The sequence below is a fragment of the Canis aureus genome, chromosome 8 (assembly GCF_053574225.1).
Source record: "Canis aureus isolate CA01 chromosome 8, VMU_Caureus_v.1.0, whole genome shotgun sequence".
NCBI lineage: Eukaryota > Metazoa > Chordata > Mammalia > Carnivora > Canidae > Canis > Canis aureus.
In genome coordinates this window covers 60289393-60537302 of record NC_135618.1, presented here as the reverse complement: position 1 = coordinate 60537302, position 247910 = coordinate 60289393, and the positions used below count along the sequence as shown (strand labels likewise).

Sequence of the window (247910 nt, the reverse complement as noted above, 5' to 3'; positions counted from 1 at the left end):
TATATTTTTGCTTAGTAATTTCAGAGATCTCTTTTACATGTAAATCTTTAATCACTTATTTATTAGCTTTGGTTTGATCCTGGAGAAAGCTCTGAAGCCCAAATTGTACTACCAGGTTAGTTCCACCTGGAGGTGAGGCCTTTCATACATCTGTGCCAGTCTGCCATTGACCAAGGTATGCCAGGAGGAGGAGGAGTGCTAGGCAGGTATCCAGAGATGGGAGCAGCTGGGCGATGGGTGTACTATTGTAAAGGGATCTGGCGGGGCACCCACAGCGTGCACTACAGTTCACTTTTGCACCGTTCACACCTACTTGCTTTCCCCGTAAAGTTCACTCCATGCAGGTACAATTTCTCCAGGAATTCTGATTGGTCACAATTTCTTTTTTTTTTTTTTTAATATTCACATCCACACTCATTTTTTTTTAAAGATTTTATTTATTTATTCATGATAGACACATAGAGAGAGGCAGAGACACAGACAGAGGGAGAAGCAGGCTCCCCGCAAGGAGCCAGATGTGGGACTCGATCCCGGATCCTAGGATCACACCCTGAGCCAAAGGCAGACGCTCAACCACTGAGCCACCCAGGCGTCCCTGATTGGTCACAATTTCTAGGTAAACTTAGAAGAGGAGAATTAGTTCTACAACCTCCCCTGATAGTCATCATCTCCTTCCTCTGACACTCACTCATTCTAGCCCTCCCTTCCCTTCTACTCCTGGCTTCAGCTAGTATTTCTGCTGGTCTCCATAGCCTACCTGGTGGGTTGATCCTGGCCCTCATCTGAAGGGTTGAGTCCCTAGTTACCATGCCCTATCAGGCCATGGCTTATAGTACTTGCCCATTTACAATTAAAACTCAGCATGGCTATCTGGAGATATCCCAGTGGATTACCTGAGCACTAAACATATTCTTGCTGACCGCACTGCATAGCAGCAGTCCTACCTCCTGGTGATGACTGAGATCTATTAACCCTGCCAGTACGGCAAGTCCTTTCTTTGTCTGCTGGTCTGTTGGCATAAGGAGACCAAACGGACCAGGTGGCAGATGTAGCTCAAAAGTAATAGGGACTCTTTCCATGGTCTGGCAGAAATGTCCTTTCCTACTCTGGGAATTGTGATCTCTAGACACAGGGCCTAAAGTTAGAGGGCTGGCAGTACAATTCTTTTAAGGAGGTTACTGGGAGTAATGGTAAACAGGGCCACTCCTGCTTCCAATCCTAGGTTTCCAGACTCATATACCTATGTTCTGGGGCACAGCACCATAAAGCAGCATTGCTTTAAGGTATATATTGCATCCTAAAAGACATTGCAGTGTCCTCTTCATGCTGGCATCTCAGCTTCACCTTCCAGAGGTTGTTCCGTTATCCTAAGAGGCCAGCAGCTTCTTGATGGTACATCAAATGGCAGTGTGTCCACCACTGCATTTCCTTTACTGTAAATGTGTCCCTTGGTCAGACAGAGGAGGCAGCTATGAGTCCTTGGTTGCCTGCAGTCCTATCAGCCAGGAGATAGGTGCCCTGCTAGGAAAAGGGATCTGGGGCAGCCGGGTGGCTCAGCGGTTTAGCACCTTCTTCAGCCCAGGGCGTGATCCCGGGATCGAGTCCCACGTCAGGCTCCCTGCATGGAGCCTGCTTCTCCCTCTGCCTGTGTCTGTGCCTCTCTCTCTGTGTCTCTCATGAATAAATACATTTTAAAAATCTTAAAAAAAAAAAAAAGAAAGAAAAGGGATCTGAGTGGGACACCAGTTGCATGCATTACAGGATCTCATTCAAACTTTTCCCTATAACTTTCCAGCTGTCCTAATACCTTTTATTTTATTGTTTCATTTCATTTCATTTTAAAGATTTACTTGTTTATTTGAGAGAGAGAGCATGAGCTGAAGGGGCAGAGGGGAAGAGAGAGAGAATCTCAAGCAGACTACTTGTTGATCTTGTTGCCCAACGTTGGGCTCAAACTCACACACTGTGATCAAGGGCCTGAGCCGAAACCAAGAGTTGGACGCTCAAGGGACTATGCTATCCCAGCACCTTGCCTTTTATTTTAATGGTTTATCCTTATTCTCCCTTATTTTAAATGGCCCTTTTATCACATCCTAAATTGCAATGTATACATGGGTCTATTCCAGTTTCTTCTATTCTATTCTGTTCCATTAACCTACTTGTCCAGTTCCTTATCTCCATCACACAGTTTTAATATAGTAGAGTTTTGGGGTAGTTTTTCTTTTTTAAAAGATTTTATTTATTCATGAGAGACAGAGAGAGAGAGAGAGGCAGAGACATAGGCAGAGGGAGAGGCAGGGTCCCTGTGGGGGAGCCTGATGCGGGACTCCATCCCAGGACCCCAGGATCACAACCTGTGCCAAAGTCAGATGCTCAACCCCTGAGCCACCCAGGTGTCACTACCCTGGGTAAGTTTTCTTTTTGGTAGAGTCTGCTCATTTGATTAGACTCTGTTTATGTGTTATGTCTTTGGGAAGTTCAGGTCACAGAATGAGAATTCAGAGTGTAACCTCTGGATAAAGGACAGCCCTGCTGGCTCTAACTTCACTTTCTCCTGGTTTTTAATCCAACACCCTAACCTACCAGAAGCCTCTGCTCCTAAGACAGGGCTTGTTATACCTACTCCCCTGGCCTTCCTCCTCAGGCCTTGGGCTGCTCAGGAAGCAGAGGCCAAGTTTGGCTGGATTCCCAAGGTTGCAAAGGGCCGAGTTGGGACTGGATTAGGACATATGGGCAGATCACTGGAGGATCTGTGGGTCTTGCTTGGTCATTGTGGTGTCCAACCACCTTGGGGACAGACGGGGTGCAGATAATGGGAGAGCAAAGGAGCTTCATCTGGGGATGGCAACGAACAGCATCAGCTTCTGGTGATACTACAGAGATGGAGACAGATGGGCTGTGAGGTGGGGACAGTCAGGGTGGCAGAGCTGATGACCTTTACCAAGACAGATGTCTTGGGATAAATCAGGGCCTGGGTTGGGGGCCAATCCCTCCAGCTGTGAAGGGTACCTAGGGATCCAATGAGAGAGAAAGTGAAGCCCCCATGAGAGGTAGGAGGCAGTGGAGTTGGGTGAGGGTAAGCCTGCCCTCTGGGGTGAGGCCCAGCCCCACGTCCACCGTCTACCTGTGAATAGCACCAGATCGAGTATCTGCCTCCCTCCTGCCCTCCTCCCTTCCTGCCCTCCTCCTCCTCCACCACCTCCCCCTTCACCACCTAGCCTGGCCTACGCCTCAGTGCACCCACTCAAAGGGCCTAGTCTAATCCTCTGACATCACCGCTGCCCAGCACAGGCCCTTTCTAGCAGCCCTGGCAGCCCCCCCCCCCCACCTCAGAGATCTCATTTAGGATCCCCTACCTACCCCAGAACCCATCTTTCCTTCAAACTCTTCCCTCCTTTAGCTCACAGTTCAGATCAGAGACACCCCAGATCTGGTCCCGAGCTGGGGGGCAGGAGTCTAGGATCAGTTCTGTCCTTGCTGTGTGACTCCAGGTAAGTAGCTATCCCTCTCTGGGCCTCAAGCTCCTTATTAAATCTCCTTGCTTCCCCAGTAAATCACAGCAACCTATGTTGGCTTCTTCTCAGCACTTTGTTGCTTCAGGACATTTTGTTTTTATCAGCTCACACCTTTGTTATTGCTCTCCCCCTCTGGACTGTGCACTCTTGTGAAGCAAGGACCCGGCCCATCTTACATCCACCCTGGTACCAGCACACAGAAGAGGTTCCGTTAGTATCTGCCCACTGAATGCATACATGGGTGAATGAATGAACAGATGTATCTCCTGCCTTTGCAGGAAGGGTGTGGGCCTTCTTTCTCCACACCAGGGAGGAAGGTAGAGCAGTAGTCCATCCATAGAAGTGGGGTGGGGGTCTGACTGAGCACTCTGACCCAGTGAGTGGGCAGGGACTGAGAACTGAACTGCCCCCTCATAGAGAGACTGGCAAAGTTTTGAAGAAGGATCAGAACCCAGCACCAATCTCCCCATCTCCTCCTCTGCCACAAGTCTTCCCCAGGTAGAAAGGGCCTTAGGTATGTGTCTGTGGTCTGTATGTGCTGTGTCTGGGCAGAGGGCAGCCACTGGCCCAAGATCTTCCAGGATAGCAGGGACTAAGACATGGCAAGATCTCAGGATTCCTGACCTCCAGCCACAGGTGTGTCTGTGTGTGCATGTGACCATGATGTGTGCACACCCCACGTATGTATGTGTCTGCTTCACGCGTGTACTTCTGGTGGGGCCTCTGGGTGTGGCTATGTGTTTGCATGTCTGCATGTGTCAGTGGGGACACGTGTGCACTGTGCCTCTGTAACACGTGCAGGCCTGGCAGGGCGTGTGTGATTCCGCACACGTGCAGGCTGAGTCCCCGAGGGTGTCAGGTCCACGAGGGCAGGGCTTTTTGTCTAGCTTGTTCTAGGTTCTACCCCAGCACCTGGAACAGGGCCCAGCACATAGTAGGCACCAGTACTGCTTAAATGAATTAAGGTAGGGAAGTGCTCACGTCTGGTGTGTGCCCGTGTGCCAATGTATGTGTCTATGCCTCTGTGTGTGTGTGTGTTGTGTGTGTGTGTAGACGTGTGCATGCTGCTGTGTCTAAGGGCGTACCTTGGTTGTGGGTGATGTTGCTCACATGCCACCACTCCCATTCCTTTTCCAAACTCCTAGGGAAGCCAGGGCCCAATGCCTGGGTCCCAGTGGGGCGGAGCAGGAGGCCGCCTCCTCACAAGAAACTGGATCCCAGGACGTGCGGAGCAGCAGGGAGCAGGGCGGCCCCTTTGTCCCCCGATAATCCCCTCCCAGCCTTGACCCCTCCCTCCTAGCAACCAGGGTTTAAGGTCGAGTTTGGGGACTGTTGGGGACTAGGGTGTCACCTCAGTGTCCCCTTCCTTGCCTGTCCCTTGTTTCTGGAACTTCTGCACCTGTGCCCCCCCCTCACACACACACACACACACACACACACACACACACCCTAGGGTGTGACTCCTTCCCTCCTTGGGCGGCCTCAGCACTCAGCTCAGGTATAAAGCCACCTGAGGGGTGGGAGGACAGGTGCCCCAGAAGGATCCTGAGCCTGGAGAGAAGAAGGAGCCAAGGAGAGAGCATGAGCTATCAGCTAGGTGAGTGCGGGGGATGGAGTGCCAGAGCCTAGAGACCAGGAGGGGGGCTACTCACTAGGTTCTCTGGTCCTTCAAAATCCTGTGCCTGGCCATCTTTGAATGCTAGGAATCTCCAAATCCTTACACACAGAAGGCTTCATTCCTCACTCATTCATTCATTCATTCATTCATTCATTCAAGAAGAATTACTGAGCACCTATTATGCACATTTGATACAGCAGTGAACAAACAGACTAAAATCTACGGCCTCATGGGGATTTCATTCTGCAGACAGACAATACACATCATCGTCATAAGTAAGCAAATTACAGGGCACCTGGGCAACTCAGTCGGTTAAGCGTCTGCCTTCAGCTCAGGTCATGATCCCAGGGTCCTTGGATCAAGTCCCCTATCGGGGCTCAGTGGGGAGTCTGCTTCTCCCTGTCCCTCTGCCCCTCCCCACGGCTTGTGTCCTCTCTTTCTCTCCTCTGCCAAATAAATAAAATCTTTTTTAAAAGTAAGTGAATTATAGTGTCAGTGTGATAGAAGGTGAGTGGAACGAGCCAATTTTTGGAATGAATGAATGGGCCTTCACTGTCAGCCTTCTCTTAAGTTCTGAACTTAGGGAACTCAGAAATGTAGAAAGGGGAACAATGGAGGCCATCAGATTTGCCTCTCATCTCCATTGCTTCCTGCTGGTGACCTTAGGTAACCATCCCCCAGCCTTATGCTGGGAATATAATTGGCCCTGACCTGTAAGGGGACAATTCCCAGCCTTTACTCAAATTTAAAATGGGCATATCCCCATTTTCAAAAGTACCCAAAGAATCTGTGATATGGCTGTTTACGGCAGCACTCAGTCATGCAACAAATATTTATTAAGTTCTGTGCTAGGTGCTGGGGTACCAGCAACAAATGAATCAGGGGAGGTCTCCTCTTTCCTGGAGCCAACATTCTAGGGGGAGAGACAGTAACAAACAAGCAGACAAATAAATAAATAAACAAAATAGCAAAAGTCTCTGAAGACTATAAATCAGGGAGGGGGAAGGGGTTTTTGATATATGGTCAGGACAGCTTATCTGAGTGGAGGCCTGAAGTACAAGAAGGGGCCAAAAAAAAAAAAAAAAAAAAAAAAGAAGGGGCCAGACTTGGGAAGGTCTGGGGTTGGTCCTGGCAGGGCCTGAGGAGGAATGGGATGGGAGGCCAGTCCAGTGGGGCCAGGCCTTTGTAGGCCACCAGAGGGCTTTGGCTTCCACACTTCCTCTGTGTGAGGTGGGAGCAGAGGGGGTGTTAGGGCACAGGAGGAATCTAATTGTTGTGGGTTGGGCCGCAAAGGTGGAAGCAGAGACGGGGTGCAGGGAGGCTACTGCCTGTAACAGTCCAGGTGAGAGGGCTGGTGGCTGGGACTCAGGTGATGGCAATGGAAGGAGGGGGGAAGTGGGTAGATTCTGGATACAGCTTTTCAACTTTTACAACTTTTTATTAAAAAGAACAAACAGAAAAGGACACACTTATAAAGTGTACAGTTCCATGAATTTTCACAAAGTGATCGTATCCGTGTCATGAGCACTCAGATCAAGAAACACAGAGCTGTGCTGACTACCTTTTAAGGACAGAGCCGATGGGATTTACTGTGGGGGTGAATGTGGAGAGCAAGAGAGAATGAGGCACCAAAGAGGACCCCAGGTTTTGAGCAACTGGAAGAATGGAAGCACCCTTGTGTGAGATGGGGATGACTGTGGGAGGAGTGTGGAAGGGGAATCCAGAGTTGAGTATTGGATATTTTGAGTTGAGATGCTTATTAATATCCAATAATGTCAAGCAGGAAGCTGAATAGATCGGGTCTGGAGTTCAGGGGAATGTCTGGGCTGGAAATAATCTACTTACAGGGTGATGCTGCCCCGACTTGGATACACCAAATCATTACAGGCCACAAGGACTGTGCCCATTTGAGGAGTTGTGACAAAGAATCAATGAATCAGCAGGCAGGCTCGGGGATTTGATATAACCTTTGATTCCCTCTGCCAGCCCCGCTCTGTCTGCTGACCCTGCTGCTGCCACCTCCCAGGCCGGGGGCCCCCGTCTCCCCAGCAGAGCCCATCAGTCAAGCCTACAGCCTGGCCCTCTACATGCAGAAGAATACATCAACACTGCTGCAGACTTACGTGAGTGACACGGCGCCAGCAGCGGCTGAGGGGAGAGGGACACTGCCCTCCTGGCCCAGCCCCGGGTAGGGGAAGCAGAGCAAAGCCAGGAGAAAGCTCTTCTCTGAGTTTGAGAGTACAGGAGCTCTGTCAACTAGAGACTCACTCAAACACTGTCACTGATGGCTGGTGACCTTTAGCTAGTCATTCCTTCTCTCTCTCCGTCTCAGCTTCCTCATCTGCAAAATGGAATTGTGATCCTGCGTTTGCTCATCTTTCAGGACTGTTACAAGATTCAAAGACAGCCCATGCAGAGAAAGACTTTACAGGGTTATGATGACTTCTCCAACCACCTTGTGCCGGGTGCTTACTGGAGCCACATGCTGGCACTAGGCACTCATCCCCGTTATATTGCTGACTCTTCAAACAGTTCTGAGAGATGGAATTAGAATCCAGTTGAGCAAACTGAGTCTTAGAGAGGGTGAATAATTTGCTCAAGGTCACACAGCTCATCACTGGCAGTGCCAGGATCTTAAACCAGGTCTGTGGCATTAGATGCCAATCCTCTCCCACCCCCCACACTGTCCAGAAGTTCAAACTAGCAGCCCAGGCTGAATCTGACCCACAGATGTTTTCTGTTCGGGCCATGAAATACTTGTTCAAATTATGAACATGACAGCCTGTCTACAACAGGCCCAGGGACCCTCCTGGCCCCCCTCCTCATCCCATCTTAGTTCTGCTTTCTTCCCCAAGTTACACAATCTGCTTGGCCCCTAGAAGCCCTGGGGTTTGTGATTCCTCTGCTGTACTATATTCCAGGACCATGTGAAGTTACTAAATCTAGTTTCTAGTCCCATAGATGCCACCATTCCTTGGGTAGCTTTGGGCACCCTTTTGGGCACACCTGTGAAATAGGGACATGGGACCAGGTGGTCTATCCATTTGGGGATTTATCAGGATGCACCAAGATTCCATGGGTTTAGGTTTGTGGAAGCAAGAAGTTTAATGGAGAAGGCACTCAACTAAATTTAATAATATTAAGAATTATTTATTAAAGATTATAATAAAATTAATAAACATAAATGACTAAATGCTATAAATAGAAAGGAACCATATAGACTATAACCACATTGTCAATTATCTAGAGTGAAAATAGTATATAATAAATAATATAATCATAGCATCATGATATATTATATATTATATATATATTATAAACAGTGGCTTATCATGCCCTATTGTATGCCAGGTGCTGTGCTAAGCACCTTATATATATGACTTCTTATCACTGGCACAATAATGCTGATGCATGGGAATTATGGAAGCTGTGATTCAAAGTTGTACAACTTGTACAGGAACCTGGAACCCAACAGAGGCCGGGCTCTATGCTAGGAGATGGCCACCAACACCCCCTGGGAAGATGCCAGTCTTATAGAAGACAGATGTGAAGTCAGGGGGAGCCCCAGGAATTAGTCTGCATTCCTGTCTGTCTCTCTCATACAGCTCCAGTACCAGGGCAGCCCCTTCAGCGACCCTGGCTTCTCAGCACCTGAGCTTCAGCTCAGCAGCCTGCCTCCTGCCGCTGTCTCTTTCAAGATCTGGCATGCCCTGGATGACGAGGAGCGGCTGGGCCATGCCCAGGGGGCCTTCCTGGCCTTGACCCAGCACCTCCAGCTCGTGGGGGATGACCAGAGAGACCTGAACCCTGGCAGTCCTATCCTGCTGGCTCAGCTTGGGGCAGCAAGACTCAGGGCCCAAGGCCTGCTGGGCAACATGGCTGCCATCATGACTGCCCTGGGCCTGCCCATCCCCCCAGAAGAGGACACTCTTGGGGTTGTCCCCTTTGGGGCCTCAGCCTTTGAGAGGAAATGTCGAGGCTATGTAGTGACCCGGGAATACGGCCAGTGGACGGACAGAGCTGTGAGGGACTTGGCTCTGCTCAAAGCCAAATACCCTGGATAGAGGAGGCAGGACTTCCTGTCAGAGGCTGTAATACTTCTTTCCCAATTACTCTTTTTCTGGCTTGCTTCTTGGCTAGAAAGGAGACACGTCTTGTCTAGCAGACAGGGCATGTATATTTGGGAGCATTTCCTAGGAACCAGGCCTCATGTCTCTATTGCCCCGGCCTTTCCTGCCTAGGTCCTATGGCCTCCCATCCAGATCTGGGTGGGACTCTACAGACACCATTTTGTGGATTCTCAATCCAGTGGTCCTGGTTCGCCACATCTTGGGTGGAAAAAAAGTGCCTTTTTGAAGAGGCTTCACTTCCCACTCCACAGGGAGAGGACAGTTGGTCTTCTTCCTCTTCCTGTAAGTTTTTGGGAGGTCCAAGGGCTGCCTTCTTGTCTCTACCTCACTTCCTGTACGAAGCTATGGGCTTTCCAAGCAGAGAGGCCTCCCTTCTTGCTGGAGTTCATTGCCTCCCCTAGTCTACCTCCCTGACTACCGCCACTGTTCCAATTTTCATCTTGAGGGACTTCACTTCCTGATCAATGGAAGTCCAGTTGAAAAAACAAGGACTGGTGTAGATGTTTCCTGCTCAGGACACATCTACTTCCTGTTCTAGAGTGACTGATATCCTTGTCCTGGGGGCATTTGTGAATCTCCTATTTATACTGTGGCTTTCGGGTATAGCGGGGGCATCAGCTGTGCCCCAAGGATCCTATTCTCCTCAAATGTCTCCCCATTATCAACAACTATATATACTGGTAACTTTAGTGTTCTTTTTATTTTTAAACATTTTATTTACAAAAAATTAATTTATTCTCAGAAATAAAACTCTTTTAAGGTGTTGGTTTTCCTCTCCATAGACCTGGCTTGGGTGGGGAGGCAGGGGAGGGGTAGGGATGGGGCAGAGGAGGGGAAGGGCATCCAAGGGGGAAGCAAGCAGGGCCCACCCAAGGGGCCCGGATGGATCGGGGAGCCAGGGTGCAACAGGCGGAGTGACGCTGCGGGCAAGTGGCTGAAATTTGTCTGGAGTAGCCCTCCAACCAGGGCTGGCAGGCAAGTCCCCTGCCAGCCTGCAAAGGCCAGAGCGAGGCACTGAGGGAAACAAAGCTGATGAGAGGTTCCCTCCTGGAGATGAGGCTGAGAGGTACGCCTGCTCACGTGGGGCCCAGGGAAGCCCAAGGATGGATAAATGGGGAGACAAAGAGGCCCCCCCAGAGACGGGTAAAGGGGGAGTCAAAGAGAGGGGGAGGCAGGCCCAAGCGACGGGGAAGAGGAGGGGGAAAGCAAGAAAGCAAGGGACTTAGAAGTCACAAACGCAAGTTGGTCCGATGGAGGAGACACGGAGCGCTTACAAAGCGAAGGGAGACGACAGAGACAGACAGAGACAGACAGAGACAGAGAGACGGAGACGGCCGCCGAGCGGACAGCGAGCTCAGCCCCGCGCCCCGCGCTCAGGCCGGGCCCCCGGGCACCAGCTGGCCCAGGTCGCCCTCGGTTCGGCTCACCCACTCGCGGTAGAGGCCGCACACGCGGAGCCCCAGCACCTTGGCAGGGAAGACACCCGCGTCGGTGGCGGCGGCGGCGGCGGCGACGGCGGGCTCGGGCCGGGGCCCCCGGGTCTCGGCGCCCAGCGCGGCCAGCACGGCCTCCACCGCGGCGCCCAGAGCCCGGGCCTGGCGCGCCGCGTCCTCCAGGCGCCGCAGCAGGCGCAGCGCGCGCGGATTCAGCTCAGCCTGGTGGCGCCGCACCACGTCGAGCAGCGGCGGCAGCGCGCTCAGCGCCCCCGCGTCCAGCTGCAGCCGCTCGGCCGCGGGCAGGCCCGCGTGGCCCGGAGCCGGGGCGCTGAGGCCGGCCACCGGCAGCCGCGGGGGCGAGAAGCCGGGGAGCCCGAAGGGGTCTCCCTGGTGCTGCACCTGCGGAGACACAGGCAGTCAGGGGGGAGCCCCCGCGAGGAGCGACGGAACCCCTGCGCTCTCCGCTCCTCTATCTCTCTGGAGCCTCAGTTTCCCCGCTTTCAAATGACGCCTTCCTCCCAACACAGCTGTTGTGTTTGAGGTACTACAAAACAACCACAAAATAAGTGGGCTTTACACCCATCTCTAAAATGGAGGTAACAGTCTGAACTTCATTAGGATAGTTAGGAGCACGTTGAAATGGTTCAGGCAAATCCTGGCCCACCGGAAGGGCGCAACAAACGTTAGCGATTTTATTAATGCTATCTTACAGATCAGGGTGAAAATCGGTCTCCCCCATTTGCTAGCTGTGCAGTTTCATACAAAACCATTTCCCTTCTCTGAGTCTCAGTCTTGTCATCTGTAAAATGGGGGATCAGATCCCCAGCCAGTCTTTCTATCAGGGATCTCCTGAGAATCACACAGATACTGCAGAAACTCGACCTGTTTCGCTCTCTCCTCCCATCCGCTACCACCTCTGCACCTGCCTGGCACACAGTAGGGGCTCAATGAATAACTGATATATGAATGAACAAATTAAAGATGAAGGAGATTGGTAATTTGTAAAAATCTACAACAATACCATTTATTCTTTGCTAACATCTTGTCTCTGGTTCAGGCATGCTTGCTGCTTTAAACACATTATTCTTAATCTTTCCAATAATGGGTATGGTGATTATGATGCCGCTGATTTTATAAATGAGGATACTGAAGCTGAGAGGTAAATTGACTTGCCCTAGGTCATCCATCTAGGAAAGGACAGTGCTGGATTCTGAACCAAAGTTCATAGAACTATAAAGCTAGTTCTATTATCCCACTTTCATGATTGTTACATCATCATTTTTTCATTTTATCATTAGTACCCAACATCACAGCAAGTTAGCAGGTCTACAAGTCTATTTGACTCAAAACCACACCCTTCTTCCATTACGCCAGAGTAACTGATGGAAATACTCTCCTTTCTTGGGCAGGGCCCTATGCCCCACCAAAGCTATTGACGACAGATCCTCCTCCTCTGTAAAAGTCCCCTCTTGGCCTGGAACTTTTGCTCCAGATTGAAACTCCTTCTTGGTCTCTCTGCATAGCATAGGTAGAAGAGTTCACAACTCATCTTGTTAAACTGTCTCCTTTTATAGTTGGGGAGACCAAGGCCCATGGAGGGGAGGTGACAAGATCATAGAGAGCCTGGAACCTAGGTTTCCTGACTCCCAGACCAGAATTCTCTTCACTCTCTCAGCTTCTGCCTTAAGGCACTGTGGGGGGAACCTCCAAGCTGAGACAGAGAGAGGGGCATTTGGAGCACAGAGAGGGTCCTCCAGTTTGCTGTATGGCCAGGAGCCCCAATTTCTGCATCTGGGAAATGAGGTTGGAGAAATGGGTGGTCAGGAACCTCTGTGATCTGTACTTCCCCATTCCTCAGGCCCCTGGCACCCTCGTCCCCATTCCCACTCACATATTCCTGGAGCAGCTGCTCAGCATATTTGGTGAGGAGGCGGGCGAGGCTGTGTGTCTGATGGATCTTGGCCTCCAAGTGGGGAAGGGGTGAGATGGAAGAGTCAGCCTGTGGATCTTCTGGTGGTGAAAAGGGGGATGAATGAGGGCAGCCCAAACCCCTGCTCCTTGACTATTTCTTCCAGGCTAGCTCTTCCTTCCTGAATCCAGAAGTTCTGCTTTGAATTCTCCAACTTTTAAGCCAGGCAGCCTCTGTCCCATTTCAAGTGATGGTAAATGAGGCCAACATTTACCAAACCGGACATTTGCCAAACAGTTGTCCTGCCTGATATGTATACTCCAAATCACTGTTGAAATCCTATTAAAGCCAAATTCAAATATTGCCTTCTCAGTGTGGCCTCCAGATTCACCCCTCCCCTAAATTAACTTTTTCCTTTTACTTAAGGCCATTTGTTCACACTCCCAAGGTAGTTTTTTTTTTTATTGCTCTTTTATCTGGGTGCATCTGCTTCAGCCTGGGAGCCCTTTGAGGTAAGGTTTCACATATCTCCATACCTCACTGATTGTTGGTGAAATTTACCATCACTGAAGCACAGAACTTCAAATCAGAATGCTCCTTTAAGCCCATCCTACAGATTGGGAGACTGAAGTCCCATTTTCTCCCGGATGGACCGTCTCTGCAAGACGCCGGGCTGGGCACCTGCAGCATCAATGACTAGCCTTTCTTAGTGCAAACTAGGGGGTGGAGCCCCGGAAGGATGACTACATTTTCCGAGATGCCCAGCGCGTGTGCCCAAGGCATACTGGGGACTGTAGTCCCGGCCCAGCAACCCCCGCCCCGCCCCGGTCCTTCCCCCCCGTCCCCCGCCCCCCGCCCCCGCGCCTGAGTTTCCCACCGCTTGCTCTATTCTTAACAGCCTCGACTTTCGTCTCCTGTTGTCACTCATTAGCTCCTGTGGCCCAAAGACTTCCTTCCCTAACTCTATCCTTCCTCTGGTCCCCAGTTGGATTCTTTCTCAATACTCAGAGGATTCAGGCGTCCAGCCCCAGCTGCGACCCCAGTCCTCTCTCTCAGGGTGTACTCGAACCTGTGATCTAAACCCTGAGCCCAAGTCCCTGAAGTCACAGCCCAGGCCTCTGCTAAACTCTGGCGCTTGTCCTGTCCCATAGCTCACCGGCTCGTTACCTGACACCAGGGCCCTGCTCTCCCCAGCTCGGGCCGCTCCCTTCCCGGACCCGGGGGTGGCGGGGACCCAGACCCCAAGCTTCCAGCCCTTCTGACCCCTGCTCCCCTCGGGCACTCGGCATCTCGCCCTTAAGCCCCTTACCCAGACTTCCCTCCCTCCGGCTCATGCTGGCCCCAGGCTGCTCCCGGTTGCCTCCACGCCCCCCTTCCGAAGGGGGAGATGGGGAAAGGGGTAGGGGCGTGGCCCGGGCGCAGCCAATCAGGGCTCAGACCCCAAACAATCCCCCCCCCCCACCGCCCGCCCCAGGCAGGATTCCTTGGCTCTGAGCTCAGCTCCTTCCGTGCGCTGCCCAGTCAGGAAAGGGGCCGGCGGGGGGTTGGCAGGTTGTCTGCGTAGTGGGCTCAAAACCTTGAGGTTGCGTGTGCTGGGGCCTGGGAGGCAGCCCTGTACCGGCGAGAGGAGGAGGCTCAGGCTCTGACCTGAGGCAAGGCTTAGTGACCGAGCTTCTTTTTGGAGAAAGCAGGCAGGGGGTGGGGGTAGGGGTGGGGGTGGGAGGAGAGGGCTTGATAAGAGAGGGTGGAGCTGGCAAGACCGGAATGTGCTGGTCGTCCCTCCTGTCTAGGGGGAAGGGGGAAGCTGGGTGCGAGAGAGGCTAGGTCGCGGAGGGCCGTCAGGCTTGGGCCACACCTGCCCAGACAAATACCTCCTGGCCTATCTTAGATACTTTCTGCTCGCCCTCTCTTGTCACACTTAAAAGGGAAAGAGATACATCAGCTCACTTCACTTTACCAGGCGCACTAAGAGAACCCTCTGACATAGCCACTTCTACTGCATATAGACCTTCATTCTCACCCAGGAACAAACTTCAGAGACAGGTACAGGGGGTCACACTGACATGTCAACCCCTGTCCTGGTGCAGATAAATGATGAAAGGTCTGTGCACACTTAAACGCATAAATGGCTCCCAAGCACCTACTTGTCCTGGGCTCTGGGACCCAGAGATGATCCATACGTGGTCTCTGGCCCCCTTAGGGGCCCACAGTCTTATGGAGGCAACCATAAACAACAGCAGGTAATGGGGTTTATGAGTGAAGGGACTGGGAAGGAGGCCTGTGACCATGAGCAGACAATTGCCAGAATAAAAGAAGATATTAACTAGAGGAAGTGGGTGCAACTGAAGCCAGACTGTTGGTAGAGGCCACAATCACACAGTCATTAACAGTGAATATTTATTGGGCATTTACTATGTGCGTGGCATGGCTCCAGGAATTGCATTAGATATTAACTTACTCTCATGTTACAGTTGAAGGAATAAAGATAAATGAGTTGTCCAAGGTCACTGGACATGAAGAGCTGGGATTTTCCCAGGAGCAGTTAGGCTCTAGAAATTTGGTCATAATCACCCTCCTATACCTTAATCCCTCTGGACATAATCACACCAAAACACACAGAGACAAGAGCCACACACCCTTGAAACACACACATAGAGCAACACACACTGGCAAACAGATTCAAATAAAATCAACCAAAACACACGCATTTTAAGTAAACTTTTAATTGAAGCATATAATATACATAGGGAAAAGTGTACAGTTCGGTGAATATTCAGAGTAAATGTACTGGTGGTGGTGGGGGGATCAGCACCAGATTACCAGATTAAGAAACTGAATGTGACCAGTCCAAGAGCTCCCTTTTGGCCTCTCCCAAGAGTGACCACTATCCTGAGTTCTCACACCACAAATTAGTTTTGTTTTGAATTTCATATAAAAGGAATCATATAATGCGTACTGTTGTATCTGATTTCTTTCATGAGACTTGTCCCTGTTGTCTGTGTAGCAGGATATCACTCTCTGCTGTGTCCACTGTGTGAACAGGCTACAATTCATTTTCCACTCTACTCCTGATGGGCTGTTTCCAATTTGAGGCCGTGCTCTACGGTGCTATGAAGATTCCAGTACACATCACTTGGTGCTCACACCTACGCATTTCTCTCAGCTTCTCTAGAAAACTGCCAGTTTGGGTGGCCCCGGTGGCGCAGCTGTTTAGCGCCGCCTGCAGTCTAGGGCGTGATCCTGAAGACCCTAGATCGAGTCCCACGTCAGGCTCTCTGCATGGTGCCTGCTTGTCTCTCTGCCCCTCTCTCTTTCTCTCTGTGTCTCTGTGAATGAATAAATAAATAATTAAAAAAAAAACCTGCCCGTTTTCCAAAGCATCTCTATCCATTTTCACTACCCCAGGAACATGAGAGGTCTGGTTGCTCTACTCCTTTGTCTACACTTGATATGGTCTGTCGTTCTCATTTTAGCCATTCTGGTGGGTGGAGACCTACTCATATTTGCAGCATCTGGCCAGAAATGGGCACTCTGAATAGACTGCTGAATGAATGGCTGAGGAAGAGCTGGACAGGGCGGGAGCGACAGCCAGGGGAGGCTGGACACACGCTCTGCACGCAGCACGAGGGCCACCCCCGCGCCACAGACGCTCGCCGTGAGAGTGACCCTCTCGCGCCCCCTCCTCCTCCCCGCGCCCACGTGGTCTGAACGCACCTCCCCGGCCCGGCGGCGCGCGCCCCGGCGCCAAGCTGTCCCCAACCCTCCCTCTTGGCGGCGGGTAGGGGGCGCTGCGCGTCGGGGCGCCCCGAGGGGGCGGGCCCGGTCGGGGCGGGGCCGGCCGGCTTCCAGGCCTGGGCTTTGGCCGCCCGCACCGCCGGGCCGCTCCGGGGACGGGCCGGGGCGGGGCGCGGCAGCAGGAAACGGGGCGGGGACTCGCGGAGGCGTTGGGGAGCGAGGGAGGGCGCGGCCAACTCCCGGAGGGACGGCAGGCCGAGAGAGCGGCGCCCGGGTCTGGCCCGAGCCTGAGCCCGCCGGACGGGAGGCGGCCCAGCCGCGGGCTCGGCCTCGGCCCCAGTCCCGCCAGCATGGCCGGCCGGACCGTGCGGGCCGAGACCCGGAGCCGGGCCAAAGATGACATCAAGAAGGTGATGGCGACCATCGAGAAGGTCCGGAGATGGTGAGCGCTGCCCGGGGGCCAGGGATGGGACCCGGCGGGACCACTCCTCCCCCAAATGCGTCTAACCTCCCCTTCGCCGGCCGTGGCCGCAGGGTGTTAGGTGTGCCCCCCGGAGCTACAGGGCTCTGTCCCCCTTCTGGCTACACCCTAGGGTCTACAAAGCGTGTTCCCAAGCCGTACCCTCATTTATGCCCCGCCCCCTTAAGCTTTGACACTCCTCCCTCAAGTATGTCCAGGATCTTCATTGCTATGGTCCCCAGCCAGGCCCTCAGCCTTGCTCCCTTGTATACCCCAGGGGTCTGCAGAGCCATGGCCCCAAACCGTGCTCTCTCCTTAGAGGCACCCCTGTTTATGGCCTGGGGTCTGCAGGACTCTCTTTCTCCTTCTAACCATATGCCCCATTAGCGAAACCGCAGCACCCCCAAGTCTACAGGTCTCCCCAGATGTGTTCAGCTCCTGGGGGGGGCTCTCTCCTCAGAATTCTGACCCAGTCCCCCCCTCCCACAGGGAGAAGCGCTGGGTGACTGTGGGCGACACTTCCCTTCGTATCTTCAAGTGGGTGCCAGTGGTGGACCCCCAGGAGGAGGTGAGCAAACTCCCCCACTGTGCACCCTCAGGCAAGCCCCTTCCAATCCCAGCCTCCACCTCCAGTCCTGCTCTGAGACCTCAAATGCAGCAGCCAAGACAGATGTTAACAATTATTAGCAACTCCACCCCCTTCTCCCTTTTTCCTGCTTCAGACCCCTGAGTTCAAGCCCTAATCCACTGTGCCAGCCTCCTGTAGGGCCTTTTGCTGCTCTGTGCCTCAGTCTCCTTATTTGGACAGTGGGGGCTTTGCAAGCACTAACTGGAAAGCTGGAGCTGACCCTTATCCCTCTAACCCCCAGGAACGACGGAGGGCAGGTGGCGGGACAGAGAGATCCCGAGGCCGGGAGCGGCGGGGCAGGGGCACCAGTCCCCGAGGGGGTGGTCCCCTCATCCTGCTGGATCTCAATGGTATGTAGGGATCCTGGGATTTGGGGGGGTGTTGTGGGATGGGGAATTGAGGGAGCAGATTGGGGCTCTCAGGCCCAATGCTCTCGGCTTTTGCTCCCACAGATGAAAACAGTAACCAGAGTTTCCATTCGGAAGGCTCCCTGCAAAAGGGCACCGAGCCCAGCCCTGGGGGTACCCCCCAGCCCAGCCGCCCTGTGTCACCTGCTGGACCACCAGAAGGGGTCCCAGAGGATGCTCAGCCCCCACGGCTGGGCCAAGAGAGAGGTAGGACCAGGTGCCTCCCTGCAGCCCTCTCTTCTGAGTTGGCTGGTGGCTGAGTTGGAGCCATCAGCTTACCCCTACCTACACCTGCTCCCCTCCTTGTTATCCCCTTCCAGAGGCCTTCCCTGACTCCTGCAGAAAGTCACCATCCTACCTCCAGTAGCTAACTGTCTCATTCATCCGGCTTCTTTGGGTCTTTTTTTTTTTTTCCCTTTGGGTCTTTATGTAATTAATCACTGTCTGAGATTTTCATGTAAATTTTATTTTTTACTACTCAAATTTCTTCCCCCACTCCCACCTCATGTTGGCTTCCTGAACTTTGGGCCCATGTTGCTCCTGTCCATTACTAGATCCTCAGAACAATGTGGAACACATAGAATGTACTCAATAAATATTTATTAAGGAATGAATAATAGTGATATTCCTGAGGGTGATTAATAAGTGATAATGATAGCTAAGACTTATTGAGCTCTGTGTGCCAGATACCATTCTAAGCACTGAACATGTTTGATTTCATTTAATCCTCACTATAACCCTATGAAAGTTATAATCCCCACATGTGGATGAGAAGCTGAAACCCAGAGAAGTCTCCTAAGCTCACATGGCCAATGAGCCAGCATCTTGGGCATAATTTTGCCTTAGCTCCTCTTTCTTCCATATAGTCAATCCCCTGTCTGGTCGGAACCACCTTGCAAATGTGTCTCCCTTCCTATAAGAGCCATCTCTTACCTGTGCCTGGCTCCAGCCTCCTTGTGGGTCTCCTCTTCCCTAGTCACCTCTACACAGCTGCCAGAGCAACTTTTTCTAAAGCATAGATATGGCAGGCTCATTTTCCTGCTTCAAAGCCTTCAATGGCTCCTATGGCCTTTGACTCCTCCACTTGGCACTCACGGCCCTTCGTGAACTATCCCTGTTGGTCTCATTGTTCCTTTCCAGGAATACCATGACTTGGGCCTATGGGCTGTGTCTAGATTGTACCGTGCACTTGGGTACCTTTACTAATACAAAAACAACAGGCATTTATTGAGCGCTTTCTATGTGCTAGACACTGTACTGAGGGCTTTACCTGTATTATCTCATTGCATCCTCACAACAGTCTCATGTGGTAATTACTATCATTATCCCCACTTTGCAGGTGGGGAAACTAAGTCCAGAGGAATTAAGTCACTTGCCCAAGGTCAGGATTTGAACCGGAGGAATCCAACCTCAGAATCTGTCCTCACAAACATATAGTCTGTCTGCCTAAAATGTGCTCCATCTCCACATTTGTCTACCCGATCAGATCCTACTCACCCATCAAGATCCCACTTAAATGTCCTTGCTGTGTCTTCCTCTGGCCAATAGCAAGGTTCCCAGCTCACTCCTTGGTGTCCCCAACCAGGGTCTGTGTTGTGGCACGGAGGAGCCACTCAGGGAATTCTGTTAACTTGATGTTCCAGATCCTGGGGGCATCACTGCAGGCAGCACGGATGAACCCCCAATGCTGACCAAGGAGGAGCCTGTTCCAGAATTGCTGGAGGCTGAGGTGAGAGAGGCCAGATGGCTGGGCCCCCTGGGTCTCAGAGGCAGTGGGGGGTTCTGGGGCAGCTGAAGGCTTGGGGGCTGCACTCCTGAGGTCCAGGCAGGAAATATAGACCTCAGACACAGCTCAAAGTCTCAGAGGCTGGGTTCTTGGGTCTGAAAAGGAAAGGGTGTTTTAAGACAAAGTCCTGTGGGCTGGATCGGGGCTGATTTAAGACCATTAAAAGCCTGAAAAGATTGTGGTGCTCCTCCAAGTATTTTATTTTTATTTTATTTATTTTAGTCCTAAACTATAAAATTAGCTTAAGAGAGACCCCCACAAACTTCTGACTTTTCCCCCAAGGACTCCCTTGAGGCATTTTCCAGAAATATCAAGTATCAGTCTCTTTCCCCAAAACAGTGTTGTTATTTCCAGTGCCCTATTCATCTGCTTCCTGGGTCCCTAGCCCTGGGCTAGACTCCTAGGTGCAGAAGGGAAGTGGAGTGGAGGCTTGGAGAAGGCAGAGGCTAGGAGGCTGCACTCCTGGGTTTGGGTGGAGCTCACGCCTGTCCGCCCTTCCTCTCCAGGCCCCCGAAGCTTACCCCGTCTTTGAGCCAGTGCCACCTGTCCCCGAGGCAGCCCAGGGTGACACAGAGGACTCGGAGGGCGCCCCCCCACTCAAGCGCATCTGCCCAAATGCCCCCGACCCCTGAGAAGCCGGCCTGCCTGTCCTGTTGCCCCAAGGGCCCCTTTGGCTTTTTACAAATAAAGACCCTTTTGTAATTTTGTGTCATGTCATTTCCCCTTCAGGGCTGGGGAGGGTCTTTGGAGACAGTTTTGTCTCATGCTCCATTTCTCAGATGGAGTCACTGAGGCTCTAAGGGGACTTTTCTGTAATCATACCATGAGTCAGACATAGAATGGGAGCTTGAGCCCAGGACCCTGCCTCTCCAGAACTCCCTCCACCCTGCCCTGTCCCCTTACCTTTGACCCTTCCTGACCTTCAGCCCTCCTCCTCTAGGAAACCCAGGACTGGTCTTCTTCCTGTTCAGCCCTCCCCTGGGCTCAGCAATTACCAAAGCTCTGGGAAGCTGGCCCATGATTCCTGTTCATACACAGGAACACAGAGGCCCAGAGGGACTTTGGGGTCTCAGATGACCCAACCCGTTCCATGTCCTCAAGAAGCCACAACATTGTACCCCTGCCCCCACCTCCGTTTACCCATTACTCCACTGGAACCCCTCCTCACACTTACTTGTCCTCACCTCAATCACCACCTCCTCCAGGAAGTCTTGGCCAGGGCCAGACTGACCCCTAGCTCAATCAGTTTCCTTTCTTTTGGGCTTCCATCACCTGCTGTGCTTCCTCCCCCTTTGTCTTGGCATTTATCAGGCTGTTTGGGATGGCTGGTTTGTGTGTCTGTCTTGTCCACTAGGTTTTGGGCTCCTGACAGCTGAACTTGGTCTCCAGCCTTATCTAGCAACCACACTGGGCATAGAGCAATCATAGCAACTGTTTGGTGAATGAATGAGTAAATGAATGTGCTGAGGCTATCCAGGAAGGCTTCCCTGAGGAGGTGGAATGTGAGATATGAACCTCAGTGTGGTAGATATGAAGTCAGAAGTTCTGGCTCAAATCCTGGCTCTGTTTACTCACTAGGCGTATGGCCCTATGCGTGCCTTTCCCCCTCTCTGAGCCTTAGTTTGTTCATCTGAGCAATGGGGACAATAATTAGGCCTCATCTGCCCTAGTGGTTTGTGGAAACCTTCAAATAATAGAAGGTACGTTCACTCTGTGCCTGGCAAAGAGTCTTAGGTGTATTAGCCCTATTTTTATTTCTAACAAAGAAAGAGACTGAGGTTCAGAGGGACCAAACTGGAACTTTAAAGAACTATATTAAAATGTAGGGCTGTTTACTGATAGCGGCTGAAGTTGTAATAGTTGAACCAGGGCTAGCCAGAGGAGCCAGATGTAGGGTGACATGGTATATTCATTGCTCCTGCAACAGATTACCATAAATGTATTTAGTCACTTAAAGAAACACAAATTTATTATCTTACCCTTCTGGAGGCCAGAGGTCCAAAATTAGTCTCAGTGGGCTAAAGTCAAGGTATCAGCAGGGCTGGTTCCTCCAAAAGGTAGGGGAGTATCTGTTTCCCAGCCCTTTCCAGCTTCTACACACCACCCATGTTCCTTGACTTGGGCTCCTTCCACAGGTTCTGAGGATTAGGTCGGGGGCATCTTCTGAGGGCCATTATTCAGCCTACTACATATGGTAATCTCAGCATTTTCGAGGTATGGAGGTCATTATTGCCTTCAACCACCACAGTAGGTGATGGGAGTCCTTTGTAAACTGTAAGTGCCTTGTATGGGTTAGCAGTACAGTGTTAAAGCCCAGACAACAGGCTCTGGGTTTGAATATCAGCATCTCCATTTGTTCGCTTATAACCTTGAGCCAAGGGACTTAACCTCTCCGGGCTTCAGTTTTCTCATCTGTAAACTGGGGATAATATTAACAGCCTGGTGAGCGTGTTGTAAGGATTATGTGAGGAAGTATGTGGAGAGTGTCCTTGGCTTGACACACAGTGAGTATTCAATAAATGACAGCTGTTTTCCTATTACTCCATTTTACAGGTGAGGATACTAGGGTGTAGGGATAGAGGCCAGAGACTTGCCTGTCACTGAGACTGGGGAAGAAGAGTCCTTTTCTGAGCACACTTGAAAGGCTAAAGTTTGAGTCACCCCCATTGATTCCTGTCCCTCTGTTGGCCCCAGACCCCAGGCATCTGTCCCTATTCCCAGGCCTCTCCCCTCCAGCTCTGTGATCCACTCTGTAACTTGGTTTAAAATCCACCTCTTCTGGGGCCCCTGGATGGCTCAGTCAGTTAAGTGGCTCTCTGCCTTTGGCTTAGGTCACGATCCCAGGGTCCTGGGTTGGAAGCCTGCATCAGGATCCTTCCTCAGTGGGAAGCCTCCTTTTCCTGATTGCTGCTCCCCCTGCTTCTGTGTGCACGCTCTTTCTGTGTGTCAAATAAATAACAACTTAGAAAATAAAGTAAAATAAAATCCACCTCTTCCATAGCCACACCCCTAGTCATCACCTTCCCTCTCCCTCCCTGCCTCCCCTCTTCCCATTCCTTCCCAATGTTCATACTCTCTTTTGGGAAATTCTTCCACTCCTGGCTCTCAGACTCTGGCCTCTAGTGCTCCCCCCTTCTCTTCTGCTCTGTCACTCTCGCCTCCTCCTGAGCCCTTAAATATCTCTTGTCCTGGCCTAGCTCTTCTCTTCATGAATACTCCCTGCCAAGTCCGCCTACTCTTTGAATTAATGGCTCCCAAGTCTCAGCATCCAAGCGCTGCACCCCACCTCTAGACTCAGAGACCCCTGGGATGTCCAGACCCTCAGCCTCCTCCTTCTCCCAATCTGTCCCTACCATCGCCTATACTCAGAAATGGCCTGTTAATCCCAGGAGTTGGCCCAGATTGGAGCCCCCAGAAGTCAGAGTCCTGTGAGTGACCATGTTTCATTAGGTCTCTTCCCTGAGTATGTCTCCCATCTGCCCCTATCTCTAGGGTGCTCTCGATTGCTAGATGCCTCCTGGTGGGTTTTCTGCTTCACTCTTGCCCACCTCCAGTCCATTCTCCCCCCAGCAGCTGGGCAGTCTCAGAAACCTACATGTGCCTGCCCTGGGTGAAAACCCCATAGCTGTCCTCCTTCCCTGCAGGATGGAGCTGTCCCTGCCACTTCCACCCCATACCACCCTGCTTCCCCAGAACTGTTTGTAATCCACTCTGCTGTGCTCACCTCTAGATTTTTGCTAATGCTGTTTGCTCTGCCAGGAGTGCCCCTCTCTTCACCTGGAGATGCATTCTTTTTTTTTTTTCCTAACCTTGGTTTCCTGGTGATTTCCTTTGTCACACCCCTGCCTCCTCCTCTGCCTCCACCTCTGCCTTTTCCTGGAACATCAGATATTCCCTTGTGATGGTCCAAGTTGGCTTCGATCTTTGGTGCCAGATAACCTGCTCAACAAAGGCAGGAGAATTCATTTATTCATAGGGATATATATTTATTGTGCGCTGTTTACTGGGGACTCTTCTAGACCCTGGGAACAAAGTATTAACAAAATGGAAAAAAAAAATATTTGCCTTCACGGAGTTTAACTTCAATAAATTATATCACCTTAGGAAGTACTTTTTACTTTGTAAAAAAAAAAAAAAAAATCAAGTCAGGGAGATGGAAAAAAATAGGGAGATCAGATGCCCTACTGAGGAAACATCTGAAGAAAAGCTTGAAGGAGTGAGGAAGAGAGCCATACAGATATCTTGGGGAAGAGTATTCCAGGCTGAGGGAATAGCAAGTGCAATAGTCCTGAGGTGGAGTGTGCCTGGAAATGAGATAAGTGTGGCTGAGGCACAGGGAAGAAGGGAGAGAGCAGTGGGAAGTGAGGTCAGGTCATGTAGGACCTCATAGGCAGAGCAGGTACATAACATGTCTATCAAACTTCAAGAATAAAAGAGGATATATTAATAATTATGCCCGATAATAGCTAATACCTGTGATAACCAGAATGTATGGCTATCCTGTTTGGAGGCCATTGTCAAGACTTTGGCTTTTATTCTGGGCAAGATGAAGAGCTATTGAAGAGGTCTGCGAAGAGGGGTGACATGATCAGATTTAGATGCCCCCCTCCAATATTTTATAAAAGTTTCAAGAATGCAGCAAAGTTGGAAGAATTATAAAGGTGACACTCATATACCCACCACATAGATTCTATAATATCTTACTGTATCTGTTTATCATATCTCCTAATCCATCCATCCATCTAGTGTATTTTCTTGATACATTTCAAAGTAAGTTGCAGACAGTGGTGTGCTTCCCTCTAAGTACTTCAGTATGCCAGTCATTAACTTATAGGTTTGTCTTTCTTTGCCCTTGAAACAAAATATCCACATAGCAAAATGCATACTTATTAACTGTATGATTCAGTGAGTTTCAACAAATGCACACATCTGCATAATGCAAGCTCTTATCAAATACATCATTATCCCTCCTGGAAAGTTTCCTGTTGCCCCTCATCCTACCCCCAACTCCCCAGAGGCAATTACTGTTCTGGTTTTGTTTTGATTAGGTTAACCTGTTCTAGAACTTCATATGCATGGAATTATACAGTATGTACTTCTTAGCATCTGCTTTCTTTCAGCATAATGTTTTTGAGAGTCATCTGTACCATTGCTTAGATCAATAGCATGCTCTTTTCTATTGCTAGGTTATAGTCCATAGGCTTTGCTTTGACTAGGAATGCTCTGCTGGATGGAGAACAGATAGGTCCAAGTCCTCTCCCTGTTTCTAGCTCCCTGCACAAGCCTGTCAAGCCTAGGGATCAGAGCACTGGATGACTATATCCTAGGAAGACAGATAGCTTGTTCCCCACGACCTTTCCAGAATGTAGTTTATGACCGCAGTCCCCCAGAAATCTGGAGAGACAGAACTATTTCAGGAGCAGGATGTAGGGTGACCAAGCATCCTGGTTTGCCCAGGACTTTCCGAGTTTTAGCATTTCAAGTCCTGTTCCTGGGAATCCCTGGGAAAACTGCAATGGGTGGTTGTCCTGGCAGGATCCCACCACTGTCCCTAGGGCCTCAGGCCTTTTCTCACCCCGGACTATACTTTGTTCCTCCTAAGTTTTGATTGTCTTTAAATTCTAAACTGATCTGCTTCTTCCCTGCTCTAAAACCTCCCATGGCTCTTCATGGCTTTGCCTGGCAACCCAAAAGATATACTGAACCTATGGCAGTGGCTCTCGAACTTTGCTGCACAATGGAACCACCTGGGGAATTCTGATGCCTGGCTTCTACTCCAGACATTTTAATTGGTATAGGATGTGACTTGGGCATTAGGAGTTTCAAAAACAAAACAAAACAAAGTTTCAAGAGCTCCATGGGTGATGCTTATATGCCACAGTTTGGGAACCACCTGCCTATAGATATGATTTGCTTGCTTATGTTGTCAACATTTAAAATCAAAAGATTCCATAGAAAAATCTAGACTCCTAGCTACATTTTTAAAAAAGATATATGTATTTATTTTAGAGAGAGTGAGAGAGAGCAAGCACGTGCATGCACATGACAGGGGAGGGGCAGTGGGAGAGGGATACAGAGAATCCCAAGCGACTCCTCACTGAGCACCGAGTCCCAAGCCCTGGCACAGCACAGGATTCGATCTCACAACCCATGAGATCCTGACCTGAGCTGAAACGATCAATCAGAAGCTCAACCAACTGAGCCACCCAGGCCCACCAACTCCCAGCTACTTTTGACAAAGCAGGTCTGAGACATAGAGTGCTTCCAAGTATGGTAACCACCAGGGGGTGTGGAGCTCTGCTGCTCTTGGAGACAAAGCATGTGTTCTCTGATCACCACAATCTCCACCACTCCCTAGTGCTTACTCTGCTCCCTTTATGTTCCTTTGCGTGGCCTATAGGCTAACATCCTGGCTCCACGGCCTCTTTGCTAACTGTACCAGTACCCTCATCTCACTTCCTGCCCTCCAGCCACACAGGCCTCGCCGCCATGACCTATGTACCTACCTTTCTTTCTTTCTTTCTTTTTTTTAATTTTTATTTATTTATGATAGTCACAGAGAGAGAGAGAGGCAGAGACATAGGCAGAGGGAGAAGCAGGCTCCATGCACCGAGAGCCTGATGTGGGATTCGATCCTGGGTCTCCAGGATCGCGCCCTGGGCCAAAGGCAGGCGCTAAACCGCTGCGCCACCCAGGGATCCCTCTTTCTTTTTCTTTCTTTCTTTCTTTCTTTCTTTCTTTCTTTCCTTTCTTTCCTTTCTTTCTTTCTTTCCTTTTTTTTCTTTCTTTCCTTTTTTTTTTTTTTTTTTTTTTTTTTAGATTTTATTTATTCATGAGAGACACAGAGAGAGAGGCAGAGACACAGGCAGAGGGAGAAGCAGGCTCCATGCAGGGAACCTGATATGGGGCTTGATCCCGGGTCCCCAGGATCACATCCTGGGCCAAAGGTGGCGCTAAACCACTGAGCCACACAGGCTGCCCGACCTTTCTACACCTGCTCTTGCCCATGCAATTCTTCCTCCAAACTCCTTATCAAGGCAGACAAGGCCTTGCTCTGTTTGCCCACAGCCACCCCTCTCTCCCCTCTTTCCCAAATTCATCCAACACACAGAACTTCTAATACTGAGGCTGGCCAGGCTAGCTCCCTCTGCCTGGATAACTCTCCCCTTCCTCTCTTCTTTCTTTCTTCCTGGCCAATGCCTGCTTACCTTTTAGGCCTTGGCTTAGATTTCACCTCCTTCAGGAAGCTTCCCTGACCCTTGAACTAGGTCAGGTCACTGGTTAGTCACTGCACTTCCTCTTTTGCTTGACATCCCACTTCCCTTGCTAGAATAAGGCTACATTGCTCATCTCTGTACTCCTAGGATCTAGGTAAATAATGTAGTGTCTGGTAAATAGTAGGTGTTCATCAATGACAAATGAATATAAGAAGGAAAGAAGCACATCTTCCTTTCTCCACTGGCAAAATTCTACCTTCTGGTTGCACTTCTACTATAGTATTCAACTCTGTTCTCCTGGAGACCCAAACCTCACTAAGCTCAGGTCTATCTCACAATCCAGTGGGTCCCCAAACCCATTCTGTGGTTGTTTCTCAGTGTCAGAATGCATAATTAGAATAGGCATACTCAGCAATGGGGAGAATCCCCACATCAGTTGACTGGGTCTCTGCGTGCCTGTGAAGGCAGGGCTGTGTCCGGTTGGCCACCCAGGCCCCATAGGGGATAAGCACAAGGGTAGAGCCTAATAACTAACTTTCCATTCCCTTACGATTTATTGATTTTCAGTTGGCAGTGGCTTTTCTTCCAGTCCCTTCCTTTGTTCCTCTGATCAGCTCTGAGAGGCAACTGTGGGGTAGTGGATGGTCGGGATAGGATAGGAATGGAGGTTTTTTCAGATGCAATTGATTTGCATGAACTTGTGTGATCTTGGGCAAGTCACGTCCCCGCCTGGACCTCAGTTGCCTCATCTGAAACTTGGAGCCAATAATCTTTTCCTCATGTTTGGGGTCCAGCATCCTTGAACATGTCAGGAACAGTGGGAACCAATTGCAGCACACGAGAGAAGCTGTATGTAAACCAAATTTTTGGAAAGTACTAGTTATTTCCAACCTTTAATTTTGAGAATCACGGGTAGGATTGCAGGCACTCTAGGAAATTAGGAAATTCAGTGCCAAAGAAAAATAAAAGCTCGTGGTAATCTGTAATAACCCCAGTTGAGGTTTTAATGTGTATACTTTTAAGATACTGTAAGGGATGCCGAGAGAGGCGGTTGGTGTAAATGAAAACAGCTCCAAACAAGGCGCCTGGGCTTTGGTTCAGCTGCGGTGTGACTTCAGTGCCCTCACCTGTAGAATGGGATCCCCAGGCCCTCTCCCCTCACAGCCTTTTGTGAAGCTCCGAGGAAACAAAGGAGGGACGCGTGCCTCCGAAGCGGCCGAGCGCGGGCGAGCCCGCCCCGGCGCCGCGGGGGTTAAGGGCACCGAGCGCCGCGCTCCAGTCCTAGAGCGGCCGCGGGCGGACTTCCGGCGCGGGGCGCCCCGGGGGCTGGTCAGCGCGCCGCCGCCTCGGGAAGGACGCTGGCTGGCTGTGGCGCTGCGCCGCGCGCTCGCGGTTTCCCCGTAGGCCGGCGGCGCCGCGGCGGAGGACTGTGCCTCTGAGGCCCGCCCCGCGGCGGCCTCCCCCCGGGGCCCTTTAGGCCGGGCCCCCGCCTCCCTGCCCCTGAGTTCCGGACTAGCGGTGTTCGACCGTGGGCGGCCTTGGTTTCTCCTGCTGTAAGGCGGGGCGTGAGGAGCCCGGGACAGGCCGAGGAGAGTCGGTTTCTTCAAATTACTTGCAGCCCGGGATCCACTGTATTCCCACCGCACAGTCAAGGAAACTGAGGCCGCCGCAGGGGGGAGTCTAAGGACATCTCTGTGTGTCGGGAGCCCTACCTGAGTATCTCCTCTCACCCTCTTTACAACCTCTTGAGGCAGGTGCTGTTGTATCCACCTTTACCAGTAAGAAAAGTGAGGCTCAGAGCGATTTCCTCCAAAGTCATGATGATGCAGGTCAGTGGCTGAGTAGCGAGATCTGTAAGCTCAGGTTTGTCTCCCTTGACTGGCAGATCTGTTTGGGGGGGGGGGGCAGGGGGAATACTGAGGGCTTATGACCAAATCCTTTCACAAAGGGCAAAAGCTGAGAGGTGAAGGGGGCGGGAGGGAGTGTCACAGACCTGGCCAGGTTATAGAATAGTGGGCTTGGGTCAGGTGTCTGCATCCCTTCATTTTCCTCAAGGTGAAAGAATCAGATTTAACACCTTTAATAACAGTTTTGTTAAAATAAGGTTCACATATCATACAGTTCACCACAGTTCAGTGGTTCTTAGTATATTCATAGAATTGTGCAGCTATCACTATAGTCAACTCTAGAACATTTTTATTACAACCCCCCCTTTCCTGTCCCTCAGTCTTAAACTATCACTAATTTACTTTGTATCTCTAGATTTGCCATTTCCTATAAGGCCATAAATGGCCTTTTGTGACTGAGATAATCTTTTTTTAAACAGAGTCCAGGCCTCAGCTCAGAGCTTTGGCCTGTAACCATACCCAGCTAGAATTGAATAGTCTTGCTTTGATTTTGTTGTACTTGTTTTTACCACTCTGGGATGAATGATAGGTATTTCCTTTTTATGATAGTGATATGAAATTTCCTTTCTGAATAAATTTGCTTCCAAAAAAAAAGTGAGTTAACATTTTTAAAGGACAAGATTAAATAAATAGTAGTAGAGATAGTACACAATTATGTCCAAAAGTTGGGAAGGTAAGACATGAATGAAGTTTGGGAAACACCAGATTGATTTGAGGTTCTCCAGTACATCATCTTACTCATGAAACAGGCGCAGAAAAGTTAGTATGGTAACCTGTCCGAGGTCACCCAACCAGTGACAGAACCTAGACTTAACCTAAGGTCTAATTCCAAACACCACTACTTAACAAATCTGGACCTAAAACTGAGGGAGAAGAATGGATGAGCAGGCTTGAGAGAAGATTCTATTTTTTTTTTTAATTTTTATTTATTTATGATAATCACAGAGAGAGAGAGGCAGAGACACAGGCAGAGGGAGAAGCAGGCTCCATGCACCGGGAGCCCGACGTGGGATTCGATCCCGGATCTCCAGGATCGCTCCCTGGGCCAAAGGCAGGCGCTAAACTGCTGCGCCACCCATCCCTTGAGGGAAGATTCTAGCCAAAATAGCAAAATATGTGGGAACCAGGCTGGTTCTTTTTTTTTTTTTTTTTTTTTTTTTTTAAGATTTTATTTATTCATGATAAATGGAGAGAGAGACAGAGGCAGAGGGAGAAGCAGGCTCCATGCAGGGAGCCCAATGTGGGACTGGATCCCAGGACTGCAAGATCATGCCCTGAGCCGAAGGCAGATGTTCAACCGCTGAGCCACACAGGTGTCCCCAGGCTGGTTCTGTTATTCTTGGTATCCCAACAAATATTCACGTATTTCTATAAAGTAACTTAATTTGTGATTAAACAGAAATCCCATCTCAGTCACTGTTGGGGCTTTCTTCCTCTCTTAAGGGCACATCAAAACCCAGGAGGTGCCTGGATAACGAGGGGTATGTGCGTGTGTGAGAGCGTGCTTGAGCACTCATGTTTTGGTGCTGAGGAGACTCTAATCTCTGGTTCATCTTGATTGCTGTTGGTAATCACCATCCAAGCCCATAGTGGCTTCTGCCCTATATTGTGTGGGACACCAGAATCTCTGGGTGGGCGAAGACTCCTTATATGTAGGGTTCCCATGTTTCCTGGAATACCAGGCAGCCATCTGCTCTCAAGACTGGCTACTTTCTGGAGCACAGCCATGGCATGCACCAGGACTCTGCCTCTCCCTTTAATATACCTTTCTTATTCCACTTCAATTTTTTTTACTCTGGGTTTCAATAACACATTAAACTCATAGCCCATTTTCCTTTTTTATTTTATTTTTTAAGATTTTTATTTATTTGACAGAATGAGAGAGCACAAGCAGGGGGAACAACACAGGGAGGAGGAGAAGCAGGCTCCCCATCGAGCAGGGAGCCTGATGTGGGCCTCAAAACCAGGACCCTGGGATCATGCCCTGAGCCAAAGGCACCTTCTTAACCGACTAAGCCACCTAGGTGCCCCTCAAAGCCCATTTCCAATAAAACTAGTTTCCTTTTCCTCAAGGGCAGAGAGAGTTTGATTTTTAAACTTCAACTTAAGCAAAAAACAAATAGAAGACAAAACAACCAAGTCCTGTCACACTGCTGTCAACACCTTTGTAACTCAGTCCTCTCATCTTGTAGCTGTGCAATTCAGCTTGGACCCAAACTTGAAGTTAACTATACCCTGTCCTCCTTCAAAGGCAATCAAAAGTCCATCTATTGTTAGCTTGAGTGAGTCTCAGCCCTAACTCCCAAACAGCTTAGATCTAAGAGTAATTCTTGACCACTATAAAACAAGATAACTAACTTTGATCCAGGTACTATTCTAAGAGCTCTATATGCATAATCTCACAAAAATCATTTCAACAACTCTATGAGGTAAGTACTATTATTGTATCCATTTTACAGATGGGAAAACTGAGGCACAGAGAAGTTAAGTCTTTTGTCCCAGGCACCAGAGGTAGTAAATAGTAAAGACAGGTTTCAATCCACATAATCTGACTTCAGAGTGTGTGCTTTTTTTTTTTTTTTTTTTAATTATTTTTTTTTTATTTATTTGTGATAGAGAGAGAGAGAATGAGGCAGAGACACAGGCAGAGGGAGAAGCAGGCTCCATGCAGGGAGCCTGACGTGGGACTCGATCCCGGGTCTCCAGGATCGCGCCCTGGGCCAAAGGCAGGCGCCAAACCACTGCGCCACCCAGGGATCCCGAGTGTGTGCTTTCAAACACAGAGCACATACTCAGAAGTCAGACTGTCTCCTCCATCATTTACAGCAATACTTTAGTATTCCATATATTGGAAAGTAGTTTGTAGCTACCTGGGAAGCAGAATTGAGGACTCTCCTCCCCAAAGAGGAATCAGAGCACTTTGAGACTTGGATCTCTCACTCAGGACACTTTTCTCCCTCCCCAGCTCCTGCCTCTGGGCATAAATTAACTAAAGCTGTTCACCCTGCCTCAAGACTGCTAACCCAAGTTACTGTTTTGTGTCCACATGGGTGGGTAAATGTGTAATTTCTCTGTTCTTTGGTACAGCCCAATAAGGACTTATCCTCATTTTATAGACAAGCAAACAGGTTTAGGAAGGCCAAGTGACTTGCTCAGGATCACACAACTAGTGAATGGAGCAACAGGATTGGAACCTGAATGCCCATCTCTGAGTCTCCTGCTCTGTTAATGCTTTAGTGACCTGACAGAGTTGAGAACCACATAAGTGGGTTCCTGGGAGGTGGTAACTGGCTGTGGCACCCAAGTGAGCCTCTCACCCTCTCTGGCTCCATTTCCTTATTTGCAAAATCTCTTTTTACCCGCCTCTAGTTTCTCAACTAACTAACTTTTCTTTTCTTTTCTTTTCTTTTCTTTTCTTTTCTTTTCTTTTCTTTTCTTTTCTTTTCTTTTCTTTTCTTTTTTCTTTTCTTCTTTTCTTTCTCTCTCTTTCTTTCTTTCTTTCTTCTTTCTTTCCTTCCTTCCTTCCTTCCTTCCTTTTTTTTTTTTTTTTTTGATTTTGTTTATTTATTCATGAGAGACACAGTGAGAGAGAGAGAGGCAGAGACACAGGCAGAGGGAGAAGCAGGCTCCTTGCAGGGAGCCTGATGCCGGACTCCAGTCCCGGGATCATGCCCTGAGCTGAAGGCAGACGCTCAAGCGCTGAGCCACCCAGGCGTCTCTCAACTTTCTAACAAAAGTTGGAGAAAGTTTTTTGTTTTGTTCTTTAAAGATTTTACTTATTTATTTTAGAGGTAGAGACTGCACATGTGCAAGTGGGGGGTGGAGGAGGACAAGCTGACTCAGCGCTGAATGCTCAGGGGAGCCAGGGCTCATCTCACAACCCTGAGATCACTTGCCCAAGCAGCTGAGCCTCCCAGGTGCCCCTGTTTTGTTTTGTTTTGTTTTATTTTCAATTTTAAAATTAGACTCAAAGACTACTATAAAGAGAGAGCTCTTTTTTTTAATTTTTTTATTTTATTTTACTTATTAATGATAGGCACACAGTGAGAGAGAGAGAGAGAGGCAGAGACATAGGCAGAGGGAGAAGCAGGCTCCATGCACCGGGAGCCCGACGTGGGATTCGATCCCGGGTCTCCAGGATCGCACCCTGGGCCAAAGGCAGGCGCTAAACTGCTGCGCCACCCAGGGATCCCAAGAGAGAGTTCTTATAAAGGAGTTCCTTTCCTTTTGGGGGGAGTCATACGTTCTAAAGAGATTTTCTGCCTGGGTTCTAGAACAGCAACTAGGCTGGGGGGCTGGAGTTTGGAGAAGAGATGGGGACACTTGAGCCTGTGTGGTGATAACAATGCTTATCTGCTGGGTCTTTTTTTTTTTTTTTTTCTGCTGGGTCTTAATAAGGTGCCAGGCCCTGGGCTAAATGCTGTGTGTGTATAATGTGTATGCATACACACACACACACATATATATATATGCTAGAGGTCATATTTTTATCCACCACCCTACTTTTCTAGATTTTTAGATGGGAGTTTTGTTGAGATCACTTCATCCTACTTCTTAACTTAAAGGGAAGGAATAATTTCTGTCCACTCCTTCAGCAGTCATGGAGTTCTTTTTTTTTTTTTTTAAATTTATTTATGATAGTCACACAGAGAGAGAGAGAGGCAGAGGGAGAAGCAGGCTCCATGCACCGGGAGCCCGACGTGGGATTCGATCCGGGATCTCCAGGATCGCTCCCTGGGCCAAAGGCAGGTGCTAAACCACTGCGCCACCCAGGGATCCCAGTCATGGAGGTTCTAATCTCTGCTAGTCTCCATGGCAGGCTCTTAGAAAAGACCAATTCCAGATGTTAGCAATAGGGATCACTAGGTGGTATGACTATAGTGTTACTCTTATTTTTGTTTATCTGTGTTTCTTAACTTTCTACAATGCACGTACACTGCTTTTATAATGAAATAAAGATCAGTTCCCTTTCCTTATAGAAATGCCTCTACTGGGATCCCTGGGTGGCGCAGCGGTTTGGCGCCTGCCTTTGGCCCAGGGCGCGATCCTGGAGACCCGGGATCGAATCCCACGTCGGGCTCCCGGTGCATGGAGCCTGCTTCTCCCTCTGCCTATGTCTCTGCCTCTCTCTCTCTCTCTCTCTGTGTGTGTGTGTGTGACTATCATAAAAAAAAAAAAAAATGCCTCTACTTATTATAGTACCCTTTCTCCAATTTAAATGATTACATGCCTCCAAACCCCCATGGTGGGAGAAGTCCCAGTTAAAGAAGTCAAGGCCTTATATTAGGTGTCTCCTTAATTCAAGGGGCAGCCACATCTGCAGTTCATTCGGAGTAAAGGAACCATTTCTCTCTCAAATCACTGATAGGCTTAGGAACTCAACTTTCCATAGCAAGGATTCTCAACAGGGTGGTCCTAGCCCTGAGCGTTAGGAAAGTTATGAGGGGAGACTTGATTGTCATAAGTTCTGAGCATGCTAGAGGTATGTAGTTAGCCACATATTTAAGAGTTTTGTGTAAGCAGACTTTGTGATTGGGAAAGGATTATACTCCTGAACAATGCCTAGCTAAATATTTTGTTCACTTTATAATTATAATTACAAATCCAATTAAAATAATTAAAAGTTATGGGCTCAGAGAGGGAAAGCAATAGGCTGAGTTACTTAGCAAGTCCCCTTCAGGTTTGATGCTTTCTCCACTTGTTCTCTCCCCTTGACTGCTGCCTCACAAAGCTATGGTCATGAGAAAACTGTAAATTAAAAGTGATGCTGAGAAGAGAAGGAAGGTGAAGCAGAAGTCCTAACAAGAAGATAATTTTTTTAAAGATTTTATTTATTTATTCATGAGAGAGAGAGAGAGGCAGAGACACAGGCAGAGGGAGAAGCAGGTTCCCTGCTAGGGAGCCCGACATGGGACTCCATCCCTGGTCTCCAGGATCAGGCCCTGGGCTGAAGGCGGCGCTAAACCACTGAGCCACTCGGGCTGCCCCAAGAAGATAATTTTTTAAAAGATGTATTTATTTCAGAGAGAGAGAGAGCATAAGCAGGAGGGGCAGAGGGAGAGAGAGAAGCAGACCCTGATCAGGACCTGATCCAAAACCAAGAGTTCGTTGCTCAACCTATTGAGCTACCCAGGAAGGCAAAATTTTTAAATCGTTTTTTGGGGACACCTGGGTGGCTCAGCAGTTGAGCATCTGCCTCCTGCTCAGAGCTTGATCCCAGGATCTGGGATCGAGTCCCACATCAGGCTCCCTGCAGGGAGCCTGCTTCTCCCTCTGCCTGTGTCTCTGCCTCTCTTTCTCTGTATCTCTCATGAATAAATAAATAAATCTTAAAAAAAATAAATCTTTTTTTGTTGTGAGATTAGTATTTTATTGTTGTAACAAATTACTACAAATTTAGTGCCTTAAAACAACACATTTATTATCTTATAATTCTATAGTTCAGAAGTCAAGATGTGGGCGAGGCTATGTTCCTTCTGATAGTCTAGGAGAGAATCCACTCCCTTGCCTTTTCCAGTTTCCAGAAGCCACCCACAGTCCTTGGCTTATCGTCCTCTTCCCCCATCTTCAGAGCAGCAATGTCACTTCCCTGTGACCCTACTTCCACTGTCACATCTCCCTTTGTCCATAGCCAGAAAATGTTCTCTGATTTTAAGGACCCTTGTGATTATACTGAGCCACCTGGATAATCCAGGATAATCTCCCTATCTCAAGGTCTTTAACTTAATCACATCTGCAAAGTCCCTTCTGCCATGTAAAGTAACACATTCTCCGGTCCTGGGGTTTGGGACATGGGCATTTTAGGAATTAGAGCAAGGGCGATTATTCTGCCTATTGCTGTTATAAAATATCATCCACATGCATAAACATTCATAGGAAAATACACATTTTAGCATAATATTATTAAAGTAACCTACCCACCATTGTCCAAACCAAGAAATAAACATTGCCAGAATCTCAGCAAACCCCCTACATAATCATGTTTTCTGTTTGCATTTGCCTGAAATTGTTTTGTCCATCTATTTATTTGAGATATTTTTTCACTTTTGTTTTATGTATGTTTCATATAAATTGTTTATGGCAGATTAAAGGAATTTTTAACTTTTTCTTCTGCTTATAGCAGATCTTAAAAGTAACTTAGTCTGACAAGTTCTGTCATGATATTAATTCAGTGTGTTCCTGTTTATTGAATTAATCTACATACTTTTTTCATGCCACTTTATTTTATATTTACTATTCATTTTTTCATTAATGTTTCCCTGTTTGCTTAAAAAAAACTTTTATGGGTTTGGTCAATTTTCTATTTACTAACCTTTCCCCCTCTTTGTGAACCTGCTAGTGTTTATCTTCTTTTTCCCAATGATAATATTGTTTTTATTTTTTTTAAAAGATTTTATTTATTTTATTCATGAGAGACAAAGAAAGAGACATAGGCAGAGGGAGAAGCAGACTCCCTGCAGGCAGCCTGATGCGGGACTTGATCCCAGGACTCTGGGATCACGCCCTGAGCCAAAGGCAGACACTCAAACACTGAGCCACCCAGGCATCCCAATCATAATTGTTTTTAAACTGTTTTATCAGTGCATGGTCATAATCTTTCTCCTTCATCAAGTATTTTACTTGCCCTCTCTTTCACAAACCCCCAAAAAAGATGATAGTTCTAGAATGCTTTGACCTTCCTCACTCTCCTAGAGTACTACTAAGATACTTTACAATTTTTTTGTCCTTATCTATTATTAGGTTCTTCATTAAAGTTAATCACTTATGCAAAAGAATCCTTATTTAACACTTAAGAAAGCACAAATTCCCAGTCTACCGCTAACATTTAAGCTGAACTATATATATATTTTTTTAATTTTTATTTATTTATGATAGTCACAGAGAGAGAGAGAGAGAGAGAGAGGCAGAGACACAGGCAGAGGGAGAAGCAGGCTCCATGCACCAGGAGCCTGACGTGGGATTCGATCCCGGGTCTCCAGGATCGCACCCTGGGCCAAAGGCAGGCGCTAAACCGCTGCGCCACCCAGGGATCCCTGAACTATATTTATATGTATGTATGTATGTATTGCAAGATTCATTGCTCACCTCTGCTACTTCACTTCTTCATCTGTCATTTCTCGAGCTCTCCATCATTACTGAGGAACTCTTGAGCACTTCCCTCAGAAAGGTCATGCACATGATATATGCACTGAATCTTGTATGCTAGATGTCCTTCTTTTGCCCTGGCTGGGTAATGATATGATTGCCATTTTTGATTCTTGGCTTATGTTCTTTTCTCCTAGAGTCTGTATTCTACTGTCTTCTAGCTCATAGTATTGCAGATGGGTGGCTTTAAAACTAGTCTGATTCTCATTCCTTTTTTAAATAACCTAGTCCAGAAGTAAGTTTTTTGTTGTTATTGTTTTTTCTATTTCTGAAGTTCAGGAATTTCATCAGGCAATGTCTAGATACTTATCTTTATTCATGTGATTCCTTTTAATCCCTAGGCTCAAATCTCCCTTTCCATCCATTACTTTTCTTTTCTTAGGGGACTCCTATTTGCATGTTAGGTCTTTTGGATTTGTCCTTAAAATTTACATGTAATGACATGATTTCCTTTCCTTTATATGTCTGAGGTGTTGTAAGATTTCTTCCAGCATCTTTGAGTCTCTCATTTGTGTCTGTGTCAATTACCAAGTGTATCTATTCTAATTATAAATTCAGGCATTGAGGAAATAACCACAGCATGGGGCGACCCATGAGCCACCTGGGCCTACTAATTAGCCTGGAGTGAAAAGACTCCATCTATCACCTGATTGCAGTAAGCCCCTACTTTGAATGGTGGACCACAGTGGCATTTTAGGTCCCCAGGAATACTTCTTATTTAGAGCCAGATGTCTAATAATCCCAGAAATATCTGGGATTTTTCTTTCCCCAGTGCATAGATACCCTACTAAATAGCTGTAGGTCCTTCTGGGGAAGGCTGGGAAGAAGGTTTATGATAAGTACTTGCAGCAGTGATGCAGGTTCCTTCCTCTAGGAGACTTAGCATCACCTTCAATCAAGGCGCTCTCAGTCTATGATTGACTTGTGTCTGGGAACTGGTAAGAGGCTGTGACTCTCCACTTCGTATTTTGGCTGCCAGACCTATGATTTCTCCTATTGTATAGATAGATCAAGCAGGAGAGAAACACTTCCAGAATAGTGGAGTAAAGACTTCCAAAAATCTACTCCTCCATTAAAGCAACAAGAACTCTGCAAAAACATTGTCAAAATAAGCTTTTTCAGAACTCTGGAAATGAACCAAAGGTTAGCTCCAATTGAAGGAATGTTTATTTAAGAAAAATAGCTGTATTCTAATGAGAGCAGTGAACTCTGTGAAATTTTAACTTGCCCTAGTCCCATTCTCTCTCCAGGTCCACAGAAACCTTGAAAACTAAAAGCCTTATAACTAAGGGAGCTGTGAAAACCAATGGCTTAGCAGCCACCAGAGGAGGCAGAACAGGTTTGAAGCTTTCCAACAGCTCCATCCTCAGAGAAGTGCCACTATTTGACCTGTTAGCTCTCCAGAAAGCCTGTTCTCAGAGTTTGTCTTTATTTGACCTAAATCAGAATTCTATCTATGCTAATGGCCATAACTCTGGGGCACGTGTAGAAAACAATCAGTGGCAATTGTTTAACATTTCAGCTGCCTAAGGTGACTGGTACCAGTTTGTGGTCACAAGAAGCTGACCAAACAACTTAAAAGGAATGAGAGAGATATGTAGGCCCTTGAAAGCTTTGGCATATTACTGGAAATTCCTAGACATTCATAAGCAAATGTAGGGTTGTGTGCATACCCAGGAAAAACCTGAGGAGATCCTAAGCTCTTACCTCTAGCTAACCTTGAGGGTTTTGTACAAGCAAGAAGTGAAGATTAAAGCAGTACTGCACACACAGACACACAAGGCCCCACAGGAGACTTCTTGGTTGAAGGCATTTAAGGAAATCTCTGTCCGACCATTAGCTGATCACTAAGCTAATTGAGTAGAGACTTCAGTGGCCACACAGCAAAGAATACAGTTTTTTACAGAATTACTCTAGGAAAATCATTAAACAAACAAACAGCAACAACAATAAAGTCTGGGGAGGGGTGGAATCTGATGTGCAGAGTTGCCACATTAAAATATTTAAGATGTCACTTTCAACAAAAAATTATGACATGCAAAGAAACAGGAAAGTGTGTAAAGGTAAAGGTAAAAAACAGTAAAAAGAAACTGTCCTAGAGGAAGTCTAGACATTGAAGTTACTAGAAAAAGTCTTTAAATCAGCTATTATAAATATATTCAAAGAACTAAAATCATGTCTCAAAAATTTTAAGTATAAAGATGTCTTATCAAATAGAGAATATTAAGTGGATAAAATTACATATGTACAATCTGTATATAATAAATATAATAATATAAATTATATATATGTAAAATGAAAATTCTGGAGTTAAAAAGTACAATAATTGGAATGAACGATTCACTAAGGCTCAGTAGCAGATCTGACCTAGCAGGAGAATCAGCAACCTTCAAGACAAGTCAACTGAGATTATTCAGTCTGAGGAACAGAAAGAAATAAGAATGAATAAAAATGAATAGCACCCCACAGATTTGTGGGACAACATCAAGTGTATTAACATACATATAATGAGAGTCCCAGAGGGGAGGAGAGAACGGGATAGAAAGAATATTTGAAGAAATAATAGACAAAACCCTCCCAATTTTGATTTTAAAAAATCTACATATCCAAGAAGCTCAAAATAGGATAAACAGTTTCATATCTAAACATATCATAGCCAAACTTTAAAAGACAGAGAATATTGAATGCAGCAAGAGAAAAAAGTAATTCATCATGTACAAGGGCTCCTCGATAAGATTAACAGCTGACTTTAAAAAAAAAATGATTGATTTGAGAACGAGAGAGAGAGAGAGAGAGCATGCAGAGGGAGAAGGCAAAGCAGACTCCCCAGTGAGCAGGGAGCCTATATACCTGACTTCTTATCAGAAAATACAAAGGTGGGATGCCAGAGTGGCTCAGTGGTTGAACATCTTCCTTTGGCTCAGGTTGTGATCCTACGTTGCTGGGATTGAGCCCTGCATCAGGTTCCCTGCCAAGAGCCTGCTTTTCCCTCTATGTCTCTGCCTCTCTCTATATGTCTCTTATAAATAAATAAATAAAATAAAAAGTCTGGAATCCCTAGTAAATACACCCATATTGACGCATTTGGCCCTATTTAGTGCTCTACTCTCATTGGTCTAAGACCCCGAGAATCCATTTTCACACACTTCCCAGGTTTCTGCCAACATATTAGCAACATATTGCAATTCTTTTTGGTATATTAACTGTTTTCTCCTGGACTGTAGTGTGTACCTCTCCTCCTGGAACATACTAAGATTTGATCCTTGTTAAAGGTCTTGTTAAAGGTCTGATGGCAACAGGGAACTTGTGATAGATTTTGAGGGGATGAGCATCCTTTGTTAAGGCACTTGCCTCAAGTGAAGTTATCACAGTTTTCAGACAGGAAGGCTGGTCTCTTCAGACAGGAAGGTAAGCTATTTCCCCAGCAAGAGAGATGCAAAATGACTTGGAAGTTTAATATTGTCCACTTCATTTTTTTAAAATTTTATTTATTTATTCATGAGAGAGAGAGAGGCAGAGACACGGGCAGAGGGAGAAGCAGGCTCCATGCAGGGAGCTGGACGTGGGACTCTATTCCAGGTCTCCAGGATCACACCCTGAGCTGAAGGGGGTGCTAAACCGCTGAGCTACCCAGGCTGCCCAATACTGTCCACTTCATTTGGGTCCAACCAGATGCACCATTCCAGATTCCTATTCTTTTTTTTTTTTTAAGATTTTATTTATTTATTCATGAAAGACACAGAATGAGAGAGAGGCAGAGACACAGGCAGAGGGAGAAGCAGGCTCCATGCAGGGAGCCTGACGTGGGACTCTATTCCAGGTCTCCAGGATCATGCCCTAGGCTGAAGGTGGCGCTAAACCGCTGAGCCACCCGGGCTGCCCCCTATTCCGGATTTCTAGATCCTATTCTTTCCTGATCAATGCCCTAGTTTTCCCATTACAAATTTGATAATACTGAATTCAACTGTCATTATAATTCAGCAACCTGCACAATCACATTTTGTGTTTGACTTTTAGCAGTATTAGCACTGGATCTATGTAATTAAGAGATTGTTTTAGGACTGTCATGGAAGCACCCTGGTTCTCAGACTGACTTGTGTTGAGAGTTAGTAGACCTGAGCTTGTCATTTTCTGTGATCATGCAGATGCACTGAAAAGAATCCATCCCACTCCACAGTCATTAGTCATTACTACTGCCATTGTAGTCAAGGGTAGAAGTCATTTGGGTTCCTTCATCACAACCACAATCAACCACAGGTGACAGCTTTAACTGTGATGCTGCTGCATACTGTGGAATATTAGCATACCAGTTCCCACTGGCAAAGAACTCAGCACTGCTGAAGCCCGGGTGTGGCCAAATCAATTGCAAAACCCCATCTTTGTGGGTCTGTCTCCTAGGACCACTCCCAGTACCAATTATTAGATCATTCAAGATCCAATCAGGGGACAGAAGCCACAATGGGAAAGTTTAACATAAAGAATTATTAATAGGGGCCTGGAATATTAGAGAATAGGCTAATGAGAGCTAAAGACAAATCTAGGGATCCCTGGGTGGCTCAGCGGTTTGGCACCTGCCTTTGGTCCAGGGCACCATCCTGGAGTCCAGAATCGAGTCCCATGTCAGACTCCCGGGAGGGAACCTGCTTCTCCCTCTCCCTCTGCCTGTGTCTCTGCCTCTCTCTATGTCTATCATGAATGAATAAATAAAATCTTAAAAATAAAATAAAATAAAGACAATTCTAAAGAATATAGAAGTAGCAGGCATAAAGATCAGCTACCTATCCCTAGGGCTGAGATAGAACACCGATAGAAGAGTCCTCTTCCACCAGGTAACATCCAAGCTTTATTTGAAAGGGCTTGGCAGAGGGGCTCCTGTCTGGCTTAGTCAGAAGAGCATCCAACTGTTGATCTTGGGGTTGTGAGTTTGAGCACCATGCTGGGTATAGAGACTACTTAAGTAAATGAAACTTAGGGAAAAAAAAGAAAAAAAAGGTAAGGGCATGGCAGGAAAGTCAGCAATGTTTCCCCCACAATAGAACTTTCTGGAAATCTGTCCTCTAGAGTGTCAGGTGAAGTTGTTAATTACTGGGTATTGCTGGAACTAAGACTATAGGAAGTGTGTTTTGCAGGAGCCCAGGGCGCGCGAGAGCTTTGCTAGTGCAGGGATTAAGCACTGCAGAGAGTCATGCCATTACCGGTGTCAAGAGCCAGGGCATGACTACTATGCAAGAGCCTGGTGCTGGAGAAAACTGCGCCAACACAGGAGCCCAGCGCTGTAGCAAGCCAAGCCATTGCGGGAGTCAAACAGAAAGTGCATTTGGTTAAAAAAAAAAAAAAAAAAAAAAAAAGAGAGAGAGAGAGAGAGAAAGAAAGAGCACAGTGCAGGAGAAAACCAGATTGCTATAGAAGTCAAGGGCCAGACAGAGCTTGCTCTGCAGAACTTCAGTGCTAGAAAAAGCTGTATGAGGGTCAAGACGGGTGGGTGAGTGTGCAAAAGGAGGAGGTAAGGAATCCACTTACCGCAAAGGCAGCATGTGGTCTCCGGCTTTTGGTGTCTGAGTCCGGGAAGAGGAGGTGCAGCAAGGCGGTTGCAAGCTGGGATCTATGGGGTCCACCAAAGAACTCCTTACTCTGGACACATATCTAAGGATGTGCCCACATACATGCGGCAAAACTGCGCAGCAAAAAAACGAGAAAACTGAAACCTCAACAGAACTAGAACCAGGAAGGGCATCCCTTTCCTCGTTCAATGGCCCTCGGGTGCCCTCTACTGGCAAAGCTTAACATCACGTTCAGTGCGCCAAGAAATGCGTAAATAGTCCAACTGATTATCTCAGGGCAGATACTGGAGGGTGAATTTGGAGATGAGAGGCAATAAATTAAAAACTGACATAGTAGCAGAATCCCCATATAGGCTCTCTTATCCATAGACTAGGAACCAACAGAGTAGGAAGGACTAAATGAAAGCCTTGGAAATTTCCCCTCCCTACAAAAACAACCCAGTAAAAATACCACATCCCTGGAAAAAGTGCATCATGCCACAGATGCCTCAGTCAAAGAGTTGAAAGAAGCAGTTGTAGTGAGACCTATCACATACCCACTTAATCCACAGTATGGCCTGTGCAGAAGTCAGATGGATCTTGGAGAATGACTGGGGACCATCATGAACTTATGTCATTTGCAGCCACTGTCCCAGATTTAGTGTCTTTCCCAGGGAAAGTCAGCACAGCCCTGGATATTTGGCATGTAGCTATCACCTGGCTTCCTCTCAGTGACAGTGTGAAGGGTTCACCAGGGCACTTTCCTTTTAGCTGGCAGGGCCATCATGTATCTTCAGGGCTATGCCAGTTCTACCCTGACATAATATAATATGCAGAGATCTTGATCACCTTAGCACTCCACAAAACATGACACTGATCCATTATATTGGCAATATTATTGGAGCTGATGAGCAGGAAGTAACAAATACTTTTTTTTTAATACTTTAATTGCCATAGTAAGACAAATGCAAACTAGAAAGTAGGAGATAAACTCCACAAAAAAATTCAGGGGCCTACCAACTCAGGAAAGTGTCTAGAAATTCAGTGGTCTAGAGTATGCAAGGATGTCTTCTCCAAGGGGAAATACGAGTTGTGCCTTATACAACTAGTTACTCCAAAAGATGCACAAAGGTTGGTAGGCCCATGGATTTTGGAAATAACATATCTCATCAATAGAGTCACCGTGAGGGGTCAGTTTTGACTAGGGACCAGAATAAGAATAGACCCTACAACCAGTTGAGGCTGCTGTACATGCTGCCCTATCATTTGGTGCTGATCTAGCAGGGCAAGTGACACCCAAAGTGTCCATGGCAAACAGGGATGCCATATCGATCCTTTAGCAGAAACCAGTCAGTATTCGTTAATAGCAAAATTAAAGGAAAGACTCACAGGATATTTGATAAATGGAGGCCCTCTTCTGCAGACAACCATTCTTTTGAGAAACAGTTTCTGGTTTGCTATTGGGACTTGGTAGGAATCAAACACCTACCTGGGTGACTTCAGGTGACCATGAAACCTGAGATTCTCATCACAAATGAAGTGTTGTCTGGCCAATATAACCGTATGGTTGGGTGTGAACAGCAGTAATGTATTATCAAGTGAAAATGATATCTAAGAGACCAGGCTTGGAAAGATCCAGATGGCATGAGCCATTTACACGAGCAGGTGATTCCTGTTGCATCATCTTTTCTCCCTCAATCAGTACCTGTGACATGCTGGGGTGGCCCTTATTCCCAGCTGACTGAGGAAGAAAAAACTCAAGCCTATACAGATGAGTCTGTCTGATATGCTCTTGTGACCTGACAGGGACAGCTGTGAGACCGCAACCTGACTTGGGTGAACCTGAAGGATGGCGGTGAAGAAAAGTCCTTGCAGTGGACAGAACTTCAAGAAGTGCTTTTGGTTGTTCAGTATGTGTGGCATGAGAAAGGGCCAGAAGTACACAACTATGCTAATTCAGGGGCAGTTGCTAATGATTTGGGTGGATGGTCTGGGACTCAGAAGGAATAGGATTAGAAGACTGGTGACAAGGAAGTTTGACCTCTTGTAACCTTTTTTTTTTTTTTTTTTTTTAAACAGACCTTTTCAAACAACTTTTATTTCAATTAGAACTGTTTCATCCAGGGGTCCGGTGTGGTCCCCTTAGGTGGGCTGTTAGCTTTTCTTTAACTGTTCATGATTTTTTTTTACTCTTAGCAGCCAGAACAGGATACTAGGTCCTTGCCAACAGGGAAGTGGTATGGGGGCCAGTGTATTAGTTTGCTAGGGCTACCATAACAAAGTGCCACAGTGGTGACTGAAGCAACAAAATTTATTCTCTCACAGTCCTAGGGGCTAGAAGTCTGAAATCCAAGTGTCAGCAGGCTTGGTTTCTTCTGAGACCTCTTGTCCTTGGCTTATAGATGGTCATCTTCTCCCTGTGTCTGCATATGATTTGTGTCTGTGTCTTAATCTCTCCCTATTAAGGACACCAGTCATGCTGGCTTAGGGCCCTCCCTTATGACCTTATTTTAACTTAATTGCCTCTTTAAACACCCTCTCTCCAAATACAGTCACATCTGGAGGTACTAGGGGTTAGAACTTTGGCATATACGTTTTTTTATGTAGGCAGCACACAGTCAACTGTAAGCAGTTTACCTATAGAGCTCCCTTCCAGGTGAGCAGGTTAGGTAGGCTCTTCCAGGGTTACATGTCAGGGAAGGAGGAGGGATCCCATATTTTTACCCCCCTTCTTGAGTTCTGAGCCATGTTATTAATTCCCAGAATGAATGATTTATTTGTCTACTGTCACTGGCAGCACTGGACCATGACCACTCTCCCCTTGTAAAACTTGGAAGGTGGAGGAGTAGAAGAGAAACCAAGTTTCAGCCAGCCGGTGTACCCTCAAGGGAAAGTAGAGGAAGGAACTGGTATATGAATATATTTCTCCTTCGTAAGTAGGCCAGGAGATGAGGAAAGGCAGGAGTATAGACCAGTTGTCCTCCCTCTATGTGGAAAGAAATATTGGGAGTGGGGAAAATGTGTCCTCCCCACCAGTGTTATGTTGTAGTCCTTTCCTGAAGGGGTTCTGTTCCCATGTTCTTTCCACTGAGCTCTTTCATGAAACCAAGCCTATTAGTCTTATCTGGCTGCATAACAAATCACCTCAAATTTAGCAGCTTAAACCAACACCCCTTTACAGATGCTATGGACTTTGCTGGGTTTTCTGCTCAGTGTCTTGGTTTGACGAGGTTCTCAGCTTAGTCTCTTAAGGTCAAAGTCAAGGTGTTGGCTGGGCTGGGTTCTTACTTAGAAGCTTAGGGGAAGAATCCACTTCCAAAGGAGTTCAGGTGGTTAGCCATATTCAATTCCTTGCTGTGTAGGGTTGTGTTCGATGCTTCCTTGCTGGCTGTCACATTCCTCATCCCATGGCTCCCTTCATCTTCAAGCCAGCAATAGCTCAGTCTCCCTCCTGCTTCAAGTCTGCTTCATGTCTCTGACTTCTTTTTCTGCTACCAGCTGGAGAAAACTCTGCTTTTAAGTCACTAGTTGATGGGGTAATAATCTCCATATCTTCACATAAGCTGTCTTGGAACTTTTTTTTTATAGTACTTTTTTTTTTAATTTTTAAAAGTCATTTATGATAGTCACACAGAGAGAGAGAGAGAGGGGCAGAGACACAGGCAGAGGGAGAAGCAGGCTCCATGTACTGGGAGCCCGACATGGGATTCGATCCCAGGTCTCCAGGATCGCGCCCTGGGCCAAAGGCAAGCGCTAAACTGCTGCGCCACCCAGGGATCCCTGTCTTGGAACTTTAATTACACCCTTAGTTATATCCTCAGAATCCCTTTGCAGCAGTGCCTAGCTTAGTGTTTGATTGAAAAACCAGGAGCCAGGAATTTTAGGGAATTATCTTTAGAATTCTGTCTACCACACCAGGAATTCTCATCTTTGCTCTAGACCTTGTGGGAAGGCAGTTCCTCTCTGCCACAGGTTTCTTAGATCCTGGCCTGGTACACAAGGCAGTAAAGTGTGTTATATGCCCTCTCATCTGGACAGACCACAATCAACTCTTCAAATGGTTCATAAATTCCTAACATGATTGCATGAATTAGGAAAAGGTACCCTTTCCTTAAAACAATCTACTGCCATCTATTGGAACTCTGTTGTAATAACTATACAGATTTCTGGTTACCAGGAAGCAGAGTTGTGCCATGTGTAGGTTGCAAAGCTTTCAGCAGTGGCCCTGGTCCCAGGGAGATCAGATACATCCTCTACATTCCAACCACTTGCCCACACTGTCGTCTCTGGAGACATGTTTTCCCAGAACCTTCTTTCTGACATTCTTCACCTATTTTTATCTGTTGTTGATTTGGGGAAAATGTGAACTAGAATAGCCATCAATTGGCCTGAATAGGGTGATGAATTAATACTCAGGAAAACAAACAATACTTTTTGCCAGTGGTTTGATCTAATCTATTTGGTTATATCCATAAGCAAAGATATTTTAAGGAGCCAACTTTGAAGTAATAATATTAAAGTAATAACAGCCACTAAAGTTCCTCAGTGCTTATATCTCTACCTACATAAAGATATAGATCAGATATAGATATATTACATATTATTACATATTATTATAGATATATTATAGATATATTATATACATATATTACATATTATTATAGATATATTACATACAATCACATATATACATAAACTCATGTAATCCTCCCAGGAGGGGTGCCTGGGTGGCTCAGTGGTTGAGCTTCTGCCTTTGGCTCAGGTCATGATGCTGGGTTCTTGGGATCAAGTCCCGCATCGGGGTCCCCACAGAGAGCCTGCTTCTCCCTCTGCCTATGTGTCTGCCTCCCTATGTCTCATGAATAAATAAAATATTTTTAAAAAATCTTCCTGGGAACCCTGTTGAGTAGGGATCATTACCCTGATGAGGTAGGCAAGAAAACAGGCCTAGTGATGTTATATTACTTGCCGGAGGTCAAGGATAAAAGAAGCTGAGCCACCTAGCCCAAAAACCCAAACCAAAACAAAAAGTTCAACTGAGTCAGGACTCACTCACTCACACCTATGCCATTGGATCCAAAGCCCATGCTTCTAACCACTTAGATGGAGATTAGGTAAGTTCCCAGGCCCTGAATTGAGACCTTAACTCTCTGCCTCTTGACCAGAAGCCAGGGCTTCTCCTCAGTGGCCTGGAACATCGTAGCTGTATTCATGAGAGTGGCCCAAAGGGAAAAAGTAAGGTAGGTTGATGTTTGTGGCTGAAAGACAGGGATGGCCAGTGGGATTTGGAAGGAAGAGAAATGGTGGGCCTCTCCTTTTAACTATGACATCTCTGGCACCTGGCACCTTCTTGGTGCAGTTAGCATTTGCTGAAGGATCAAGCAGCTACTCAGTCAACCAGACACACGTCTGTGAGAGCCCCTCTCTGTGCTTCACCTCTCTGATGTCCACCCCTACCAGCACCCCTTCCCTTTCCCATAAATGAGCTCATCTGAATTGGATTTGAGGTCATCCTATGCTATAGGCCCTGTGCCAAGTGTCCTACCTGCATCTGCTCATTAATGTGAGGTAAGAATCTCCTGATAGATGATTTCATATTTGAGAGTTCTGGGATGGAGAGAAATATGCTCAATTTATTAGACTCTATAGAACAGAAAGAAACAATTGAAAGCCATTCCCACCCCACCCCCCCATAGGGGACTTAGGGTTGATTACAAATTTAACTGATTGAGTTATTTTAAATAATTTAACTAGAAAGACAAAGTTAATATGGTGGATTCTTTTGACTACTCATATACTTTAAGCATATACAAATAGAGTAATTGTAGGGGTGCCTGGATGGCTCAGTCAGCTAGGTGCCTGCCTTCAGCTCAGGTCATGATCCCAGGATCCTGGGATTGAGCCCTACTATGGTTCCCTGCTCAGTGGGGAGCCAGCTTCTCTCCCTGCTTTGATCCCCATGCTGTGCTCTTGCACTCTCGCTTTCTGTCAAATAAGTAAACAGAATCTTTTTAAAAACCCAAAACAAGGAGTAATTACAGAATTTATTAAAACCTGGCCATCAAAACTGATTATAAAAGTGCTAAAACCATGGATTTAACCTTCTCTCTTGTACTTAATTCCAACACCTTCCTGAGGTTCCAATTTTTATACCTTTCTCGGGTTTCAGTAATCCTACAGTCATTAAAGAGTTTTTGTAATCCTACTAGACCCAAAAGAAAAAGGAAACTGTCTCAGAATAAGCTCAAGATGCAGGTTCTGGCCAGAGACATGGGATCAGGTTGCACAGTTATGAAGATTCAAAATTGAGGATCTTTAGCCCCGGTTCCTGTTTATATCAAGTTTTCTTGTTACCTTGGGTAGCTTTTACGTTTCTTTCTTTTTCTGTCTTTATTTCTTGTTTATTCCTTCTTTCTTTTTTCTCTTTCTCTCTCTCTCTTTCCTTTGTATGTTTAAAGAAACACTTATGGAAATGTCAAACAAATGGAAAGGTAAATATAGGGCTCCCTGGGTGGCTCAGCGGTTTAGTGCCTGCCTGCGGTTTGGTGTTCTTTGGCTGTGATCCTGGAGTCTCGGGATCAAGTCCCACATCAGGTTCCCTGCATGGAGCCAGCTTCTCCCCCAGCTTGTGTCTCACCTACTACTCAAACAATTTCAACTCATGGCTACTGATTCTCCTCCCTTATTATTTTGAAGCAAATCTTTTTTAAAAAAGATTTTTAAATTTATTCATTTGACGACAGAGAACACAAGCAAGGGGAGTAGCAGGGAGAGGGAGAAGCACGCTCTCCACTGAGCAGGGACACCGATGCGGGGCTCAATCCCAGGTCCCTTGGGATCATGACCTGAGCCAAAGGCAGCTGCTTAACCAACTGAGCTACTCAGTCACCCCCATGTTAACCATTTTTAAGTGGAAAATTCTGTAGCATTGAGTACATTAATCTTGTTGTGTAACCATCACCACCATCAATCTCTAGAACTCTTTTCATCCTGCAAAACTGAAACAGTACACATTAAACAGTAACTCCTCTTTCCCTTTTCCCCCCAGTTTCTGACCCCCACTCTTTCACGTTCTGGCTCTGAATTTGACTACCCTAGATGCCTCCTATGAATGAAATCATGCAGTACTTGTTTTGTTTTGTGGCTTAATTTCACTTAACAGAATATCCTCATAATCTACCCATGTTGCAGCCCATGTCAGAAGTTCCTTCCTTTTTTGGAGTGGATAATATTCCATTGTATATAATATCCCATGTTTTGTTTATCCATTCATCCATCAATGGACACTTGGGTTGCTTCCATCCCTTGACTAGGTGTTCAAACATTTCTTTAAGACTCTGCTTTCAATTATTTTTGTTTACCCAGCAGTGGAATTGCCAGCTCTTCTCTTTTTTTTTTTTTTTTTTAAGATTTTATTTATTTACTCATGAGAGACTCAGGGAGAGAGAGACACACACACACAGGCAGAGGGAGAAGCAGGCTCCATGCAGGGAGCCCGATGCGGGACTCAATCCCGGGACTCCAGGGTCATGCCATGGGCTGAAGGCGGCGCTAAACTGCTGAGCCACGCGTGCTTCCCTGCCAGCTCTTTTCAGGCCTGCCATACTGTTTTCCACAATAGCTGCACCATTTTACATTCCTGCCAACTGTCTGCAAATGTTTCAATTTCTCCATACCCTCATCAACATTTGTTATTTTCTGGGGTTTTCTTTAATAGTAGCCATTCAAATGAGTGTGATTTTTGTGGTTTTGTGGTTTTCTCATTGTGGTTTTGATTTGCATTTCCCTAATAGCGATGTTGAGCATCTTTTCATGTGCTTGTTAGCCATTTGTGGTGTTCTTTGGAGTAATGTCTGTTCGAGTCCTTTGCCCATTTTTTAATGTTTGTTACTTTTGTGGTTGTTAAGCTGTGAGAGTTCTTTATCCTGAATATTAATCCCTTATTATAGAATCTGGGGATCTTTTGTGATGGGACCTGTAGCTCGGTATTTTTTTTGTAGCCCAATATTTTTAAAAAATATTTATTTATTTATTATTTAGGATAGACATAGAGAGAGAGAGAGGCAGAGACACAGGAGGAGGGAGAAGCAGGCTCCATGCCAGGAGCCTGACGTGGGACTCGATCCCGGGACTCTAGGATCGCACCCTGGGCCAAAGGCAGGTGCTAAACCGCTGAGCCACCCAGGGATCCCCAGTAGCCCAGTATTTTTTAAGCTCCTCAGGTTGAAGACTATTCTCTTTTTTTTTTTTTTTAAGATTTTATTTATTTATTCATGAGAGACACACAGAGAGAGGCAGAGACATAGGTAGAGGGAGAAGCAGGCTCCTTTGGGGAGCCTGATGTGGGGCTCGAACCCAGGACTCCGGGATCATGACCTGAACCAAAGGCAGATGCTCAACCACTGAGCCACCCAGATGCCCCTGAAAACTATTTTCTTAGGAGATGAGGTAATAAGTATGTTGAAGTTAGTTCTCATCAGGACAAATGGGTACATCATCAACTCAGAACAATGTTGACATCTCCTCCTACCTGGCTACTATATGTATTTATCAGTGCTGTACAGTCATGGTAACCTGTTCTTCCCAGGGTCACTGGGCTTACAGTTCTCTGGGTCTATTCTTCCCTCCTTGCACAGATAGAAATGAGTTCATGTTTATGCCTTATAAATAGAAGTAGAGGAATAATAGAAGAACCAAAATATCATATATTGGGCACCTGGGTGGCTCAGTGGTTGAGCTTCTGCCTTTGGCTCAGGTTGTGATCCCAGGGTCCTGGGATGGAGTCCCACATAGAGCTCCCTGCAGGGAGCCTGCTTCTCCCTCTGCCTGTGTCTCTCCCTTTCTCTTTGACTCTCATAAATAAATAAAATCTTTAACAAATATATCCATATATTGATATTCTCCTATTTATAAAAAAAATCAAAATTATATATATCTATTCTCATCACCTTTCTAGTACAACTACTTTGAGGAGTACCTCTAGTACCTATAGTAGAGTGTACCTGTAGTACATTTGCCTTTTTGAAGATTTTATATGACCTTTCTACTTTTTTTAAAAATTTTTTTATTTATTTATGATAGTCACAGAGAGAGAGAGGCACAGAGACACAGGCAGAGGGAGAAGCAGGCTCCATGCACCGGGAGCCCGATGTGGGATTCGATCCCAGGTCTCCAGGATCGCGCCCTGGGCCAAAGGCAGGCGCCAAACCGCTGCGCCACCCAGGGATCCCTGAACTTTCTACTTTTGAGTAGGTGAGAGACTCACAGCCTTCCCCAGATATTTCAGTTGTGCAGAATGATTGTTATAGATTTTAGGGTGCTCAAATCGTAATAGCTTTGAAAATGGTAGTCCATTTAATTAGGATATTTGTCGGGACGCCTGGATTGCTCAGCGTTTGAGCATCTGCCTTTGGCTTGGGGCGTGATCCTGGAGTCCTGAGATCGAGTCCCACATTGGGCTTCCTACATGGAGCCTGCTTCTGCCTGTGTCTCTGCTTCTGTGTGTGTGTGTGTGTGTGTGTGTGTGTGTATGTGTCTAATGAATAAATAAATACAATCTAAAAAGAAAAAAATTAGGATATTTGTCTTTGTAACACTACCCTAACATGCTTGAAAATATCCTTGTTTTTTGGCATCAACAAGATGCTTGTAGATTTTTCTTGTTTAAGAAATGGAATCAGCTACTCTCCAAGGACTCCTAGTTATTTTAATGCTAAATAATATAAGACACTGATATCTGGGCATTAGGGGTATACATGATAGTTTGTAGGGGGGAGAGGATATTGGACCTCATCTGGTAACGACAGAATTGGAAAAAGTTTTAAGGCACAGATTTATATTTGACCTTTCCAATTTAAAGTATCACTGCTGTGCCCTGCCCTCCTGAGGGTCTGTGGACTCCCTGAACACTGACAGTCCTTTGAAGCTGCCTTCACCATTATCCCCACTAAGACTGTAAGAAGTTGTGTAACCTGCCTCCAATCACATGGCAACAAAGTGTAGAGTGGCCCAGCTCTGTCAAATTTCAGGATCTGGGTTCCCACAAACCCCTACCTCAACCTCCACCTGCTGTCAGAAACACCAAACTCTGTCCTTGGCAGATTTCCCACCAAGTTGCTGCACTGAAGATTCCCAAGGCAGAATTTTCCTAGTATTGGGTGGAGGGAGGAGAAAACAGTAAGTACCCAGATTCTTCTCTTCCTCCTGCAGGATTCGGGAGTGAGAATGACCAGAAGAGCCCTCCATGAGAAAGGTCTGAAGACAGAGCCCCTCAGGAGGCTCCTTCCCAGAAGAGGCCTCCGGACAAATGCCCGGCCAGGTTCCATGGTGCTGCCAGACACCAGAGCCCCCGGGGGAGGAAGCAAGACCCCTAGGGCACCCAGGACGATCCCCCAGGGGAAGGGGAGGTGAGTGGGCTCCCCAGGCAAGGTGAGGCCCCTGGGTCTCTCTTGGCCGCCCCAAGATCCAGCCACCTGCCCATGCCCTAGGGTGGAAGGAGCCTCCCAGCCCTACAGTTACAGCAAGAACTTTGGGTGGCGAGCTGCCCTAGCCTGCCCCGCACCTAAGGTCACAGCACCCATCTTGCTTGCCACTGACCCCCGCGCAGTGAGCGGGTTCCCCTGGCACCCCAAGTGTGAAAAGGGCTCTGGCACAACTGGGACCACACCCAGCGCCTGAGGACACTTGGCCGCGAAGGCTCCGCCATGCCCACCTCCTCTGTCACCAGTGCCCTCACCCCGCGTCTGCTGGCCTCCAGCCTCCTGCGACACCGCCAGCCACCCCCCTGGGCGGGGGCACACGTGGAAACCATGCAGCACCCCGCCCCCACTGAACCCCCATCTCCCACCCCAAACACCACCTCCCTTCCAGCCCCACCTCAACCCCAAACCCAGCTCCACCCTGGGTGGGCCCACGGATGCCAGGCCTGGGGCAGGGTTACCTCAAGCACCAGAGGACATGCTTCAAGAGCTTCCACCTGGTGCCAAACTCGCCAGTCCCCTGGGAACCACGTGGGGCAGAGGCCTTTCTGCCCTGGTGCCCACTCGCCTCACAGCCTGGCCCCGCAGGGACCAGAGAAGGCATCCTGGGCTAGTGTGTGTGTGTTGGGAGGGGGTATCCCAGGGTTCTGGCAGAGCCCAGAGACCTGGAAAATCCTCACCTGCTGAAGGATGGGGGCACAGGAGCCCTGAGTGGTTCCAAGAGCTTCCACGGACTCCACCACTGGGCCTGTCACATTAGCAAATAATGTCTCCCATTTATTGAGAGCTTACTCTGTGCTAGGCATTGTGATTTACATCAATTATCTCATTTAATCCTCACAACATCCCAGTGACACCGGTGTTTTCATTATCAACATTTTACAGATGGAGAAACTAAGTCTCAGAGAGGTTAAGGGACCTGCCCAAAGTCACACAGCCCATATGTGGCACAAAACCAGCATACAGATCCAGGTCTGCCCGCCTGATTCCACAGCTCACCCTGCTTGCTGTAGCCCTTCTTCGGGTACAAGAGTGAAAGTGCAGGTTTGACAGGGCATCCATTTATGGAGCATCCATTTTTCTCATGATAATTGCACAAAACTTTGTATATTAAAATGAGCAGATACTCTCTGGAATGAGATTGAGATAAAACTTGAGCCTTCAGACATCCCACATTAAGACCAATACTTCAGGCTCAGCCCATGGATCCCTGAAGTAACCTCTTCTCAGAATCTTTGCCTTTAGAGGGATATTGGCCAAGGAAGCTCTATTCTTGGATCTGCTCCTATGCAGAGACTTCCTGAAAACCAAGAAAGATGGCCTCGTAGTTTGCCATCCCAGAAGCTGCTTGGAAGCTCATCCACTTCCTCTGGGCTAAGGTTTCTAATTTCCCAACAGATGCTCATCTTCAGGGTTTGGAAATGAGAAATTGGAATTCTTTGGGATTCCTGAAATCATATTATTCTGTATTTTTCATAATTTTCTGTATTCTTTAAAATAAATGAGAGTAGTTACAAAGAACTGTAGGCTAGAGCAAATATTGAAAAACCAAAAAATATCAAAGAACATTATTGGGTAGTATTTTAATAACAAAATGTTAAATCTTCATCAAGATAACTGTACCACACAGAAGTATGTGTTGAAATTGCCAATTTGAAGACTTGTTTCCAAAATTTATTTCTGGGAGCATCACTCATAGAATTTGTATGAGATATATGATGCATGTAAACAGATTAATATTCTGTTTACAATATCAAGAGTCACATGCTCCTCTTACTGAACCAGCCAGGCACCCCCACTTCTCTCCTCCTGACCCAAGTTTCCGACACGTCTGCCTTAATCTTGGACTCTGTATATCAGCATTTTCTTCTCATGCTTTCTACTGGATGTCAGTGATTCTTTCATACCAGGAATGCCCCTATGTTTATTGCTAAGCATGAATTCTCACAGGAGAATTAGAACACTTTTTCCTATTTTCCCAATCTCTTTACTGATTGGTCTTGGGATTCAGAAAAACACAAATTTCCCAGAAAATATCAGGAAGGACTTCCTGCATAGAAATACTATCCTGGGCTGAGCAGGATTGGCAAGGCAAATTGACTACAGAAATAGTTACCTAGTATATCATCAGGCCCAGTCACTGATGCTCCCTGGTTTCAGGGCTCTCAGAGCCAGAAGATCCAATTGTGGATCTCAGCTCCATGCTAGTTCCTGGGTGTGAGACTTTGGGCAAGTTACTTTACCTCTCTGAGCTTCAATTTAATGGGTAGGATGGTGCCTGGAAATAACATACTTGTTTTGTGAGGCCAGACTGTTGAAGGGTTAAGTGTGGCTTTAGAGTCAAATAGATGGTCTGAGGGTTTGAACCCATTACTTACTACCTCTTTGATATGGGCCAAGTTCTAGCCACTCTGAGCCCCATTTTTCTCCTCTGTAAAATGGAAAAACTGAGCCCACTTCATAGGATTTGGGTGAGTTTAAATGAGATCACATATGAAAATGACTCACACAGAGCATGGTACAGTGTAAATACTCAATAAACGTGGGCCAGGGGAGTTATCATCTGCTGTATCTACCTCACAGGGCCTTTGTGAGGATGAAAGGAGAGTTATGTTTGCTTTTTAAGCTGTGAAGTGGTATCCACATGCTTCTCTTTCCTTCAGAGATGGGATGGTCAGAAGTTACTGACAGACATTAGAGCTGGGAGTAAGAGGCCTGGGAATACTTACTGATATTCACAGAAGGTGGCTGTGTTGAGGAAGAGGTGTCACCATGGTTACTTGGGAAACAGGGTTTAGTTGCAATCAAGTGGACAGACTCTGGCATCGTCTGACTTGGGCACGCTTTGGAGGGTGGAAGGAAAGAATTTTCAGAAAGAAGCTTTGGAGAAGGGACTGTGTTAAATGGAATCTGCTCACTATAGGTTTGTTTAATAGGGATTGGATCAGGGGAAGGGGACCTGGATAGAAGGTGGTGAGGGGGTTCTTTGACTATTGTCTGAAGCCCTATCATTGGCTAATCCTAGGAAAACAATCCTCTTAGCTGGGCCGTGCATCCGGCTCCTGCCATGTGTGCACCTATGATGTTCATTCATTCCCCAGACTATAAACCAAACATGGATCAAAGAGCTCTCCAGAGATGAGCTCATGTAATCCTGGCAGCAGCCCTGAAAAGTGAATACTAGCACAATTTCTGTTTTACAGACAGGGGCTTGGAGTCTGGGAATTAAGTCCATGGCCCCAAGTCACACAGCCTATTTGTGGTCGAGTCAAGATTCAGGCAAGAGTCCAAGCCCTTAGTCCCCACCAGTCCAGCTTAACTCATGGGATGCCAGATGCTGAGCTTGAACAAGGAAAAAGGAAACACAAATGTATGGGGTTTAGCGCCTAACTGGCCTCCTCTCTGGCCTTCTATGACAACTCTTTCTCTTTCTCCTTCCCAATATTACTCCTACTTTTCTGGACACTGTTTCTTTGCTTCCAGAGACATTTTTCCTGTGTAGCCCTTAAGTCTGGGTCCTTCAGGCCCCATTCCTTGGACTCTTTTATCTTTCTTTTGCACATACAGGTGTGTGAGGGATCCTCCTGATGATGCCCACAGCTTTGGCCATGGGTCACCTCTCTAATCCCAACTGCCCCTCTGAGCACCAGCTCAATCCAGCCAACTACCTCCTTGACATCCCCCTCTGAGGTTCCAGGCTCTCAGCTGAATTCATCAGCTCTCCATTAACATACGCCTTCCCCCAAGTCCCCCTTCTTCCTTACCATGGCCTCTTAGTTTCAATCACTGGTGTAGTGATAGGGAATCCAAGAAGCCTGAATAGACAGAGCCTCATGAATCCGTTCCTGGAACTAGATGTGGATTGTAGGGTATGTTCTCTGAGAGCTGTCAACAATTTGCGGGTGAACTTGGAGGGTGGAATTCATCATTTAATTAGCTGTGTCCTAAGTGCCTGGCAGTGTGCCAGGTCCAGTAGCAGGGATGGAGGACAACATTCAGGAGTGAAACAAATGAGATCCCTGGCTTTAGAGAGCTTTCAGGCTACTAGAGAAGATGGCATTAGGAATCCTCCCAAAAAAAAAAAAAAAAAAAAAGGAATCCTCCCAAAATATGAACTATTACAAACTGTGATAAGTATCATGAAGCAAAAGTCGAGGAGCTATGAAAGAATATAATAGGTCTGTGTTAGGTCAGAGTGGGGGTCAAAAACCATTTTGAGAAATGATAATTATTGTATCACTGAGAACTGAGTTGGGGGAAGAGAAGTCCTTATAAAGGCAATAGTAGGTGTGCGCATGAAGACCCAGGGGTGAGCAAGAACTGCTATGTTGGGGAACCTGAAAGGCAACCATGTCAATGGATTAATGGAGCTGAGTATGCTGGCTGTTATAAGACTGGTCAAGATAAGACTGGACAGGGTGGCTGGGGGGAAGGGGGTGGCAGGTGCCTTGTGGGCCATGTTAAGGAGCCTGGATTCTTTGGGTTAACTTTTTATTTGGAAATAATTTCAAAGTTACAAAGAGAGGTGAATAGTACAATGGGCATCCGTCTGTCCTTTGTCCCAAATTCACCTGTTAAAATTACCGATTCTTTCTCTATATGAAGTGTTACATGTGACCCTTATTTTGAACTATAATGCAAAACAATATCTCATTTACCACCCTTTTTTGTCAATTAGCTCAATAATGTCCTTTACATAGCATTTTCCCTCTAGTCCAGAATCCAGTCTAGAAATGAAGTGATGCATTCCATTGTTATTTCTCTTTAGTCTCTTTTTTTTTAATTTTTATTTATTTATGGTAGTCACAGAGAGAGAGAGAGAGGCAAAGACACAGGCAGAGGGAGAAGCAGGCTCCATGCACCAGGAGCCTGATGTGGGATTCGATCCCGGGTCTCCAGGATCATGCCCTGGGCCAAAGGCAGGCGCCAAACCGCTGCACCACCCAGGGATCCCTCTTTAGTCTCCTTTAATCTGGAATAGTTGGCTTTGTCTTCCATGACATTGACATGATGGGAAAATTTAGTTTTCCCCGTTAAGAGAATGTTCCTCATTTGTCCTCTATTTCTTCATCACACATTCCTGCTGGAAGATGATAGAAATGTTACTGTGTCTTTCCTGTGAGACAACAAAAGGCATACACAGTCTATCTCCTCCTCCTTGGTGATTTAAATTTTGTCTGATTAAGCTGTACTTACTGTTTTTCCCTTGTCACTGATAAGCAATCAGGGAGATAGTTACAAATGTGCAAATATCCTATTCCAGAGATTACTAAGTAGATGAGATTTAATATCCAAGGAGGCTTCTTGCCTGGAGCAAATCAGTGTTAGGAGGGTTACAGAATGGCTTCAGCTCTCTCTCCCCTTGACATTTTCCTGCCTATTTATTTATATATTTATTATTAGCCGGGACTTTTGGGTTCCTACTGCTTTCCAATAATCTTAGTTATTAACCTTAATTATTTTGGTGCTCAAATTATCCCAGATTTGGCCAGTAGAAGCCTCTTAAAACTAGAAGCCTGGATTTTACCCTGCTTTGTTCAATTTGCGTATTAGACTCTGACTGTGTGTAAGAATATGTTGTAGGGGCTCAGAGGAGGAAGCAGGAAGACCCGGCAGGTGGCTCTTGTGTAGTCCAGGTGGGATATGTGGCTTAGATCAGAGAATGAATTTGGATGTTCAAGAAACTTTGGCTATAGAATCGGTGGGAACTCATGGTGTGGGAAAGTGCAAGTGGACAGAGAGAGAATGACCAGGGAGTAACTGGGTGGTTGGTGGAGATATTTACTGATATGGGGAAGATAAGCAGAGTAAGGGAGTCAGTTGAGATGGGTATTTTAGATAGTTGAGTTTGAGATGTCTTTGACATCCAGGTGAAGATGTCAAGTAGTAATTGGATATGTTTTGTTCTGGAGAGAAGTCCAGAGCAGAGGACAATTTAGGAGTTGCCATGTATGGGTGATTTTTGAATGCATGGTCCTGGATGAAATGCTGTAAGTATAGTGAGGAAAGAGAGGCAAGACTAGGAATCCTAAGGGAGTTCACTGTTTGGAGGCATGATGTGTGTAGCAGGAGATGACAATGGAGAGATGGGGGGCCAGGTTGTGTGAAGCCTGTAATGTCAGACCAAATACTGAGGGCTATGGGGAACCACTGAAGAGTTCTGAGTAGGGGAGTGAATGCCACAGTATGATCTGAGTTTTAGAAAGACTGTTCTGACAGCCAAGTAAAGAGGGAGAGTCATGGCAGTGGCTAACACTATGGTTCTTTCTAAAGTAAATTTGCTATCCTCTTGCCACTGACAATTGTTCAGATGGATCCCTGTGTCTGGAATGCCCTCTCCTTATCCACCTGGGCACAAAAGATGATCAACACATCTGCCTCAGGGCTATTTCTCAGCCTCTGGTAATGATAGCATCCCTCATCTCCCTGGCTCATTCTAGCTGGAGCTGCACAACTTCCCTCTGGGATCTTTTCTAAGCCCATTGAAAAGGTGAAAAGGTGCATTGTAGGTGGAAGCTGATCCTGAGGTTTGCGGGAGTCTGTTTGGTCACTGTGATTCTCTGCCCTCACATGCTTTGAGTTCAGTGTAGTCTGTCAGCCAGGCAACCAACCACCCATTCAAAGTATGCTGTCCTGTCTGCACCCCTACCACATGCCAAGGAAAATGGGCTGAGTCTGGATGAACATCCTAGTGCATCCTTCACTTCTCAGGGGTGGTGCTATGCAGAAGACCCACAATCCTGTCTAGAGAATATCCACAGCTCATGGAGACACAAATAAGCAAAGGTAGAATTTCAAGAGACCAGAGGGAGGGGCAGATGTTCTGGAAGGCCAGAAATGGCAAGATTATTACTAGTTGGAGAAATGAGAGAAAGTTCTCTGGAGAAGGTGGCATTTGAACTAAGCCTTGAGGACAGAGAGGACGATTTTCCATTTCACAAAGGAAACATTTGATCATTCAAGCAGAAGAGAAAAATAAGGGAAAAAATCAAAGCCCTTTTTCCTCATATATTTTTTTTCCTTTTTTTTTCTTTTTTCCTCATATTTTATTGACATTGTCCACACAATCATTGTCGGTTACATAAATATCCCATTAGTCAGCTACTTTATGGTTAGTCCTCTTACTGTTGGAATAACTCATTTCCAGGCCTCAAGACATTGGCTTGGAGCCTGTGGTTGGGTAGTGGGGACAGAAGCAACCCACGACCAAATGTAACTCAGGAATCAGTGCTTGAGCCCATCCACTCATTCCTTCATTCAACAAACATTTATTAAGGACTCACCTGTCCCAAGTCCTGAGGATACACTGATGATCAGGACATAGTTCCTCTTCTAAAGACTGCAAGTCTAATAGAACAGGAATCACAGTGGAGAGAATTTGTTGTAAAGCATGTGAAAATGCCACCATGCAGGCACATTGTGTACAAGATGTGGTGCTGACATAGAGAAATTGTTACTAGTTGGAGAAATGAGAACTGGGTAACTGAACTCAGCAGTAGATAGCACACCAAGCAGAGCATGCACAGTGAGGAGGGGGAGGATTGAGGACACCTGTCAGAGGACCAAGTTCATGCTGAGTGCTGCTATATACCTCTCTGTCAACAGGCTGGAAGGCACATCTCTCCTACTCTTAAGCTTCTGGGTGTGTGTTTTTTTTTCTGTTTTCTATTTCAAGTATTTCCTTTCTCCATTTTTTTTAGGGGAGGAAAGGCTATTTTTATGCTCTTTTCCAAAATCTCAACTTATGTGCTTAATTCATTTTATTTTTCTCTTTTTGACCCTAAAAGCATTTAATGGTGTTAATTACCTCTGCAGATAGTTTTGACTGTATCCTGTTTTTAAAATTATTTTCTAATGGTTTGTTTTTTTACTCTTGATTTACTTCTTGTAATTTGATATGCTATTCATGTTTTTCCATTTCTAAGTGGCGTGTTTTATATTATTGTTAGCTGTATTGCATTTTGATCAGAGACTGACTTTTAGAATTTCCACTTTTCAAAATTTACCAAAATATTCTCTGTAACTTAATATTCTTGTTGAATTTTGTCACTGTCCATGGAACTTGAATAGAAGGTACACTATTTGTTTTCAGGTTAAAAAACTTTGGATGTTCATATCTGCTATGTCCTTATTTATTTTTTGATTTCTTGTTCAGAAAATGTATTAGAATATTTCCAATAAAACTGTTTCTCATGTTTCTCCTAATATATATTTTTAAAAGATTTTTTTAATCTATTCATGAGAGACACAGAGAGAAAGGCAGAGACATGGCAGAGGGAGAAGCAGGCTCCCTGAGGGGAACCGGATGTGGGACTCAATTCCAGGACCCTGGGACCATGACCTGAGCCAAAGGCAGACACTCAACCATTAAGCCACCCAGCTTCCCCTGTTTCTCCTAATATTATTCAATATTTTATTTCATGGATCTTTGTTATTTAACACATGATAAATTAATTAAATTGTGGAGTCAAGACAACCTGGATTTAAACCCCACCTCCATCATTTATTAGCTTAGATTCCTTATCTGGAAAATGCAGATAATAATGGTATCTCCCTTGTTTTTTATTTTTGTTTTTAAAGACTTTATTTATTTATTCATGAGAGACAGAGAGAGAGGGGGCGGGGGGGCAGAAATGCAGGCAGAGGGAGAAGCAGGCTCCTTGCAGGGAACTCGATCCTGGGACTCCAGGATCACACCCTGGGCTGAAGGCAGGCGCTAAACCGTTGAGCCACCAAGGGACGACCCCCCCCCTCCCTGGTAACTCCCTTGTATAATTATTCAATTAAATGAGATGAATGTAAAGCATAGTACATAGTTTAGTGCTCAATAAAGCTAGAATTCACTATTATAATCATTGTTATATTGCCTGGCTGACCATTGCTGGCATTCAGAGCCTTTGCTGTGGAGGCAGAAAAGGCCTTAAAGAACCTCTTTCTTTTTCTCTAGCCAGTACACATTTGATAAACAGAATGCCTCATGTAGAACATTAGAAGTCACTGTGAAAAACGAGGAAAAGCTGACAGCTTCCCAGCATGCAAACACAGAGTGACACACATCAGTTTTGATGATGGATCACTGGGTCAGCCAGTTCATGGATATGTGAGTATTAATGGCAGTTCCAGCCTTAACGGGGGGGATGGGGCAGGTGGGCTGTGAGGAAGAGAGAGAGGCCCAAGCTTTCCCCAGATGTCACTTCAAACACTGTGTCCTCCATCTCAGATCCTCAGATCCTTTTTACCAGCACTGTGAGCCAGAATTCTGGGTTTCCCTGCCAATGGCTTATACCTGCAACCTTCAGAGGTTTGCCCTTGGATATAGAACATACTTATCCATGGGAACTTTCATGTCCTCACACCCTCCCTGCTCCAAGGGGGCTTATAGTCGGTGACTGGTATGTCAGTGCTGGAGTCCAGCTCCTTGGACTGGAGCAGGACAATTATACAGTGCTATTTCTTTCTTTTTTTTTAATTTTTATTTATTTATGATAGTCACACAGAGAGAGAGAGAGAGAGGCAGAGACACAGGCAGAGGGAGAAGCAGGCTCCATGCACTGGGAACCCAACATGGGATTCGATCCCGGGTCTCCAGGATCGTGCCCTGGGCCAAAGGCAGGCGCTAAACCACTGCGCCACCCAGGGATCCCTACAGTGCTATTTCTACTCCAGAGCTGCGCACACACACTTTATAGTCTTCTTCACCTGCTTACCTCACTCATCCACCTACTTCATTCCCTTAATGGTTTTTCCTGAGACCACTGCTTTAATAAATCACTTGCCCTTTAATCCTTGGCCTGGGTTAAGCTTCTAGGAGAATCTAACCTAAGATAAACTGCTTTACTCCTTCCTGACAGGAGGAATTCTGACATGGACCGAGCAGAGTAGTGAGTTCACATCTTTTTTTTTTTTTTTTTGAGTTTATGTCCTTTTGGTTGCACACGACATAAATCCAAAAGGTGCTAGCTTAGGCAAGAGGATGAGAGGGATATTGGAGTATCCAAGTCATCACAGGAAGGAAAGAAGTACACCTGGGCCATGGAGGCATCTGGAATCAGGGCATCCTCTCCAACTCTCTCAATACTTTATGTAGGTGTGCTCTATTCCCTGAGAGTGGAATTTCCAAATAGCTGGTGGTAAGGCTGCAAACAGTGTCCCTACCTCACTTTCCTCAGCTCCGCCCTGCTTTGTTCAGCTTGGGACCAAGTGACCACAATTGGGGCAGAGGAGATATTTCACACAATTGGGGTGATTGATCCCTGATTATAGATTCTCTTCTTTTCCTGGGGAAGAAAGGGCCATGACAGAAGGGAGGGTCACTGGACAGAAAAAAGCTGATGCCCACTACATGGTTCCTTTGATGAAAAGAACTGTGAGCGGGAATCCCTGGGTGGCTTAGCGGTTTGGCGCCTGCCTTTGGCCCAGGGCGCAATCCTGGAGTCCCGGGATCAAGTCCCGCGACGGGCTCCCAGCATGGAGCCTGCTTCTCCCTCCTCCTGTGTCTCTGCCTCTCTCTCTCTCTATGTCTATCATAAATAAATAAATCTTTAAAAAAAAAAAAAGAACCGTGAACTTAGAAAGGCATGCCTTACATGTACTATATACCCAAGTCCACAGCAGCACTATTCATGAAAGCTAAAGGCAGAAACAACTCAATCTCCATCAATAGACAAATTGATAAACAAAATGTGATACATATACACAAAATGGAATATTATTCAGCCTTTAAAAGGAGGGAAATTCTGACTCCTGCTACAACACAGATGACCCTCGAGGACTTTATGATGAGTAAAATGAGCCAGTCACAAAAAGACAAACACTGTATGATTCCACAGATATGAGGTCCCTAGAATAGGTAAATTCACAGAGACAGAAGATAAAATACAGGTTACCAAGGGATGGTAGGAACAGGAATAGAGGATTGTTATTTAATGAGTACAGAGTTTCTGTTTAGAATAATGAAAACGTTCTCAAAATGGGTAGCGTTGATGATTGCACAACACGAGAATGTATTTAATTGCCAGTGAATTGTGCACTTATAAAGGGTTAAGTATTAGAATTCTCTAGAGAAACATAATCAATATATCTTAGGAAGAAATTTGTTTAAAGGGATTGGCTCTTGCAATTATGGAGGCTGAGATGTCCCAACCCAGGAGCCAGTGGTATAAGTTTCAGTCTAAGAACAAAAGAAGGAGAAGACCGATATCCAGTTCAAAGACAGTCAGGCAGAGAGAATTCTTTCCTATACAGCCTCTTATTCTATTCAGGTCTTCAACACATGGAATGATACCCATCCACATTAGGTAGGGTAATCTGCTTTACTCAGTCTACCAACTCAGATTTAATATCACCCAGAGACATCCTCACAGACATACCCAGAAATAGTATTTAACCAAACATCTGGGTACCCCAAGGCTCAGTCAGGTAGATGCATATAATTAACCATCACAAATAGTAAATTTTATGTAACATATATTTTACCACAATAAAAAACAAAGGCATTGGCTTAATGTTGACCTCTGGCCAATATGGAGTGACTGAGACCAGATTACCCTCTTGCCTGAGATAACAATAACAGGACAAAATAGATGAAACAATGATTTTCAAGACACTGGACACAACAAGAAAAGCCAGTGATCCCTGATGGCTTCGTTGTTGAATTCTACTGAACATTTAAAGAAGAATTAACACTAATTCTTCTCAAACTCTTAAAAAATATGAGAGGCAGAAATACTTCCTAACTCATGAAGCCAGGATTACTCTGATACCAAAGTCAGACCAAGACAACACAAGAAGAGAAGATTGTAGACCAGTATTACTTATGAATATTGGTATAAACATCCTCAACAAAATATTAGGAAAACAAATGCAATAGCATATTAAAAGGATTAGGGCAGGAGCACCTGGGTGGCTCAGTCAGTTAAATGTCTGACTGTTGATTTCGGCTCAGATCATGATTTCAGGGTTGTGAGATCGAGCTCCATATTGGGCTCTGCACTGAAAGTGGAGCCTGCTTAAGATTCTCTCTCCTTCTCTCTCTACCCTTCCCCCCCCCACCCACTTGCATGCTCCTTCTCTCTCTCTTTCTCTCTCAAAACAAAACAAAACAAAACAAAATAGAGGATTGTTATTTAATGAGTACAGAATTTCTGTTTAGAATAATGAAAACGTTCTCAAAATTTGGGGGATTGGAGTGCCTGGTTGGCTCAGTTGTTGGAGCATGTGACTCTTCATCTCAAGGTTGTAAGTTCAACCCTCATGTTGGGTGAAGAGATTACTTGAAAATAAAATTGATCGATCAATTGATCGATAGATAAATGGATTAAACACCATGACCAATTAGGATATATCCCAGAAATGCGAACATGGTTCAATACACAAAATTAATAAGTGTACTACAGCACACTAACAGAATGAAGGGGAAAAAATACATGATCTTCTTAACTGATGCTATAACACATGATAAATTTCAATACTTTTCAATATAAAAACATTCAGTACACTAGGAATAGAAGGACTCATTTTCAACATCATAAAGTGCAGCTATGAAAAACTCTCAGGTAACATGGTGGTGAAACTCTGAAAGTTTTCTCTCTAAGATCAAGGGCAAGACTGGGATGCCCACTTTCACCATTGCTATTCCAAATTCTAGCCAGAGCAATTAGGCAAGGAAAAGAAATGAAAAGCATGCAAACTGGAAAAGAAGTAGAACTATTTCTATTCACAGATTATGTGATCCTATGCATGGAAAATAAATCCCAAAGATTCCACCAAACAAAAATCACTAGAACTAATAAACAAATTCAGCAAAGTTGCAGGGTACAAGATTAATACCAAAAAATCAGCTGTGTTTGTATACATCAGCTATGAATCATCCAAAAGGAAAATTCTATTTAAAATAACTTTAAAGGGCAGCCCCGGTGGCGCAGCGGTTTAGTGCTGCCTGCAGCCCGGGGCGTGATCCTGGAGACTAGGGATCGAGTCCCACGTCGGGCTCCCTGCATGGAGCCTGCTTCTCCCTCTGCCTGTGTCTCTGCCTCTTTCTCTCTCTGTGTCTCTATGAATAAATAAAATAATAAATCTTTTTAAAAAAGAAAGTGTTTAAAAATATATTTAATAAATAAATAAATAAAATAACTTTAAAAAGAATAAAATACCTAGGAATGAATTTAACCAAAGAAGTGAAAGACCTGTATGCTAAAAATTGTTAAATATTGTTGAAAGAAATTAAAGACCCAGATTAATGGAAAGACACCATGTGTTTATGGACTGAAAGACTTAATATTGTTAAGATGACAATGCTACCCAAAGTGATCTACAGATTCAATGCAATCCCTATAAAATGCCAACGACTTTTTTTTTTTTTGTAGAAATAGAAGAGCCAATCCTTAAATTTATATGGAGTTGCAAGGGTCTTTGGAGAGCCAAAAGAATTTCAAAAAAGGAGAACAAAGTTGGAGAATTCATACTTCCCAATTTCAGAACTTATTGCAGTGCTTCAGTAATCAAAACAGTATAGTACTTACCTAGAAATAGACACATAGATCAAAGGGATAGAAATGAGAGTCCAGAAATAAAGCCATACATCTGTGGTCAATTGATTTTTGTAAGGGTGCCAAACCATTCAACGTGGAAAGAAATGGTACTAGGACAACTGGATATCCACATGCAAAAGCATAAAGCTGGACCCATACCTACATCATATATAAAAATTAACTCATAATGAATCAATGACCTAAATAAAAGAGCTAAAAGTATAACTCTTAGAAGAAAATAAAGTGGTAAATCTTTATGACATTGAATTTGGCAATGGAATTTTATTTTTATTTATTTATTTTTAAAGATTTTATTTATTTATTCATGAGAAACACAGAGAGAGAGACAGAGACACAGGCAGAGGGAGAAGCAGGCTCCATGCAGGGAGCCCGATATAGGGCTCAATCCCGGGTCTCCTGGATCACGCCCTGGGCCCATGGCAGGTGCTAAACCACTGAGCCACCCAGGGATCCCCTACAATGGAGTTTTAGATATAATACTAAAATCATTAAAAAATACTAAAATCATGAATAACAAAAGAATAGATAAATTAAATATAATGTAGGTACTTATATCTGTAAAATTCCCTCCAAACACTGTATTAGCTGCATCTTATATATTTTGTATGTAATGTTTTCATCTTCATTCATTTCAAAATGTCTTCTAATTTTCATTATAATTTATTCTTTGTTCCATTGGCTATGTAAGAATATGTTCCCTAATTTCCACATATTTGTGAATTTCTCAAATTTCCTCCTGTTACTGATTTCTAATATCATTCTACTTTTGTCAAAGTTTTGTGATTCATTTCACAGTGTATACAAACACCAAATCATTACATTACACACTGAAACTAATATAATATTATGTGTTCATTATACCTCAAAAAAAGTTGTTTGATTCAATCTTTTTAAACTTACTAAAACCAAAAATAAATTTAAAATTTACTGAGACATTTTAAAATTATTTATTTATTTATTTATTTGAGAGAGAGAGAGAGCATGAGCAGAAAGGAGGGGCAGAGAAAGAGGGAGAGAGGGATCCCTGGGTGGCTCAGCAGATTACTGCCTGCCTTTGGCCCAGGGCATGATCCTGGAATCCCGGGATTGAGTCCCGCGTTGGGCTCCCTGCATTCCCTGCGTGGAGCCTGCTTCTCCCAATGCCTGGGTCTCTGCCTCTCTCTCTCTCTCTCTCTCTCTCTCGAATAAATAAATAAAATCTTAAAAAAAAAAAAAAGAGGGAGAAAGAATCCTCAAGCAGACTCCCAGCTGAGAATGGAGCCTGACATAGGCTCAATCCTAGGATCCTGAGATCATGACCTGAGTCCAAAGAGTCGGACACTTAACCAACTGAGCCACCTAGGTGCCCTGAGACATATTTTATGACTTAACATATGGTCTCTCTTGAACAACATTCCATACACACTTGATAAAAATGTGTATTCTGCTATTGTAGTATGGAGTGTTCTACAGATTTATGTTAAGGCTAATTGGTTGATGGTGTTGTTCAAGTTGTCTACTCCTTTGTTGATCTTCTGCCTAGTAGCTCTATGTATTATTGATAGTGGCGTATTGAAGACTCCAATTATTATTATTGAATTATCTATTCTTCCTTCAATTCTGTCAAAAAATAAACTGTCAATCAAGATTTCTATACCTGGAAAAATTACCCTTCAAGAATGAAGGAGAAATTAAGATATTTTTAGATAAATGAAAGCTGAGGGAGATCAATATTAGTAGACCTGCCCTAAGAAATGCTAGAGGGACGCCTGGGTGGCTCAGTGGTTGAGCGTCTGCCTTCGGCTCAGGGTGTGATCCTAGAGTCCCAGGATTGAGTCCCACATTGGGCTCCCTGCATGGAGCCTGCTTCTCCCTCTGCCTCTGCCTCTGCCTCTCTCTCTGTGTGTCTCTCATGAATAAATAAAATCTTTTTAAAAAAAGATATCCACTTTATTTTATTTATTTATTTATTTTGAGATCCACTTTAAATATAAGGATATAAAGAGGTTGAGAGGTGCCTAAGTGGCTCAGGCGGTTGGGCATCCAACTCTTTTTTTTTTTAATAGTTTTTTTAGAAGATGTATTTATTTATTTATTTATTTATTTATTTATTTATTTATTTATTTTTACAGAGAGTATGTGTGTGCATGTGCATGTGTATGCAGGGGAGGAAAAGGGGCAAAGTGGGAGAGGGAGAGAATTCCAAGCAGCCTCCATGCTGAGCTGGAACTAATGTGGGGCTCAATCCCACGACCCCAAGATCATGACCTGAGCCAAAACCAAGAGTTAGAGGCTTTAACCAATTGTACCACCCAGCCACCCAAGTATCTGACTCTTGATTTCACCTCAGGTCATGATCTCAGGGTCATGAGATGGAGCCCTGCTTCAGCATGGAGTCTACTTGTCCTTCTCCCTCTTCTTTTCCTCCCACTTGCACTCTTTTCTCTCCAAAGTAAATTTTAAAAAATCTGAAAGAGGTTGAAACTAAAAGAATAGAAAAGGATATTCCATGCAAACAGTAAACAAAACAGACCTGGGGTGGCTAAATTACTATCAAGATATAATTTTTGTTTGTTAGACAAAATAGACTTTAAATTGAAAAAGATAATAAGAGACCAAGGACATTATATATTGATAAAAGATTCAATACAAAGGAGTCACAATAATTATAAATATTTTCACATTTAATAAAAGAGCCTCTAAGTGTATGAAGCAAACATTGACAGAATCAAAGGAAGAAATAGACAATTTTATTTTTTAAGACTTTATTTATTTGACACAGAGAGAGAACATAAGCAGGGGGAGCATCAGGCAGAGGCAGAGGGAGAAGCAGGCTCCCTGTGGAGCAGGGAACCAAATGTTGGGCTCGATCCCAGGACCCCGAGATCATGACCTGAGCTGAAGGTAGATGCTTAACTGACCGAGCCACCCAGGCACCCCTAGACAATTTTATAGTAATAATAGTTAGAGATTTCAATACCCTACTTTTTTTAAAAAAATATTTTATTTATTTATTCATGAGAGACACAGAGAGAGGCAGAGACACAGGCAGAGGGAGAAGCAGGCTCCATGCAGAGAGCCCCATGTGGGACTTGATCCCAAGACTCCAGGTTCACGCCCTGGACAGAAGGCAGGCACTTAACCGCTGAGCCACCCAGGGATCCCTCAATACTCTACTTTCAGCTGTAGAAAATAGTTGGGTAGTTACTTAAAAGGATACACATAGAGTTGCCATATGATTAAACTATTTCTTCCTTCCAAACAAACTGAAAGCAAGGATTCAAGCAGTCACTTGCATGCCAATGTTCATTGCACCATTACTCATAATAACCAAAAGGTGGAAATAACCCAAACTATCCACGGATAAATGGATAAACAAAACGTGGTGTATACACATAATGGAATTTTTTCAGTCGTATAAAGGAATGAAGTTCTAGTACATACTACAACACAGATAAAACTTGAAAACATGCTAAGTGAAATAAGCCAGATGCAAGAGAACAAATATTGTGTGATTCCACTTATATGAGATCTCTAGAATAGACAAATTCACAGGGAAAGGATATTAGAAGTTACCAGGTTCTGAAAGGAGGGAGAAATGAGCAGTTATTGCCTAATGATTATAGGGTTCTGTCTAAAAATGTTTTGGAAATAGTGGTGAGGATTGTACAACATTAATGCAACATTGAATGCAATTAATATCACTGAATTGTACATTTAAAAATAGTTAAAATGGTAAACTATGTTACATATAACCAAATTTTAAAAAATTAATGACATATAAAGAGCCTATTGAATTGTACACTTTAAATAGATGAATGTATGGTATCTGAATTATATATCAATAAAGCTATTTTTAAATTTTTAAAAAAGATTTTATTTATTTATTCATGAGAGACACAGAAAGAAAGGCAGAGGGAGAAGCAGCCTCCATTCAGGGAGCCCGATGCGGGACTCGATCCCAGGACTCCAGGATCATGCCCTGAGCCAAAGGCAGACGGTCAACCATTGAGCTACCCAGGCTACCCAGGCGTCCCTAAAGTTTTAAATTTTGATGTTCATTTATTGTTTTTTCTTTTATGAATCATGATTCTAGTGTCAAGTTTAAGAATCCTTAGTCTAGGGGATCCCTGGGTGGCTCCGTGGTTTGGTGCCTGCCTTCAGCTTGGGGCATGACCCCGGGGTCTCGGATCAGGTCCACGTCGGGCTCCCTGCATGGAGCCTGCTTCTCCCTCTGCCTGCGTCTCTGCTTCTCTCTCTGTCTCTCATGAATGGATAAATAAAATCTTTTTTTTTTTTTTTTGGATAAATAAAATCTTAAAAAAAAAAAGAACCCTTAGTCTAACCTTAAAGCCTGAAAATTTTCTTCTATGCTTTAAAAAAAATGTTGTATAGTTTTTACATTTAATATTTAAGGCTATAATTCATTTTGAGCTAATTTTTGTGTATGGTCTTTTGGGGTTTGTTTTTGTTTTTGTTTTTGCCTATGGATGCCTAATTGCTCTAGCACCATTGAATTGCTTCTGTACCTTTGTAAAAATTAGCTGGGAAGCCTACTTCTCCCTCTGCCTGTGTTTCTGACTCTCTCTGTGTGTCTCTCATGAATGAATAAATAAAATCTTTTAAAAATTAGCTGGGAATATTTGTGTGCATCAATTTCTAGCTGTATAATGTCTTAAAATCTGGTAAACTGACTCTTTCCATTTTATCCTTCTTTTTTCAAAATTGTTTTAGCTATTCTAGTTCCTTTGCCTTTTATATACATTTTGGAATAATCTTGTCTATATCTACAAAAAATCTTGCCGGGACTTTAAATAATATATTTTATTTATTTATTCATGAAAGACACAGAGAGAAGCAGAGACACAGGCAAAAGGAGAAGCAGGCTCCACACAGGGAGCCCGATGTAGGACTCCATTCTGGAACTCCGGGGTCACACCCTGAGCTGAAGGCAAATGCTCAACCTCTGAGCCACTCAGGCATCCATCTTGCTGAGATTTTGATAGGAGTATAGTTGAACCTGTATGTTAATTTAGGGAGAATTAATATTTTTGCTGTTGAGACTTCCAACCCAGAAACACAGTATGTCTCTCCATTTACATAGATCTTCATTGATTACTTTTTTAAAAATTTATTTATTTTAGAGACAGAGAAAGTGTGTGCATGAGCTCACATGAGTGAGGGGAGGAACAGAGAGGGAGAGGGAGAGAATCCTCAAGCAGATTCTCCACTGAGCATGGAGCGGAACACGGGGCTTGATCTCATGACCCTGAGATCACAACCTGGGCTGAAACCAAGAGTCAGACACTTAACCAACTGAGCCACCCAGGCACCCCAGATCTTCATTGATTTCTTTTATCTGTATTGGGTTATTTTCAGCATATAAGTCCTACACATGTTTTATTAGATTTACACCTAAAATATTTATTTTTTGTTGTTTTGAGAGAATCTAAATGGTATTATGTTTTTAACTTCAGTGTCCACATGTTCACTGCTAGTATATAGATGCACAATTTATTTTTTTAATGTTGTTACATTCTGAGACCTTGCTGAATTCTAGGAGTTTTTTTGGTAGAGTCCTGGTATTTACTCTGTAAACAATCATGTTATCTACAAGTAGAGCATTTAGTTTCTTTCATTACAATCCAAATGCCTTTTATTTTATTTTCTTGCCCTATTGCATGAGTTAGAACTTCCATTATTTTGTTGCATATGAGAGGTGAGAATGGACACTTTAAATGTTATTTTCCAAATGTTGTTAACGTTATAACAAAAACTCCAACTTAAAAAAATACAATTGATTTTTGTATTTTGACCTTATATCCTAGACACAGCTAAATTCATTTATTAGTTCTAGTAGCTGTTTTTATGGTTTCCTTATAAATAATGTCAGCTCCAAATGGAGACAATTTATTTCTTCTCTTCCGATACTTATGCCTTTTGTTTTACTTGCCTCATTGCACTAGCTAGTACCTCTAATAAAATCAAATAGATGTGGTGAAAGTGGTCATCTCTGGCTTGTTCACAATCTTAGAGTGAAAGCATACGATATTTTACCTTTTTTTTTTAAAGATGTATTTATTTATTTATGAGAGAGAGAGAGAGAAAGAGGCAGAGACACAGGAGGAGGGAGAAGCAGGCTCCATGCCGGGAGCTCGATCCCGGGACTCCAGGATCGCGCCCTGGGCCAAAGGCAGGCGCCAAAACGCTGAGCCACCCAGGGATCCCATATTTTACCTTTTTTAAAAAATATTTTATTTATTTATTTGACAGAGAGAGCGCTCAAGCAGGGGAAGTGGCAGGCAGAGGGAGAGGGAGAAGCCAGCTCCTGGACGAGCAAGGAGCCCAAAGCAGGGATCGGTTCCAGGACCCTGGGATCATGACCTGAGCTGAAGGCAGATGCTTAACTGACTGAGCCACCAAGGTGCCACCCCACAATATTTTACCTTTAAGTATGATCTTGACTATAGATTTTTTTTCTTTTTTTAAATTAATTATCATTTTCTTAGAGAGTATGTATGAACAGGGACGAGGAGGGGAAGAGGGAGAGGGAAAGAGAAAATCTTAAGCTGGCTCTGCACTGGGCATGAGCTCATGACCCCTAGATCATGACCTGAGCAGAAATTAAGAGTCAAATGCTTAACCAACTGAGCCACCCAGGTACCCCTGTAGATTTTTTTCTATACATATTTTGTGAGATGAGGCAGTTCCTTTCTATTGAGTTTTTAATTTCAGTTATTATATTTGGCTATTTGTATTGTATTTATATTCTATTTGGCTTTTTTTCAAATCTGCTAGGTTATTTGGTGGTGGTAGTGGTGGTGTTTCCTGATTCTTGCAATTATTTTTCAAGTTTATATTTTATTTCTTTGAACATAATAATCAGAGGTGCCTGGCTGGCTCAGTGAGTAGAACATGTGGCTCTTGATCTTGGGGTTGTGAGTTCAAGCCCCATGTTGGGGTGTAGAGATTACTTAAATACATAAATAATACATAAATAAATAAACATAATAATCAGAGATTATAATTTTTTTAATTTTTATTTATTTATGATAGTCACAGAGAGAGAGAGAGAGAGAGAGGCAGAGACACAGGCAGAGGGAGAAGCAGGCTCCATGCACCGGGAGCCCGATGTGGGATTCGATCCCGGGTCTCCAGGATCGCGCCCTGGGCCAAAGGCAGGCGCCAAACCGCTGCGCCACCCAGGGATCCCAGAGATTATAATTTTTATGTAATAATTCCAATATATGAAATACAAGTGTTGGCTTCTGCTTTCTATCATTTCTGTATGCTGGGATATTTCTAACTGTATATTCTCTTTGAACTTATTTGAAGTAATTTGCTTCTACTAGTTGCCTAAACGCTTCCAATTTGTGGTCACTGTAAACTAAATATACAGCTTGAGGAGTTTTTGTTTTGGAGTGTTTTTTTGTTTTGGTTTGGTTTGGTTTTGACTACAAAATGATGTGATTTGAAGCTACATATCCACTCCAGGCCTGCCTCCCTATCACAACTCAGAAATAGTTTCTTCCCTATGTTGTGCTCAGCACCTAGAAACTTACTTTGCAATTCCCCTAGGGCAGGGGGCCTGGGTTAGGTCACTCTTGGTTAACTCCTTTCTTAATCCAGCAGGGGGCATCTCTTCTTAATCACTGGGAGGAGGATTGGATTTCTGTCCTGAACCGCCTGCTCAAGTTGACCTAGTTTAGCAAATGCTTTCAGGGTGAAGGCAGTATCAGTGCTTAGGTTTCTCTCTAGGTTCACATTTCCACCTAGATTTTAGGTTGATACTTCCTCTTTGTTCTTCAGTACCTTTTTTTTTTTTTTTTTTTTAGATTTTTATTTGACAGAGCACATAAGCAGAGAGAAGGGCAGTGGAGGAGGGGGAAGCAGGCTTCCCTCTGAGCAGGGAACCTCATGCAGGGGGCTCCATCCTAGGACCCCAGGATCAAGACCTGAGCCAAAGGCAAATGCTTAACGGACTGAGCCACCCAGGCACCCCTGTTCTTCAGTACTTTTCTTTTTTTTTTAAAGATTTTATTTATTTATTTATGAGAGACACAGAGAGGCAAAGATACAGGCAGAGGGAGAATCAGGCTTCATGTAGGGAACCTGATGTGGGACTCAATCCTGGGACTCCAGGATCACGCCCTGGGCGGAAGGCAGGTGCCAAACCACTGAGCCACCCAGGGATCCCTCTTTCTTCGGTACTTTTAAGAAGTTTATTATTATGTGGAATTTAGAAACAAAGTAGATAAACATTGGGGAAGGGAAGGAAAAATAAAATAGATAAAAAGACAGAGAGAGAGAGAGAGACCGTAAGAGACTTTCAACTACGGGAAACAAACTGTGGAGGTGGGGGAAAGGAGTAACTAGGTGATGAGCATGAAGGAGGGCATGTGATGTACCTAGCACTGGGTGTGATATGCAACTGATGAATCACTAAGTTCTACCCCCGAAACTAATAATACAGTAATGTTATTTTTTTAATTATTATTTTATATCTTTTATTCTGTATTTTCATTGTTTTCAGTAAGCAGATTAGTTTGAATAGCCTGCTATATTTACCCGAGCGGGTTCTCTGCTTTTAAGCTTAAAAAAAAAAAAAAGTTATCTCTTACCAGTTCTCATCTCCTCTATAGTTCTCTGTTTTTGTGTCCTTAGACCTGTTTAAAAATTCCTGGGACGCCTGAATGGCTCAGTGGTTGAGCATCTGCCTTTGGCTCAGGGCATGATCCCAGAGTACCTGGGTCAAGTCTCGCATCAGGCTTCTTGCATGGAGCCTGCTTCTCCCTCTGCCTCTCTGTCTCTCATGAGTAAATAAATAAAATCTTTAAGAAAAATTCCTTCCCTCTTATTTTTTTAAAAGATTTTATTTATTTATTCATGAGACACACACACACACACACACACAGAGGCAGAAACACAGGCAGAGGGAGAAGCAGGCTCCTTGTGGGGAGCCGGACATGGGACTCGATACTGGGACTTGATCCCGGGACTCCAGGATCACGCCCTAAGCTGAAGGCTGACGCCCAACCGCCGAGCCACCCAGGTGTCTGGTTTCCCTCTTATTTTAAAAGACTTTCTGGAAAAGCTAGAGATAAGTGCCTGCAGACTACCATATTTAATAGGAGTCTCCTGATAATGTCTTATTATACCATTTCTACAAATAAAAATGTGACTAAAAGAATGAAAGTCTAGAGACTGAACAGGATGCTTCTCTCCAGTCCTGTCACTTGATGGCTGATTTCCAACTTGAGGGAAATACTTGTTCCACAAGATGAGCCCTTTACTAAAGAGTAGATACCCTCCTGCCCTCCCTCCTTGTCACCCTCAGTCCTCATTGATGGACATACTGCACACACTCCGGCCGCCACTGCTCCCACCACCCCTTCCAACCCCCACCAGTAAACAAGATTCAGGGGAGTAAAGATAGTCTCAGTGGTTTTATTGTTTGTTTGTTTGTTTGTTTGTTTGTTTGTTTAAGAGTGCATGCAAAAGAAGGGGGCGGGAGTTGAGGAGAGAAGGGCAGAAGGAATGGAGGGAGAGAATGTTAAGCAAGCTCCATGCCTAGTGCAGAGCCTGACATGGAACTCAGTCTCATGACCCTGAGTTCATGACCTGGGCAAAATCAAGAGTTGAACACTAAAGTGACTGAGTCAACCAGGCGCCCCTCTCAGTGGCTTAGATGGAAAAGATTTCTCTAGTGATTCTGATAGGCCACTATCACTCATTAGAGACTCACTGGCGTAACTCCTATCCCTTACAGAGGTAAGAGGAAGCCTTCTTGACTATGTTACCAAACCCTGTTCTGTGCCTGGTCACTTCTGTGCTTCTCTGATTGAAACATTCTCCTTGGGCAGCCCTGGTGGCTCAGCAGTTTAGCGCCACCTTCAACCCAGGGCGTGATCCTGGAGACCCAGGATCTGGCCCGTTGGTGGAGCATGTGAACTTTGATCTCAGAGGTTAGAATTTGAGCCCCACATTGGGTGTAGAGATTACTTAAAAATAAAATAATAATAATAATAATAAAGACACTCTCCTTGTAAATATTGTAAACATTTATTTTCCCAAGCCCCCAAGGCTGCTCCCTCTCAGCCTTTTCTATCTCGATTGATGGCAACTCCTCCTTCAGTTCCTCACGTCAAAAACCTCGGAGTGATTCTGAATTTGTGTCTCTATCTCATAACCCATTTCCAACATTTTTTAAAAATTTTTTATTCATTTATGATAGTCACAGAGAGAGAGAGAGAGAGAGAGAGAGAGGCAGAGACATAGGCAGAGGGAGAAGCAGGCTCCATGCACCGGGAGCCTGACGTGGGATTCGATCCCGGATCTCCAGGATCGCACCCTGGGCCAAAGGCAGGCGCCAAACCGCTGCGCCACCCAGGGATCCCCCATTTCCAACATCTTGAGAAATCCTGGGGGCTCTACTTTCAGAATACATCCAGTATCTGACCATTTCTCACTGCTTGTATCATCATCAATCTGGTACAAGCTACCGTCACCTCCTGCACGCCATGGCATGCATTATTGCAATAATCTTCTAGCAGGCCTGCTGATTTCTCTTCTTGTCCCTCTGGTTAGTTCTCAACCTAGCAGCCAGAATTGTTGTTTTAAAATATAAGTCAGGGATCCCTGGGTGGCGCAGCGGTTTAGCGCCTGCCTTTGGCCCAGGGCGTGATCCTGGAGACCCGGGATCGAATCCCATGTCAGGCTCCCGGTGCATGGAGCCTGCTTCTCCCTCTGCCTACTATCATAAATAAATAAAAAATTTAAAAAAAAAATAAAATAAAATATAAGTCAGATGATGTCACTCTTTTGCTCAAAAAGACTACAACGGGTCCCTGTTTGAGAGTAAAAGCCAACCATACAAGACCCAATAAAATCTGCACCCCCCCCCCCCCCCAGTCGCTTCCTACCACTCCCCTCTCACTCACAATGCTCCACCCACACTTGCTGTTCTCCAGTAACACCAGTAGCTGTTCCCTCTGCCTGGCATGCTTTTCCACCAGAAAGCTCATTGGTTAACCATCTTTCCTCCAATTCTTTGTTTGGATCTCACTTTCTCACTGGTATTAAATCTAGCCTTACTGTGCCTAACTTATAAATTAAACTTTATCATAGGTATGTATGTATAAGAAAAAAAATATAGTATATATTAGGTTCAATACTATCTGGAGTTTCAGGCATCCACTGGGAGTCTTGGAATATATTCCTACATGCACACCTACAGATAAGTGTAGAAATCCTTATCTGTACTATGCTTTTCCCCCCATAGACTTGTCACATCTTCTAACACACTACATAACGTATTGTCTCCCTCATTTAAGAACAGAAGCTACCGGATCCCTGGGTGGCTCAGCAGTTTGGCGCCTGCCTTCTGCCCAGGACATGATCCTGGAAACCCAGGATTGAGTCCCATATCGGGCTCTCTGCATGGAGCCTGCTTCTCCCTCTGCCTGTGTCTTGGCCTCTGTGTGTGTGTGTGTGTGTGTCTCTCATGAATAAATAAATAAAATCTTAAAAAAAAAAAAAAAAGATACCAGAAATCTGTTTTCTTTACTGAGCCCAAGAACTTAGAACAGTGTCTGTCACAGTGGCAGGTGCTCAATAAATGTTAAATTTAAATGATTTTTTAAAAGATTTTATTTATTTATTTATTTGAGCACAAGCAGGGGGAGACAGAGGCGGAGAAGCAGACTCTCTGCTGAGCAGGGAGCCCGTTGTGGGACTCCATCCCAGGACTCTGGGATCATGACCCCAGCCAAAGGCAAAGTCTTAATCAACTGAGACACCCAGGCACCCCAAATTTAAACTTTAAATGCCGTATATCTAACATGCGGCGCCTGGGTGGTTCAGTCGGTTAAACCGGGGACTCTAGATTCTGGCTGAGGCTGTGACCTCAGGGTCGAGACATCAAGCCCCTCCCACCCCACCGTGGGGCTCCGCACTCATCAGGAAGTCCGCTTGAGATCATCTCTCTCTCCCTCTTCCTCTATCCCGTCCCCCACTGGCTCACTCTCTCTAAATATCTATTTATATATTTATATATATTTTTAAAGTATGACTAATAATACCAGGTGGTGCGACCCAAAGGTTCTTGGACTCCCACTGCCTTCACACGCATCCAGAAAGGCAGCTACTTTGGATTGCAAACACTGAATTTTTAGTTCACCAAAGCCCTTTCTCTGCTCAGCTTCTGCAAAGCCTGTGTTCCAAGCTTCCCAAGTCCAACCTGGGCGAGACTCCCCTTCCCCCAGCGCCAGGGTCACTCATCCAGCCAACCAATCAAAATCTCCGTCCTTTCTGCCCCTTAAAGGACTTCGCTTTCCGAAAGGTGGTGCCAAGAGGGCTGGACGCAGCAAATTTAGCAGGTGGGCGGTACGCTGGGGCGGTTGCCTAGGTCACCGCGGAGCTCTACCCCCGCCTAGAGGGCAAATGGGCGGGGTGTGGAATCGGGTTTCCCGCCCCTAACACGGCGCGGCTTAGGATTGGCTGGATACTATAGGGCCACGCCCCCAACAGGGCTCGCGTCACGCCCCCAGCGGTTTGCAGCCGGGGGCAGGATTCCGAGGCTCGGGCCGGGCAAGGAGCCCTCGGAGCCCGGGACGCAGGAGCCCTTCCCCAGGTAATCGTCCGGGGCCGGCGCGGGGAACGTGCCTCAGCCCCGGGATCCTGCGATCACAGGTTCTCCGGTTATTCATTCAGACTGCGGTGCCAGCCCGGAGATTCCGAGAAACCTCGGCCCAAGACCGGCACTTCGCCTAAGCCGCTGTTAAAAGAGGAATCAGATTCAGCAGATGATTTCCAAGGAGCCTGCCCTATCTGACAGGTCCTTTTCTTTACGGAAGTCCCTGGGCTTCTGTGGGCTTGGCTTTCTCAAGTGTAAATGAATAGGCATGGGGAAACCCAGAACTGGCCCCAGCTCTGGCACTCACTAGTGTGGCCTTGGACAAGTCACATCTCGTTTGTATGCTTGTCCTCTCATCTCACTGTGAAGGGCATTGGACTAGATGTCCTCTAAGGTCCCTTTTTATTCTTCCTAGTTATGAAGCAGCCTTGATAACACGTGTAGAGTTTCCTTATAAATGTTCAACATGTGTACCTGTTAAAAGCGATTCATGTTGCTCTCTGCTCATCCTCCTCCACTTTCTGTGCCCAGAAGTTCCAGGAATGAAGGGAAAAGTAGAATGGCACCTAAAAATAAAGTAGACTGTCAACAGTTACTGAAGAAGTGAAAGCCTGCAGTTCAGGAGATGATGCTGGAGAGGAGAATGGAATAATCCTCCATCCTTTAACCCTCTCACTTTACAGAAGAGAAAACTACGAGAGTAGCTAAGTCAGGCTGCAAATATGAAGAACCCAGGTTTTCTGACTTGACTGCATGATCAGTCGCTTTGCACAGAGTGTCAGCAAACAGAAGGCATAAACATGTAAAAGCAGATAAAGAAATTGTCCACAGAAATAAAAGCAATTTAGTTTGTAACTTTAAATCTTTTCAATTTAATTAGAAACTTCCCATGTTTGTTTACTTGAGATTTGTATCCTGCCTACATTTGGGTGACCTACAATGCAGGACACAGCAATAAAAAATAAAACAGAAGCAAGTTATTTCCCTCTTCTGCTTTTCCTGTCACCCTTATCTTCCCAGAAGAGCTTCTCAACTTCTCGTGTTCCCAAAGCCCACTCTGTGATATTCTGCAGTGGTCATCCACTTACTTTCTAAAAACAAACAAACAAACAAACAAAAACCCCACAACTAAAAAGCAAAAACAACAACAACAACAACAAAAACACAACTAAATCCCAAACCCAAATGTGACGTTTAGATGAAATATCCAGATGAGGCAAATCTTATAGAGACAGAAAGTACATTAGTGGTTGCTTAAAGTGCATGTGTGTGTGTGTGTGTGTGTGTGTGTGTGTAGACTGAGGAGAAACAAGAAGTGATTCCTAATACATACAAAGTTTGTTCCAGGAGTGATGAAAATGTTCTAAAATTATGGTGACAGTTGCACAACTCTTGAATAGACTGAAACTCACTGGACTGTGCACCACACTTGAAGTCAAAGTGTACAGTACGGGAACCCTATCTCCATGAAGCTGCAACAACAAAGGAGACCCGCCAGAAAGAATAACAGGGGCGCCTGGCTGACTCAGTCAGTGGAGTATGTCACTCTGATCCTGGAGTTATGAGTTCAAGCCCCATATTGGATGTAGAGAACACTTAAAAAAATTTTTTTTTAAAGAAAGCAATAACAAAGCAAACCAAAACGTGCCTTTGCTTCTTCCCTAGGTTCTATGAGTTCTATCCCCTCATTCTTAGGAGATCTGGGTTGCCGTTCTGGGGTATCTGCCCTGGCAGACATTCTTGAATCTCGAAGGGCATCACCCCCAGGTGGTCTACCTCCTGCTCCAACCACCACTTTGCACTCTGCCTGGCTCCATGTAACTGAAGGAAGCATGCTGGTTCTCCTGCTCCCTGCCACTTCATTTCTTGTCTACCCTGGTTGGAACTGGGATAAAGAAAGGAAGGAGACGGGGCGTTTGGCTGGCTCAGTCAGTGCAACTCTTGGTCTGGAGTTGAGTTCAAGCCCCACTTTGGGTGTAGAGATGACTTTTAAAAGTGGCTCAGTGGGGATCTCTGGGTGGCTCAGCGGTTTAGCACCTGCCTTCGGCCCAGGGCGTGATCCTGGAGTCCCCCGGATCGAGTACCACGTCGGGCTCCCTGCATGGAGCCTGCTTCTCCCTCTGTCTATGTCTCTGCCTCTCTGTGTGTGTGTTTCTCATAAGTAAATAAAATATTTAAAAAATAAAAAGCGGCTCAGTGATTGAGCAGCTGCCTTTGGCTCAGGTCGTGATTCTGGGGTCTTGGGATCGAGTCCCACATCAGGTTCCCCATAGAGAGCCTGCTTCTCCCTCTGCCTGTGTCTCTGCCTCTCTGTGTGTGTCTCTCATGAAAAAAAATCTTTTAAAAATAATAAAAATTTAAAAGGAGAGGGGGAAAAAAAGGAGAGGGGAGAAGTATACACACCGCAGTATAGAGGTGAGTCTCATGGGAGAGTGAAGAAGTGGGAGACGTCTAAGAGAAAATCAGAAAGAACAAAAGGGAATGTTGAGAAGGAAAAGAAACCAGCATCAATCTTTTGTGATTTTCTCCCCCTCCTGGGCTACTTCAGAGACAGCAGATAGTGTGTGGGTAGCCTTCCTCCTGGTCTGGGTTGTCTTCTTCCTAGAGGAGTTCTTGGAGGGAGCGTCACATGTCAGAGAAGTCTCCCCTGGCCTCTCTACCTGAGACTTCAACACCTTCCCTACCCTCCACACTCCCCAGCTACTTTTGTTGTTTCTTCTTATTAGCCATCTGTCTTCCTTAGGGTTTAACCTCTGTAAGGACAGGGATTTGGGGGTTTGGGTTTTAATTTTTAGCTGTCTTGTTCACAAGTATATCTACAGTGTCTAGAAGAGCCCAGAACAAGCACTCAATATTTATTGAATGAGCAAATAAATAAATGAATGAACTACAACATGCTGGGGCACTTTTGTTTTTTATTTTTTATTTATTTTTTTTTTAATTTTTTTTTAATTTTTATTTATTTATGATAGTCACAGAGAGAGAGAGAGAGAGGCAGAGACACAGGCAGAAGGAGAAGCAGGCTCCATGCACCGGGATCCTGATGTGGGATTCGATCCTGGGTCTCCAGGATCGCGCCCTGGGCCAAAGGCAGGCGCCAAACCGCTGCGCCACCCAGGGATCCCGCTGGGGCACTTTTGTAACAAAAAGGGAAAGTCTTGGGACACCTGGGTGGCTCAGTGGTTGAATGGCTGCCTTTGGCTCAGGTCATGATCCCAGGGTCCCACATCGGGCTCCCTGTGGTGAGCCTGCTTCTCCCTCTGCCTGTGTCTCTGCCTCTGTGTGTGTGTGTGTGTCTCTCATGAATAAATAAATAAAATCTTTTAAAAAGGAAAATCTTTAAAAAGTATGTGGTAAATCTAACAGATTTGGAACTGTGAGGCAAGAGACAGAAAGAGATCCCCCCCAACCCCGAATCATTTGGGTGATGAGGAACTAGTGTGATGAACTCATAAGTTAAGAGCTTTTTTAACTGAATCATATAGAGACAGCAGAGAGGGTGAATGCTGGTCACCTTTTAAAAAAAATTTTTTTTTTATTTTTTAAAGTAATCTCTACACCCAATGTGGTGCTCAAACCCACAACCTCAAGATCAGGAGTCCCATGCTTCTCCAACTGGCCAGCCAGGTGCCCCTCCAGTCATTTCTCTGACAACCAGGACTGGTTTCCGATCCAATGCCAGCTCTCAGAATCAGTTTAACGTTCACAAAATTACGAAACATTCTAAAGCTTCACTTCCTTCTTCTGCACAATAGGATAAAACCCTCATAGTTGTAAGGATTCAGTGAGATAAAATATGAAAGCAGCGGTCAGTCCCTGGCATATAGTAAACATTTGATTAATTATCGCTTTCCTTCTCTGCCCTTTATTTTGGTTGGGGTGGGGGGGACTACTTTTCTCTCCTGTGACTTTCTCCTGTGAATCCAGGCTTGATCCTCAAGAGTTTAAAGCTACATTGTCAGTTTGATTTTTTTTTTAAGCCAAAATTTTCTCTTTGGACTCTTAGGGAGTTTTGAAGGTATGTATTAATTCTAAAAGTATAATTTTTAATTCTTTAGGTAGGGAGTTAAAGGCCATGGGACAAAATTAATGAATGGGGAGTTGGGTTTGGCATTTGCCTCATGTTTACTACTTGGCACATTATCCAGAACCCTAGTAAAGTGGAATGCTCAGTCCCTGGGACCTGCCCCAAATCCCTCTCCAGCCTGAGTTTTTTTTTTTTTTTATTCGTTTATTCATGAGACACACACATAGAGGCAGAGACATAGGCAGAGGGAGAAGCAGGCTCCACGCACCGGGAGCCCGACGTGGGATTCGATCCCAGGTCTCCAGGATCGCGCCCTGGGCCAAGGCAGGCGCTAAACTGCTGCGCCACCCAGGGATCCCCCTTGAGTTTTTTGTTTCGCTTTTTAAATATCAAATAAAAGTACACATAACATTTGCCACCTTAATATTGTGAAGTGTACAGTTCAGTGGTATTAAATACAGCCTTGGATGTTTGGAAGGAGCACAGAGCTAAGCATAGGAGCCCTGGATTCAGCCCACATGAACTTGAACTCCTGGCTCGGCCCGTTACTATGTGGCCTTAGGCACGGAGCTCTCTATTGGAGACTCAGCCTTGTCATCTGCAAAGAAGAGATACTCACAGCATTGACTTCGCAGCGTTGTAGGGCTGGAAGGAGGCCATGGGTATGAAGCACTTGGCAGTGCTTGGCTCAGAGTCCCTCAGTACATGCTAACCATTGTTGTTATTCTAGAGCTTGGAATTCAGAATCAGAATCGGGTTGGGTTTCACTCACAAGGTCATATGGATACAGCTGGGTCCTGGACACAGCTTCAGCTGAATCCTGAGCAGAGCCTCCAGGTCGAGGGGTCTGTGAAGTGCTCCTGGCTGTCAGGACTGAGTAAGCCCTCTGTTCTCTATTCTCTGGGGCTGCCTTTCCATTCCCCTGCATCCCTCAGGGTTAGGGGAGAGGGGGCGCTGCTTCCAGCCACAGGACTGGACTGAATCTCGGTATCTATTGCTTGTCTGGGGCATCTCTTTATGGCACATGTTTCCTTGGATATTTCCTTTTTTTTTTTTTCCCTTGGATATTTCCAAATGCCCACTACGTGCCAGGCAGTGCGTTAGTCACTAGGGCAGTGCAAAGATGGATACGATTCGGACCCCTCCCTCAAAGATCTTACCACGTAACAAGGGGACTATGATGGGCATGACTATGCCACTTACCCAGTTGATAAGTATTTATCGATCACCTACCATGGGTGCAAGATTGTATAAGATTCTGATTGAGTCACAGTCATAGAAATCCACAGGAGGGAGGTGGTGGTGGTTTGGTCATGACCCAGCTAACTCAGAGCCTGGCCTCCATAAATCATGACAAGATGGATGGATGGAGTTGGTTGGAAGGCTGGCTGGCAGGGAAGCTTTCCCACAGTAGGAGATCTAGCCAAGGACCTTGCAGAATAGAGTTGACTCACTAGAGATGGTGCAAAGATATAGTCCTCAGGTTCATTTGAGAGTCTGTGAGGCCATTAATCTGGCTGTATGTGAGGGATTCCTTTAGGGCCTGATTAGGAAATTTTTTTTTTAAGATTTTTATTTATTCATGAGAGGCACAGAGAGAAAGAGGCAGAGACACAGGCAGAGGGAGAAGCAGGCTCCGTTCAGGGAGCCCGACGTGGGACTCGATCCCGGGTGCCCAGGATCACACCCCGGGCTGCAGGCGGCGCCAAACCGCTGCGCCACCGGGGCTGCCCTTGAGTAGGAAATTTATTTTATTTTTTCAAACGATTTATTTATTTATTCATTCAGAGAGAGCGAGAGAGAGGCAGAGACACAGGGAGAAGCAAGCTCCACGCAGGGAGCCCGACGTGGGACTCGATCCCTGGTCTCCAGGATCACACCCCGGGCTGCAGGCGGTGCCAAACCGCTGCGCCACCGGGGCTGCCCGAGTAGGGAATTTAAATGGCTATGGGATACAGGAAAGAATAGGACCTGCGTGGAGGCTGACTGCTTATCCTCTGGGGTCTTTACACCTGAATGCCTCTTGGTTTACCTTCCATTTGTGCACTTTTGATAGAGACACAGGAACCCAAACCTGCTTCTCTTAGGGGGAAAACATCGGTGCAAGCATGCCAGCTGATCCCCAGGCTCTGAGACAGGGAAGACTTGGGAGTGGAGGGCGAACCAGGGGACGCAGTCCTCCTCAGGGGGACACCCACTTCTCACTTTGAACCCATTCCATAGTGTAAGAACATGAGCACACCGTTTCCAGCTCTACTGATGCATCAAAAGCTAGAAATCTGGCTCTTACTGTTTTTCAAATGAACCTCTCAAATCTAAAGTAAATATCAACTCTAATTTTCCAAAGAAATTGCCTACCAGTTGAAACACACTTTCAAATCGTAGCTACCAGTCTGTACTTCTCCTCAGGGAACCAAGAGAGAGATCGGTTAGGAAGATTGGGTGAAGCAAAGTTTTATGTGGCCTCGAATGCTGTGCTAAAGAGTTTTGACTTGAGCTCATTAACAGCTTCAGTTTTTACCAAAAACCTTCTTTGAACAGGGGTGTGACTTGATACAGAGGTTTGGGGACGGGTGAGGTGTACAGCGGCATGTGAAATAGCGAGGAAGCAGTCAGAGTTGAAGGTCACTGCAGTCAGGTTTGTGGCAATGCGGTTGGGAGAGGGTGGCAGCGGGATGAGCAAAACGGAGCGGACAAGAAGAAGGTGAAGTGTACCAGGCACTGGAGGATGCGGGAAGCCGGGGGCCGCGGGAGCAAAACTGAGCGAGGCTCTCTCACCCCAAAGGGCAGGGCCGGCCAGGTCGGGTGGGGGCCCGCAGAGGTTCCAGAAGCCGGCCCCACGGTCCCGAGGGGTCAGGAGCGCCAGGGCCCGCCCGGCGCCGCGCAGCCCCGCTCCGCTCCGCTCCGGCCCAGCAAGCGGCTCCGGCTCTTTACGGAACAGGCGGTATGAGCGAGTCGCCCATAAGGTGGGGGTGAAGCCACCGGCTTCTCGGGGCGGCTGTGGGGACCAAGGGGGAGGCGGACGGGCCGGCACCGGGGAGGGGGCGGAAGGCGCAGGCGCTCTCGGAGCCGGGGCTCCCGGAGGCTCGGGGTCCCGGGGGGGGGGGGGTCGGGGTCCCGGGGAGGGGGACCGCCCGCCCGCCTGCCTATGGGGAGAGGCCAGGAGCCGCCGGGCGGCCACGATCCGACACCTCCGCGCTCGGCGCTCCCGCTCTGGAGCCCCGGGGGCCCCGCCCTCTGCGCCCCGAGGCCGCCCCGCGCGCCCCGATCTGCGAGCCGGCCCCGGGGCGCCCCGAGTCCCGCGGCGGCCGGAAGTGCGCGCTCCTCCCGCCCCTGGCTCGGCCTCTCTAGCAGCCCCGGGCGCCGGCGTCTCAGTGGGAATAACCCCTTCGGCCCCGCCAAGGGCTGAGTTGACTTGTGTTCTCCCTGCGCAACCGTTCGGTTCGGTCCTTGAACCGAACGTGCCCTTATCTAAAGGACAGCGCCCGACTCGCTGGGCTCGTGGGCCTGCTCGGCTGAGGTGCTGGGCCGCCTCGGGCAGGTTATTGAACCTCTCTGAGCCTCTGCTGGCCGATCTGTGAAATCCCCGTATCTACCGCAAAGGCGGCTGTAAGGATTCAGTGAACGCGTAAAGGACTTAGAAGAGGGTCTGTCGCTTAATCAGTGCTCAGTAAATGCTAGTCGTCATTGCTACGATTTTTACTGCGCCCCTTGGAAAAAGGCAGGTGCGCGAGGGTCAGTCTTGTGGCATGAGAATGAAGAACGTAATGGACATGATAAGAGCTGGTATTTATGGAGGGCCTTCTTTGTGCGGGCTTCCTGACACACCTGTCTCTACAGCCCTAGGGCAGGTCTGTGAAGGCAGTATTAGTATTCCCATGTTATGGAGGGAGTTAGGAACTGAGGGGATGTGGGCGTAGGGTTTGAACTCAAGGCCCTCTGACTGCAGGGCGCATGGTTTTTTTTCTCCTCCACACTGCAGCTCTGATTTTGGAAACCTTTTCTGGAAATTCTGAACCGAAAGCAATAGTGCTGTCAGACCCGGATGCCCTGCTAGTCCAGAGCTGAGGAGGCTGTGCAAAACCACCCAGTTCCCAACCAGGCTGATCTCAGTAATGAAGGCGCTGCCCCAGCAAGGATGCTCTCCTTGCTTAAAGACAAGTATACTGTGACCTTCAAAAGAAGCAAGTTGCAGACATCCAAAGAGAGAAAGGCACTGAGGAAATATATATTTTAAAGTTTATTATTATTATTATTATTATTATTATTATTATTATTTTAACAATCTCTACACTCAACTTGGGGCTGGAACTCACCACCTGGAGATCAAGAGTCGCATGCTCTTCTGACTGAGCCAGCCAGGCACCCCTATTTTTTTTTTTTAATGATTGATTGATTGATTTTAGACAGAGCACGCAGGGGGAAGAGCAGAGGGAGAGGGAGACAGAGAGCCTCAAGCAGACTCCACTCTGAGTGCAGAGGCCCATGAGGGGCTGGATTTCCTGACCTTGAGATCAACACCTGGGAAGAAACCAAAAGTTGGATGCTCAACCAACTGAGCAACCCATGCGCCCCCAGGCACCCTTATTTTTTAAGGATAAAGTAAATTCATGTTTTCATGTGCAAAAATGATTACAAAGCAGTCCAACCTTTGACACAACCTGTGGGAACCTCAGGGACCAGTCCGGCCTGCCACTTCTCCCTGCTTCTCGGGGTCCTTCTGGGCAGTTTCCGCTGGGCTCCAGTGTTTAGTACTAATAGCCTTTCATTAGGGTTCATGGAGCCTGGAGGACATGGTCAGGCTGTCCTTGCCTTTCGTTCGCTAGAGATTTAGTACCTTGATAGTCTTGCAGGAAGGCAGCTGGGGAGAGTCCCAGCATGAGAGCTGTGAGGGCCAGGGGTGGGTGGCCCTGAGAGATGAAGAACCAGAGACTTTCTCACCTCCACACCCTTGGCCACGCCACTCCCTCTACCTAGTTTAAGCTTTTGGACGGCAGGACGTTGTCCATTTTGTCCTCTGCACCCTAATACCAGGGAAGTGTGAGGTTTTCCCAGGGTCACTCCACAAATTAGTGGTTTAGTCAGAACAGGGCTCTGGGTATCTCATGTCACACACCCAAGGGTGCAATGAGGAGTCCAGTGCCTCCCTGGTCTAAGGGCCATATTCACTTTCTTCAGCGAGAAAAATCATGCCCTTACAACACAGGATAGAGGTTTTCTAATAAGGTTACTTTTTAAAATTTTCTTTTTTAAAATTTTATTTATTTGACAGAGAGAGAGTGTGTGTGCAGCAAAGGGAGCAGCAGGCAAGGCAGAGGGAGAAGTGGGCTCCCTTCCCCCTGATGTCGGGCTTGATCCCAGGACCCTGAGATCATGACATGAGCCAAAGGCAGATGCCTCACCATCTGAGCCACCCAGCCGCCCCTACATTTTTCCTTTTCACTTCTTTTTATATTTAGGGGGAAAAATTCACATAATATACAAAGGCAAAAAAGGAAAAACGGGCTGCCCTCCTGCCTCTGCCTGTCCCTAGCCCCCGTCATCATCTCCTGAGCACTGTGACTGATTTCTTGTGTGTCTTTCTAAAGATAGTCTATGTATATGCAAGTGTCTCCTTTTAGAAAAACACAAATATGATAACGCACTGCAGTTACTTGCTTTTCCCCTTGCTTCTTTCACATAACAGCGTATTTTGGAGAATGTCTCGTGTCGGTCTGTACATGGCTGCTTCCTATTTTCACAGCTGCAGAGTATTCTGGTATATGGATATGCCATAATTTATTCAGTTGACTTCCCTGTTAGTGGACATGTAGATTATGTTCAATCTTTTGCTATAGAAGCAACATTTTGCTGAATAGCACTGTGAACACATCTTTGGGTGCACGTGCCACCATGCCTGTAGGCTCTAGAAGTGGAGTTGTTGGGTCAAAGGGTGTGCACATTTTAAATTTTGATCAGTGTTGCCAAATTTTCCTTCCCCCAAAAGAGGCAGTGCAGATGTCTGCTCTCTACTAATGTTTGAGAGTGCCTGATTCTCCACATAGTCTATAAGCAAACTATATTTGCAAACCTCTTAGGTTAAAAATAGTGTTACATGGGTTGTTTTTTTATTATGAGATTTCTTGGGGTTTTAAAAATTATTTATTTATTTCAGAGAGAAAGAGAGAGAGAATGAAAGCATGAGCTGGGGGAGGGGCAAAAGGAGAAGCATACTCCCCAGTGAGCAGGGCCCTGATGCAGGCAAGGCTCAATCCCAGGATCCTGGGATCATGACCTGAGCAAAGGCATTTGCTTAACTGACTGAGCCACCCAGGCACCCCTGAGATTTCTTTTATAACAAACACTGGTAAGAGGAAATAGTTAGATATTAGAGGTATAAAAAATTTTAAAGAGCATTAATCTTTGACTCAATCCTCATCTCCTGAGCTGACTTGGAGAAGTAAAATGAGAAAAATCGCCAATGAGCAATTGACACCTGACTCATTGGAGAAGAGATAGAAAATCTGGAAACAGACCAATGAAGTACCTACCAGTTTTCAAAACAAGGGAAGGATATTAATAACACAAGCCAAAGGTCAGAAAACTTGATGTTTAACTCAGTTGGAATCCTAAATCAGACCGTCGGATAGATGATTCACAAGAATCATCTGGTGCAGGGAAGAATAAGAATCTCGAATCCTACAGAACTGCATTAAATCACAGCTCTTACTAGCAGGGTAACCTTGGGGAAAGCACTTCGTATATCTCTGGAATTTTATTGTGTCAGTGTAAAAAAGGGGCAGCAATAGCTACCTGCCAGAGTTATGGTAAAACTAAAATAATTCATGTCAAATGCTTGGCACAAAAGATGTTAGCTAAAATGAAAGGAAGAAGGTCAAATCCAAGCCCTCTGGGATTATAGGCCCTAGACCCCTGATTTCTCAGGGAGATGATCTGGAGACAGAACAGCTGGACACAAGCACAGCTTGATTGCCCCTGTGAAAGGCAGGCTTGCTCCAAACCAGGTGGTCGGATCTCAAGGGTGAAAAACCAAACAGCGGACACTCCACATATCATCCCCATACAATGGGAAACAAAGCCATCTTCTTGCCAGTGTATATCTCAAGGGCCACCCTGTTCTATTCTTTGTGAATGGCTCCTGGGGCTGGCAAGGAGGAAATATGTGTATCTACCAACCCCCTAGAGCCAAAGGACATATGTTGTAGCTAATCCCCTTATTGGGGTTGCTTAAGGCCGGGGTGTGTGATTTGTAACAGTGGCTTTAAAAGCAGACTGGCTGAATTTATGAATTTAGCGCAGCCATGATCCACCTCCTACAGCACATCTGTCTCTGTGTTGGACTGGATTCAGAATTAGGGGATAGGGTTGAAGACATGGTCCTCTGAATTACAAAATGTCATTTTGATGAGGACTGACAGAACTTTCTCCCGAACCTCACATGAATTACCTAACCAACTTCTGCTTGGGCCTCTGGAAAGCTCAGCAAATGTGTAACTCACTTTTAGGAATTCTATCAGCAGAGTTTTATACATATGTTCTGTGCACCAACTCTGGATTCATGTTATCATTTCCCCCTTTATTTTCCCTCTGCCTTTTCTGGTTTTGGGTTTGTTTTTTGTTTTTGTCTTGTTAATGACCCTTTATCACTACTGCTATAGTCAGTGATAATCGCCGATGCTGAGCAGCTGTGGGTCTTACTAGATGCCAGGCACCTGTCCTTGGATATGTGGCTCTGTAAATGCCTCGGGTCCTTTTTTGAAACCAAGCAAGGTATAAATAAAGAAACAAGCACAACTGCCAGACTCCCTCATCTCCTTTATGGTACCCACTTAAAGGTGGCTTTTTAATATCTGATTTAATATCTTTTAAATATCTATACTGTCGTATATATTAGAGAAAGGCTGCACATCCCTGACTTCATAGTTCTCCTTATGGACCTGTATTTGGAAATGAACAAGTCTACAAAGCAAAACAAAACCTCTTAGCAATCAGAAGCCATTAATCAGGTGATAATAACCTTACAGAAGTCAAATCCTCAGAGCCTGGTAAGGAAAGCAGAGATCACTAGAAGGCCATAGAGACCTGTAGTCCCAGAGTACTCTCACACACTTTACAAGGTGAGAACAAGAAAAAGGAATGCTGGTCGAGTGCTCACTTATGCTGGCGGGCATGTGACAGTGCCTTTAATCCTAGGAAGTAGGAATGATTTTTCATGGTTATAAGGTTACTTACTAGGTTCACAAACCAAGGAAATGTTCTAGATTTCACTTAGATGGACTTCAGCAAAGCATGTAATCAAATCTCTCCTCACATCCTTTAGGCAAGACAGAGTATTCGGCATTTATTTTTTTTTAAGGTTTTATTTATTTATTCATGAGAGATGCAGAGAGAGGCAGAGACACAGGCAGAGGGAGAAGCAGGTGCCACGCAGGGAGCCTGACACAGGACTTGATACCCAGTCTCCAGGATTAGGCCCTGGGCCGAAAGCGGCGCTAAACCGCTGAGCCACCCGGGCTGCCCCATATTCTGCATTTAGAGTCACAACAAATTATAAGGTTGCATAATAATTTGCATCACCAAAGCCAGGGAAATTCTCCTAGATTTGACCCAACATTTCTATTGCTAGGAATGTCTTTTAAGAAAACAGACAAGGGTCCCTGGGTGGCGCAGCGGTTAAGCGCCTGCCTTTGGCCCAGGGCGTGATCCTGGAGACCCGGGATCGAATCCCACGTCAGGCTCCCGGTGCATGGAGCCTGCTTCTCCCTCTGCCTATGTCTCTGCCTCTCTCTCTCTCTGTGTGTGTGACTATCATAAATAAATAAAAATTAAAAAAAAAAACAGACAAAATTTCAGAGATATATATCCTCAGAGATGTTCACTGAAGTTTTATTAGAACAAAAACAGGAGACAGTGTAAATATTCAACAACATGGAAATGACTGAGCAAAATATGGTGTACATAGAAGGAATTGTGTAGATGGCCATTAAAGTTATGGCCGTGAAGACAAGGAGCAACAAAAACCTATAACTAAGTTTAAAAAAAAAAAAAAAGCTTAGAAAGAAATACAACGAAAGGCAAAAATAGTTGAAATAGGAGATGAAAAATGAATAATTTCACTTTTTTTAGTAATTTCACTTTTTAATATTTTCGTTAGTTATATTATTTTTCTAGCGCAAAAAAAAAAAAAAAAAGCCAAAGATGAAAGCTGAAGGTAACTACCAGGAAAAAAAATTAACGGTATGTGCACACACCTCACTCAGTTTTCACACTCTGGAAGGGTTATTTCCCTATTTTACAGACAAGGAAATGGAGATTCAGAGAAGGTCCAGTAATTAGAACAAGGTCTCACAGCTGAATGTGACAGAAACAAGAATTGAAACAAAGTCTGACTGGCAGCTTTCCAGTTCCTACCCTTGCACTGCCAGCTGTCTCACGACAGAGGACCACTGCCAATCTGTGGTGTCTTTCAGTGCTTTACAGAAAGGTGCCCCCTCAGGACAGACAAACTGCGGAAAGATCCCGTCTCTGGGCAGGCAGCCCCCGCAATGTGGCCTTCAGCTGTTGGATTAAGTCTAGGTGGAAATGCCATGGTATCTGTCCCCGGAGCCGGTGACATAACCTGTACCGGCATCCACATGGCAGGCAAGGTGTGCCCAGGTGGCATCAGGTGTCTCTGCCAGTGGGTTGAGACAGCACCAGGAGAAAGGTGGTCCTTCCTGTTCTCCTTCCCAGGAGAACCCTTTGATTCCACCCAGGGCAGGGTCTCAGGTTGGTGCGAGGCTTTTATCACCTCCTAACTCCCACTGTGCCTCTGTCTCTGTCACTCTCACATACACACGAAATGAGCCCCTTCACCAGAGCCTTCCCCTAATTGTGCAACAATATATCGAAGGCACTTATTAACATAATTTAATATTGAATTTTAAAAAAGATTTTAGGGCAGCCCGGGTGGCTCAGTGGCTTAGCACCACCTTCAGTCCCGGGTGTGGTCCTGGAGACCTGGGATCGAGTCCTACATTGGGCTCCCTGCATGGAGCCTGCTTCTCCCTCTGCGGTCTGTCACAGAGGCACAGACCGCCTGTGTGTGTGTGTGTGTGTGTGTGTGTGTGTGTGTGTCATGAATAAATAAATAAAATTTAAAAAAAAAATAAAAAGATTTTATTTATCTGAGAGAGAGAGCACGAGCAGGGGAAGGGGCAGAGGGAGAAGCAGACTCCTCCCTGAGCAGGGAGCCTGATGTGGGGCTCGATCCCAGGACCCTGAGATCATAACCTGAGCCAAAGGCAGATGCTTAACCAACTGAGTCTCCCAGGCACCTCTAACTGAATTTTTAATTGTAAAATTCACATAACATTCATAATTTCAATCATTTTGAAGTATACAATTCAGTGACATCTCATACATTTATCTATAGTCATCATGTCTATCTAGTTCCAGAACACTCCATCACCTCAAAGGAAGTCTTGTACCCTTTAAGCCATCACTCCCCATTCCTACCTCTCCCCAGCCCCTGGCAACCATTCATCTGCTTTGTGTCTCTCTGGATTCACCTGTTCTGGATACTTCATATAAACAGAATCATAAAATAGGCAGCCCCTGTATATCTATTACATTGCACTTAACAAAGTTTTCAAGGTTCATCCAGGTTGTAACACATAGCAGCAATTTATTCCTTTTTATGGCTTAATGATATTCCATTGTATGGATACGCACCACATTTTGTTCATCTATTCATACCTTGATGGACATTTGGGTTGTTTCCACTTTTTGGCTATTACGAATAGTGCTGCTATGAGCATCTGTGTACAAGTTTTTGCGTAAACATATGTTTTCATTTCTCCTGGGTACAGACCTGGTATTGCTCTGTCATAGGTAGGTCCTATGTTTAGGAAATTAGGAAATTTTTTTTTTAAATTTTTTATTTATTTATGATAGTCACACAGAGAGAGAGAGAGAGGCAGAGACACAGGCAGAGGGAGAAGCAGGCTCCATGCACCGGGAGCCCGATGTGGGATTCGATCTAGGGTCTCCCGGATCGCGCCCTGGGCCAAAGGCAGGCGCCAAACCGCTGCGCCACCCAGGGATCCCGGAAATTAGGAAATTTTTTGAGGAACCACCCAGTGGTTTTCCAGTGGCTGCACCATTTTACATTCCCACCAGCAATGTATGAGGGTTGCAGTTTCTCCACATCCTTACCAACACTGGTTACTCTCAGGTTTTTAGAAAGTATTATTATAACTGTCCCTGTGGGCGTGAAGAGGGATCTCAATGGGGTTTTGATTTGCATGTTCCTCATGGCCAATGATGTTAAGCATCTTTTCATGTGTTTGTTGGCCATCTGTAGATCTTCTCTGGAGAAATGTCCAAGCTCTTTGCCCATGTTTTAATTGGGTTGACTTTATTGTTGAGTTTTTACAGTTTCTTTCTTTCTTTCTTTCTTTCTTTCTTTCTTTCTTTCTTTCTTTCTTTCTTTTAATTTTTATTTATTTATGATAGTCACAGAGAGAGAGAGAGAGAGAGAGAGGCAGAGACATAGGCAGAGGGAGAAGCAGGCTCCATGCACCGGGAGCCCGACGTGGGATTCGATCCCGGGTCTCCAGGATCGCGCCCCGGCCAAAGGCAGGCGCCAAACCGCTGCGCCACCCAGGGATCCCTTTCCTCTCTTTTTCTTTTTCTCTCTTTTTCTTTCTTTCTTTCTTTCTTTCTTTCTTTCTTTCTTTCTTTCTTTCTTTCTTTCTTTCTTCTTTCTTTCTTTCTCTTTCTTCCTTCCTTCCTTCCTTCCTTCCTTCCTTCCTTCCTTCCTTCCTTCTTTCTTTCTTTCTTTCTTTCTTTCTTTCTTTCTTTCTTTCTTTCTTTCTTTCTTCTTTCTTCTTCTTTCTTTCTCTTTCTTTCCTTCAGAGGGAGAGGGAGAGAATCTCAAGCAGGCTCCACATTCAGTGAGATCATGACCTGAGCCGAAAACAAGAGTCAGACCCTTAACCGACTGAGCCATCCAGGTGCCCCTACAGTTTTTTATATATGCTGGATACTAGTCCCTTACCAGACACATGGTTTGTTAACATTTCCTCTCCCATTCTGTGGTGTCTTCACCTGCTTGATACTTTCCTTCGATGTACAAAATTTTTAAATTTGATTAAGTCCCATTTACCTATTTTTTCCTTTGTTGCTTGTATTTTTGGTATCATATCTAAGAAGCCAATGACAAATCCAAGATCATGAAGATTAACCCCTAAGTTTTCTTCTAAAAATTCTATAGTGTTAGGTCTTTGAACCATTTGGTATTACTTTTGCCTTGTATTTATTTTTACACTTATAATTAGCAATTTTCTTTTTTTTAAAGTCTTAGTTATTTAAGACCCACCCAATGTGGGGCTCAAATTCACAACCCCACAATCAAGAGTTGGATGCTCTTCTAACTGAGCCACCCAGGCTCCCCAGTAACAAGCAATTTTCTTTTCTTTTTTTTTTTAATTTTATTTATTTATTCATGAGACACACAGAGAGAGAGGCAGAGACACAGGCAGAGGGAGAAGCAGGCTCCATGCAGGGAGCCCGACATGGGACTTGATCCCGGGTCTCCAGGATCAGGTCCTGGGCCGCTAAACCACTGAGCCACCCGGGCTGCCCAACAAGCAATTTTCTATTTATCACACTGATATTGAGTTTCCTTCTCAGATATGTTTCTCTCAGTGAAGACAAACACACTGAACTGAAGAAAAATATCAACACCATACAGGGTACCCAGATGTGGCCAAGTTGGCTAGTAAAACATAGGAATCCCTGCAGTCAGTTTGTGACAAAAGCTGAGGATGGTTCTCTAGGAGACGATGTAGTTTAGGAAAGAAGAGGAGGAATTTAGCTGGATTCTGAACGAGGGAAGTCTCAGACTCGCAGTCAGAAAATCCAAGACCTATGGATCCCAAGTTCTCATGGATGCTCTGTGACTGGAACATGTTGCCTGTCTGAAGTCCTGTTCCCTCATGAATAAAAAGGTGAGGATAACTGCCTCTACCAAGAGAAACAAATGCCTTAATGTGAGTGAAATCATAGGTTATAAAACAATCAATGAGGGTGAATACCAGGGCCCAGACTTAGGTTGGCTGGCATTTGAACAGGACTCTGAAGACAGACAAGATTTGTCTGTGTGGAGGGGAGAAGGAGAGGCCTTCTAGAGGAGGCCAAGGGAGTCAGTGCTTGATGAAAGGCCCCAGAAGCAGGACCATCCTGTGTTGGGGGAGGGTTGGGGTGGAGCCGGGGACAGACATTGCATGACAATGGGGATTACTGGGGGTGGGGGGGCACTGAGCAGAGGAGGGAAAAGGCTGGTTGGTTTCAAACAGGACCAGGTGCTCTGGCATTTAGACTTCTCCAGCCACAAGTCTAGGGTCCTTGGGGTGTGCCAAGGGTAGAATCAGGCTTCAAGTGTTTGGGAGCTTACCGATTTTTTTTTAAGTATTGTAACCGTGTGTGACAATATAATCCTCTCTTCCATCTGTCTTCAATCTCCTTTCCCATGCTTAGGCTGCAGTAGAGCATCTGTTCCAGGGGGAATGGGGACCTCTCTTGAAGGTTAGTCCACGCGTAACATATGGGTAGGAAATCAGTTGAATTTAATTTAATGTGACTTGGATCAGAGCAAACCTGAAAAAGAAATCAATGTGTTATTTTAACCCATGATCTCCAGTCCAGCCTTATACTGCAAACGTTTACCATTTATATACTTTTTTTCTTTTTTGAGATTTTATTCATTTATTCATGAGAGACACAGAGACAAGGCAGAAACATAGGCAAAGAGAGAAGCAGGCTCCCTGAGGGGAGCTGGATGCAGGACCTTATCCCACAACCCTGGGATCATGCCCTGAGCCGAAGGCAGCTGCTCAACTGCTCAACTGCTGAGCCACCCAGGCGTCCCAACATTTACCATTTAAAAAGTGACTTTTGGGGATCCCTGGGTGGCGCAGCGGTTTAGCGCCTGCCTTTGACCCAGGGTGCAATCCTGGAGACCTGGGATCGAGTCCCACATTGGGCTCCCAGTGCATGGAGCCTGCTTCTCCCTCTGCCTCTCTCTCTCTCTCTCTCTCTCTCTCTGTCTCTCTCTCTGTGTGACTATCATAAATAAATTTAAAAAAATTTTTTAGGGGATCCCTGGGTGGCTCAGCTGTTTAGTCCCTGTCTTCAGCCCAGGGCATGATCCTGGGGTCCCAGGATCGAGTCCCACGTCGGGCTCCTTGCATGGAGCTTGCTTCTCCCTCTGCCTGTGCCTCTGCCTCTCTCTCTCTTTCTATGTCTCTCATGAATAAATAAAATCTTAAAAAAAATAAATAAATAAAATAAATAAATAAATAAATTTTTTAATAAAAAAATAAAAAATAAAAAGTGACTTTTACAAATTGGAGATCATCAAACAAAATCAAAGAATCCAAAGTTAAGCCTTCCTCCTATCCCAGATCCTCAGGCCTCCTCCCCAGAAGTCACTGTCCTTTCCAGGCACTTATGTATCCTCTCCAAATAGTCAAGTATACACAAAAGTTTTCCATATGGTCAGACTCTTACCGTTGAGAACATTTGATCTGAAGTGTCATTTTGCAGATGAGGTGACTGAGGCCCAGACACGTGATGACAGAGCTACTTCAGTTCACACCTTCATGAAAATACTTAGTAACAAACAATATACATATATCTTATTTACTTTAATGTTTTATTTATTTAAAAAAAATTTTGGGGATCCCTGGGTGGCGCAGCGGTTTGGCGCCTGCCTTTGGCCCAGGGCGCGATCCTGGAGACCCGGGATCGAATCCCACGTCGGGCTCCCTGGTGCATGGAGCCTGCTTCTCCCTCTGCCTGTGTCTCTGCCTCTCTCTCTCTCTCTCTCTCTGTGACTATCATAAAAAAAAAAAAAAAAAAAAACAATAAAAAAAAAAAATTTGGGGGATCCCTGGGTGGCGCAGTGGTTTGGCGCCTGCCTTTGGCCCAGGGCGTGATCCTGGAGACCCGGGATCGAATCCCACATCGGGCTCCCGGTGCATGGAGCCTGTTTCTCCCTCGGCCTATGTCTCTGCCTCTCTCTCTCTCTCTGTGACTATCATAAATAAATAAAAATTGAAAAAAAAAAAAGAGTTTAAAAAAAAAATAAAAAAATAAAAATAAATAAATAAATAAATAAAAATTTTTAAGTAGGCTCCATGCCCAACGTGGGGCTTGAACTCATGACCCTGAGATCAAGAGTTGCATGTTTTACTGACTGAGCCAGCCAAGTGCCCCATATTTATTTTTATTTTTATTTTTATTTTTTCCATATTTATTTTTAAATTATACATGCCTACATTTACTTAATATATAAATATGTATTATTCACCCAATTATGTGACTTTCTATAGCTTAATCAAAGTTATTGTTAAGATATAAAATTATAAAAGTTCTTAATTTTCAAAAATTAAAAAACAAAAACCTTCTCTACTGATGATAAGGACTGAAGGAGGCATTCTGAGGGTGAACACACTGGTGCTTTTTTGGAAGAACCTTGAGGGACCAGATGGGTGGGAAGAAGCCAAGGGAGCTGGAGGCAGGAGAACCTGTCAGAAAGTTACTGTGGTCATTCAGGGATGAGAACCAGGGCATGACAATGGCCTGGGGCAGGGCGACAGAAGAGGTGGGCAGACTCAGCAAGGTGCCATAGGCCTGAGGACTTTCTAATGAACAGGGTACAGAGGAGAGCCGCTCAGGCCTTGGGGAGCAGGATGCCTAGGTATCACGGAGAGCGATGAAGCTGGTGAATCTGGATGACTGTGACATGGACAGGTCTGTTAGGCAAATGGACAGAAAGAACAAGGCCTCAAGGTCAGGGACAAGGCTAGCAGCTGACATGGAAGGGTTTTTGGAACTGACCACATCGAACAGGATATGTCTGAGGAACAGAATGTAAAGGAAGGACGTGGCTCTGAGCCTTAGGGACATGGTGGTTAGGAGGCACCAGGAGGGTAGGACTCAATGTGAGAAGTCTTAGGGAGCCACGGAAGGTTCTTGAGCAGAGGAGTGACCGATCCTGGACTCTAGAGGCAGACAGGATCTCCCAGTCCTGGGACCCTGCTCTTGTTCTACAGTTGAGGACCACATTCCCAAGAAGCAGCCCCCAATACACCCTGTGGGCATGCACATCTCCAGGAAAGAAGGCCCATCTGGTCCTGGTGGCACTGGCTAGAGGTCCCCTGCCTGGCAGCTGTCCCAGTGAGAAGGGTGGGGTCAGAAGCAGGCTTCTCAGGTGGCAGCTCCTCAGCTCTTGCATCCTGCCTAAGAATGGCCCCTCCATAGAGCAGAGGATTGGAGTCTCAGGTCACGGCCCCAGATCCTCTGAAGTTACGCACTCCCCGTCTCTCTCAGGACACACTTTCCAGGCTCCTGGCTCTCCTGCCCAGCGGGCCGGGGGCTGTGCACTCTGAAGAGAGAGAATGAGGCACCCTGGCTGACTCTGAATTCTCGTATCTCATTTAACCCTCCTGTCCCTTTGGGAACCAAACCTCATCCCCTTTCCAAAGATGCACCCAAATCTCCAAGAGGCAAAGTGAGTTGCCCACGACCACCACACTGAGCAGTGAGGACAGAGCAGGGTCCGGACAGGGTCCAACTACAGGACCTCACCGCTTTCACACAACCCTGGGCTCAGAACACAAGGGCCCACATGGCTAAGGGGCCACGTGGAAGGCTGCCAAGCTGTGGCTGAGAAGAGCATGGTGGTGGTCTACCCGGGAAAGCCAAAGGGAGAACAGTCCTCATCCTTCCAGGTGTACTCTGCCAGGAGGGTCTCCTTTCTGTCCAGCGTCCCAGCTGACTGTAGGTGACAGGACAGCATACTGTCACCTACAGTCAGTGTACCCTTTGCTTCCCTAGGAGCAGGACAAGCAAACTGTTGCTGGAGAATGGCTTGGCCTGAACACCCTTGCCAATTGATTCCTCTCTCCAGCTCCTGGAGTAAGGTGTGGGAGAGGATGGCGAGGCTGAGTGGCTCACGCTCTGGTCCCAGACACACATGAGCCATTCTGAGAGTTGTGGTTAGTAGCCATGTGGTTCTAATGTCAGTGTGCCTGGATCTGAATCCAGCTCTGTCACTTGTTAGCTGTGTACCAGGGACTTACTCTATTGTCAGAATAATATTGGTTTCGCAAATTATTGTGAAGATTCATGGAGCCCTTGGAATAGCATCTGGCACATAGTAAATACTCAATAAATGTAACTACTCAGAAGACATCATCCTCATACTTACCACTCTGAACCTGGGGAGCACACCAAGGGGCACAGAATCAGCACCTACCATGAAGTGGGCGTTGGAGCATCAACAGTGGAAGATCACGGATATACAGAAACCACCTCTCAGCCTCAAGGTTGGAGACACAATAGGAGTGACAGGGACTGACACACTGGAAAGCCAGTGGCCTTGTAAGGAAGGAAGCTACTGCTCAGCCAGTGGCTCCCATGTGCACATTTGGGTCTTGTTGCCACATCTTTGGATTTTCCAAAGAAGTGGGAAATCTGGACTTGCATGTGAAACATACTAATTTTTTTTTTAATTTTGTTTATGAGAGAGAGATAGGCAGAGACACAGGCAGAGGGAGAAGCAGGCTCCATGCAGGGAGCCCGATGCGGGACTCGATCCTGGGTCTCCAAGATCATGCTCTGGGCTGAAGGCGGCGCTAAACCGCTGAGGCACCAGGGCTGCCCTAATGTTTTTCTTTTTAAGATTTTATTTATTCACGAGAGACACGAGAGAGAGAAACAGAGACAAAGGCAGAGGGAGAAGCAGGCTCCCTACTGGGGGGACTTGATCCCAGGACCCCAGGATCTGGACCTGGGCCGAAGGCATACACTCAGCCACTGAGCCACCCAGGTACCCCAAACGTACTGATTTTTAAAGGTGGCGATTCATTCAGTTAAACATGCACACACACCAGAAAGGGTGTAGGCCAAATCAAAATCTGGGAGCCTCCAGGTGCAGCTTCCCTCCTCGCCCCCCAGACTTACTGCCCCCAGGCCAGGTCAGGCTTTTGCAGTGGTTCAGGGGAGGAGACAGTAGCGAGGGCCAGATCCACCACTCGGATCCCGATCCCCAGTCTGCCTCTTCCTCACCTGTCTCTCAGAATGACGGGGGGGGGGTGTGTGTGTGTGTGTGTGAAGTTGTCTGAACTATGAATGTGATTATGAAGCCAGAGCCCAGTTTTACCTGACTTGGCCACATCAGTCCCGCCTGGGGGTTGATCCAGAAATGGATGGAGGAGGCAGGAGAAGGACTTCATCCCACGCGTTGAGTGAACTGAGCACCTACTACATGCTGGGCACTGTTCCAGGAGCTGGGGAGACAGCAGGGAAGCCAAGAGACCAAGCCCTTCCCCTGGTGGTGCTGACGTGACGGTGTGCGGTGTGCGTATGCGTGTGAGGGAGGCACAGGTGCACACAGACGGCAAACTCACAAACGTTCTGTTGGGGTTTGCTGCCTGCTGTGCTGTGAGAAACAGAGCAGAGAAGGGGAGGCCAGGAAGGGCCAAGGCCCTGAGGTGAGAGTAAGGAATCACAGGTGAGGGAGCCAGAGATAAGAGGGGCACGTGCCTGGACGGGAAGGTGGGTGAAGGAGACAGAGAAGCGAGCAGAGGCAGGACCCGGGGCCCCTCTTCTCCTGGTGACCACACTCTCTGCACCCCAGATGTAGCCCAGAGGGACCGCATCCTCTTCAGCAATGTGTGACACACGGTTTGTTCCTGGGCTTGCTCCCTCGCGTCCCTGGACAGCTAGTCCCCTTCACTTTCTCCTGTGACTCTCCTGTGTCTATAGCTTCCACACTGTCAAACTTCTTGAGATCTTAAGGATAGAAAGCTCAATTCCTGTTCCCCTGGGAGATCTCTCCACCACCGTGCTCCCCGCACTGCCCGGGCTTCACCAGACAAATATGGGCAATGGCAGTAACGACCTGGCCTTTAAGTGAGTTACCTCACTTCTCACAACTCAGTTTCCCCTCCTGTAAAATGGGGATGGTCTCAGATTGTGGTGGGGAGGGATGAGATAAAGGCTATAAAAATTGGGAGCCTAGGTCACCTGGGCCTTGGGATTTGAAAGGCTTCTCCTGCTCTGAGCCAGGTGCCCCTGAGTGGCTGGGAAAGCCCCCCCCCCCCCCAGGGCAGGGACACCCCCACCCAACTTCCCTCCAGCCACCAAGGCAGCTCTGAGGGGGCTAACGGGGAAGAGGCAAGGCAGGCTGCAAATCCCTCCCAGCTGGGCTTGTCCCCTCAGCCCAAACTCTAGTTGCCTGGACTTACTACTCCATTTAAGCCATTTCTAGTCTGTAGGCTGTTCCCTGGCGGCACCTGTCGTGCTCCCACCCTACAACCCAGGCATCTGAGCCCCAACCCTGGGTCTGAGTCCCAACAAAGGCAGGCCCCCGGGTGACCAGCAGCCACCAAATCGGAAATGGGGCTTTCCGGGAGTGGCCGGTAGAGCCCCTCCGAGATGGATAGTGGCCAGCAATCCAGAGACCCCCCCACTAGCATCTGGGCTCCCCCGGAGGCCCCGCTCCCGCTGGAGACTGAGAGAGGGGCGTCGTCTCGGCCACCTCTCTGCTCCCCGTCCTCTTTTTTTCCCAGGCTGCGGGAGGCAAAGGGTTAAATCCCATAGAGCTGATGCTCTGACTCCAGGCTAGAGGGGCCCGGGAAGCTGGGGTCACTTCCTGCTCCGTCCCAGTCACCCTGAACTGGTCCCCGGGTCCTCAGCCTGGGATCACCCCTTGAGAAGGACCCCAGAGTCCTCGGCGTCCAGCCCGGCCCCCGAGTCAGGGCATTCAAGGGGTTAAGTCCCCTGGGGCTGGATTCTGCCTTCCGGCCTTCCCCAGACCCCAGAGCCGTGAGTTGGGGACGCCTGGGTTCCTGGGGGGTGGCCCGGAGAGCCCGGGACGGCCGCCGGGAACAATGGGGCGCGGGAGGCGGGGGCGCGCGGGCCTGCGCCCCCTCCCCGCCCCGGGCGCCGGTGGGGTGGGGGCCGGGCCGGGGCCGCGAGGGGCCGAGGATTCTGGGAAGAGCGCGAGGGTCTGGCCGTGGGGGAGGGGAGGAGGGCGTGAGCATTCTGGGAAGAGGGAATGGGGCCGCCGGCGGGCCGGGGCGCAGCGAGCGCCGGAATCCCGGGGGCCCCGCGGGCCGTGGGGGGCCAGGATGCCGGGCTCCGGCCCCGGAGCCGGAAGAGGGTCGCGGGGAGCCGTCCGAGCAGCGGTCCGGGGGTCCGCGCCGAGCTGGTGCGGGCGTTGGGCGCGGGGGGCCGGGCCAGGGCGGCTGCCTTCCCGCAGCCGCCTTCGTGTCAGGGTCACCCTGGGCCGCTCTCCGCACCTCCGTGCGAGGCAGCCGCCTCCTCCCGTCCTTCCCTGCCCTCCGCGGTGAGGCCGGCCGGGGTGCAAGGCCGGTGCCCGGGGCCTGCCCTCCTCGCCTCCCTAGGTGCTCCCACTTCTCTGCTCCATGGCGGCCTGGGCTTTAACCCTTTCCCTTCCGCTCGGGAGCGCTGAGCTTGAATTTCTCCGGACGAGGAGGACGATGAGGCTTCAGAGGCGCTTACCTGTCCTTACTCTTCAGAAGAGGCAGCCCCCAGCTGGGCGGAGGCCCCGCTCCCACGGCCCCGCGCCCACCGCGCCCAGCTCCCACCCTCCAAAGACACCTACAGATGGGGGGGCAGGGGCATTTCGTGGCTTTAGGAGCTGCGGAGGTGAAGAAATTAATTTACTTCCCCAAATCCAACACCTATATCCCCTACCGCTATTTGGCAGGGTTCAGCCTGCCCCTGCTTCACTTTGGTTGCCTCCCAGCTGCCTCCTTGTCTTTGCCATGTCTTGCACCACTGACCCCATACACAGTGCCCATCCCACACAGCCACTCAGAGCCTGGGCCCTCCCCAGGGGCTCTGTTAAAACCTAAACATTGTGGGAACCTAGAATTTAGCTCTGGCGGCCTTATTCCCTCAACTTGGAATCCTGTCACCCTTTCTGGAGCGATAGCTAAGCTAGGTTTTACCTGAAGGCCACTCCGAACTCCTGTTTCTTTGGCACCAACCCCCGTGCAAAATGACCTAAAAGGCATTAGACCAGACAGGTTTTTCAGGAACAAGGGGGTCTCACTCACTCCCCTTCATTTGTTCAACAAAATTTATGAAGCACCTCTTATGTATCAGGCACCGTCCTAGGCACAGGATTCAACAACAACAGATCAAACAAAATAGAAGAAGGGGTGCCGGGATGGGAGTGTTAATGGGGGGCTTCCACCCAGACTGCAGGACATCATCACTGGATGCAATAAGCCAAGGAAAGCTGGTGGTCCTGGGCATTTCTCCATCTTATGACTTGTAGGTTGTGTCCAAGCTTTCCTCCTCAGCTGTCTCCTGCCAGCAGCCCACATTTAGGAGTTTCATGTGACTCCCAAGGTCATCTTCCTAGCAGAGGCCGGGGCAAGCCAGACCCAGAACCTTGCATTTCTGGTCTTAGACCTGCCACACTTACCAGTATGTGACCTTGGAGAAATCTCTGAGTGTTGATTTCCTGATCTGTAAAATGGACAAGCTGCCTCCTGGATCCTCTTGCAGGTCTGTGGGGAGGATCAGGAGAGATAAGGACAGCATGGGCAACCGAATCAACAGCTGGGTGGCCTCCACCCACTTTTCCCTTCTCCTTCCCATTTTCTTTTCAAGGTCATCCCTGCAGAAGCCCCCGATGGCTTCAAACTGCTCCCCCCATCACCACCACAACTCTGGCTTGACCTTTCTGTGCTTGGATAACGGAAAAAGGCCCCAGTCCTTTTCGGAGGCCTTTTCCCCTCAGGGAAATCTGATTGCTTTCTTGCTTTTTGCTTTTTTTTTTTTTTTTTAACCCTTCAAGTTTTCCAGGCACTGTCAGTTCTCTGGGCTCATAAGGCAAGTTTATTGGTCCCAATTAGCAGCCCCATTAAGGAGGAAAATTAGAGTCTTAATGAGCTTCCTCTGATTAGCGAAATAACAGGTTTCCCAGCCTCTGGGCATCAGAGGGCTGGGGTGAGCGCCTCCTTCCCCTGTAGGTGTCAGATACTTCTCTAGCCCCCAGTCTGGGTTTAAAGGGTTATGACTGATGAGCTTGTAATTACACTCTTAAATTCACCTACCGGCTTAGTTGTGATCTTAAGATTTGGAGCCGAATCAGGCCTGCAGAGGGGAGGGGGGGGCCAGGGTGAGAATTCAGGCCCAGAGAAATGGGGAGGTGGGGAACTGAATGAAGTTCACAGGATGAGCACTAGTGCCCGGGCCAGCCAGCTCGGAAGTAAAGAAAAGCAGATCCGCTGCCATTGTGTGTTCCTGTCTTCTCCCCTGCCCCTCCCACCAGGGTCCCTGGAACACTGGGCAGTCCGGAGCTCTGGGATGGAGCCTGACACGGTGCTGTGGAGCTCAGGTCTTCAGGGTCCTGAACAGAGCCCCAGCGATGCTCATAGAGGTGAGGGGCACCAGAAGGGACTGCAGTCCTGACAAGACAGTGGCCCCAGTGCAGGGAGGGGCCCAGATTCTGGGGGATACCCAGGGGAGGGAAGCAAAACCCAACCCCATGTTCTGAAAGGAGATAGGGGCTGGAGACTCCCTTTCTCTCTGTAGGTACCGAGAGTGGAAATGAAGAGGAGAGCCCTCAGCAGGAAAGTTCTGGGGAGGAGATCATCTTGGGAGATCCAGCTCAGAGTCCAGAATTTAAGGACCCCTCAGAGATGCCTTTGGAGAGACCCTCCCAGGATTCCTCAGGTCCTCAGGACCCCCCAACCCCACTGGATCACCCCAGCCCCTTGGACCACCAGACCCCTCTGGATCCCCCCACCCCAGAGGTAGTCCCCACCCCATCTGACTGGACCAAGGCCTGTGAGGCCAGCTGGCAGTGGGGGACTCTGACCACGTGGAACAGCCCCCCAGTGGTCCCGGCGAACGAGCCCAGCCTGCGGGAGCTGGTGCAGGGCCGCCCCTCTGGAGCTGAGAAGCCCTACATCTGCAACGAGTGTGGCAAGAGCTTCAGCCAGTGGTCCAAGTTGCTGCGGCACCAGCGCATCCACACGGGCGAGCGGCCCAACACCTGCTCGGAGTGCGGCAAGAGCTTCACGCAGAGCTCGCACCTGGTGCAGCACCAGCGCACGCACACGGGCGAGAAGCCCTACAAGTGCCCCGACTGCGGCAAGTGCTTCAGCTGGAGCTCCAACCTGGTGCAGCACCAGCGCACGCACACGGGCGAGAAGCCCTACAAGTGCACGGAGTGCGAGAAGGCCTTCACCCAGAGCACCAATCTCATCAAGCACCAGCGGTCGCACACCGGCGAGAAGCCGTACAAGTGTGGTGAGTGCCGGCGGGCCTTCTACCGCAGCTCGGACCTCATTCAGCACCAGGCCACGCACACGGGTGAGAAGCCCTACAAGTGCCCCGAGTGCGGCAAGCGCTTCGGCCAGAACCACAACCTCCTCAAGCACCAGAAGATCCACGCGGGCGAGAAGCCGTACCGCTGCACCGAGTGCGGCAAGAGCTTCATCCAGAGCTCCGAGCTGACCCAGCACCAGCGCACGCACACCGGGGAGAAGCCCTACGAGTGCCTGGAGTGCGGCAAGAGCTTTGGCCACAGCTCCACCCTCATCAAGCACCAGCGGACTCACCTGCGAGAGGACCCCTTCAAGTGCCCGGTGTGCGGCAAGACCTTCACGCTGAGCGCCACGCTGCTGCGGCACCAGCGCACGCACACAGGGGAGCGGCCCTACAAGTGCCCCGAGTGCGGCAAGAGCTTCAGCGTCAGCTCCAACCTCATCAACCACCAGCGCATCCACCGCGGCGAGCGGCCCTACATCTGTGCCGACTGCGGCAAGAGCTTCATCATGAGCTCCACCCTCATCCGCCACCAGCGCATCCATACGGGCGAGAAGCCCTACAAGTGTTCCGACTGCGGCAAGAGCTTCATCCGGAGCTCCCACCTCATCCAGCACCGACGCACCCACACAGGCGAGAAGCCCTACAAGTGCCCTGAGTGCGGCAAGAGCTTCAGCCAGAGCTCCAACCTCATCACCCACGTGCGCACCCACATGGATGAGAACTTGTTTGTGTGCTCCGACTGTGGAAAGGCCTTCCTGGAGGCACACGAGCTGGAGCAGCATCGGGTGGTCCACGAAAGGGGCAAGACACCAGCCCGGAGAGCTCAGGGTGACACCCTGCTGGGGCTGGGTGACCCCACCCTGCTGACGCCACCCCCCGGAGCCAAACCCCACAAGTGTCTTGTCTGCGGAAAGGGATTCAACGACGAGGGTATCTTCATGCAGCATCAGCGGATCCATATTGGAGAAAACCCCTACAAAAATTCAGATGGCCTCATTGCACACCCAGCCCCCAAGGCGCCTCAGTTCCGACCCCCCAGGCTCCCTTTCGGAGGGAATTCCTACCCAGGTGCTGCGGAGGGCAGAGCTGAACCCCCCGGACAGCCCTTTAAAACGCCGGAGGGACAGGAGAGCTTCAGCCAAAGGCTGGGCCTCCTCTCCTCCAAATCCTACATTTGTTCCCACTGTGGAGAAAGTTTTCTGGATCGCGCCGTGCTCCTCCAACATCAGCTCACCCACGGCAACGAAAAGCCCTTTCTCTTCCCCGATTATAGGATTGGTCTAGGGGAGGGGGCAGGGCCCAGTCCCTTTCTGAGCGGAAAGCCCTTTAAATGCCCTGAATGCAAAAAAAGCTTTGCCCTCAGCTCCGAGCTGCTGCTGCACCAGAAAGTCCATGCGGGTGGGAAAACTCAGAAGAGTCCGGAGCTGGGGAAGAGCTCTTCTGTCCTCCTGGAGCACCTCAGGAGCCCCCTGGGGGCCAGGCCCTACAGCTGCTCAGATTGTGGGGCCTCCTTTCTTGATCGCCTGGCGTTGTCCCGGCACCAGGAGACCCACACCCAGGAAAAGTCCCCCACACCTGAGGATCCCCCTCCAGAGCCAGCCACTCTGTCTACAAGCCAGGAAGGTGAGGGAGAGGCCCCCACCCCCACGGGGAGCAGCAGCCATGGGGATGGGGAAAACCCCAAGACCCTCTTGGAAGAAAAGCCCTATTTGTGCCCTGAGTGTGGAGATGGATTCACAGAAGTCGCAGCCCTCCTCCTCCATAGGAGCTGCCACCCAGGGGTCACCTTGTGAAATGGGTCTGGAGACCAGGGACCTCTCTCTCCTGAGAGGAACACTGGATCTCCCCAAAAATCATGTGGGGAAAGGAGGAAAACCCTATCAGGTTGTAGAGAAGTGGAGGATAAAGAACCCTGGGTAAAAATAGTGCTTTTACATCAGTGATGAGAAACCCTATAAAATTGTTGGTGGGAACCACTTATAAGGCAGTAGAGAAAAACTGTTGGGTTAGAAACCCTATAAATATGTAGGAAAAAAAAAGCCCTTAAGTCTGTAGCAGAAAAACCCTATAAACCATAGTGGATAAAAACCCTATTAATTGTAGGAAGAGGTCCCAATACGTCTCTAGACAACCCTATAAAACTGTATCAAAATCCTTGTGAAACTATAGGGTCATGGAAGTGCAGGGAATCCAATGGCATTGACTCAAGAGGAGTGACCCCTGGAAGGTGTAGTAGAGCCTCCCATGAACTTGTTTCACAGTGTTCTCTCCCCCTGGAGTATGGAGGGAGCCTCTCTCCCAGAAACCTTGGACAATGATACTGAGGAAAACGCTTGGGGACTAGTGTGGGGAGAGGAGAAAAATAAGCGATAAGGAGCCCCCAGGCCCACAGAGAAGAAATGACCCAGGGAACTAGGAAGAGAAAGTTCAGCTTGCTGCCCTGGGGGTTCTTTGGGGGATGAGGCTGATCTTAGGTGATTGCGTTTTAGAGGAAGAGGCCCATGGAATTCCTTATCAGGAAGAACCCAAAAATGGGGAAGGAAAAAAAAAGTGATGTCGAGCCTTTTTAAAGGCTGAAGTTTGGGGTGCAGAGAAACTTTAAAGAATATTGGGAAACCACAAAAAAATTAGGGGGCAGGGAGGGATTTCTGTTAGAGTGCTTTGAGGAACGTGAACCAAGGTGAAGCCACGTCTGGAAGGAACCCAGCAAACTCTTGGGGCTGCCCTGTTCCTCCCCGTTTCCGGGAGCTTGTTAAGCTGCAAGTGCAAGCAGATCCCAGCTCAGGCCGCCAGGGCTCCCTCCCTGCAGCCAGGCAGGACTGGGGACTTCCACTCCAAGACGCTCCAGGGATGGAGGGGCCCTCCTGCTCATTCTCAGGTCTCACTGTCAGGAGGTGTCTCCTGAAACCCAACTGCCACCAGTCTTGCTGCCGTGGCAGCTCACTTCCTCGAATTCTGTCCTCAGTGGAGAGGGGAACCGCTGCTAGTCGACCTCCAAAGAATAAAGCCCTTCAGAGACTCCAGGCCTGTGTGTGGTTAAATACTCCCTAGACTTCTCTTCTCCAAGTCAACGAGAGCCACGTGTGGGTTCTCTGTGGCAACGAGGGACAGCAAGTCGACAGAATAGAGCACTCTGAGTAGCCAGCAACCTGCTTTTAAACCTCACTCTTGATCTGAGCTGTTAGCAAGGCTGCTGGCGGGATGAGCCAGCCAGCACATAGTGGTGGGTGTCCAGGCACCCCCGCAGACTGGGGCATGGGTCCCTGAACAGCATATGGAGGCCTGACCACCTTCCTCACCCTGGTACTCGGAGCTCTCTGAGGTGGTGACGACCCAGCCCGATCGTGGCCTTAGGAGGGGACAGATCCCACCCCTGTGGCTCCTCTCCTCCCTAGCCAGAAACCGCCAGAGGGAAATGAAAAGATGAGAAACCCACACCCCTGCCAGGCCCATCTCCTGTCCTCGTACACCACACCGTCACACTCTTTCATTAACCCAGCCAAACCCGCTCACGTGACTGGGTGTGTGTGGCAGGAGGGGAGAGAGGCTGCTGCCCTAGGAAATGGTTGAGTGGAAACTCGTGCAACATCTGTAAAAAGAACCCCACCCCTAACCCTGGAGGCCCTTAAAGAAGGAGAGAACTCTGTCTGGCGCTGGGCCCAAAGGAAGTGCCCCCTGACCTGATGCTGGCACCAGTCGTGCACTGTGGCCCAGGAGTCAGAGAACTGAGATGCCAGGTGAGGGGGCCCTTCGGAAGTCGCATCCCTGGAGAGGGTGGCCCGGATTCCTCAGAGCTGTGGAAGAAACCTCTAATTCCATTACCTAAAAGATCAACAGGTGAAAGCCCTTCACCCTTCATCTCTCCTGCCCCCCAAAGGGATGACCTTAAATTCAAAGGATCAAAATCTAGAACACTGTAAGAGGAAAAACCCAAGGCCTGCTGGGGAGAAGGAAAAGGCAGGCCTTGGATGATTGTGGGGAGACCCTTGTCACCATCTGCATAAACCCCACCCCACCCAAGTGCCAGGTCAGGAAGCACTACTGAGAGGGGAGAAGGAGCCTGCCTGCCGAATCTCTACTGACAGAAGTGTCAACAGAGGGGGGTGTCCCATGAGACTGAGGAACAGGAGACAATCCTCCAAGTCAAAGCAGATTTTTTTCTAAGATGGTAGTAGGAAGAAGCTTCAGTTGTAGAGACAGACCCCCTTGTAAAGCTAGAAGCAGCTCCCCCCGGAAACAGGTCTGAGGAATCTGTCTTCAGAAGACTGGAGAGCAGCCTTTGGGGCTTGGAGGCCAGTCCAGGGCGGGGGTGGGGGAAGTGTCAGTGTGGTCAAAGGCCAACCGTAGGCCTATTGAGGACTAGGGTGTAGCATATGTAGTAGGATGCTCGCATGTTGTAGGGACGGGTGAGGGCCAGCGGTCTTGGCTCCAGTACTGAATGGATGGTGTGGACATGATAAGTTGGGATCTGGGGTTTTGTAGCAGGAAAGGGGCAGAATCGGAGACCTTTGGGTCATGACCTGTTCTCTCTGGCCCACCTCCCCAAACTTCTTTACCCAGGTGCTTCCCTCCCAGAGCTAGCTACATCTTGGGAGGAACTAAGCAGGGAGCTGGCTTGGGGAGGTGGCAGTGGCCAGAGTCCCTCTGACCGGATTAGGCAAAGGCCCAGGGGACGGCCGGTGCATGCCCACCAGAACTTCGTCCAGAAGGCACAGTGTAGCCAAACCCTCTTGTCCAGCTCCATGCAGGCCTGACTTCAGAAGTGCCCTGGTGGAGGAGCCCAACAGACGGGGTCACAGAGTCATTGGTGAAAGCAGAGGGGAGAGTAGACGCTGATCTGAGCTTAGGGTGCAGCTTGAAACTTCTTTGGCTATGGAGGTCACGTGGGAACACGGCAGAACTGGGCATGAATCCTGAATGGTGGGGAAACTTGAAACCATCACAACCAAGAGGTGGAATTCCATGATACTGCTCCCAAGCTGGGGGCCCCCAGACTCCTTTGCCCCCATGAGGGAAGCCCCACTCAACCTGACCTGTTCCCGTGGAGTGAAGAGAGGCCCCACTTTTGAGTGTTGTGTGTCAATAACAGTGTTGTGTCACTGGTGGTCATGTTGATTAGTTGAAGAGAATAAAGGGAATAAGATTTCCCAGGTGTTTTCTGTCTTCTCTTTCAAGCCTGGAGCAAGCTAAAGGAGCCTGTCCCCAGAGCCAGGCTGTGTGTGTAACCTCAAAAGTTCAGCCCGGCCCAGGCACCTGCACCCTTTGCTCAGATGCCCTCAACTCCCCAAACAGTGTTTGCGGGTAGGCCTGAGGGTTTATGGATTTGTTTTAAATCCATGTCCTTGGGAGAAAGGGGGAGAAATGTGCTGAGATGGTGGCAGAGCCAAGCAGGTCTTGTTGGTGCCTGGCTTTGCCACCAGCATGACATGGCGACTGCTGGGTGGCTGCCTGGTGACCCTGGCCACAGCTGGCTCTAGTCCAGCCATGCAGCCCCAGGGGAGGCCTCTCTGACCACAACCACTGCACTCTTCCCAGATGGCCACAAGGGAAAGCTCTGAAGATCTAATTCCAGAAGCTGGTGGCACCTTCCCTGGTTCACCTGGGGCCTAGTCAGCCCTCCTGTGGACCAGAGCCTCCTAGACCCCAAGGAGATGAGTGGAGACCTCACTGTCAGGATGTAGCCCATGAGCCCTCACTGTATAGGGAGGCTCAGAGAAGGGAAGCCACTTGCCCAAGATCACAGCAAGGCAGTGAGGGAAACCAGAACAGCCGGGAGCAGGCTCTGCACCCAACTGAGGCTCTCCTCCCCCAGCACAGGGCCTGCCTGGGCCTGGCCTGGGCTCCACACTGTCTGGTCAGGCAGGACTGCTCTTGCTGAATTCTCAATACCAGGCTTGCTTCAGCACCATCTCCTGGGCCTACGCCTGCCCATGGCCCCCTGAGATCAATACTTGCTCTAATCTGTAGCCTGCCTCTGTCCCACCCAGGAAGCTTTGTCTCCAGTTTCCCTGTGTCTCTCTGACCCAGACTTCTGGGACAGGGTCACTCTCTCCCTCTTCCCCATCTGGAAAGCAAGGAGTGGGGTGAAGTCTATCCTGCATTCTGTGTTCCCTGCCCTGATCCCAGCACAGGAGTCTTTAGTGAAGTGAGGGGACTTCAGGGAAAGAACAGGCACTGGAGCACAGTTATCGGTTCAGACTTAGCAGAAAAGGCTGTGGACCGAGACATGGTACCTGCCACAGCAGGTCAGGCTGGCTGGAGGAGGTGACCCGAAGCAGAGAGGAGGGGTTAGGAGTGGAGTGGGGGACAGAACGTATATAAGTTACTTGGTGGTAGAGGAGATGGTTAAAGCATAGAAGGGTAGAGATTGAGGTAGAGAACAGAAGCCAGAGTGTGTTGCCTGGAACTTGGGGGATAGAGCACCATTGGGAGGAGGAGAGTCACGACCTTACCCGCCCCCCCCCCCCGCCCCCCCCCACGGTGTTGTTTTTCTAGGTCTGGAACTCAGGAAGGAGAACTGCGCTGGAGCACTGGATCTTAGCAGCTTAACTGTGGCCAAAGCCACGGATAAACATACAGGGAGAGTGGTGGAGAGGAGAGGAAAGGGTGGAGCTTAGGGGTGGAGAATAGGACCAGCAGAAGACAGTGTGAGAACAGTCAAGAGACTGTAGCACCACAGTCCAAGGAAGTTTTAGAGAGTGGTCAGTGTCAGATGCTCTGCTGAACTCTGGCCAATCACACAAAAGTGGCCCTAGTTCTGGCTAAGACAGGCACCTTGACCGCTGAGGCCAACATCTGCTCACTCACCCCTGAAGCCAGCTAAGGTCAGGGTTGTTCAGGAGGAACTTTGGTCTGCCCATCCCAGGGGCCCAGGGTATCAGAGCTGCTGAGGCCACCCGGGACTGCTGAGGGCTGTAAGGGGTCAAACCTGAGTGAAGGGATCTGACCAGCCCCTCAGGCAGAGCCCCCTCAGAAACTCTGGCATCTTTACCCCACTCCCTTGGGCTTGAGCTTGAACAAGGGGTTTAATGTCTACTTTATTAGACACAAGGACCTGAATTTTTACTTTTTCGGATATGGAGACTGACCAAAGACATTTGGGGAGGTAATGTGTAGAGACTTGGATTTACTGAAAGAGCCCGTGCAGAGACTCCTGGGAAAGAGAAGAGTGCTCACATTGGATCGGCTGACCCGGCCCGCTCCGGGCGCCCCCCTTCTCTCAGAGCCGTCCCGCATCTCTATGATGCAATATGCTGCGTTTTTTCCCGGCCTGGCGTCCGCTGCCCTTGGGCGGTGGACACTTCCTCGGCGGCCCGATGCCATCCCCCGCCGCGGCCCGGGTCTCGGCGAGCGTACCCGCCGCGGCCACCCCGGCGCCGGAAGTCACCGTTGCCCGCGTGTCGGTCTCCACTCCAACCTGGTCCAGCCGCTGCTATCCCGCTGAAAGCCTGGACGCCAGGTGGGGCCCGAAGGCGGAAAAGGCCGCGAGCCCCCGCGAGGGTGCGACCGCTGGAAGGGCCGCGCGAAGGCACGACTGCTGCCAAGCCTGCGGCCGCCACCACAACCATGGGCCCAACTCCGGCACTTAGCCGGGTCGGCGCCGGCCCCGGCGCGACCCCCGTCACGGCCGCAGTGAAGGCTCCGCCCACGGACCTGACAGCAAGCTGAACCCACAGACGCCACTCGACACGCGGTTCTCGAGGACAGGGCCAGCGCCCGATGCCAAGTTGCAATGAAGAAAGTCACCCGCTGCGCTGCTCTAATCTGTCCGCCCGCGGGGGAGGGGCGGCTGAAGCCGCTGGGGAGGGACAGCCCACAGCCTGGGTCCAGGCCTGCGTTTGGCCGGCACAACCCGGGAACCAGCTCTCCCCACCGAGGACCTTGTTGCAGGTGCTAACAAGGGACTACATTTCCCGGAATCCAACACGAGGCTCCCGGCATTCCTGCGGCCAGACTGCGAGGGGCGTGGCGAGCCCGGGTGGGAGGGGGCCGGCAGGGCTGTCAGGATCCGGGGTCGGCCCTGCCCCATGGGAGCAGGGGGCAGGCTGGCGACGGTTGGCATCGATGAATGCTCTCCCCCTGCAGACATGCTCCTCCCGTGAGAAGTCTGGGATCCGAGACCAAAGTTAGGTTCAAACGTAACTAGATGCTGGGAGCGGGGAAAGTCGAGGTTTCTGTGCAGGCCTTGGAGTTCACATGCCAGCCAGGGCAGCACCAGGATAAGTGTGGCAGCTAAAATCTGGGGCCATGATTAGCAGAAAGCCTGGCTACTCGCAGTGTCGGCTGAGGGTTGGACGTTTATTCATAACAATCAACAGCCTATACAAGACATCTCTAGAGCAGGGCCTGTGGGTCTGACTGGACCCTTGCACCTGTCAGCAGCTCCACCTTCCAGGTCCCTGCCTGCTGCCTTTACAACCCATGGGAATTTGCTGAGGCAGGCAGCACAGGAAGCGTCGTGGGGACAGGCTCAGTCACAGGGTGTTAGATGAAGCTCCTCTACCTGGAATGATCAGAAGTTGGCCCAGCCACTAGTCTGTCCCTTCCCCTCCTGGGAAGTTCTGCCTCCAGTGCAGTTAAGGCCATCAGAATGAAAGCAGGGTCTGGGCTGGGGACCCAGTGGAGTCAGGAAGCATGAGGTGGGGGTAAGGGGGTTCGGGAGAGAAACAGATAGGGGTGGAGGTGGGAGGCTGATTAGAGACTGATGACCTTGGTTCAACACTCCTGAGATGAGGGCAAAATGACTGCAGCAGCCAAAGTTTCCCAAAAGAAAAGGATAGTGCCCCACCCCTCTCAGGGGGTACCTGCTTTGGCCCTTAGCATAAGAGCCAACCAAAGAGCCCCGGGAACTCCACAGGAGGGAAGCCCCACCCAAGCTTGGAAAGCCTCCCTGGGCCCCAGAGTTAAGGCGCTGGGGACACTGGCCCACCCTTGGTCCTCACTTGTGGGTTGGCAGGTAGTAAACCTCCTCTTGGGTAGGAGGTCCAGCCTGGGGGATTTCACCCTTTGGACTAGGATGGGCCCATGGAGATAGCTGACTAGGAGTCAACTCATGGAAAAGGTTTAGGGCCAGCTTCTAGAAGCTCAGTTGAGTGCTCTAGGCCCCTCAGGCCACTCACAGCAGACCCTTCCTGCAGGGCAGGTGCCCCTTAGGCTGTAGCTCTTACTGTGGTCAAAGGTGGAACTGAGCTTGACGGATCTCACTCCCACTAGCATGCACTGGGATCCCCAAACCAACCAGGTGGAGGGGGGCTGGGCCCACAGGGTCTGGAATGGAGGGTAGGGGCCACTGAATGTGGGGTGGGGAGGGACTGGAGGCACAGCCCCCAGGGTCCGTGGGTGTTCCAAAGTCCCCTGAGTTATAGGTTCAGCTGATGTAGACACGATGGAAGTCGTGGGCACCAAAGGCCGCGTTGCACTTGGGGCACTTCCTCTGGCGGGCCTCATAGCGGCCCCGCACACACTCGAAGCAGAAAACGTGGAAGCACTTGGTAAGGACTGCATCCTTCTTGCGGGTGTTACAGCAGGGGCAGGTCAACCGCGCCTGGGCCAGGTAAAGACATCAGCTCGGGCAGTCCTGATGGCACCCAGACCCCGAGCTGATAGCAGGAGGTCGTCCAGACTAAGCCCACCACATAACTGACTCCATCTAACTCTCCCCGGAACCACGGCAGAACACTCTCCACATGAGCAAACTGAAGCTCAGAAGCTGAGTAAGCTCTCAAAACTAGAAAGTAGTAAAATCGGGATTCTACCCTATGCAGTGGTGGCCAGTGGCCAACATGTCCCTTTTCAAGGATGGCAACCCACAGGCTCAGCCCAGACTCCTCTACGCTGAGGCTGGATCTCTCACCCCTCTGGCCACCTCTGGCAAACCCCAATCCTGGCTGAAGCCGTCTACCTCCTCTTCATTTGTACCTGCTCAGTCACAGCTGGGTATAGCAGTACCACTAGAAACCTGCCGTCTCTGCCCTTAACTGGGCCCACCCTTAGTACCACCCAGAGATTCTGCTGGGTCCCTGGACTCACTCTTCTCTATGAGGTTTTACAAGTCTCCTCTCCTATCCTGATACCTCCCACCAGCCACCAGATCTCACTTTCAACTCCAGGGATTCCCTCAACTCAGCATTCCCCAACATTTTTCCTCTGCACTGCTTGAAAGCCCAGCCCAGCCTAGCCCACCCAGCCCACTGCCCCAGCATCACCTCTTCCCTAGCTTTCACACCACACCACCTGTCCAAGTCCATCTCTTCTAAAGAAGCCCTCCTATCCCCAACCCATGGCTGCCCCAAGCTGCCTCTGCCCCTTCAAGGCCAAATAACAGGCTTCTCTTCTTCTACCTATCATTTAATAAAGCTTTGAGATTCCTAAGGGAAAAGAATGACCTGTCCTTTACCATGCCACAGACCCTCCCTGGGTAACCACAGTTGTATGTGGCTCCCACCACTGCTTCTACTCACAATGCCTCAAGCCCCTGTCATCCAGGGTCCTTCTGCTTTGAGTGCCTTCCCAACCAGCCTCCTACAGGCACCTACCTCATTTTCAATATCCTTGAGACACAACACTGTCCACCAAAACCTGCTCCTCCACAGACTTCCTAATCCCATAATTATGTGCCACTTGTCATGCACCTTGGTTTCTCAAATCAAACCCAGGCGTTCTCAGTATCTCCAGCTCCCTCCATGCACCAATCCACTGCTGAGTCCACCGCTGCCTCCTGAATATCCCGACCTCCTCTACTTGTCTCTAACACCCCAGGCTAGCTCCCTACCAGTTTTTGCCTCAATAACTCCAAAATCTTAACAAACTTCTTTTTCTTTGTCTCTAGTCTTTACCTCCTCTCTGCCAAATCTAATAGCAAATTAGACCACATCACTCTGGTTTAAAACCCTGTGATGTCTCTACTACACTGCTTACAGGATAAGCCAAATAATTCACCTGACTCACAACACCCTTAAGATATGACTGTCCCAGGCCCCCAGCCTTCCTGCTCCCCACAAAACCCACATTCTGCCTTCTAACTACTGTGTCCAGCAATCTGTCCTCCAGCACACCACTCTCAGTGATGGGCCTCGACTTTTGCCTTTTCCGTTGTTGGAACCCTCTTGTCCTCAGTCCTCATAGTCAACCCTCCTCCTTCAGGTTTTCCTTGGATTACATTCCTTTCAGGAAGCCTGCTAACCACTCCCAGAGCTGCCACACCCTCCCAGTCTCTGCCATTGCAATGCTCATCACTCTGAATAGGTGACTGCCTGTAACAAATGGTCAGCTTCAACTAGGGCGTGATCCTAGCCTTTCTACACCTAGCTAGGCATTGTGCCTGGCACAAGTACATTTATGACACTTGGTCAGTTGTTTGACTCTCCATAACCAAAGTTCTGCCCGCTTTTTGCTACCTATTTCTGGGGTCCCCAGACTATCCACTATAGCTCTCACCAATTCCCCATCTAAGATTTCCTGGGTTGATGGGGCACAACTCAATCCCACAGCCCCACCTTGTACTCCTTGATCTCCTCCTGAAGGATTTCATCGGCATCTGCATAAACCTCCACCTTCCTCTGCTTCTCCAACTTGCGTCGCAGCCGTGATATATCCTCCTGGGGCAGAAGGACTAGGCTAAGTCCAAGGGTTCTCCTATTGAACTCCTTTCCCCGATGCCACCTCAGTGAGACCCTGAGCCACACTGCCCCTGCCCTGCACTGCCCCTGCCCCACACGCACTCACCTGAGCCCTCTTGAGGTTGAAGCTCTCCTTCTCACGAGCAGCCCGACTCTCTGCCAGGCAAGGCTGGATCTCTCGCAGCCGCGTCTGCACGTGTTCCAGCTGCACCTTTAGGTCCTCAGCCAGCTGGGCCGCTTCCACAGCCTGAGGTAGGTGGGACAGGTAGGGGTGGGCACCGTTTGCTTGAGCCAGAGGAGTCAGGCGTGTGGAGCCATGGTCCACAGATGCCTGTATCAAATGTTTCAGTGACTCTTGCTCTTGGGATCAAGTCTAGTATCTTCACTGTAGTCCTGCCTCCTAACCTACCTTTCCCTACTTCTATTCTCTGCAGTTCCCCACAAACTTCCTCACTTGCATGATGCTCTCTCCTCCATCTGTGAGCCTCCACAGGGCTCTTCTCTCTGCTCTCCTTAACTCCTCAATGCACATATTTCTTCCTAGTGGCCCCCTTAGGCCTCAGCTTATATTCAGCTCCCGAGGCAGGTTCCCCTATTTTTCTTTCAGAGCACCTTAGCTTCCCTTCACCAGACTTACCGGAATCTCCGAGAACGTATTTTATCTGTGGGATTATTGGTTGGTTATCTGCCCCTCGAGACTGGAAGTCCCCACTTCTAGGACCAGGTTCTCCCCAGCACTTGGTGTTGGGGGTTCATAGTAAGAGCATGAATGTTACCGCTTTTATCAATTAATGAAAGGGTGAAGAAAAAAGCCCAACGGGGAAAGATGAAAACCAACACTGATCTTAAGCCTCTGCCGTCACAGAGACATTCCTGAGGTTTAATACAACAATGCGACAGGGACCAGCATCCCTCCTTTGCAGCTAACCGGTGCTGTGCTCAAGACGTAGGTTCTGGAGCTAAGGAGATCCAGGCCCCAATTCCAAGTCCACTCTTTATTGAGCAAGTCAGCTGCCGGCCCTGAGCCTCAGTTTCCTCACTGAGAAAAGCACATAATAACAAACACCATCTTATAGTTGTTATGAGACCCAAAGGCAACCCGGCACGGACAAACCTCAGCACAAGGACTAGAACACAGTAAGCATTCTCGATGTGAGCTGGGCTGGGAAAGGAGGCACAGCAGGCTTCAGCTGCAAGCCACCTTCCTAGGTTGCTTTCTCCCCTCGGGCCTGGCCTCACCTTCCTCTTGTTGAGCTCCAGGGCTTGGCTGCGCAGCGTCAGCTCCTTCTCCACACCCCCAAGGCTGCCCTGCAAGGCCCGTTCTTTTTCCTCCAACTTTTGCACGGTCAGCAGCTGGGCATCCACCTGAGGTCAGGGGTGGTGACTCAGTGCTGGGGAGCCACTGCCCCTCCAGCTCCACCCTGCGAGCCCAGGTCAGCCATACCTGGGACTTTAGGCCCAGAACTTGCTCGCCCAGCTCATCCTTCTCCTCCCGCAGTAGCTTGTGAATCTGGTTGGCCTTGATCCGCTCTGACATCAGCTTAAAGTTGGCATCATCCTTTTCCCGTAACTGCTGTAGCAGCCGCCCATTTTGCTCCTGCATGTCCTCAAAAGCTTGACCAGTTACATCCATCTCTGACAGCAGAGCTTCCTCTTCCTGCAGCAAATGGACAGGGACGAGATGGAACATGGGAGATGATTGTGAGAAAACCACAGGAAAACAGGGCTGAACAGAGTGGTCCCGGACCGTCTGCTAGAAGCACTCAACAGGAGTTAAGGGAATCCCAACACTCAGAGGCCAGGGGACCACAAGGGGGCCACACCTGCTTGGTAGCACCCAACTTGCGCTGCAGATGTTCGATCTGCTCCTCCGCCTGCCGAATGCGCCGCAGGGCATCCTCATCTGCAATTTTTTTGCTCTCCCTTCGGTCCCTCTCCTCCAATTCTCGAATGCGGCTCCGTAGTTCATCAACCTACAACCACCAGAAAGAGTTAGCTTTTGTCACTGCTTCCCGCTGACCTAGGGCTCTGCTCTGGTCAGAATCCCCCAGGGCAGCCTCTGCGCATGCCCCATAGGACCCTACCTGTCCTCACCTCAGCCTTGGCCTTGCGTTCAGCTGCCATGAGCTGCACCTTATCCCGTTGTTCTTTGGGTGCTGACTTGTACATGTCCAGCAGCAGCTTCATCTCCTTCTGGCTTTCCTGGGCCTTCCTGGGGAGGTACAGGAGGAAGGCTTGGTGAATGCGGCTGGAGGCCACTTTGATAGGGGTGGGACAGAAACCAGGAATAGGGCCTCACTTGAGCTCTGCTCGGAGACCTTTGAGGAGTTCTGACTCCTTCCTCTTGGCCTCTTCCACCTTGGCCTTCTCCCGATCAGCCCTTGAGAGAGCTGAGGCTACAGATGGGGGTCCAAGACCAGGCCCTTCCCGCTCACGAAGCTCCCGCTTGGGCCTGGCCTCAGGTTCTCGGCTCCGGGAGGAGGGACCCTGGGAGCCAGGAGTTAGGGCCTGGACATCTTCCTCAGAAGGGACCAGCTCCTCCTTCTTTGCTGAGGAGGTAGTAGTGGTGACACCAGGCACTGAAGCCATCTCCTTCCTGCCATCGGGGGCAGTGACTGGGCCTGGCCCACCCTCTTCTTTCCCTGGGGCTGGGGCACTGAGGCCAGAGTCCTCTGGGTGGCCCAGGTTGGGGACGGAGTGGGTTGAGCCACTGGCCTGGGCCCGGAGCTGCAAAGGCAGAGAACAGGGCTGAGGTGAGACAGTGCTCACTTAGGTCCAGCCAAGGGTTTTCCCAGGCAGCCCCGTCTTCACCTTGCCAATCTCAGCCTGCACTTCCCGCAGTTTCCGCTTGTACCGCTGGGCGTCCCCCTTTAGCTGGTGGTTGTGGTTTTGGAGGCTGCTGATCAGGTGGCGCATCTCTCGGTTGATGGGCCCTGGGAGAGGGTTGTAAAGTAAGGAGTTAGACCGGCCTCTGCATTAAGGGCCTGATCCCTCAGTGAGGGAAGCAGGGGAGCCACAGCCATCATTCCCATTGTAGAGGAAAGGGAAAGTGAGGCCTTACACAGAGTGTGATCTCATTAAAGTGATAACCCAGGCTTGAAGGAAATTCACCCAAAAGTAATAACTTGAGAGACTATTTGTATTATCTCTGTTAATGTAAATTTTTTTTAGTATTTCCAAATTTCCTTCAAAGGAACATATAACTGTAATATTCATCAAACTAAATTAGTCCACTTCTTTTACATATATATATATATACATATATATATATATATTTTATTTTTTTTTTTACTTCTTTTATATTTTTAAACAAAGGTGACCTTCTGAGTTTCACTCTTCTGGCCTCCCCATCCAAATCTACAACCCCCTCATCTCCTAACACTTCCTATCTTTCCTGCTTTATTTTTCATGACATATTTGCCACTACCTAACACACATGGTCTATTTTTCACTTTGTTGTCTTCCTCCACTACAATACTATTCCACAGTAGCAGGGATTGTCTGTGTTTTGTTCACAGACAATCCCAAAACCTAGAAGAGAACCAGACTTATAGATAGTGTTCAAAAATCTTTGTAAAATGAACAAATACCTTTAAGAGAGAAACACCGTAAGGTCAGAGAACCACAGATGGGGCCAACAGCTCATGTTCTGGCTGTGCCTGCTCTGTCAGCCACCTCAGCTGGTTGTGACCCTTACCATGCCTTTGAGCCAGGTGGTATGATCTCTGTTCTGGCCAGGGAGAGGAGGTTCTGCGAAAGGAAGGGGCTTAACCCCTTGCATCTGGATAAGCAGCATCCCCACACCAGGGACCAGCAATCCCAGATAAGGCCCCACCTCCACCTCGTCCTCACCACATACCCGCCTGCTCGTTGGCTGCCAGGTTCTGTTCAAACTCGATGCGCAGCATCTCGTACTCCTTGCGTACCTGGGCCAGCGTGTCCTCCAGCTGGATAACCTCTGTGCGCAGCTTCTTCTGCAGCCCCAGCTCATCGCTCTGTAGGTTGAGGTGTTAAGGACCCACACAATCCCTCAGCCCCCTGGGAAACTCCTCTCTTCTCCCCCCACCTCAGGCCTCAGTGGCCTAGAACAATCTATTCCCAGGTTCCACCCAGCAGCACACAGGGCCTGCGAAAGCCAGGAATACCTTGACCCTGAGGTCTGCTCCAGGGCCATACCTCCATGTGTTCAATGTGTCTCAGGTGGGAATTCTTGGTAGCCAGCAGCAGCCCCCGGGCCTCATCTAGCTGGGTCTTGACTTGCAGAGACTCATTGTAGAGCAGTGAAAACTGGGCCTGCAGCATTCGGTACTCCCCTGTTTCCCGCACCACCTCCTCAGGAAGGCTCCGCAGGGCCACCTAGGGGTAGGGTGCCCAAGAACAGTAAGAGGATTCAGGGCCCAGTCATCAACTGGCAGGTACAGGCCCTCTTGGTCCTAAAGAGAGTTCACCTTGAGGCGCTCGTTGGTCCGCACAGCGCCCTGAAGTTCAGCCTGTAGCTTCTCCAGCTCTGCCATACGGCTGTTGGCCAATTCCTGGTTTTCCTCCAACTCTGCATTCAGCATCTCGAACTGTGGAATGGGAGGGGCTGTGGGAGGCAGGACCAGGCCGGGATGCGAACTCCCCTCACATCCCCACCGAGTGTGGCTGATGATGGATTCTGAAACTCCCAGACAAGTCAGACCCAAGCACTCTCCTAAGGACTCCCAAGTAAGTGGGAGGAAACAATGAGCAGTCAGGGCTAGGAACTGAGGCTTGTAACTGACAGGCAGTTAGGGAAGCCTTCCTGAGAGACCTGGAGAGGAATCTGAAATAAGGAGTTAACAGGGAACGATGACCCCTACAGCACCAAAAAGATGTGCAATGAGCAAGAAGTGAGAGCTCTCTCAGTGAGACCCTGAGTTCTCTCAGTGCTGTCTTCAGGCAGCCAGCCAAGAATGCCAGGCAGTACGGGCACCGGGGTGGTTCACCAGTTGAGCGTCTGCCTTTGGCTCGGGTCATGATCCCGGGATCCTGGGATCGAGTCCCACACTGGGCTCACCAAAAGGGGCCTGCTTCTCCCTCTCCTATGTCTCTGCCTCTCTCTCTCTCTGTCATGAATAAATAAAATCTAAAAAAACAAAACAAAACAAAACAAACAAAAAACAACCTGCAGCTTACATTAAAAAAAAAAAAAAAAGAATGCCAGCCAATACAACACACTCCCACTCCCATTTGTCTCTCTCCTATCCTTTCTTTTTTGGGGCAACTATAACCACCTGGCGTACTATCTTACTTCCTGTTTCTCCTCCAACTAGAACCTGAGCTCCATGAAAACTTTGTTATTTATCTATTTTGTCCTCTGATACTGCCTGCTTCTGAGCACCATGCCCAGCACTTAATGTTAACAACTACTTACTAAATACGTAAACAAATGAATGAAACAGACCCATGAGGGACAGGGAAGGGACTCAGAGACCATGCAATGGTTTGTCCTTAATTGTGAGGAAACTTTTATAGGTGAGGCAGAGAAAAGGGCACAGGAGGGATGGGAAAGAATGGTGCCTGCTCACCTTCTGCATGCTGAGTGTGATCTGACCCCCCTGGAAACCTGAGGAGCTCCCAGATACGTAGTAGCCAGAGTTGAGCTGTGGAGAGACAGACCGATGGGGGTGGAGGAAAGAAGCGTGGGTTCCGAGTACTCAGCCGTGGCTCCATCTGACCCAGCAACCAAACCCCACCTGCTCCAAGGCCTCCGCCAGGTGTTTATTGAGCTTCTGCTCACGCTTGCGCAGCTTCTCGATGTCCCACTGCAGATCCTCCACTGTCGTCTCCATCTCCAGCACCTTGGTCTCTGCGGATGTCACTTTATCCTGGAGCTCAGAGTACTGGAGACAATGATCGGGTCAGATACTTAGAAGAGAGGACTTGGCTCCCTGAGAGCCTTGGTGCACATCTAACCCAAACCCTGCCCTGGTTGTAATCCCACCTCCAATGAGATGCGGTGGTGCTTCTCTTGTAGCTGGGTGGCCAAGTCCTGCAGCCGCCGGTTCTCACGACCCAACTCCCGGGTACGTGCCCGAGCCACCTCACCGGGGGGCTCACTGTCCCCTGAGAAGGCAGGGCTCGGGTAAGAGCCAAGTCCAGGGCAATGGGGCAAAGTACTAACTCATTCTGGAGTCTGCTATGTGCCCAGTGTGATCCACCAGCTGTCTTGCCAATTTCTCATGACAAAGCCAGGAGTCTTTATCCCCACTGCACAAAGGAGGAAACCAGCTCAGAGAGGAGAGCCATCTGCCCAGAATGCCCAGTCTAAAATGACAGGATGAGGGCTGTCAGCCTGCAAGGCCTAAACACTTACTACTATGCCTCATGAGTGAGCAACTGCAACCAAAATCTGTGCAAAGTGCTCCAAAGAGGTCTTCGGCTGGAAGACAGTGGCCCCTTAAGCATCAACAACTCCTCCCACCCAGCTCACTAGAACTCAACCCCGTGAATCAAAAGCAGAGCCCCCTCTACAACCTACACTTTTCCCTGAGAACGTGGCTGATTCATTCCTTGGAAAATTATGGCTGCCTCTGGGCTCAGGCATTTAGGGGATACAATGAAGACACAGACAGGGATAGACACCTCTGCGGTAGGACACACAAAACTAACCTCGGCTGTATACTCGCTGACAGAGTTCCTCCACTCGGCGCTGTAGGCGGTCTGAGGCCTCTACAACACGGGACACAGCTGCCTTGGAGAACTCCATTCGGCCCTGCAGCTGCAGCTCCACCTCCTCACTACTGCTTGCGCCCAGTGCTACCACAAAAGCCAAAGCTGGCTCACTGAGGGGGGGCCGCAGCTGCACTGGTAGGGGCTCTGCAAGGAATGGACAGACCCTCGTGAGAATCTCACGAGGGGACCAGCAGCAGTTACCACCACTCCATACCACGTTCTAGACCAAGCCCTTCGCCACTCAATGCTCAATGAACCAACACAAGCAATGCCTGTAATACACTGGTATTACATAACTACGGAGGTTCAGGGAGCTAAAATAATTTTAAGGCCACAGGACTTCCAAATCTTCCTCAGAGAAGCCTTTTCTGCCTTCTCTATCTAAATTAGAACCATACACATGAGTGCATATACACGAATTCTCTTTCAAGAGTCCCTATCCTTTTTATTCATGATTTAAAATCACTTTCTCTCTTGGGTGGATCCCTGGGTGGCTCAGTGGTTTAGCATCTGTCTTCGGCCCAGGGCGTGATGCTGAAGTCCCAGGACTGAGTCCCACATCAGGCTCCCTGCATGAAGCCTGCTTCTCCCTCTGCCTGAATCTCTGCCTTTCTCTTGCTCTCTGTTTCTTTCATTAATAAATAAATAAAATCTTAAAAAACAAAAAACAAAAAACTTCCTCCCTGATGGCAGAGGCAAGATTTCTTATCTTTGTCTCTTCTGAAGCTGTTAACAGTACTACCTATGTAGATAACACAAGATACTGACAGTTTTTTGAACTAAATGAGTGTCAAATACGACATGCAATACGAACCAAGTCACTCAGATTTCAAAGCCTGGGGCCTTACCTAACACTGCACTTGCTGTCCAAACATCATGAAATCGTTGTGTGTGTGTGTGTGTGTGTGTGTGTGTGTGTGTGAAGGGTGGTGGGGAATTCAGTAGAGTAATATGAAAGTTCCCTCCACTCCAGGACCTTTCCCAGAACTTAATTAAGCTGCCCAGATCCTAGGGCTCTGGCCCTACCCCTCAGTTCCGATGTCCCTGGTTCTGTGAGAGGGGTCTCATCACGTGCTGGCCCCTCCTGGGTCCCAGGCGCATCTGTCCCTGAAGACAGCTCCCCCTGGCTCTCATGGTGTCGAAGAAGGGCTTCCACAGTTTCATCCAGCTGAAGGGAGAAAGCACCAAAAACGTTATGAATCTCTCAGGTGCTTCCCAGCATGATACTCCTTTCCCAGCAGAGTAGTCTGAGGATTGGCAGCTGGATCGAGGCCAGGTCTTGGAAAGCAGAGGGGCATCCACCTGGGCCCAGTAGCGATTGACAATGAGCAGTGTGGCATCATCTGTGGCCTGCCGCTTCTCCAGCTTCTCAATTCGTTCTCGGAGTTCATCTTCACAAGCCTGTCGCTGTTCCAATCGCTCTGCTAGTTTCTTGTTCTTGAACTGCAGAACCTTCAGGTCCATCTCCTCCTACCAAGAAAAACAAAGGGGCGGAGGAGAGGGTCAAATAGAGCCCAAGAAACCAGTCACAGAGAGAGGCAAAAGAGAGCAACTGGAATGGACACAGCAATGGTATCCCCAGACTAACCACTAACAGAATTTAAAGAGGTTCTGACACCCCCAGAGAAAGCATCTTGATTGTGAGGAGGGTCAAGTCCTGCTTTTGCCTCTAGCTCTCAAGTCTTTGACAACTCACACGCCCTTTGGGAACCTGTTTCCCTATCTGTAAAAGGAAAGCAGACGTCGTGTTCTCGGTTTCCTTCAACAGAGGATTCTGTAAAGTGGCTCCTGCTAAGCTTGGGGAGCTAGGATGTAAGGTTCTGGACGATCTGGGCGGAAACCAGAGATGGGGAGGCTGGCAAGTTGTGAGGACTGAGGCAGGAGCCCACGAACCGTAGAAGAGATGCCCCCAAGACGAATAGGCTCTATAAGCGTGGTCGTGGTCTTCTCCTCGCGGCTCAGCTTCTTCTCTGGGGGCCCTGAGCCCCCGTCGCCGGCGGCGCGTTTGTTGCCGGGTCCAGACATGGCCGCGGCGGCGAGGAGCGGCGCAGGGTCTCCCGAGGGACGTCAAGCAAGCGTAGGCAGCACTTCCGTCACCTGCAGAAGACAGAGAGCAGAGATGTGGAGGCGGCCACTGCTCCGCAGCTCCAAGCCTTCCCCGCACACACCTGATGGATCCCTCCCCCGCCAGCCCCGGGCCCCTCACCCGCAGCAGGCTCAGCCTAGCGCCATCTTGGACTTCACCGGACGTCACCGGCCTCCTCAGCCAAGAGCGCAAGCGCCGCAGGCAATGCCGGATGTGGCGAAACTTCATTTCCTGTTTCTATTGGTCGCGCTTTGTCCCGCCTCTCGGGTCTCCTTTGGTTTCTTCCTGAACACCTCCTCTCTCTCCCAGTGATTGGCCAGTAGACAGTTCCCGTGGCAACTGACACCACACTCACAACCCCTAGCTCTAAGGGCATCACCGGCATCCTGTTAGCCGCTTTGAAGCCAGGGCACCCAGACGGCGCCTGAAACTTATTGCGCATGTGCATTTCCTTCTCACTGATTGGCGAGCGTCCTACCCTTGCTCCCTCCCCCCACGAGCTCCCTTAGCAACGGTCGCCGTTGAGACGGAGGGAGACGCCCCCTGCGGATTGGTTACACCGGCCTCTCTGCGGCGTAGATTGGCTGAGGCGTCGCTGGAGGGAGGGCTTGGCAGTCAGTCGCGGCCCCAGAACCGGCTTTCCCAGGACCCGGGCGGGACACAGCCTGTGGTGACCCGTGACGAGGAAGAGCGACGAGATGATCCGCCAGAAGTCTAGCCAATTCATGGGGCTGAAGATGCAGTCGGAGTTTGAACAGCCCTCCGAACTGCAGCGGGAACTCGAGAAGGACCTCAGCTCTATGGAGGAGTCCGTCACGCGGATAGCAACAGGTGTGCGGACCGAGTCCGGGACCGCGGCCGGCACCGCGGCCTCGGGAGCAGCGGATGAAGATCCTGCAGCCAACTTGTTCCCGGTGAGGGCGGGACAGAGTGGTCCGCTCATGTTTGTAGAAGGGCTTCCCGGCAGGGTGCCACCGTCCTTATGCTTATTAACGTTCAAGACATTTCCTGGGTGCCTTGGTGAAGAGGCAGGGGTGTGTGACTCCGATTGTTAAATGCTCATGAATAGTAGTACTTACGGCCTTTTGAAGCCCGGCCTGCCAGCGTTGCTCATACATAACCTTTAACTTGATAAGGCAAGTTAGCAGGTTCTCAGGCCCGCTGGAGATTCCCGAAGGGTCAGGGACTGGGGCCATGGACAGCACGGCTCCGCCTGCCCAATCCGCTTTCTCTCCGCAGCCGCCGTTGCCCCAGCCCCGGATCTGCATGTGGTGAGTGTGAAGTCTTGGGGAAAAGTTACACTTTACACTTGGCATTACTCCTCCCCAACAGTCCTGTCAAACAGCTAGGGCATTCCCCATTGTACAGATGAGGAAACTGCAATTATCCAAGTTAAGTAGAGCCTTCCTGCCTCCCCAGGCCAAAGAAGGAGGGTGGGTGGGAAGGATAGAGCCAAAGACTAAGGATGTAAATGGAATATGGACTGCTATGGAGCACTGTATAAATGAAGACACTGAAGCCACATGGGGCGTGGAAGAGTCAAGAATTCAAGTTTCCTAATCCTCAGCTTTCTAAATGAAGAGGATTGTAAGAATTCGTTTAAGCCATATCCCTTATTTATTTATTTATTTATTTATTTATTTTATATCCCTTATTTAAAGATGAAGAAAGTTATACCCAGAGAGGGTAGTGGAAGGGCTAATCTTCAAACTCAGGTCTCCTGGTTCCCAGTCCAGTGTTTTAGCCATCCTAGCCCTGTCATGAGACTAATGCCTGACGGCCACCAACACCTTTTCTCCTCTTTTCTTATTACAGGAAGTATTTGGACATCCACTCCATGCACAGGCTGGAGAAGACAGCCAACACTGAGGAGATGAGGGAGTATGGGGGGACACAGGGGCGAGCAGAGGAACTGGCTCCTGGGGGAGTCTAAGGGGGCTAGGCTGAGAAGGCATGAATGCCTGCCTCCAGAGCACATGGTGCACCAGTGTGGGGTGGTGAAGGGAGGCTACTTCAGTCCCTCCTTCCTGTCTCCCTCCCAAGGGTGCTAGCTGAGCTCTTGGGGCTAGGCTATCCTGAGCAAAGCCTGCGGGATGCCATCACCCTGGACCTCTTCTCCCATGCACTCATCTTCTGCCGCCAGCAGGGCTTCTCACTGGAACAGACATCGACAGCTTGTGCTCTGCTCCAAGATCTTCATAAGGCCTGTGTTGGTGAGAGAAGGCTACCAAAGGGCTTGGGCCCAGGGGACAGAGGAGGCTGGGATGGTCCAAGTGACCACAGGAAGTAGTGGATTACCACCTGCAATCTTTGTTCTGTCATCACAAGCAGTATCACCACACACAAGTTATTTCAGCTGTGAAACCATTTCCTTATACACAGCACCAACTTTATGAGATTGTTCTGAGAAATACTGTAGGTAGTATTCATAAATAGAAACACAGTGCTCAATAAAATAGCTCCTCTTCCACCTCCCACTTTCTTCCTGGGACAGATTTCCTGCAGAATGTTTAACAAGAGCTGAAATTGCATATTTCTTATTTTATCGTATATCACTTAACGGCAGGACCTCGCCTGTCTAGAATGCCTAGGATGGTGCCTAGAATGGTGCACTGTGGGTACTATCCGTTGAGTGAGTTAATGAAACAAGCAAGGACTTAAACTTAGATCTGTTGACTTCCAAAGCTCATGCTTAATGAGTAGCTGGTGAATGAGTGAAATAAATGGTTATCTGGGACGGGACTAACTTGTCACATCTTGCTTTCCCTCCCAGCAACCCCACTGGGCAACGTGGAGGAATGTTACCACTACTTCACCAGTGTCCTTTTTTGCCATGGAGTCAGGGTCAGTTCCCCTGGAATGGGATCTCCATTGCCTTCTCCCACACTTATCACCTTCACCTTCCTCTGAAGAGGCAGGGGGCTCCGCCTGCTTAGATGGCCGGGCACTTGGAGAAAAGGTCAGGGTTCTTGGAGGTGGTCAGCCCTCTAACTCCCTATCATCCCCACAGCGGCCCCCCTTCAGTATCAACCTCTTTAGGGAGGAACAGCTGCTGGCCCTGGCAGACTATGTAGTCAACACCTACTTCCGCCACTTCAAACTCTACAAATATGTCTTCACGCCCCAGGTACGGAGGCCACCCTTCATCTCCCCCTTTCACCCAGTGCAGATGTCCTCCTCTCAGCCTCCCTCCTCCTTCCTCTTCACAGGTGCGGCTGGATCTGTCTTTGACTTACATGGGGCTACAGCCACCCACGCTCTGGCCAGAGGAAGAGAAGGGTAAGGGAGAAGGGTAAGGGAGAAGGCTGGGGCTGGGGCTGGGGCTGGGGCTGAAGTTTCTTTCTGCTTCTGGCCTGCAGAGAAAGGCGGTGAGGAGGTGGAGGAGCAGGAAGCCACCCCACAGGAGGAGGCAGAAACCATGGTCCAGCCAGAGCCAGAGCCAAGTGAGGACGGGTTAGGATCCTCTGTGACTTTGGGCAGGTAGAAAATGAAGGGTTTAAGAGTACATCAGGACTTCAGGTCTGTTTTAGGCACAGTGTCCTTTCTCCAAATGATGTCTTATGCAGAAGCCCAAGGTGACAAACAGGTAATAAGAATGCAGTAGCTGGCGGTGAAGCAGGAGCTCTAGGAAAGGATCATCATAAAACCAATTACAGGGGTGCCTGAGTGGCACAGTTGATTAAGTGGTCAATTCTTGGTTTCAGTTTAGGTCCTAAGCTCAGGGTCAGGAGATTGAGCCCCATGTTGGGCTCCATGCTCCTTGTAGAGTGTGCTTGAGATTGTCTCTCTTTCTCACTCTGCCCCTCCCATTCATGCATTCACACACTCCTCTCTCTAAAATAATCTTAAAAAGAAAAAAAAAGACAGCACATATTTGGCAATACTGTGGTGCTAGGCAGGCTTGTTTTAAGCATTTTACATTTAATCTTCCTTCAGTCCTAGGCCCTAGGTGCTATCCTATCTACCCTGTACACAAGAGGAAACCGAGATATGCAAAGATTAAATCACCTCTGTAAGGTCACTTATCTGCTGATCACCAATCCAGAGAGTCTAGCCTGGCCAGTTCCCCCACCTCTCTCCATAGAAGGGCCAGCTAGCCTTTTCTGAACAGAAGCTACACTGCTACTTGTGTAGCTCCCAGGGGCACCCAGCTAGGGGTCAGTTCCTCAGCCCCACAGCATTTCTGACCTGCTGCTTCTTCCCTGCACCTGCAGGCCAGGTCTCCATCCTACGAGCCTACATCAAGACCCAGATGAACAAGGAGTTGAGGCAGCTCCAACAGCTGATGGAGGAGCGGCTCCAGGCCAGCGAAGAGAGGCTCAACAACAAGCTGACCACACTAGAGCGGCCCTTCCAGCTACCTCCTGGCAAAGGCAAGACCAAGACCAAGTGACCCCCAGCATTTTTCTCAATAAAGGCCTTGGGCAGGGCAGCCTCATCCCCGCCCCCATCCTGAGCGCCTTCTGGGCTCCCCTACTAAAGCCAGACACCAGACACCAGGCACTGGCTCCCTCCAGCGTGCAGATTTTATTGCAAATGCAGCAGAGGCAGCATTGACAAGGACAGGCATGCTGTTGTGAGTGGCTGCCTTCCAACTCAACTCTGATCCCAAAACCCTGGCTGGTGGGGACAGGTGTACAGGGCTGGTCTTTATGGTAGTATGAGCAGTGGTGGGCCTTGCCAGGCAGGCAGGCCTGTGGCCAAAGCCCAGAAGGGCTGGAATGATAAAAATCCTCCTCCCGGAGAGTACTGCATTCTGGTGTTCCCCAGGGCTGAAGCACTAGCCCAGTGCCAGCATGGCGTCCTCCTCAGAGATAGCAGCTGAGTCCCCCTCCTCTTCAGGGCCCATGATGGGAAAAGGCCCAGGGGGCTGGTGCTGGAAGAGTGCGGCTCGGTTCTGTTGCTCACCCTTCTTCACCCAGTGCCCATAGAGCCGGAAGGCACAACTGTCAATGAGGCGCCGCACTGGCCGCAGTGCATAAGGGTCCCTCAACAGTGCACTCTTGGTCAGTGGCCGGACACGCTGGGTGCTTAAGGCCACTCGTCCAGCAGCAAGCACAGTCCACACTGCCACCTGGGAAGAGGGGACAGTGTGAGCTCCAGTGGAGCATCCACTACAGGAGAAAGATCATGGGACCCGGACACTCTCAGGCTTACCCGGAACCGCTGGCGGGGGGTGAGGTTCCAGGGTTGGCTGCCTTCACAACGCTCAAAGAAGGGGTGCTGTAGGGCTTGCTCAGCTGTCAGGCGCTCCTCAGGATCCACCTGTAGCAGCTTTGAGATCTAGGGGAAACCCCAAAGCATGAGAGCCAGCTCTTGGGCCTCCTTCCTAGCCCTCTCATGGCCCCAGCTCACCAGGTCCTTTACAGTGTTGGAACGGTCATCCCACTCAGGCGAACTAAACTGGTACTGGCCCTCCATGATCATGCGTAACATCAGGATCTGACGTCGGTGCCAGAATGGTGGTGAGCCAGCCAGGAGTGTAAACAAAATCACCCCACAGGCCCAGCTGGGAAAGAGAGCAAAGTTAGGCAGGACCAGGTGCCAGGCAGATATGTCAAACAATGGGACACAAAGGAGGAAGGAAACAGAGAGACCAAAAACTTACAGGTCAACCTCCTTGCTGTAGCCGGGGTGGGTCTCATCCATGGAGCATTTAAGGATCTCTGGTGCTAGGTAGCCTGGGGTCCCACACAACTCTGGGGAGAGAGGCTGAGATTGATGGATGCCACCAGCTCCTTCAAAGGCCCATAACTCCAGACCTCTGCTGGAGCCTCAACACTGCCGGGGCCGTACGTGTTCCCATTCTGCTCCTGCTCGCCCTCCACTGAGGGCTGTCCTAGCCCCTCTATCCCTGTTGAACAACTCAGATATCCACCAAGGTTCCTGGTGGCCTTCCTGGAAAAACCTGATTTTCGGATTGACTTCAAGGTCCTACCCCACCATATCTTTTGCCACCTTCAACCCACCCTCCCACTCCCTAACTTTTTGCCACGTTTTTATGTACATAATACATAAGGAAAACGAATCTTTACTCTTTTCTATGTTCCTTTCTACCCAAACTGATTCCTCCTATGATTGCTATTCTGTGTAGCAGACTCATCACTCAAACAAGGAGAAGGAGTGGGCATATGGAATTTCTTAAGGTACATACTAGGTAAGTCCCTTAAGACTAGGTAAAACCTTTCCCTCCCCCCCCCCCCCATGTGGCCTCAGGCTCAAGTCTACACTCCTACAGCACAAAGCACTCCACAACTTGATCTGAACCTCTTACTTTTAGCTGTTTCTACCACTTCAGGCGCCGATTCCATCCCAGCAATTGCCAAACTGTTCCATGGCATACTTCCAAGAAATCTTAATAGGCCTTAATAGGCCTGACTCTCCTGGGAAATTCATTCCCACAAAAGGTATTTAAGAATGCCTACCGCGTACCAAGCACCATACTAGACACTGGTGAATTAGATGTGCCCTTACCAAGCTGTCTACCAGAAAGAGAACACGAAAGATAGAGTAAGATACCAGAACAGAAAGCAAGGGATCTAACTGGACCTGGATCTTTAATGTGAAACCTGAATTGCCAAAGCCAAGGGTGAGGTTGGTGTGGAGCAGGGGCAAAGATGGTTCCAGAATGAGGAAAAGTGTATGGGGAAGCCCAAAGGGAAACAAAGCATAGCATTCACAAGACAAACATATTAAGTCCATATGTTAAGAAGATGAACTCTGGAGTCAGATGGCCCACATTCAAGTCCCAGCTACCTGACTATGGGCAAGTCCCCTCATTTCTTTAAGCCCATTTATAAAATGGTGATACAGACTCTATCTCAAAGAGTTGTGGAGAGGATCTAAAGAACCCAGCCAAAGACTCAGTGTGGTGCCCAGTGAACCTTAGCTGTTAACAGCACAGTGCAAAGCCGCTAAGGGAAAGTAGGAGGTTATTGGCTCTAAGGAGTCCACAGTCAAATGTTGTGAAGTTTCCCGTTTGCGCTAAAGATATTAGTCACAACAAAGGGATTAACAATGGGTGTGTCAAGCACATCAGTTGAGAAGCACTGTCTAGCCACATCAGGCTCTTCCTAGTACCTAAGCAGCACATTGTGATCCTGTCTCCACCAAAACCTAAACAAGCAGCTGAGTCCTGTTACCCTCCTCCCTCCTCTTCCTCATGGGACCAGCCCAGCTCTGAAGCCCCCTGCTCTGTGCGTCCCTCCAGCTGAACCAGGTGCTGCTCCCCGCTGGCCTCCTCTACATAGTCCCTCACCTGCCGTGTGCCACAATCTGTCCCCTCTCCCACCCAGACCAGAAAGCCCACTCTGAAATGCACACAAGGCTTTGCACCCAGAAGGTCCTTGGCAAGTGCTCACTGACTTCTCCCCTTTTCTTGGTAGCTGGGTACTCCACTGTCAGACCCGGCTAACTAGCCTCAGGCCTGGGTCTCCTACCCTCCCAAGCCTCTCAGGGCACCAGGACCTCTCACCTCGGAGCTTCTCGCCAGGTTCCAGGTGGCAGGAGAACCCAAAATCTGAAAGTCGGATCTGCATATTGTCATCTAGGAGAATATTCTCAGGCTTCAAGTCTCGGTGCACAATGTTGTTAGCATGGAGAAAGCTCACTGCTTCCAGCAGAGACCTCATGATGGACCTGGGGGAGGCACAGTCTTCTCTGCTTCTCCCGACCCCACCCCAGCCCCTGATCACCCCAAAGGTAGCAAGCTCAGTCATTACCTGGTCTCCTTTTCTGAGAGGGCCACTTTCTCTGTGAGATAGTCAAACAGCTCTCCCTTCCGCATCCTAAGGGATAGGAGGGGTTGGGAGGTAGGTGTACCTTTTGTGGGGGCTGACAAAATAAGCCAGCACGCAGAGAAAATACCATGGAAGAGGTTGGTGAAGAGACACCCCTCTTTTTTTTTTTTTTTTTTTGTTTTTATGAGCAATTAGAGTGCTCCAAGAGTGAACAGGATGCCAGGGACAGCTGGCCCAGGGGGTTGGCAGTAAAAATACATGCACTGTGCCATGAGGGGGCTGGTTTAGCAAGAAAAAGTGCCTTCTTGTGCCAGTAATTTACAGGAGGTCCTCATTATTTGAGAGTAATTGTATTCACAGAGGGCCTTTTAAAGGGAATTTTTTTTTTTTTTTTTTTTTTTTTTTGCAATCACACGAGGGTTTACTTTTAAAGGGAATCTATTTAGACCATGGACCAAAATTTCACAATTAGTAACAGTAAAAAGTTGTTTCTTTTTATCTAGTCTTTAAAAACCAGGTTATAATTGCAATTCTAAGTCAATCCTCGAAATCAGGTGTTTGGGTGCATATGATTGTTCTGCAAAGTTGCATGATGAGGTGACAGACACTTCCCACTGCCCCTCACCCCACAACTTTTGCAGAGGGTCATTTCTGTATGAATACTTTGTGAATATTTTCCAGGGGTCTCCCTTAAATATTTGCTATTCAAACCATTCTCTTTTGAAGTACCTTTGTACTGGTTTATATTATATCGTATAACATCTCACACGCGGATTCAGACTACCCAGAATATGAATCAATGGGCAGAGATAAACACCATGCAAGGTATTAAACAGCAAGAAATGGGGGAGAGAGAGCTGTTGATAAGTAGTCAGTTCTTAGAACAGCCTATTCTTCCCTGACAATCTTATAACCATGGGGAACTGGGACAGTGACCCCTGGGGTCATGAAAACCCTTTTTAACTGGCTGGTCACTAACACTCTGGGCGAACTTGACTAATCAGGGCACCTAGGGAGAGAGGCCAGGGTCACAGGCACACAGGAAGGTGTGAGCCAGGGGAGTCTTAGCCCACTGCACTGTCAGGCCAGGGCCACGCACAGAGGGGAGGAGAAGGCTTCTCAGATGAGGGCAGGGAGATACTCACAGGTCAAACACCAGGAACATGAAGCTAGAAGACTCGTAGGAATCGATGAGAGTGACTGGGAAAGAGGCAGAAAGGCAGAGATACGGAGATGGAAAGGAGCGGATGCGTGTTAAAGGGGCGTTCCACCCCAAGCTGGCTGTGGGCTGTTACCGGGAAGGAAGGAGAACCAAAAGGAGGCAGTAGGGACTCAAAGGCTGGCCACACTCTGAGGTGGAGCAGAGCCATGACAAAGGGAGCAGAGGCACGGAGGCAGTGTTGGGGTGAACTGGGCTGTGGGCAGGGCCAGCAGGAGGTGGCTGTCAGCTAATAGGAGCAGGGAATGCAGCCTCACTGATGTGGGGGTGGCCGGCGACCTGGCGAAGGATGTGCGTCTCTCGCCGCGTGGCTTCTCGCACCTCCTCTAGCTGTTCAGGACTTAGTCGCTCAGCTGTCACCTCCATGATCTTCACTGCAAACTCATGGCCAGTAGCTCGATGAACGCAACGGCGCACCACGGAGCTCACTCCTCTGCCAGAGTCAGACAGCACACAAGTCAGGGCCTCCTGCTCTCTCACTTCCATACAGAGTGGAGTCTTGCCATCCTCATACCCACTGTACCATACTCTGAGGACCCATCTGGACAACAAGACAACCTCCCAAGGAGCTCACTCTGGCCTACAGTAGCTTCACAGTAGCCTCAGCAAGCAACCTGGGTACCCAGCAAGGTGTAACACAAAGCTTACAGGGAAGGCAGCTGGGGGTCCTAGGTTCACATCTAGTCTCTGTCACTCCCTGCATGGGTAAGCCAAGGCAGGTCCTCTCCACACTGAGACCCAGAACCTGCCCCTTCCCCTGCAATCCCACAAGGAGAAAGCAGGAAGAAATGATCTAAGGCTCCCTCCAAATTTTACTCACTTCCCTGATTACCACATCTAAATCCCAAAGTTCTCCTATAATATCTCAAGTACAAGGGGGTCCAAATAAATATTAGGCCATTGACTGGACAACCAAAGTTGTGAAGTGGATCATTTTGGTTTAGGTCCCAAATTTGCCATGAATTAAACTCCAACAAGTGTCCCACTGACGTAGGTCTCTGGACTTCTACTTTGCCGGCTCTGAAATGTGGCCAACATCTTAAAGAGATGTCCAAAGACAGGAGGAAAACAGAAAAGTCCATTTGGCATGGTGAAGAGAAAGTCCTAGATAGGTATGTACTTGCTTGGAATCTGTCAATTCCTTTAAAAAAAAAAAAAAAAAAGTTATTTATTTGACAGAGAGAGAGCAGGGACGGGGGAGCAGTAGAGGGAAAGGGAGACACAGGTTCCCCGCTGAGCAGGGAGCCGGATGTGAGGCTTGATCCCAGGACCCTGAGATCATGACCTAAGCCCAAGGCAGACACTTAACTACTTGAGCTACCCAGGTGCCCCTGTCACCAATTCCTTATGATCCTACAAGTACCTCAGGCTAAGTGCAAATCTCTCCAAGATCAGACCTCACACCCACATTTCCTGTGCTGGTTCCCTGGCTGCCCTTCACTGCTTCCTTGCCCTTACATAATTCCCTATGCTTAGAATGCCTGTCATCCACATCTCTGGTTCCATCAGGAGATGTAAACCACTGACCCTCCAGCCAAACACAGACCACAAATGTGTTGTTTGGTCACGGAGTTGTTCTTTTCAAATCTGAATTCCCATCTTAGGTGGGACAAGAAAGTTCCAGCTCCTACAATGCTCACCACTTTCTGCCCTCTTACTCTAGGCCACTTCAGATTATCCATTTATTTATTTCAGACAGAGAGAACAAGTGAGTGTGCAACCACATAGAGGGAGAGGGAGAAGTAGGCCTTACTGAGCAGGAAGCCCAACTTGGGGCTCCATCCCAGGACTCTGAGGATCATGAGCTGAGCCAAAAGCAGATACTTCACAAACTGAGCCACCCAGGCGTCCTGCCACTTCAGAGTTTTAATTCCCTGGTCTCCATTAATGGTAATGCCACTCCATCAGATTCCCAAACTAGAAATCTTGGTATGATTCTTGGCTTTTTCCTCTCCTCCACAATCCACCACATCCAACCAGTGTACTCCATTCTGTGTTTTTCTCAAATCTGTTTCCTAGGACTTCACCCCCACAGCTATATCAGCCTCCCCACTGATCTCCCTGCTTCCAGTCTCAGCCACTGCAACCCATCCACTGCACTCCTTCCAGAATGAGCTTCTTATGATAGTCCCAATCATGTCATTCATTGCTTAAAAACTTTCCGGCTTAAATCCCCTAAGTTCTGAGCGTTCCTACATTCCTCAGCAGGACCCCTAGAGCCAACTGTGCTCTTTCTAAATGAGACCTAATAATTTCAACCTTATAGTTAACTATGGAGGGCACTCAAAATTGTTTTCTCTCCATATTCCCTATTACCTGCGAGATAGAAGTCAAATCCCAGTTCCTTCACCTGTCATTTAAGGCCTTCCACTTTCTTTTCAGCCTCATTTTTGGCTTTGTCTCTGCTATTCAATCTTTGCTTCGTTGACTTGTAACTTATCACCAATTTCTAGAATGTGGCAAGCTCTTTTAAGGCTTCAGACCTTTATACGTGAAGAAACTGGTATTCTGGGAAGTCATTTAGTGAGAGTGTGCAGATAATTAACCATGCAGGAGAAACAAAGGGAAAACACAGAGGAGACCAGGGATAAAATCTTAAAGATTTTATTTATTTATTTATTCATGAGACATAGCAGAGAAGGGAAGCAGAGAAATAAGCAGAGGAAGAGGCTGGCTCCATGCAGGGAGCCCAATGTGGGACTCAATCCCAGTCACCTGGGATCACACCCTGAGCCGAAGGCAGACACTCAACTACTGAGCCACCCAGGCATCCCTGAAAGCACATTCTTTTTGTGTTTTTATTTCCAATTCACAGATGCTATCTCCTTAGTATCCCCTTGCTGAGTCTTCCTTCTCTTAACTCCTTACTGGTAACAATGCTCCAGGGCCTGAACCTAGGCCCCTTTCACTGTCTCCATATATTTTCTCGCCAGCTACTATCTGTATGCTAATGCCTCCCAAATTTATTGCTCTAGTCCACTCTCTCTCGAGTTGTAGACACATGTACCCATTTGACAGCTCCAGTTGTATATCTCAAACTTAACATTTCCATAACTGAACTCTTGATATGCTTGGCCCTCCCAGCAATCTGATCCACCTCAATCTTCTTCATTTCAGAAAATGGTACTCAAGTGCTCAAACCCATAGCTTAGACCTTATTTTTGTTTCTTTCCCTTCCTCTCATGGCCCATATCCAGTCTCTCAGGAAACTATATCAGTCTCTCTCCAAATCATCACCTCAATCTATCCATTTCTCCCTGTCTCTACCACCACCATTCTAACCTAAACCATCACCAATTCTTGCCCAAATCAATCAACAGCTTCCTAACTGGTCTCTATACATCCATTCTTGTCCCTCCCTTATTTATTCTCTACAAAAGAACCAGAATGATTTTTTAAAAATGTATTAACACACTTGGGTTGAGCATTTACCATGTGCCAGGAAGTGTTCTAAGACTATCATATTAATTCTTACCACCCTCACAGCAACCTACAAGGTAGAATATATTTTTATTCCCAATTTAAATGGTGAAACTGAGGCACAGAAAGGCTAAGCTCCTACCCCCCAAATCACAGAAATGTAAATGAGGTCATGTTACTGTGCTGTTTGAAACCACCAGTTTCATTAGAATAAAATCTAAATTCTTCATTCTGGCATAAGGCCCTACATAATCTAACCTCTATTTACCTCTCTGACTTAATTTCCTCCATCTTGTTCCACTCTTACTACGTTCTAGTCACCATGATCTTCTACCTATTGCTTGAATAGGCCCTTTCTTGTCTGTGCCTTTGCATGTGCTGTTCCCTCGGTCCCAAATACATCCTGACTCAGCTCACAACCTATTCATTCCCATCTTTCAAGTCTCAGTCCTGTTAATTACTCTCATTCCATCATCTGAGCATATGAAGGCCTTTTTGTTTGTTTGTTTTTGTGTTTATCGGTCTCTATAACTGCAATAGAAACTCCAGAACAGAAAACATATGGGTCTTGTATCCCCAGTGCCTTGCACACTGCACCCAGCACACTGGACGTGCTTCGGAAACCTTTGATGAATACATGTTACCTGCCACTGTCTCTATAGGTGTGGACTTCCTTCCAGGCTCTGAACTCCTACTCACCTTTCAAGACCCAAATAGCACCCCTTGTGGAAAGCTGTGATTTTCTGAGCCTGATCACACACAACCTGATACTACTTGAATGTTCATGGGTCTTTTTCAATCACTTCACCTCTAAGGCATAAAACATCTCCCCTACCCGCCCTGTGTTTAGCTTTGTGTCTGGCGGACAGTACCTTTTTTAACTTTGTTGAACACATAAATGAGTGAATTTGGAAGAAATGGGGGTTGACCCAGAGGAAGAGTTTAATCACCAAATGTTCCTCTACTAACCACTGTTCTCTCCTATTTAGAACTATCCAGCACTCCGAGGGAACCGTGTATTCTGCACATCTTGTTTCCGTGGCTTAAGCCTTACCTGCCAATGACGTCCTTAGGGTCGTACTTCTGGTAAAACTCTTTGGCCGCAGCCCAGTCGGGCAGCTCATCCTCCGGCCCCACGTCCAGCGTCATTCTGAAGGTGGTGGGGGCCTGTGTGGAGGAAACGGAGGGCAGTGAGGCCCAAAGGCTCTGGGAGGACGCACATCGCGGCTCGCGGAAGCGCAGCCCTTGTGGCTGGGGCGCCAGGATCTTCGGGGATGGGGACGGGGTGGGGTAAGGATGAGGGCTGGGGAGACCCTACAAAAGGGCCTAGACTAGGGCGGGAGGGGTGTCAGGGCAGGGAGGGGGGCGGGGAAGGGAAAGGGAGAAGGTGCGGAGGAAGAAGGGAAGGGGCACACTGGTAGGTGGCTGTTGCTGCGCAGGCGCACTTGGGTGGGTGCTGGGAGGGGGCGCGGGGTCTCGCGCAGGCTCACCCGCGGGGGAGGATAAAGAAGCCAGGTCGACGCGAGGCCGCTCGGTCGCGGGGTTCGCTTCTCGTCCCTTACCTTACCCCCGGGTGGCGCCGGCAACGACCCCCAAGCCCCGCCCCCATCCTGTCCGCCAATGGCCAGCGCCGCCTGAAGACTGAGGTTCAAAAACCCTTCCGATTGGAAACTGGCAGCCCAATAGGAAGCGGAGAGTCGCGAGGCTGGCGCGGGCGTTGGAGCCCTAAGGCTGAGACGCTAGGGCAGGGGACAGCAGAGGGCGGAGCTTATTGGATACTGGGGTTGTAGGCCCGGAACGGGACCCGGAAGTTAGGTTTACCCGGAAGTCTGACATCTGTGTACCTAGGACGTCCGACTCGCTGCGCCTCTGGTTCCCTGACTTGGGCATGGCTCCCTCATTCTCCTCCTAGCATCACTATCCGAATTCGGCTCTTTTAGAAATTGGCAGCCTGATCCAAAATGCATGCTTTGAGGGGCCGCCTCCAGCTTTGAAACACTCGTAGCGCAAAGCTTGGCTCCAACTTGCTACCTGATGCGGACTTGGACAAACCACGGCCCATCCCCCAGAAGAGGCTTCTTAGTCCTCTGGCTGCTCCGATTTTGGAATACCTCCAAAGCCCTCGTGCTCACCGCCTGGGGTTACACGTTTTCCCAGTCTTCCACCACCATCTCCCAAAAGCCTTGGGGTGTGTCCACTCTTTTCTAAGCTTGCACCTGCAGAGTTGTAAGAAACTGCCAGAATCGACTTACTTCATAAGCCTTTCCAGTGCACAGCTCAACCCTGGCGTTCACCTAGTCATTCAATAAATATTTGCTGAGCGTCTAAACGCTAAACTATCAGCAGTAGGGTGGGGGTGGGGTGAGGGAGTCCTTACCTTTGTGGAAGTTATGTTCCAGCAAAAGAGGCACAGAATGAATTCATTTAATCTTCGATCTTAGAAATGTCACCTTGGGATTGCAACCGTATAAGAGAAAAACGAATCCAAGTAACTTTTTAATGGACTACTTTGACTTTATACTATCAATCTAAAAAGAAATTGCAAAGGAACCTTAAACTTAGTAGGCCTACTGTTTAGTAGTATAATGGGATAATTATTCAGAAATTTAGCAAGTGGACATATATATATATATATATATTTGCAAATGAATAAACATTGATGTATTTGGCAGTCAAGGTTCTTACTGTGGGACTATGGAATTTGGGATGGGGAAAGGAAACTTATGACAAATTGGAGGCATGATTTTAAAAATAGATTTAAAAGATTAAATTAGATATTTTCTATCTCTAACCTCTGAAAGAGCTTAGAAGCAGGAACATCTCTGGAGTATAAGCACAACTAGTACAGATACTGATTTCAAAATAACAGTCTCCAGTTCAAGGAACTAGGACTCCTTGGGAGAAATGGCCAATTCCCAGGCTGGAGCAGAGAAAGTATAAGATGAGCCTGGAATAATTTGTACCAGAAAGCAAGTGAAGAAATGTGGGTAGTTATTAGGACACAAGAACCAGGTTGATGCAATTTCCACCAGCCAAAGTCAGGAACAAAAAGAATAATCAGACTGAGAGGGCCATGGGGAGCCTTCTAATGTGCTAGAAACATTCTATTCACGTAGGTAGTTATACCAATGGGTTCATATGAAACATGCACCAAGATACACACTTAAGATCTGTGCACTTGGGACACCTCGGTGGCTCAGCAGTTGAGTGTCTGCCTTCAGCTCAGGGCCTGATCCCAGAGTACCTGGATCGAGTCCCACATTGGGCTCCCTGCATGGAGCCTGCTTCTCCCTCTGCCTGTATCTCTGCCTCTCTTTCTCCGTGTCTCTCATGAATAAATAAAATCTTTAAAAAAGAAAAAAAAAAAAACCTGTGCACTTTACTTCATGTAAATTATACCTCAACCAAATATTTTAAGAAGGATGACAGTAATGGATATAACAAAACGAACTAAAAAACAATCTGAGACCGTATTGGCACTAAAAATTGTAAGAATTTAGGAACAAAGGGCCTTCCACATACTTTCCAATGGCTCTGCAAAAATAGTATGTGTACTTAGAATGATCTAAAACAAATGTGGTAAGAGGCGCTTGGGTGGCTCAGTTGGCTAAGAGTCTGCCTTCAGCTCAGATCATGATTCTAGGGTCCCTTGATAGAGACCTGAATCGAGCCCAGTGGGCTCCCAGCTCAGTGGGGAGCCCGCTTCTTCTCCCTCTCGCACTCCTGAGCTCCTGCTCCCCCTGCTTGTGTTCTCTGTCAAATAAGTAAAATATTTAAAAATAAACAAAACAGACGTGGTGAAATGTTAAAAATTACAAACCTAGGTGAAGAGCATACATGAATTCATTGTACTATTCTTTTATTGTTTAGTAGGTTTGAAAGTTTTTTCAAAATTGAATTTAAAAATAGTTTTGGAACACCTGGGTGGCTCAGCAGTTGAGTGTCTGCCTTTGCCTTAGGGCATGATCTCAGAGTCCTGGGATTGAGTCCCACATCAGGCTTCCTGCATGGAGCCTGCTTCTCCCTCTGCCTATGACTTTGCCTCTCACTCTCTGTGTCTCTCATGAAAAAATCTTTTTAAAAAATAAAAATAAAAATAGTGAGCTTAATCACTATGAGGGAATGGGATAGTCTCCTCTAGTAAACTGAAGCTGCTGATTAATGAAATATTAGCTTTAAAAAATATTTGTTAAAAAAAATCTTTCTAAAATGCGTTACCCTGATGCCCACGCAGGCAGCACCTTACACCAATTAAATTGTAATCTCTAGGGCTAAAGCCCAGACATAGTGCTTTTTAAGGCTCCCCATGTGTTTCTATTGTGAAACCAAGATTAAGAGCCATTGCCCTAGGTATGGCTTCCACCCCGTGTTGTAACTCTAACCTTTGGGGCCAACAATGGATGCTCTTCACTTTTCCTCCCTGGACCACTTTGGAACACTGAAGACAACCATCCTCCCCTTTGATCTTCTCTCTTCCGTGTGCAACAAATATCTCTAATTCCTTTAGGTGCTCTGCTGATCTCTGGATTATGGTGAAATAACCCAAAAATTCAATTCCCCAGGACACATGTACTCCAAGAGACATGTATGAGAATGTCCACAGCAGCAAGATTTATAATACTCCCAGATTGCAATCATCCCAGAAGTCCACCAAGAGAAAATGGATAAATTGTAATATATTCACACAATGGAATAATATACAGTCATGACAACTACACCAAATATTGATGAATCTCACCAACAATGTTAAGTAAAAGAAACCAGACATAAAAAGAATTCTTTGGACTCCATTTATATAATGTTCAAATGCAGGCAAAACTAAACCCATTGTTAGAAGCCAAAATGCTAGGTAGGGGCAGCCCGGGTGGCTCAGCGGTTTAGCACCGCTTTCAGCCCAGGGTGTGATCCTGGAGATCCGGGATTGAGTCCCATATTGGGCTCCCCGCATGGAGCCTCTTCTCCCGCTGTCTATGTCTGTGCCTCTCCCTCTTTCTGTCTCTCATGAATAAATAAAATCTTAAAAAAAAAAAATGCTAGGTATCTGTGGGAAGAAAGGAAGTAGTAGTAATTGGAAGGGGTATAAAAAAGGTTTTGGAGCTTTGGCAATGTTCAATTTCTTGACTGGTGGTTTTCAGATGTCTGCTTTGTGTTAACTTAAAAGCTGTGCATTTGATAAATAAATAAATAAATAAATAAATAAATAAATAAATATTTTTTAGAAAAAAAAAGCTGTGTATTTGTTTTGGATTTTTCCTGTGTTATGATATACTTCACAATTGAAAATATGTTTGAAATATTAGCAAGAGGGCAGCCCCAGTGGCTTAACGGTTTAATGCCACCTTTAGCCCGGGGCATGATCCTGGAGACCCGAGATCGAGTCCCATGTAGGACTCCCTGCATGGAGCCTACTTCTCCTTCTGCCTGTCTCTCTCTCTCTCTCTCTGTTTCTAATAAATAAATAAATAAAATTTTTTTTTAAGATTTTATTTATTTCTTTGTGAGAGACACGGAAAGAGAGAGAGAGGGAGAGAGGCAGAGAGACAGGCAGAGGGAGAAGCAGGCTCCATGCAGGGAGCCTGATGTGGGACTCGATCCCGGGTCTCCAGGATCACACCGTGGGCCGAAGGCGGTGCTAAACCACTGAGCCACCTGGGCTGCCCTAGATAAATAAAATCTTAATAAAATAAAATAAAAAATATTAGCAAGAGGCCCAAGATAAAGGATATGAAAATTCATTTTAATCCTACAGAGCTTCACATCTAGGGCAGAGACTCACCTCCTGCTGCCATCCAACCCTTTCATTCCTTTCTAAACTCTAGAACCAAAGTGTCTGGGTTCAGTGCCAACTCAGCCTCTCATTAGCTATATGACCTTGGATGATTGCTTCCTTAACTATCAAGTGAAAAAAATGGTACCTCCTACTGAGTGGCTCTGAGGGCTGAAAGAGTTAAGAAATAGAAAATGCTTAAGAACACAGCCTGGAGGGACACCTGGGTGGCTCAGTGGTTGAGCATCTCATGACCTTGAAATCACAACCTGAGCTGAAACCAAGAATTGGACACTCAACCAACTGTGCCACCCAGATACCCCACCTTGCTTCTTTTTAAAAGAGATTTTAGGGCAGCCCTGGTGGCGCAGGTTTAGTGCCGCCTGCAGCCCAGGGCATGATCCTGGAGACCCGGGATCGAGTCCCATGTCAGGCTCTCTGCATGGAGCCTGCTTCTTCCTCTGCCTGTGTCTCTGCCTCTCTCTCTCTCTCTCTCTCTGTGCATCTCTATGAATAAATAAAATCTTAAAAAAAAAAAAAAAAAGAGATTTGGGACGCCTGGGTGTCTCAGTGGTTGAGCATCTGCCTTTGGCTCAGGGGGTGATCCTGTAGTCCCAGGATCGAGTCCTGCATTGGCCTCCCCTCCCTCTGCCTATGTCTCTGTCTCTTTCTGTGTGTCTCTCATTAGTAAATAAATAAAATCTAAAAAAAAAGAGAAAAGAATACAGCCTGAAATATAGGAAGCACTCCATAAAGAGCAGTGGCTGCCACTCCTCTTCCTATCGGGCCACACGGTCTCTGGTCATATACACAGAGAAATTGGGGTCTTTCCAAGAAGGGAAACTTCCAGGAAAAGGATAAAAAGAAGACCCCTCTTGGAGCTCTAAGTAAGGGAAAATGCAGAGTCTTGCCACCAGTCAGATGTCCAGTCTGGCTCTCGCCAAGGGCCCAGAGAAAGTAGGGGAACAACAATTAGACAGGAGAGTTTCACCACTAAAAAAGATTTTTATTATAAAACAAATTCTAATAAAATCAGGCCTGGTCTTCAACCCCACCTCTGGGTCAAGGCCCCTAAGATGATGTAGGCTGAGGGAAATAGGGGATGGTGGGCACTGAAAGAACAGAGCAGGCTGGCCTCCCCTCAACAGTCTCAGCTGCTGCCTTCTTTTGGAAAGGTCTAGAAGAGCTCTTCCAAAGCCCTTTGAGAGAGGCACCATCCTTCCAGCCAGGAAGGACCATTGCCAGCCTTAGGCCGAAGCAATGCTGCACTGCAGGATCCAGGAGGTCTCGCTGACTCTCAGCAGAGGCCACCCAGGGTCACTCAGCCTGGGCGATGGCGTAGGAGAGCAGCCACAGAAGCAGGGGGCCCAGAATGAGGACCGCAAGCCAGACGGCAAAGCTGGCCAGGATGAAGCTCCGGGCCCGGGCCCCCCAGTGCACTGCCTCCTCGAACCGGCCTGCCTTATGCCGCTCTTCCGCCTGTGGGGGCAGGTTTTAGGTTAGGTTCTTCCCCTGCTTCTGCCCCAAAGTGCCCACTGCCCCACACCAATCCTCCATCCTTGTCTTGGTTCAAAACCTGACACCCAAACCCCCTGCCCTCCCTTTCCAATGTCTATTTCTCATGCGTCATCTGCAAAGTAAGATTCCCACTCAGCTCTGTGTACTTGTTCAAGTAGCTGTTAACGCTCACAAGATCACATATGGGAAAGTATTTTTCAATCCTCTTATCTCTCATCCTTTTCTACTTATCCCACATTCATTCAGAATTTGGAATCCTTGACAAGAAACTGTGAGCTATCTTCAGTATTTCCCTCCTGTCTAGGTAAACAAAACCCCCTTATTAGCTCAGGCCTCTTCGCTTTCATTATTATGCATTGTTTTTTGGATTTTGACCTGACAAAGCCAGAAATTCTCATGATGATAAAAATAGTTTCTGATCGTTAAAATACAGCTAGGGTTGAGAAAATTCCAGCATGGTATTTAAGTTAGCCTGTGTGGCTTTTCAAAAGTTATATGTGCAGTCTCGGCTAGATGTTTGGAAATGGTGGAACCCTCTCAAAAATCCCAGTATCTTTCGGACCGCTACAGATTGCTCTAGGCGTTGTTCAACTGCTTCAAGTCCTGCCCCTTCCAACCCATCCTCCCTGTAGGCACTGAAATACAAACGAGACCATGTCACTCTCCTCTGCAAAAACTGGAGAGTACTTTCAAGGCCCTTGGGAATCTGGGCCCACTTCATCTGTCACCATTCCTCACTGGTTTAGTCATGTGGCACTAATAGTCCAGGCTTTGTACACATTCCTCCCTTCACCTGGAGTACCCTTTCACCCTTAGTCACTCATCCTTTAAGGTTACTTTCTTGTCACCTACTCTACATACACGTGTATATAATCACACGTACATATCCTCCCTAGCTTTCAGGATACCTTGTTTCCTCCATCACAATACTGATGGGCTGCATTCCATTAATAATTATCCATTTTCACAGTTCTTTCTTTCATTAGCCTGTGTGGGCCCTTTGAGGCAAAAACCATGTCTTATTCTTATTTCTGATACCAGGCCCAGAGCCAAACTCTGACAAGTACTTAGTAACTGTGTGATCAATGTAAATAGATCCAATACACTAAACCATTGCCTGTCTACACCACCTCCCACTGCTCCCATAGGAATTGTATTCCTCACCTTGATGGCAAACACAAGGGCCACGACTCCCAGGCAAGAGCAGCCACAGATAATGCTAGTAGCTGCCAAGTATCGGAGGCGGAGCCAGCAGCATCGGATGGGGGATGGAGAATGAGCAGCTTCCATGTTGCTCACCAAGGTGTCCACTGCCTTCTCCTCGTCCTCCATCACCTGTGGGCGATACAGTCAAGGTACTTGTAAGCCCAACAACTGAGCCATTGGTCTGGCTTGGTCAGACTCCACCCCTCTCTCTGATGTGTCCTTGTGACCTAGTCCAGCTCTCAGGAATGCTGCCTTACTGGGGAATTCCTCAAATGACTCATAGACCAAGAGAGGAAATGTGTGGCCGGAATCCTTTTTTCTCAGCCCCAGATTCTGAGTCTTTAAAGGCAAGCCTGTGTGAACATAGCATTATCTGTATTACTTAACTGTTTTGACAAGTAGGGAAACACAAAATGACAGGTGCATACTGACAAGCAGGAGAAACACATTATCTCAAAAAGCTGCAAGGAATCAAGATTACACAAGTCAAGTGATTTTAAACAGTATTTAAAAGGGCCTTAAAAATTATCTCAAGTTCCTCAGAAGCTGCCCCTGAATACTGAGGGGTCACAAAATGGCACCCCAGCCCTGTATCCCACTTCAAGCAAAGTAGCCATTTCATGTGAAAACACAGTGGATGAAAACACAGGGAGGGGAAAGGACCCGGCTAGGCTCCCTTCATAGTTGAGGAAGCTGAACATCAGGAATAACCTTATCTTCCCAAATCGGGCCTCCTTTGCTAGGCTGACTCCCTGTTACTCTCTCCATTTTAACCCAGGCCACACAATTAATTCAGATAACTCTATGACCTCATAACCCACACAGAAACCTGCATAATGATGCTCTAATCATTTCTCATCTACTAACTTCTCAAATTCTCTTGAGCTGTGGCATCAAACCATCTTTCCACCCTCATCTCCAACCATCCCTACGTCCTACATAGAACCATTTGCAGTTCTCTGAACATAAGCAACAGAGAGTCAAATAAAGGAGGCAAGATAAGCAGAGCACAAAGAATCTCTGCCACAAGGCTGCAGGAGAGTGGGTATGAGGAAAGAACCGATGAGGTAAACATAGTCATTAGGGGGAAAATGCAATGAGAGCATCCAGGGAGTTGAGATCAAAGAAAATGTAAAAATGAACAGGGGCTCTTACCTGTCTATAGGCCTTGAGGGACTGTGAGTTTCGGCTCCTGCCTCAGGTTTGATTTGGCTTGGGTGGAGATGGAGCTGACTCAGGTCTCCAAACCAAGCCCAGGGGTGGGGTTGGGTGGCCAGCCACCACCTGAAAGGCCCCGGGAGCTTGGAAGGGGGTGTGGCTGACTCAAACTAGTTTGGCTGGATGGAGGAAAGCAAAGGTGGGGGGGGGGGGGGAGGATAGAGCAATTGGAGGTAAGATGCCTGCCTTCTGGAAAAGGAGTGAAAGCACCTGAGCAAAGGGGTAAAGCAGGAAAAAAGTCTGAGGCATCAGAGAGCTCTGGGGGAGTCCAGGAACTAAGGGAATAGGAGGAGAGAAAAAAGTATGAGTTGGAGAGACTTAAAACAGAAACTTTAGGAAAAGGAACCCTACCAGATCAGATATGCCAATCTTTCCTCCCCTTGGGTGATTTCTGCCTCAAAGACACATAATTCTGGGTCAGATATCAGGTACTAGGGTTTTGGCAAGAACAAGAGAGAGGAGAAAAATGATGCCCAAGTTCCCACCCAACCCTCCACCAGACCAGAAAATCAGAAGCCTCCTTACGCGGATGCTCATACAGAAACTAAGTTTATTATTTTTTCTTCTTAAAAAAAAAAAGAAAAAAAAAAAACTCATGGTAGAGAGAAGCCCCTCCCCCTTCCCCTAAGGGTGAGGGGCCATGAAAGATAGCTGGGGAATCAAGTACAAGGGGGTGGGGACAGAGACTATCTTGCCACCCTTAACACTGCCCAGCCATGTGGGGTGGAAGGGAAGGGGTTATGTGAAGAGCCCCATTTCCATGACAACCAGTTGCCTACCCCCTACTTTGGTGGAAAGAAGGGAGAAGGCCCCTATGTCTCCCTGGAGGCTTTCCCCCCTCAAAAGACTTCAAGTAGTGGTTAAGAGTCAGGCCTGGTTGTGAAGGGAGAGGGGCCATGGCGGAAAGCCTAGGTGGAGGGGCAGCCCACTCACGTCTTGGCCTTTCGGCCTCTGTGACTAATGGTAGGGCCAGCCAGGTGGGGAGGGGCACTGCTGCGCAGGATGCGCTGGTCCCCTTGGTTAGTGGCCCCACCAAGTCGGCGGGGGCCAGGCCGGCGACGTGGGGTCCCATCTACTTCCTCCTCCTCACCTGAGGCTTCAGCCTCAGACTCCTCTACTGAACCCTCAGGCCCTAGGGGACTTGGGGGCTGTAAGCGGCCCCGCTTTGCCAGCCCAGGACCCCCGCCAACTGGTGCCCCTGCCCGTTTGCGAGGCACCTTCTCAGTCTCTAGTGGGGGGACTAGAGACCCTGGACGCAGCCGGGTCGAACGCAGTTTTGGAGCTAACGAGACCACGGGAGGTGTCAATTCTAACCCGCCTGGCCCGCTATCTGCTAAATCCAGGTCATCCTGAATTACAGCCACCACCATGGACCCTTCACTCTTTCGTCCCCGCATTCCCTCTGCTTCAAGCCGCAGGCGGGCCAGGCGGGTGAGGGGGCGGCTTCCATCCTCATCAGAGGAACTACCCTCACTCTCCCCCTGGCCCTGGGGTTGCCGCCGCCTCCCCAATCCACAGCTCTCAAGGACAGAAGAGCTGTCACGGTCCAAGACAGGGAGCTGGCTGGGCCGAGGTGACGGTGGATTCTTGGGAGGTCGGCCCCGCTTCCGCTTGGGTGGGGATGTTGAAATGGTGAGATTGGTGACAGTGTTGGCGACAGTAGCAGTGGGACAGGCTAGGAGTGGTGGGAGTGGTGGCAGGGGAGGTGGTAGCGGGAGTGGCTGTGTCCGGCTCTCTAAGTTGCCATCCCCTGGAGAGGAAATGGTCCCAGGAAGGGGCAAATCTCGTGCCTTAGGGGGCCGCCCACGCCTTCTTTTCTCCACAGGTGATAGGATGATGGGCTCGGGTCTGTGAATTGGCTGGGGTCCAAGACTAAGCTGGGGTCCCAGGACAGGCTCCGCAACAATAAGGGTCTCGGCCCCAGGGACTGGGTCAGCCCCATTGGTTTTTCCCTTAGGGGCAGATGAAGGTACCTCATCCACCCCTCGCCCAGCATCTGCTGGAGACCTGTTCTTCTTGGGGGGCCTCCCCCTCCGACGTTTCACAGCAGGAGGGGTGATGGCAAGCAGTGCCCCTTCTCCATTCTCTGGGCTGCCCCCACCAGTCACCCCTAGCTCAATGCGACGGCGAGCTATGAAGGGTTGCTGAGTTGGGGTGGGCAGTGTGGATGGGGGAGCAGCTTCACAGGGCCCACTGGTGGGAGGTGAGGATTCTGGCCCTGACATGCTGCGGGCAGATGGGCTTCCTGGGCTGGCACCAGTCTCAGAGACCCCAGGCACTAGGGTGCTGGCAGTTCCCCGCTGCTGTCGCCGTCGCCTCACCAGTTCCTTCTCCTCTACCACAGTCACCAGCCGTCCTGGCAGCTTGCGGAGAACTTTGGGGCCTGGAGGCTGCCCTGGCCGACCAGCCCCCTGACCCCTAATTTCTACATCAGCACTGGTGCGACGCCGAGGGGGCCGGGCAGGTGAAGGACTCTCAGGTGAGGAGGTGGCGGAGGATGAGGTGGATGGGGCTGCGACCTCTGCTGAAACAAGTTCCTGTGGCTTCTCTGGGCTGGAGGTTGGGGTCTGGGCCTCCACCAGCTCTTCTGAGCTCTTGTCAGCCTCCAATGGCTCCTGAAGTAGCTCATCAGATGCTGCTGAAAGTGGGAGATCCAGCCCATTGCTCTCACTCAGACACGAGGGCACCTCCTCACCATCAGGCAGCACTGTGAGGATGGTCCCCTCAGCAGGCTCTGGCACTTCCTGCTCTTGACCGTTGGGGACGCTGTCAGCCTCCAGGGTTGGGCTAGGTGCAGAAGAGGCGAGAGAAAGGTTCTTCTCTGATATAGGCAGGATCTCAACAGCAACTGGCAACAGATCCTTAGGGGGCACAAGAGTAAGCGGGGAAGTCTCGGAACTGGCCATATCAGCCAGCTCCAGGGACTCGGTAGATGCCAATGCTTGTGCACAAAGCTCTGTCTCAGGCCCCAAGCCCAAGGGGAGGTTTGTGACTGGGGGGGAGATGGGCACAGAAGGTAGACCAAGCAGGAGAGGGGAGGAAGGAGTTGAAAGAGAGGTCTGGGTGGGAGGTGGGGTATGAGCTGGTGGAGGAGTACAGGCAGGAGGAGGGGTACAGGCAGAAGAACAAGAGGGAGGAATCTGTGAAGGAGGAAGTGGTGGAGAAGGCAAGATATGAACAGGAAGCATGGTTATAGGGTTTGGGGCTGAAATGGGGATTGGGGCAGGGATTGGAACAGGGATTGGGGCAGGAATTACAGCAGGAGCTGAAGCTGGAGGGGGTCGAGGCCTAGGTGCTGGCCGGGGAACTCTCTCCCTGGCAGGGCTGCAGCGTGGGGGTGTGGAAATGTTGCGGGTATGATGGGTGGATGTGACAGGAGTGTGGTTTGCCCCTTGAGTCTCAGCCCGGGCTCCACGAAGACGCTCACTGACACGAGTCCCTGGCCTTTCAGGGGCCTTGGCCTTCTTACTGCGCCGGTGACTGCCTCCACCAGTCCCACAGGAAACCTCATCCCCAGCCCCTGGCCCCTCCTCCTCCTCTTGGGGTAGGCGGAACACCTCCTCCTTGGCTTGGTCCAGGTCCTTGCGGGCAGCTTCCACTTGCTCCTACCAAGAGAGCCCAAACAGTGGGTGGTCAGAGGGAGGCAAGCAGGGTGGGGAGCGGGTAGAAAGCAGCCACTTCCCCCTTCAATCCCCACCCCCTAGAAATACTCACTTCTGCCTGCTTGAGTTCCTCTCGGCTCACCTCCTCCAGTGAGGCTTCCAGGAATTTCATGGCATAGCGCTCAATCGGGGTCAGCTGTGGGAAGGAGCAGTAGTGATGAACATACAGGTTTGGTAACCGGGGCCCATCACCCTTATTTTCACCAGAGAAGACAGAAGGAGGATCACAAAGTCTAGAGGAAGTAGTTGTGAAGAGTGAGGTTGAGAACTAGTGGGTCCAACACTGACCTGTTCTACAAGGGCAGCAATTTCCTGCTCAGCTCGGGACATCTCTTCATCTTCCACGCCAGGCCGGTTGGCCTCCTCTCCCTCACCAGCGGGAAACCCGTCGTTCTCATTGAATTCTGCCAGCTCAGCCACCTGTTCAGCCTTGGCCTGGGTGGCTGCACGGATATCCTCTTCATCCTCTGCACGACATAGTGCCTGCAAAGATGTGGGGAAGAAAAACCAGGAAAATTAAAGAATCCTACATCCTTTGGTTTGGTTCTGGCAAAAATTAAAGGACAAGTTAACACCAAACCAGGCTTACAACTAAGCTCAACTCCCTTCTCAGCCCTCAAAGTTATCAAAGCAATGCAGTATTCCACAGAGGATGAAACAGATTTCACCTGGAGGCCCCCCAGTAAGAACTGTTTTTAGAAATCTCTAGCTCGGGATCCCTGGGTGGCGCAGCGGTTTAGCGCCTGCCTTTGGCCCGGGGCGCGATCCTGGAGACCCGGGATCGAATCCCACGTCGGGCTCCCGGTGCATGGAGCCTGCTTCTCCCTCTGCCTATGTCTCTGCCTCTCTCTCTGTGTGACTATCATAAATAAATAAAAAACAAAAAAACTTAAAAAAAAAAAAAAAAAAAGAGAAATCTCTAGCTCTGTTTCCTTTTCCATGTAAGTTAGACTAAGATCTTAAAATTTAGATACAAAAAATCCCTCATTCTTTTTTGCACTGAGATATCTCTTGACAACAGACTAACCACACCTGATTTTTCCCATGATGAATATCCAGAAAGGTCACACCGAAGTCATCAAGGGATGCAACCTACGGTGTGCCCAGCAATGAGGAGAAGACACTTGGTAGGGAAAAACATCTCCATGGTACTGTACACCCTGTAGTTCCTAAACATCTTCTTCTGAAAAAATACAAACACCCACCCTTTATCCCCCTCAAATGACAGTAGATTCTCAGATGGGATCCCAGAATCAATCCTTTAAAAGCTCTCCAGGGCACCTACCTGGCTCAGTCAGTAGAGTGTACAACTTAATCTCAAAGATGTGAGTTCAAGCCCTATGCTGGGCATGGAGCCTACTTAATTAAAAAAAAACAAAAAACAAAACAAAAAAACAAAAAGGGCTTCCCAAGTGATCCTATTATTATCAGTCAGTGTTTGTTACTTTCTTCCATGAACAGTTCAGAAAAGTGAAAAGTAAGATTCCAGGCTCAGAAAATTAAGCAGATTTGGCTTAACAGACACATTTTAGTAAGAAGTACTGTTAGAATTCAAACCTATAACCAAGAATTTCAAATCCTGTCTTTCTTCTATGAAGTCTTATGAAACAATAAGCAATCTACTCACAAATATCAAAGGCCAACAGCCATCTGGGAAGCAGCGGAAAACATTCTTTCCCTCTGGAAAACCCACACTGTAACTATTAGCTCTACCCTAGAGATTGCCTGTTCTTTCTTCACCTGCTCCAGGATATGGGTCTGCTTGCTGGCCACAGTCTCTTCCTCCTCTTCAGGGGCAGAGGGCACAGATGAGCCGGATGGCTCTTCCAGGGGCATATCAAACAGCTCTCGGATGGTCTGCTTTGGAGAGAGAGGGAAGTGTCAGCACCAATGCAATGATGGCCCAGATCTATGAGATAATAGCTTAGAAGTAATCAGAATGGGGTGCCTGGGTGGCTCAGTCAGTTAAGCATCTGCCTTTGGCTCAGGTCATGATCCCAGAGTCCTGGAATCGAGTCCTGCATGCATTGGGTTTTCTGCTCAGCAGGGAACCTGCTTCTCTTTCTCCCTCTGCTGATCCCCCTGCTTGTGCTGTTAAATAAATAAATAAAATCTTCAAAAGAAAAGAAAAAAAAAAAGTAGTAGTAATCAGAAATGCCACTAGTGGGACACCTGAGTGGCTCAGTGGTTGAGCACCTACCTTTAGTCCAGGGTGTGATCCTGGAGTCCCAGAATTGAGTCCCACACATCGGGCTCCCTGCATGGAGCCTGCTTCTCTCTCTCTATGTCTCTGTCTAGGTCTCTCATGAATAAATAAATAACATCTTAAAAAAAATGCCACTACTTGAAGAGAAAGATCTGTGGAGGCCAAAACATCCTCTTTATTTTTTAAAAGGTTTATTTATTTTAGAGAGAAAGAGTGAGCACACGCACATGAGGGGAGGGGCACAGGAAGAGAATCTTTCAAGCCAGACTGCCCGTTGAGAGCAGAGCCCACTGCCGGGCTCAATCTCATGACCCATAAAATCACAGCTTGAGCAGAAACCAACAGCAGGATGGACACTTAACCAACTGAACTACCCAGAAGCCCCAGTATCCTCTTTAATAAACAGGAACAACCCCTAGGGACATATAGCAGTTCTCTATGCCTTCCTGCTTAGACTGGAAGATCTTGGTACCTGTTTAAAATAGGCTGTGGTGAAGTTGCCTCCCTCAATGGCCATGTCTCCCAACATTCTCTTCTGATTTGCCTTTTTTAGGATGTTCTCCTCCACTGTCCGTTCACTGATAAGTCTAAGGAATGATGAAAGCCATGTATAAATAGACAAATACATTAATAAAGCCTATCAGTAAAGAGGATGCAAGTTGAGGGGAAACTAGGCAATACCTGTAAATGTGGACATCTCGGGTTTGGCCAATTCGGTGGCAGCGATCCTGGGCCTGCGCATCCATGGTGGGATTCCAGTCGCTGTCATAAAAAACGACAGTGTCTGCTCCTGTCAGGTTCACACCCACACCCCCACTCCGAGTTGAAAGGATGAAGCAAAATATGCGTTTGTCTGCATTGAATCGTTCCATCAAAGCCTAGAGAAAAAGAAAAAAAATATTATCAGGAAACATATCCCCCCCAAACAGACCAAAGGCTTAGTGGGTCCCCTTCTGGAACCCTGAGGTCTGGAAAATGGAGACAGTAGCTGATGTGAACCTCGAAGGGCTGCAGATGCCCAGGTTACCTGTCTCTGTTCAACTCTAGTAGACCCATCCAGACGCAAGTAGAGGTGGCCATGGTAGGTGAGAAACTGTTCCAATACATCCAGCATCCGGGTCATCTGGGTGAATATGAGCACCCGGTGGCCCTCCGCCTTTAGCTGTCGCAACAGCACTGCCAATGTTTGCAACTTTCCTGAAGAAATATGAAGGGGTACAGGGAGCTTGCTATAAGCTGGAATAGGGAGAACACTTAGCACTGGAAGACTGTAGTTGAAAGATAATAAGTGGGGATTCAGGTGGGGATTTCAATTAGCCTAAGAGATCAAAACTATTTAACTTTAGGGATGCCTGGGCAGTTCATTATCTGACTCTTGGTTTCAGCTCAGGTTGTAATCTCAGAGCCAGCTCCAGGTTCCCTCTTCCCCCTCTTCACTCATACACAGGTGTGAACGTCCATGCTCCCTAAAATTAACTAAACCTTAAAAAAATTGTTTTAACTTTATTTTTCTTCCCTTATGGGGTCCCCTCTTCAGTCTGCTTCCGTCTTGGATCTCACTTCTGCATCTAGCCAAGAGTAGGAAAACATATAGACCCTTGGGAGGAAAAAAGGAACCCTTAATGGTGTATAAGCAGGAAGGAAATCCTTAAGTACTACACTCAGTTATGCCAGCTAAAACACAAAACATTCACAGGACAGGCATCAACAACATCTTTTGGCTGTCATGACCTACATACAGGGATTGAAAAACCACTGAGATCAGAACCATGGAAAGAGGATCTTATGAGGTTATCTTTAGTTCAACCTCCCCATCAAACACAGAAACAACCCTGCAATGTTTCTAATAAATCAGTTTGAATGCTTTTAACAAAGACTTTCAATTCATCTACTCTAAATGGTTTCAAATGTTACAAAATTATATTTTTTCAAATGTCACAAAATTATTTACTAAAATACTGAGTACATATATAGTAATAAAAATATTTTTCTGGTTTTTAAAAAAAGATTTATGTATTCCTGAGAGACAGAGAGAGAATGAGGCAGACACAAAGAGAGAGGGAGAAGCAGGCTCCCTGCAGGAACCCGATGCAGAACTCAATCCTGGACCCTGGCATCACACCCTGAGTCAAAGGCAGAAGCTCAACTGCTGAGCTACCCAGGCATCCCAGTATTTTGCTGTCTTATGTTCTAAGACCATTTAGGAAATCTCCAAACATGTTACTATAATAATATCTCTGCAGGGTTGTGGCAGAAACAATTCACTACTTTTCAAAAGATATTCTTACTTAACAGAACCCAATTTACACTGTAGGTACCTGGCAAGGATCCTCTGATCCCAGGGACGAGAAACCCCAAACCAACCCCAACAGATAAATCATGATCAGTCTAAATAAGCCATAGTTCCTCTTTGCCATTTCCCTTTATCAGTGGTTATTCTAGGGATGGGCCTATAGCACAAATTAAGGCAGAGAGTTGTGAAGCACAGTCAATGAGAACTTTCTCCCCACCCCTAAAAGGGAAACTTGCTGAGAGTATTTTATCTCAAGCCCTGCTTCCTGCTCAGAGGATTGCTGTGCTCCCTAGAACTGTGGCAGCCATAGTAAGACCATCAAGAAATACTCAAGAGAATAAAAAGATAAAACCTAAGGATTGCAGAAAGACCAGAAGGTCCTGGGTCCATGAAGACATCAAAAAGCTGAACCAGTCACATACCATTATTCTCAACAAGTAAACAAACGCTCTTGTGGTTAAAACCACTACTGGTCAGTTTTCCATTACCTGTAGCCAAATGCATTCTAACCAACAGGATTCTAACCAAAGACAAGAAGATCCTTGTGTTTCCCCAAAACTATTATTTACTGTGCAGTCTTCTACCACCTTGCACCTTTCCCATGAACCTGAAAACTCTATGCTAGGCTATCTTATTTACCACTGCATCCCAAATGATTAGCAAAATACAATATATACTCACAAAATAATCACTGAATGAACTGAACCACTGAATGAGTTAGCACAAATTTTCAACTTTCATCAAAGTCAAATTCATGAATGCCAAGAATCCATCATAAGGCCTACATTTCTCTATCTTGCCTCTAAGTATAACCTGAAAAACTGTTTAATGAAATTCACAAAAATCTTATATACAGCATCCCTTTGATATGGCAGCCTTGCTAGTAGGAGAGGAAAAAAAAGGTCAAGGGATCCTTACTTAACAACAAACTTACCACAATCATACTGGATGAGCCTCAAGTCAGGGAACTGGGTGCGCATGTTACACACAATACGGTGCAAAGGACGAGCTCGGGGCCAGAGCTCACAAGCCAATTGCTCCTGGAAGGCTGCCTGACGTGGGGCCAGCCAAGGAGGTGGGTGGCAGGCATGCAGGGAAGGGGGAGGTGCCTCCACAGGAGGCATGACAAAGATGAACCTGTGAAGGAAGAAGGTAAGCAGTATAAAAGATGGAACTCTGAAAGGCCCCAGAAGTGCACCTTCACCAGCCCTAACCACTACATCCACTCAGAGGCCCCAAGACCCGCTTCCCATTAGCACTTAGCCCTGCCAACCTCTCAATGATTTCTGACAGCTGGTCTAGTCGTTGCTGGGGAAACAGTACAGCCTGGCGGGCAGCCTCGGTATAAGTCCAAAAGGTGGGGTGGCTGGGGCCAGGAGAACGAGGGCCGATGGGGCTGGCAACAGGTTGGGGCAGGGTACAGAAATCCAGGACTTCAGTCCCATACACAGGTGCCAGGGCCCCATGAGCCTCACTAAGTTGGAAAATCCGTTCCAGGCGTTCAGACCGCTGCCGCTTCCGCTTTTCCTCCAGAGAGTCCTAAGGATGAGAGGAAAAAAAAAACACAGAAAAAGTAATCAGTGTCCTCCTGAAAAACCTGACCATTCCTCCCAGAATTAAGCATAACCTATGGAAACCATAAGATTCAAACCTATATTATGCCTTTAGTAGTTTTCTAAGATGTCAATAATCAAAGTTATTCCTTTCATAATGTTAAATAGCTTCTCTGCAAAAAACAAAACAAAACAAAACAAAACAAAACAAAACAAAACCATGATCTTCCTTCATAGGCTACCAAAACAGAATGCCTAAATCTTCAAAATTAAGATCTGTATATCCAGCAAGCTTGTAAGATCGATGATTTCTGGGAATTTTCCTAAGTAACACCTACTCCACAACATTCAAATTAATTTGCATGCTTGAAGTGGATCCAAAACAATTATTAAAAGCCCTCAAGTCACTGACCAGGATAGAGTGGCTAATCAAATCCACGGCAGGTTTCTGCCAAGGGTCAGACTGAAATGGAGCAGGATGGGAACAGCTAAATCAGACATCTAGGTTTCATCACCCTAAGAGAACAAAGAGGAGTGCCCTTGCAGAGAGAAAATCTGTAGGACTTTGACACCGTCTTTTCCCATCACTAGTGCTTCTGGTTTCACAGGCTATAAAACTACCTTTTTTTCAGCACTTACCACATTTGCAGCTTTACATCTGTATGACTCTTTAATTAATAAGACAGCCTTCTATCCACAAAACTTAACGCCATATAAATTCAAGCCACATCTGACCTTGCTCACTATAATCACCCACTATCTAGCACCACGTAGGCTCTCAATCAACAGCGGATATTAGAATGAAGAAAAGGAGGAGACTGGACCCCAGGAGATGGTCCTGAAAAAAAAAAAACAGTGTCCCAAATCGCCCTCCCTGACTGCTCCCTTAAACTTGACCTCTTAAGCTCATGGTGATCAAAGTGAAAAAGGAAAGCATCCTAGCAGAGCAAGACAGCTCTCAAAAATAGTAGCAAAAGAGAAAATATTTGCAAATCATGTATCTGAAAAGGTATTTATACCCAGAATATATAAAGAGCTCAAATCAGTAAAGCAATCCAATTAAAAAGGGCAGGGATGCCTGGCTGGCTCAGTTGGTACAGCATGCTCTTGATCCTGATCTCAGGATTGTGAGCTCAAGCCCCACTTTGGGTGTAGAATTTACTTAAAAAAAAAAAAAAAATCAAAAAATGACAAAAATAAATAAACGTAAACTGAATATCTAAAATTTCTTTAAAGAAAATACGCAAATGGCCAATCACTGAAAAGATGCTCAACATCATTAGCCATTAGGAAAACCAATCAAAACCCACAAGATATCACTTCATACCCACTAGGATGGCGACAACCAAAAAGACAATAGCAAGTGTTGGCACATATGTGGAGAACCTGGAACCCTTATGTTCTGCCAGTGAGATGTAAAATGGCATAGCCACTTTGGAAAACAGTTTGATAGTTCCTCAAACAGTTAAACATAGTTACTGTTGGACTCAGCAATTCTGCTCCTAGGCATACATCCAATACAACTTAAAACATATGAAAACACAAAATCTTATACATGAATATTTAGAGCAGCCATTACTCACAACAGTGAAAAAGCAGAAATAACTCGAATGTGTCCATCAGCTGATGAACAGATATATAAAACGTATACCTTACAATTGAATGTTATTCAACAATTAAAGTTCCAACGTAAGCTACAATGTTGAAGAACCTCAAAAACATTAAGATGAATGAAAAAGCCAGTCACAAAAGACCATATACCCTATGACTCCATAGGCAAATCTAAAGGGACAGAAAGATTAATGGTTTCCTAAAGTTGAGAGATGAAAGGGTTGGAAAATGATAACTAAAAGTGTGGGGTTCTTTTTTAGGATCATGAAATGTTTTCAAGTTGAATGCAGTGATGGTTGTAACCTACGTGAATATACTAAAAGCCAATGAATTACACACTTTACATGGATAAGCTGCATGGTATACTATGGTCTTTAGGTCAAACTGTTCAAAGAAAAAAAGAGTTTTAAGAATTTTCTACATACTTGTAGAGCAACCAACATTTAGCACAAACCATGGGTAAGGGATCTAGTTCTCCTTTCTACTTTCAGCAAGCCAGACCAACATGGCTTGCTGAAAGATCAAAGGTGGAGTAAATGCTACTGATAGTGGGGGCCTAGTGCTGAGGCAAAGTATAAGCAGCAGCTCTGGAAAATAAAGGGAGAAAAAGACAAAGAGGGCCTGGAACGATTCCCTAGATCTTTCTTCCTATTACTTCCTGGACTATTTCACTCAATTTGAGCTGTAAATTTAACAACCAAACATATATGGAACCATACACATAACAGAAAACAAACAGCTATTACAAAGTTCATGGAAGGACAAGAAACATAGTTCTTTTTATTGCCCACTTGATCACCATGGAGGTAAAAAACTGTAAGAGATAACCATCAGTCAGAGGCTTGCAATCTTTAGGGAACTGTATTCCACGGTGTCACCTCCCCTCAGACGTTCAAATACTTGACAAATGTGATGCTTTTAGCAACTGAGAAAAGTCTTCCTATCTCTGAGGAATGCCTCTTGTCCAAAAGAGGAGAAAGCAATGGAGTCAGCACATCTGAGTTCTCACAAGTTGTGTCACCTCTATAACATCAAGTGGCCTAGTTTCTTCACCTGTAAAATGGGCAATTAGATGCCAACACTAGCTCAAGAATAAGCAAGCAAGTACCAAATTAACCAATAGTAACAAGGCAACCTTGAACATACCAGTAATTCTTTGAAGTTTTAAACGCACATTAGGTCCTCAATTACTCCCCTGAGAAGGGCAGAATATAGATATTATTCCCATTATACAGATAAGAGGACAGGGCCAGTCAAGGAAGAGAGAAGGTACTGATCCAACTGCACACTCAACTACCAGGTCCACAAAACTAGGCTTTGTAATTTACCAAGATAAAAATAACATTGTTCTACTCCACTTTACCAACGCTCCAAAGAAACCCAACTTCCTATTTCCTCTCCTCTGAGAGAGTAAAACTTACCAGATAGAAAGGGGAACGAGGTGGTGGTGGGGGCTGGCGTCGAGGCCGGGGACCACTGAACGAGGTAGCAGTGGAGGGAGGGCTGGGGGGACCAGGGCGCAATGTCAGTGTCTCAGGCTCATCCTTGGCAACAGGCAGCCGCGATACCATGGTGACAGGCAAGGGAGCAGATCCAGATGCCGAAACCACAAGGGAGGATGTCTGGGAAGCTGGGGCCTGTGTTGAGGCTGGGGCTAGCGCCAGAGTCTGGGCTGCAGCTGGGCCCAAGGGCGGCACCGGAACAGGGGCAGGACTCAAGGTCAATGTTTGCACCGAAGCTGGGGTCAGGAGTGAAGCAGATGACGATACTGGAGCCAAAGTCAGTGTGTGAGCTGGGGCTGGGCCCATCGGAGAAGCTGGAGTCAAAGGGGGTGCTGGAGCCAGAGACAGTGTCTGCGATGGACCCAGTGGTGGTCCTGGCGCCAAAGACAGCGTCTGCGATGGAGCTGGTACTAGGGATGATGCTGGAGTCAGTGATAATGTCTGAGCTGGAAAAGGCCCCTGAGGGTTCCCCGCTCCCAAAGAGAGGGTCTGAGATGGAGACGAGCCACCAGGAGTGGATGCTAAAGCTGGGGCTAAGGCCAGTGTCTGCGAAGAAGCTGGGCTTGGGAGAGGCGACGGAACCGGGGCTGGTACCATAGTCTGAGTTGATGATGGAGCCAACACAGGAGTTGGGGCTGGCACCAGTGAAGAAGCTGAAGCTAAAGGAGTTCCCGGAGTAGATGATGAAGCCAGAACTGGAACTGGAGTCTGCGATGGAGCCAGGACAGGAGCAGGACCTGGTGATGGAGCCAGGACTGGAAGAGGAGCCAGGGAAGGAGCTGGAGAAGGAGCCAGGATTGCTGTCTGTGGAGCCACCATGGGAGCCAGAGAGGTGGCTAGAGCCTGAGATGCAGAAGGTGCTGGAGCCAGAAGGGAAGCCTGAGCTGGAGCTGGATTTGGTGTTGCCGGAAAAGGATTGGCCAGAGCAGAAGCTGGTACCAGGACAGGTGAACATGCTGGGGCCACAGCTGAGTTCAAGCCTGGAACATGTGAAGAGGCTGGAGCCAACAACAGAGGGTGACCAGGTGCCTGAGATGAAGACAGTGATGGAGTTGTGGCCAAACCTAGAGTCAAAGCTGACGCTGATGGGGAAGCCCCAGCTGGTGCCAAAGAAGGAGGTCCAGGAGCCGCTGAGACAACAGGTGCCAGTGCTGGAGTCACATTGGTCAACAGAGCTGGGCCAGAAGCCGAAACAGGCAAGGGGGCTGAGATGGGGATGGTGAGTGGAGCTGAGGCTGGGGCAGGAGGCGTGGTCGAAACAGAGATGGGAAGTGAAGAGGACACTGGAACTGAGACTGTAGAGGACACAGGACTAGCAAGAGGAGAGGAGTTGGGAACTGGCATTGGAGAAGAGGCTGGCCCAGGGAGTGAGGACTGCACAGGGAGAGGAGAAGAGATGGTCAAGGGAGCAGCTCCGGGTGCTGAAGCTGTGGAGACAGAGGATGAGTTAGCCCCAGAAGTCTTTTCATTACTTCATCCCACCCTTCTCCCTTACCCCCACGCTTTATCCATTTCCTAGAAAACCTTCAATCCCACACCATGAAGTCAAAGATGCAAAGACTCTGACATTTCCTTTCCCTCCAAGATTTCATGAAGTATATTTTAAAATAAGGCAAGAGCTCAGCAGCCTAGCTCTGAGGCCCACTACAAAGTGAGTCAGTATGCTGATAAACAGAGAATCTTGCTGTGACAAAGAAACCCTCCGGACCACCCTATGTCCATTCCTGGCAAAAACATCTGCTCTTAGCCACCTGGACTCACCACTGACTTCGGGCGAAGGACTGTGGACCAGCTTGAGAAGAGGCCTCACCAGAGTGGACGTGGGGATGGGGGCCCGGGCAGTACCCAAAGTAGGTGTGGGTAGCCGGCCAGGGGTTAATGTGGGGCGCGGAGTCAACACAGCTGGAAGCCCAGAACTCGGAGGCCGGGGTGCTGGGGCCAGTGGAGGAACAGGAGTCAGTCCATCCCGAGGGGCCTGTCTCACTACAATCTTCACCACGCCTGTATTATTCACCATGGTTGGTGGCACTGCAAGAGGAAGCTACATTGAGGGGAAGGTAGAAAAGAAACAAGAGACCCAAAGGATGGAAATAGTCCAGGGGCAGGAGAGGGTAGCAGACAGATATTGGAGATACTGGCAAGGGAAAACAACACTGGGGGAAGGCTGGACAGACAGTAGCCCAGGGCATGCCTGAAAGGACCAAGGCCAGCAAGGGCTAAGTAAGTAGGAAGGCCAGGAGCCTCACCCTGGTTAGCAGCAAGCGGAAGGCTGAGGCCAGTGGGGGCAAGGGTGGTGCTGGGGGTCGAAGAAGGCAGCACAGAGACAGGGGTGGGGCCAGGGGTCGGGGCCACGGCCTGGATGAGAGCCACATGGGCAGGCTGGCTGATGAGGTGGTGCTGCCCCCCTGCTGACACCAGGTGCACCACATTCCCTGGGTTAAGGGAAGAGAGAAAGAAAGAGAAGCAGCTATCAGCAGGAGGAGGATAGAGGCAAGGGCCAGAGGAAAAGGAAAGAACAGAGAGGGGATAACTTCTCTAGAATGACCTCATCCCTACTTTTCTCAAAAGAGCCCTTCTAAACATTCCCTTTGGCCCCATCCCACCAAAAGTTAGGAAAAGAAACATAAAGGCTGACGTCCGAAGAGAGCAACAAAAACAAAGAGACAAGGAAGAGGAGAAAAAAAGCAGGACAGGGGGTGGGTTTTACCTACTTTGCAGCGGGCGGGGCTGCCCCACAGCAAGCTGGCGCACCTGCGCACCAGTCAAAGTCAGCTTGTTGCCCTGGATTTGGAAGGTGAGAGGTTTGCTTCCTCCTGCACTAGCCACTGGACGTTGTGCCAGTGAGGCCAACTGCCCGATGCTGACCACTTCACCTGCTAGGAACAAAGAAGGGACTTAATGTACACAGCAACTACTCTTTAACACCACTTTGCCTCAAGAGGCACAAGTCTCCAGTTCCTCCAACCCTCCTAACTCAATTTACCAGGTTCCAACAAACTCAGCCTTTGAGCCTTTGATGTGCTACCCCTTCCAATCCCATTGTGTGCCCAGCAATCTTCTTTATATCCTCTAATGGCCTGCCACCATACTGAGCTAATCATCACCCCCAACTCCATGCTGCCCTTTATCCCCAAATAACTTTCTACTTCTAGGTCTATCACTATTTACTCATCTCTGGTGTCATTTCCCCCACTAGCCTGAGAACTCCTTGACAGCTCTTACTCGACTATGAATTTCCAGCATATGGTAAAATATTTCACATGCATTAGCTACTTGGAGTTTTATACTTTCAACATTCTCAAGCTTTTCTCCAGCCCTGTAGCATATATACACTCCTCCCATCTTAAAACCTTCATTCACAGACTCCTGAGAACTTACAGGGCAGGCGAGCCTGCATATCAGGAGACAAGATGAGGCGCTGTGGTGCAGGAGTAGAAGCTGGCACTGCCGTGGTGGGAGCAGTGGCTGTGGTAGTAGAGGTGGTGGTGGCAGCAGCAGAAGGGAAAGTGTAGCCTGGTGGCACTGTCAGGGGCTTCAACAGGCTGGAGGAGCCTGGAGGTGGAGCAGGGCTTAAGCGAACAGGTGCAGGTGGGGCCGGCTTCAAGGACAGGGTTGGTGTAGGAGGCCGTGAGGTCCCACTAAGGACCCCCAGGGGGGATGGCAACACTGCAGACACAAAGCAAACATCTGTCAGATATAGCCTTAGCCTGCTCCCAGAAACCACCACACATGCTCCCAACCTATCAAATACCACACCTGTCTCCAATTTAGCATCCTCCCTACTCTAATTTCATTACTTCTTCCCCAATCTGAACAGGCATAATCACAATCTGCCTGAGGTAGCCCCCAGCACACTGGCCCCCTTGTAACTCACCCTGGGGAAGAGGCCCACTGTTTGGCTGCAGTGGGGGCAACAGAACAGGGCCAGGAGGCCGGGATGCCGGAATAAGTGGGGGCCCAACAGGCGAAGCTGACACCATCAGTGGTGCTGGCAGCATTGGAGGTGTTGGGCCAGGGGTGGGCTGGGCGGAGAACTCAGGGCCTGGAGAGGGTCGGACGGGGACAGGGCCAATGGGGGTCCGTGGGCTGTTCACCACCACCACTGTCCGGCCTTCCTGCTTGGGCACTGGCTGCAGCATCCTATGAGGACAGAAACAAAAGGGTGGGTAGGAAAGGGAGGGAGAATAAGGAATAGGAAGTTGAAGAAGAAACGTAACAGAAATTACAAAAGCAAAGGGGGTAAAAGAAAAGGACACAAAGGAGAAAGAAAGAGAGATCCAAGATAACCAAAAAGCACCAACCAGAGAAAGGGAGAAACAAATCAGTGACAAACACAAGAGCCCCTCCCAGGATCCTCTTCTAGTTATTGTCTCCCCCAATTCCTCCAGTACGTTGTATCCATCCTATATAAACATTCTAGCCTAGCCTCCAACTCTCTCCTTTCCACCCCAATTTCCACCCCCAGCCAGCTATAGCCACTTTTTCTAGGAACCCATCCCCTTTATCCCTCAACCCTGGTACCTGTTAACCTTCATCTTGACTGGTTTGGGCCGGGGTGGGGGATCAGGAGCTGTAGCCACTTCTAGCAGTACCCGGCGGGACAGGCGGTGACGGGGTAGAAATGTCTCAGCCTCATATCTAGAGACACGACCCTCCAGGCCAATAAGATCAAACCGACCCATGTCTATCCGCTGGTACAAGAAGAACACAAAAGCATGTTGTCAGAGAGACCAATACAGCAATGATTTCTTGGATATGACACCAATAGCACAGACAACAAAAGAAAAAAAAAAACGATAAATTGGACTTTTGATAGTATCAAAAGATACTATCAACAGAATGAGAAATCAAGCTATGTAATGAGACAAAATATTTGCAAATCATGTATCTGATGTTAATATCTAGAATATATAAAGAACTCCCACAACGAAACAACCTAATTAAAAAAATCAGGCAAATATACCAAATGGACATTTCTCTAAAGGAAATACACAATAAGCACATGTACCCTAATCATTAGGGAAATGCAAATCAAATCATAATGAGGTACTGCCACCTCACACCTGTTAAGACGGCTATTGTAATAAAACAAAACACCAACTGCTGGCAATAATATGGAGAAATTAGAACCCTTGTGCACTGCTGGTGGCAATGTGAAACGGAGCAGTCACTATGGAAAATACTATGGCGATTTCTCAAAATTAAAAAATAAAACTACCATACGATCCAATTCCTTGTCTGGGTATGTACCCAAAAGAATTGAAAGCAGGACTCAAACTGGTATTTGCACACTTGTGTTCATTGTAGCATTATTTACAATAGCCAAAAGTAAATATAACCCAAAGTGTCCACTGATGGATAAACAGATAAAACAAAATACAGTATACACACGTACATGTCTGGATGTATACAAATACGTAGACATAAATATGATACAAAACATCACCCTAACTTAACAATGAAATAAATTCTGACATGTACTACAATATGGATGAACCTGGAAGACATTCTGCTAAGTGAAATAAGCCAGTCACAAAAGGACAAATACCATATGATCCTATTTATATGAGTACTTAGAATAGGCAAACTTAGACAAAGTAGAGTGTGGCTGCCAAGGGCTGGGGGAAAGCAGAAAATGAGGAGTAATTATTATTTAGTGTGCATGGCGTTTCAATTTGGAAAGATGAAAAAAAGTTTTGAAGATAGACAGTGATGATGGTAGTCACACAACAATGTGAATGTACTCATGCCACTGAAACGTATACTTAAAAATGGTTAAAATGATACAATTTCTGTATTTTGCCACAACAAAACCAAAAGTTTGGAGGGAAAAGTGGCCAAAAAAGAGGGAAGGAACAGGAAAACAAAGTAACATTTAAGTATTTAAGTATAACTAACATGCCAGGCACTTTCAAAAATATTAACACAATTTTCACAAACCGCAGATAATAGACTTTATAATCCCTACTTTCAAAGGCAAACAGCATTAGAGATTAATAAAGAGCTTGCCCAAAGTCACACAGCTAGGAAACAATGAAACTAGAAGAATAGTGCTCAGATTATATAAAAGGAAAAATGCAAAAGGTCAGAATCCAGCCTAAAGAAAAAGATGCAGGGTTAGGATAGGGCCAATAATCTTGGGAGCAACTACTCACCTGAAGGGGGTGGACATCAGTGGCCCTGAGCACCAGAGATGCGGTGCTGAAACAAATTCCTGGGGTGATGAAGGGGGAGGTAACAGGTCGAGGGTCAAACAGGTTTGGATGATTGCAGACTTTTCGCAGCTGCATCAAAATGTTGATGACACTCATGAAATGGCCTGTGGCTAGGGTCTCCTTAGTTCTGGGAGAGAGGAAAAATATATGGGGCATCCTGACAATCACATCTGTTCCAATAAAGAGCCCCAGGGCCCACCCTCGGGCCTCCCTTACGTGGTCTGTGCCATGAAGTCATCATAGAGGCAGCGTTGACGCTTGGAGAGCCGGCAGCGGATAACATGCTCATACTTTTTAGGCATCTGCTTCTCAACATCCACCTTAACTCGGCGCAGCAAAAAAGGCCGCAAAACCTAAAAGCAAATAAGCAAGAGGCTGACAGAAGAATGATGGGCACTGAGCCCCAGCCTAGCCTCTCTAGCTGGGTCTTGAGCTGATGACCAGAAGAACCCTGGCTTAGCCCTTCAGTAAATACTCATGAAGCCATAAAGCGTGCCAAGAACCAATCACGCAGAGAGGAATCAAATGAAAGCCCTCTTCTCAAACATTTACTATCGGTTGAAGGAGACATACACAAAGATGATACCATACCTAAAGAAATGCTTTAAAAAAAAAAAAAAGACACTGAAGGCAGAGCAACTAACTACAGGAGGAATGACTCAAATTACATTTCCAGGAGGAAATGTAAATTTGTAATATTACGAGAGTAAATCCAGAAGAGAAGCTGAGAACAAAACTTGTGGCAGTGACAGTACCACAGAAAACAAAAGGCAAATCTGAAATCCCAAGAGGTAAAATCTGATAGGACATAGTCTTTAAATTCACATGGAAGAAATGGAAAATAGGGATCCCTGGGTGGCGCAGCGGTTTGGCGCCTGCCTTTGGCCCAGGGCGCGATCCTGGAGACCCGGGATCGAATCCCACGTTGGGCTCCCGGTGCATGGAGCCTGCTTCTCCCTCTGCCTGTGTCTCTGCCTCTCTCTCTCTCTCTCTCTCTCTCTCTGTGACTATCATAAATAAATAAATAAATAAATAAATAAATAAATAAATAAATAAATAAATAAAAAAGAAATGGAAAATAGGAATAAAACGAAGGAAAGAGACATAGCTAGTGAAGTCTTTTTGGTTTCTATTCTGATTTACCAAAATGAAGGTGTGATGGAACAAAATGGAGTAGAAATAGGAGGCTATAAGACTCGAGATTTTGGCTTAGAACAGGGTGTGTTCAAGAGAAACTTTGAATTAAAGATATCAAGTTAGAAATTTAAATAGTTTGGTTAAGACTGTAAAAATATAAAGTGGAGAATTCTTGAAGCCTTAAGATATGTTAACTGAGGGATCCCTGGGTGGCGCAGCGGTTTGGTGCCTGCCTTTGGCCCAGGGCGCGATCCTGGAGACCCGGGATCGAATCCCACATCAGGCTCCCGGTGCATGGAGCCTGCTTCTCCCTCTGCCTGTGTCTCTGCCTCTCTCTCTCTCTGTGACTATCATAAATAAATAAAAATTAAAAGAAAAAAAAGATGTTAACTGAGATTTAAAAAAAGACAAGAATGTTGAGAGATGTTATTTTAAAAGCTGGACAAAGCAGTTGAGTGTCCAACTCTTGATTTTGACTCAAGTCATGATCTGAGTTGTCGGACTGAGCCCTGTATCAGGCTCTGTGCTTAGGGTGGAGGCTGCTTATCCCTCTCCCTCTGCTCCTCCCCCTTCCTTTCTCTAAAATAAATAAATAAAATCTGGGCAGCCCCGGTGGCGCAGTGGTTTAGTGCCGCCTGCAGCCCAGGGCGTGATCCTGGAGACCCTGGATCGAGTCCCACGTCGGGCTCTATGCATGGAGCCTGCTTCTACCTCTGCCTGTGTCTCTGCCTCTCATTCTGTGTCTCTATGAATAAATAAATAAATAATCTTAAAAAAAAAAAAAAAAAAACTACTTGCTAAATAAATAAATAAATAAATAAATAAATAAATAAATAAAATCTTGCTAAAAAAAAAGGGGGGGGGGGACGAAAGGAAAGAGCCAGAAAAAAACAAGAACAGAGAGAGAGAGAAAGAAAAAAAAAGAGAGAGAGAACCCAATCAAAGTTGGAAAAAACCCTAGTAAGAAGAAATCTGAGCAAGGACTGATCAGTATTATTCTACTTAGAGAATGAAGACAGAAATGTCCCCATCAGTAAAAAAAGGAAAATGACGAAGATGAAATAACTCAATTTGCCTACGGCTCAGTCACTAGAACCCTGCTACATGACACTGAGTGAATTCAGCCCAGCACTGGCTTCATTTTCCCTAAAGGTTTTCTAGGTACTGTCCTTAGCCTGCCATTCCCAATTCCCTGCCAAATGTTACAGGCCCTACCTTGTGGAGGCGTTTGACTAGACCTTCATTGTACTCTTGGCTGCCCTCAATCATGCCAGTTAGGGGGTTAGAGAACCATTCTTTAAACTCTCGATGAGACTGGAAGACATGGGGCATCAAAAAGTGCATCAAAGACCACAGCTCCATGAGGCTGTTCTGCAATGGAGTTCCTGTAAGGAGCAGGCGTCTCTGGCTGCAAAGAAACAGAGGGAATTAGAGGGAGGATGATCATCAAGGTCCTAACCTTCTGAGCATCTCACCCTTCAAGCTAAGTCAACCTTCCTACAAACCCCCATTTCCATCTCCACCTGTTGAAGTTGAGCAGTGACTGCCAGCGCTGTGACTTGAAGTTCTTGATGTTCTGAGCCTCATCCAGAATGAGATAGCGCCAGTTCTTACGGCGGAAGGCCTGGTGGTCCTGCAGCACCAGCTTGTAAGACGTGATACACACATGGAAGGCATTGGGCTTGGTCCAGCCCTGAGATATCAGGAGAAAGCAGCAGATAGTGGAATGAAAAGAAAAGAAAGGATACAGAAAAGACATGCTAAGGTCCTCAAGGGACATAAATCAGGTTGGGAAAAAAAGAGAAAGCCCCAGGAGCAGGAGGCAGCAACAGAAAAAGGAGGGAAAGGAACTCCTCTGAGGAAAGGGCTTAAGAGTAAAAGAGGTGGGGGGGGGGGTGATCACATGGAGAGCGAACCTGCCGCTTGAGCTTCCTCTCTTTCTGGGCTCCATAGTAAGTGAGGATTTTAAAGCTGGGGCACCACCGTTTCAGCTCCATCTCCCAGTTCAGCATCACACTGGTGGGGACAATGATCAAATGGGGACCCCAGTTACCTGTTTAGCAAAAGAATAAGAGATGTACAGCATGGTGACTATAGTTAATAATACTGGACTGCATATTTGAAAGTTAAAAGAACACATTAAAAAATTCTAATCACGAGAAACAAGTTTTTGTAACTACATATAGTAGTGGACGTTAACTAGACTTATTGTGTTAATCATTTCACAACACATACTAACATCAGAACATTATGCTGGATCCTTAAAACCTACATAATGTTACATGTCGATTATACCTCAACTTAAAAAAAAAAAGATTTTATTTTTATTTTTTATTTTTTTTTTCTTTATTTATTTATGATAGTCACACAGAGAGAGAGAGGCAGAGACACAGGCAGAGGGAGAAGCAGGCTCCATGCGCCGGGAGCCCGACGTGGGATTCGATCCCGGGACTCCAGGATTGCGCCCTGGGCCAAAGGCAGGCGCCAAACCACTGCGCCACCCAGGGATCCCCCAAAAAAAAAGATTTTAAAGAGAATTTAAGGGGATCCCCGGGTGGCGCAGCGGTTTGGCGCCTGCCTTTGGCCCAGGGCGCGATCCTGGAGACCCGGGATCGAATCCCACATCGGGCTCCCTGTGCATGGAGCCTGCTTCTCCCTCTGCCTTTGTCTCTGCCTCTCTCTCTCTCTCTCTCTTTGTATGACTATCATAAATAAATTAAAAAAAAAATTTAAAAAAAAAAAAAAAAAAGAGAATTTAAAAAGAAAGAAAAATTAGAGGTGGTAAAGAAATGCAAACTGCGGTTCTATTCTAGTCCCTCAGGTATAACCCTGATCACTCTAATGATCCCCTCCTAAGAATCCTAGCACCTACACTGGCATCTCCATAGTTACTGACCAGTCAAGGAAGCTACTAAGCAGGAAACAGTGTTTCACCATCCAGCAACTAGTCACCATTAAATAAGCTTCACAGGGAATTGGTCAAGGAGATCCAAGAGAAAGGGCCCTGCCTTGTTACCTTTTTCACAGGCCAAATGGGCAAGCAGGGAGATGGTCTGGATTGTCTTGCCTAGCCCCATCTCATCAGCAAGAATACCATTAAGCTTCTTCTCATACATAGTAACCAGCCAGTCCAGCCCAATGTGTTGGTACTCCCGGAGCTGGCCCCGCAGGAGCAAGGGGATGGGTGTCTTCACCTGGTAGGGAGGAAGAGAGATATCAAAGTAGAAATGAGGCCTTAGTCACTGAGAATCAAAAAAGTCAAGATAAGAAAAAGCAGAAGCTGGGGTCAGGGGTTACCTGGGTAGTGGCCAAGGTGTAACCCTTGGGCTGAAGACTTTCAGCTGCCGCAGCGATGTCAGTAATCTCCTTTTTAGGGCCTAGAGTAGCGGTGGGTCCTGGGGTAGGAGGTCCACTGCCCCCATCTGCCTCACTCTGCTCTTCATCCCGGGCAAGCAAGTATTCCACCCCAAAGTCATCATCTTCCTCCTCTTCCTCATCTGCCTGGCTCTGTGATCCAGACTCCTCAGACTCCTCAGACTCCGATTCCTCTGATTCTGAACTCCCGCTGGTTTCTTCCTCCTCTGAATGCTCATCTTCTTCTTCCTCACTTTGCTCTTCAGCAGATTCTGAAGCACACCAAGGCTTAGTGCTCACCACACCCATTCCCCTCCAAAGCCTCCCCCACAGCACATCCATGACCACACATTCACCTGACTGACTGCTACTGTCCTCAGGACGAGCCTCTTCAGCCTCTGTGGCCCCCTCTGCTTCACAGTCAGAGCTGTTAGCCTCAACCTCCTCCTCGTCCTCTTCTTCGCTACTCCCAGAGCCTGGGCCAGAGGCGTCAGAAGCATAGGCTCCCGCATACTGCTGCAAGAGCTCTTCCATAGATAGCTCACCTGGGGAAGAAATGACACAGGAGCTTCTTGGTGCTTCAAGGGAAAGGAGGTAAAGGAGAAAGGACTGAGGGCTGCCAGTTAATTTTATGTTGGTTTCTACAGACACTCCTGGGCTCAGATCTGAAGGGAGGTAAGAGTTTGCTTTCAACACCAGCTACTAAAGCCAAGCCACACAGCCTTGGCCAGAACCATGGGTGATGCTGCCATCCACTGGGAAGGATATCAAACTAAATCTCTTTAAGATTCAAGTCAAACACAGCCAACATCCTCTTACATCAGTTCCACTTAGCTGTCCTATCACTTTGTTCAAACTTCCATCAAAACTTGTCATATTCTATTTATAATTATTTAACATCTGTCTTTGTCATTAGACCTGGAGTTCCTCTGAGGAGGATAAAGTCTTATTCATCCCTTTATCCCTGGAATTCTGCACAAAGGAGACACCGAGTGGACGCTCAGTAAACATCTGGTGAATGTCACCTTCTCGAGCCAACTCGCTCAGCTCCATGGCATGGTCCACCTCCCCTTCCAACTGCTCCTCAGCCGCTATAGTTTCCTCTTCATCCTCCGCTAAGAAAGAGAATGAAGCAAAATCAATGGGAACAGAATTATAGGACCCAGTCCAAGCTGAACAAAGGAGAAAGCATTAAATATTATGTCTAGACAATTCAAAGGGAAAGGGGCAAAGGATACAGAAAATAAGCCTGACCTTCATCCTCATTGGCAGTAAACTCTTCGTCATCCTCATCTGGATGCCAAGGCTGTTTATTGCGCTGTGTAACAGAGGGTGAGGGTTTCACCTGTATGGCAAAGGATAAAAAGGAAGAAGACCTAAGGTTTAAGCAACAGGAGAAAGGTTCGATGTTGAATACATGGTCACAGAACAGTCTCTGTTCCACTGAGTGACAGCTGCCACTGGTACGGTCCCAGGGCAAGGATGCAATCAAAGGTTTTCTTTCAGCACCAGCTACCAAATCCTGGCCCCACTGCCTGGGGGAGGATCTGTGAAAGTGCTAGATAAGAAACACAGGCCCCCAACACCATCCCTATGCACTCAGACATATGATAGAGAGCTTAGGTCCAGAAAAGACTTCAAGATTATCATCCTAGCTCCAAACCTAGAAACCAATAGGGAGTATTAGGACTATTTCACAGAAGTGGCAAAAACCAGATTAAGTATCTTTTTTCAAGAAGACATAGCAGTTAAAAAGTAGAGTACAATACACTTTTCCACTACAGCATCAGAAACTGCCCGTATCAGAATGCAACTTGCCCCAAACCCAGATTCTTTATCCATCCCCAAATGAGAGCCAATTACTCTTAACCAGAGAGGACTCCTGAAAACCACAACCAACCTTATAAACCAGATCTCAGTCCTTGAACCTCTACCTCTGTTCCCACTTTTGAGTCCTCCCTCTACTCATTCTCCCCATACCTGTATCACCTGAGAGGGCTCTTCTTCACCACCTTCTTCAGGCCCATCTCGGGTATCACTGTCACGAGATGAGGGGGTCCTCGAGGGGCTGGAAGGCCCTCCTAGCAGCTGAGGGGGGAGGGAACGGAGCAGCTCTTCCAATGGCAATTCTCCCTCACGTCGAAGCAGCTCAATCTCACGCCTCTGGGTCTCTGCATCATTGCCTTCCTGTTGTTCTTCAACCTCAATCGTCTCCTCGTCATCCTCTTCCTCCTCCTCTTGGGGTTGGAAGTCCCCATCTATAGCAGGAGAACAAGGTCACAAAGTCCACGGGGCCCTGCAAGCCACAGGGTGGGTTTTCAGCTCTGGAAAGGGTACATGAGGAAGAGTAACAGAGCCAAAGAGGACACACACCTTCATCGTCCAGCCGGGAAACCGGGGGTGGAGGACTAGAGGCAGCTGAGGAAGAGCCTAGACAAGGGGAAGAGCCAGCTTTGCTGGATGCTAGTGGCTGGTTGAGGCTCTGAGATAAAAGGTCTGAGTACTTTTCAGTCTGCCCCACAATGAAGTCCAGGTGCAGGTCCAGAGCTTTTTTACGCTTTTCCTCAAGCCGGGACTGTTGCTTGAATTGCACCACCTGCCACAACATGAAATGAACAGGTCACTAACAATCTTTTATTCATGTACCCTTTTACCTAACATTTAAGGAAACTTCCTCTATGTTAGACTATGAACTAGCTTTTCAAAAGAGAAGAACTAAAATGACCTTTCCTTAAGGAAAGCACAAAGGGAACAAAGGAAAGAGAAGAGCCAGTTTAACTTCAGGTAGCAGGGAAAAATATACAAATGTATCTGGAGTTGAATCTTTAAGACTAGTAGGTGTTCCCAAAGTGGGAATGACGAGAAATGCATTCCAGGCAGCAGAAAAAGCACAGGTAAATTAGCAGGGATGGGCAAAAGAAAGAATATTTGAAACGAAGAAAGAAAAGGAAAGGAACTAACAGGAGACAAGACTGAAAACATAGAAACCAAGTAGCACTTGAGAAACAATAAAACTTAACATAAGGGAACAAGTTGATTACTGAGAACTTCAATGGTATTTAACCAGCTAAATGGCACTAAGAGGTTGTAGGAAAAGTGTGCAGAATGCCCTGCAGAGGACGAGTGGCCTAGAGGGATCAAGAAGTCTTATTAACAATCCCCTAAGGTATGGCCATATTTTTCCACTCTATTTCTTTCTTCTTCCTGGCACTCAATGCTAGAGAGATCCAATGCACAATGGAAATCTCACTAGAATCACTTGAAGTTAAAATATTTCTCTCTCAAGTTTTGATCGTTCCTGATACCATGCTAACCATACCAAGCAAACCTAAGGCATTTCCCTCTTCCAATCCCTGCTGCCTACCTTCTCCACATTGCTCCAGAATTGCCTGACATCTTTGGCCATGGTGGAGGCAATTCGGCGTAGCTTGGCCTGCTCTTCTCTCCGAGCCCGTTCCTCCTTCTGCCGCTGCTCCTCGTGGTGCCGGATGACCATGCGCACAACCTGTGGAATAAGGAACCAGAGTGAAAACATTCCAAGGCCAATCTCCTACTCCTTCCTCAAATCAAAAGCAAAGATCGTAATCAAGTCCAAGAAATCTGGGAAATCAGCTTGTGTCTTGAGACTATAGGCATTAATAACCACCCTATACTGTTTCAGTTTGGTTTTCTTCAACCCACATATCAACGAAAAGGAAACTGGGAAAAGAAATAAGGAAGGTAGGCCCAGTTGATGACATACCTTACGGGCCACACCCCGTTTCCAACGACGCTCCTGAGCAAAGTCAGCAGAGAGCCACTGCATCTCCTCACATAGATAGTCCCAGTGGCCTTTGGGGCGGGGAGGCTCTGGCACTTTAGGCAGCCTTTTCAGTGACCAGAAACCCTCTTTCCGCAGCTCAGCAATCCGAGTCTCAATCTCAGCCTCCTAACAAAGAGGAGCTAAGTCAACCACTGCAAATAAAACCTACCTCACAAATACAGCTGAATTCCTGGGCACTGATTATATATAGGCACTGTCTGGACTGAGCATTTTACATGTCTTAAGTCCTCTTACCAATCCTGAAAGTAAGCAGGTATTACAACTTTTTCAAGTGAGAAAAAAAAAAAAAAAGAGAGAAGATAGGAAGATAAAAGTGATTTGAGATCACACAACCAAGAAGTGATAAGAGCTGGAAATTAAAAATAGGTCTAATGACTCCAGACACCAGATTTCACATTCTGTTATTTCACTCAATATCCATGCCCTATGAATATAGGAAAGACTGAGGAAAACATATTCCAAGGGAAGCCTCTAGAGAAGCAGGGAATGAACCCTTCCTTATGGAGTATGTTCATGCTTAGAAATTTAAGGCCCAATTTACATAATCCTATTTGTTTTTAGAATACATATATATTTAAAGATTTTATTTATTTATTCATGAGACAGAGAGAGAGAGAGACAGGCAGAGGCAGAAGCAGGCTCCATACCGGGAGCCTGATGTGGGACTAGATCCTGGGTCTCCAGGATCAGGCTGTGGGCTGAAGGCAGCACTAAACCGCTGAGCCACCCGGGCTGCCTGAAAAATACTACTTTTATAAAAACATACATTTTGATGACAATATTGAAGTTACACATAGAAAAATTAAATGATAACAAAAGAGAACACTATTTCTACAATGGTTTAATTCATAAAGAAGTAAAAGCATCTGAAATCAACAAAGGTGACTTAAAAACTTGGGCAGCTCCAGTGGCCCAGCGGTTTAGCACCGCCTTTGGCCCGGGGTGTGATCCTGGAGACCCAGGGTCAAGTCCCACAATGGGCTCCCCGCATGGAGCCTGCTTCTTCCTCTGCCTGTGTCTCTGCCTCTGTGTGGGTGTGTGTGTCTCATGAATAAAAATCTTAAAAAACAAACAAACAAACAAAAAAAACCTTAAGACAACTGGGGTGCCTGGTGGCTCAGCTGAGCATTAGACTCTTGATTTTGGTTCAGGGCAGGATCTCAGGGTTGTGGGATCCAGTCCGCGGTCAGGCTCTCCACATAGCTTCTCTCCCTGTCTCTCTCCTTCTGCCCCTCCCATACTTTCTCTCTAAAATAAATATTTAAAAAGACAAACTCAAAAGACAACTGCCGTCATTATTCTTATCCTCTCCAAACAAAAATTAATCAGAGGAAAAAACAGCCAGCAAAGACAGAGGGAACTAAATGGCCTGATGGCGAAAGAAACATCAAGATGGGGGTATTAGATCAATGGCTCTCAAATTTAAGCATGCATCAAAATCATCTGGAGTGCTTTTTAAGACAGATTGACGGACCCCACCCCTCCAGCTTTAAATAGATAGGTGGGTACCAACAAACTTGCATTTCTTTTTTTTTTTTTTTTTTTTAATTTTTATTTATGATAGTCACAGAGAGAGAGAGGCAGAGACATAGGCAGAGGGAGAAGCAGGCTCCATGCACCAGAAGCCTGATGTGGGATTCGATCCCGGGTCTCCAGGATCGCGCCCTGGGCCAAAGGCAGGCGCCAAACCGCTGCGCCACCCAGGGATCCCCTCTTTTTTTTTTTTTTAAAGATTTATTTATTTATGATACACATAAAGAGAGAGAGAGAGAGAGGCAGAGACACAGGAGGAGGGAGAAGCAGGCCTCATGCCAGGAGCTCGACATGGGACTCGATCCCGGGACTCCAGGATTGCGCCCTGGGCCAAAGGCAGGCGCTAAACCGCTGAGCCACTCAGGGATCCCCCAAACTTGCATTTCTAACAAATTTCCCAGGTGATGCCAATGCTGCTGGTCCAGAGATGAAACTTACCACTGGATAAGGCAAGAGAGACTGGAGAATAAAAATGAGAAGTAGAAACCAGTAAATCTTAAAGAGCCTTACAGCTTTACAAAGCACTTTTATGTCTATTTCTCCCTTAACTTAAACCTCACAACACTCTATAGACTACTACACCATACTACAACCTTATAGAAAACAAGGCTCAGAGATTAAGCAACTCAAGATCATGTAAGTTAAGGCAGAGCCTATACTCTAAATCCACACAGAGGGGGAGCTCAGCGGTTTAGTGCTGCCTTCGGCCCAGGGGGTAATCCTGGAGACCCAGGATCAAGTCCCATGTCAGGCTCCTACACGGAGCCTGCTTCTCCCTCTGCCTGTCCCTCTGCCTCTCTTTCTCCCACTCTCTCTGTCTCTCATGAATAAATAATCTTTAAAAAATAAATAAATCCATCCATCCATACGGAAAGAAAAGTAAAAAGCTCAAAGGACCTAGGAGTTGAAGAAAGAAGAATCCTCAGAGACCTCCCCAATACATACGTGCTTGGCCTGCTCTGCAATCTCAGCATGGCTCTTCTCCCACTTTGGGCCCTTGTTAGCCAGGTCAGCAGCCTGGGGTAAGCTGAGCCCCTCCAGGGGCACTGTGGCACCATCTGGGGGCCCTGGAGGTCCATCCAGAGAGGAATCTTGAGCTATATGCTGGGGGGAGATGCCGCCTGCCCCACTAGAGGCTGGGGAACTGGATGAGGCAGGGGACACAGGATTGCTGCCTGTCATGCCGTCCGACACCATCTAGAAAAACAAAAATGATAAATAAAATGAATGTTTACTTTACTTAGCACCATACCAGCAGTTCTCATCGGGCGCCTGGGTGGCTCAGTTGATTAAGTGTCTGCTTTTGGCTAAGGTCATGATCCCAGGACTTTGGGATCAAACCCCGTGTAAGACTCCCTGCTCAGTGGGGAGTCTGTTTCTTCTTCTGCCCCTCCCCGCCACTCATGCTTGCTTGTTTGTGCATGCTCTCTCTGAAATAAAATCTTTTAAAAAAAAATTCTTGATATTATTTCATTCTATCTTCACAAGGAAAAACTCCAGAGTAAATGATCAATCTTGTTTTTTTTTTTTAAGATTTTATTTATTTATTCATAGAGATGCAGAAACACAGGCAGAGGGAGAAGCAGGCTCCATGCAGAGAGCCTGACGTGGGACTCGATCCAGGGTCTCCAGATCACGCCCTGGGCTGCAGGAGGCTCTAAACCGCTGCGCCACCGGGGCTGCCCAATCTTGTTTTTATAAACACAAATATATGCGATATCATTTTAAAAAGACCTTTAAGATAACAAAGCCAAGTTTACAGATGCAAGAAAAGTTATAGCTTGACATTTACAGTTTATGAATTCAAGAACATACTAGAGTAGATGATTTCAAACGCTAATGATCCTTTCAGAACCTCAAGAATTTCATTCACATGAACAACTCCCTCTTCCCTCCTTTATACATCAAGTGTGGCATATGGACCTATTAGAACAAATCTGAGTTACCACCAAATTCAAAAGGCAACAAAGACCACCACCAAGATCACTTAAATCTTTTTATGTTCTTCAACAATCTTGGTAGTTTCCTTTACCAGGAAGGTGGGAAGGAAAGGGAGTCACTATTCTCAAGTATTCACCTATTACTTTACAAGCTACTGCACAAACAGTAATAAGTAGGAAATAATATCTCACTTAAATGTAGGTAGTGAGGAAAACCAAAAAAAATCACTCTGGCACACTAGCCTCAAGTGTGCCACTGAAATTCCTACCTCAGTTAAATGACAAAAGACTGTATGTCACAAAATTCCCCAGGTGCTCAGGAAAATTTTAAGTATCAAATCCATACCAATTAAAAACCTACCTATGCAAACCTATATATGGCTATTCTCAAAAGCCATGTTTTTTCTACTTTTCCATTTCCTTGGTGCTATATTACAAGGAAAGTATAAATGCTACACACCATCCATAATGCTTCAATTCCTAAAGAAACTGAGCTATTCTCAAAGCTCTCTGTCTTAGAAGCATGTTGTGCCAACCCATTTCCAACCTGGCCTAGTTGAAACCATTTCAGGTAACAAGGAGGTTCCACACTCTTAGTGACCAATATTACACTAATGTCAAAAAGAATGTATCTAACAGGCTTGATGGTCAACATAAGCACCAAAAATTTTCCAGTTAGCTAGGATCATGGAAATGTGGCTAAAACTTGCCACATTTTTTTCTGCCTCAGAGCCAACAACACACAAAGCAAAAGCAGAGAAGGAACCCGTCCACATTCAAACCTGTGTCTGCAAGATTGGGAGCTGAGGGTGAGCAGGGGAGGGGCTGCTCTGCATGGTCCCACTCCCAGGCTCCTCTTTGGACGCCTGAAGAATGACTGGGTTGTTATCACCACTGCTGCTGGCCGAGGGGCTGGCGTCCGGCTGCAGGGCATGCTGGGAGCTGGCCTCATTCTGGGCCACCGGCCACCGGGACCCGCCTTCCAGGGCCCGGGGCCCACTAGGGCGTCCCAGCCTCCGCTCAGGTCCACCGGCCTCTGGAGCACCTAAGTAGATAAAAAAGAGTAAAAATGGGTTTTAATAAGATTAATGAACCTTTAAAAAAAAAAACAAACCCAAGAATAACATTAAAGAACAAAAGTAAAGAAACAATGATTAAAGCCTATGTTTCTTGGGCTTCCGCTATGTGTCATACCGTACTAAACACTGACTTGATACATTCTGTAATCTTCATACTTACCTTGCAAACCACGTTATTTTTCACACCTTTATAAACGTTTAGTTTCTTCAATATATTGAAGTTAGATAACACAGAAAACATCCCAGACCTAAATGGAGCCCGCATTCTACTATTTTCCCTATTTTATGTAAGAAAGTCAGCATACAGAGACCTAAATGACTTGCATAAGGTCACACAGTAAGGAACTGATAGAAAGACTTAAACTGAGGTAGTCTGATGCCAAAACCACGGAGAAGGTGCTACTCTCCTTGGGAAAATCAGGGTTATCAGACCTTTCTCTATTCACAAGTCAACTTTTGTGCTTGTGCCACTATCAAAAAACGAAAAATACTTATAATTTCTCTCATCTCAAACATCTTTTCCATTAGCATCAGTACACAAAATGGTATCTGAACCCTCACCTGTGTGAGCTGAGACCACACCCCCTGTGAAAGTCTGTACTTCCACGGTGCCGCCGTACTGAGAGGAATCACGCCTGAAACAAGCATAGGGGAAGGAAAACAGGCAGTGAGGAACTGATCCACGATCGGTTTATTCCACGATGATCTACGAACATCAAAGCCTTCTTTACGACAACTTTTGAAGCTTTTAAATACACCAAAATCAAAGGTTGAAGAGAATTATAGTAAGGAAAGCTCTCGTTTCAGAAAAAATAAAAGCAAATCATGTTTTGCAAAAACACAATTCCCTAAGAGAGCTAAGATTCTGGCTGGAAGAGAAGCACTGCAGTGAAGCAAAGAACAAGAAACAAAAAGTTTAAAAAGCTTAAGCGTAAAAGGTTCTAACCACGGAACAGAGGGCAAATAACAGCAAAAAAAGCTGTCACATCCAGAAGCTCTGAAAGATGTTGGCTCTCCTTTCAAGTGAGGATTGAACAGAATCACAGGAGAATCCACCCTTCCTCAGGGCAGGGCCCCGTAACTCCTATACCTGCCCCATGAGACACTTCCTCAAACACAAGAATTGCAGCAGGAGACATTAGAGGAGAAGTCAGAAGTGAGAAAGACCGCTCGGCAAAGAACCATGCCCCGGAAACAGGTAGGGTAAACCCACCAAAGGCCCGGAAGTGTTTCCCTAGTGTTTAAGGAAATTCCTTAGCCACAGTGCAGCCTTCGATTCACTCCTTCCTCCACAACAGATTCACAAGACCCGAGCTAACCAGAATTCAAGACGCCTGAACTCTTGACCCCTGGCTTCACTGCTGCCTCCCAACTCCTTCCAACAGACTGACCCGGCGTGACCCCTGACCTCTACCCCAAGTTGCCACTAAACCTAAACTAGCCCCGCCCCCTCCTAGACTCCCACCCCACCCAACGTGCGCGACAGACTGGGGGAGGGGCCCGCGCGTGCGCGCCTGGAGGTGGAGAGAGCCGGCTGCGCGCACCGCCCGGGGGCTCCCGCCAGAGCCCAAACCCACGCACACAAGGGTCGCAGGCTGGGAAGTCTCTCATCCCTACCCGTCAGGGAGCCCCCCACCACCAGACCGCGAAGGGCTGACATAAGGGAGGGTTCGTGCCGCCAGGTCCTGGTTACTGACTGGATATGGTGGGCGCGCGCCCCGACTCCTCGTCCCACGCCCCCCTTCCTCTTCCCGCGCGCCCCTGGGGGGGGGGGGCCTGGGTTTGGTGGGCGGGCGGGAGCGCACCTGGGTCCGTCCTCTCAGGGCTCGCTCGCTCGCTCAGGCACGCGTGCGCAGACGGACGGGAGGGGAGAGGAGATGCGCCTGGGCCCTGTGCTGGCCGGCCTGGCCCCCCTCAGCCTGTCTCTATGGGCGCGCGCCGACAGCCTCGCGCACCGGCCCCGGGGCCCCGGCCGAAGGTGCGCGCGCAGCACCCCGGGAAGGTGGGAGGAGAGGCGGTGGCGGAAAGATGCGCGCGCAGTCTCCCGTCAGGGGAGGGGGAACTGTGGAGTGTCCGCCATCTTGTCTCCCTCTCCTTACCTGCGTCCTCGGGGGCGTGCGCACCACCCCCCCTCCCGCCGAGGAGGGGGGAGGGCCCCCTCTTGGCCGCCGCCTTTGCGGCCTTTAAATTCCCCTGGGGCCCGCGGCTACTGCCACCGCCTTGCTTCCATTGCCTCCTCTCACGACACAGAGATGCGGGCGGTGGGTGGGAAAAATGGAAGACGCTACTCTCAGCGAACCGCCGCCGCCGCTTCCGAGGCCCCACCAAAATGGCCGCCGCCGTCTCGGCCGCCACCACCACCAGCACCACCACCACAGCTCTCTATCGCTACCGCCGGCGCGGCCCGTCCTCTCGCGAGAGACAGTAACTGGAGGTTGGAGGATCGGGGAGGCTCGCGTGCTAGCGTAGGGCGCTGTCCGAAGCGCAAAGCAGGCTGGGTGATGTAGTCCTCTGGAGACTCCGCGCTTGCCCCGCGGCAGAGCGTCTTTATTCTCCACAGGAGAAAGTGCCAGTGGAGCTGCATTGCGGCTGCCAATTCGGACCAGTCCCCCGTTTTTTAATAGATCACCCAGAGAGCTGAAGCAATTTGTCAGGTACTTTCAGCAAGTTAGCAGTAGAGCCTGGGCCTCTGGATTCCTAAGGCAGTGTACTTACATAGCTGCTTCGCTTAACACAAGGGTGTTATTCCCAATAGCTCCCAAGCACCTATATGCCATTTGTTGGCCAACTTTCTAGGTTAAGAACTCCTTTGAGATACCCTCACCCCAGAATAGAATAGTAACAGTTATCTTCTACTGAGACCACTTTGTGCACTAATTCTCTTTTAATCCCAACAATGCTCCATTTTACAAATGAATCAAGCTCATGGATTAACCTGTGACTGAGCCTAAAGCCAACATTCATAGGCAAGCAGTCTAAACCACAAGGATAGGGACGCCCGGGTGGCTCAGCAGTTGAGCGCCTGCCTGCCTTTGGCCCAGGGTGTGATCTTGGAGACCCGGGATCGAGTCCCACATCAGGCTCCCTGCATGGAGCCTGCTTCTCTCTCTGCCTCTCTCTCTCTCTCTCTCTGTCTCTCATGAGTAAATAAATAAAATCTTTAAAAAAAAAATAAACCACAAGGATACACACACAAAATTTACCAACTAAAACCCACCCTGGGAACCAGGTTAGGAAACCCTGATAAAGTCTCATTCAGGGCCTCTTCATCCACTCAGTTTAGTTCTTAACTGTTTTACTCAGTTAATCCTTCTCAGTGTCACTGATTTGAAGTTCTATTTTTCTTACAGCAAAGATCAGGGGTTGAAAACTCAAAAACTTGTACCCGTGAAACTAATATAACATTGTATGTTAATTATACTTTAATAAGAAAATAAGTTTTAAAAAAGGAAACTCAGATATCTAAAAAAGCCAAGAAGGTGATGTAAATAAAGTGAAGAGGGTCAGGAGAGGAATGTGAGGGGCTGGAGACTATAGGCTTTGTCTGGGAGAAACAACCACTGGTTGTTCCAGTGGTCATCCTGCAGGAATGCAGTCCGAAATACATCTAAGGGTCAAATTTAACCACAGGTTGCCAGTTTGCTACCTCTGGCCTATCCTGGAGCCTCAAGGTATATAGAAGCACCCAAATTGCTTGATTGAAAAATGGATAAATGCCAATCCATTCAGGCCCAGTTCAAAGTCTTTTTTTTTTTTTTTCCATACCAAGCTTACATATTTCTGAGGCCCTATCATAGAACCACATTGAGCTCCCAAGAGACTTCACATGTCTTGGCCTTCCCATAAACCTTTTTTCATCCTTTTTCAGCTATTCTTCCTTCAAAATTGAGCTCCAGGGCCATACACCCCCAGGTGATCTCATTTGACCACCCCTAGCCTGGTTTTCATACTGTTGGCTTCTATAGCCTCCTGGGTTTCATAAAGCGCTGATTGCATTGTATCTAGATTTATGATCTGTCCACCCCTACCCCAAAAAGTATTATTTTTTTTTAAAGATTTTATTTATTTATTCATGAGAGACACAGAGAGAGAGAGGCAGAGACACAGGCAGAGGGAGAAGCAGGCTCCATGCAGGGAGCCCAATGTGAGACTCAATCCCGGGTCTCCAGGATCAGGCCCTGGACTGAAGGTGGCGCTAAACTGCTGAGCCACCCGGGCTGCCCGTCCCCCCCCCCCTCCAAAAGTATTATTAACCTCTTGAAGATAGAAACATGGTTTATTCATGTAAATCCACTACACCAGTCTCAGATTATTAAGGAAACTTATTAGTATAACCACTTGTGTTATAATACTTGATTAAAAGCAAAAATAAGGACGCCTGGGTGGCTCTGTGGTTGAGTGTCTGCCTTCAGCTCAGGTCATGATCCTGGGGTCCTGGGATTGAGTCCCACATCAGGCTCCCCGTGGGGAGCCTCTCCTTCTGCCTATGTCTCTGCCTTCCTCTCTGTCTCGCATGAATAAATAAAATCTTTAAAAAACAATAACCAGTATAGGATTAATGAGCTCAAACTGAAAACAAAACTGAAATCTCTTCTATTTCCATGACTATCACCCTTGAGCCAGCCACCATCATCTCTTGCTTGAATTATGCCTGACTAGGTTTCCCACTCCCACTCCTATTTCTCTTTATTCTCCACAGAGCAATCTGAGTGAACTTTACATATAAATCAGATCATGTTGCTCTAACACTTAAGACCTCCAATTGGCATCTTAATTCATTTAAATGAAAAGCCAAATTATGTATTACCACTTAAAATCTCCACAGGACAGACATTATATTGAGCTGAAGAAGCCAGGCACAAGAGTATATACATGTAACTACATTTATATAAAGTTCAAGAGGGGGCAAAACTAATTCATGGTGATAAAAATAAAAATAATAACCATTGAGAGGGGGGCAGATTTTACCTAGGAAGAGCCACAAGGGGATATTAGAAACCTGTATCAGGAGTTGGTAAACTATGGCCCAAAGGTCCTGTACAGCACCTGTTTTGGTAAAGCATACAAGCTAAGATGCTAACAAGTCTAAATCACAAGTTTAAGAATGGTTTTTACGTTTACAAATGTTTGAAGAAAAATCAAAAGAAAACTTTCGTGACACATGGAAAGTCCATGTAAATCAAAGTTCAGTGTCTGTAACCAAAGATTTATTGGAATTCCACCATACTCATTGGTTAACATGGCATCTGTGGCTGCTTTCCTGCTGCGGTACCAGAGCAGAGTAGTTGCAACAGAGGCCATAGGCCCACAAAGCCTAAACTTTTTTCTGTCTGGTACTTTCCCAAAAATGTCTGCTGACCACTATTCTATATCTTGATCTAGATGAGATCATTTCCATGAGTATGCACAGATGTAAACATCCATTGAGCTGTGTACTTAAAATGTGTATACTTTGTGTACCTCGAAGCACATATTTTATACTTAAACTTTAAATTAAAAAAAAATTTTAAGGGACACCGGGTGGCTCAGCGGTTGATCGGCTGCCTTTGGCTCGGGGCGTGATCCCAGAGTCCCAGGATCAAGTCCCACATCAGGCTACCTGCATGGAGCCTGCTTCTCCCTCTGCCTGTGTCTCTGACTCTCTCTCTCTCTCTCTGGGTCTCTCATGAATAAATAAATAAAATCTTTAAAAAATTTTTTTAAGATTTATTTATTTACTAATGGTGCGGGACTGGATCCCGGGACCGCAGGATCACGACCTGAGCCAAAGGCAAGTGCTCAATCACTGAGCCACCCCGGTGTCCCTATACTTAAATTTTAAAAATAAATATCCTACAAGATATAACCTGTTTTTTTTAAAATTTCATTTACCCCTTGTTCACTACTGTAACTGCCATGTCCTTCTTCAAATCATCCATCAAGTTCATTTCTGCTTCCAGAGCCTTATTTCTGTTGTTTCCTCTATCTGAAAGTTTTTCCTCATGGCTAGCTCTCTCTTTTCATGAAAGTCTTAGTTCAATTGCTGCCTCTTAGAGAAGTTTCCTGACTTTAAATAGCCCTTTCACTGCCAGTCACTCCCTATTACATGCTTTCTTCACAACACTTATTTGAAATTACTAATTTATTTGGGCAGCCCGGGTGGCTCAGCGGTTTAGCGCCGCCTTCAGCCCAGAGCCTGATCCTGGAGACCGGGGATGGAGTCCCGCATCGGGCTCCCTGCGTGGAGGCTGCTTCTCTCTCTGCCGATCTCTCTCTGTGTGTCTCTCATTAATAAATAAATAATCTTAAAAAAAGAAATTACTAATTTATTTGTATTCTTGTTTATTGCCTACCCCACTCCACCCTCTAAAAGATAAGCTCCCTAAGAGCAGGGACATTGTCATAGGGTTTACGGTACTCTAAATAATTACTGAAATATGAAAAAAATTTCAAACAACCCTGTGAAAAGGAGATTGGTCCATTTGACAAATGAAAATGGTTAAATGAAAAGCGAGTGATGAAGACTGAATATTGTCGAGATGTCCGTTCTTCCCAACTTGATCTATAGATTTGGTACAATCCCAGTCAAAATCCCAGCAAGCTATTTTGTGAATATCAACAAACTGATTCTAAAGTTTATACTGATAGGCAGAAGACCCAGAATAGCCAAGATACTATTCAAGGAAAACAAAGTCGGAAACTGACGCTACCTGACTTCAAGAGATACTATAAAGCTGCAGTAATCAAGACATGTAATATTGGCAAAAGAATAGACAGATATATGAATGGAACAAATAGATCAATAGAGAGCCCAGAAATAGACCCACATTAATAGGATCAACTGACTTTGGAGCAAAGGTAATACAATGGAACAAAAGTACTTTTCAACAAATGGAGCTAGAACAACTGGACAGCCATAAACAAAAATATTAATCTAGACTTACACCTTTAACAAAAACTAATTCAAAATGGATTGCAGACTTCAATGTAAAGACCAAAACTGTGGAACACCTAGAAGATAATGTAGGAGAAAACCTAGATGACCTGGACTGTGGTGTTGATGCCTTTTTAGAAATAACATGAAAAGGATGATCCATATACGAAACAATTGATGATCTTGAATTCATTAAAATTAAAAACTTCTCGGGATCCCTGGGTGGCGCAGCGGTTTGGCGCCTGCCTTTGGCCCAGGGCGTGATCCTGGAGACCCGGGATCGAATCCCACGTCGGGCTCCCGGTGCATGGAGCCTGCTTCTCCCTCTGCCTGTGTCTCTGCCTCTCTCTCTCTCTCTGTGACTATCATAAGTAAATTAAAAAAAATTAAATTAAATTAAATTAAATTAAAAACTTCTCTGTGAAAGACACAGAGAGAAAGAAGAGACACAGGCAGAGGGAGAAGCAGATTCCAGGCAGGGAGCCTGATGTAGGACTCGATCCCGGGACTCCAGGATCATACTTTGAGCCGAAGGCAGACGCTCAACTGCTGAGCCACCCAGGTGTCCTTTCTCTGTGAAAAACAATGTAAAGAGAATGAGAAGACAAGCCACAGACTGGGAGAGAATATTTACAAATGACATCTGATAAAAGACTGTTATTCAATATATTCAAAGAATTCTTAAAACTCAATAATAAAAAAACCTGTTTAAGAAAATGGGCCAAAGACCTTAGCAAACACCTCACCAAAGAAGACGTACAGATGGCAAATGAAAGTATGAAAAGAGGTCCAACGTCATATATCATCAGGGAAATGCCAATTAAAACGAGAGACCACTGCACATCTATTAGAATGACCAAAATAGGAATACTGACAACACCAAATGCCAACGAAGATGTGAAACAATGGGAATTCTCATTCATTGATGGTGGGAACGGTACAGCCACTTTGGAAGATGGTTTGGTGGTTTCCTACAAAAGTAAATATACTCTTACCATACAATCCAGCAGTCACAGTCCTTTTAATTCCCAAAGGAGTTAAAAAAACACACACACAACTTATGTCTACACAAAACCTGCACATTGATGTTTAAAGCAGTTTAATTCCTAATTGCCAGAACTGGGAAGCAACCAAGGTGGCCTTCAATAAGTGAATACATTAACAAACTGTGATACATCTAGACAGTGCAATATTATTCAGCACTAAAAAGAAGTGAGCTATTGAGCCACAGAAAAACATGGAGGAGGGGCGCCTGGGTGGCTCAGTCTGTTAATCGTCCAATGCTTGAGTTCAGCTCAGGTCATAACCTCAGGGTTGTGAGATCAAGCCCTGCATGGGGCTCTGCACTGGGCATGGAGCCTGCCTAAGATTCTCTCTCCCCCTCTCCTGCTGCCCCTCCCCACCTTCTCTCTAAAAAAGAGAGAGAAAAAGGGATCCCTGGATGGCTCAGCGGTTTGGCGCCTGCCTTTGGCCCAGGGCACGATCCTGGAGTCCCGGAATCGAGTCCCGCATCGGACTCCCGGCGTGGAGCCTGCTTCTCCCTCCTCCTGTGTCTCTGCCTCTCTCTTTCTCTCTCTACATCTATCATGAATAAATAAATAAATCTTTAAAAAAAGAGAGAGAGAGAGAAAGAAAAACATGGAATAAACATAAATACAAGAAACCAATCTGAAAAGGTTCCATACTGTATCATTCCAACTGCATGACATTCTGGAAAAGGCAAAACTATGGAGACTACAAGTATCAGCAGTTGCCAGGGGTCAGTGGGGGAGAGATGAATAGGAGGAAAGGACAGAGGATTTTTTGGGCAGAAAATACTCTCTATGATACTCTAATGGTGGATATATGTGATTACATTTGTTTAAACCTACAAAAAGTACCATACCAAGAGTGAATTGTAATGTCAATCATGGACTTTGAGTGACTATACTGTGTCAGTGTAGGTTTATCAAATGTAACAAATGTCCCACTGTCGTGAAGGACACTGATAATAGACTTTGCATGTGTGGGGACCAGGCATATATAAGAAATCTTTATCTTGGGACGCCTGGATGGCTCAGTGGTTAAGCTTTGCTTTCAGCTCAGGGAATGATCCTGGAGTTCAGGGATTGAGTCCCACATCAGGCCCCCTATATGGAGCCTGTTTTTCCCTCTGCCTGTCTCTGCCTCTGTGTGTATGTGTCTCTCACGAATAAATAAATACAATCCTAAAAAAAAGAAATCTCTATCTTCCCCTCAATGCTATGAACAATGTATTGCTCTAAAAATAGCCTTAATTTTTAAAAAGTGAATGATGTGGGGATCCCTGGGTGGCGCAGCGGTTTGGCGCCTGCCTTTGGCCCAGGGCGCGATCCTGGAGACCCGGGATCAAATCCCACGTCGGGCTCCCGGTGCATGGAGCCTGCTTCTCCCTCTGCCTATGTCTCTGCCTCTCTCTCTCTCTCTCTCTCTCTGTGACTATCATAAATAAATAAATAAAAATTTTTAAAAAGTGAATTATGTTTATCTTTTTATACCCTCTTCCCATCACCTTCAGAAAACAGGAGGCCAAGCTGGAGTCCAAATGGATTGGACCTAGCCTTGTGCTACTAATTCCTTGCTATGTCATCTTAAGCACCTCACTTCTCTGAGCCTCACTTTTCTCATACGTAAAGGGGAGATAGAGTTGCTGATGTAAAAATGCTTTGAAAGCTCTAAAGAGCCACCTAAACAGAGGAGTGTGTTTTGGACTCATATTTCAGAGTCTCAAACTCCTGAGTCTTCAGGTCAAGTTTAGTTTTCTTTCTTTTTTTTTTTAAGATTTTATTTATTTATTCATGAGACACACACACACACACATACACACACACAGAGGCAGAGACACAGGCAGAGGGAGAAGCAGGCTTTATGCTGGGAGCCCGACGTGAGACTCGATCCCAGGTCTCCAGGATCATGCCGTGGGCTGAGGGTGGCGCTAAACTGCGGAGCCACCCAGGCTGCCCATTTCTTTCTTTTTTTTAAAGATTATTTATTTGTTTGTTTGTTTGTTTATTTGACACAGAGAGAGAGATAGCCAGAGAACACAAGCAGGGGGAACAGCAGAGAGAGAGGGAAAAGCAGGCTCCCCACTGAGCAGCGATCCCAACATTGAGCTAGATCCCAGGACCCTGAGACCATGACTCCAGCTGAAGGCAGCTGCTTAACCAACTGAGCTCCCCCCTGCCCCCAGGCACCACAAGATTCCTTTTCAGACAGGCTTTCCATAGTGTTTTAATGTTCTGAGTGTTATTAATACTTTAAGCAGAAGAATGAAGGCTCCTACTTGCCATAGGCCCCACCATTCCTCATCGTTGAGCACTGGGCAACTTCATGCATTTGTCATATCTATGTCTGGCTCTTGAGGGTAGTTAAATCTGCGACTTCTTTTTCCTACATATGAGTAGGTAGTAAGTGTGCTTTCCTGATCAGCATTTCCTCTGCCCACTGAGTATCAGGCCCTATGCTGGGTTAAATGGGAAAGACAGGAGAGAAGATGACACAGTCTCTACTCCCAGGAATTTCGTCTATTGGAGGGTGATCTGTGAACTTCGTGAATATCAGGGCAGTGTTTTGATGCCACAGAAGAAGGTGGCCAAGGGTCAGGTGGATCCAGTGTGTATCAGGGAGGGCTTCCTAGATAAGATGTCATTTGAGCCTGACTTTGAAAAATTTAGGCATGAAGGGTGGGCAATTCAGGAAGATGACACAGCTACAAGGTTGAGGGTTGTGGGGATAGTGAATAGATTAGCTTATCTTCTAAGGGAGCAGATTGAGACAGATAAGTCACCTGGAACCAGGCGGCCAAAGGTCCAGCATTCCAGGCCCTAGTGGGATTAATTAGGACGTGACCGGGAGCTACTGAATGTTGTTGAAGAGGGATGGACATGACCCAGTCTCCACAAGAGGCTGGACACCAGAAGCCGAGCAATTACCCAGTTGTAATGGGGACTATTGGCCAGGAGGTGGCAGCAGAGATAGAGGGAGAGGAATCATTAGAACTTGGCAGACAGTTGATTGCTAGTGATAATGATCCTCTAAACAGCCATTCTTCTTTTTTTTTTTTAATTTTTATTTATTTATGATAGTCACAGAGAGAGAGAGAGAGAGGTGCAGAGACACAGGCAGAGGGAGAAGCAGGCTCCATGCACCGGGAGCCCGATGTGGGATTCGATCCCGGGTCTCCAGGATCGCGCCCTGGGCCAAAGGCAGGCGCCAAACCGCTGCGCCACCCAGGGATCCCTAAACAGCCATTCTTCTTGCCTTCTGTGAAGCCTTTCCCAGTCTCCTCCTAACTCCTACCTCCCTGGATGCCCCTTCTCAGTCTCCCTTACAGACCACTTCTCCTGGACCCCTCCACCAATTGTAGACATTCCTCAAGATTCTTGCCTCAATTGTCTTTTCTCATCCCACACATCCACAGGAACAGAGGCAGATACTCTGAAGCTAAGGAAGTTTAAGCTCCTGGACCCCTTCTTTACAGGGACCCTCCATTGCTAGAAGTATCAGGGGGATTATAGAGCAGTCTAGATGAAGTGGAGAAGCCAGTCTGCAACCAGAAAGCATTTAGATGTAAGCATTTCTGGTAATTTGCCTAAAGAGATCCCAGAAGAAAAAAGCATTTTGTCATGATTTCATTGTGCATTCCAACTATCACGTCTTAAGCCAAGCATTCTCCCCATCTCAGAACTTGTGTTCCCATCTGTCTAACTACTGGATTCCTCCTGGCCTCCCAGGCACCGGAGACTCATACTTCCATAACTGAACTCACTGAGTTGAACCACAAAATCTGCTCTGAGGGGGTGGTGCCACCATCCACCCAGTTGCTTAAACTAGAAACATAGCCATCACCTTCCATTTCCCTCATGCCCCACATCCAGCCACCAAGTCTTGTCCATTACATCTTAAATATTTCTTTTTTTAAGATTTTATTTATTTGAGAAAGAGAGGATGCCAGGGGGTGGGGCAGAGGGAGAAGCAGACTCCCCTGCTGCTCTGGGAGCCTGATGTGGGGCTCGATCCCAGGACCCTGGGATCATGACCTGAGCTGAAGGCAGATGCTTAACTGACTGGCCACCCAGGAACCCCACATCTTAAATATTTCAATATTCTATATATCCTCAGCCCCACACTTGATCCTTAGCCCTTGGTGACTCAAAATCAGTGACAGTACCAAGAACTGGCTTGTTGGGACCACATGAGCCAGCCAGGCACCCTGGGACTGCTGGGACTTTAGTCCCCCTTCCTCACTACCACCATCTCCACTGCCTCCCCACTCCATTCTTTGGTATGGACAATTGCTGTTTTCTCAGTTTTGTGTAAGGTGCTACACAAATGAAACTTCAAGCTCTCAAGTCCTCTAGCCTCCTGCTCTCTACCATCCAGCCAGCTGCTCCTAACCCTGTTAGCAAGTCAGAGTTCTAGAGCTTGGTCCATCCTACCAACTTCCTAATCCATCTCCCTGGGGCCAGTCTCTCTCCCTTCCCAAAGTCAATAGATTGGGGTGGGTGATGTTTGCGCGTGTGTAACAGTAAAAACCGATATGTGTTAAATTCGTGCAAAAGCTGTAATAGTGGGATTCCTGGGTGGCTCAGTGGTTGAGCATCTGCCTTTGGCTCAGGGCGTGATCCTGGGGTCCTGGGATCGAGTCCTGCATCAGGCTCCCCATAGGGACCCTGCTTCTCCCTCTGCCTGTGTCTCTGCCTCTCTCTCTCTCTCTTTCTCTCTCTCTCTCGAATAAATAAAACCTTCAAAAAGTAATTCTCACAATAACCCAATTCAAGCAGATTATAATCCCTGTTTCACAGGTGGTAAAAAGGATAGTTAAGTTACTGGCCCCAGGTGACACACCTGGAAAGCAGCAAGCAGAGCAGGGGCTTGAATCAAGAGAGACTGACTCACAACTGTGCCCTTAACTGCTGTGCAGGATGGCCTGTCGGATCCAAGTCTGAAAGGTGCCAGGAATTATCCTAGGCACCAGGGAGGTGATGTTGGAAAAACTAACCAATAACTTTAAGGTTCGCTTTTATCAAGCTTGCATTCCCGGTGAGGGAAGACAAAGGCCATATGTATTAAGCAAGTCAAAGTATAAAATAAAGGTGGGTGAGTGGTGTGTGTTGGGGGAAAAAGTAAGGCAGGATTGGGGCATGGAAGATGCTGTCTCAGGCCAGGTGGTCTGGCAAGGCCTACCTGATGTGGCAACATTTGAACAGAGGATGCTTTGGGGAGAGAACGTTCTGAGCAGAGGTAAGAAAGTACAAAGACTCTGAGGCTGGCCCAGCTTATCCTAACTGGAAACAAACAGGAGGCCCAGAGTGTTCCAGGAGGCTGGGGAACATTTGGAATGAGGTCTGAGAGAAGGGCCAGGCCTGGATTTGGAAGGGCTTTGAAGGCCCAGCTAAGGAGTTTAGGTGGAATTCTCAGTGTAGCAGGAGGGCTTTGGGCAGAGGCTGCTGGAGACAATAGACAGGGGTGAAATCTGGAGATGATTGCTGCAGGCTCAGTGAGAGGAGTAGAACAGGAACCTGGTGGTAGGGTTGCCAGATATAGCAAATAGCTCTTCCAAGGGGACCTCTGCCTCCAGAAGGCAGCTGTAAAGTGGCTGAGGTCCGAGGAGACTAGGAGAGGCTGGGGAGCTGTTGGAATACCTCTCTCCTCTCTGGGAGGACTGGGAACTTTTGAGAACATGGCCAACACAGTGCAGGAGCTTTACAGGTTGAATCCAGCACATCTTAAGCAAGCTTGCCAATCAAAAACATCCCCCATGGCCAATAAATACATTGAAAAGATGGTCACCCTCATGAATAATCAGGGAAATGTGAAACTGATGACAATCATTTCACAGAGCAAAGAGAACTTCACCTGTGTCTGTAAAGTTGCATTTATTTTGACAATTCTACATCCTAACAAAGCATCTTAGCATCCAGATCATAGTCTCTAAAAGGAACTGGGTAGGGCTGGTTGCCAAAAAGGCCAGGTGTGTGACTAAAGCTGAAAGGTACAAGGTGAGCCTGCAATACCTTGTTGAACCAGAAAGCAAGGAATTTTTCAAAGATTAATGAACTCTTGTTGGAAAGACACAAGAACCTATACTAAGAGCCAACTCTAAGACTATTGAAACTTCAAAAGAATACTGAGCTGTCAATATTGGCCTTGGTCCAATATTGGACCAAGTAGTCACAAAAGAGTGAACATAAAGTATTGTATTCTAAAACAAGGTGTTAGGATAAAATGCATTCTATTTTATGTATTCTATTGTCTTGTTAATTTAAAAAAGGAAGCAAAAAAATTAACAGAACATGTATTTGTTAATTCTAGAGAGGTACGCAGGTGTTTGTTATGCTTTTCTTATTTTTTAAAACCTAAAAATTTTGGGACGCCTGGGTGGCTCAGCGGTTGAGCTTCTGCCTTTGGCTCAGGTCATGATCCCAGGGTCCTGGGATCGAGTCCCACATCAGGCTCCCCATAGGGAGCCTGCTTCTCCCTCTGCCGATGTCTCTGCCTCTCTCTGTGTCTCTCATGAATAAATAAATTTAAAAAAAACTTTTTAAAAACTAAAAATTTTAAAATGTTTCTAGAGTAGAGGTAACAAAAATGTTTTCTTTTATGATTACTTTTTAAAGAATACATGTATCTTAGACATTCTTCTAACATGCTTTATACTTTACAATGAAAAGGTTTTAAAAACAGGTTTAAAAAATATGCAACAGCAAGAGATTGCTTGATTAAATTATGGGATAGTTGTTATAATGGCAAAATGTGCAGTCATTACTATGATGTACTGACATGGAACATATTGAAAACAGCAGGGCACAGAGCCACCCAGGTGTCCCAGATTTTTCTTATCAGGACAAAAAAAGTATAATTATTTCTGGTTTTGGAAACAACTAATATTGTACATATATATCATTGACATGGTAAAATGTGAAAAAATAACACAGATGATTCCATTCTGTAAAAAATAAACATATCTAAATAAGCAAATAAAGTAGACAAATTTTTTAAAAGAATATATCCCAAACTATTAAATGTTATATCTTGTTGAGGATAAGAAGGCAAAAAAAACTTTTCTTCTTCAAATGCTTCTCTATTTTCTTTAAAAAAAATTTTTTGTAGGGTCCCTGGGTGGCTCAGTGGTTTAGAGCCTGCCTTTGGCCCAGGGCGAGATCCTGGAGACCCGGGATCAAGTCCCACATTGGGGTCCCTGCATGGAGCCTGCTTCTCCCTCTGCCTGTGTCTTTGCCTCTCTCTCTCTCTCTCTCTCATGAATAAATAAATATATAAAATATTTTTAAAAAATTTTGTAGTGAGCAAAAAATTACTTCTTTTTTACATCTCTTCTTTTTTTTTAAGACGTCTATATTTATTTAAGAGAGCATGAGAGAGAGCATGAGCATGGGACCAGGGGAGAGGAAGAGAGAATCTCAAGCAGACTCTATGCTGAGCTCAGAGTCCCACGTGGGGCTTGATCTCATGACCTTGAAATCACAACCTGAGCTGAAACCAAGAGTTGGACACTCAACCAACTGTGCCACCCAGATACCCCACCTTGCTTCTTTTTAAAAAAATATTTTATTTGGGACGCCTGGGTGTCTCAGTGGTTGAGCGTCTGCCTTTGGCTCAGGGTGTGTGATCCTGAAGTTCTGGGATCAAGTCCTGCATCAGGTTCCCTGCATGGAACCTGCTTCTCCCTCTGCCTGTGTCTCTGCCTCTCTCTCTGTCTCTCATGAATAAATAAATAAAGTCTTTTTTAAAAAAAACATTTTATTTATTTTTTAAAAGATTATTTGAGAGAGAGCGAGAGAGAACGTGCATATGTGTGCGTACAAGTGGGAGGAGGGGCAGAGGGAGAGAATCTTCAAGTAGACTCCCCATTGAAAACAGAGCCCCATGCAGGGGTGGGGGTGGGGGCTCGATTTCACAACCTTTAAGATCATGACCGGAGCTGAAACCAAGAGTCAGATGCTCAACTAACTGAGCCATCCGGGTATCCCTTAAGATTTTGAGTAATTTATACATCTAACATGGGGCTTGAACTCCCAACGCCAAGATCAAGAATCATATGCTCTGGGATCCCTGGGTGGCGCAGCGGTTTGGCGCCTGCCTTTGGCCCAGGGCGCTCTCCTGGAGACCCGGATCGAATCCACATCAGGCTCCCGGTGCATGGAGCCTGCTTCTCCCTCTGCCTATGTCTCTGCCTCTCTCTCTCTCTCTCTGTATGACTATCATAAAAATTAAAAAAAAAAAGAATCACATGCTCTATGGACTGAGAAAGCCAGGCACCCCATATTCCTTCTTTTTGATTTATAAACTATTCCCCAGCTTCAATGAGAAAGAATTGACATATAATACTTTGTTTTGAACTTCTAAAATATATATTTTTTTGAATTTTTAAAAAGTAGGCTCCATGCCCAGCGTGGAGCCCAACGCAGGGCTTGAACTCATGACCCTGAGTTCAAGACCTGAGGGGAACTCAAGAGTCAGACACTTAACCAACTGAGCCACTCAGCACTCCTAAAATAGATTTTTTTTATTATAGCAGTAATAAATGCTGGCTCTTTATAAAAAATAAAATCCAATATTAAATATAAGCCAGAAAGTATGTCCTTCCCTTCACTCTTTTAATTCCACTCCCCAGGAGTAACTGGTGTTAACAGTTGTTTGCATTTGCTTAGAAATTTTCCATGATTATGTATATCTTTTATGCCTGAAAATGATATCATACTATATATATTGTTCCACATTTTGCCTTTTTACACTTAATATATGTGTAACATCTTTTCAGGTTAATACATACAAACTTATCTCTTACTTTTAAATAGACTCTGAATACTCACTTGTTTGAATACACCATGGTGTGTACTGCACTGAATTTTGTACTGTACTATGATGGCAACTCTGTTTCACTTACATCTTGAGCTGTACAAGTGAACCTGTAAATTTTTTTAAAGTAATCTCTATGCCCATAACGGGACTTGAACTCATGACCCTGAGATCAAGAGTCTCATGCTCTACTGACTGAACAAGCGAGGCACCCTGTAAAGAAGATTCTTAAAGTGGAAGAGACTTACTAGGTCAGAATATGTGCATTTAAGATTTCCATAGATACAACTAACTATTGCCCTCCAATTTCTGCCACCAACAGGGTATGAAGGGTGCCTGTTTGCCCCTCCCTCATCAATACCACTAATTAGCAAGCTTTTAAAACATCTGCGATAAAATATCAACTGTACTGAATAAAAAGCTTCATTTTTATTTTAATTTCTTTATTTTGACACAGCTCTTGCTGAAAAGATATTCCATGCACAAAATAAAAGTTCCAACAGTACACAAAGGTATAAAGTAAAAAGAAAGTCTTGGGATCCCTGGGTGGCGCAGCGGTTTGGTGCCTGCCTTTGGCCCAGGGCGCGATCCTGGAGTCCCGGGATCGAATCCCACATTGGGCTCATGGTGCATGGAGCCTGCTTCTCTCTCTGCCTGTGTCTCTGCCCTACCCCCTCTCTCTCTGTGTGACTATCATAAATAAATAAAAATTAAAAAAAAAGAAAGTCTCCCTATCCATAATCTCTCATCCCAACCAATCCCCAATTACCTTGTAAAAGACTGTTTTATGAGTAACATTTGTATGTATGGATAATGGATAGTCCCCCACTGATGTTTTTACACAAGTGGTGGCATATGGTTCATGATCATTTTTTTTAAAGAAAGTATTTCAGATATAAATAATTAGATTAGTTAAAATCCTTAATCTGTGCCACATTGTTACTTTCTGTTCATTCATGGTCCTCTTTTATTTAATTACTTGTTTTATGTTTTTGTTTGTTCATTTGTTTTTATATTTACTTTTTTTTTTTTTTGAGGAAGAGAGTGTGCAAGAGCAGGGGGGAGGGGAGGGACAGAGACAGAGAGAGAGAGAGAGAATCCCAAACAGGTTCCACACCCAGTGCAGAGCCCTATTTGGGACTGGATCTTGCAACACTGAGATCATGACCTGAGCTGAAATCAAGAGTCAGACACTTAACCAACTGAGCCACCCCTATATATTTACTTATTTATATTAAAATCATATTGACAACAATTCATATCTTCTGATGGGGTCTACCTCTATCCTATTCAAGATACTTCTCCCCTCTACAAACCAGGAAACCACTAACTTGAACTTTGTGTTTATTGTTTTCTTGCGTTTAATTTTGCAGCTTTGTCCTCAATATGATGATTAAACAATATATTGTTTAATTGTAGTTGTTTCTGAATTTTAGAAAAACAATATCATGGTGTAGGTAGTCCCTGGGTTCCTGTTTTCTTTTTTTACACTATTTTGTTAATAAAAATAATCTAAATGGTGATATGTGGCTGTGGTTCATTCAAATTTCACTCTTCTGTAATTTCATTTGGTCAATATACCCCCATGTATTTATCCATTCTCCTGTTGAAGGGAAGTTGGAATTCTTTCTGTTGTTGTTGGGTGAGGGGTTTTTGCCATTTATTCACTGCCATTATGCATATTCATATACATATCTCCTGGAGCACACGCACAAAATTTGCTCCTGGATATTTGCCCAAGAGTGGAACTGCTGGGTTTTAAGGTATGTGAATGTTCAATTATACAAGAAAATGATAAATTGGGCAGCGCCTGTGTGGCTCAGTGGTTGAGTGTCTGCCTTTGGTTCAGGTCATGATCCTGGGGTCCTGGTATTGAGTCCCTTATTGAGCTCCCTGCAGGGAGCCTGCTTCTCCCTCTGCCTGTGTCTCTGCCTCTCTCTGTGTGTCTCTCATGAATGGATAAATAAAATATTTTTAAAAAGTGATAAATTGCTTTCCAAAATGGCCGTATGGATATATATTCCCACCAACTAGGTACAAAAGACCTATTGCCCTTCTCCGATACTTGGTGTTATCTGACTTAACTGTTGCCATAGACTGCATATAAATCAGTATGGCATCTCATCGTGATCTTGATTTGTATTTCCTTGATTAGTGGTGATGCTGAGCTCTTCGTGAGATTTTTAGTCATGTTTCTTTTTCTTTCAAGTGCATTTTCAAGTCTCTTACCCATTTTTTTTTAACTTGGCCTATTGTCCTTGATTTGCAGAAATGTCTAGAGTATCTCAATAGGTACTTGAATGGTTTTCTGTGTTTGCACGTTTCTTCTGCAAATTTGTAGCTTATAATTTCATTTTCTTTTCTTACATATTAAAATATATAATTCGCATATTAATATTTTCTTTTATAATTACTCTTTTGTGTTTTGTTTAATTAACAGATTCTTTGTGGGGCTCCTGGCTGGCTCAGTCAATGGAGCATAGGACTCTTCATCTCAGGGTTATATGTGTGAGCTCCATGTTGCCCGTAGAGATTACTTAAAATTAAAATCATTAAGGGGTGCCTGAGTGGTCTGGGAGGCTCCCTGCAGGGAGCCTGCTTCTCCCTCTGCCTAAGTCTCTGCCTCTCCGTGTCTCTGTCTCGCATGAATAAAGAAATAAAGTCGTTAACGTATATATTTTTTAAGATTGTATTTATTTATTCATGAGAGACACAGAGAGAGACAGAGAGGCAGAGACACAGGCAGAGGGAGAAGCAGGCTCCATGCAGGGAGCCCGACGTGGGACTCAATCCTAGGTCTTCAGGATCAGGCCCTGGGCTGAAGGCGGCGCTAAACCGCTGAGCCACCCGGGCTGCCCAAAATAAAATCTTTAAAAAAACCAAGGGGGGCACCTGGGTGTCTCAGTTAGTTGAACGTCTGATTCTTGATTTCAGCTCATGTCATGACCTTAGGGTCATAGAATCGAGCCCCATGTTGGACTCCATGCTAAGCCCAGAGCCTGTTTGAGATTCTTTCTCCCTCTGCCCCTCCCTGCTCATACTCTCTCTCTGTAAAAACAAACAAACAAACAAACAAATAAATTTTTAAAAATAAAATCTTTAAAATAAGTAAACACAATCTTTGGGGAAAAAAAGAGAGATTTTTTGTTACTCCAAGTCCAGAAAGAAATTCCCTTAGACTTTCTTCTAAAACTTTTAAAGTTTTGTTTTGATAATTAAGTTCTTACATCTGGAACTCGGTTTTGCGGATAGTGTGAGGCAATGATCTAACTTCGTTTTTTCCCATATGGATGACCATTTTTGTTCTAGTTCCATTTATCAAATAGTCCCTCCTTCGATGTGCTCTGCCACTCTTGTCATTTATCAGAGCTTCTTATATTCTGAGCTGGATTTGGTAGATTACTATTATTACCAACACTACTTTATTTTCATTACTACAGCTTTTTAACAATCCTGGTAGAGCAAGCCTTCTCTCTTTATTCTTCTTCAGAAGCATCTTTGTGTTCTTAGCCCTTTACTCCTCCGATAATATATATTAATTATATATTATATATAATTAATTTTTTATATTTTATTTATGTATTCGTGAGAGACAGAGACAGAGGCAGAGACATAGGCCGAGGGAAAAGCAGGCTCCCTATGGGGAGCCTGATGCGGGCCTTAATCCCAGGACCCTGGGATCATGACCTGAGCCGAAGGCAGACACAACCACTGAGCCACCCAGGTACCCCTGGAGCTTATTTATTTAAGAAATCTCTGGACCCGGGCAGCCTGGATGGCCCAGTGGTTTAGCGCCGCCTTCGGCCCAGTGCGTGATCCTGGAGACTCAGGATCAGGTCCGCGTCGGGCTCCCTGCATGGAGCCTGCTTCTCCCTCCTGTGTCTCTGCCTCTCTCTCTCTCTCTCTCTCTCTCTGTCGCTCATGAATAAATAAATAAAATATTTTTTAAAAAGAAAAAAAGAAAGAAATCTCTGAACCCAATGTGGGGCTCAAACTCACAACCCTAAGATCAAAGGGCACATCCTCTAAGCGAGCCAGCCAGGCACTCCTTCCTGAATTGTTGAGTTTTGCTTATTTATTGATTTGTGGTCAGCGTCCTCCTGAAATTAAGGGTGGGGTAGGGAGGTTTGGGGTAAAGGAAACTGATTTCCTTATACACAAGAAAAATGGCTTCGTTTCTAAGTGGTCCCAAGCTCTTCATACACATTTCATCAAAGCCCTCCATCCCCCGCCTCCGCCCCCAACCCGGTCAGCCCTGAGGAGTTAGCATCATTTAGGCTGAAACATCCTAAGGCCCCAGTACAAACAGCATTTAAGAGACCTCAACAGGAGTCCAACCTGGAGCTGTTCCAGCAGGCCTTGGGAAATGTTTATTGACAAGTAGAGCAGGGTGAGTATATCAACAAACACTTGTGAACCAATTTTTCTCCTTTCAAAGTTTTTAACATTTCTACCCTACGTGTCAACGAGCCCATTGTTTTGTTAATGAAAGGTCAACATTCATTTGCATCACTGAGGGTCTCTCCTCCTCATTCACAGTGGCGCTCAGAAGGGCAGGAGCTGGTATTAGGGAAAGAGTTAGAGACCACAAGGCCTAGTTTCTCCTCTGACCTCAGCACTTAACATAGGTGACACCTCAGTCCATAAATATTATTATCATTCAGAACATTTACAGAATAATTACCCTAATAGCAGCTATTTCCTGGACAGCTGCCAGGCTCCAAGCACGATGGGAGGCTTTTTTCTTTTCTAGCAGCTTTTAATCCTTGAAGTCCTGTGAGGTCTGAGGCCTTGTCCCTTTTTGATAGACACCTATGTGGTTAACTCTCAGACTGAGAAGGCTAACAAACCTGAAGTCACAGAGCAAATAGCCTGCAAAGCAGGGATTCAAACTCATATTTTGTACGACCCTAAACTCTGCCTGTCTTGAATTTTTCATGAAGTTCGAAAGCCCCTTTCATCTTTGTACCTCACTGTACTTATGTATAAAATGGGCATAGTCATACCAGCCTTGCCTGCCTCTCTGTATAATTGTGAGAATAATTATACTCTTATTATTCAACAGGCAACCCAAGCAGCGAGTGCTGGAGGCAGACTAAGATTCACAGTAATTCTAACTACTTTTAGAATACAAAAAATTCTCACAACATCTCCGCTGAGATAGGCTTTATCGTGATTTGAGGAAACTAAGGTTCAGGAAGGCACAGGTCATGATCCCAGGGTCCTGGGATAGAACCCCAAATAGGGACCTCTGCTCATCAGGGACCCTGCTTCTCTCTCTCCTTCTGTGGCTCCTACTTGTGCTCTCTTTCTCAAATAAATAAAGTCTTAAAAAAAAAAACCCTAAATTGGATAATGCCATTCCTCTGCTTCAAAACTCTCCAAAAAAAAAAAAATAGTACAGCCAACATAAATAAACTTTGCAATGGCTAGCACCTTACTCAGAGTAGAAGCCAAAGTCCTTACAACGGCCTGCAAGGCCATGCATGATCCAGTGGCCACTTATCTCTGGAACCTCATCTCCCACCCCCTCTGCCTCGCACTCACTGCTCCAGTCACGCTGGCCCTCCAGCTGATCCCCCAGCCCACCCTGCACATTCCTACTTCATGGGCTTCTCACTGCTGCTCCCTCACCCAGATGATTGCACACAGCCTTTCCTCACTTTATTTCCATCTCTGCTCCCTTAGCATCCCACAGAGAAATCCTCTTTAATCCATCTCTATAAAATAGCGCCCCAGAACTTTCTAGCCCATACCCTACCTTTCCCTCCATAACAGGTATTGCCTCCATAACGTGTATTTGTTCCTTTACTGCCTACCCCCTCTAGAATTTTAATCTCCCAGAGAAAAATATCTTTGCCCTTCCTGGTTACTGTCACATCGCTAAAACAGAGTCTGATATACAGTAGGTAAATAAATATGTGTTAATGGAAGAAATGAATGAGTAGCTTTCACTGAGGCACAGAACAAAGGTTATAGACAAACCCAAAGAGCAGGGGGAGAGAGGAATGGGCAGATATTTAAAAAGGCAATTCACAGAAAACAAAAAGACAAAGGATTTGTAAATGTCCAGCAAGATTTCAGCTTCACTCAATGAAAAAAATGCAGATTCAAACTTCTGTGAGTCACTGTCCTTCACCTGTGGGATTGGCAGAGATCAAAAACCTTGTCAGTAAGGGTGTGGGGAAACACGTCCTCTCTTACTACGTTGTTGGCGAGAGTGAAAATTGGCAATTGGCACAAGGTTTGTGCAGGACAATTCAGCAGCATCTAAATTTTGAAAGCATATACTCACGACTCAGCAATTCTCTGCCTAGAAATTTATCTTGCAGATTTATTTGCTCAGGTATACAAGGAGATGGGTATTCATTGCAGCACTCCTTGTTCTAGTAAGACTGGAAAGAACATAAATGTCCATTAGTGGAGAGTGGTTAAACATATTATGGTGTAGCCTTACAAAGTAATGTTACAACCCGCAAGAGATAGTTACTGAGAAAAACAGCATAGGGAACAGTATGTCCTATATGTAAATATTTGAAAGAAGAAAAAAAAAGAATTGTGCTGGAGAAACAAACAAGAAATCAACATGGTATCTCTGGAAAGCTGAAATGGAGCAAGGCAGGAATGATCAGGAGAATGGATCAAAACTTTTTACTCTACCTTCTTTGAAAACATTTTTAAAAATATAAATAAAATATTTTTAAAAGTAAAAAATAAATAATTTTTAAAATAATTTTTGTTTAAGAAATCTCTACACCTAACGTGGGACTCCAACTCACCACCCCGAGATCTAGAGTCCCATGCTCTTCTGACTGAGCCAGCCAGCCACCCCATCCTACCTTCTTTTATAAACTACAAACTTTTTATGTTAATTACAAGGGCAGTTGTTTTTAAATTTTAAGGCCAGACAATACATGCACATGAGACAAAAGCAGAAAGATATAAAAGGATAAACAGTAAAACAGTCTCTGCTAAGGGAAAAAAAAAAAAAGGCAACCCACAATGAAAGGGACACAGGAGCCAACAGAAAACTGCAGAGTAACAAAAACATAGTCTTAGCGTATAATCCAAAGTAGAAAAGAAATATCCATGAATCCATTATAATATAAATAAATTATTGAATAAATAAAGGGAGAAGAGACAAATTTCCCAAGCAGAATTCCAAGTGATTTATGTAGAAACTCCACCTTCCAGGAGGTGGAGCATAATTTCCCTACTCCCACAGTCTGGGCTACAGAGTAACTTCCTTCCAAAGAGTAGAATATGCCAAGAAGGGGGAAAGGGAAATTTTGCAATAGAACCTGACAAGCATGCCTCAGCCACAGACATGGATCATCTTGAAGGCATGTACCATTGATATGATGTGATGAAAACAGCACTTTACCTCTGCTTCCTCCCCAACTCTAGTTTCATCCTAAGAAAAACAATATATGTATCCTAAATAAGGGGCGTTTTCTAAACTACTTGACCAATACTCCTCAAAACTGTCAAGATCATCAAAACCAAGGAAAGTCTTGGGATCCCTGGGTGGCGCAGCGGTTTGGCGCCTGCCTTTGGCCCAGGGCGCGATCCTGGAGACCCGGGATCGAATCCCACATCAGGCTCCCGGTGCATGGAGCCTGCTTCTCCCTCTGCCTGTGTCTCTGCCCTCTCTCTCTCTCTCTCTCTCTCTCTCTCTCTCTCTGTGACTATCATAAAAAAATAAAAATTAAAAAAAAAAAAAGAATTGTTAAAAAAAAAAAAAAACCAAGGAAAGTCTAGAAAAGTCATCAATAAGACCCTAAGAAGACATGATGACTGAATATAATGTGGTGTCTTGTTGGATCCTGGAACCGGAAAAGGACAGTAGGTAAAACTAAGGAAGTCCGAGGGACCTGGGGGTGCAGTCTGTTAAGCATCTGACTCTTGGTTTTTGGCTCAAGTCATGGTCTCAGGATCGTAAGATCAAGCCCTGCTTTGGCTCTCAGCGAGGAGTCCGCTTGGGATTCTTTCTCCCTCTCCTGCCCCTCCTGCTGGTACTCTCTCTCTCTCTCTCTCTAAAATGAATACATAAATCTAAAAAAAAAAAAAAACAAAGGAAATCTGAATAAAGTATGGACTTAAGTCAATAATGCACCAATACTGATTGAGTAATTGTAACAAATGTGAAATATTAATAGGTGTTAAAACAGGAAACTGAGTTTTGGGCACATAGGAAATCTCCGTACTCTTTTACTATCTTTGCTAATTTTTTTTTGTCCAGCTAAAACTGTTGTAACATCAAGTTTATTTTTTAAAATCTCCTCTCTGGGATCCCTGGGTGGCGCAGCGGTTTGGCGCCTGCCTTTGGCCCAGGGCGCGATCCTGGAGACCCGGGATCGGGTCCCACGTCAGGCTCCCGGTGCATGGAGCCTGCTTCTCCCTCTGCCTGTGTCTCTGCCTCTCTCTCTCTCTGTGTGACTATCATAAATAAATTAAAAAAAAAAATCTCCTCTCTGAGGGACGCCTGGGTGGCTCAGCGGTTGAGTGTCTGCTTTCCGTTCAGGATGTGATCCCGAAGTACCAGGATTGAGTCCCACATCAGGCTTCCTTCAAGGAGTCTGCTTCTCCCTCTGCCTGTGTCTCTGCGCGCCCCCCCCCCCGTGTCTCTCTTGAATAAATAAATAAAATCTTTTTAAAAATAAAATAAAATCTCCTCCTTGAATGTGTATATCTCCTTTCTTCTCCTAACTCTGTACATCATATAAAGTTCTCTGAACTTTAACCTACCCATCCTGAAATAGGGAACCTGCTTATAGTCTTGACCACTGCAATCAGTAACAACACTCTCATCTGGTGAATGTCTACTGTGTACTCAATTCTGTGCTCAGTACCTTATACCTGCATTATTCTATGTAACTAATTATCACAGTGAACCTGTGGGCTGGGCTGGTCATGTTCTTTGGAAAGTGGAAACAGGCTAAAGACCAACCAAAGTCACAGAGCTGGTTGGTGGAGGCCAAACTCAAACTCTGATCTGACTGATGAAGAAGGCTTTAAACCTGGATTCTTCTTCACTGGCTCAGACTCCTTCTGCCCCTAGACAGATGCTCCTCACCTCAAAGTCTGTTTTGAAAGATGTGCCTTCCCAATAAACTGCATGTAAGTAAGCCATTCTCCTTAATTGAGCCCTAAGATCTACTTCTTAGAGTTTCAAAACAGAAAGGCATTACTGATAATCACAGCAATCATTTTTTTGAGCACTTATTCTGTGCCAGGCACTGTTCTAAGAAGTTTGTGCTAATTAACTTTGTGGATTCATACAGCAATACCAGAAAAAACTATTATAAAATTCCATCTTGAGGCACCTGGGTGGCTCAGTCGGTTAAGTGTCTGCCTTCAGCTCAGGTCCAGATCTCAGGGTCCTGGGATCAAGCCTCTGATTGGGCTCCTTGCCCAGTAGGGAGTCTGCTTCTCCCTCTGCCCCTCCCCCTCCTCATGTTCTCTCTCTCTCTCTCTCTTTCTCTCAAATAGATAATAAAATCTTTAAAAAAATCCAAACCTCAAAAAATAAATAAATAAAAATAAAAATAAAAAATCCAAGCCTCCATCTTCATACACTGCTGGTGGGTATATAAAATATTGAGCCTGGATGGCTCAATCAGTTAAGCATGTTGGTTTCAGTGGCTCAGGTCATGATCTCAGGGTCCTGGAATTGAGCCCCCAGTTGGGCTCTACGTTCACTGCTGAGTTGGCTTGCTCCCTTCCTCTACTCCTACCCCCTCCAGCCCCTGCTCATATGTGCTCTCTCTAAATAAATAAATTTTAAAATCTTAAAAAAAGAAACAAATGTCCATCAGTTGAAGAATGGATAAATGCAATGTGGTACACCTATATAATGGAGTATTGTTTGGCAATAAAAAGGAACATAGGACTGATACAACTACAACTTGGATGCACCCCGAATGCTTATAATGCTAAGTTAAAGAAGCCAGTCATAAAAGACAGTGAATTCTGTGGTATATGAATTATATCTCAATAAAGTTGTTTTAAAAACCCTCCATTTTAGGAGCGCCTCTCCATTTGCTAGATGGGGCGCTGCCCAATCATGAATCATTTAACAGAGCCCATTAGATCTTCAAATTTAAAAAACCCAATTCTACAAATAAATCATGGCACAGAAATAAGCACATTGTTTAAGACTACATAGCTACACTTCTAAGCTCATTCAAAACAAAGAAATGCATTTCTGAATAGCAGCCTCATGATGGTGAAATGATTTTGGTTTTGTTTTGCTTTTTCAACCAGCATTTGGTCTTTCTGGATTCCTCTTTTACCTCTGCCTGAGGAGCTCCTGATTTCGGATCAGGACATGCAGAGATGGATCAAGGGAAAGTAGTGGTTCTGAGGACAGGCCCCAAGAAGGCAGCCCTGGGGATTCCTGCCCTTCACCCTTTTTCTTCAGGAAGCATGCTGCTGTTGCTCCTCCCAGGACCTGCATGTAAGCTCTGGAAAAGCTGGGGATTTTTGTTTACCTCTGCGCCCCAGCTACAAGGTCAGTGCCTGCCTGGTATGATCAAGTGAACAGTGGTCGAAAGAATAAAAGGCAGTTCAGATAGTGAATCAAGTGAGGTAAGAGAGAGCTTTCTGACTTGGGTGCTGATAACAGATGGAAGTGGCTCAGGCTGGGGGACACAGCATCAGATATAGGAGATGACTGGGTATCTGAGTTACATTTGGGGGGATCTAGAAGAGGTTCGATATACGTATCTAGAACATATTCTCCTGAGAGTTCCACACCCAAATGTGTATGGGGGTCAGGGAGGTACCTCAATAGTGACAATGGCTCATTCCTAAACAAGAGTGGAGGAGACAGTGGCAATCTGGAGAAAGAGGATCATGCTCCATTTCAAGGGCAGTCATGGGGAAAGCATGTACAGTGTCAACAGATTTTTAGATTTTTCTAAAGAAGCTGAAAACAAGGACTGCCATGTCCTTCTGGTCAACCTGTTTCTGATTTGTTGGAACATCCTTAGGTTTGAGCCTTCCCTAGAGACCTTGGGCATGGTAGGAATGAATGTTGGCTACCTCTTTCCTAAGGTGATGGGTATAGTGGAACAAGACAATTTGGGGCAGCTCGGGTGGGTGCCAGCCTCTCTAGCTCGGTTTAGTTACTTGGTTTTTAATGACCACATCAAAAAATAATGTTAAGTGTAAAAAGGTAGTTGCAAATAGTACATCTCACAGGACCCCATTTTTCCCCCACAGTATTTGAAATATATATCCAGAAAAATAACTGGAGGAAGATATCCATGACACTTAGCAGTGGTCACCTCCATGGGCTGAGATTACGAGGCACTTTCCCTTTGTAGTATATATCTATGTTCGTTTTATAGTGACTGGATCTAAAAGAAAAACCAATGTTGGTTTTTTTTTGTTTGTTTTAAATTGCAGATCTTTTCTGATGGAACTATATGTGTCCATACTTGTAGGTAAGCACAGAAATAGGCCTGAAGAGCATATACCAAATGATGGAGTGGTTACCTCAGGAAATGCATGGGGCATAGCACAGGTTGGCAGGTAAATGGGAAATTTAGTTTTGCTATCCTTTCGTATTGCTTGAATCTTGTAGAATATGTATGCCTGGGTTGTAGAAAATATGGAAAACTTCAATGCCCAATGCTCCAATTCATCCATCCACAACTAAGAAAACAGGTCTCCCAGGTAAGGTGGGAGGGGGAACCCTCATAGGACATGGCTAGTATTGTCCTCCCCCATCCCTCCCTGATCCGAATCCCCCACCCGTCCCCCAACCCACATGACCCCCACACACTGAAAGAGCAGCCAAGGGGCCTCATTGTAACACTCATTTTTATATAAATATCCGCAAGTCATGTTACAGAATAAGTCCCACCGGGGAAAAAAGTCAACGTTATGTTTTTGTTAAACTGACCCCTGCCTTCTAGGTTGGGCCCCAGCCTGGGGGCACCTGCTGCTTTGGGAAGGCTGGGACTGCCGCCGAGAGGCTGCTGAAGAAGCTGCCTGTGTGGCCCACCCCCGGGCCGACCCCCTTCTTTGGTGTGTGGTACATGGTGACCTTCTCTGCCCACCCCCCCCAGCCTAGGGCAGGGTTCCGGGGAACAGGGTTCTGGAGGGCAGGGCCCAGGAGTCCTGGGGGCACTTGGAAATGGAGTGGGGGACTGAGCCACTAAGAGGTGGAGTCTGAAGCTTAGAGGTTGAGCCTTTTGGGGATGGTGGCACACAGAGGTAACAGGAACAAGTGGGGAGGAACCTGGGCTGTCAGCCAAGCAGGAAGCCTTTGCCCTTCTTTCCAGCCTAGGTACCCAGGTCCCTTCCTCTGTTGCTCTGTCTCCTGCTGACTCCATATTCCCAGGGATAAGCCCTGGGTTCCTGCCTGTCCCCTCCCAGCTCTTCCCTCTACAATCCCCCCTCCCCCCACAGAGAGGCCAGAGGCTAGGAACACAGCACCAGTCTGAGGATTTAATTAACCAGGAAGGGAGATTATTGGGAGGGGCACCCCTGTAAAAATGTACAAAAGGTCTGGGGGGCTATGTGGAAGGAGAGATAAATATGTACATGGAACCCCCCTTCCGTTAGCCCCTCCTCCCCCAGCCCTGAGAGGGCATGAGGACTTGGGTGGTAGGTGAAGGGGAGGGGGGGCACTTTGGCCTCTGGCTTAATGAGCCCTTGGGGAGGCAGGCCAAGGGCCTAGGGGCCCTTGGAGGGGGCGATGGTGTACCTCAGGAGATCATGAGCTATGACCTCTGAAATGACCCCCACTCTCATCTCTCATGTGCACAGAGGTGCACATACACACACACACAGACCCCCTCTCTCTAGAGGCTTGTGACCTCTGCCCTCCCAGTGACCCCAAGGTCCATCTGATGCTTGATCTCGTGGGGGTTGGGGCTTCCGCTCCCAGGTTCCATGACCTCAAAGGTGGCTGGTGAGGTCATGACCATTGCCCTCCAGCCCTGGCTTGAAACCTCAGCTCTAGGACCTTGTCAAAAGGAAAGGGGGATGGAGCTTTGCCCCCGCCCCTGCCCTTCCCTCACCTGTCAGCCCGGGCTGGACCAGGGGCCCGAGGTGGGGAACTAGGCCTGGGGGCGGGCACAAGTGGAGGTGGGGCCCCCAAAAGGGCTCCTGGGGGGGTCTTGCTGAGAAGGTGAGGGGTTCCTGGGGCTGCAGTAGGCGGTGGAGGCGGTGCCAAGCGGCTGTATAGCAGGGGGTGGGCCGGCTCCAGACCATAGAGGCGGGCGGCAGCCACGGCCCCCGGTCCAGTCAGCTCCTCGCCAGCCTCATAGAAGCGGGGTGGCCTGGCAAGGCGAGGGGGCCCTGCCAACCAGGTTGGCTCCAGAAAGCCCGCGCAGCGCTCTGGGGGACTAGGGCCCAGAAAAGGGGGTGGCCGGGGCCTCTCAAACAGCAGGTGAAGGCCCTGAGGCCCAGTGGTGGCAGCGGCGGCGGCGGCAGCGGCGGCGGCAGCGGCAGCAGCGGCAGCAGCAGCAGCGGCCTCCTCCTTCCGCTCTTCCTTTACCCGCACGGATTCCTTGGCAGGCCTGGCCCCTTCCTCGCCAGCCCGGGCCTTGGGAGTAGCGGGAGAAACTCGGAGCTGGGGCCGTGAGAAGGGAAGGTCCCTGGGGAGAGAGAGGGGGCCTCCAACAGTCCGACCCGACCAGACTGCGAGTGGCGTGGAGAGCAGGTGGTGCAGGCAGCAGGGCGGCAGGAGGGTGGGCGGTGTGGGGAGCGGGGTGGCAGGAGGGCTGGCGGTGCGGGATGTGGGTAGCGGGCAGCAGGGCAGTGGGTCGGAGGGTCGGCGCACCTGTCTTTCTCCTCCTTGGTGATAGAGGGCTCCCTCCGCTCCACAGGCCGCTCCTTGTCTGAGCCTGGTGTCCGGGCGGCCTCAGGGGGCCGGACCCAGGCAGGAAAGGCCAGAGGACTGCGGTGCAGGCGGCCCCATGGGTCTGGGGGGGAGGCGAAGGCTGGTGGGGCCCCTGGGCTTTCTTTCTGGGCAAAGACGGCGCCGGAGTCTAGACAGAGGGTGAAGCAAAGAGTGACAGGCGCCACAGGGAGGAGGAGGTCCCATGTCTGGGGCCTCCTAAGCCCACTGCCACGGCCACCCACCCGGCCAGCCCCACCCGCACTCACTGAATGTAGGGCTGCCCAGGCCTCCAAAGGCCCCGTTGGAGAGGGCAGCCAAGGAGGCGAAGCTTGTGGGACGCCCAAAGGGATCTGTAGGAGAAAAAGGGGGTGGTCAGAGCATTGGGCAGCCAGCTGGGAGCAGGTACCAAGACTAGAAGGGAAGAGGCAGCTCAGGGAGCAGGCCCCAGAGCCCCCGCTGCTTGGTCTTGGTTTTAACAACTGGGTGCTGAGCACTTCCTTGGGCCCCTGTGAGACACTGAACTTTGACATGCATCATGTAGTTTAACCTCACAAACAACAAGCCCCATGAGGCAGACAGGACCACTCCCACTTAAGGATGATGAAACAGGCTCAGAGAGGTGAAGTGACTTGCCAACGGTCAGTCATCTAGCCAGTAAGTGGTACCCCCAGCCCAGGGCCTCCCTGACTCCAGAGCTCCAGCCCCACCATCCCCCACACCAGCCACCCAGATCAGCTCTATAGCAAGCCGTTCGCCTGAAGATCTCTGCTAGCTTCCTCCCACCTGACATGCAGGGCCCTTCCCGACCTGACTCTAACTTCATGCACAGATGGAACTACTAACCTATTCTACTACGGGAACACCTTCCCCAATGCCATCAGGCTCGATGCCCTCCTGTCTACCCAGACCCAAGTTAAATCTCCCTGCAGAGCCTGCCAAGACTGCTAGGAGCCAATGACCACCTTCTGCCCGGGCCTGCACAGCCTTCCTCTGTCCTCCTCTCCCAGGTGGCACGCTAGCCCCTACCACTGGCTAGTTCAGAGATGGCATCTGAGCTGGCAGTGCGGGCCAATCACTCTGCTCTGCCCCTATCCCATTTCACAGGCGATGAGATCAAGGCTCAGAGGAGTTGGGAGTAACTTGCCCAAGGTCACAAACCAAGTGGAACCAGGCCTACCCCCATTCCAGCTGCCTCTCAGGTCTAATTTCCATCCCCAGCTTGAGAACTCCTGGAAGTCAGGGACAAGGCTGGGGTTGCCCAAATGCTCTTGGCTCTTACCAATGTGGGTGCTGGGGCTCAGAAAGGGTCCGTGGGCCCCGGGAGCTGCCGTGAAAGGGTTGGCTGCAGCGTGGACGGCACCTGGGGCAGAGAGGTGGGAGATTCTGGTGAGGCTGAGTGGGCGCAAGGTGGGCCTTGGGCTATAGACAGGGAACCTCAGGCCCTGAGAGGGCTGGCCAGACTCACCAGTCGCAGTGAAGAGGGAGGCGGCCGGGTGGGAGAGCTCCTGCCCAGGGGGCAGGGCCCCATAGGGCCCCGGAAGGCAGGGCAGGAGGTCGTTCCGAAAGTCAAGCTTGTGGGAGTCGCCCTGCATGGGACAGGGAGAGGGGTGGTGAGTGAGGAGCCAGGTGGGGTCCCGCTCTTGCTCTTCCACCCCTAGGTCCCCTTCGAGGGCTGGCTAGTGCCAAGATGGGGCTTGGGTGCCTCGCCTCTGCCTCTCTCAGAGCCTTCTCAGGCCACCCCCCTAAGCCAAAGAACCTAAACTGTGAAAGCACTCAGGCAGTGACCGGGGACAGGAGAGGATGTGTCTGGCCAAGATTTGGCCAAGACCTGCCAAAGGCAGATGCCCAGGGCTCAGGCCAGCCCGCTCTCCCCAGCCCTCCCGCCCCAGTACCTTCATCTTTTCCTGGTGTCTCAGGATCATGTAAGCCACGCGCACGTGCATGGCACACCACTTCCCTGGTTTCTGCCGCCCCAGAAGGATAACCAAAGGGAAAGGGAAGGAAAGAACGTTCACTCATCACCCACTCTAGGCCTGGTCCTCGGCCCAGCCTCTCCACACAACATCCCCAATCATCATCCCTACAACTGAGGGATGACTAGGTTCATTTCATGGCCTAGGAAACTGAGGCTCAGAGAGATAAACTGTCTTGCCCAAGGTCCCACAGCCAATTACATCGGAACCCAGGTCTGTGGCTTATAAGCCTTGCCCTTTCTGCTGTTCCACATCTGACTGCCTCCACGTCTTGGGCTTCTCGCTCATTCCCAAGCAAGACCCGCCCTCAGCCAAACACCCTGAGACCAGCCCCCAGCCTCATGCAGCCTGAGGTCCTCACCAAACTCACCCTCAAAGGTGGCCGGAAATGGTCGGGGATCTGGGGATAGCAAAGCAGAGATTGGCGGCGATTCAGACCTGTTTACTGTCCTGGGCACCTCATCTCCACAGTCTTTAATCCCCACCCAAACACCAGAGACCTTGCATAGCTCCCTCAGGCCATTCCTGCTTCTGTCAAGACTCCATTCCCCATCTCTCCCACTCTGGGCATCTCCCCTCCAGCACTAAGTTTCTGAGCCAAGCCCCAAGGACGTGCCCTGCTTGGAACACTGGGGAGTGGGTTAGCAAGCAGGCAGGATGGGTTTCTCAACCAGAGAAGCTATCCTATTAACAGCTTTATGTCATGAGTCTCTACTTAAGATTTCTTTAGAAAAAAAAAAGTCTTTACTGCTGCTAGAAGACGTTGCAAGATATCTGGTCTAGTCTACCCTTTAGGAAACACATCCTGTGTTCTTCCCAATGTTTCCAGAGCCGTGAGCTCGAAGGCTGTTCCCTGTCCCACTTCACAAAGGGGCAGCTTATCATTTCATTGTTTTATGGACAGGACTTCCTGGTATGATGTCATTTTAAGAAAAAGGATTTTGTAACTTAAAAAATTTGAAAACTCCTACAAAAACCACTGTCCTAGTAATCTTATTTCTAGAGCAACTTCATGAAATTTCTATTCCTCACGCATGGGAAACCTTGTCACTTAACAGAAATGCTCTCGTCAGATTCTCAAGGATACCCCTGATCACACACTAAAGAAAAAGGATCAGTAGTTCGCTCTCAATCAACCCTGCTCTCCCTCAACAGATACTCTAGTTCCCCCAGGACCTGCCTTGGCCCCCCTCACCTGTGTCCCCTTTTGGGGAAGCCCGCTCGGCACTGGCCCCAGTCGTGGTGGCAGCTCGGGGTTCGTGCTCTGGGAAAGGGGAGTGATCAGTCAGGAGAGCCGGCACCAGGCATAAGAGGGGTCTAGGACCAAGATGGGGGCCAGGGCTGGGACAGGGAGGGAGGAGCATGGCTCTGAAGAAAGCTGGGTCCAGGAGGGGAGGGCAGGAGAACGGGTATGGCTTTGGGGAACGGAGGAAGGTATGTGGATCTGGGGTGGGGGGTTGGGGTCTTTGGGTCTGTAGGGGGTGGGAGGTGGTGGTATTTGGATTGGGAGCTCACCTTGGGCTGGAAGGCCCCCTGCAGGGAGCCAAAGGAGACAGCCGGCGGGAGGCCCGGAGGGAGGCCGGGCACTGCGGGAGGGAAGGCCGTGTACGGCTGTGGAGAGAAGGGCGCTAGTCCAAGTTGGGGGTGGAGGTGCGGCCCACATCTGGTCTGCCCGTCAGTCCTGGGGCCTCCACCCTAAAACCCGCCCCGGGGGAGCTCTCCCAGGCTCAAGGCTCTTGCTTTTGAAGCTGAAGACTGGACCCCAACAGTCGGGGCCACACACATGGATGCATCCATGCCCACACACCACACCACACCACACACACACACTCACATTATGCCGGAAAAGGCCTTCCATCTTTCCTGGATATTTCTCAAACTGGGGAAGAGAAGGGAAGAGTAAGCTGCCAGCCAGGGACTTAGGACCTTCCCGTGGAAGCCACACCCTCCCCCCAAGTTGCTGAGCCTCATCACTGGCCCAATGAGGAGCTCACCATGTGGGGGCCGTGGGGTGGCAGCAGGCCCGGGGGATAAGGGGTGAAGTGCTGGTGGGTGTGCTGGTGGGTGTGCTGGTGCTGGTGGTTGTGCTGGTGGAACTGGAAGGCCAGGGGCCGGGCCGAGCCCCCTGCCCCCACCACCTCGGGACCACCCTGGGCATTCAGGTAGCGAGAGTTCAGGTCCTGGCCGATCAGGTCCTGCTCTGTGGGAGGGGAGGGGGAGAAGGCTTTAACATCTGTTGCCACCAGGTCAGCCTCCTTGGGCCCGGGTGACTGGCCTTCCCTTCTGGCCTTGAGCCACTCCCTCCTCAAGCCCTGATGTTTGCTGAGGTCCAGATGCCCCAAAGCCGACTGGGCCCAAGCCCGGGGCCATGGCCCCCCACCCACCCCGGCCAGGACCCCAAACTCACCAGAAAGGGCGTTAGCAGCTGAGGCCCCAGGGTGCCCTGGCACCTGCAGCAGGGGTGGGGGTGGGGGCAGGGTGGGGCCAGGGGAGAACAAGGAGGGGTGGTGGGGTGGTGGGGGGGGCCGCAGCCCAGGGGGGGGAAAGCTGTGGGTGGACAAAGGCAGGGGCAGTGAGGGCGTCGGGGGCCGGTGGGTGAGCTGCGCGGACGAGGAGGAGGCAGATGAGGAGGAAGAGGACGAAGAGGATGATGAGGGGGGAGGCTGAGCCACGGGAGGGGCCGGGGCCTTGGGGGGCGGCCGTGAAGAGCTGGGGAGAGAAGTGGGGAGATGAGTGAGGGGTTGGGAGGTGCCAGCTCTGACGGGAGGGGGTCAGAAGCCTGGGCGATACCTTGACCCTGGTTCTCCAACATGGAAGGTGGTAGAACCCGGCCCCCAGGAAACCCACCCCCGCCCAGGGAAACCATCCTCAGACTGAGGTACCTCCCACACCCAACAACCCCCTCTCTCCCTCTCAAGGTCTCTTCCACACAGCTACCTCGGACGTCTCTGGTCTCATGACTTGCCCTCTCCTGACTCAACCACGGCACAAAACATGTCACTCACTTTGACGCTTCATTACAACAGGCCACCTGGGTTCCCACCCTAAGACAGTGGAAGCAGCACCTTGCTGGCCTGGCCTAGATGTCAGGCGACCTGAATTCTAGGCCCGTCTTGCCATTAACACCCTGGGTGACCTTGAGCAAGTCACTGCCCCTCTCTGAGCCTTAGTTTTCTCAAGAACAAGAAAAAGGACGGTAACGATGATGACAATAGTAAAAATAGCACCGATAGTAGTAATAGTATCAGTGATTCTTACCCTTTAACGAGCACTTACTGTAGCCAAGTGCTGACACCTGCTTTACATGCTAATCCAAATCTCCACCATGTCACACCACCTTTCCAATTGCTGCCGCATCCACGTAACCACCTGTACCATTTACTTCTTTCTTTAACTCAGTTTCTTTTTTTTATAATTACTTAGCCTCGCCCAGCAATACACGTGAAATCAAGGGGTTGAGATACTAGTCATGTTTTTCTAAAGCCCATTAACAGCTAAAAAAAATTTACTCCCGTAACAGCTGAAATGATCTTACATACCACTAATGATGCACGTACACACTTTGGGAAACACTGCATTAACTCAATTGATCCTCACAACAGCTTTATCAAGACAAAGGTACTACTGTCATTTCTTTTCCACAGAAAGAGAAAATTGAGGCTCAGAGAGATTAAGTGACTCGTCAAAAATCACACAGCCACTAAGTGGCAGAGCAAGAATTTGAATCCAGGTCTGACTGACACCAAAGCCAGCACTCTTAATCATCATGTCAGCATTTCCCAAAGTATGTTCTGAAGAACACGATTCCTAGCAAATGTGCCTTGCAAAAAAGGTCTCACCAGCACATAAAATTGGGAAACGGCACACAGTGGATTTCCCTGCACGCAAAGATTGAGTGAAACAGTTCTAACAAGTTCCTATAAGCAAGTAATCACTTTAACTTTGTTTCACCCAGTGTCTTTCAAACTTTTCAGCCTCAGAATCCTTTTTTCAAGTCACATTCCACAGGTACCCTCCCATGTCCCAGCTAGAGAATGCAGGGGTTGGTGCCAAAATGACCAGGTCCTTCCAGACCAGACCAAACCCCTGGACCACTCACCTGCCAGTGCTGAGGTCCAGGCTGCTGCCATAGGGAGAAGTGCGGAGGCCAAAGGGCGAGACCCGAAGCTGCAGCTGGGGCTGGGGTGGGGGTGGCAGACTGGGGGCGGCCGGCAAGGGTGCAGGGGGTGAGACGGGAGGCCGAGGGGCCGGTGGAGGCGGTGGTTCCTTTGGGGGGAAAGGCACTAGCAGCGGGTCGGGCCCTGGGGGCTGTTCCTGGCTCCGCTCCAGGCCCGACACTTTAGGGACTACGGAGAGTTTTGCTTCACAGTTCCCATTGAAGGCGCCGTGGGGGCCCGAGGCTGTGAGGACAAGACAGTAGATGTGTTCAGTTGAGGCCCATACTCACCCCATTTCCCTCCCTTGTCTCCAGCACCAGCCCTTCAGACCAACCTTTGCTGGTTGAGACAGTAAAGGATGGGTCGAGGTCATCATCGGAGACCTGGGGAAGAAGGGTTGGGAGAGTCAGGTTCTGGTCTGCTGAGGCCCTCACCCAAGAAGCCTAAAAGCCTCCAGAGCCTACTAGGAAGTGGCAGCAGGTGGCAAGTCTACTCCAACAGCTTAGTTGAAATCCAGCAAGGACCGTGGGCTCTAGGGGGACCTGTGCTTGGGGAAAGGGGTAGAATAGCTGAGCCTGAGAATCTATTAGGCCAGTAGGACTGAATTGAGGCACACTTACATAGCAGAGACATAAGCACATTAAAGCCAAAGTGTCTGTTATTGCTAACTGCTGGCCCACATGCCTACCTGACTTACAGATCTGTTGGGGCCACTAGTGTCAGCAAAAACTTTTAAAATTGCCGATATTTACAAACCCAGGAATTCCTCATAAAAACTCAGACTTGCAGGTTCTCTTAAGAATTGGCCCTATTCTTGCATGGCAACAATTAGACTAGACAGTGGTCACCACCTTTAGACAGACAAGAACTCTCTGGTTCACCACAGTCCCTGTCCAGCCAACTTTTTAAACTAAAACAAGATATAGATCATGGAATACAAATTTAGTTACAGGGGTAGAGTATGAACTGCTAGAACACATTATTTCAAAACAGACACATCTGACCTAATAATAAACTGAAATATAACTTTGTAAGACATGTTCTTATACTGACCACAATGGTCTCAGTACCGTAACCCTGGTCTCTGCTCAGATCCTAATCTGTGAGAGCAGACGAACAGCTAGCAGGAACGACCAGCTCTGTTCAACAGCCACCTTGGATTTCCGTGGAGAACCACTGGTACCTCCAAGGGCTTTGGAAAAGATGGTATACCAAGGCAAGGGCTTTTTATTCTTTGGTCAACTGGCTCTAGTTGCCAAAGAAAAAAAGTCATTTACCCATTCAATCTGCCCACCCCCACACTGCCCCAAATCCAGTCACAGCTAAACCTATGTTGCCCACTCAAGGGGAGGCTCTGTTGAGTGTAGAAGACCTCTAAACTGCAGTTCATTTTACAAGTTGTAACATGCCCACCCAACAAGTTCTAGCCCTACTCACCCTCTCATCCAGATCGCTTTCTGCATCACACTGGGGAGAAGGAAAGACAGAGGTGTCACAAGAGGGAAGAAGAGTGTGGCCCAAGGGAGAGTGGGGACTTTCAAAGAGGAATTGAGAGGGGAGGGGCCAGTACAGGTAGAGAGCACTTACTATGTATCCAGCTTCCAGAGAATGACGGGAGGAGGCCTGAGAAAGACCAGAGTCCAGAGGTAAGGGAGGCTGACTGACGAGGCCTTTGGATAAAGTCTAAACTCCCCAGTAAGGAACTCAAGGCCCCTCATGACACACACTCAATCTCTTCCTAGCGGCTTCTCCTGCTATGGCCCACCCTTGTTTCCAATGCTTTTGTCATTTTCCAAGTATATTCTATCTCTGTGCTTTTGCTCAAAACAACTTTGCCCATTTCTCCTCTTAGCAAGCTTATGACTATCCTTCAAGGCCTGACTAAGCCATCCTAGGGGGCTTTCCCTAACCACAACCCTCCTCCCATCCCCCAGGCAGAATGAGTGGCTTCCTCATGTGAGTTTCTGCAGCATCTCTCCCAGATCTCTGCCTTCTGTAGCTTCTCAGGTTTTGATCTAGGCATTTGTTCAGATTGTGTCTTTCTTGCTACACTGCTATTGCCTGGAGACATCTGAGACCATATCTAACTCATTCATGATTCCATTAAGTCTTTTTGATACATCTCTAAATAACCAACATGTTTGGAATAGGGCCGCCAAAAGCAAAAAAGTCTGACTGTGGGCATGTCTCTGTCAGACCGGGACTGAGGAGTGAGGGTTCCAATTTGCTCTGCCTTCTCCCTGCCCTTACAGAATAAAATTACTGTTTATGATGGACAGTGGCATTGCTGATGGAAAACAGGTCTATGTAAAGGGTATCCTATCCAGACTTTTAAAGGACAAGGATCTATGACAAGCTCACCTCTTTCCTTCTCCGCTTATTGGGCCATTTTCGGGCCCGATCCCCAGAGGGCCGGCCAGGCTCCCGATCAGAGCTGTCCCCTGGCTCCCCAGTGGCCCCACTGGAACCCCCCCTCTTCCGCTTCCCAGAATGCTTCAGTCGATGTTCCAGTCGCTCTGGGGGCTGAAGAGATGCATCCTTCTGTGGAGGAGGAGGTGGGACTAAAGCAGATGGAGAAAGGAAAGCTCCCCACCTCTCTAGGGGTGACCAGGCTACCAAAGTGGCTCTCAGGCCGGGTAACCTGGCTGGTCCCTAGAGACTAACTCTACCTCCTCCCACCCCAGGGTGGGGCAGAGGCCTGGCCAGAGGAGCCGGTTGCTCTGGTTTGGGGTGCCAGCATTCCCCCCTCAACTCCACCCACTCCAGGTACCATACCCTTCTCTCTGCCCCTGTGAAGCCCCCAAAGGTCCCCGGCTCCATCAGGCCCCACCTGCAAGGCCTCAAGGCTGGCGAAGCTGGCGATGGCGAAGCCATCGATTAAGTCCTCCTCCTCTTCTTCCTCCTCCTCAGGCTCCTCCTCGGCCTCCCCGTCGTCGGCGCCCCCCTCCTCCTCCTCCTCCTCTTCCTCCCCGCGGCTGCCCGAGCCGGCAGGCCGCTTCCGAGCTCGGGGTCGCGGGGGCCGAGGCCTGGGACGGGGCCGCCGTCGTCTCGGGCCTCCGGGCCGCTCTCCGGACGAAGCTGACGACCAAGGCCTGGCGGGCGGTGGCGGCGACGAGGAGGACGAGGAGCCGCGCGGGGCAGCCAGCAGAGCCCGGGGCGCGTCGCCGCCGGGACCTCGGCGGCGCCGCTGCTCCCGGTCTCGGTCTCGGCGCGAGCAGCGCCGCCGCCGCCGCTCCCCCTCGGCGGCCCAGCCCGGGCCGGGAGCCGCGGCCGCTGCCGTCTCCATGGCGACCGCCCTCAGCGCCGCATCCGGAGGCGGCGGGGCCCGAAGCGGCCTGTCCGCAGGCCCGGGGTCGCAGGCGCGGCGGTGGCGGCTACACAGGGACGAAAAGGCCACGGCTTTCCCTTTAAATCAGGATCTACGGGCCCCACGCTTGCCCCAAGGCCAAGGCCCGGGGAGCCGGCGCCGCCCCCGGGGCGACAAGCCCGAGGGCCCCCCCTGTGGGGCCGGCGGGGCCGAGACGGAGAAAACGGGGCGGCCGTCCCTTTAAGGCGAGGCCTCAAGTTGTCCAGCCCCTGACCCCTTTAAGACGACCCGATGGTGTCCAGCCGGCCTAGTGCAGTGGCCGCCCCCTGCCAGGGGTCGAGACAAGTCTTCCCGAGGAAGAGGAAGGGCCACCCCTTTAAAAGGGACCGAAAGCTCGCCCCGAAACGCAGACCTCCCCTTTAAAAGTGTCTCAAGTCCTCCGGCTAAAAGGGGCCACCCCTTTAAGGAGTCCAGGGTCGTCCAAACAGCAGGCCGCCCCTTTAAGGGCTCGGAGTGAAGTTTCTGGTCCTCCACAAGCGGCCACTTCCCCTTTAAGCTGAGTTTAAAGAACTTCTTGCGAGGGGGAGAAAAGGAGGTGAGAATCCCCACTCGCTCCAGCACTCCCAACAGCACAGTTCTGAATTTGTCAGCTTCTGTTCGATGGCTTCCCCTTTAAGGTTGCCGATGTAGTCTGCCGAGTTCAGCGGCCACCCCTTTAAGGAGATTTAAAGGGGCCTCCTCCAGGCCCTGCTCTTCCAGCCTCCGCCTCCGGTCGCCATGAAAGGCTGGGGGGGGGGCGGGGCCGCGGGGCCAGCCCTCCAAAGTCCCGGATGTGAGGCAACGGTGACGGGTAGAGCTTCTCTGTCTGCCGACATAAAAGTCTCTTCCTCCTTTCCTCCGTCTCTGTCTGACTTGCGCCGTAAGGGATCCGGAACGGCTGTTGGGCAGCGAGGGAGCTCCAGCGCACCCTTCTGTTGTCTCCTTTGGAGTCTTGGGCCTCTTCTCCGCCAGGACTTCCCTGCCCCTCCTCCCTCTTCCTCCTCAGCCTACGCCTCCTTCCTCTCTCGGCCTCCTCCCACTCTCCGCCCCCTTCCCCTCACCCCTCCACAAGCTTAGTCGTTGATAGGTTGAGAAGTGTACGTCAAGGCGAGGGGCGGAGTCAAGCACTGGGGAGTGGGTAATATGTAACCGCCCTCAAATCTTGGATTGGGTATACGTCATATCAGCCCCGCCCCTCAGCGGGTCTTGTGACTCGACTGGTTAGAAGTAGGCGCTTGGGGCGGTCCCCCCACGTGACCCCGCCTCTTCCTACTCTCTGTTCATTGGTCCGTCTTCAGACGGCGTCGAGACTAGGAGTCGGGATGTGGTGCGCGAGTTCTAGGGGGCGGTTGGCCGCTGGGCGGCGTGCGGCGGCGGAAGGTTCCTCTCGGCTGCCAGTTACGTCGTCTCTCCCTTTCCGCCGCTCGGCTTAGCCCAGAGGCCGCCTGGCTTCTCGCGCACGCGCGTGGTGATACTGTCGAGCGGCTGGCAGCTCAGCGGGATCCCCCGCAGTGCCGGGTGGCCTGAGCACGCGGCGTGCCTTGCCAGCGCCAGACGCGCTAGAAGGAATCCGCTTCCCGTTATCGCTCCGTTCAGTGGGAGAGTGCTGGCTTGTGGTGTCTGCGTGCTAATGAGGAAAGAAACGCTTTGCGTTCGTGCCCAGGCCACTTTTTCACGTTAACTTATTTGGCAGGAAGAATTCTTTTAGGAAGGTACTGCTGCGGATGCCTCAGTGGCTCAGCGGTTGAACGTCTGCCTTTGGCTCAGGGCGTGATGCCGGGATTCCAGGATCGAGTCCCACGTCCGGCTCCCTGCAGGGAGCCTGCTTCTCCCTCTGCCTGTGTCTCTGCCTCTCTCTCTGTGTCTCTCATGAATAAATAAATAAAAATCCTTAAAAAAAAAAGTAAGGTACTGCTATTAGCCCCATTTTACAGAGGGGGAGGGGAATCGATGCACATTTGGTTTCCTACATAGGATTTGGCTCAAGCCTAACTCCACAGTCTGTGCTCTTAGTTACTGCTATTCTGCCTTTAAATTTGGAAAGATGGAGAATGCTATTTCTGGCCTCTGGGTGCCTCTGGGTTAGCGTTTTAATGAAGACATCACATTACACACTCAACTTGCTTTTTTTTTTTTAAAGTATCTTTACACCCAACACGGGGCTGGAACTCATGACATGCTGAGATCAAGAGTTGCATACTCCACCAACTAAGCCAGCCAGGCACCCCTCAATTTCCTTTCTTATATGTAAAATGAGTGTGATTCCCTCTCACAGTGCTATATGCAGGTCAAATATGTATGACAGGTTGTTTGTAGGTGCTCAGTTAGAGTTGATTACTTTTATCTCTTGAATCCAGAGGAAAGTCTGTACCTGCATGTTAGGTGGAATTCAGGGCCATCTTGATGAAGGCCTTGGTCCACTCTGGGTCCCTCAGTCCCCTCCTCGATATATGTGAATTTAGACAACCCTTACTAGGGTGCAGGGTCACAATATCTTCTGGAGCAGATTCCAAAGTTTCACTCCACACAGGAAAATTCTCAAATCATGAAAGTAACTCTGACGACCATTCCCCTACTTCTTCCCTGTATCCAACCCTTATTGCCTTCCCTGGCACCTCCTCCATTTCCCAGTCTTTCGGGGCCAAAGTAGAAACAGCCAGTATAGTAAATCTCAAACTCAGCTAGAGACATACAAAAAGATCAGAAACATATTGAAAACTTTACTAGAAATATAGAGAAAAATATATAACTGCCTCAGATGCTTCAGGATGGATAGACAAATGGAGCTCCTAGGTCCGATGGGGCAGTTCCCTATCCACTTCCTCCTCCTCCAGGAGTGAGGCATCCAGCTCCTCCAACCGCTGCTGCAGCAGAGGTCCCACATCTGGGCTGGGGGCCAGGCTGGAGGTAAGGGTCCTGCCAGCTGTCGCCCGGACCCCACGAGATGGCCGCCGGGATCGAGGAAGGCTACTGTCCCGAAATTCTACAGCCCGCCGAAGCTTCTTTGAGCTGGTGAAAATCAAAGTCCCGTTGCGCTCCCGGGGTTCCTCAAAGATGGTCTCAAAGGTCCTGGACCAGGCAGGGAGGGGTGCTGGTTACCAGCATGGCCCCTGGTTCCAGCCTTCCCTCTATCACCCCCATGCCTTCAAAGTTTCTCACCTCCTGGTTGTAGGTGACTGGTAATTCTTGTTGGTATAAATTTCTTCTAAGCTGAACTCCTTCTTGTTCAACCTGGGAACAAAGAGCAGAGGCCATTGAAAAACGGAAGGCCACTGTACTCTGGAAAAAGGATAAGCAAGGCCTGGTCTACATTTCAGTTTCTGGGACACGTTAGGGCCAGGAGTGCTTCCTAAGGCACACAGATAAGTTCTAAGTGCAAACCATGTCCAGACCAACTTGACTCCTCCAAGCTGGACTGTGTTCCCTGAGAAGAAACAAAGCCACACTTCAGGGGATCTGAGCCTATTACACCTTTGGCCAAGGTATTTCCATGTACAGTGAGCCACTCACCTGATTGGTCGAGGCAGCCCCATTGGTGTAAGGTTTAGCTGAGGACGGGCTGGTGTCCTGCGTATTCTGAATTGAGAAACTTTTCCCATGGTCTGTGAAAATAGGGCAGAGGTAAGAGTGCAGCATGGCCTCAGGTCCTCACTTGTCTTCTCCCCCCATTTTCTCCCTCCATCTACTCCTACCTTGGTCTCAGGGTCTGAAAGCACCTGGTCCTCTGAGGCCCTTGGCTCCTTCCCCTTGGTTGAGCTCAACCTGCAGAGAAGGTCGAGGCTCAGGGACAAATAACATTCAGAGCAATATCCCCATCTCCCCCCCCACACACTGGATAGTAGGGAAGGAGGCTGAGCCCAGCCTGTGCCAGGGCTTTAAGAAGGGTGGCACCTGGGTGGCTCAGTCAGTTAAGCAGCTGATTTAGGCTTAGGTCATGATTGCAGGGTCCTAGGATCAAGCCCCACCTCGGGCTCCCCACTCAGTGGCAAGTCTGCTTCTCCCTCTCCCTCTGCCCCTCCCTCCATCTGGGCATGTGCTCTCTGTCTCCATCTCTCTCTCAAATTAATAAATAAAATCTTAAAAAAAAAAAAAGGAGGGTTTATCGAGAGCACTACCTGGGTTCTGCAGGTTCAGAGAAGGAGGAAGTAGACGCAGTGGATGAGCAAGATGTGATGAGGGGAGGAGAGACTCCCACTCCTCCAAGAGGGAAGACCTCTTTCCGGAGACAGGGCCGAGGGGGTGGTGGGGCTCGGGCCATCTCTCCACCACCCACAGTGTGCCGCCGGGGCCGTAACCGGCTTGGGTGGTGTGGAGTGGGGGGCCAGCTGCAGGTGTCTGGGCCAGGGGGCCCCAGATCAGGGCAGGAGTGGCTTCGGCCCAGAGAGGGCTTAGAGAGAGGTGCTGGGGGACTGTGGTCTTGGGCCCGCCACTGGTGGATAGGGGGCCGGGGACTGACAGACGCCGTGTCCTCAGTGGCCCCAGACTGCTCAGCCTCTGAGATGGCAATCTTCAACTCCAACTTCATGGGGGGTGATGGGGGTGGGGGCCGTGGGGCTTTGTTGGGCGTGAGGAAGATGTCAGCAAAGCTCTCCAGCTTGGAGCGGACAGAACGGAAGAGGGGGGCCAAGCCCCAGGGACTGAGGCGGGGGCGTAAAAGGCTGGACGGCGGTGGGATCGATGGGGGCTCCAGTACAGGATCTGGGGCTGAGGAAAAGGAGAGGCTCAGGTGGGCATTCCTTGGCTGCAAGTGTCTAAGCCCTACTTCAGTGGACTCAGCCCCTCCCCCAGACACTAACCTTTGCCCACAGAAGTATAAACCCACACCTAAAATACTAAGCCCTAAATTTAGGAATTGAACATCAGGCCTCTGAAGTCTACACCCCAACTTCACACACCAAGCTCCCATGGGGGGGGGGGGGAGTTAAGCCCCACCCCCGCCTCTGCCCCTGATACTTTTAAGCTCAGCCAGGATTTTCCAGGGCCCTAAATCTTATCCCTCTGAGTCCTTACCTGGTGGTGGGCTCTCCGGAGGGCCTTCAGGCAGGGCAGATGGCTGGAATGGGGGATCCAGGTCCCTGGACGGAGGCACTGACTGGTGAACAATCGTCATGGACTCGGCTCTGGGGTAAAGGGGCAAAATAAAGGCTCAGGGAGGTTTCAGGTCCAGATCCCACCTGAGCCAGCACCTCCTCTTCCCTGAAAGCTTCTGAAGGTGCTATAAGGAAGGATCCGACAGGTAAATTCTGATGCCTTTAGCTTTAGCTCCTGGGATAACAGTTGCTGTCTGGACATTTTGATAATCCCTTCCCCAGCCCTCTCACCTTCTCGCTGGGATGATGAAGTTGGGAGTCTTGTCAGCAAAGCCCTGGATGTAAACAAAGGATGTTTTGGGGGGAGGCAGGGAAGCCCCCTTTGGCCTTTTTAGCTCCTCACGTTCTGACCCTCTCAAGTCTCCAGAACCCTGCCAGCATTCACACCCAAGACTTTTTCCTACAGGTCTTTCCTCAGTGTCTTCCATCTAAAATGCTGTTCTCCTTGCTCTGAGCAAAATCTACCCCAGCTGAACCCCTGACATCCTTACCCCAAAATTCTCATACCTCAGCCGGGGGTCTTGGGCTGGCAATGTCTTCTAGCATCACCACCAGAGTGGGCTGGGGGACCCAGTCCTCCTTTTCTGAAGGGCCCTCCTCTGGGCCATGGGTTGTCCTTGATCGCCGCTTCAGAGTAGAAGGCCGGTGGATGCGGCTCAAGGGCTCTCGACATAAGTGCAGTGGGTCAGGAGACCTAGAGAGAAAACAGAAAGATCAGAGGGGCTCAGTTATGCCCCTAGTTTACCCTTCAACCTGCCATACTCACCTGGTCTGTGAGGACCATGTGGCCTGTTGGGGTGGTGAAGCAGGTGGCTGGCTTTGGATAGAATCCCGCTGGTTGCTGCGGTGCCGTAGGGTGGTAGTCTCTTCTTGGGGCACCAGGGGAACCTAATTGAGAAGGAAGTGTCAAGAGCAAGGTGATGAAATGAGATGGGACAGGACAGGACCTCACTGAACCTAACAGTGCCGTATGCCACAAAAGTGATAGAGATTGTGGCTAGAATTCACTTAAGAACCCAAAGAAATGAATTGAACGGAATCAGTTCCAGGGCCAGATATTATAGTGTCCTGAGCTGCAGTAATCTCACCCAGGCTGTTTGGAGAAATGAAAAGGAGTGACCTTAGGTGAGTCACTGCCCTATTTTGGGCCTGTTTTCCTAACCTGTGCAATGGAGCTAAAGACCTCAGCCTGCTTCCCAAGAATAGCTTGGAAGTTGGGCTGGGGAAGAAAGCAAGGGTTTCTCATACTTAGAGAGTTGTAGCCATGTGGTTCTATGCCCAACACGGTTGATGGCGGGGAATGGGCACTAGAGACCCTGTCCAAATATAGGTAGATTCAGCAAGAGCCAAATAGAACTCTAGCATTAGGGAGGCTGCCTGAGCAATGGGTGTGAGAATGAGGTATCTGGATCTCAACTATCCTCATTAGTGATCTGGTCTGACTTTGATACTGAAGAGGGGACCAGAGGGAGGAAGGAGGCCTCTCAGTTCAAGGGGCTCACCATGTGGGCAGTCATAACATCTTCCAGCACCACAGCCAGGACCCTCCGAGAGGCCTTTTCCAAAGGTGAAGGGGCCGCCAGAGACTGCAGTCTCGGCCGTTTGGGGCTCCTGGCTCCCCATAGTACTCGAGCCAGGGGCTGGCGGCACAGACGTGGCCGGCCAGGTGGGCTGGAGGATGAGAGAAGCAGAGGACGGTCGCCTGAGACTGTCGTTGGCTCTGTGGTTTCCCCGGTACGGCCGCCAGGCTCCCCGTTTCCCGTGCTCAAGACAGGCGGGCGGGGTGCGCTCTCACCTCGAGTCCCCGGGCAAGTCCATGGGGAAAGCGGCGGCTCCGGGGAGTCCCTGGGGGATCCCAGGCTGCAGCCTGGGATGGGGAGGGGGAGCGGGGGAGCGGGGAGTGAGGGCCAGTCCCTCCCCAGGGGCTCCGCCCTTCAATGGTCAGCCCGCCGCTCCGGGTAGCCCATGGGCCAGAGCCCTAGGGAGTGAAAGGGCGCCCCCGGCTGGCCGCCTGGAGCGGGTGTCTTCCCGCTGCCGTCGCCCGAGATTAGTGGATCACCCGCGCACCCGGACTGGCACTTGCCAGGAGAACCTGGCTTGCAGTGGCCCCGGTTCTCCCACGGCCCGAGCTTCTGGGGCCTTTGTCCCCGCAGAATCCGCCCTGAGATCCCCCAGGATCAGCTGGGATCCCGGTCCTGAGAGGCTCACTTTCCGCCGGGTCCCTCTGCAATCCTCATCCACGGCCAGCGAGTGGCCAAGAACTCCGAAGCAATACTCCCACACACTGACGGTGCCCCCCGCCCCACGGATCCCTTAGACTGGATCCCTGCGGAAAGAATCCTACAGCCCGGTTGCTCCAATCAGACGCCGCGAGGATCTTCCTCTCCCTGTGAGTTTGGGCTCCGCAAAGCTCCACTCAGACAGGGGCAGCCCGAGCCTGAGCATCACGAACTCGGTCCGGATCCCCAGGGATCCACTGTCAAGCAGATACCCCCTTCACTCCAATCCCGGGAGGTCCCGCCCACAGACCCTCTCCTTCCCCCCTCCCCGGCTCCCCACCCAGCGCTCTCCCCAGCCCAGGACCAGATGGTTCAAATGTTTCCTTCCCTCCCTCCTCCCGCCCTCTCTCCAGCCGCTCGGTGCCCTCCTCCGCGCGCCGCTCACCGCCGCCTCCCGCGGATCCCGGGTCTTCGACGGCTCCCACCTCCGGCTCCTTTAAAACCAGCCTTAGCCAGCACTGCCCAACCGCCGAGGGCCTTCTTCTCGCAGCCCTCGGGCACCGCCCAATCGCCGGTCCCCGTCTTCCGGAGTGGTGAGAAACTAAGTGAAGCCACCTGGCAGCCATCTTCCCTAGGGGCAAGAAGCCAAATTGGGCAGCGCTGCCATTATAGCTGAGGGCAGGTAGCTCTGTCCTCGATGAACCGAGGTGGACCGGATGGTGTCATTTTCTGAAGGCCAGTCAGTGGCCGAAGACTAGACCAAGTTTCTTGAGCTACTGAGGCAGCTGTAGTGAATAGAGTGCCGCCACGTTTTTTAAGGGCATCTTCCGGTTCTTTGGTTCTTAGGTTAATAAACGTGAGCTGAATACTAACGACATGTGAAATTCCCAATTTCCTAGAGAGGCCTCACTGAGAGCGATTCCGCTACCCTCCGGGAATCCTCGAGTCCCCCCAAGGCGCTGAGATTTGGGGGGAGGGACTAAGAACCTGAGACTAGGGATAGTGCCGCCTCCGGCTCCAGGGTTTGAGCGATGTACCGAAGAGACTGAGCGGAGCCGAAATTGGGAAGAGGCTGGGGACATTGACCTTCTTCCCGGAGGTGTGGGGGTTTGTGCGGCCCGCGCCGAGGGCTCAGTATAGGGGCGACATCGCAGGGGATCAATAACCACCTTGGCGTGCTCGGTGGTGTCCAGCGCCTTCCTCTCTGTTCCAGGTTCCCACGAAGCCAGTGTCAAGGGAAATAGTCCTTAGTAACAGTACTACTACTACTACTACTAGTCCTTAGTAGTAAGGGATCGGGGATGGAATCGAGCTGCTTGAGAGGCTGTATCATGCAACCTTTACCTGGAGCCAGACTACTGGTGGCGAGGAAGTGGGGATGTAGTAGCTTCTTGCACGGTGAAGGCACCTTCACCGCCGAACCAGAGGCTGTGCTTCCACTAATACCCAGAATTCTCCTATCCCAGAATTCCCTGTACTTACTTTCTTGGTGGAACAGGAAAGCCTGAAGCCTAGAATCCTGGGTCTGTGGGATGAGGGTGCCGAGTACCCAGCCAGTATAATTCTCTCTTCTGGGACTTAGTGATAAAAATGACACAGAGAGGATGATATAGAAAGAGCAGAATCAGGGGTGGCTCACCCAGAATCCCTGGGTGGCTCAGTGGTTTGGCGCCTGCATTCGGCCTATGGCGTTATTCTGGGGTTCGCGGATGGAGTCCCGCATCCGACTTCCTGCATGGAGCTTGCATCTCCCTCTGCTGTGTCTCTGCCTCTCTGTGTGTGTCTCTCTTTCTTTAAAAAAAGAAAGAAAAAGAATCAGCAAGGTGGTGTGGAAAATGAAGACTCCCAACTCTGAAGCAAGGATTCATCCAGATAGCTCTCTCAGGATTACAGCCAACTCTCTTCCTAAGGCCTGCTGGGTCCTCTGGAAATCCATGATAAGACTTCTGATGAGAGTAGGTGGCAGCTCTTCCAGCTAGAAGTGTCCTCTCTCCCTTGGATTCCTGCTGGCTTTATGGGGCTTGAAGATGTTCCTTAGGGGTACAGAGATGCATCCAGCTGTGAGTGCTTGGAGAACCTTCTCAATCTTGATAAGCTGAGAGCCCCTCTGTAGGCTCTCACTTCCCTGTTGTTGGTTTTTTTTGTTTTTTTTTTTAAGATTTTATTCATTTATTCATGACAGACACACACACACAGAGAGGCAGAGACAGGCAGAGGGAGAAGCGGGCTCCATGCAGGGAGCCCGATGTGGGACTCGATTCCAGGTCTACAGGATCACACCCTGGGCTGAAGGCAGCACTAAACTGCTGGACCACCAGGGCTGCCCTCACTTTCCTGTTTGAACAGGTGCCTCTCAAGCCTCACAGGGCAAGAAAAGCTCCCAAGAGCAGAACATGCCTAATCAGAGTTTTGATTCCCTGGGTCTCCTGAAGAAGTCAATACCAAGGACAAAGGATGTAGCCTAAGCAAAGGGCCAGGGCCTGGGCCTGAGAATCTAGTAGGGAAGGCGTAGCCCTAAGACCCTAAGGTGGGGTGATGAATTTGATTTCATCAAATTGGAGTCTAATGTAGACTGTGATGTCTTCGCTCTAAGCCCAGGCCACAATGTTGAGCCTAATAGCCTTATGGTCTCACCTCTGCCTTCTTTGTGACTACCATTTCAACAACTCTTACCTTACCTACCACCTGTGTACACACTCTAGGGCATGGCCAATGTATGCTGATCCAGTGGCAAGAGGTCCCACATAGCTCCCAGTGGGGCAGGTGATGTGGCTGGAAGTTGCCACATGGATGTATCATTCTCCAGAAACTCTGGGCCGCTTTAGACCTGGGCCTCCCATCTGCTTAACCATTCCTGGCCTCAGTGGCCTAGCTTGTAAAATGGGAACAATAAACTTTGTCATGTCTATTTCAAAATAGACTTGAAAGATCAAGATCAAATGAGAAGACACATCTGAATGTGCCTGGTAAATTCTCAGGCCACAGGTAAAATTCAAATGACAAAACTACCTCTTCTTTCTCTCAGTACCCTATCCCTTCTGGCCCTTGGGCCAGCTCTGCTCAGTACTTTTGTCTGCAGAAGCCTCTAGGCTGAGCTCCAGATCAGCCACGGTGAGGTGGGTTGTGGCTTCAGGGTATTGGGAGGGGTGGGATGGTCAGCTACTGCACCTTTGCTAAGAACCACCCCTGAAAAATGACAGGAAGCTTTGAGTTTGGGTTGCTGTTCTGGTTGGCATCAACTATTTAACAAGATTTCAACACCTACATGCTATGCCTGGGGATAGACAGGTGCTTATCTCGGGGAGGTTGGAGTTTACCTCCCTGCTCACAAAATTGCCACCGGCTCTGCTACTTCCCACAGCTTCAGCCCGCTCCCCCTTAAAGGATTTTTGTCAGTCAGGTGTCAGCAATTCCTGACCAATTTAATTCCCCAGGTGAGGAGCTTTCAAGATCCACCTCTGGGGGCTTTCCAGTCTGGTTAGCTGCTGTGAGTTGCTAGAATTTGTATTGGTCTGAGAAAGCTGGTTCTGCCTCTGATCTAACTCTGCTTCCCCAGTTAGAGCCACCTCCACCAGTTCTGTACTTGCATCCTTTAAAAAAATTTTTTTTTTTTTGATGGAGAGATGATAGGAAGGAGTCAAGGTTAGAAGAACTGAAGAGTAAAGTGATAGGGCTTATGGTGAGGATGTTGGAGGAGGGGAGAAATTTGGGGAAGTAGTAGAATCTATCTATATATAAAATCTTTATTTGAGAGAGAGTGTGAATACACAAGCAGGGGGAGAAACAGAGGGAGAGGGAGAAGCAGGCTCCCTGTGGAGCAGGGAGCCCAATGCAGAACTCAATCTCAGGACCCCGGGATCATGATCTGAAGCAAATGGAGAGCACTCAGGCTCTCCTCTGTGTGTGTGTGTGTGTATGAGGCAAAACTAATTTATAATGTTAGAAATTAGACTACTGGTTACCCTTGGGAAGGACAGTGACCAGAAGGTGCATGGGAGGGTCTAGAGTGCTAGAAATGTTTTGGTTTCTTGATCTGGGTACTGGGATGTGGGCGTATTCACTGAGCTTAAAATTCATTGTGCTTATACTTAAGAATTGCGTGCTTTTTTGTATTATATTATTCTTTAAAAATTAAATAATGTACATCTCAGTATGTAAGCACTTGGGGAGGTCTTTGGCAGAAGATTTAGTGAAATAGTCAAAATGAAGTCATCGCATGCTTGCATCTACATACAGGAGTTCTACAAATTCAGCAGATACAAACTCAGACTGTCACAGATGGGTTGCACTGGTGACTCAAATTCAAGTGTGGCCATCTGTGCCATGATTTTTCCAAAATGACAGACAATTCTTGGTGAAATTCCAAACAAAACAAAATACAATCTTCCCTTGATATACACAGGTGTCTGCCTCTCTGGAAAAGTCAGGATTAAAACTGTACTGGTTTTTAGGAATGCCTGGGTGGCTCATGGGCTGAGCATCTGCCTTCAGCTCAAGGCATGGTCCTGGGGTCTGGGATCGAGTCCTGCATTGGGCTCCTTGTGGGGTGCCTGTTTCTCTTTCTGCCTATGTCTCTGCATCTCTCTCTCTCTCTGTCTCTCATGAATAAATAAAATCTAAAAAAACCACTGTATTCATTTTTAAACAGTTTTACTTTATTTTATTTATTTAGGAAATCTCTACACCCCATGTGGGACTTAAGCTCATGACCCTGAGATCAAGAGTTACATGCTCTTCCAACTGAGCCAGCCAGGTACCCCTCGAATTAAAACTATACTTATAAATGTGGTGGGTTTTTTAAAGATTTTATTTATAAGCATCTGCCTTTGGCTTAGTCCTAGGATCAGGACCTAAGTCTGAGTCCCTGCTCAGCTTCTCCCTCTCCCTCTGCCCCTCTCCCTGCTTGTGCACCCTCTCTCTCAAATAAACAAGTAAAATCTTTAAAAGTAAATAAATAAATAAATTTCACTTCTTAATAGGTAGTACATTCACATGGTTTACATTTTAAAAATAATTTTGTCGTCAGTCCTGGCCCCCTATAGGAAATCATTCTCATTAGATTCTTAGCTATCCTCCAGAGTTTCTTTGTGCATATAAAAGCAAATATCCATATCTGCTCTTCTTCCCCCTGCCTTGTTTATTTATACTTAAGAGGTAGCGCACTCCACACACATTGTTCTGCTCTTCATTCCATCATCTAGCTTTTTCCTTGGCAGTGCATAGAGCACTTCTGTGTTATTGTCAACAGCTGCCTAGTTGGCCTTTGTATGAATATACCACAGTTTCTTTAATCATTCTATTGATGGGATTTAAGTTGTTTTCTATGTTTCAATACAATGCTTCAATGATAACCTTTACATATGTGTGACTTAGCACATGTGTTTTATAATTAAGATTTTTAAGGAAGGACAAGACAAAATTAAGATCACGTTTTAGGAAGATTTAGCAACTCCTGTGCATGATGAGTTTGAGAGTAGGTATATATGAGGGGAAAGTTATTTAAAAAAGGCTGCGAGGGATGCCTGGATGGCTCAGTGGTTGAGCGTCTGCCTTTGGCTCAGGTCGTGATCCTGGGGTTCCGGGATTGAGTCCCGCATTGGGCTCCCTTCCAGGAGCCTGCTTCTCCCTCTGCCTGTGTCTCTGCCTCTCTCTCTGTGTGTGTCTTCTCATAAATAAATAAAATCTTAAAAAAATAAAAAATAAAATTAAAAGGACTAGCTGTAATAGGGATGGAGGTGTGGTGGTTTTACAAATATATCCATTGATTCTTAGAATCTTCTCCCCTCAGAGTTGGAGCCTAATTCTCTCCTTTTGAACATGAGTTAGACCTAGTGCCTCGAATCTAATAAATGGAAGAAGGCAGAACTGACAGTGTGCAACCTTGGGGACCAGGTCATAAAAAGACACTTTCTTTTGCTCTTTCTATCCTGGATCATTTGCTCTGGGGGAAGCCAGATGACATGTTGTAAGTAGCTCTGTGGAATCCTATAGAGAGACTCACTTGAGAGAAACCTAGGCCTCCTGCCAATAGCCATGTTAGTGAGCTTGGAAGCAAATCCTTCACAGCCCTGTCAAGGCTTCAGATGGCTGCATCCCTGGTCAATATCTTGCCTGCCACCAATTGAGACCCTGACCTACAGCCATCCAGCTAAGCCTCTCTCAAAATCCTGACACATGGAAACCAAGATGGTAACTGTTTATTGTTTAAACTACTCAACTTTAAGCAATGTATTCCACACAGGTGGAATGATGGAAATGGAAAAGAAAGCAAGGTAAATTAATCATCTGGGAGTATCTCTTACCTCTGTTTATCAGAAATTATCTATACTCTCCCCTTGCAATGTAAGCTTCTTGAGGAAAGGATCTTTGCCTATTTTTTCACTGATTTATCTTTTTTCTTTTTTTAGATTTTGTTTATTTGAGAGAGTGAGAGTGAGTGGCCAGAGGGGCGGCTTGAGAGGGAGAAAGAATCTCAACCTGACTCCTTGTTGAGCAAGGAGCTTGACATGCAGCTGGATCTCAGAACCCTGAGTTCCTGACCTGAGCCGAAACCAAGAGTCAGACCCTCAACCAACTGAGCCTATCCAGGCACCACTTCACTGATTTATCTTAAGCTTCTTGTATATAATAGGTTCTCAGGATTGGCAGGGAAAAGCCATGAAAAAGGGGTCAGATGAAAGAACAGTAGGTCTGATATGCCAGTAACAGGAGTGAAGTATAGTTGAATAGTTAATTAAAATATCTAGAAAAAGTAACAAGTAGCCAGTTAGATGTGTAGGCAAAAGGGAGGATTTCTCAACCTCCGCACTATTAATAGTCTGAACCAGATTAATCTTTGTCGAGGAACATGGTAAGGTGTTTAGTAGAAGTAGCCCTAACCTCTACCCACTAGATGTCAGTAGCACACACACATCCCCTCCCTATCCTCCTCAAAACCCAAAAATGTCTCTAGATTTTGTAAAATGTTCTTGGAGAAGGGAGATCACCCTCCCCACCCCAGTTGGGAATCACAGGCCTAGAGGATATAATGATAAGTGAAACCAAGGGAAAGGGGTTGGATGCCTGAATCCTGGGGAAATGCACTTTAGGGATTATCAGGGGCACCTGGCTGGCTCAGTTGGAAAAGCATGGAATTCTTGATCTCTGGATCTTGTGTTCAAGCCCCATGCTGGGTGCAGAGATTACTTAATAAATAAATAAATAAACTTAAAAATATTTTATTTTATTTTTAAAAAGATTTTATTTATTTATTTGTGAGAGACACACAGAGAGAGGCAGAGACACAGGCAGAGGAAGAAGCAGGCTCCTCACAGGGAGCCGGATGCGGGATTTGATCCCTGGGCTTGGGATCATGCCCTGAGATGAAGGCAGATGATCAACCACTGAGCCACCCAGGCATTCCAAATTGAAAATATTTTAAAAGAAAAAGAGGGATCCCTGGGTGGCGCAGCGGTTTGGCGCCTGCCTTTGGCCCAGGGCGCGATCCTGGATGACCCGGGATCGAATCCCACGTCGGGCTCCCGGTGCATGGAGCCTGCTTCTCCCTCTGCCTGTGTCTCTGCCTCTCTCTCTCTCTCTGTCTCTCTGTTACTATAAAAAAAATAAATAAAAATTAAAAAAAAAGAAAATATTTTAAAAGAAAAAGAAAGAAAGAGAGAGAGAGAGAAAGAAAGAAAGAAAAAGAAAGAAAGAAAGATTGCTTTCTTCTTTCTTCTTGGGACACCTGGGTGGCTCAGTCAAGCATCAGACTCCTTCTTAAAAAAAAAAAAAAAAAGGGCAGACCCGGTGGCTCAGCGGTTTAGCACTGCCTGCAGCCCAGGGTGTGATCCTGGACACCCGGGATTGAGTCCCACATCAGGCTCCGTGCATGGAGCCTGCTTCTCCCTCTGCCTGTGTCTCTGCTTCTTTCTCTCCTCTCTGTGTATTCTCATGAATAAATAAATAAAATCTTAAAAAAAAAGAAAAAGGGACAACTGGATGGCTCAGTGGTTGAGCATCTGCCTTCTTTGGCTCAGGTCGTGATCCCAGGGTCCTGGGATAGAGCCCCATATCAGTCTCCCTGCCTATGTCTCTGCCTCTCTCTGTGTCTCTCATGAATAAATAAAATCTTTTATAAAAAAAAAAAAAGCATCAGACCCTTGATCTCAGCTTAGGTCTTGATCTCAGGGTCATGAGTTCAAGCCCCATATTGGGCTCCCCAGTGTGGAGTCCACTTAAAAAAAAAATGAGGGCTGTTAAAGAGACAGAAGAACCAAAAAGTAAAACGAACAAAACAAAGAGGGATTCAGAAGTCAATAAAAACAAGTGGCAGAGTGTTTATTTTTATTTATTTAATTTATTTTTAAAAGATTTTTCATTTATTCATTTATGAGAGACACACAGAGAGGCAGACACATAAGCAAAGGGAAAAGCAGGCTCTCTGTGGGGAACCCAATGTGGGACTCCCTCCCAGACCCCAGGATCATAACCTGAGCCAAAGGCAGACGCTCAGCCAATGAGCCACCCAGGAGTCCCAGCAGAGTGTTTTAATGAGGATGTTGGCAGGTCTTGGGAGAGAATTGTTTTAATGGAATAATGTGACAAAACCCTGGTTGCAGTGTTTTTGTGTGTGCTTGTGCACACCTATGAGTCCTAGGTGAGACCGGTGATGAAAGAGTAGATGAAGTCTGGTTGCTAGCAACAAGAAAGCGACCAGGCAAATAAAGAACAACATGGTCAAAAGCAAAGAGGAAGAATCAGAGAGGTGGAGGCTGCAGGGGAAATGAGAAGAGAGAAAGCAAAGATGTATTCCACTGCCATTCCTCATCCCTGGAGAGTCTTGGAAAGGACAGAGTATCAATCTTTTCCCTTCTCGAGAGAGAAAGAGGATATTCGTTGAAGGAAGAAGGGAGCAGAGCTTGAACAAATTAAGTTGGAATAAAGCATGAAATGGAATATGGAACTGATCCTTTGCTTCCTCAGACTAATTTCAAGAGATGGCTCCTGGGATTGGGAGCCATAAGAATTTTCTCTGGGGGCCCACCTGGCTGGCTCAATTGGAAGAGCATGCGACTCCTGATTTTGGGGTCATGAGTTTGAGCCCCCTGTGGGGCATAGAGATTGCTTAAATAAATAAAACTTTAAAAAAACAGATAAACATTAAATTAAAAAAAAAAACAAAAACAAAAAACCACGGGGCACCTGGTTGGCTCAGTGGTCTGCCTTTGGCTCAGGTCATGGTACTGGGATCCTGGGATAAAGTCCTGCATCGGGCTCCCTACAGGGAGACTGCTTCTCCCTCTGCCTGTGTCTCTGCCTCTCTCTCTCTGTCTCTCATGAATAAATAAATAACATCTTTAAAAATAATAATTAAAATTATAAAAAAAGAACTTTCTGGAAATGGAACAGTATGAGACCATGCCATTCTTTTAGAACACAGTAGACCACAGAAGATTCTGGAAAGAATGCACTCCTGTGCATCTCTACTATTCTTCCATGAGTTAAGACCCCCTTTTGCTCTGATGTGGATGAACTAAAGCAAAAGCTTTTCTCACCTCCAGGTTCTCCTCTTCCACATCTTAGAACCATATAACTCCCTTGCTCAAGAACATTTAATATCTCCCTGCCACCTACAGTGTAAGGACCAAAATTCTTGTTTCATTTTCAGGGAAAAGGGGGGAAACTAACACTTATTAATGCCTTGCATATGCTAAGTGCATCAGTTTTCTAGGGCTGTTGTAACAAACTACCACAAGCTTGTGGCTTAAGTGGTTTAAAAAATAGGAATTTATTCCCTCACAGTTCTGGAAACTGGAAGTCCCAAATCAGGGTGTCAGCGGGGCCATGTTCCCTCTGAGACCCTGAGCAGAATGCTTCTTTGCTTCTTCCTAGCTTCTGATGGTGGCCAGCAATCCTTGGCATTTCTTGGCCTGAAGCTGCATCCTTCTAATCTCTGTCCTGTCATCACAGGGTGTTCTCCTTGAGTTTGCCATTGTATGTCTATTTTCCCTTCTTATAAAGACACCAGTCACTGAGGCAGTTGGCTGGCTCAGTTGGTAGAGCATGCCTCTCTTGATCTTGGGGTCATGAATTCAAGCCCTAAGCTGAGCATAGAGTATACTTTAAAAAGCAAATAGATGGGGATGCCTGGGTGGCTCAGCAGTTTGGCGCCTGCCCCAGTGATCCTGGAGACCTGGGATCGAGACCTGGGATCGAGACCTGGGATCGAGACCTGGGATCGAGACCTGGGATTGAGACCTGCGCCGGGCTCCCTGCATGGAGCCTGCCTCTCTCTCTGTATCTCTCATGAATAAATAAATAAAAATCTTTTTTTTTTAAAGTAAATAAAGCCATCACTTCTATTAGATTAGGCCCACTTTAATTGGGTCTGATCTCCTCTTAACTGGATTACATTTACAAACACTCTACTTCCAAATAAGGTCACATTCTGAGCTGTTGGGGATTACGACTTGGATATTTCTGGGGACGTTCGCAAAATCTCTGCCTCAGATACTCTACAGTAGAGCCAAAGTGTTCTAATTATTACCATGCTATATATCCTATGCTTTCCCACCATCTCCCAGGCCATCCTCATGTCTCCTTTTCTCCATCCTCACCCAGACAAATGGCATCTCTTCCCTGAAGCCTTCTGATCTCCTAGGAGGACATTTCTCACTGTCCTTTTCGCCCTGCAATTATTTGTGTTCCCTTCTAAAACGCTGCTCAACCCAAAGGACTGGATGGAGGACAAATTAGATAACACATGGGGAAGTTTAGTAATACTAGAGTGCCCTCAAATTTCAGCGAAGTGACAAAAGAACTTTCACATACTTAAAAACAGCTTTACTGAGGTAGAGCTCACACATCACGGAACTCCCCTCTTCGAAGAGTGCAATTCAAAGGCGTTTTATCTATTAGCATCGCTACAATCTAATTTTACCACATTTTCACCACGCACCGAAGAAACTGCATATCCATTTACTGTCAGTTATATTCCCCAGCCTCCTTCCCAGCCCTTCTTCTACAGATTTGTTTATTCTAGTCATTTCATATAAACCTTCACACATTTTTATTTGACTTCCACAAGCCTTTTCTTTGCGGGAATTTTTTTTTTTTTTTTTTACAATGATCCTTGAGGATCAACACTCCTATTTTACAGGAGAAAATTGACCGTTGCTGAGGATGTGTGAAACCTAAAGTCGCACACGGATTTCGGATTCGCTACGTAGAGGAGCTGTTTATCTTAAGCTCTGGAGTGGGAAGTCCGCCGTAGTCCATCCACCAGTCCCGCTGGAAGAGAAGCCGCGCCGGGGGAGCTAAGCCCGAGCTCCGCGGGGAAAGCCGCCCGGGTTCCCCCCACCGACTCCGGCTGCACTGCAAGCGAGGGCAGCCACCGGCCGCCTCTTGCTCCAAGCACCGCGGTCGCTCGCCCGCGAGGACGCAGAGCCGCGGTGACGGGTCACTGCACGCAAGCGCAGTTCACAACTCCCCGCCCCCGCGCCGAGGCCCAATCACCGCGCAGCTCGTTCCGGCGTTCTGCTGGAAACAGCCTATCAACGAGCGCGATGCCGGGACGGCCTCCAGCTCTCCCCGCCCCCGGGTGTCCCCGAGTCCGGAGCCGCCAGAGCTTGGACCTGCAGCTGCGCTGGCTCCGTTCAGAAAGGTGAACCTGACCTACCGAGGAAAGGTCATCACAAAGCTCTGGGGGAAGCGGCGGTGAAGCTGGTGTCGCCAGGTTTTCTACGCGACTGTGTCAGGATACGGACCCAAAATGAGAGTTCCTCTAGGAGCTCATAAACTTAAGGGCCGGGGGATCCCTGGGTGGCGCAGCGGTTTGGCGCCTGCCTTTGGCCCAGGGCACGATCCTGGCAGACCCAGGATCGAATCCCACGTCGGGCTCCCGGTGCATGGAGCCTGCCTGTGTCTCTGACTCTCTCTCTTTCTCTCTGAGTGACTATCATAAATAAGTTTTTTTAAAAATTAAAAAAAAAAAAACTTAAGGGCGGCCTGGGGCTCCGAGTGGGGAAGATTCCTGGGCGGGAAGGTGCTGCCCCAGGCCAACGGCCTAATTAAAAAGTCGTGGGCCTAATTAAAAGTTCGGCAGATACCTTATCCCTACAAGCCCTGCTCCTCCCAAGCTGCCGAATTTTTTAAAGGGGGATGGCGGGGAGGGGAGACAAAGTGTAACAGTGGTGTATCTTAAATGCATTTAACATACTGATGATTTTATTTTTTATTTTTTTTAAGATTATTTATTTATTTATTCATGAGAGAGAGAGAGAGGCAGAGACACAGGCAGAGGGAGAAGCAGGCTCCATGCAGGGAGCCGGACGTGGGACTCCATTCCGAGTCTCCAGGATCAGGCCCTGGGCTGAAGGCGCTAAACCGGGCTGCCCCATACTGATGATTTTAACACAAAAATATAGTACAAAAAATATATAGTGCAGTGTAGTTGTGCTACTCACGAAATAACTATTAGAGAAAAATAATACATAAGGTAGGGTCCAGTAATGGTCTCTGGGTCCAGAGTACTTGTTTGACAATAAAATCAAGTTTACATTTCAGAGTTTCCTGAAAGTAAGGCCTGGGGCCAAAGACCCTCTGCCTCCCACCTCCCTAGCCCTTGCTTCTGAGATCCTAAAACTATGGGTCACAGAGTCAGCACATTCAGTACTTCCAAGTGGTTGAGTGCTTGGGGACTGTTATCAAACAGGCTTGAATTCTGGTCCTGATTCTTTCTTACATGTGGTGTGGGCTTAGGCAAACCACTTAATTTCTCTGAGCCTCCAGGTTTTTAAATGTTAGAATGGTTCCAATAATGCCTAGCTGAGGACTTGCAAGAGTTGTATCCTCCTACAACTCCCTACTATACACACACTTCCTGAGACTCCTATACCGTCCCTGACTCATTTCTTCTTCCCCAGGATCTGAGAGAAGCTTTGTTTCTTGGGTAGGACAAAATGTTGATGTCTGTGGTCCTCTGAAGCCCAGGATACCAAAATAAGGCACATCTCAGAGAAGTCTGCTGAGTTGAGGGGATCAGTGTATGCCTGAAGTCACACTTCTTGGAAAACCTCACATCGTTCACAAAGATCTCCCTCTAAAGGAACTATCTGATGCAATTTACGTACTTTTTCTAAATTAGTTCCATTTTCTCAGATTCCAAATGGTACCACGCTTCTTCTAGGTTTGGAGGATATAACAATAAGTTTCTTTCCCTTTTTTTTTTTTTTAAATTATTTATTCCTGAGAGACACAGAGAGAAGCAGAGACATAGACAGAGGGAGAAGCAGGCTCCCTACAGGGAGCCTGATGTGGGACTCAATCCCCAGACTGGGATCACGCCCTGAGTCAAAGGCAGACGCTCAACTGCCGAGCCACCCAGGCATCCCAATAAGTTTCTAAAACTAACCCTTGACTATTCTTTCTCTACACATCTTTCCTCCAGTGAATGATATATAGAGAGGTTTCCTGATATGGAACTGGGGGAGAGATAAATTTTGATCAACACTAACTGAACTCAAGTCCTGATCCTCAGTGTTCCAAAGAGGATCTTTAATTATGTTATCTCATTTAATCTTCACAACATCCCTAAGAAAAAGAAACAATTATCCCCATTTAATAGGTAAGAAAATGAAGGCAGAGAATTTGAGTCCCTTGCTAATGGAGGGCATAGGATCAGAGTGCTTTATAAATGGGAATTCATAAGGAAACATGGATTCTTTGGAAAGGGTCCCAAAGGTGAATTAAGTGTTGGAGCTCAGTACATTTTGGTTGGATTGAGAGAGTTGTACAAGGTCAGTCGATGTTCGTGATCACTTCAAGGTGAAGATCAGGATTTTAGTATGCCACTCATTAAACAGATGTTAGAATCTAGTGGTGCTTGTTTGTTTCTTAGGTTTCCAGCTACATTTTTCTGAATACTCATGTATTACTAATCTTGGGCTTTTAGAAATCTAAAATGTAAAGAATACTGAAATAGTGTCTCTATAGGATGAAGTTCTCAAGACCGTTGTCTTTTCCTGAGCTAATCCTAGAGGGTTCCTATTATTGGAAAGGCGTGTTGGGGGAAGGCTACCTTCACAGTTGGAGAATAATGCTTCAACTGAGGCATTCTGTCAATCCTCATGGACAAGATGGGCTCTTGATAAGGGATTAATGGTCCCAGGATTCTATAGGACTATGACCCAGCCGTGGGGATTTGGGCACCTCTCTTAAACAACCATCCAGGGAAATTCTGCCTCAAGTCTTTGAATTTGCCCACTGCCTTCATGGACCAAAAATGGTTACAGTCTAAGTTCTGAGATTCTCCCAATTTTCCAGTAGAAAACTAGAGGAAGCAGATGCAGAAGGAAGGGACTAAAAGCCAAGAAACCATGGGGGATAGAAATGTCAGTGCCAGAGCAGATGTCTCACCCTGAGACTGAGGACCATGGCCTGGCATGCATGAGGCTCTGGCGTCTTGGGACGTCTACGGTCTGCATCCAAGTCTGTGTTAATTCCCCACTAGAATAAGAATAAGTAAACCCTAGAATAAGATATGTTACCTTGACTGTAATTGGGCGATCTAGAAACTCTCTACCTTGGATTTGCACCAAGGTGAATGGCCTTGCCTCTTTCCTGAGTATGACTGTTGCTTCTCCAGGGCCTGCAAACTGATTAGCCACAGAAGCAATACCTGGAAATATCTCACTCCTGGTATAGGAAGTGCAAGGCCCTTTTCAGCTCTTTCAAGGACCTCACCTGAATGAGTTAATGGGAAGTGAGCTCACACCTTTCACGAAGGCCTGACATTTTTCCATCTATTAGCTCTGATTAAGCATCAGCAGAATCACCCTCAGTAGAGGAGAAAAAAAATCCAGAAACATGTTAAGTAGTAGCAAAAAGAACTAAGGTCTCAGTTCTTAGATTCAGATTCACCTGAGACCATTAAGCACTATCCAGATATCTTCCAGAAATCTAGGTTAATTGATCCTGGGAGGGTGAGGGGGACACCAAGGATATGGGTTGGGGAGATACTTGAATAACTAAGGGATAGGACTCTGAAAAAGATGGGGCAAAGACCATACCCCCAATCTTCAAGGCTTCTCTAAGAATAAAAAATATATACTTATGGCATTTCTCACTGCTTCAGAGTTGTGGATAAAATGGAAGAGGGCTGGGATCCCTGGGTGGCGCAGTGGTTTGGCGCCTGCCTTTGGCCCAGGGCGCAATCCTGGAGACCCGGGATCGAATCCCACGTCGGGCTCCCGGTGCATGGAGCCTGCTTCTCCCTCTGCCTGTGTCTCTGCCTCTCTCTCTCTCTCTCTCTCTCTCTCTCTCTCTGACTACCATAAATTTAAAAAAAAAAAAAAAAAAAAAGGGAAGAGGGCATCTCTGTAAGCCACTGAAGTCCAATTGTGGCCAGGACTTCTATCCCAGGAGTGTGTGTGAACTGCTCACGGGCTGAGATGGCTCAGAAGGGAAAGCCCTCCTGATAAGGTCAGTAGAAAGAGCACGGGGCCAGGAGCCAGATAGGCCTGAGTACCAACGAGCCAGTCTCAATGTTCTTGTTCTTAAACAGGGACCACACTCCCTACCCTCACAGGGAGCGTTGCTCAGAGTTAGATGATTCACAAGAAGACTGTTGCAACCTGGGACAATGAAGAAATTCCATAAATGTGCTGAGCCCCTTAGAATTGGCTTCTCTCAGGACAGGAAGGAGGAGGCCTCGGGGCCAACAGAACGGAAGGGGCTACGGTAGCATCGCGCAGAGGACGCTGACCAGTGTGGCCTCACCGCAGAGTAACTTCGCGGGCCTGGTCCTGCACGTGGGAACCAGCCTTCGGTCAGGCGTCACCTAGCAACAGCGTCCCAGCGGCCCAGACCTTGTTATTTCAGTGATGGAGTGCTCCGTTCCCAACACCGTCTAGCCCATCTCCGCCAGCGCCAACGAGGGCTTAGGAATTTTAAGAGCCGGAGCTGAGTGTTAGGAGCTGACTCTCAGCAGAAAAGGTCAAACAAAACGAATAACCAGCTTCCGAGTGCATCTGAATGACGGTTGTGAAGGCAGGTCGCCGCGTATTCTCCTGAGGCATTTTCCGGGACCGTTGTCCACCCAGGACCAGGGTGACCCACGATGCCGTGGTTCCTCTATTCCAGGCAGAGCTTGGCCCCACGCGAAGCGGGATCCCAGCCAGCTCAGACGCCAGGCCCAGAGGGCGGTATCTCCTCTGCCCAGAAAAGACAGTGGCCCCGGGGTTGGAGGATCCAGGATCTGGGGACTGGAAATGTCCAAAGCCTCGGCTCCAGGTCTCGTCCCCATCTGGAGCGCAGAACCTGCACCCGAGCCGAGGAGGCTCTGCCTGTCCAGCGTCGCCGCGGAGGTCGTGTATTTTTTTCTTGCAGGAATGCACAGATTTCAAGGCTCAGAAGGCCTTATGGCGGATGTGACGCCAGAGACCTAAGGCCACTTGGGGGCGCTCGCTTTGCCCATTTTTGCTGCTCATTCATTTTTCACCTCGTATCTAAACCAGTTCTTGGGAGAGAGCTGCAGCCACGGAAACCACTGGGATGTGCAAAAGACCTAGAGGGGATAGGGGACAGAGGGAATAAAGTGGCGGGGCTGAGGCTTAGGAAGGGATTGTTAGAGTGCCTCCTGGAAGCGTTAATGTGATTTTTTTTTTAATTTTTATTTATTTATGATAGTCACAGAGAGAGAGAGGCAGAGACATAGGCAGAGGGAGAAGCAGGCTCCATGCACCGGGAGCCCAATGTGGGATCCGATCCCGGGTCTCCAGGATCGCGCCCTGGGCCAAAGGCAGGCGCCAAACCGCCGAGCCACCCAGGGATCCCCTTAATGTGATTTTTATTTTGATTTTTTAAATATATTTTTTATTGGAGTTTGATTTGCCAACATACAGTATAACACACAGTGCTCATCCCATCAAGTGCCCCCCTCAGTGCCAGTCACCCAGTCACCCCATCCCCCCACCCACCTGCCCTTCCACTACCCCTTGTTCATTTCCGAGAGTTAGGAGTCTCTTATGTTCCGTTACCCTCTCTAATATTTCCCACTTATTTTCTCTCCTTTCCCCTTTAATCTCTTTCACTATCTTTTATATTCCCCAATGGAATGAGGCCATATAATGTTTTTCCTTCTCCGATTGACTTACTTCACTCAGCCTAATACCCTCCAGTTCCATCCATGTTGAGGCAAATGGTGGGTATTCGTTGTTTCTAATGGCTGAGTAATATTCCATTGTATACATAGACCACATCTTCCTTATTCACTCATCTGTTGATGGACACCTAGGCTCTTCCACAATTTGGCTATTGTGGACATTGCTGCCATAAACATTGAGGTGCAGGTGTCTCGGTCTTTCACTGCATCTGTATCTTTGGGGTAAATCCCCAGCAGTGCAATTGCTGGGTCGTAGGGCAGTTCTTTTCTTTTCTTTTTTTTTTTTAAAGATTTTTATTTATTTATTCATGAGAGACACAGAGAGAGGGAGAGAAACAGAGACACAGGCAGAGAGAGAAGCAGTCTCCACGCAAGGAGTCCGATATGGGACTCGATCCTGGGACTCCAGGATCACGCCCCGGGGCGAAGGCAGGCACTAAACCGCTGAGCCACCTAGGGATCCCTATTTTTAACTCTTTGAGGAACCTCCACACAGTTTTCCAGAGTGGCTGCACCAGTTCACATTCCCACCAACAGTGCAAGAGGGTTTCCCTTTCTCCACATCCTCTCCAACATTTGTTGTTTCCTGTCTTGTTAATTTTCACCATCCTCACTGGTGTGAGGTGGTATCTCATTGTGGTTTTGATTTGTATTTCCCTGATGGCCAGTGATGCAGAGCATTTTCTCATGTGCTTATTGGCCATGTCTACGTCTCCCTCTGTGAAATGTCTTTTGCCCATTTCATGATTGGATTGTTTGGTTCTTTGCTGTTGAGTTTAATAAGATTATGGATACTAGCCCTTTATCTGATATGTCATTTGCAAATATCTTCTCCCATTTTGTAGGTTGTCTTTTAGTTTTGTTGACTGTTTCTTTTGCTGTGCAGAAGTTTTTTTATCTTGATTAAGTCCCAGTAGTTCATTTTTGCTTTTGTTTCCCTTGCCTTCATAGATGTATCTTGCAAGAAGTTGCTGTGGCCAAGTTCAAAAAGGGTGTTGCCTGTGTTCTCCTCCAGAATTTTGATGAGGTTTAGATCTTTCATCCATTTTGAGTTTATCTTTGTGTATGGTGTAAGAGAATGGTCTAGTTTCATTCTTCTGCATGTGGATGTCCAATTTTCCCAGCACCATTTATTGAAGAGACTGTCCTTTTTCCAGTGGATAGTCTTTCCTGCTTTGTTGAATATTAGTTGACCATAGTGTTGAGGACCCATTTCTGGGTTCCCTGTTCTGTTCCATTGATCTATGTGTCTGTTTTTGTGCTAGTACCACACTGTCTTGATGATCACAGCTTTGTAGTACAACTTCAAATCCAGCATTGTGATGTCCCCGGCTCTGGTTTTCTTTTCCAATATTCCCCTGGCTGAATAAGGTCTTTTCTGATTTCACAAATCTTAAGATTTTTTTTAAATTTTTTATTTATTTATGATAGTCACAGAGAGAGAGAGAGGCGGAGACATAGGCAGAGGGAGAAGCAGGCTCCATGCACCGGGAGCCCGATGTGGGATTTGATCCAGGGTCTCCAGGATCGCGCCCTGGGCCAAAGGCAGGCGCCAAACCGCTGCGCCACCCAGGGATCCCTATTTTGTTTTTTAAATAATTTACACAACCATCTCCTTGTCTAAGACTACAACAGAGTTTTTTTGTTGTTGTTGTTGTTTTTTAATTTATGAGAGACACACACAGAGAGAGGCAGAGACACAGGCAGAGGGAGAAGCAGGCTCCACGCAGGGAGCCGAATGTGGGACTCAATCCTGGAACTCCAGGATCACACCCTGGGCCAAAGGCAGGTGCCAAACCGCTGAGCCACCCAGGGATCCCCCAGAGTTCTTTTTTTAAACATTTATTGAGATATAATTCACACACCATAAACTTAATCCCTTTAAGGCATACAATTCACTGATTTTTAGGATTATCAGAGAGTTGTACAACCAATCACCACAATCTAACTCCAGAACATTTTCATCACCCCAGAAAGAAACCCTTTAGCCATCACAACCCTGTTCTCTACTCCTCCAGTCCCTGGAAACCACTAATCTACTTTCTGTTTATCGATTTGCCTATTCTGGACATTTCATATCATTGGAATCATTAGATATGTGGTCTTTTGTTTTTTTTTTTTAATTTTTTTATTTATTCATGATAGTCACAGAGAGAGAGAGAGAGAGAGAGAGAGAGGCAGAGACACAGGCAGAGGGAGAAGCAGGCTCCATGCACCGGGAGCCCGACGTGGGATTCGATCCCGGGTCTCCAGGATCGCGCCCTGGGCCAAAGGCAGGCGCCAAACCGCTGCGCCACCCAGGGATTCCTGTGGTCTTTTGTGTCTTTTTTCACCTGGCATACTCTTTTGAAGGTTCATCCACGTGGTATTATGAATCATTACTTTTTAGACATTTTAAAATAGTTTTTCTTTTTTTTTAAGATTTTATTTATCTATTCATGAGAGACATAGAGAGAGAGACAGAGGTTTAGGCAGAGGGAGAAACAGGCTCCCTGCAGGGAGCCTGATGTAAGA

General features: G+C 47.8%; 11 protein-coding genes, 5 long non-coding RNA genes and 1 other non-coding gene across 39 annotated transcripts; 5 read left to right on the top strand and 12 right to left on the bottom strand.

Moving 5' to 3' along the window:
- Positions 1–5096: 5096 nt before the first annotated feature.
- Positions 5097–9197, top strand: LOC144319222 (cardiotrophin-2-like). Its single transcript, XM_077907076.1, has 3 exons — positions 5097–5112; positions 7120–7256; positions 8739–9197. The coding sequence occupies exons 1-3, from the start codon at positions 5097–5099 to the stop codon at positions 9195–9197; spliced, it is 612 nt and encodes a 203-aa protein (XP_077763202.1).
- Positions 8259–14018, bottom strand: CTF1 (cardiotrophin 1). The gene is made up of 3 exons (XM_077907381.1): positions 13918–14018; positions 12591–12709; positions 8259–11098 (listed from the first exon to the last, which is right to left on the bottom strand). The coding sequence occupies exons 1-3, from the start codon at positions 13940–13942 to the stop codon at positions 10637–10639; spliced, it is 606 nt and encodes a 201-aa protein (XP_077763507.1). The 5' UTR covers positions 13943–14018; the 3' UTR covers positions 8259–10636.
- A 1297-nt stretch (positions 14019–15315) lies between these two features.
- LOC144319370 (uncharacterized) lies at positions 15316–45278 on the bottom strand. Of its 6 annotated transcripts, none has more exons than XR_013385207.1 (5): positions 42414–45278; positions 23434–23563; positions 22398–22563; positions 19336–21542; positions 15316–15934 (listed from the first exon to the last, which is right to left on the bottom strand). It is a non-coding gene; the product is annotated as an uncharacterized LOC144319370 (long non-coding RNA). The 6 variants fall into 6 exon arrangements; XR_013385205.1 differs by having other exon boundaries at positions 19336–19719; positions 21604–22563; positions 42414–45217; XR_013385209.1 differs by having other exon boundaries at positions 19336–19719; positions 42414–44552.
- BCL7C (BAF chromatin remodeling complex subunit BCL7C) lies at positions 16544–70729 on the top strand. Of its 4 annotated transcripts, none has more exons than XM_077907353.1 (7): positions 16544–16785; positions 17293–17371; positions 17673–17781; positions 17884–18045; positions 19482–19567; positions 52643–52839; positions 66276–70729. In XM_077907353.1, exons 1-7 carry the CDS (start codon positions 16694–16696, stop codon positions 66295–66297), a joined length of 747 nt encoding a protein of 248 aa, XP_077763479.1. In that variant the 5' UTR covers positions 16544–16693; the 3' UTR covers positions 66298–70729. The 4 variants fall into 4 exon arrangements, with proteins under 4 accessions (XP_077763479.1, XP_077763480.1, XP_077763481.1 ...); XM_077907354.1 differs by lacking the exon at positions 66276–70729 and adding an exon at positions 53797–61116; XM_077907355.1 differs by lacking the exon at positions 66276–70729 and having other exon boundaries at positions 16545–16785; positions 52643–61116.
- Positions 28224–111614, top strand: ZNF629 (zinc finger protein 629). 4 transcript variants are annotated; one of them, XM_077907342.1, is made up of 5 exons: positions 28224–28670; positions 61859–62011; positions 83832–83978; positions 105465–105572; positions 105728–111614. In XM_077907342.1, the coding sequence occupies exons 3-5, from the start codon at positions 83882–83884 to the stop codon at positions 108259–108261; spliced, it is 2739 nt and encodes a 912-aa protein (XP_077763468.1). In that variant the 5' UTR covers positions 28224–28670; positions 61859–62011; positions 83832–83881; the 3' UTR covers positions 108262–111614. The 4 variants fall into 4 exon arrangements, with proteins under 4 accessions (XP_077763468.1, XP_077763471.1, XP_077763470.1 ...); XM_077907345.1 differs by lacking the exons at positions 28224–28670; positions 61859–62011 and adding exons at positions 85643–85739; positions 85887–86067 and having other exon boundaries at positions 83827–83978; XM_077907344.1 differs by lacking the exons at positions 28224–28670; positions 61859–62011 and adding an exon at positions 85643–85739 and having other exon boundaries at positions 83827–83978.
- On the bottom strand, positions 33336–42403 carry LOC144319371 (uncharacterized). Its single transcript, XR_013385210.1, has 2 exons — positions 33933–42403; positions 33336–33733 (listed from the first exon to the last, which is right to left on the bottom strand). It is a non-coding gene; the product is annotated as an uncharacterized LOC144319371 (long non-coding RNA).
- LOC144319368 (uncharacterized) lies at positions 57663–84092 on the bottom strand. Of its 2 annotated transcripts, none has more exons than XR_013385202.1 (4): positions 83721–84092; positions 79549–79640; positions 60195–60258; positions 57663–57994 (listed from the first exon to the last, which is right to left on the bottom strand). It is a non-coding gene; the product is annotated as an uncharacterized LOC144319368 (long non-coding RNA). The 2 variants fall into 2 exon arrangements; XR_013385201.1 differs by having other exon boundaries at positions 57663–57991; positions 83721–84025.
- LOC144319369 (uncharacterized) lies at positions 95572–97765 on the bottom strand. The gene is made up of 3 exons (XR_013385203.1): positions 97655–97765; positions 96540–96742; positions 95572–96109 (listed from the first exon to the last, which is right to left on the bottom strand). It is a non-coding gene; the product is annotated as an uncharacterized LOC144319369 (long non-coding RNA).
- Positions 111615–114745: 3131 nt separating the features above from the next.
- On the bottom strand, positions 114746–127143 carry RNF40 (ring finger protein 40). The gene is made up of 20 exons (XM_077907341.1): positions 126989–127143; positions 126676–126879; positions 126085–126252; positions 125809–125950; positions 124720–124926; positions 124052–124173; positions 123804–123950; positions 123636–123710; positions 122535–122654; positions 122263–122442; positions 121946–122081; positions 120898–121019; positions 120386–120813; positions 120181–120298; positions 119910–120059; positions 119531–119743; positions 119326–119451; positions 118193–118333; positions 117964–118065; positions 114746–116012 (listed from the first exon to the last, which is right to left on the bottom strand). The coding sequence occupies exons 2-20, from the start codon at positions 126805–126807 to the stop codon at positions 115836–115838; spliced, it is 3006 nt and encodes a 1001-aa protein (XP_077763467.1). The 5' UTR covers positions 126808–126879; positions 126989–127143; the 3' UTR covers positions 114746–115835.
- A 26-nt stretch (positions 127144–127169) lies between these two features.
- Positions 127170–132760, top strand: CFAP119 (cilia and flagella associated protein 119). 4 transcript variants are annotated; one of them, XM_077907348.1, is made up of 9 exons: positions 127170–127782; positions 128108–128139; positions 128684–128749; positions 128912–129081; positions 129642–129712; positions 129879–129995; positions 130078–130147; positions 130228–130321; positions 131083–132760. In XM_077907348.1, exons 1-9 carry the CDS (start codon positions 127567–127569, stop codon positions 131423–131425), a joined length of 1179 nt encoding a protein of 392 aa, XP_077763474.1. In that variant the 5' UTR covers positions 127170–127566; the 3' UTR covers positions 131426–132760. The 4 variants fall into 4 exon arrangements, with proteins under 4 accessions (XP_077763474.1, XP_077763478.1, XP_077763476.1 ...); XM_077907350.1 differs by having other exon boundaries at positions 127191–127782; positions 130228–130311; positions 131083–131306; XM_077907351.1 differs by having other exon boundaries at positions 127558–127699.
- On the bottom strand, positions 131377–140878 carry PHKG2 (phosphorylase kinase catalytic subunit gamma 2). Of its 2 annotated transcripts, none has more exons than XM_077907346.1 (10): positions 140737–140878; positions 140301–140413; positions 136084–136259; positions 135753–135807; positions 134590–134655; positions 134343–134506; positions 132477–132567; positions 132224–132377; positions 132026–132151; positions 131377–131942 (listed from the first exon to the last, which is right to left on the bottom strand). In XM_077907346.1, the coding sequence occupies exons 2-10, from the start codon at positions 140393–140395 to the stop codon at positions 131649–131651; spliced, it is 1221 nt and encodes a 406-aa protein (XP_077763472.1). In that variant the 5' UTR covers positions 140396–140413; positions 140737–140878; the 3' UTR covers positions 131377–131648. The 2 variants fall into 2 exon arrangements, with proteins under 2 accessions (XP_077763472.1, XP_077763473.1); XM_077907347.1 differs by having other exon boundaries at positions 140809–140827.
- LOC144319372 (uncharacterized) lies at positions 136992–140534 on the top strand. The gene is made up of 2 exons (XR_013385211.1): positions 136992–137716; positions 140236–140534. It is a non-coding gene; the product is annotated as an uncharacterized LOC144319372 (long non-coding RNA).
- Positions 140879–145998: 5120 nt separating the features above from the next.
- Positions 145999–149337, bottom strand: TMEM265 (transmembrane protein 265). Its single transcript, XM_077907340.1, has 3 exons — positions 148893–149337; positions 147696–147866; positions 145999–146492 (listed from the first exon to the last, which is right to left on the bottom strand). The coding sequence occupies exons 2-3, from the start codon at positions 147861–147863 to the stop codon at positions 146331–146333; spliced, it is 330 nt and encodes a 109-aa protein (XP_077763466.1). The 5' UTR covers positions 147864–147866; positions 148893–149337; the 3' UTR covers positions 145999–146330.
- Positions 149338–149485: 148 nt separating this feature from the next.
- On the bottom strand, positions 149486–183278 carry SRCAP (Snf2 related CREBBP activator protein). 4 transcript variants are annotated; one of them, XM_077907336.1, is made up of 34 exons: positions 182963–183278; positions 181425–181498; positions 180567–180829; positions 178790–179041; positions 176231–176416; positions 175853–175993; positions 174862–175084; positions 174469–174746; positions 173743–173833; positions 173514–173603; positions 172845–173033; positions 172432–172760; positions 172151–172328; positions 171051–171187; positions 170658–170827; positions 170350–170542; positions 168214–168350; positions 167938–168124; positions 166304–166473; positions 165657–165922; positions 165161–165448; positions 164494–164658; positions 164029–164214; positions 163544–163810; positions 161702–163209; positions 158390–158655; positions 158051–158253; positions 155851–156020; positions 155505–155701; positions 155296–155410; positions 154358–154477; positions 152906–153100; positions 152670–152753; positions 149486–152560 (listed from the first exon to the last, which is right to left on the bottom strand). In XM_077907336.1, exons 3-34 carry the CDS (start codon positions 180618–180620, stop codon positions 149885–149887), a joined length of 9711 nt encoding a protein of 3236 aa, XP_077763462.1. In that variant the 5' UTR covers positions 180621–180829; positions 181425–181498; positions 182963–183278; the 3' UTR covers positions 149486–149884. The 4 variants fall into 4 exon arrangements, with proteins under 4 accessions (XP_077763462.1, XP_077763464.1, XP_077763463.1 ...); XM_077907338.1 differs by having other exon boundaries at positions 164494–164655; XM_077907337.1 differs by lacking the exon at positions 182963–183278 and adding an exon at positions 182669–182851.
- On the bottom strand, positions 173922–174050 carry LOC144319835 (small nucleolar RNA SNORA30/SNORA37 family). Its single transcript, XR_013385544.1, has one exon. It is a non-coding gene; the product is annotated as a small nucleolar RNA SNORA30/SNORA37 family (small nucleolar RNA).
- Positions 183279–209424: 26146 nt separating the features above from the next.
- Positions 209425–222005, bottom strand: FBRS (fibrosin). 2 transcript variants are annotated; one of them, XM_077907330.1, is made up of 18 exons: positions 220432–222005; positions 219963–220142; positions 219189–219224; positions 219039–219068; positions 217936–217984; positions 217544–217844; positions 215852–216153; positions 215439–215644; positions 215279–215323; positions 214960–215055; positions 214640–214708; positions 213817–213844; positions 213364–213440; positions 212937–213057; positions 212751–212831; positions 211738–211821; positions 211412–211619; positions 209425–211226 (listed from the first exon to the last, which is right to left on the bottom strand). In XM_077907330.1, exons 1-18 carry the CDS (start codon positions 220885–220887, stop codon positions 210644–210646), a joined length of 2952 nt encoding a protein of 983 aa, XP_077763456.1. In that variant the 5' UTR covers positions 220888–222005; the 3' UTR covers positions 209425–210643. The 2 variants fall into 2 exon arrangements, with proteins under 2 accessions (XP_077763456.1, XP_077763457.1); XM_077907331.1 differs by having other exon boundaries at positions 213364–213435; positions 213815–213844; positions 220432–222004.
- A 1642-nt stretch (positions 222006–223647) lies between these two features.
- Positions 223648–229617, bottom strand: PRR14 (proline rich 14). 3 transcript variants are annotated; one of them, XM_077907333.1, is made up of 13 exons: positions 229426–229617; positions 228702–228887; positions 227833–227904; positions 227540–227708; positions 226804–226925; positions 226545–226731; positions 226269–226312; positions 225958–226067; positions 225063–225651; positions 224640–224709; positions 224458–224549; positions 224107–224178; positions 223648–223956 (listed from the first exon to the last, which is right to left on the bottom strand). In XM_077907333.1, exons 3-13 carry the CDS (start codon positions 227853–227855, stop codon positions 223737–223739), a joined length of 1698 nt encoding a protein of 565 aa, XP_077763459.1. In that variant the 5' UTR covers positions 227856–227904; positions 228702–228887; positions 229426–229617; the 3' UTR covers positions 223648–223736. The 3 variants fall into 3 exon arrangements, with proteins under 3 accessions (XP_077763459.1, XP_077763458.1, XP_077763460.1); XM_077907332.1 differs by having other exon boundaries at positions 223648–224016; positions 229426–229608; XM_077907334.1 differs by lacking the exon at positions 227833–227904 and having other exon boundaries at positions 223648–224016; positions 229426–229605.
- Between the last annotated feature and the right edge of the window lie 18293 nt (positions 229618–247910).

Excerpts from the sequence above, each read along its gene's own strand:
- SRCAP (XM_077907336.1), bottom strand. The coding sequence starts at position 180,620 with ATGCAGAGCAGCCCCTCCCCTGCTCACCCTCAGCTCCCAATCTTGCAG. Across the intron at positions 173,604-173,742 it reads TACTGCCAATGAGGATGAAG|CGGAGGATGAAGAGGAAACT; the intron begins GTCAGGCTTATT and ends TCTCTTTCTTAG. Across the intron at positions 153,101-154,357 it reads AGACCCATATCCTGGAGCAG|GCACTATGTCGTGCAGAGGA; the intron begins GTGAAGAAAGAA and ends ACATCTTTGCAG.
- LOC144319222 (XM_077907076.1), top strand. Across the intron at positions 7,257-8,738 it reads CAACACTGCTGCAGACTTAC|CTCCAGTACCAGGGCAGCCC; the intron begins GTGAGTGACACG and ends TCTCTCATACAG.
- RNF40 (XM_077907341.1), bottom strand. The coding sequence starts at position 126,807 with ATGTCTGGACCCGGCAACAAACGCGCCGCCGGCGACGGGGGCTCAGGG. Across the intron at positions 122,655-123,635 it reads TCACACTCAGCATGCAGAAG|TTCGAGATGCTGAATGCAGA; the intron begins GTGAGCAGGCAC and ends CCCATTCCACAG. Across the intron at positions 116,013-117,963 it reads AGGAGATCAAGGAGTACAAG|GCGCGGTTGACCTGCCCCTG; the intron begins GTGGGGCTGTGG and ends TACCTGGCCCAG.
- CTF1 (XM_077907381.1), bottom strand. The coding sequence starts at position 13,942 with ATGAGCCGGAGGGAGGGAAGTCTGG. Across the intron at positions 12,710-13,917 it reads CCGGAGGGAGGGAAGTCTGG|AAGATCCACAGGCTGACTCT; the intron begins GTAAGGGGCTTA and ends TTTCACCACCAG. Across the intron at positions 11,099-12,590 it reads AGCAGCTGCTCCAGGAATAT|GTGCAGCACCAGGGAGACCC; the intron begins GTGAGTGGGAAT and ends GTGTCTCCGCAG.
- CFAP119 (XM_077907348.1), top strand. The coding sequence starts at position 127,567 with ATGATCCGCCAGAAGTCTAGCCAATTCATGGGGCTGAAGATGCAGTCG. Across the intron at positions 128,140-128,683 it reads CAGCCCCGGATCTGCATGTG|GAAGTATTTGGACATCCACT; the intron begins GTGAGTGTGAAG and ends TTCTTATTACAG. Across the intron at positions 130,148-130,227 it reads CTGGCCAGAGGAAGAGAAGG|AGAAAGGCGGTGAGGAGGTG; the intron begins GTAAGGGAGAAG and ends TCTGGCCTGCAG.
- PHKG2 (XM_077907346.1), bottom strand. The coding sequence starts at position 140,395 with ATGACGCTGGACGTGGGGCCGGAGGATGAGCTGCCCGACTGGGCTGCG. Across the intron at positions 132,378-132,476 it reads TACAGCAAGGAGGTTGACCT|CTGGGCCTGTGGGGTGATTT; the intron begins GTAAGTTTTTGG and ends TCTCTTTCCCAG. Across the intron at positions 132,152-132,223 it reads CCAACACTGTAAAGGACCTG|ATCTCAAAGCTGCTACAGGT; the intron begins GTGAGCTGGGGC and ends GGTTTCCCCTAG.
- TMEM265 (XM_077907340.1), bottom strand. The coding sequence starts at position 147,863 with ATGGAGGACGAGGAGAAGGCAGTGGACACCTTGGTGAGCAACATGGAA. Across the intron at positions 146,493-147,695 it reads CCCTTGTGTTTGCCATCAAG|GCGGAAGAGCGGCATAAGGC; the intron begins GTGAGGAATACA and ends CTGCCCCCACAG.
- ZNF629 (XM_077907342.1), top strand. The coding sequence starts at position 83,882 with ATGGATACAGCTGGGTCCTGGACACAGCTTCAGCTGAATCCTGAGCAG. Across the intron at positions 83,979-105,464 it reads CTCCTGGCTGTCAGGACTGA|GGTCCCTGGAACACTGGGCA; the intron begins GTAAGCCCTCTG and ends CCCTCCCACCAG. Across the intron at positions 105,573-105,727 it reads CCCCAGCGATGCTCATAGAG|GTACCGAGAGTGGAAATGAA; the intron begins GTGAGGGGCACC and ends TTCTCTCTGTAG.
- PRR14 (XM_077907332.1), bottom strand. The coding sequence starts at position 227,855 with ATGGACTTGCCCGGGGACTCGAG. Across the intron at positions 226,313-226,544 it reads GCCCAAGACCCCCGGCTGAG|GGCTTTGCTGACAAGACTCC; the intron begins GTATGAGAATTT and ends GTTTACATCCAG. Across the intron at positions 225,652-225,957 it reads TCCGGAGAGCCCACCACCAG|CCCCAGATCCTGTACTGGAG; the intron begins GTAAGGACTCAG and ends CCTTTTCCTCAG.
- FBRS (XM_077907330.1), bottom strand. The coding sequence starts at position 220,887 with ATGGAGACGGCAGCGGCCGCGGCTCCCGGCCCGGGCTGGGCCGCCGAG. Across the intron at positions 215,324-215,438 it reads CACCCCACGGCCCCCACATG|TTTGAGAAATATCCAGGAAA; the intron begins GTGAGCTCCTCA and ends TCTCTTCCCCAG. Across the intron at positions 213,058-213,363 it reads GACACCAGGAAAAGATGAAG|GGCGACTCCCACAAGCTTGA; the intron begins GTACTGGGGCGG and ends TGTCCCATGCAG.
- BCL7C (XM_077907353.1), top strand. The coding sequence starts at position 16,694 with ATGGCCGGCCGGACCGTGCGGGCCGAGACCCGGAGCCGGGCCAAAGAT. Across the intron at positions 16,786-17,292 it reads ATCGAGAAGGTCCGGAGATG|GGAGAAGCGCTGGGTGACTG; the intron begins GTGAGCGCTGCC and ends CCCCTCCCACAG. Across the intron at positions 52,840-66,275 it reads ATCCCCCAGGGGAAGGGGAG|AAATAGAAGAGCCAATCCTT; the intron begins GTGAGTGGGCTC and ends TTTTTTTTGTAG.